A 288,358-nucleotide genomic window follows, 5' to 3' on the forward strand; every position below is an offset into this window, starting at 1 on the left:
ATTCCAGTTGCAAATCTTTATTCCTTACATAGTGGAATGCGTTGAGAACAATAAAACATAAAAATGATCAATGTAAATCAAAATTAACATCCCATGGAGGTCTGGATTTGGAATGATACTCAAAATCAAAGTGCAAAATCAAATTACTGGCTGATCCAACTTCAGTGGAAATGCCTCAAGAGAAAGAAATGAGGCTCAGTATTGTGTCTGGCCTCCACAACCTCCCTACAATGCCTGGGCATGGTCCTGATGACAAGGTGGATGTTCTCCTGTGGGATCTCCTCCCAGACCTGGAGTAAAGCATCAGTCAATTCCTGGACAGTCTGTGGTGCAACTTGACGTTGGATGGAACGAGACATGATGTCCCAGATGTTCTCGAATGGATTCAGGTCTGGGGAATAGGCGGGCCAGTCCATAGCTTCAATGCCTTCATCTTGCAGGAACTGTTGACACATTCCAGCCACATGAGATCTGGCATTGTCCTGCATTAGGAGGAACCCAGGGCCAACCGCACCAGCATATGGTCTCACAAGGGGTCTGAGGACCTAATGGCAGTCAGGCTACCTCTGGCGAGCACATGGAGGGCTGTGCTTCCCTACAAAGAAATGCCACCCCACACCATTACTGACCCACTGCCAAACCGGTCATGCTGGAGGATGTTGCAGGCAGCAGAACGTTCTCCACGGCGTCTCCAGACTCTGTCACATGTGCTCAGTGTGAACCTGCTCTCATCCGTGAAGAGCACAGGGCGCCAATGTAGAATCTGCCAATCTTGGTGTTCTCTGGCAAATGTCAATCGCCCTGCACAGTGTTGTGCTGTAAGCACAACACCCACTTGTGGATGTCCGGCCCTCATGGAGTCTGTTTCTGACAGTTTGAGCAGACACATGGATGTTGGTGGCCTGCTGGAGGTCATTTTGCAGGGCTCTGGCACTGCTCCTTGCACAAAGGAAGAGGTAGCGGTCCTGCTGCTGGGTTGTTGCCCTCATACAGACCCCTCCACGTCTCTTGGTGTACTGGCCTGTCTCCTGGTATCTGCTCCATGCTGTGGACACTATGCTGACAGACACAGCTACCCTTCTTGCCACAGCTCGCATGGATGTGCCATCCTGGATGAGCTGCACTACCTGAACAACTTCTGTGGGTTGTACTGTAGACATCGCCTCGTGCTACTGTTCCTCTAGGGGCGAGAGCCATGACAACATGCAAAAGTGACCGAAACAGCCAAAAAGGATGAGAACAGAGAAATGGTCTCGTCACCACCTGCAGAACCGCTCCTTTATAGGGGGTATCTTGCTAATTGCCTATCATTTCTACCTGTTGTCTGTTCCATTTGCACAACAGAAGGAGAAATTGATTCACAATCAGTGTTGCTTCATAACTGGACAGGTAGATTTCACAGAAGTGTGATTGACTAGGAGCTACACTGTGGTGTTTAAGTGTCCCCTTTATTTTCTTGAGTAGTGTATATATATATATAATTATTTTTTGGAGCTGTATGAGGGCTCATTTTTACTGATCCGTTGCAATTAACAACATTGCAAACTGTATTATAATTTAAATTGATGAAAAATCATCTGTTTCTTCTGCATGAAAAACAGATGACTTTTCATACTGTTGTCTGAACCCGGCCTTATTGGGAGTGAAGTTTTTACATTCAGCAATAAATCTGATATAGGAAAGCTAAGAAAACCCGATGTTTTAAGGGAGGGCTACATGGCAACGCTGCAGCTAAAGATTTCCTATGGTGTCGGAAATGTTTCCAGATTTGTTGGATCTTCAGTTCACAGGTCACACGTGATTCACTTGCCACAAACTGCAGCACGGTGGCTCCGTGGTTAACGGTTACTTTGCCGGTACAAGTATTGTGCATATCAAAGTTATTTAAACATTTTGATCTTTCCCTCATACATTAAAATTATATTTATTTACTATACCTATAGTGAATAGATGGAATCTGCGTCCTCTTATAAAGTTCATCCCTCTAAGTCATACATGTCAAAGTCTGGCCGTTGGACCAAATCTGGCCCACAGGGAGGTTTTATTTGGCCCGCAAAACCACAACAGCCACCCAGGGCTGTGGAGTCAGAGTCATGAAGTCGGTATAAAATGGACCAACTCCTAAAATATATAATAAATTGGGTACAGTAGTTCAATGCAGTTTGTGGGGAATCTTTTTCCATAAGAATTTGTGAAAGTTATGAAATGTCCTATAAATGTCCGTCCTATTCCTGATCTAAGGGTCTAGACTTTTAGCTGAGATGAATCTGTGCTACAGTAAATTAATCACTTAAACATGAGCCGTGTATGAGGGAGTCGTAGTCAGTGTCATGGAAATTGAGGAGTCGAAGGTTTGGCTTACCTACTCCACAGCCCTTCTGCCAGCACTATGTGGGGCCCGTTATTCTGTACGGAGGACTATGTGGGGCCCGTTATTCCGTACGGAGGACTATGTGGGGCCCGTTATTCCGTACGGAGGACTATGTGGGGCCCGTTATTCCGTACGGAGGACTATGGGGGGCCCGTTATTCCGCACGGAGGACTATGGGGGGCCCGTTATTCCGCATGGAGGACTATGGGGGGGCCCGTTATTCCGCACGGAGGACTATGGGGGGGCCCGTTATTCCGCACGGAGGACTATGGGGGGGCCCATTATTCCACAGGGAGAACTATGGGGGGCCCATTATACAGTACGGAGGACTATGTGGGACCGTTATACTGTATACTGTTTGGCCACGTCTTTGTCCAAGTTTTTCATTTTGGCCCTTTGTGTTTGAGTATGACATCCCTGCTCTAAGTGCTTGTTCTTAGGTTGCGTTTTGCAGGGGTAAAAAAACAGCGCAGCTCTCTACAGTACCAGCACAGTGAGAGAGGTTTCTGATGTTTCATGCACATGCTGCTTATTTTGTTCAGATCTGCAGCATGTCAACTTTCAAATGGGGGCGCATTAAAAACACACGTCAACAAACACAAACCATGTATGTAAAACGCTGCACCCGGCCTGCAGATTGTGGCAGGTGGCTATGTACAACTACTCTACTTTTACTATACTCCCTTCCCCTAACGACAAACTTCTGACAGACTCCGTCACCCTGAACCGCCGCTACATCCAGCAACAACTCTGCTGGTCACGTGACGGCCCCTCCACGCCTGCAGGCTTGTTGTCACACGTGGTTAGGGCGCTTTCTGATGACGTCATGCGGGCTGATCGGCAGCCAGAGCTGTGTGCTGAGCCCGGCAGAGCAGGAGCTGCGGAGGGAGGAAGAGGAGCGACGTCCGTACAGCGAGCGCAGATTCCGTACGGGGCTGACGGTGCCTTTCTCTGTGTCCCGTAGTGGCCGCTCCTGAGCCCCGACCCTGGTCACATGAGCCCATGTTATAGCTGCTGGCCGGTACAGTGTGCAGGGGGCAGAGCTCGGGTATAACGCCTGCATTGTAGCCCTGTGCACCCTCTATATAGCATTACTCAAGGGAAGCCTATATATGCACCATTCCCCCAGAATAGATTTTATATAGCATTCATTACCCCTGTATACCATCTACATAGCATTACCACCGCCCTGTATACCCCTATATAGTATTACCAATATACCCGCTACATAGCATTCCTCTTGTATACCCCTCTATATAGCATTCCCCCTGTATACCCCTCTATATAGCATTCCCCCTGTATACCCCTCTATATAGCATTCCCCGCTGTATACCCCTCTGTATAGCCTTACCACCGCCCTGTATACGCCTCTATATAGTATTCCTCCTGTATACCCCTCTATATAGCATTCCCCGCTGTATACCCCTCTGTATAGCCTTACCACCGCCCTGTATACGCCTCTATATAGTATTCCTCCTGTATACCCCTCTATATAGCATTCCCCCATATACCCCCTCTATATAGCATTCCCCCTGTATACCCCTCTATAGCATTACCACCGCCCTGTATACACCTCTGTGTAGCATTCCCCCTGTATACCCCTCTATATAGCATGCATTTCCCCTGTATACCCTCCACATAGTATTACCCCTGTATACCATTACCCCGGAATAGCTTTTATATAGCATTCATTACCCCTGTATACCCCCTATATAGCATTCCCCCTGTGTACCATTACCCCAGAATAGCTTTGATATAGCATTACCCCGTTGTATACTATAACCTCTGTATACCCTCTATATATTATTTCCCCTGTATACCATTACCCCTCTATATACTATAACCCCTGTATACCCTCTGTATAGCATTACTAATGGGTGGATTGCTTCCATGTAATCCAGCCATTCTCCTAGCCCTCTGCGCACAGTGCAGGGTTACACTCCATGCATATTGCATGGTCCCATCCCCTGTAGCCTCAGCTCCCTAGGCCTTGTGTATAGCGTACAGCACCCTTCTTCTCCCAGATCTGTACATCACCCTGTGCCCATTGTGCACGTTGCATTCCTATCCTGTATGATATATAATACATCCCTATATCGTCCCATCATTCCAGTAAAGCTGAACACCGTCCATTCCTCCCCCTATATATAACCGTCACACAGAATTCCTACCTCTATCGTCTTCCAGATCTACATCTGTTCCCCACGAATTACCGCTCTATCTGGTTAATGCAGCTGGCCACACTTTAGGACGTTGTATTATTTGCTGTAGCTTTATTAGACATTATCCCCATCCTCCCTACCGCCCCAATTCCACTTTCCATTTCCGAAAATGTCAGAGACAAACTCTATGACTGTGGTGTCAGATCCCCAGCATGCCATTAAACTTCTTCGGGCTCTGGGCTGTTTTCGGGAAGAATCTGACTTCTGCGATGCCGTCCTGGTGGTCGAGGAGCAGGAGATCCCAGTGCAGAAGAATATTTTGGCAGCTGCAAGTCCCTATATAAGGTAAATCATTGTTTCTATGTGATATTGGGAGTAGTGGTACTGTGCGCCGCTGCCTTAACAAACTTATGCATACATTAATAGTGCAAAAGTTTATAAGAAACTTTGTATCATAGAAATCTCATTCATTCACATTGAGAAAATACTAAAATCCTTCTTGATAAAAGCAAGGTGGCTTGCCAGCTGATTGATAGTTGCCCTTTGAAGTCTATGGAGAGGTGAGAGGAAGAAAAAGCAGAGCTAAAAACAATAGGCACAGATAGTGATGCTTTCTAGTACATAAAAGGATATTCAGGAACACCACAGAAAGGTAAATCCAATACGGTTTGTAACAAGTATCCGAAAGGTTAAGTCACTTAAATCTCCAACTAAAGAAAGTGTCCACCTCTTGTTAGATCTGCCCGCTTCCATTTTCTACCTGCAGCTAAATGGTTAATGATGCAGTACAGAAGTGAATCTGGATTCCTCCCTATTCAGTGACTCATCAAGCGTTCTGTGTATTCTCGCTGTCAGTATGTGTAATCTGCCTGGCCGTGAAGTGGTTAAGCCAGTGACTAAAAGTGGCTGACATTGCAAGTATTCAGAAAAGGGAGTCTCCACGAGTGCGCCCCCGCTGGGCGAGCCCAGGGCCATGTTGCACACCGTCTCCAATTTCAAGCCTTCGCACCCCTGTGTTACAGACGGTTTAGTGCTCCTCCATTGACATGAGATGTTTGTTCTGTCGAGTTGTTACATTTTACAACAAATTTACTTTCAAAGTTTCATAGGGCAAGTCACTGACTCTGGGGGACCAGGAGCCAAAATAGCCACCTGGTGTCCTCCGTACAGTATAATGGGCCCCACATAGTCCTCCATACAGAATAATGGGCCCCACATAGTCCTCCATACAGAATAATGGGCCCCACACAGTCCTCCATACAGAATAATGGGCCCCACACAGTCCTCCATACAGTATAATGGGCCCCACACAGTCCTCCATATAGTATAATGGGCCCCACACAGTCCTCCATATAGTATAATGGGCCCCACATAGTCCTCCATATAGTATAATGGGCCCCACATAGTCCTCCATATAGTATAATGGGCCCCACATAGTCCTCCATATAGTATAATGGGCCCCACATAGTCCTCCATATAGTATAATGGGCCCCACATAGTCCTCCATATAGTATAATGGGCCCCACATAGTCCTCCGTACAGTATAATGGCCCCACATAGTCCTCCGTACAGAATAACGGGCCCCACGTAGTCCTCCGTACAGAATAACGGGCCCCACGTAGTCCTCCGTGCAGAATAACGGGCCCCACGTAGTCCTCCGTGCAGAATAACGGGCCCCACGTAGTCCTCCGTGCAGAATAACGGGCCCCACGTAGTCCTCCGTGCAGAATAACGGGCCCCACGTAGTCCTCCGTGCAGAATAACGGGCCCCACGTAGTCCTCCGTGCAGAATAACGGGCCCCACGTAGTCCTCCGTGCAGAATAACGGGCCCCACGTAGTCCTCCGTGCAGAATAACGGGCCCCACGTAGTCCTCCGTGCAGAATAACGGGCCCCACGTAGTCCTCCGTGCAGAATAACGGGCCCCACGTAGTCCTCCGTGCAGAATAACGGGCCCCACGTAGTCCTCCGTGCAGAATAACGGGCCCCACGTAGTCCTCCGTGCAGAATAACGGGCCCCACGTAGTCCTCCGTGCAGAATAACGGGCCCCACGTAGTCCTCCGTGCAGAATAACGGGCCCCACGTAGTCCTCCGTGCAGAATAACGGGCCCCACGTAGTCCTCCGTGCAGAATAACGGGCCCCACGTAGCCCTCCGTGCAGAATAACGGGCCCCACGTAGCCCTCCGTGCAGAATAACGGGCCCCACGTAGCCCTCCGTGCAGAATAACGGGCCCCACGTAGCCCTCCGTGCAGAATAACGGGCCCCACGTAGCCCTCCGTGCAGAATAACGGGCCCCACGTAGCCCTCCGTGCAGAATAACGGGCCCCACGTAGCCCTCCGTGCAGAATAACGGGCCCCACGTAGTCCTCCGTACAGAATAATGGGCCCACATAGGGTTGGTGGTTCTGGTGTCGCGGGCCAAATATAATCACCCTACGGGCCAGATTTGGCCCACGGACCACAGTGTGACATGTATGCCCTATGTCATCCACATCTAGCTACTCTAAACAGTGCAAGGTCTACATCTGGATATGGATGACGTCGGGGGCACGTCCGAGTAGCTGGATTTTTTAGACTGGCTGTAGGTGCTGAGGACAGTCCGGGCGGTAACTATTTACAGGCAGCGTGGGACCTGCGTAAAGTCATTTTTCCATGATATTCCAGGCTAACAAAGGGGTGGCTTGGAAATGCATGAACCCATTCATTTCAATGGTGTAGTGCACACCCTTAAGTGGAAGCAGCTATCATGTGTTTTTGGAGGTTCTTCCTCTTAGAAGATCTGCAGTTAGGGACCCCCTTTAGAAAAGCATAGCACCCCCCGCCTTTATAAAAAATTTGCTTGCTGTACTATATGGAGACTGGTAAATCTGCTGTTCCTTGTGAAACCATTGAACGCACAAGGTAATGACTGTTTTCAGATCTCTGTCCACAGCAATTACAGAGACATCAGCCGCTCGTCCCCGGCAGGGCGCGGCTCCTGTGTAGCTTCCAGATTAACCCTGATTTCTCGGGATAACATACATTATTTCTGTGCATTAAGCAAAATTAGATCCTTCGGTGGCCGAGTGTCATGGAGGAACTCCAGGTCCTCGTCTTTGCTCCGAGACCCTCTGATCCCAAGATGGGTCGAACCGTCCATATTTCTCAGGCTGCATTTTTTTGCATAGTTTTTGTTATACCGGTGGATCAGCTTCTTTGCAATAGTTTCACACATTTTTTATTTTTTGCCATTGTAGCTTTAGATCCAGTTTTTGGAGCAAATGTCTGGAGTCGATTCGAAGGACGAATTTACTCCAGAAAAAACTCAGCAGTGTAATTTTTCTAAAAAGATATGTGAGAAACGCCCTCGTCATGTATTAGTGTCGTGTCCTGGGTTGGGCACATACGTTCTGATCTAGATCTCCTTTCCCAGGGCAGTAGAAATAAGCAGGCGGCCAACACCCCGACCTCAGATTATGTCTGATCCAAGGTGGAGCGCAGAGAGAGCGAAGTCAAAGGAAACGTGACAAATAAGTGTTTGTCTTCTCCAGAGAACTAACCGGAGAGTCACCAGGTCTTCAGTCACAAAAATAAATAAAATCAAAAGTTTTTATACACCGTTAAAGGGACGGATGATCAGTGACCCCTTATATCCTGCAGTCTCTGCATGTAGATTCATTTACATGACTCCTGCTCCGAGTCTTGAAGTCATCCTTGGCCAGATCCCAATGAATGTTTAATTTAATGCATTTTTCTGCGGAGCTGCCAGGCCTTTGTTTATGTCATGCACCCGGGCTAAACATAACTGGTCTGCGATGACTATATCCCACCCGACAGACAAGGAGCTCCCCTCCTCTCCAGCAGGACCATGTGTCTCTTACTGCATTGCTAACAGTGAGACTGTCAGGGACTGGCCGCTCCCTGGTGCTTATGACAACACTTCCTGTCACTGCTCTGGCCTTATTCAACCTTTTTAAAAGGGAATCTGTGCATCCTGTGCACAGAAGAAGTGGCACACAAATCACAGATTGCAAAGCCAGCTTAAGTTTTGCCAAAAGACCCATTTTAAAGAACCAATATTTGGGGGACGGGCGCTCGTGTCGGAGGTGGGGGGACGGGCGCTCGTGTCGGAGGTGGGGGGGGGTGGACGGGCGCTTGTGTCAAGCACACTTTAATCTCTTAGTTCCAGCCAGTATCAGCACAGTGCATACAAGTTAGACTGCAGCAGTGGTCAGTCTCCTAGGCAACAAGCTGTAAACAAAAGGAAAAAGAAGTGTTAATATTTCTTGAACGGCTTGAGATTTTAATAAGCAGTAAATTGCAGAAGTGCTGGTCTTTACAAGAACTATATGACAATATCCATCTATGAAGATTCGGAGTAACCCTTTAACAATCGTTCTCTACGTATAGAATTTGGGTTGTCTGTCTAATCAGGCCATTAGACGATCACCAATCGGTTGCCTGTAGCTGATCAGTCGTTTATTATATACAATCAGCTTAGTAAATTGGCGCTAAGGCTCTTTTAAAGGGATTTTCCATATTTCTCTCAGAAGTGAATATAAAACGCAGTAGGGAAGAAGAGAATAAGCTGCTGCCAGACACCTTTGTTAGGGATGCCATATGATATCAGTGGATTGGGCATGTTGAAATCCAGCATGCCTGATCGTTTTTTCCCACAACGTTTGTCATCGGGAGTCCCCCACATGCATTTGATGGTTTTATGCACTGTGTATGGGCATGTTAAGTACTGCCAGTATTAATATTACTAGGATTATTATTGGAGTTAGTGGGTTATGTTTTTCTGGCCATTCATAGTTTTTATTTTTAAAAAATTTTCCCTAAAAACTGGAAACCTTTACATAATAAAATGATTCTTTCTCTGTCCGACATTAACCTTTTTTTTTTGCAGAGCAAAGCTGAGCTATAACCCTCCGACATATGACGGCTCCCCATACAGGATTGACATGGAAGGAATATCCGTGTCCATCATAAAGGAAATTCTGGACTACATATTCAGCGGACAGGTATTATAGTAGTTTATGTGTAGTCTGTTTCCTCACTGGAAATTTCTGTTTCTTGTGAATTTTTTGAGGAGACACCAAGGATAGGAGATGATAGTTAGTGCTCATAAAGTTCTATGGAATTTGCAGTAGCTCCTCCCTCTCCATAGAATGTTCAAAGCACCAAATGTCATCTCCTATCTTAGTAATGGGAAAATCAGATCAGATTTTACAGCTTTTATCTGTGAATTGAGAGTAAAAGATCAGTTCAGGAGGTGAAAGAAGCTTTTTTTTTTCTTCTAATTTTTATGAGTATTATTGATTTATTAAATATTAAAACAACGGTGACTCTTTAAGTTCTAAATTGTTTTATGTTAATTTAATTTAACTCCTGCGATATGTATAAAAATGTCGTCTTTTCTCTTCCCGGGTAGATCAGACTGAATGAAGAAACGATCCAGGATGTGGTGCAGGCCGCCGATCTCCTGCTCCTCACCGATCTGAAGACCTTGTGCTGCGAGTTCCTGGAGGGATGCATTACGGCTGACAACTGCATCGGCATCCGAGATTTCGCCCTGCATTACTGTCTAAACCACGTGTATCATCTGGCCACAGAGTACCTAGAGACCCACTTCAGAGACGTCAGCAGCACAGAGGAATTCTTAGAACTTGGCCCAACAAAGCTGAAAGAGGTCCTTTCTCTGGAGAAGCTGAACGTGGGCAACGAAAAATACGTGTTTGAAGCCGTGCTCAGGTGGCTTTCCCATGACATCGAAGTGAGAAAGGTAGGGGGCTGATCTACAGTACCAGGCACTGTTTGGGGAAGTTGCAGGATTTTTTTTTTTCTTTAAGTGAAAACTTTTTAAAACTTTAGTTTTAAAAGTTTTAAAAAGTTAAGCAATAGGCTGATTTCACTTTTTTTTAAAGCCAAAGTTGAGAGTGGATTCAAGAAGGTGCAAATCTTTGCTGCCTGCAAACCTCACCCCTCCCCCCTACTCCCCATTGAGCGATATACTAAGTGCAGGCTAACTTTTTTTTTTTCCCTTTTCTTTTAGTTTTGGAAAACCCTTTTTAAGGTGTTAAACCTGACTTAAAGGGGGGTGTTCTAAACTAGAAATAAGTGATCCCCCTATTCACTGGAGAGTTGATAATTGTTGGTCTTAGAGCTTCATGGATCTCCAGCACAGGGTACGGTCTTTTTATTCTGCATTATACCCGCTGAGGAAGACTCTTCAGGAAAAAACTCTTTCGGTGTTTCCCTGTAGCATCATTTTTAGTGTCTTTTTTTCTTTTTTTTTGTTAACTTTTGTATATATAAAATATTGAGCGGCTTCCATATGGAACGGACCGGTCACTTCTTTTAACCGCTTTACGTCTTTGGAAAACTGAAGTGGTTAAAAGATGCTGGAAAAGCCTGAACATATGAACAGCAAGTTTTTCATATAAATGCTTATGTTCATAGCTTTTTTTTTGCACTTATTTAGTACTTTTTATGGTAGGTTACGAATCATATTCTATAGAAAGCATAGGCCAGAAAGCAACTGCACACTCTGGGGTCTGTTGAGCGATCGGTGGGGATGGTTTCAGGACCCGGACCTCCACCGATCTGCAGACATTTAAAGTGTTCAGTAATTTTGACAAAACCACTTCAAAGCTATCTATAAATTCTAAAAACACTTTAAAGTTTTGTGACTTTTTTTTTTATAACTGTTCTCTTGATTGATGGCACCTCTTGTAAGCTCTGGTTCCTGGATTGATGGCACCTATTCTAAGTTCTGGTGCTCTGAATTGATGGCACCTATTCTAAGTTCTGGTGCTCTGAATTGATGGCACCTCTTGTAAGCTCTGGTGTCCTGGATTGATGGCACCTCTTCTAATCTCTGGTGCTCTGGGTTGATGGCACTTCTTTGTTAACTCTAGTAATCTGGATTGATGGCACCTCTTGTAAGCTCTGGTGTCCTGGATTGATGGCACTTCTTCTAATCTCTGGTGCTCTGGGTTGATGGCACTTCTTTGTTAACTCTGGTACTCTGGATTGATGGCACCTCTTGTAAACTCTGGTGCTCTGGATTGATGGCACTTCTTGTAAGATCTGGTGCGCTGGATTGATGGCACTTCTTGTAAGCTCTGGTGCTCTGGATTGATGGCACTTCTTGTAAGCTCTGGTGCCCCGGATGGACGGCACCTCTTGTAAGCTCTGGTGCCCTGGATGGACGGCACCTCTTGTAAGCTCTGGTGCCCCGGATTGACGGCACCTCTTGTAAGCTCTGGTGTCTAAATAGTGGAATAACAATGGCAGATTAAGCGTAGCCATCTATCATATGGTCTCTCATTCATTGTTATGGGTGCCTAGTAATCTATTTCTCAAGGATAATGGTGTGACTGTCTTCCATTCTTCCAGTGATGTCAGCAGATCATTGACCCAGGAATAAAGAAGAACATGGTCACTCACAGACGAGGACGAAACAAGGGCTTATATTTCCTTCTCCTTTCTCTTCTTCGCCATATAAGTTCTTCCGCTCTTATTTCCGCAGGTTCATATGAAGGACGTGACCTCCGCCTTGTGGGTGACTGGCCTGGATTGCAGCTACCTGCGAGAACAAATGCTCAATGAGCCGTTGGTACGGGAGATGGTCCGAGAATGCAACAACATACCCCTGAGCCAGCCGCAGCAAGGAGAAGCCGTACTGGCATCTTTTAAGCCAAGGGGCTACTCTGAATGCATTGTGACTGCTGGAGGAGAGGAGAGAGCGTAAGTCATCCATTGCCTTGTCTGGAGCCTGAGCTGAGCCCACTCCATACTGGTCAGATGCCAGCTGTGTTTCACAACCAGCATCGGCGTCTAACAGCAGCAATCAGAGCTTGCTCTGATTGCTGCTGTATAACCATTTAAAGGGACTCTGTCCGCACAGAACGACTGTTCAAACCAAGTACAGGCACTCGGTGCACAAAGGCGGGGTCAGTAATTTAAGTGCATCTTCCCACCTGCTTTTTTTTCCCCTCAATCTCAACCCTTCCTCCCCCTTCTTTGATTGATAACTTTAGCTTAAAAGAGCCAGAAAAGGGCAAAGATGGATGGAAAACAAGCAAGTGGTAAGGTGCACTTAAATGTTTGGTCGCTCCACGGTGCACCGAGCGCTTGTCTTTGGCTTGAGCAGTCATTCTGTGCTGACATCCCTTTAAATGCTGCTGTCGATCACTGACAGCGGCATTTAAATGGCCCACCATCTTGGAACTCCTTTGAATTGGAGGCTGGGCTTTATAGTAGAATGTCAATCACACTATATACTGCAATACTATGGTATTTCAGTATTTACTGTGAGCAATCAGAGTTCAGGTTCAAGTCCCCTACAGGGTCCTAAAAAAATACAGTAAAGATTAAAAAAAAAATCTGAAAAATATTAATCTTAAAGTATAGTTTAAAAACACCTCTTTTTCCCATTAAAAAATAAAAATATTTGGTTTCTTTGTGTCCATAAAAGTACAATCTATCAAACTATAAATTATTTGAACTGTACAGAAAAAGCATAAATTGCAGTTTTTTAGGATTTTATAAAATATGCAATAAAAAGCGATCAAACCTTCATATCCCAAAATATCATCAGTAAAAACTACAGGTCAGCACAAAAAAGTAAAAAATACTTTGTTTGGTATCGCCATTATCATATTGACTTGGAGAATAATTTTCAGGTCATTTTTTACAGCACAATGAACGCTGTAAAAACAAAGCCCAAAAAACTATAGCGGAATTGTATTTTTGTTTCACCGAACTTGGAATTTTTCCTATTTTTTTTAGAACAATATATGCTAAAATTGAATATACAGCGGTCATGCAACAAAATGGATTGTCCCTTTAAAAACAAAACAAAAAAACCTCAAATGTTGATGAACAAAAGTTATGGCACTTGATGCAACAAACGTATGAAAAGAAAAGTGCAAAAACAAAAAGATTTCCAGGTCTTGAGAGGGTTAATAAAGGCAGAAAAGGAAGAGTTACAGAAACTGCAGCAGGACATGAATTCTATATAACTATGAACATGGTGCAAATAAACACGTTTGCTTATAGGTCCCGGAAGCCATTGGCCAACGTTCGTTGTATGTGCCCACTTTATGATAGAAATAAGCAGTTATGGATCGAGCTGGCACCTCTCAGCACACCACGGATCAACCATGGCGTTCTGTCTGCAGGTATGTTATAGTGGGGTCGAGGGCCAAGCTGAGCGCGCCTGCCGCGGGGGTCGAGGGCCAAGCTGAGCGCGCCTGCCGCGGGGGTCGAGGGCCAAGCTGAGCGCGCCTGCCGCGGGGGTCGAGGGCCAAGCTGAGCGCGCCTGCCGCGGGGGTCGAGGGCCAAGCTGAGCGCGCCTGTCGCGGGGGTCGAGGGCCAAGCTGGGCGCGGGGGTCGAGGGCCAAGCTGGGCGCGGGGGTCGAGGGCCAAGCTGGGCGCGGGGGTCGAGGGCCAAGCTGGGCGCGGGGGTCGAGGGCCAAGCTGGGCGCGGGGGTCGAGGGCCAAGCTGGGCGCGGGGGTCGAGGGCCAAGCTGGGCGCGCCTGCCGCGGGGGTCGAGGGCCAAGCTGGGCGCGCCTGCCGCGGGGGTCGAGGGCCAAGCTGGGCGCGCCTGCCGCGGGGGTCGAGGGCCAAGCTGGGCGCGCCTGCCGCGGGGGTCGAGGGCCTAGCTGGGCGCGCCTGCCGCGGGGGTCGAGGGCCTAGCTGGGCGCGCCTGCCGCGGGGGTCGAGGGCCTAGCTGGGCGCGCCTGCCGCGGGGGTCGAGGGCCAAGCTGGGCGCGCCTGCCGCGGGGGTCGAGGGCCAAGCTGGGCGCGCCTGCCGCGGGGGTCGAGGGCCAAGCTGGGCGCGCCTGCCTCGGGGGTCGAGGGCAAGCCTCTTTTTGAAGATTTCATTTTTGACCTGTCGCATCACTCCAATCTACCGGCTATAATTTGGTCCAACTCTTCCGTATCTGCAGAGGGCTTCCTGTTTGTTCTCGGAGGTCAGAATGAAAACAGTGAGACGCTATGTTCTGGTGAGCATTACGATCCTGATGCCAACTCTTGGAGCCCGTTAGCACCGATGCTTGAGGTAACCTTGTATTGCTACTTGGGTGTCTTTTAATGAGTAAATAAACTTGGAAAAAAACTAACCTTTATATCACAGCAGCTGTTCAGTCCCGTAAATCGGGGAGGGTCTGCGTCCTGAGACCCTCATTGATTGCGCAAACCTAAGGGCAGAAGTGGTCAGCTAATCCGTAAGCAGAGCACTATATGAATGCAGAGTCCTTCTATAGATTCCCTGAGCACTTCTGCCTCTTCATTTGAGTGATCGGCAGGACCTGGATGGTTACTGATCCCTGTACCAAATAGAGACTATAATGTACGAAAAAATATTTAAAGAGCCAGTCATTTTTATTTCGTAAGTCCACATGAAAATAATCAACTTTGTAATATATCTTATCAGAGAATTTTGCTTCTTCTCTTCCTGGACTGATCTTTCATTGCCAATTCATGGGTACAATCTATGTTCAGTGAAGATAAACATTTCCATTACTGAGATAGAATAGACAGTTGGTGCTTTTAAAATTCTATGGAGCTAGAGGCGGAGACAAGACATTCTGCTGCAAGTTCCATAGAACTTTGAGCACAAACTGCCATCTCCTATCTCGGTAATGGGAAAGTCTGAATTCACTGAAGACGGATTTTACCCGTGAATTAGGAATAAATGATCAATCCAAGAGGAGAGAGAAGCAGATCTCTCTATAAAATATATTACAAATTCTTATTTATGTGTACTATTGTTTTTTATTTCTCCCTAAATCGAATTTAAATTATATGTGTATATATACAGTCCTGGCTGAAAGTGTTGGCACTGTTCTGGAAAAGGAAGTGTTTCTCCCAGAAAATTATTACAATTACACATGTTTTGTTATACACATGTTTATTTCCTTTGTTTTTTTCCACAGAAAAAGACAAATTGGGCATAATTTTACACAACCCCAAAAATGGGCCGGACAAAATTGTTGGCACCTTTCCAAAATTGTGGGTAAACAACTGTTTCAAGCATGTGACGCTCGTTCAAACTCACTTGTGGCAAGTACCATGTGTGGGCAATGTGAAAATCACACCTGAAACCAGATAAAAAGGGGAGAAGTTGACTCAATCTTTGCATTGTGTTTGTGTGTGTGCCACACTAAGCATGGAGAACAGAAAGAGGAGAAGAGAACTGTTTGAGGACTTGAACACTCAAATTGTTGTAACCTTGAGAGTATTGATATTTTTCAAGTCCATCTCCAGAGATCTTGATGTTACTTTATCCACGGTGCGCAACATAATCAAGAAGTTTACAACCCATGGCACTGTAGCTAATCTGCCTGGATGTGGACGGCAGAGAAAAACTGATAACAGGTTGCAACGCAGGATAGTCCAAATGGTGAATAAGCTGCTCCAATCAAGTTCCAAAGAGATTCAGTCTGTCCTGCAGGCTCAGGGTGCAACAGTGTCAGCATGAACTATCTGTCGACATTTGAATGAAATGAAACAATATGGCAGGAGGTCCCCACTGCTAACACAGAGACATAAAAAAGCTAAAGTGCAGTTAGCCAAAATGTACGTGAGAAAGTGAATTGTGGACAGATGAGACTAAGAGAGAACTTTTTGGTAAAGCACATCATTCTACTGTTTACTGAGAACATAATGAGGCCTGCAAAGAAAAGAACACTACCTACAGTTAAATATGATGGAGGCTCAAATATGTTTTGGGGGTGTTTTGCTGTCTCTTGCACTGGGTGCCTTGACTGTGTGCAAGGCATCATGAAATCTGAAGATTCCCAAAGGATTTTGGGTGGCAAAGTAGTGCCCAGTGTTAGAAAGCTGGGTTTGTGTCTTAGGTCATTCGTCTTCCAGCAGGACAATGACCCCAAACATACTTCAGGAAGCCCCCAGAAATAGATGGAAACAAAGCCCTGGAGAGTTCTGAAGTGGCAGCAATGAGTCCAGATCTAAACCTCATTGATCACCTGTAGAGAGATCTTAAAATTGCTGCTGGGAGAAGACGCCTTCACATATGAGAGACCTGGAGCAGATTGTAAGAAGAGTCCAAGATTCCTGCTGAGAGGTGTAAGAAGCTGATGGTTATAAGAAGCGACTGATTGCAGTTATTTATTCCAGAGGGTGTGCAACCAAATATTAAGTTGAGGGTGACAACAATTTTGTCCGGCCCATTTTGGGGGTTTTGTGTGAAATTATGTCCAATTTGCCTTTTTTCCTGTTTTTTTTTTGTGTTGTTCCAATACACACAGAGGAAATAAACGTGTATATACTTGCAATAATTCTCTGGGAGAAATACTTCATTTTCTGAAACAATTTCAAGGGTGTCAACACTTTCGGCCATGACTGTGTGCATGTTTATCTTTTTAAAATTTTAGTTACCCTTTTTAAAGGAAATCTCTGTCAAGACCTAACTTTTTATAAGGCACATTCCCCAGTTCCAAAGTGTTATATCTTTGTGCTTTTTTTAATAAACTCTGAGACAGGAGTGAATTTTTTTCAGACGGAACACATTGTAACAAACCCTCAGCTGGGCTAAGTGTTGAGTGTGACAAGAGGGGTGATTTTGGATTTCCTGTACTATAGAGGTCCTTTCTTTTCTCTTTAGGCTCGGCACAGTTTTGGAGTGGTGGAAATTGATGGCGTCATCTATGTTCTGGGAGGAGAGGACGGGGATCATGAGTTGATTTCTATGGAATCTTATGACATCTGTACAAAAACCTGGAGCAAGCAGCAAAACATGACTATGGTCAGAAAGGTACGTGTCACATATAATAAATAGATATATATATATATCTATTAGTACAGACCAAAAGTTTGGACACACCTCATTTAAAGATTTTTCTGTATTTTCATGACTATGAAAATTGTACACTCACACTGAAGGCATCAAAACTATGAATTAACACATGTGGAATTATATACTTAACAAAAAAGTGTGAAACAACCGAAAATATGTCTTATATTCTAGGTTCTTCAAAGTAGCCACCTTTTGCTTTGATGACTGCTTTGCACACTCTTGGCATTCTCTTGATGAGCTTCAAGAGGTAGTCACCGGAAATGGTTTTCACTTCACAGGTGTGCCCTGTCAGGTTTAATAAGTGGGATTTCTTGCCTTATAAATGTGGTTGGGACCATCAGTTGTGTTGTGCAGAAGTCTGGTGGATACACAGCTGATAGTCCTACTGAATAGACTGTTAGAATTTGTATTATGGCAAGAAAAAAGCAGCTAGGTAAAGAAAAACGAGTGGCCATCATTACTTTAAGAAATGAAGGTCAGTCAGTGCGAAAAATTGGGCAAACTTTGAATGTGTCCCCAAGTGCAGTTGCAAAAACCATCAAGCGCTACAAAGAAACTGGCTCACATGAGGACCGCCCCAGGAAAGGAAGACCAAGAGTCACCTCTGCTTCTGAGGATAAGTTTATCCGAGTCACCAGCCTCAGAAATCGCAGGTTAACAGCAGCTCAGATTAGAGACCAGGTCAATGCCACACAGAGTTCTAGCAGCAGACACATCTCTTCAACAACTGTTAAGAGGAGACTTTGTGCAGCAGGCCTTCATGGTAAAATAGCTGCTAGGAAACCACTGCTAAGGACAGGCAACAAGCAGAAGAGACTTGTTTGGGCTAAAGAACACAAGGAATGTACATTAGACCAGTGGAAATCTGTGCTTTGGTCTGATGAGTCCAAATTTGAGATCTTTGGTTCCAACCACCGTGTCTTAGTGCGACGCAGAAAAGGTGAACGGATGGACTCTACATGCCTGGTTCCCACCGTGAAGCATGGAGGAGGAGGTGTGATGGTGTGGGGGTGCTTTGCTGGTGACACTGTTGGGGATTTATTCAAAATTGAAGGCATACTGAACCAGCATGGCTACCACAGCATCTTGCAGCGGCATGCTATTCCATCCGGTTTGCGTTTAGTTGGACCATCATTTATTTTTCAACAGGACAATGACCCCAAACACACCTCCAGGTTGTGTAAGGGCTATTTGACCAAGAAAGAGAGTGATGGGGTGCTACGCCAGATGACCTGGCCTCCACAGTCACCAGACCTGAACCCAATCGAGATGGTTTGGGGTGAGCTGGACCGCAGAGTGAAGGCAAAAGGGCCAACAAGTGCTAAGCATCTCTGGGAACTCCTTCAAGATTGTTGGAAGACCATTTCCGGTGACTACCTCTTGAAGCTCATCAAGAGAATGCCAAGAGTGTGCAAAGCAGTCATCAAAGCAAAAGGTGGCTACTTTGAACAACCTAGAATATAAGACATATTTTCTGTTGTTTCACACTTTTTTGTTAAGTATATAATTCCACATGTAATAATTCATAGTTTTGATGCCTTCAGTGTAAATGTACAATTTTCATAGTCATGAAAATACAGAAAAATCTTTAAATGAGAAGGTGTGTCCAAACTTTTGGTCTGTACTGTGTGTGTGTGTGTATATATATATATATATGATAATTATTCACGCCTTCAAGTCCCCTAGGGAGCTAACAAAAACAGTAAAATGGCATTTTTTTAAATCTTTGCAGGAAAAGGGGGTAAAAAAAAGTTTAAAAAACTTTGCAGAGTTGTGGATTTCCCATAGAAATGAATAGAGAAAGTAGTCCATGCATTATTGATGCGATTTTTGAGTAGGATTTTGAAGGTCCGTGCAGAGGAGACACTGTGCAATCATTGCTGACAAAGTCAGACTTTGAGGAGGAGACATGTTGTCAATTCATACATACATTTCCAGGAGGGATTGTAGAGGAACGGCAGAGAAAATGATGATGTAGAACAGAGGTCTCAAACTTGTGGGCCACATACGGCCCTTTAGGCTGCTTCATGGGGCCCGCAGGCATCATAGACCCCAATCGCGGCCCGGTCCAGGAGCCGCCAACAGCTGCATTTTAGTTCAGTGTATTGCCGTGCAGAGAACGGCTCTCTGCACAGCAATACCAATGCCAGCCGCCGGCCAATCAGAGGCCAGCAGCTGACCTCTCCTTCCCTGTGCAGTGACGTATGACGTCACTGCTATGCACAGATGTTAGCTGCTGACCTGTGATAGGCCGGCAGCTGGCATTGGTATTGCTGTGCAGAGAGCCATTCTCTGCGCGGCAATACACTGAACTAAAGCACAGCTGTCTGCGACTCCTGGACCGGGCCGCGATAGTCAAGGGTTCTATGGTGCCTGCGGCCCGCATGTGCAGAAAGGACGCCGAGGGAACGGAGGACAAGTGAGAAGAATCTTTTCTTTTTTTCTCTTATATGTGTATGTGAAGAAACGGCACAGGGAACATTCCTCCAATATGGGGACCAGGATGGGGACCTTCCTTCAAGATGGGGACAAGGATGGGGACCTTCCTACAAGATGGGTCCAGGATGGGGACCAGCATGGAGACCTTCCTCCAGCATGGGGACCAGGATGGAGGACATTCCTCCAGCATGGCGACCAGGATGGAGGACATTCCTCCAGCATGGCGACCAGGATGGAGGACATTCCTCCAGCATGGCGACCAGGATGGAGGACATTCCTCCAGCATGGCGACCAGGATGGAGGACATTCCTCCAGCATGGCGACCAGGATGGAGGACATTCCTCCAGCATGGCGACCAGGATGGAGGACATTCCTCCAGCATGGCGACCAGGATGGAGGACATTCCTCCAGCATGGCGACCAGGATGAATATAAACTAAAGTAAACAAAAAAGTGCACGTTTGTTATCGCCACATCCATAAGCTATAAAAAATAAAATAAAACAGCAAAAATGTTCAAAAGGAGTATAGAAAAAAAATGGTATCACTAAAAATGTCACTTTGTCCTGCAAAGATTTCGGCCCCCCAAATTAAATTATTTTCCACATGCTGCCCATATACCCAGCCGAGTTTGAGACCCCTGGTGTAGAATTATTTTATGAGGAATACAATCCTCTACTACAACATACAGTTGTGCTCAAAAGTTTACATATCCCAGAATTTTTTCTTTCTAGGCCTTGTTTCAGAGAATATGAATGAAAACAAAAAAACTTTTTCTCCACTCATGGTTATTGGTTGGGTGAAGCCATTTATTGTCAAACTACTGTGTTTTCTCTTTTTAAATCTTAATGACGACCAAAAACATCCAAATGACCCTGATCAAAAGTTCACATACCCTAGTGATTTTGGCCTGATAACATGCACAGAATTTGACACAAATGGGTTTGAATGGCTACTAAAGGTAGCATCCTCACCTGTGACCTGTTTGCTTGTAATCAGTGTGTGTACATAAAAGCTGAGTGAGTTTCTGGGATCCAGACAGACTTTCATCGAACCACTGACGTTTCTGGATTGTGAGTCATGGGGAAAGCAAAAGAATTGTCAACAGAACTAAGGGAAAAGGTAGTTGAACTGTATAACACAGGAAAGGGATACAAAAAATATCCAAGGAATTGATAATGCCAGTCAGCAGCATTCAAACTGTGATTAACAAATGGAAAATCAGGGGCTCAGTTAAAACCAAACCACGGTCAGGTAGACCAACAAAAATTTTGGTCACAACAGCTGAAATTCAGGACTCTCTGAAAACTAGCGATGTGGCTGTTTCAAGATGCACAATAAGGAGGCACTTGAAGAATAATGGGCTGTATGGTCGAGTCGCCAGAAGAAAGCCATTACTGCACAAATGCCACAAAGTATCTCGCCTACAATACACGAAACAGCACAGAGACAAGCCTCAAAACTTCTGTAACAAGGTAATTTGTAGTGATGAGACCAAAATTGAACTTTTTGGCCACAACCATAAACTTTACATTTGGAGAGAGGTCAACAAGGCCTGTGATGAAAGGAACACCATTCCTACAGTAAAGCACGTAGGTGGATCGCTGATGTTTTGGGGATGTGTGAGCTACAAACACACAGGAAACTTGGTAAAAGTTGAAGGAAAGATGAATGCAGCACAATATCAGCAAATACTGGAGGCAAATTTGCACTCATCAGCCCGGAAGCTGCGCATGGGACGTACTTGGACCTTCCAACATGACAGCGTTCCAAAACACAAGGCCAAGTCAACCTGTCATTGGCTACAGCAGAACAAAGTGAAGGCTCTGGAGTAGCCATCTCAGTCTCCTGACCTCAATATCATTGAGCCACTCTGGGGAGATCTCTAGTGATGAGCGAATGTGCCCGTCACTGCTCGGTACTCACCCGAGCATCAGTGAGCTCGGCAAGTATTTCCGGGTTGCTCAGGCGGGAACTCTGGTCCCCTCCCTCCATGTTTGGCGCTCTTTAGAGAGCCAGTCAACATGCAGGGATTGCCTGCCACTCACTGTAATGCCGTAGCCATGTTGGTTGTGGCATTACAGTGATTGGCTGGCCGTACAGCGTCATCAGGTCTATATCAGACCTGGCGCCGCCATGCTCTTCACAGTCTAACCCGGAATCAGGCAGAGTAGGGAGAGGTGCTGCTGAGTCAGGGAGAGATTTGCTTGTTTATAGTTAGTATAGATATTCCACAACATATATCTACATATCCATATGAAGTAACAGTCCTTCTGAGGACTAACCCAGCTGCATATAATCAGTGCTAGGCAGGCAGGCAGCTTATGTGGCCGACTGCAGTGTGTGATACAGCACAAGAGGGTCCATTGAACGTTCTGTTTGCTGCTGCTGTAATAACTACAGATATTTGTAGACATAGGCAAATATTTTTTGCTTAAAAAGCAATCCAGAGTACACCATTTTTCTGCTCACTGCAGAATAAAGCCAGATCTGTTCCATATTTCAGCGATAAAAATCCAGAAATTTGAACTGAACGTGGAAAACATTGGCCTCCTTTTCCATTCTGTTGCAGTGTGTCGGTGAAGCTATTCACACTAGGTCTCCATGTAGAATAATATTAGTAAATTACAGGCCTACAATTTAAAGCCGTGGTTACATAGCGGAAGTTGCCAATACAACTGTAAGGTCTTCCCAAGTCTGGTTATTTTTTTAAAGACTCTGCAGATAACCCCAAAAAGGCCATTTGCACCACCTGCCAGGCCAGCATCAGCAGGGGTGGCAAAACGACCAGCCTGTCTACCACCAGCATGATCGGGCACATGGCAGCAAAGCACCCGACTAAGTGGGCCGAACCCCAGGGTCCAGCAACAGTGTCTGTCGGTGACAACACTGCTTGTTCCGTTGTTGTGCGTGCTTGCCAATCCCCTGTCCATGGCGCATGCCAAGATGCCTCCCGCCCTGCACCTGTCGTTGAACACTCTCAACTAGCACCATCAGCAAGCACGTCCTTGTCCCAGCACAGCTTTCAGTTGTCCCTTCCCCAGTCCTTGGAACGCAAGCGCAAATACGCAGCCAACGCCTCACAGGCCACACTACTAAATTCACACATTTCACGAATGCTTACGCTCGAAATGTTGCCTTTTTGACTCGTGGAGACAGAAGCTTTCCACAACCTGATGGCGGCGGCCGTCCCTCGGTACTCGGTCCCCAGCCACCACTATTTCTCCCGGTGTGCCGTCCCCGCATTACACGAGCACGTGTCACACAATATCAGACGTGCCCTCAACAACGCAGTTGCTAGGAAAGTCCACCTAACTACGGACACATGGACAAGTGCTTGTGGGCAGGGACAGTACATCTTGCTGACGGCACACTGGATTAATATAGTGGAAGCCGGGACCCAGTCAGCCCTTGGGACGGAACACGTCCTCCCGACGCTGAGGATTGCGGGCCCTAGGTCAATCAGGGTTGCCCCCACATTCTACAGCTCCTCCTCCCTCCTCCCTACTCCCCCTCCCTCCCTCCCTTCCTCCCTACCTCCCTCCCTCCTCCTCCTCCTCCAAGCACTGCAGCACTGCCTCAGCCAAGCGACAACAGGATGTGCTGAAGCTAATATACTTGAGTGACAAACCGCACAATGCTGAAGCGTTGTGGACAGCTCTGAAAGAGCAGGCAGATCTGTGGCTCACACCGCTGAACCTACAACCAGGCATGGTCGTGTGTGACAATGGCCGGAATCTGGAGGCGACCTCACACACGTACCATGCCTGGCCCATGTGCTTAACCTCGTGGTTCAGCGGTTTCTCAAAATCTACCCAGATCTGCTTGTCAAAGTACGCCCCCTGTGTGCCTATTTTAGAAAGTCAGCTACAGCTTCCGCCGCCCTTGCCGTGCTTCAGCAGCGTTTGCAGCTTCCAGCTCATCGACTGATCAGCGATGTCCCCACGCGTTGGAACTCTACATTGCAGATGTTGGGAAGGATTTGTGAGCAGAAACGGGCAGTTGTTGAGTACCAGAATCAACAAGGCCATCGGTATTCAGGTCAGACTCCACACATAAGACCTCAGGAGTGGACATGGATGTCAGACATATGTACCATCCTCCAAAACTTTGAGGACTCCACCAAGATGGTGAGCGGCATTGACGCCATAATTAGTGTCACCATCCCGCTTCTCTGACTTCTGAAACACTCTCTGCTCGCAAATAAAGAGGATGCATTGCAGGCGGAGCATGATGAGATAGAGCAAGGAGCCATACAGGGTGATTACACACAGCCAAACCTCATCTCATCCGAACGTGGATTGGGTGACAATGAGGAAGAGGAGGAGGAAGAGCAGGACCTAGTTTCATGCGCTATAGACGGTACTACCTGCACAACTGTCATACCGTCTGTTCAGCGTAGATAGCCTGAGGACAGGGAGGAGGAGGAGAGCATGGTCAGTCATCCTCTTGGTGAGGACACGGAAGTCTTGCCTGTTAGTAGTCTGGCACACATGGCTGAGTTTGTTACGCTGCCTTTTCCGTGACCCTCGTGTTGTCCAAATTTTGGGTGACCGTCATTACTGGTTGGTGACACTTCTAGACCCACGCTACAGGGAGAACTTTCTGTCTCTTACTCACTTGCAGGACAGGCCTAATAAAATGGTGCAGTACGAGAAGGTCCTTGTTGCAGAATTATTAAAAAAAAAAAATTCCCATCTGAAAAATCTGGCGGCAGATGTCACCGTTCGTTGGACAACCAAGGAGTACAGGCAAGAGAGCCACAAATGCAATCCAGCAGAGGCAGGGGAACACTGTCAAAGTTCTGGGAGAGTTTTCTCAGCCCCTCCCATCGCACAAGCCCTGAGGCGTGGGGTACTCTCACAAGGAGTGCAAAGTTTGGGAAGATGGTGAGGGAGTACCTTGCCGACCGTACCAACGTCCTCCGTGATTCCTCTGTGCCTTATAATTATTGGGTATCCAAGCTGGATACGTGGAATGAACTGGCTCTCTATGCCTTGGAGGTCCTGGCCTGCCCTGCCGCCAGCGTTTTATCAAAGCGGGTTTTTAGTTCCCCTGGTGGAATTATAACCGATAGGTGCATCCGCCTGTCAACTGAAAATCCTGACAGGCTGATTCTTACAAAAATGAATAAGGGCTGGATTAGGCCAGACTTCTCAACACCACCGAATGATAGCAGCGTAACATAAACTCAAATACAGTCTTTTTTTTTGGGGAGGTCTAACTCTATTTCCATTCACCTCTGTCTTCACACCCAGACATGGGTATACGCTTCCTGATTGTCTATTTGCTCTTGTCCTCCTCCTTCTCCTCATCCTCCATATCACCACCATATCTACTATATCACCGTCCCTTGCAAGGGGCATTGGAGTTCCACCAAATTTTTGGCAGCCGTTGGACTGCATACCCTATATCTGTATAGCAGACCCGCTCCTTTCTAATGGGAACATGGCGTTACTGTGGCCCAGCTCTATGTCTTTAAATTGTTAGTAGGGTTTTTCCCAAATTTTGGCAGCTCTGCCTCTCACTGGATGGGCATTACCACTATAGGAGACCCGTTCCTTTACAATGGAAACATTTTTTTTACTGAGTCCCTCCTCTGTCTTTTCCAAGGGGTATTGGATTGCGTCCAAATTTTTGACAGCCCTTGCTGTCACTGCATACACAGTAACAGCATAGGAGACCAACTCGTTAATAATGGGAACAATAAAGCATAGCCGACTGCTGGCCCTTTAAGAATAGTAAGGGCCGCCTGATGGCCCTATAAAAATAGTCTTTGTGACTTTCAGAGTCCCTCCATCATAAATGAAACACGATGTGTCTGTCGATCATGTTGTAAAATCAGGTTGTAAAATGTTAAAATGACATTTATCGGTGAATGTATTTTTCACCATTGAAAGCAATGCAAAAGTGCAAAAACGCATCAAAAACTGTACGTGAGAACATAACCCAAGGTGTGGAGGAGTATTTTTGTTTTTGGTTATTTATTTTGCCTTATGTACAAGTCTTTACTCTGGAAAGGATGTTCCTTAACATATTTCCCAGGAAAATCCATTTTGGTTTCATTTTTGTATGTTTTATTGTGAGTCCGTAAAAGTGGTGTAATACTCTGACCACGTTGCTGACAGCAGTGACCTGGGAGTCAGACATGCTTCCAGGGGTCTTCCCCATGCTGTCCCCATGTCATTTGAGCACTGTTCCCATCGATTTGGGCAATTTTTAGGCCCATTGCAGACCGCCGGGGGGAGCCGCCTGAAAAATGCTCGAGCTTCCCATAGATTTACATTGGAATACTCGGGTGCTCGACCTGAGCAACAAGCCCAATGTGCTTGACCCGAGCGACGAGCACCCGAGCATTTTAGTGCTCGCCCATCACTAATATTCAGTAATCGCCACGTCTGTAAAAGTCAGATCTACCAAAATATTTAAAATGAATTAAATGCCATGGAGGAAAAAAAAATTGAAACGCCTGCTGTCTTATTGTCCTCTCACTTCTCTAAAACATGTTGGGAGTTGTAGTGCCAGGAATGCTGGAGATTCTCAGTTTTTTTAGGAAAATTTCTTTGACGTTTCTTGTATTGAGACCCTTTTGGCGACGCTGAAATAAACATGAATTTTTGCATTCTTCACTTTTTTGGATTGATTACAGATAGGCTGCTATGCAACAATGAAGAAGAAGATCTACGCCATGGGAGGAGGCTCCTACGGGAAGCTCTTTGAGTCCGTTGAGTGTTACGACCCCAAAACTCAGCAGTGGACGGCCATCTGCCCCCTGAAGGAGAGGAGGTGGGTTTATCTCTAAAGACCTGTTGTGCCCTTTTGCAGATTTGTGTTCTGTCTCACATATTGATCTCTCTTCAGGTTTGGCGCGGTCGCCTGCGGAGTCGGCATGGAGCTTTACGTGTTTGGCGGCGTTAGAAGTCGTGAAAACGAACAGAACAGCGAGATGGTAGCCTGTAAATCCGAGTTCTACCACGATGACTTTAAACGGTGCGGTCACAGATTAATTAATAGTATACTTTCTCGTAGAGTCGCGTGTAGTGATATATCGCCATCTAGTGTTCAGGACGGTTACCTGCAGTGTGTTCCCACCATTGATAGGAGTTCTCCGCTCTCCTGTCATGTCCATTTTTGTATTTCCCACAAGATAAGAATTGTGCAGCATCTTTTCTTAGAACTCGGATGTTTCACTGTTCCGCTGTTATTCCTATTGCAAATGTATGAATAATTTGTATGAAGCCCACTGCCACGTCACAGCAAACTTCTCAGAGGGTCCTAACTTTTTGACAGCGTGCTTCATGCAGTCTGACCAGAATGTTACACTAAGAACATCATGTTCACTTTTATATATTTTTGCCTGGCGGCATTACAGCAGTGTATGATTTCTGGAGGTGCTGTCCATTCTCTTTTTTTTTTTTCAGCGTATTGCCCCCCCACATTTTCACACTGTCAAATCAGTATTGACTATGTAGGGACACACCCACTTTGACAAGTAAAGATGGTGACACCCAGTTGTCAATTTTTTTTTCATATATTTCTGGAAAGAATAACAGAGGAAGAATGCAATCATATATTGATCACCTGTCCTGAGGGTAGAGCTACCGTCATATACACTGCTCAAAAAAATAAAGGGAACACTGAAATAACACATCCTAGATCTGAATGAATGAAATATTCTCATTGAATACTTTGTTCTGTACAAAGTTGAATGTGCTGACAACAAAATCACACAAAAATCATCAATGGAAATCAAATTTATTAACCAATGGAGGCCTGGATATGGAGTCACCCCCAAAATTAAAGTGGAAAAACACACTACAGGCTGATCCAACTTTGATGTAATGTCCTTAAAACAAGTCAAAATGAGCCTCAGTATTGTGTGTGGCCTCCACGTGCCTGTATGACCTCCCTACAACGCCTGGGCATGCTCCTGATGAGGTTGCGGATGGTCTCCTGTGGGATCTCCTCCCAGACCTGGACTAAAGCATCCGCCAACTCCTGGACAGTCTGTGGTGCAACGTGATGTTGGTGGATGGAGCGAGACATGATGTCCCAGATGTGCTCAATCGGATTCAGGTCTGGGGAACGGGCGGGTCGGTCCATAGCTTCAATGCCTTCATCTTGCAGGAACTGCTGACACACTCCAGCCACATGAGGTCTGGCATTGTCCTGCATTAGGAGGAACCCAGGGCCAACCGCACCAGCATATGGTCTCACAAGGGGTCTGAGGATCTCCTCTCGGTACTTAATGGCAGTCAGGCTACCTCTGGCGAGCACATGGAGGGTTGTGCGGCCCTCCAAAGAAATGCCACCCCACACCATTACTGACCCACTGCCAAACCAGTCATGCTGAAGGATGTTGCAGGCTGCAGATCGCTCTCCACGGCGTCTCCAGACTCTGTCACGTCTGTCACATGTGCTCAGTGTGAACCTGCTTTCATCTGTGAAGAGCACAGGGCGCCAGTGGCCACTTTGCCAATCCTGGTGTTCTGTGGCAAATGCCAAGCGTCCTGCACAGTGTTGGGCTGTGAGCGCAACCCCCATCTGTGGACGTCGGGCCCTCATACCACCCTCATGGAGTCGGTTTCTAACCGTTTGTGCAGACACATGCACATTTGTGGCCTGCTGGAGATCATTTTGCAGAGCTCTGGCAGTGCTCCTCCTGTTCCTCCTTGCACAAAGGCGGAGGTAGCGGTCCTGCTGCTGGGTTGTTGCCCTCCTACGGCCCACTCCACGTCTCCTGGTGTACTGGCCTGTCTCCTGGTAGCGCACCCAGCCTCTGGACACTACGCTGACAGACACAGCAAACCTTCTTGCCACAGCTCGCATTGATGTGCCATCCTGGATGAGCTGCACTACCTGAGCAACTTCTGTGGGTTGTAGAGTCCGTCTCATGTTACCACGAGTGTGAAAGCACAACCAATATTCAGAAGTGACCAAAACATCAGCCAGAAAGCATTGGTACTGAGATGTGGTCTGTGGTCCCCACCTGCAGAACCACTCCTTTATTGAGGGTGTCTTGATAATTGCCAATAATTTCCATCTATTGTCTATTCCATTTGCACAACAGCATGTGAAATTGATTGTCAATCAGTGTTGCTTCCTAAGTGGACAGTTTGATTTCACAGAAGTTTGATGTACTTGGAATTATATTCTGTTAAGTGTTCCCTTTATTTTTTTGACTAGTGTATATCATACACGCACACACGCGCCATACACATCCCATACATACACACACACATCCCATACACACACACACACACACACACACATCCCATACACACACACAAACACATCCCATACACACACACACATCCCATACACACACACACACATCCCATACACACACACACACACACACACACATCCCATACACACACACATCCCATACACACACACACACACACACATCCCATACACACACACACATCCCATACACACACACATCCCATACACACACATCCCATACACACACACATCCCATACACACACACACATCCCATACACACACACACACATCCCATACACACACACACACATCCCATACACACACACACATCCCATACACACACACACACACACATCCCATACACACACACGCCATACACACACACACACGCCATACACACACACACGCCATACACACACACACACACGCCATACACACACACACACACGCCATACACACACACACACACATCCCATATACACACACACACACACCCCATATACACACACACACACACACATCCCATATACACACACACACACATCCCATATACACACACACACACATCCCATATACACACACACACACACATGCCATATACACACGCACACACATGCCATATACACACGCACACATGCCATATACACACGCACACATGCCATATACACACGCACACATGCCATATACACACGCACACATGCCATATACACACGCACACATGCCATATACACACGCACACATGCCATACACACACGCACACATCCCATACACACACGCACACATCCCATACACACACGCACACATCCCATACACACACGCACACATCCCATACACACACGCACACACACACACACACATCCCATACACACACACACACATCCCACACACACACACATCCCACACACACATCCCATATACACACACACACACCACATGCAATGCACGTGTGAATATACGGGGGAGTTGTGTGGACTGGGCTCAGTCCACATGATGGATGCCCATCAGAGTTGATGCAGGACCTGTTCCATTGACCACCTCAGTAATCTCGTTGGATGGGAGCCCTGAGGACAGACTCCTACCTGCTGGCATCCGCGGCTCTTCTTTTGATTAGCCTGGCACAATATTGCATATATCTCATGCCACAGCAATGAGGTCTTGCCAGGTTGGCTAGTCAATAAAAGAGCCAGGAATACCATCAGATAAGAGGTGGCTCTCGCGTGTCCTGTCCAGCGACCACAGATCACTGGCTGATGGACCTCATCCTGCTAATCGACTTGCACTGACTCGAGTACCTATCCTTTACCAATAGCGACTGTGGCATCTAAGCATTTAGGCAGAGGGGAGGCCCTCCACACTCTTACTACTTAGTTTGATACTTATCTAAACTTTCTAATGCCCCCCTGTTGGACAAAGCACCGAAAATGTGTAAAACGTATTTTTTCTTTTCGTATGCCAAAAACGAAATCCCAAAAAAACATTGGAACGATAGAATAGTTGGCTGTTTTTGTTATTTCTATTTCAACTTTTGCTAAAAAAAAGAAATCTGAAAAGGTCTCTGATGGAAGAACGTCATAAGGTTCCTTAGTGAAGTACCCAAATTATCACGATAATCACATTATTATGACGGTTCACATTGAATTCCCTACCATGAGATGAGATTTCAGGCTCTAGGAAAATGTTCCCCAAAATTCATCATCCAAGAAGGATCCTCAACTCAAGTAAATGATGGCAATTTGCAAAATTACTTGCTCCCCACCTCCCCCACTCCTTTCATGTAGCATCTGAATAATTTCCTGTCTCATCATCTCCTACTATCTCTCTGAATAAAAGCAAGGCAGGCCTGATTTGACTGTGATGAGGAATCAGTCATATCCGCCTTTGTTTCAGGTTAGCGGCCCACATGGTGAGTAAGAGGTGACATTTAGACTAGTTCTCCGTGACAGCTTCATCCAGGACCCGACCTTCTCTCACCGATGACAGATCAGCACTGATTCTATCTGCTCAATCATAAGGTTGCTGAAAAACTCCTGTTCAGTCTTGGCCAAAACTTTTGAGAATAACACAAATTTTGAATTTCACACAGTTTGCTGCTTCAGTGATTTTAGATCTTTTTGTCAGATGTGTCTATGGAGTACAATTATCAGAATTTAAGTTTTACACTTTTATTGAGATTTAAGAGGTAACGTTTCTCTTTGTTGAGAGTGACAAGCCTAGCCTGGCATGTCAGAGTGAAGAGACTTTATAGGCCATGCATTCTCCTCTTGAAAATTTAATTATGAAAATTGCCTCTTCAGAGAGGAAGAGGACTAGAACTCCAGCTCTACTTATTGGAAGCAGCTAGAGTTCTAGTCCTCTTCCTCCTTTAAAGAGACAATTTGCATATTTAAGTTCCCAGACAAGCATGCATGACTCATAAATTCTCCTCACTCTGACATGTTTTGTTCTTCGAGCCATTTTTTCCTTATGACATGGTCTCCCTCATGCTGGGAAAAGCATTGTTCATCACCAAGTTGCTCCAGGATGGTTTGGAGAAGTTGCTCTTGGAGGAGGTTAGATCCCATTCATGGTAGTATGCTTAGGCAAAATTATAAAATTACGGATGAAAAGCCCCCACTTCTATTGACAAATACATGAAGTTTATGCAAAGACTCAATATTTATAGTGTTGACCCTCATTTTTCCAGACTTCTACCCTTCGCCCTGGCAGGTGGATATCTGCTTCTGGGCCAAATCGTGACTCATGTCATCCCATATTTATCTAATCGGTGCTTGGAGTTTATCACAATTTTTGTGTTTCCTTGGCCTCCCGATTTTTGAGGATTAACCACAGGTTCTCAATGAGATTTGACATGTGGGGAGTTTCCGGCTATGGACTCAAAATTTCAATGTTTTGTTCACCGAGGCGCTTGCCTAGAGACATGGCCTCCATGTTAAATATCATTCTTTATTCATGGCAGAATTGTAAGCGAGTCCCCTCCATGGATGAGAAGCCCCCACACATGAAAATTGTCTCGAGGCTTTACTGTTGGCAGACACAGGACCCATGGAAGTGTTCAACTTTAATTCTCTGGAAAATAATTCTTCAAGATGTCAAAGAAAATGACTTTACCCCCGTCCTCTGCAGTCCAATCCTTGTACTTCTTGCAAAGTTACTTTCTGTGGTGAAGTCCCACTAGACTGTTTGGGTCATCTGGAAGAATCATTGTTGGAGAAGAAAAGGAGGTGAACGCTGCCATGAGTCCTGTCTGCCAACAGTAAAGCCTCATCAGACTACTCGTGTGGGAGCTTCTCATCCATGGAGGGGGCTCACGCCCAATTTTGGCATGAATAAACAATGGGATCTAACTATGTCACAAGGCAAAAGTTAAAACCAAGTGGCTTGGAGAACAAAACATTGAAATTTTGGGTCCATGACCAGGAAACTCCCCAGATCTTAATCTCATTGAGAACCTGTGGTCAATCCTCAAAATCAGGAGGACAAGGAAACACAAAAATTGTGATAAACTCCAAGCGCCAATTAGATATGCATGGGATGACATCAGTCACGATTTGGCCCAGAAGTCAATATCCAGCTGCCAAGGCGAACGGTAGAAGTCTGGAAAAATGAGGGTAAACACTATAAATATTGAGTCTTTGCATAAACTTCATGTATTTGTCAGTAAAAGTGGGGGGTTTTCATCCATAATCCATAATTTTGCCTAAGCATACTACCATGAATGGGATCTCACCTCCTTCAACAGCAACTTCTCCAAACCATCCAGGAGCAACTTGGTGATGAACAATGAATCTCCAGCATGATGGAGACTGTCATAAGAAAAAAGTGGCTTGGAGAACAAAACATTGATGTCACAAGCTTCATGAGGCTGTGACTCTTGGGTCGGGTCCGTGCCCAGACCAATTTGCACGGATATCTTCATGAACCCTTAGGACTTCCAATCCTATTATTATTATTATTTATTATTATAACGCCATTTATTCCATGGCACTTTACATGTGAAAAAGAGGTATAGATACAAGAACAATTACAATAATCTTGAACACAATGTGACCGCGACTGGTACAAGAGGAGCGAGGTCCCTGCCCATGAGGGCTCACAATCTACTAGGGATGGGTGAGGATACAGTAGGTGAGGGTAGAGCTGGTCGTGCAGCGGTATGGTGGAGCAGTGGTTACTGCAGGTTGTAGGCTTGTCGGAAGAGGTGGGTCTTCAGGTTCCTTTTGAAGGTTTCCACGGTAGGAGAGAGTCTGACGTGTTTGGGTAGAGAGTTCCAGAGTAGGGGAGATGCACGGGAGAAATCTTGTATGCGATTGTGGGAGGAGGAGATAAGAGGGGAGTAGAGAAGGATCCTATAAATCCTATAAATATCTTGTGATGTTGTAGGGCCTGTATGATCGATTATGTCCAATAGAGCAGAGGTCCCCAACCGCCGGTCCGCGGACCAGGACCGGGCCGTTGGGGTTTTTCAGCCGGTCCGCGGGGAGAGGGGGCCCCTCCAGCCTCCAGCAGGGCCGCCATCAGGGCATGACTGCCCTGACTCCAGTATGGGGCCCGGCCGGTAGGAGCCCCCTCGGAGCCCCCCTCTTGTGCGTCTCTCTCCTCATGGGGCCCCCGGCCGCATGCTAAGCACCGGGTCCGGGACATCTTAGCGCTGCGCTGCTGCGGCAGCACCTTCATGATTCCCCTGACTTCCGGTCATGTGACTGCGCCGTCACATGGCCGGAAGTCAGGAGAACCTGGTGTCAGCGATTTGGACGAGCGCCAGGATTCTGCAGGGATCGCATGGGGGTAAGTATAACAAGTTTTATTTTTTTTTAAATACAATTAACTAGGAGTGGGGGGAATGGGAGATGCACATGGGGGGAGGGGAGAGATGAGAGATGCACATGGGGGAGGGGAGAGATGAGATCCACATGGGGGGGAGGGGAGAGATGAGAGATGCACATGGGGGAGGGGAGAGATGAGAGATCCACATGGGGGGGAGAGAGATGCACGGGGGGGATGAGAGATGCACGGGGGGGATGAGAGATGCACGGGGGGGATGAGAGATGCACGGGGGGGATGAGAGATGCACGGGGGGTGGATGAGAGATGCACGGGGGGTGGATGAGAGATGCACGGGGGGTGGATGAGAGATGCACGGAGGGGGATGAGAGATGCACGGGGGGTGGATGAGAGATGCACGGAGGGGGATGAGAGATGCACGGAGGGGGATGAGAGATGCACGGAGGGGGATGAGAGATGCACGGGGGGTGGATGAGAGATGCACGGAGGGGGATGAGAGATGCACGGAGGGGGATGAGAGATGCACGGAGGGGGATGAGAGATGCACGGAGGGGGATGAGAGATGCACGGAGGGGGATGAGAGATGCACGGAGGGGGATGAGAGATGCACGGAGGGGGATGAGAGATGCACGGAGGGGGATGAGAGATGCACGGAGGGGGATGAGAGATGCACGGAGGGGGATGAGAGATGCACGGAGGGGGATGAGAGATGCACGGAGGGGGATGAGAGATGCACGGGGGGGGGGTGAGATGCACGGGGGGGGTGAGAGATGCACGGGGGGGGGTGAGAGATGCACGGGGGGTGGATGAGAGATGCACGGGGGGTGGATGAGAGATGCACGGAGGGGGATGAGAGATGCACGGAGGGGGATGAGAGATGCACGGAGGGGGATGAGAGATGCACATGGGGGGGTGAGAGATGCACGGGGGTGAGCTGCACATGGGGGGGTGAGAGATGCACATGGGGGGGTTATGTTTACATAACTTTGTTGCCTTATGAAGGGCGGGGGGGGCCCCCAAAAATTTCTTGCACAGGGGCCCACTACAGTCTGTGTCCGCCCCTGGGATGAAGTAAATGCAGCTGAACAGCAGCTGTCAGGACAGCTGCCCTGTCCTGCTGCAGGGCGTGATGGGGCCTCAGTGATGCGGCTCCTGGCACAGCACATTATGTGGGGCTCCTGGCATAGCTCCTGGCGGGGACCTGGTCTACACTATATGATAAGTATGCACTAAACTCCAAATCCCTCCATTACCCCGCCCCCATATGACCAAAGCCCCGCCCACCCCACCCCCTCCTTGCTGGGCCATGGAAAAATGATCTTGCTTCAAGCCGGTCCCTGGTGCAAAAAAGGTTGGGGACCACTGCAATAGAGGAACGGTGTCTTCTTTATTTTGTATAGCTGTACATTTTATGATCACGTTTTATATATTGGTTGCTTTTTCTCATATCTGCAGGTGGATTTACCTAAATGATCAAAACTTGTGCATCCCAACCAGCTCTTCCTTTGTATACGGGGCGGTGCCCATTGGTGCTAGCATCTATGTCATTGGTGATCTTGATACAGGTAACGATTATATATAAATAAATTAAATAAGAAAAAATATATACAGTACAGACCAAAAGTTTGGACACACCTTCTCATTTAAAGATTTTTTCTGTATTTTCATGACTATGAGAATTGTACATTCACACTAAAGGCATCAAAACTATGAATTAACACATGTGGAATTATATACTTAACAAAAAAGTGTGAAACAACTGAAAATATGTCTTATATTCTAGGTTCTTCAAAGTAGCCACCTTTTGCTTTGATGACTGCTTTGCACACTCTTGGCATTCTCTTGATGAGCTTCAAGAGGTAGTCACCGGAAATGGTTTTCACTTCACAGGTGTGCCCTGTCAGGTTTAATAAGTGGGATTTCTTGCCTTATAAATGGGGTTGGGACCATCAGTTGTGTTGTGCAGAAGTCTGGTGGATACACAGCTGATAGTCCTACTGAATAGACTGTTAGCTGCTTTTTTCTTGCCATAATACAAATTCTAAGTAAAGAAAAACGAGTGGCCATCATTACTTTAAGAAATGAAGGTCAGTCAGTTCGAAAAATTGGGCAAACTTTGAAAGTGTCCCCAAGTGCAGTTGCAAAAACCATCAAGCGCTACAAAGAAACTGGCTCACATGAGGACCGCCCCAGGAAAGGAAGACCTAGAGTCACCTCTGCTTCTGAGGATAAGTTTATCTGAGTCACCAGCCTCAGAAATCACAGGTTAACAGCAGCTCAGATTAGAGACCAGGTCAATGCCACACAGAGTTCTAGCAGCAGACACATCTCTTCAACAACTGTTAAGAGGAGACTTTGTGCAGCAGGCCTTCATGGTAAAATCGCTGCTAGGAAACCACTGCTAAGGACAAACAACAAGCAGAAGAGACTTGTTTGGGCTAAAGAACACAAGGAATGGACATTAGACCAGTGGAAATCTGTGCTTTGGTTTGATGAGTCCAAATTTGAGATCTTTGGTTCCAACCACCGTGTCTTTGTGCGACGCAGAAAAGGTGAACGGATGGACTCTACATGCCTGGTTCCCACCGTGAAGCATGGAGGAGGAGGTGTGATGGTGTGGGGGTGCTTTGCTGGTGACACTGTTGGGGATTTATTCAAAATTGAAGGCATACTTAACCAGCATGGCTACCACAGCATCTTGCAGCAGCATGCTATTCCATCCGGTTTGCGTTTAGTTGGACCATCATTTTATTTTTCAACAGGACAATGACCCCCAAACACACCTCCAGGCTGTGTAAGGGCTATTTGACCAAGAAGGGGAGTGATGGGATGCTACGCCAGATGTCCTGGCCTCCACAGTCACCAGACCTGAACCCAATCGAGATGGTTTGGGGTGAGCTGGACCGCAGAGTGAAGGCAAAAGGGCCAACAAGTGCTAAGCATCTCTGGGAACTCCTTCAAGATTGTTGGAAGACCATTTCCGGTGACTACCTCTTGAAGCTCATCAAGAGAATGCCAAGAGTGTGCAAAGCAGTTATCAAAGTTGTTTCACACTTTTTTGTTAAGTATATAATTCCACATGTGTTAATTCATAGTTTTGATGCCTTCAGTGTGAAATGTACAATTTTCATAGTCATGAAAATATAGAAAAATCTTTAAATGAGAAGGTGTGTCCAAACTTTTGGTCTGTACTGTATATATTTTATATTTTTTTATTTTATTTTTTAATATTTTAGCACACACAGATATGATCACTACAACGGGGAATTTTGGCGTGGTTTTATTCACTGGCTATTGGCAATCTCTAACCGAGCACGCTCCGCTCTACTAGTCTTCCCTGAAGACATCTTTCCAAACATTTTGAACTTTTCCGTTTTAGTATAGGATCTACCAAATATCCCATTTAATCAATACACATACCTGAAAACCACGTACTCCTGTATCTCTGTGTTCCCAAGTCGCCATTGTTTTATTTGCGGCCGATGCATATGAAGCACAGCGATTGCAATAACCTATACTGAAGAGAGCGATCAACCTACATGTATAAATAACTCATGCGTTCAATATATGGAAAGTCATTTTATTATGCTCTAAAAGCTCTACGGTTTTGCACTTTGCACAATTATACTCATATTCAGATCTGCAATATGTCATCTGCATTATCGCCTCATGCCTCAAAGTCCCCTTAGACATTTGTATGAAACAGCGCCACTCCTGTCCACAGTCTGCATCAGGAATTGCAGTATTACATCATTCACTTGAGCAAGACTGATGTACTGTGCCAAATAAATACATTTCTGCCTTTTTTTTTTTATTTTTTTTTTATGTTGGTCATGTGGGTAGGCGGCACGTCATTGCTGGTGCGAATGACCAGAAAATTATTTCTTCTGCATATTTTTTCGCGATTCTGGAAAACCACATGCACTTTAGATAAATGGTGGCCAGAGCTGTCTATTTTGGCCGGATTGACCCGACCATTTAGTGAGTATGGGGATGCTGTGAACTTTCCCTCCAACGTAAGATGTTGCGGGAACAAAGGATCAGGCATGTAGGGTTTCAAAATGCCCAAAGCTTTGTCGGCTTATTCCCTTCTCCCCATAGAGAACACGTGCACACTCACCCAAGATGAGCTCCCTTGAGAATGATGAGTCAGGAAAAAATGAACACTTTGACGGATCATTTAAAGGATTATGCTCATGAATGGTTAAAATGCAAAGTGGTTGTAAAAACCAGCAATATGCAATTTACTTTTTATTTAAAAAAGAAATCCTCTCTGTTGTTATTAATGGTGGGATATATATATTATTTACTCTGTCGCCTTATTGGGGGAAACAGGACCATGGGTGTTATGCTGCTGTCCACTAGGAGGCGACACTATGCATAATCTGAAAATGATTAACCATGGCTCCTCCTCTGCAGTATACACCCCTGGACGGCATCAGCCTTCTCCAGTTTTTGCTTAATGTCGCATAGGAGGCACACCTAAAACTTTTACTCCGTTTTCACCGACGGGATTACAGATGAAGAAAAGTGGGTCTACTGCGAAACTCCCGGCATGGCTCCTTCCTCGGCCCCTTATTACGGGGTGCATGGTTGAAGTCGAGATGGCTATTCCCCATGTCGCTCCTTCCCCAGCCCCTCGGGTGCTGGTTCGAAGTCGAGACCACCCTCCTTCCCCAATTCCTTTTGGTTTCTGGGTTGAGGTCGAGGCGAGGATATAGCCCCCTGACGGTCACAGCAGCACCTCCCTAATCCCCCCCTGGGGGTATTAGGTTGAAACGCCTCAGGTAGGGCCTGTACAGGCCGCAGCAGCAAGCACACTATGGCTGAATCCAGGGACCCCAGCCCTGCTGCGGGCTCCTGTCGGGGCCGGGGGAAGTGCAGGCAGGCATAACACAACAGAAGCACAGGCCTCCCTGCGCCCTGTTTCTACGGCAGCACCAGCTCTACGGTGCCTTAGGGGGACTCTTCACAGGGCCCCCCTTCTGCTTATACCCCACCGCTATCCTGCCTTTAAATCCGGGGGGGTCCGGTTCAGATCCGGCCCCCTCCCAGACTTCCGCGCCGGCCTGGAGTCCCTTTGGGCATCAGGCATCTAATTTAGGCTTCGGCCTAGCCGAAGCCGCCACCTCCTCTCACCGGCCCGCCCCCTGGATGACAAATATGGCACTCTACAGTGTCATAGAGGGGGCGGATCGAGACTGAAAGGGCGCGATTTCACACAGTTCTGCCGCCCTTTTCAGCTCTCCGCCCCCCTTCTATCTTAACTTTACTCCGGCTTCCATTATCTGCTGCAGGATAAGGGAAGACCAGCCAGTCTCCGGGGGGGCACAGGACTGTGGATCTTCGGCGCTGGAACTAGGGGCACACTGGGGGATAAGATCACAGCTAGCGTTCTTCCTCGGCTGTGAGTCCATTATTCCTTATAGGCTCCTCTGCATAGCCACCCCTGTAGGGCCCTCTGCATAGCCACCCCAGTGCACTATGCCGGGCTCAAGGTCCAAGAGAACCAGGCAGGACTGCTATTATGCACTCTGTACAGCCTGCAGCAATACTCTCCCCAGTGGCAGCATGTACCCGCACTGCCAAGACTGCATCCAGACTACTGTGCCAGAGCCCCAAGAAGCCCCTGCCAATGCTTCGGTGTCTAATGCCACGCCGGAATGGGTCACTCAGATGTCGCAATCTATGACGCAGTCTATAGATAACCTAACCTCCACGTTGCTTCAGGCTCTGCAGAGTCATGCCTCGGCTATGAACACTACCCAGCAAAGGGAAGGCTCGACTCAGGGACATGACGACCCGGGCACATCCACGTCTAGATCAGGACGCAAGCGAGCCCACAGGTCATGTTCATCTGCGTCATCCCATAGCACCCGGTCATCCCCTTCTAGGGAGAGACACCGTAGCTCCAGGTCATCTAGACCGTCCCCTACCAGGGACAGACAGTGCAGTTCTCCGCAGCGATCCCCGACCAGAGAAGACCTCCACCTCGGTTCACCCAGCAGGAGACGCCTTAGCGATACCCAGGATTCGGAAGGCATCTGTGATTCCGATTCAGACAAGGAAACTGAAGGGTCCCTGATCCCAATCCCCCCTAGCAATACAGCGCTAGTTGAGGACGTAATCTCGCCCATCCATCGGGTGCTGGACATTTCTGATCCGCCCCCGGAGGCACCACAACACAAGATTTCCTTTGAAGGAGTTCTGAAGCCGCCTAAGGTCTTCTTTGACCACCCAGAGTTTAAGTCGATCCTTAAAAGCAGTTCTCACAGCCTGAAAAGAAGTTTACTAATCGCAAATATCTGGAGGTGCGGTACCCCTTCCCACAGGCCACCAAGGAATGGACAGATCCACCCGAAGTGGATCCCCCAGTTTCTAGGCTAGCAGCACAGTCACTCCTTTCACTGCCAGATAGCTCAACCCTCAGGGACGCAGCAGACCGGCAGGTAGAACGCATGGCTCATTCAATTTTCCAGGCCGCAGGGGCCTCCCTGGCTCCCGCGTTCGCTTCAGTTTGGGCTGCCAAGGCCATCCTCGCTTGGGCCCAAAATTTACAAGCTGCCTCCAAGTATCTGCTCCTGAGCTGTCAGACCAAGTGGTTCAAATAGCAGTTGTAGCTGATTACATGCTTCATGCAGCTCTGGATTCTGCAAGGGGTGCAGCGGGGATAGCATCAAACGCCATCACGATTCGGCGTATCCTCTGGCTGCGGGAATAGAAAGCAGACGCAGCCTCAAAGAAGTCCCTCACGCACCTCCCGTACCTCAGTGGTCGACTTTTTGGTGAACAGTTGGACACGATGATATCCAACGCCACCGGGGGTAAGAGTACCTCTCTCCCCCAACTGAAGCCCAAACGCACTTACAAGAAGCGTAACCAAACTCCATTCCGATCCTTTCGGAACTCTTCGGGCTGGTCCGTCTCACGGCCACACAAAATAGCAACCGCTCCCCACGCAGGGACAACTCGCGTTCGACACAAAAGTTGGACTAGACCTGGCAGTCAAAAGCAGACCAGTCAAAGTCCAAAGGAGGAAAATCTCAGACTTCCTCCTCATCATGACTCACAGACTCCGGAAGACACCCCACCTGTAGGCGGCCGACTTTTGCTCTTTCATCAAGTCTGGCTGCCTATTACAGAAGACAGGTGGTTCAGGGAACTAGTGTCTTCGGGATACAAGATAGAGTTCACTTCCAACCCACCAAACAGACTTTCTTTCTGTTCCCCCAAAACCGCCAGCCAAGGCTCGTGCCTTCCGCCAAGCGGTCTTCTCGCTTCTTCAAGCAGGAGTCATAGTACCGGTACCCTCGGCCGAGCGCTTCCCAGGGTTCTACTCCAATTTATTCGTAATCCCCAAGAAAGGAGGCGGCGTGCGGCCCATACTGGACCTAAAACAGCTCAACAAATACTGTATGTACGGGTATGTCACTTCCGCATGGAGTCCCTTCGGTCCATCATTGCGTCCATGGAAAAGGGAGAATTTCTCTCCTTCATAGACATACAAGACGCATACCTGCATATACCTATTGCACCCGCCCATCAGAGATTTCTCAGGTTCGCCATCGACCAGGACCACTACCAGTTCGTGGCTCTCCCGTTCGGACTCGCCACGTCTCCCAGATTGTTTACCAAAGTCATGGCAGCCACCATGGACGTCCTGCACTCCAGAGGCATAGTAGTCGTTCCATACCTGGATGATCTCCTTATCAAGGCTCCCACCTTCAAGGACTGCGAGCTCAGCGTCTCAATCACAATCGACACTCTGAGTCACCTGGGCTGGTTAGTCAACCTACAAAAGTCATCACCAACCCCGAGTTAGCCTCTGACCTTCCTGGGAATGCTATTCAACACCTTCAGGGGTCTAGTGCTCCTTCCCAAGGACAAGGCACTGCCTCTCCGTCTAGGAGTTCGCACTCTCCTCAGCAAACCCCCTCGATCTCTCCGGTTTGCCATGAGAGTCCTTGGCAGGATGGTGGCGGCAATAGAAGCGGTCCCATTTGCCCAGCTTCACCTCAGGCCTCTCCAACTAGCCATCCTCAAGTCATGGGACAGGAACCCTTTTTCTCTCGACAGGGAGTTCCCGCTGACGTCGTCAACCAGGAGGTCCCTGCACTGGTGGGTCAAGCCAACCTCACTAACAAAGGGGAAATCCTTTCTCACGGGTCAATGGAAGGTTCTGACCACCAACGCGAGCCTGACGGGTTGGGGTGCGGTACACCTACACCACAGAGCACAGGGTAAGTGGTCCCCAGCGGAAGCGACCATACCCATCAACATCTTGGAAATTCGTGCCATCCTCCTGGCATTGAGAGCCTTCCATCACTTACTTGCAGCCTCTCACATCAGAGTGCAGTCGGACAATGCCACGTCTGTGGCATATGTGAATCACCAAGGGGGGACCCGCAGTGCCCAGGCGATGCGAGAAGTGACACACATTCTCCACTGGGCGGAAGACACAGGTTAGGTTCTCTCTGCGGTCCACATTCCGGGTGTGGACAACTGGGAAGCAGACTTCCTCAGCCGGCAAGGAATGGACTCGGGAGAGTGGTCTCTCCATCCCGAAGTTTTTCTACAGATCTGCCATCGCTGGGGGACTCCGGACGTGGACCTAATGGCATCCCACTTCAATGCCAAGGTCTCCAACTTCATGGCCAGAACACACTACCCGCGGGCGCTAGGAGTGGATGCCCTGGTTCAGGACTGGACCCAGTTCCAGCTCCTGTACATTTTTCCACCTCTCCCCCTGATATCCAGAGTGGTGAGGAAGATCAAGCAAGAGGGAGTTCCAACCATCCTAATCGCACCGGACTGGCCCAGACGTACATGGTACGCCGGCATCGTACAGCTCACAGCAGACGTCCCCTGGCGTCTTCCCGACCGCCCGGATCTTCTGTCACAAGGCCCGTTTTACCACCTGAACTCAGGGGCCCTCAATTTGATGGCGTGGCCATTGAGACCTGGGTTCTAACCCAGTCAGGGTTCTCGCCGGAATTTCATTGGAACCATGATCAGGGCACAGAAGCCAACCTCTGCTAAGATTTATTACCGTACCTGGAAAGCCTTCTTTACCTGGTGCGAATCTCATGGCCAGACCCCATTCCCTTATTCCCTCCCCTGGGTACTTGGGTTTCTCCAATCGGGTCTGGAGGCCAGACTGTCCCTGGCCTCCCTTAAGAGCCAGGTGTCAGCTCTCTCAGTGCTTTTTCAGAGGTGCATTGCTAACAAACCGCAAGTAAGGACATTTCTTCAGGGGGTTTCCCGATTGGTTCCCCCCTACAGACGACCACTAGAAACGTGGGACATCAACCTGGTGCTGACAGCATTGCAGGAAACACCCTTTGAACCCCTTAGGGAAGTCCCACTCCGCCTTCTATCCCAGAAAGTGGTTTTCCTGGTGGCAATCACCTCGCTAAGCAGGGTGTCTGAACTCACAGCACTCTCCTGCAGATGGCCCTTCCTGGCTTTTTACCAGGACAAGGTAGTTCTCCGTACGGTCCCATCCTTCCTTCTGAAGGTTGTGTCCAACTTCCACCTCAATGAGGAAATTTCACTGCCATCCCTCTGTCCGGTCCCGGTTCATAGAGTGGAGAAGGCTCTGCATACGCTTGACCTTGTCAGGGCATTGCTTATCTATGTGTCTAGGACTGCGCCCTTCCGGAAGTCTGATTCTCTTTTCCTTCTTCTGGAAGGCAGCCGCAAGGGTCTGCCAGCTTCCAAAGCTACCCTTGCCAGGTGGATCAAATCCACCATACAAGAGGCCTACCGCCTCAAAAATTCTGCTCTTCCAGCAGGTATTACGGCACACTCTACACGTGTGGTAGGGGCCTTCTGGGCCATTCGGCACAACAAGTGTGTAAGGCAGCCACCTGGACTAGCCTACACACGTTTACCAAACACTACAAGGTTCATACCCAGTCCTCAGCAGACGCGAGCTTGGGTAAACGTGTTCTGCAGGCGGCGGTACCCCAATTGTAGGGGCCTGTCTACACAATATTCGTCCATTGCTTCCCACCCAGGGACTGCTTTGGGACGTCCCATGGTCCTGTGTCCCCCAATGAGGCGACAGAGTAAAGGAGATTTTTGTGTACTCACCGTAAAATCTCTTTCTCTTAGCCTCTAATCGGGGGACACAGCTCCCACCCTGTTGCCCGTTCCGGGCCGTTATGTTGAGTTCTCATATTGTTGTTTTTTTTTAGCTGGTACATAGTTGCCTTCTTATAGGAATGGTTATGTTATCCATGTTACGTTCCTCCTAATGCTTTTGCACAAAACTGGAGAAGGCTGATGCCGTCCAGGGGTGTATACTGCAGAGGAGGAGCCACGGTTCATCTTTTTCAGATTATGCATAATGTCGCCTCCTAGTGCACAGCAGCATAACACCCATGGCCCTGTGTCCCCCAATTAAAGGCTAAGAGAGATTTTACGGTGAGTACACAAAAATCTCCTTTTTTCATGCTCGGTGCCTGGGGAATCTGCAGTCTTATCAGTGGTGGCATAAAATCTGCAGCATCTACAAGCTGTTCTCTATAGAAATTTAGAAATTGTAAGCGCTGCTCTAAAGCTGGCCGATGCACACTGTTTGCTCCCGATTACAGCCAACTTTCAGCATCTGAGAGTTCAGGTTCTCCACTGCACCACCATGTCATCCACTTCACCACCATGTCATCCACTTCACCACCATGTCATCCACTGCACCATCATGTTATCCACATGCTCGATATCGCTCCTGTCAAACAGGAGTATACCAGTCCCCGGTCAAGTATGAAGCATGGGGAGTGGTGTGCTCCTGCAGAAGATGAGACTAACCCTTTAAAGGCCTAATTTAATAGTGATTTTTGGACTTTATGTTCTTAACAAACGTGAAAATATGTGAGCGTCCACCATCTAAATCCTATTTGTATTTGTCAGGTACAAGTTACGACTACGTGAGAGAATTTAAGAGGAGCACCGGCATCTGGCATCACACCAAGCAGTTGCTGCCGTCCGACCTCCGCCGCACAGGTTGTGCAGCGCTGCGCATCGCGAACTGCCGTCTTTTCCGGCTCCAACTACAGCAAGGATTCTTTCGCATCAGAGTCAACCCCTCGTGATCCTCTGGTAAAGACTGCACGACCACCCAACCCATCGCAAGCCAGACAGCTTCATTATGGGGGTAAAAAAAAAACACGAGAGAAACAAAAAATAAATGGCGCCTGCCATGCTGCAGCCTTCACATACAGTTGGTATGTAGACGTGGAGTACCGACGAGAGACTCCATGCAGACGCTGTAAAGGCTTGGGGGTTGGGGTCATTAGGTATCATGTCTGTACTGATATCTTATATCACATTGCTTTATGCTTTCTGGGGTTTGGTAATTTTTAGTTTTTAAGCATGAGGCAATGTCGTAGTTTAGCAAGCTTTAATATGCAAAACGCCATATATCGGCACAGCTAGAAAAAGACAATCTCGTTTGCGTCGTCGACTGCACTTTTCGTGCCTTAAAGGGTATCATCGTCTTTAATCCTATGCTTAAAGGAGAGCTCCTATTTTCTCCCCTGTGCTAGAAGAGTGAAGGTTCAATTCTTCATTGGTCGTTATAAAACATAGCAGGAAAGTGTTGTCATAGGGACATGGGTGCAAAATATCTTTATAGTTTGACCAGAATCGCTTTTAAATGAACATATATATTTTAAGATGAGTTCTCCTTTAACACTACTGGATAGTTCTTTTTTTTGTTTTAATTCATATTTTAATATACTGATGAATCTCAAAAGCAAGCCTTAGGGCTTGTTCACACGTGGCTTTTTTATTTATTTATTTTTTTAATGTGTTTAAAAGTAAGTGAGATTACTAAAAACTCATGCACACGCTGCTTTATTTTTTTCTTTGCGGGTTTAAACCATCGTTATTTTTTTTTTTAAATATTATAGTTTATTTTCAGCATTTTTTATTTGGTGCAGAACAAAATAACATTGCAAAAACACCACATGTGAACGTACCCATACTGTATTCCTATGAGCTGACCACTACATTGCTCAGGATGGCTGCTGCTAAGAAATCAATTCTTCTGTTTCTGTTTACTTTGGAAATGGGGCCAATATTACCTGCGTGATCGAATTTACTAATTAATCGGCGAATAGTGGAAGTTACAGGATATATGCCGCTATACGTGACACACTGCAATGGCTAGAGGGTGCAAATGATGGAAGGGTCACATCATGTTAAAAATTATTAAAAGTAAAGCAGTCTGCAAAAGGCCAACCTATCAAAATATCCAATTATTTAAATTCTGTGAATATTTTCCTTTAAAAAAAAAGTGCAATAATTCCCGGTTTTTATTCACCTCACCTTCCCTAAAAAATGCAATCAAAAAGTTGTATACTTCCACAAGTTATACCAATGAAAGCTACAATTTGCCAGAAGGACCTCGACCGCCGGACCCATCTGCGGGACGGAGATGCAGCCGGGAGATGACCGGCGTGAGGCGCTCATCTCCCGGCCGGTAACAGCAGAAGGACCCCGACCGCCGGACCCATCTGCGGGACGGAGATGCAGCCGGGAGATGACCGGCGTGAGGCGCTCATCTCCCGGCCGGTAGCAGCGGAAGGACCGCCGGCGTCGCTGACCTCCATGCGGAAGGGAGGACCAGGGAGCGGCGCTGCGGGTCGGGATACTTCTGCTGCGAGCGCCCGCTCATGTCCCGGGTTCTCGCAGCGGAAGTACTGCTTCGCTGATTAGTCGCGCCCGGTCAGCTGCATGCATATTCTAGATTACCCGATGCATTAGAATCGGGCCACCATCTAGTATATTTATAAAATTCATTATATAATAAATATATATATATATATATATATATATATATATATTTATAACCTTTTTTGAATTATAATATATTTTTTAATGTATATATTATAATATATATCTATATATATATATATTATATTAAAAGCATAATAAAAAATATAATATATATTTGTTTGTTTTTTTACCATTCTACTGATTTGGAAAATTAATTTTTGATCGTCGTAAACACAAAACACAATGGCGTACAATTGTAGGTTGTTTTTTTTTTTTCACCATTTGACCTCACTTACATTTTTTTCTCGTTTTCAGTGCATTATATGATCGTGAATAGTGTCATTCAAAATTTAGTTGTTCTGCACAAATGAGTCCTTGTATGACTGTCGACGGGGAAAAAAACCTAAATTACGGAGCTCCTTTGGATAGATGTAGGGCTTTTCTTATGGGAGAGGCGCCACGGTTTTTTATCCCCTGGACCAATAGTTTAAAGATATGAAGAATGCGAATGTTGGTTAGGATATGGATATTATGGGGTTAACCAGGCTAAAATATGGGTGAATGGGCTCCATTTGTGAGGTCAGTAATGGGTAAATTGCATCCTCATGTTAATTTGGTGCAGGGAAAAGGCTGAAATGGAGCGAAGGAAGAGTGAAGAGGCCAAGGAAGTATTACACTGTTCATTATTTTCTGGTTATTTATTGTACTTTTTTAGTTTTTAAAATGAATTTTTTGACACTTCAGGAGACTTGAATCATTCTGTGCTTACTCCTGCTTGTCATAACCATGCAGTCTGACTGCTGGGACCCATTTCTGCTGTTTAGTTCTGACAAGTGATGGTAATTGTGGGGAGAAAAAGAACAATTTTGAGAACTTTGTTGTCCCTTTACTAAATTTCCGACATGGTGGTGCAGTGGACGACTTGGTGGTGCAGTGGACGACATGGTGGTGAAGTGGATGACCTTTCTTTGCATTGTTGTAGTCTGTCACCTTTTGCTCGTTGCTGTGCCTTACCGATGAGTAACGCAACTTTGTTCCAGTCGTTGTGAGCGTCAAGTTAGTGGTGGAATTCATTGTCAGGATGTCGTTGTCTGCTCCTCAAGCAGGTATTGTTGACAGGTTAGGTGCCGTTTTAAAGGTTGCTTCCTTTTGAAAAGGTGCCCCTCTTGGCCATGTTTAGTATTGCAGCTGCGTTCTATTCTTGTGAATTGGACTGAACTGCAATATACCGGTCATAAAAACCCATAGAAAAGCATTTCTGGAAGAAAGCAGCCATGCTTTTCTAATCTTAAGCAACTCCTTTTAACTTTGCCATTTGAGTAGATTTTTAATATTGTCTCTATTGGCGTGTGAGTTTTATGATGGATTTTACTTATTTGTTTACGCATTTCTTTGATTTGTCAAGACAAGTCGTATCACAATCCTGTTCTGGAGGCACATTCTTATTCTCCGCCTGCAACAGATGATTTATTTTACCAGCAGCAGCAGAAATAAAACTCGTGGGGTTGCATTCTTGTTTGCGAAACGTGTCCTGTCAGTTTCTGTATTGTTAGGCCTGTGGGTAAATTCTGTAGCGTTGATTTAGGTATTCCTTAAAAAGAAATTCTTGCGATCTTGAAAATGGAGGTTTCAGAGATCTACTTCAGCCCTGTGTCCCCATTCACACGGTCTTTCTGCAGAGCAACGGGTAAGGGTGACTTTAAAAAGGTTGTCCACGTTTTGGGACTTTTTTATTTAAATACAAATATTTGGGGCTAAACATAATTTTTGCAAATTTTGCACAATTTGTCTTCTACAGTCAACTTTAATGTGATCTATAGTTATAAATCAGCTGAGAGCAGCTCCAAAAAAGACAGATAAGAGTTACAAACTCTCCTGTCAGACTATCCGAATGAGCTCACTGACAGATTCTCAGTTAACTCATCTGCAGACAGTAAAACACAGCGGCTATAGTAGGCAAACGGGGCAAAATTTTTAATGAAATCCAATTGCAAAAAAAGAATATATATATTTTTTTTTTTAGCCCCAAGCTGTCATTGTTTTAACCACCTTGCAATATGTAGATCTACAGTAATATAAATCTAGTCAAGTCGTAGAGAAAAATTCACTGCAAAGTTTCCCTTAGAATATTTTTTATTTTAAACTTGTTTTATTGAATGATACCAAGGATACCACAAGATGGGTGACTGTAACAAAATGTATTCCTTACAGCAGCATTAATTATGTGTGGAGGAAAGGATTCTTTACAGTTAGTACTGCATTCATTATGTGTGGCGGAAAGGATTCTTTACAGTTAGAGCAGCATTCATTATGCTCCACGTATATACTCCACATTGTACTCCAGTTAGAGCAGCATTCATTATGTGGAGGAAAGGATTTTTTACAGTTAGTGCTGCATTCATTATGTGTGGAGGAAAGGATTGTTTAGTTGGTGCTGCATTCATTATGTGTGGATGAAAGGACTCTTTACAGTTAGTGCCGCATTCATTATGTGTGGAGGAAAGGATTCTTTACAGTTAGTGTCGCATTCATTATGCGTGGAGGAAAGGATTGTTTAGTTGGTGCTGCATTCATTATGTGTGGAGGAAAGGATTCTTTACAGTTAGTGCCGCATTCATTATGTGTGGAGGAAAGGATTGTTTAGTTGGTGCTGCATTCATTTTGTGTGGGGGGAAGGATTGTTTACAGTTAGTACTGCATTCATTATGTGTGGAGGAAAGGATTCTTTACAGTTCAGCATTCATTATGTGTGGATGAAAGGATTCTTTAGAGTTAGTGCCGCATTCATTATGTGTGGATGAAAGGATTCTTTACAGTTAGGGCCGCATTTATTATGTGTGGAGGAAAGGATTCTTTACAGTTAGTTCAGCATTCATTGTGTGGATGAAAGGATTCTTTACAGTTAGTGCTGCATTCATTATGCGTGGAGGAAAGGATTGTTTACCGTTAGGGCCTCATTCATTATGTGTGGAGGAAAGGATTGTTTACCGTTAGGGCCTCATTCATTATGTGTGGAGGAAAGGATTCATTATGTGTGGAGGAAAGGATTCTTTACAGTTAGGGCCTCATTCATTATGTGTGGAGGAAAGGATTCTTTACAGTTAGTGCCGCATTCATTATGCATGGTGGAAAGGATTCTTTACAGTTAGCAGCATTAATTATGTGGAGGGAAGAATTCTTTACAGTTAGAGCAGCATACTATAACAGCATTTATAATGGGGCTGCCTGCTTTTCTTATGTGATAGAAAAGGTTGAACTTGATTGAGCTGTGTCTTTTTTTTTTTTTCAATCCATGTGACGCTCCATAGTGGCCAATATGGCTGATGAAGAAGTTGGGGTCTTTTGGTGAACACGAGGAATAATACAGCACACAATTATGTAATTTTACAGGCTATAAACCGAAATCTGGAGGTAGTCCAAGTATTGGGGTTACTTGCTGTATGGCTTTTCTGCTTCTTGGCAGTGTCCAGCACAGCGCCTCGTCCCGGGTATATGGTATACAGTACCTCCATTCTGTCCTCTTGCCTTTCTTCTGCACATACACTCATTACACTTTGTACTTTCCTATTCTTTACTCATCGGTAATGTTGCTTTCCTTGTCTCCCTGCCAGATTGTACGACACACATATTCCGTAGGATTACAAAAGCTTGGAAACAGACGGGAGGCAGCGTAACATAGCTCCATCCTCCCAAAGGCTTATTCATTGTTGTTGGGAAGGGCTAAAAAGGCAACAAATATTTCTTTAACCCGAGCAGCAAACAATGCGGGCATTGATGAGGCACGAGGCTGAAGGGCATTTCTAGGTAGGCCACACATGCCTTGCTCTTACGCCATTCTGCGGAGCCCAGTCGTTAGATTCAGTCAACTTTTAGTTTAGGATCAGTATAGAAGTCGTAGAATAACAATAGTGCCATAGCGGAGAAATCAAACATTGAAGCCAAATTAGCCCAAAAGTAAACTGGGGGTATGTTGATTCTCCTAGAAGACAAGAACACCCCCCCAATGCACTTCCAGGCTAATTTGCATGTGGCTTCAAAGCTTGATTATCCTTTATGGCACATGGAATTACTACAAGACAGGTATCACTTTTATTGTTCTATAACTTATACAAATGCCACTAGTTACAGTTGAATCCTAATAAATTTCCTTTAAGTGCCTTTAAATTTTATAGGTAAGTACACATCTTAAAGGGAGTGTGTCAGCCAAAATTCAAAGTATAATCTAAGCACATACCCTTATGGGGGTATAGCCCTTTGCAGAAATTGAAGTGTAGGCATAGATGTTAAATAGGGTGTTGGTGCACCCCGGGTGTGGCCAAGAATCTCATGGCACCCTTCAGCTCACTGATTTTTATATGCCCTGCCTTCTTCACTAGTGATTGACAACACCAGCTTGCCTGGAGTGAGCACTGTTTGCAGAAAAAGCTTATGCAAGACAGTGAGAGACATGCAGAATTAATGGGTGCAATGTGAGCCTCTTGGCTACACCAAGGGTGCACCGAGCACCCAAATTAGCATATTGGATTACACTTCCTTTTCTGTAGAACTGAGGCAGCAATTACATCCAATTTGTGCCTGACCTCAATTCCCTCCTGTGAGATTGTCAGGTAACTCGTGACAATCACAAAATATAACCTATCCCCCCCACTTTCCCAGTTTGGGTATATACCATTCGATGCTTATTGGGATAGTTTAGACCATTCAGTGAAATCTGTTATTTTACATTGTCATTTCTCTACCATACAGATACATAGTTGGCTGAAAATAGCTCCACATTTAATTTCGGAGTCTCTGTTTATCTTAAACTTCTCAGACCTGTTTGCTTTCGGCTGTATTTTTAGACGAGTGGCGTCAGAGCTTGTAGTTTTATGGAGACCCCACTGCACGGTTTTCATGGCGGAAGATCATAGTTTTCCTAATGCTGACATTACAAACACTGCGAGACCTACGAGAACCTATAGCCTCCGTGACCGCAAAACAAAATGTGAAAGTTAGTGCAATTAGTGGTAGGTTTTGCAATCTTGACTGTCTGAATCTTACTTTGCTTCCAGTAATGGCTGTCCCATAGTACGGGCAAAGGTCAGAATACTTAAGACACAAGCAGTTTATTTAATAACAGAAATAAGCATTCAGCATCTGTGATGCGATGTGATAAAGGATATGTTACGTCATGGAGTTCTTAAATGTTCCTTTTACATTAAATAAAAATAGATTTAATATAAAATGCATAAACAATATGCTGCATGTGCCCTTGTTTGGCCACCCTGTGGTTGTAATATATCTTGCAGCTCATTATGGGAGACGTTGATGCTGCATGTGCCCTTATTTGGCCACCCTGTGGTGGTAATATATCTTGCAGCTCATTATGGGAGACGTTGATTTTGCATGTGCCCTTGTTTGACCACCCTGTGGTTGTAATATATCTTGCAGCTCATTATGGGAGACGTTGATGCTGCATGTGCCCTTGTTTGACCACCCTGTGGTTATAATATATCTTGCAGCTCATTATGGGAGACGTTGATGCTGCATGTGCCCTTATTTGGCCACCCTCTGGTTGTAATATATCTTGCAGCTCATTATGGGAGACGTTGATGCTGCATGTGCCCTTATTTGGCCACCCTGTGGTGGTAATATATCTTTCAGCTCATTATGGGAGACGTTGATGCTGCATGTGCCCTTATTTGGCCACCCTGTGGTGGTAATATATCTTGCAGCTCATTATGGGAGACGTTGATTTTGCATGTGCCCTTGTTTGACCACCCTGTGGTTGTAATATATCTTGCAGCTCATTATGGGAGACGTTGATGCTGCATGTGCCCTTGTTTGACCACCCTGTGGTTATAATATATCTTGCAGCTCATTATGGGAGACGTTGATGCTGCATGTGCCCTTATTTGGCCACCCTCTGGTTGTAATATATCTTGCAGCTCATTATGGGAGACGTTGATGCTGCATGTGCCCTTGTTTGGCCACCCTCTGGTTGTAATATATCTTACAGCTCATTATGGGAGACGTTGATGCTGCATGTGCCCTTGTTTGGCCACCCTCTGGTTGTGATACATTAAGGGTTGTCCTTGTTAAATAAAAATTCCAGCACTGCTCTAAGATAATCACTAACACCATATTCGCCAGGTTAAGCGCTTCTAGTTCTTTGGTCCCCGATTTACTTATTGGCTGCGGTGGTCAAATGCCTATAATGGGCTGTCCAGCTAATGACGTCCCTTTCCAGTTAAGAGCAGCAAAAAAAACCTGGACATGCCCTGTAAATATTGGTTTCCAAAATTGGTGCAAATCTTGGAGGTGCAGTTGGGTGAAGGAGGGTGGATGGAAAGGGGACTGTGTCTTACTCATGATGGATGGCTTACTATGTTCCTCAATGAAACCTTATTCAGCGATTTTGATCCCTTCTCCCATTCTGAGAACAGCTTTGGTCACCTCTGTGGGTTTAGCTGGTACAGGTAGTGGAATTTTTCGTGTGACTGTGGGGGTTCGGGAGCCTTGTGGTGTCTACTAGTGTTGAGCGAGTATGTTCTATTAACCCTTTCGCAGAGTATGCTCGGGTCTATTTCTTACACATTCCTCACATGTAATAAAGCTGTCAAACAGTCACAAATCATGCACACAGGAGCGATTCAACCTTATCACCGAGCAGCTATAAATACTCGGAGTTCGGTCCGAGCATACTCGGAACAGAACATACTCGCTCAACCCTAGTGTCTACTTAAGGGTTAGGCTACATTCCGACAAATGTTGTTGTACTTGGACCATTGGGGTCCGCAAGCTGTGGTCCGTGCGCATGTCCGCATTGCAGGAGGTGGAAGAGCCACCTGCCATCCATCTCCTCCCCAAAGTGGATGCTACTAATGCATGCTGCAATTTTTCAGTCCGTGTGAAAAACTTTGCTCATGCACTTTGTCTGTTGACTAACATCTGTCAGCGTACACATAAGCAGCACACCGCCCGAACCATAGAGGCAGATAACCTCACATCATCGCAAAGTAGATGGGCACAGCTTACCACCTCCTCCTTCCCGCACATAGCACTGAGCATATCTCATAGACGTGAATACAGTTTTTTGTTGTTTTTTTACTTTTATTCCCCATGTGCCTGCTTTTTAAGCAATACTTTAGAAATATTATAACTAAAATGGTTGTCGTGTAATAATGTAAAGAGAGAGAAAACATTGAAATAAAAGTTTTATTATAGATAATTGATAATTATATAGACTTAATCTCTGTAACCCCCTGTATGATCATGTCAAATATTTGTTACTCTTATCCGGTACAGAAAGGGTTGTCCCTTGGTTCAGTGGTTTCGCAATGGATACGGCTGCCAGGCTTCTGTCACCACCTCCTGACAGATTGGCAAATGTTTCCAATTTTCCTTACAAAGTCAACATACTGCGGCCTTACTACAGTCCTGGGTGCAAACACGAATAATCTTCACAGTATTATACACTTAGTATACAGTATTAGTGGGACGAAAGGGAGCTCTTTGGTGACGCCACTGCGCCCCCTTTGGTGACGCCACTGCGCCCCCTTTGGTGACGCCACTGCGCCCCCTTTGGTGACGCCACTGCGCGCCCCCTTTGGTGACGCCACTGCGCCCCCTTTGGTGACGCCACTGCGCCCCCTTTGGTGACGCCACTGCGCCCCCTTTGGTGACGCCACTGCGCCCCCTTTGGTGACGCCACGGCGCCCCCTTTGGTGACGCCACGGCGCCCGCTTTGGTGACGCCACGGCGCCCGCTTTGGTGACGCCACGGCGCCCGCTTTGGTGACGCCACGGCGCGCCCTTTGGTGACGCCACGGCGCGCCCTTTGGTGACGCCACGGCGCGCCCTTTGGTGACGCCACGGCGCGCCCTTTGGTGACGCCACGGCGCGCCCTTTGGTGACCCCACTGCTCGTGCATTTATTAAATTTACTTTGCTCAGGGTCTTAATTTTTACACGCGCCCCATGACGCATTCTTTTGTGTTTGGACTTGGGCTCTTTTTTGTCTTTTTGCTTCTCACATGTAAGAAACAGTTTGTATTTTGTGTGTTGCCGATGATTAAATTGTCCTTTGGCGTCACCATGGAGATGGGGAATTTCTGACTAGAGATCAAATGGTACGCAGTACATACTATCCGGGTGAGATGGGAACAAACACAATGCTCTACACGACTGGAGCGACTAAGGAACACTTCACAAGTGCCATGAAATATGTTTAATATTTAGACCTTTCAATTTTTTTTATTTTTTGTTTGTGAGGTAAAATCATTTTACAAATCTGCTAGGAATAAAATTTAAGTAAAGAAATAACCTGTTTTTTATAATTTTTTTTTTTTATATAGGCTTCACTTATTACCAATAGGCCCAAAAGGTCTTGTTGCCTATAGCAACCAGTCATTTTCACAGGATCTGAAATAAAAGCTGAACTCTGATTGGTTTTCATAGATAGTGATGAGGCACTCTATTGTTTTTTCAGGATTTATTCATGGGGTCGAGGGAGACTTTTTGTCAATCTGTGTGTTTTTATGGCTACGTAGAGTAAAATTTATCACACGTATCTTTCTCGCTTACAGTAACCAATCACAGCGCAGCTTACATTGTAAAACAGCAGTTAAAGAAATGAAAGCTGAGTGCTGATTGGTTGCTATGGACAACGAGGCCTATCTTTTTAAAAGACCATCCATTTACTTCATTCGGCAACAACCATCGTCATCCATACATAGTCATTGGTCTGAAGAGATGTGTCTGAATTAATCATTCCTCTCTACAAGCCCCTACTTTTTAATAAAAAATTTTTAGGGATTGTAACTTTTGCTCAAAATCCACTAAATTTATCATAATGCTGCATGTAGTAGTCAAATTTTCAGTTTTTCTTGGGATATGAACACTTTTATTTACAGCTTTTTACCTCGGAGACCGACCACCGCTGCTAGGCAGCAGACTATGTGCAGTGCTTACAAGCTCTTTTCTATTGAGCTTGTAAGCACAGTATTGAAGCTGGTGGCCATAGGTACTGTTACCTCCTAATCACTGCTAGCTTCAGTGTAACGCTTACAAGATAGACAACAGCAGTGGTCGGTCTTCTAGGCAACAAGCTGTAAACAAAAGAAAAATGTTAATATCTCAAGAACGGCTGCACATGTTAATAAGCAGTAAATTGCAAAAGTGCTCATATTTACATGCCCGATCCATCTATGAAGATGGAAATAGCATTTTGAAGCCATGTAATGGTTGCCAGTAACCTGCCTCAGGGAATATTACATATTAATATTGCATATTACAGCTCCGGTCCCTGCAAAATGGAGACTGTTAGCAAGTATGCTGTATTACTGAGGTACTCTATCCTAGAAGCTTTGCTGTAATGAGGCACCATATAGCGGCACATGCACTTACATACTGTTGTGCAGTATTATAGGTACCTTATTTGTCTCTAGAGGCTGAATGCCCATGGCTTTGTTGTTTATATGTGTCTTCATTGTGATAAATGGAGGACGTATCCATTGCAGTGAACTATTTAAAGAGAACCTGACTGCTTAATCATCCCGTCTGAACGCCGGGCAGCATGGATCAGTCCAGACATGAATCTGCTGTCAGGTTCCCTTTAAAGGCCACTTTGCATATTCTTCCAGCATTGCTTAACTGCTTCTGGTCATAGCACCTGCCTTAATATTGTAGTATGTACAATGCTGGGGAGTGCACAATATTCCTTATTTTATGTGGGCATCAGAATTACATTCTTATGCTGAACATCATCAGATCAAGGCTCTAGTGGTCTGATGTTTACCAGAAATGACAGCTGGAATTTGGCCCGTAATGATTCCCCTTTTGTTTGCACCAGTGAATGGGGATCTGGGACCCAACTTGGCATAATCCTTGATGTTTATTGGTCTTAAAGAGGAACAATTCAGTACTGTGCTTTAATATTTTACCTTTTGCACATTTATTCTAGATAGATGAAGATCAAGCATCAATTGTCTACCAACTATAGTCATTTTCCCCCCATGCAAAACCGCTCCAGGGCTTCAGAGTTCATTCACATTTCTGTATTATGGCTACGTTCCCACAAAAGAGTTTTTGGTGTTTCAGATTTTCCGCACTCATTAAGTAAAATAGGTTACTTGCATTTTTTTTCAAAAATACACTGCATAAAAAAAATCAACAGAAAGTCATCGTGGGAACGTAGCCTAATAGTATTAGTGTCGCTGCAAAAAAAAAAAATATGGAGACATTAGGGAGTAAGTAGGGTGCCATATATATAGACCACTATGTCCCGGTAAAGGAGAGAGGTAACAGCCATCCTGCAGAGCCTTGCCTGATAGAAAAGATTGTTAAGAGAAAAATACTACCTTGCTGGCTAAACCATTGGCAAAAACAGGTTTGAAACTCAGACTTCTGTCTGCCTCCTACATGACACTAATATAAACTAAATAGTTAGCAGTCAGCAGGCCAGGTGTAGCCTGTTGGGAAAGAGGCAACTTTATTCTTAAGACGTCCTTCCCACATCAGCTCCGCAAGCAAGTGTGCAATTTTTTTTTTTACATTCTATCCCAGCTCATTGCGATTGATAAAGGTTGAACAATACAACGCATTCGTGTGACGCACTTATACATATTCAGCACTTTAATAACTTCACCAATTCTTGAAAAGCGATGTTACATGTCAAAGCATATTAGATTACTACTGATAGTGTTACTATTTTGACCTCCTTTGTACTGAGTGGGTTTTTCTATACGTGGGGGGAAAAAAAGTTGTAAATGAACTTTTTGTGTATGCTGGAGAAGAGTTGTGCTGTTTTTGTTGCGAGTCTGATTCAAAACTTGAAATCTTTCTAAAGAGGTCCACACCAAAGTTTGTCTGTCCGTCTTAAAATGTGCTTTTTTTTTTTTAATAAGAAAAAATAATAAAAAAAATTATTCACATTACACTTGTGTTTTTTTGTTTATTTTAAATTACAGAGCGCCATTTGTTGTATGGATGTCAGAAAATAACACAAAGCCATTTTGCCAGTTATATATTATTGTCGCTCTTAATGACTCAATGGGAGTCTGTCACCACAAAATGACTGTTCAAACAAAGCACAGGTGCTTGATACAACCTTGGCTTGGCCGATCTACTCAATTTACCTTCTCATCTACTTGTTATCCATCTTGTTCTATCTTCCTCTTGCTCCTGTTGGCAGCATAAGAAGTTGAATGAAAGGCGCCCTGAAGTGCTTGGCCACACCAAGGGTGCACTGAGCGATTGTGCTTTGTTTGAACAGTCATTTTGTTCTGACTGTTAAAGATACATGCAATACTGATCTGTAACATGAGGCCTACTGTGGACCCTTTTAGTACCTCCACATGCTTTTAATTTTATATCGAAACATACAAATCCCAGGAAGATCGGATGCTTAAAAGGAAGCGACTCACAGAACACCGATGGACCTCCTGGGCTTGGCTTAGTGAATGTGGAAATGTACGGTAATTCCAAGAAAGTATGGGAATAATGAATCAAGTGTTTTAATGAAAAATGGTATAAAAAGAGTGGGGAGTATGCTCATAGTGATCAGATTCGAGCGCTATTTTTTTCAAAGGACCCTTTTGATTAGTTGCTTCTGCATCGGTTGTAGAAGTAAAGCTTTTAGAAAGTTGCAAAACTTTATTTTGTAGCCCAAAAAAAATCAATTTACATGAAAATAGTTTTTTTTTTAACCATTTCTAAGCAAGAATGGTTACTTCCCTACCAGGAACAAGGCCCCTAAATGGATCAGCCAGAGTCTAGAAGCCGGATCGACCGTAGCGATCACTCATGTGCTTTACTTGACAAACCCTTCACAATATCCTGAAAACTCATGGCATTCATGTCATAATGATAGTTGAGATGAAATATGTGAAAAATGATTTCCAGGTGCGGTATGTCGGGAACATCCATTTAAGGGAATCTACGTCTTTACTCGCTGTTGATGTCGGAAGTGTCATATAAAACATATGTTCTAAAGCTTAAACTGAACCTTCCGACCATCGACTTTAAATGAAACAGAAGCATTCTTGTTGAGGAGATGTCAGCCTACAACTTGAGAAAGCGTTTTATACTTCTCCGCAGATTATATGGACTCGAGGAGCCATTTCCTCCACAAGTCTTTAAGTGAAGAGCTTCCTTGCTTTGATCAGCGAACAAAGAGAGAAACCAGAATCTTGTTAATGGTCCTAAAATCATATCAAATATTGGCCAAGGTTGGAGAACGTTGACTACTTTAAAGTTCCTCACAAGAGTCTCGCCTCCTACGAGATCTGTTTGTAATGTGGTAAAACAATTTAACATTTTATAGGAGAAAGAAAGGTTGTAATAATCGAGTCTATTCAGGTATATGTACAAATGTTTGAGATCCTCTGGTAAGTACATAAGATATTGTTCTACATGATTTAAGACAGTTTAATATGAATTGTGGGCAACCTGTCATACGCTCCAATCTTTATGTAAAGTTTGATGACTAACATACGTGTGTAACGGTTTTATTTAACTACTTCCGGACTGCCCATCAACTATAATGATCTGGGCACTCCACACCTTTATCTGCATTCCCATTCTAAAACGTCAATGCAGTGTAAATGGCTTGCACAAGCTCCTGCAAGTGTGGGGGTGGGAAGAGGGTTGTCAGACACAGCCAGACTCCCCAGAGAGAAGAGAAATATGGTTTATTACCAGGTTTACATTCTCTATATATATATATGCACAATAATAGCACTGAACTAGCCCTTGTGTATAAAGATTAGGAATCACTGACTGTGCTTCCTCTGGACCTGTTTACATTATCTTTATATACAGTAATAGCACTGAACTGGCACTTGTGTATACAGATTAGAAATCACTGACTGTGCTTCTTCCACTGAACACATTTACATTCTCTATCTTTATATACAGTAATAGCACTGAACTAGCCCTTGTGTATAAAGATTAGAAATCACTGACTGTGCTTCCTCCTCTGGACCCGTTTACATTCTCTATCTTTATATAAAGTAATAGAACTGAACCAGCCCATGTGTATGCAGATTAGGAATCACTGACTGTGCTTCCTCCTCAGGATCCAGTGCTTATGTGATCGATGGGTGAAGGAAGGGAACCAGAGCTGCTAAGTCCTAGGAGAACCAGTCAGCTCTTCTATCAAGGCAGGAGTCTGAAATTCCCCTGTAACCCAGTGCTTTCCATGAGTTTTCCTTCTTGTTGTTGCAATTTTAATGTTGAGTGTATGTGTTATTTATATAAAATATATATATTTTATTATATAGAATTTCCTTTAATAATCCACCAAATTAGATAATTTCTTAGTTGCCTGCTGCACATTACTGCATTATTATCACAAGATCAGAAGACAGAACCAAGGAGCAAGTTCTAGTTGCTAAAATGGGGATAGCTGCAGATATGGTGTAACACTCTATTTTAGTTCTCCACCCTTACAAGTGCTTTTATAGACTTTTCTTGACTCTCTGATAATCCAGCATCTGTCAGTTCCCAAAAATATAATTCCAAAATAGGAATCCAAACAATTTCTGCTACTCTAATAAATGGAGTAAGACTCCTACTACCAAGCAGTGCTGACGCAGATGACTTTGCCACAGAAGACAAAGATTTCTTTCTGCCCCGACGTGGTGTAATCACTTAGCTGATGAGCAGCAATCGCTGTATGGATCATGTGTTGTTCTGAAAAACCTTCGAGAAAATATAGCTAGCAGGAAATTTGTTCTGCCAGCAGCTGTCACATGGACGCCTGATAATGAAGACTCAATTCACATCCTGTTCTCCTGTGTGCAATTAACAAAATAATGGAATAATAGCAAGAAGTGTGATTCCCCTGAATTCCCTACATCGCAGGGCTGACAAACCACCAAAAAGAGAACTCTCACCAATCCCTATGAGGCTCTCATCAATAGGACCCAATGTATTTTTATTTGTTTAATCATTAGTACATCTGAATATGTGTAGATCACGGCATCGTACTACCTTTCTGCAACATGTGCGGTAACCCCAAAAAATCTATATAGCTTAAAATTCAAAATACACTTTATGGACAAAAGATTTAGACACGCGTCTTAAACCACAAATTCAGGCTTTTCATCCAGCCCCACTGCCCTCGGTGTATAACATTTGGCTCCCCGCCATGCCCTCTGCCTATAGCAACATGTCAGAAGTAGAGATGAGCCAACCTGGTGCTGAACTCCAAACACGGACTTCTCCTGGAAGTCCATTTTACAGGAGAGCTAGAGATTTTTTCCAATTCCAAAGTTCGGGTCCCCATTGATTTCGCTGCTATAACTTCCAAGGGTCCGCTCATCCCTAGTCAGAACAACTGGTGGTAGAGAGCTCACTGATACCAGCACGGTCCTGTACTTGGAGTAACAAGTCCATTCAGGACATTTCTTCACTCCTAAGTCTTCCGTCATCACCTGTGAAAGAAATTGAGAAATGGAAGGAACTGCGGCAACTCGGCTACGAAGTGGAGACCCTGTAAGGTTACAGAGCGGGCGGCCGAGTGCTGAGGAGCAGAAAAGTCACCAACGCTCTACTCACTCCATAACTGCAGAGTCCACACTTCCTCTGGTATTATCATCAGCACAGACACTGCGCCCCCACCAGGACCATCGTGCAGCCTTACATCACCAAGCACAAGGCCGAGCGGTGTAAACCCACAAATACAAGTCTGGGTTTGGTGAATACCAGAAGAATGTTACTCCCTGACTGCATTGTGCCAGCTGTATAGTTTGTTGGAGAAGGGATAATGATATGGGAATGTTTTTCAGGGGTCGGCCGAGGCCCCGTAGGTTTAGTTAATATTAGTGTTTTGGCATACCAGACATTTTGGACAATTGTAGCTTCTAGCCTTGTTTGAACTATTTTGGGAAGACCTTTTTCTGTTCCTCATGACTGTGCCCAGTACACAAGGTCCATAAAAACATGGTGGGAAAAACATGAACACCGGCCTCAATCCCATCCAGCACCTTTGGTATGAGCTAGATCGGAGATTGTGAGCCCGACCTCCCCTCCATCATCGATGTCTGACCTCACAAATGAAAGTGTAGAAATGCCCACAGATACCTCCAAAACCTTACTAGAAAAGCGGAAGCTGTAATAACTGTAAAGGGACTAATGTCTATGGATTCAGATGCAAATTGCCTCTTCAGAGAGGAAGAGTACTTGATTTCCATAGCGCCACCTATTGGAAGCAGTGATCCTACAAGTCATTATCGGCCCTTTAGCAAGCCTTGTAATATGACTTGGGATAAAAGCCAAATCAGCAGACACAGTGTTTCGGGCTATTGCCCCTCATCAGTGCAAAATATGAGCACTGATTTGGCTAGATGAGAGGCTCTGGACTGAGGTCTAAGGGATAACATTTCTCCAAGCCTGGCATGCCAAGGTAAGGAGGCTTATTTGCCGTGCAATGCTCCTCTGGGAAATTTAATATGCAAATTGCCTCTTCTGAGACGCAATATGGATTGAATATTAAATAGGAGTACGACAACATTTTCGTATGGGAAACAAAAAGCTAGGAAAAGGGATGGTTTCTAAAACAAACAGCAAGACCGTGACTTACCCGATGCTTACCGATACTCAGCAAACCAATAAAGCAGTGGATGAAAAAATTGTGGAAAAATTGTGGAAATTCAACAATATCTGTGTTTTATGGGTCAAAAAAAACAGGCAAAGGGGCATCCCAATAATTCAGCAAAGTTTTAAAAGATTACACAGTGTAAAAAGTCCACAACAGATCCTAGATGTGCCAGATTTTCCAAGGTCTCTTATCTGCTGTGGAATTTTTCACTGTGGATTCCATTCATTGCAAAACATTGGGTTAAATCTGCAAAATCCAAACTGAAATAAGAGTGTAACAAATGCAGACTTGGCGGCAGATTTGTCCAGCAGCTTAATTTTTGTCATGCTGATATGTATATTTTGATTTGGGGAGGAATAAGAACATTTTCTCACATCCCAGAACATGACGCATCCACTGATTTATTGGTTTGCTGTTTGCGTATACAGCAGTGTTCAGAATAATAGCAGTGTGTTCAAAAACATGAGTTAAGCACAAAATCTTTACACTAGTTTTTATTTCCAGGCATTGGGAACATTGCACACTGTTTTCTAATTCAAAACATGAAGAGAAATGTATATAAGTTTTAACTACTTTACAGAAAATAACAAAAAATGAACATTGGGCTGTTCTAAAAAATAGCAGTGTCTGCATTAGTCTTTACAAACTCAAAATATGTACTCTCTGTTTTTGAGGATTTAGCATTCCTGTGAATCACTAACCTAATATTTAGTTGTATACCCACAGTTTTTTAGAACTGCTTCACATCTATGTTGCATAGAGTCAACCATCTTCTGGCACCTGTTATTCCAGCCCAGGAGGCTTTGACTACATCCCACAATTTTTGGCATTTGTTGGCTTTGCCTCAGAAACAGCATTTTTGATGTCACCCCACAAGTGTTCTTTTGGATTAAGGTCCGGGGATTGGGGTGGCCACTCCATAACCTCAATTTTGTTGGACTGGAACCAAGATTTTGCTTGTTTACTGGTGTGTTTAGGGTCGTTGTCTTGTTGAAACACCCATTTCTAGGCTGTATCCTCTTCAGCGTAAGGCAACATGACCTCTTCAAGTATTTTAGTGTATGCAAACTGGTCCATGATCCCTGGTATGCAGTAAATAGGTCCGGCACCATAGTAAGAGAAATATGCCCATATCATGATGGTTGCACCACCATGCTTCACTGTCTTCAGGGTGTACTGTGGGGTGAATGCAGAGTTTGGGGGTTGTCTGACGAACTGTCTGTGGCCCTTGGACCCAAAAAGAACAATTTTACTTTCATAAGTCCACAAAATGTTTCTCCATTTCTCTTTAAGCCAGTTGATGTGTTCTTGAGCAAATTGTATCTGCTCCAGTACATGTCTTTTTTTTAACAGTGGGACTTTGCGGGGACTTCTTGCTAAGAGATTAGCATCACGCAGGCGTCTTCTAACTGTCACAGTACTCACAGGTAACTGGAGACTGTCTGTGATCATCCTGGAGCCGATCATTGGCTGAGCCTTTGCCATTCTGGCTATTCTTCCATCCATTCGAATGGTAGTCTTCCATTTTCTTCCACGTCTCTCTGGTTTTGCTTTCCATTTTAAAGCATTGGAGATCATTTTAGCTGCACAGCCTATCATTGTCTGCACTTCTTTATACGTTTTACCCTCTCCAATCAACTTTTTAATCAAAATACGCTGTTCATCTGAACAATGTCTCGAACGACCAATATTTCTCAGTCTTTCAAGGAGAAGTGCATGTACAACATGTGCTGGCTTCACCCCTAAATAAGGGCCACCTGATTCACACCTGTTTCTTCACAGAATGATTGACCTCACTAATTGAACCCCACACTGCTATTATTTTGACCATACCCCGTACAATTAATTATTCAAATACACAGACTCAAAAACCTGCAGATCATGAATGCGGAGTCTGGTGGTTTTCTTACAATCTACTGCACCAACTGGTAAATTGTTTGACATGTGGTAATATAATTTATACCAAAAACAGTGATTAATCTGGTTAGATATATTGGACTGCTATTATTTTGTACACTACTGTAGGTAAGCATCGGGTAAGTCGCGGTCTTGCTGTTTCTTTTAGACACCATCCCTTTTCCTAGTTGTGTTTCCTATACGAAAATGTTGTCGTACTCCTATTTATTTATTCCTATAGTTATGGCTTTGGCGGTAAGTATCGGCTTTGTTATGTACAAGACTTCTTAAAAGGTTTTTCTGGTTTTGGAAATCCCCTCTAGCCCTGGCACAGTTTGCTGCGCGTTACTCACCCTCCCTGGGTCCAAATCTCAGCCTCTGCTCTCAGTGTCTGTAATTATCTGCAGTGCTGACATTACATCTACACCACTGCAGCCAATCGGTGAGCTCAGTGGCTTGGCTGAGTTGGCACCATTAGCCACTCCTAGCCGCTGAGCTCATTGACTGGCTGCAGCGCTGTCCATGTGATGTCAGTGCTGCAGACAATAACAGACACTGGGAGCAGAAACGGATCCAGTACCCAGAAATCGGGGGGAGAGGGTTTTTCTAGAAACAGAAAATCTATCCTCCTGCTTCATGCTTGAATCCATTCCTATGGTATGTTCACACATGGTGGATTTGCTGCGGCATTTTCCAGGAACGGATTTTATTACATGCAGACTTTGCTTCTGATTTTTTTGCTGTGAAATCATCCCAACAATAGAATTTCCATGCGGCATGTCCATTTCCATGCAGAAAGTGATGGTATTACGCTGCAGATTTTTTTGGAAAAGCCTGAACGTGCGAACATGGACTTAGAAAAGTGCCATTTTATCCATGAGAATTTGGGAACCTTGAGATGGATCTTATTGTTAGATAACGTGATACTTCTGCACAAAGGGTGATATTTTGTGCCAAGGGGCACTGTAAGACGGGCGTGTGTCGTGCCAGGCAGAACAGTACATTCTTCCAGATAATAGCTGCGATGTATTTCTTTAGCGTCTCTGCTATCTGTTCTACATACATGGTATCTAATGCAATCATTCCCTGTAAAAGCATAAGAACAATATTTATACAAGTGAATGGCCGGAGCGCAGTAGCTGCGGTTTATGGCTTATCTGAACGCCAAGTGGTATGTTTTGTTTCCAACAATACAGATACAGTTCTCTCTGCAACAATTCGAAAGCGACGACACATCCTTGTGATTACATCCACTCTGAGTCACATTGCTCAAGCAGCCATGTGCCGTAAAGTCCTCCTCTCCCCACCACTTGTGTTTCAGAGGAGAACTTGCCCGCGTTTTACGTCTTCATGCACACAATTGCTCAATGCACTTTGTTCCGGCTGACGTGATTCTGCCATCGTAGTCTGCAATGATGAGCTAAAAAAAATAATAAAATATGGGAATCACGTGTTTTATAGGGAAACAAAATTGCGTTCATTTTACTTTTATGTGATTGTGGCCTCATAGGACACCGTGTACTTCACGGCAGGCAAATCAGATGACAATAGATCAGCAGTTTATTTTCTGTCCTCCCTTCGCACAAAGTTCTACTCTCGTCAGGGGTAGAATGACATTTTGGTGTTCTGACGGGCACAATGAGCACATCGCCTTGCCCCATGCATGATGACGAAGGCATCATTCGGACGTCTGTTTTTTGAGTTTTTCCACATGTACCCATATTTTTGTGGACCAAGAACTTTTTTTTTATCTAATTCACAGAGTTTGTGATAAAATCTGATAGCACACAGATGCCATCCTTGTGTCCTCTGAGTGCTATCAGTTTTTTAATGTTTAAAGGGGCTTTCCGAAACTTTGCTTTTTTTTCCCCAACAAAGCTAAGAACTTTCCGGCAGGTAGTTAGAATCATAGAATGTTCTCGTTGGAAGGGACCTCCAGGGTCATCGTGTCCAACCCCCTGCTCAATGCAGGAGTCACTAAACCATCTCATACAGATGTCTGTCCAGCCTCTGTGTGAAGACTTCCATTGAAGGAGAACTCACCACCTCTCGTGGCCGCCTGTTCCACTCATTGATCCCCCTCACTGTCAAAAAGTTTTTTCTAATATCTAATCTGTATCTTCTCCCTTTCAGTTTCATTCCATTGCTTCTCGTGTTTCCATGTGCAAATGAGTATAAGGATGATCCCTCTACAGTGTGACATCCCTTCAGATATTTGTAGACAGCTATTAAGTCTCCTCTTAGTCTTCTTTTTTGCAAGCTAAACATTCCCAGATCCTTTAACCGTTCCTTGTAGGACATAGTTTGCAGTCCGCTCACCATTCTGGTCGCTCTTCTCTGAACTTGCTCCAGTTTTTCAATGTCTATTTTAAAATGTGGCGCCCAGAACTGGACATAGTATTCCAGATGAGGTCTGACCAAAGAGGAGTAGAGGGGGATAGTTACTTCACGTGATCTAGACTCTGCTTCTGTTAATACATCCCAGGATGGTTTGCCTTTTTTGCTGCTGCATCACACTGTTGACTCATGTGCAGTCTGTGATCTATTAGTATACACAAGTCTTTTTCACACGTGCTGCTGCTTAGTTCTATTCCTCCCATTGTATAGATGTCATTTTCGTTTTTCTTGCCCCGATGTAGAATCTTGCATTTATCCCTGTTAACCTTCTGCCTGTTCTGCCCTGCTGGCTCACAGCGATGACTCTCCAGCTTCATCTGACCTCATATCAACAAAGCAGATCCTTCTCTTCCGGACTGCTCTGTCAATGGGGCGTCACTGCCATTGTCATGCTGATTAACAGCTAGCTCCTAGCAGTTAGGCAACGGGCAACCGTCTGTCAATCATCATGACATAAAAGTATACTGTGGAAGAGGAGAAGCTTCTCTGTCGACACCGGAAGCCGCAGAATTTCTGTAACCACTCTGTCTTCTGGCAGAAATCAGTGCCAGGTAGAACAGGCAGGTATTATGCTACCCGTTTTGCTTACCTGTTCGTCTGAACGAGCCCTAAAAGGTAGGAGAGGATTTATATATATATATACAGTGCCTACAAGTAGTATTCAACCCCCTGCAGATTTAGCTGGTTTGATAAGATGCAAATAAGTTAGAGCCTTCAAACTGCAAACGAGAGTAGGTTTTATGAACAGAAGCATAAATCTTACAAACCAAAAAGTTATGTTGCTCAGTTGAATTTTATTAAATTTTAAACATAAAAGTGTGGGTCAATTATTATACAACCCCTATGTTTAATATTTTGTGGAATAACCCTTGTTTGCAATTACAGCTAATAATCGTCTTTTATAAGACCTGATCAGGCCGGCACAGGTCTGTGGAGTTATCTTGGCCCACTCCTCCATGCAGATCTTCTCCAAGTTATCTAGGTTCTTTGGGTGTCTCATGTGGACTTTATTCTTGAGCTCCTTCCACAAGTTTTCAATTGGGTTAAGGTCAGGAGACTGACTAGGCCACTCCAACACCTTGACTTTTTCCCTATTGAACCAGGCCTTGGTTTTCTTGGCTGTGTGCTTTGGGTCGTTGTCTTGTTGGAAGATGAAATTACGACCCATCTTAAGATCCTTGATGGAGGAGCGGAGGTTCTTGGCCAAAATCTCCAGGTAGGCAGTGCTATCCATCTTCCCATGGATGCGGACCAGATGGCCAGGCCCCTTGGCAGAGAAACAGCCCCACAGCATGATGCTGCCACCACCATGCTTGACTGTAGGGATGGTATTCTTGGGGTCGTATGCAGTGCCATCCAGTCTCCAAACGTCACGTGTGTGGTTGGCACCAAAGATCTCGATCTTGGTCTCATCAGACCATCGAACCTTGAACCAGTCTGTCTCAGAGTCCTCCAAGTGATCATGAGCAAACTGTAGACGAGCCTTGACATGACGCTTTGAAAGTAAAGGTACCTTACGGGCTCGTCTGGAACGGAGACCATTGCGGTGGCGTACGTTACTTATGGTATTGACTGAAACCAATGTCCCCACTGCCATGAGATCTTCCCGGAGCTCCTTCCTTGTTGTCCTTGGGTTAGCCTTGACTCTTCGGACAAGCCTGGCCTCGGCACGGGAGGACACTTTCAAAGGCTGTCCTGGCCGTGGAAGGCTAACAGTAGTTCCATAAGCCTTCCACTTACGGATGATGCTCCCAACAGTGGAGACAGGTAGGCCCAACTCCTTGGAAAGGGTTTTGTACCCCTTGCCAGCCTTGTGACCCTCCACAATCTTGTCTCTGATGGCCTTGGAATGCTCCTTTGTCTTTCCCATGTTGACCATGTCTGAGTGCAGTTCACAAGTTTGGGGAGGGTCTTAAATAGTCAGAAAAGGCTGGCAAAAGAGATCTTTAATCCACACATGTGAAGCTCACTATTCTTGGTGCCTGAACTACTTCTTAATACTTTAGGGGGACCCAACAGAATTCTTGTGGTTTGAGGGGTTGAATAATAAATGACACTCTGAATTAACTTTTTACGTTTTTAAAAAAAAAAAAAAAAAAAAAAAAATTTGCTGCAGTGCATTTCCCACTTCCAGGTTGATCTACAGTACAAATGTCACAATGCCAAGTTAATTCCGCATGTGTCAACCAGCTAAATCTGCAGGGGGTTGAATACTACTTGCAGGCACTATATATATATATATATATATATATATATATATATATATATATATATATATATATACATACACACAGTACAGACCAAAAGTTTGGACACACCTTCTCATTTAAAGATTTTTCTGTATTTTCATGACTTTGAAAATTGTACATTCACACTGAAGGCATCAAAACTATGAATTAACACGTGGAATTATATACTTAACAAAAAAGTGTGAAACAACTGAAAATATGTCTTATATTCTAGGTTCTTCAAAGTAGCCACCTTTTGCTTTGATGACTGCTTTGCACACTCTTGGCATTCTCTTGATGAGCTTCAAGAGGTAGTCACCGGAAATGGTTTTCACTTCACAGGTGTGCCCTGTCAGTTTAATAAGTGGGATTTCTTGCCTTATAAATGGGGTTGGGACCATCAGTTGTGTTGTGCAGAAGTCTGGTGGATACACATCTGATAGTCCTACTGAATAGACTGTTAGCTGCTTTTTTCTTGCCAAAATACAAATTCTAAGTAAAGAAAAACGAGTGGCCATCATTACTTTATGAAATGAAGGTCAGTCAGTCCGAAAAATTGGGAAAACTTTGAAAGTGTCCCCAAGTGCAGTTGCAAAAACCATCAAGCGCTACAAAGAAACTGGCTCACATGAGGACCGCCCCAGGAAAGGAAGACCAAGAGTCACCTCTGCTTCTGAGGATAAGTTTATCCGAGTTACCAGCCTCAGAGATCGCAGGTTAACAGCAGCTCAGATTAGAGACCAGGTCAATGCCACACAGAGTTCTATCAGCAGACACAGCTCTTCAACAACTGTTAAGAGGAGACTTTGTGCAGCAGGCCTTCATGGTAAAATAGCTGCTAGGAAACCACTGCTAAGGACAGGCAACAAGCAGAACAGACTTGTTTGGGCTAAAGAACACAAGGAATGGACATTAGACCAGTGGAAATCTGTGCTTTGGTCTGATGAGTCCAAATTTGAGATCTTTGGTTCCAACCACCGTGTCTTTGCAGTGCCGTAACTATAAACTTCGGGGCCCCGGTCAAACTTCATAGTGGGGCCCCTCAACATTTCAATCACTAGTGGTTGGGCGGAACGTGGTGAAGCCTGCTACGCATTGTTGCATACAACACACAGGCCACTCGTTTTTCTTTACTTAGCTGCTTTTTACTTGCCATAATACAAATTCTAAAAGTCCATTCAGTAGGACTATCAGCTGTGTATCCACCAGACTTCTGCACAACACAACTGATGGTCCCAATCCCATTTCCGGTGACTACCTCTTGAAGCTCATCAAGAGAATGCCAAGAGTGTGCAAAGCAGTCATCAAAGCAAAAGGTGGCTACTTTGAAGAACCTAGAATATAAGACATATTTTCAGTTGTTTCACACTTTTTTGTTAAGTATATAATTCCACATGTGTTAATTCATAGTTTTGATGCCTTCAGTGTGAATGTACGATTTTCATAGTCATGAAAATACAGAAAAATCTTTACATGAGAAGGTGTGTCCAAACTTTTGGTCTGTACTGTATATACACTGCTCAAAAAAATAAAGGGAACACTCAAATAACACACCCTAGATCTGAATGAATGAAATATTCTCATTGAATATTTTGTTCTGTACAAAGTTGAATGTGCTGGCAACAAAATCACACAAAAATCATCAATGAAAATCAAATTTATTAACCAATTGAGGCCTGGATTTGGAGTCACCCCCAAAATTCAAGTGGAAAAACACACTACAGGCTGATTCAACTTTGATGTAATGTCCTTAAAACAAGTCAAAATGAGGCTCAGTATTGTGTGTGGCCTCCACGTGCCTGTATGACCTCCCTACAACGCCTGGGCATGCTCCTGATGAGGTTGCGGATGGTCTCCTGTGGGATCTCCTCCCAGACCTGGACTAAAGCATCCGCCAACTCCTGGACAGTCTGTGGTGCAACGTGATGTTCGTGGATGGAGTGAGACATGATGTCCCAGATGTGCTCAATCGGATTCAGGTCTGGGGAACGGGCGGGCCAGTCCATAGCTTCAATGCCTTCATCTTGCAGGAACTGCTGACACACTCCAGCCACATGAGGTCTGGCATTGTCCTGCATTAGGAGGAACCCAGGGCCAACCGCACCAGCATATGGTCTCACAAGGGGTCTGAGGATCTCATCTCGGTACCTAATGGCAGTCAGGCTACCTCTGGCGAACACATGGAGGGCTGTGCGGCCCTCCAAAGAAATGCCACCCCACACCATTACTGACCCACTGCCAAACTGGTCATGCTGAAGGATGTTTCAGGCAGCAGATCGCTCTCCACGGCGTCTCCAGATTCTGTCACGTCTGTCACATGTGCTCAGTGTGAACCTGCTTTCATCTGTGAAGAGCAGAGGGCGCCAGTGGCCACTTTGGCAATCCTGGTGTTCTGCGGCAAATGCCAAGCGCCCTGCACGGTGTTGGTGTTATGTTCTGCTACCAGAGCTAAGGAAAGAGAGGAGATCTGTCCCTACGATAGAACTCAGCTGAATCCCTACGATGTAACAGGGAACCTGATCCTGCGATCAGACCTGCTAAAGTCCTAAGCTAGTCTGTACGGAGACCTATAGATGTGGGGAAGGAATCCCTACAAGTACTAAGGACTGGGAGGAAAATGGGACACCTACTAACAGAAATAGTAGCAGACAGACGAACAAACAAAATATATAGAACATAGAGGTCCATAGACCAAGCAAACTAACAGAGTTAGATACAGAGCACAGGCTAGCTAGAAAGTAGTTATACAATGAAGTCCAGCAAAGCCAGAAGGGCGGAGCAGGATTAAATAGGCCAACAAGGTCATGTGACCAGCAAAGGAAAAAACCTAAGAGCAAGGTTCTAACAGTACCCCCCCCCTTCTAAGAGGATCCTCCGGATCCCCTAGGACCAGGCTTATCAGGAAATCTCCTGTGAAACGCTCTGATAAGTCTGGACGCGGAAACATCATCTGACCTCACCCAAGAGTTATCCTTGGGTCCGAAACCTTTCCAGGCCACAAGATACTGCAAACTACCTCTATACCGTCTAGAGTTAAGGATGCGAGAAATTTCATATTCCCCGTCCTCCACCACCGGTGGAACAGAGGCAGAGGCGTCACCATCCGACACAACAGCTTTTTTTTAACAGAGAGACATGAAATACCGGAATAATTCTCCAGGAGGTAGGAACCTCCAACCTAACAGCAGATTGGTTGACAACCTGAAGCACCTTAAAGGGCCCTACAAACTTGGGACCCAATTTCTTAGAAAGAATCCTCAACCGCAGATTCCTAGAGGACAACCAAACCATGTCACCAACAGCGAACAAAACCTCCTGTCGTTTCCTATCAAAGTAGTCTTTAGATTTTCTGTTGGCCTCCTGAAGATTACCACGCACATCCGTCCAAACTCTCTCCAAATCACCGGAAAAATTCTCCTCCTCAGGCACGGCAGATCCCAACTTGGAGAACGACCCAAACGACGGATGTCTCCCAGAACAACAAAAAAAAGGCGAACAACCAGCAGAAGAAGATGTATGATTGTTCAGGGCAAATTCAGCAAGTGGCAGAAACTCAGACCACCCCTCTTGATTGTCTGCCACAAAACAACGCAAGAACTGCTCAACATCCTGGTTTTTCCTTTCTGTCTGGCCATTAGATTCAGGATGATATCCGGACGAGAACGACAAATGAACTCCCAACCTGTCACAAAAGGCACGCCAAAAACGAGCCACGAACTGAGGACCCCTATCAGAAACAATGTCAGTAGGAACGCCATGAAGTCTGACAATTTCCTTGACAAAGGCCTTAGCGAGAGTTTTAGCGCAGGGCAGTTTGACGAAGGGAACCAAGTGACACATCTTGCTAAAACGGTCCACGACCACCCAGATGACAGTAAAACCCTCAGAGGGGGGGAAGGTCAGTTATAAAGTCCATAGCCAAATGTGTCCAAGGAGCACTGGGAACCTCCAAAGGACAAAGCAACCCCGCAGCAGGAGTATGTGAGGACTTAGATCTAGCACATATAGTACATTGACGCACCCACTTAATGACTTCCTTCTGCCATCCAGGCCACCAAAAACTGCGACCCACCAGTCTCTTGGTCTCAGAGATTCCTGGATGACCTGCCAACCGAGATTCGTGACACTCAACAAACAAATCTCTCCTAAAGGTCCCAGGCACAAACAACCTCCCATGAGGAGTGTTAGATGGGGCATTCTCCTGTGCTTTAAGAATCTCATCTTCCAAAACGGAGTCCAAAGCAGCTATCACAACACCTTCTTGTAAAATGTTCTCCTCTTTCTCAGCACCGACTATGGGAGAAAAACTGCGAGACAAGGCATCCGCCTTAACATTCTTAGTACCAGGGATGTAAGTAACAGAGAAATTAAACCGCGAGAAAAACAGTGCCCACCTAGCCTGACGGGCATTCAGGCGCTTGGCAGCATCAAGATATATCAGATTTTTATGATCCGTAAGAACCTGAACGGGAAATTCCGCACCTTCCAAGAAGTGGCGCCAGTGTTCAAATGCGAGTTTAATAGCCAATAATTCCCGATTACCAATATCGTAATTCAGTTCAGTCTCCGAAAAAATTTTTGAAAAAAAGGCACAGGGATGTAGTCCATCCCCGTTATCCTGAGACAATACTGCGCCAACCCCCACAGAGGAAGCATCAACCTCAACCAAAAACGGCCTAGTAACATCAGGCTGCATAAGGATGGGAGCAGAGGTGAACCTCTCCTTGAGATACACAAAAGCTTCAATGGCCTCAGAAGACCACTGAACCGCATCAGCACCTTTCCTGGTGAGATCGGTCAGAGGTTTGACAATACTAGAAATTTTTTTTATGAATTTTCTGTAATAATTGGCGAAACCTAAAAACCTCTGTATCGATTTCAAACCAATAGGCCTAGGCCATTCCTGTACAGCTTGAACTTTAACCGGGTCCATCTCAAAACCTTCGCTGGAGATAATGTAACCCAAAAAACTAATTCTCTGTACAGCGAACTCACATTTCTCCAGCTTAGCAAAAAGCGAATTGTCCATTAATAACTGTAATACCTCACGTACGCTCCGCCAATGAGACTCCAGATCCGGCGAATAAATCAAAATGTCATCCAAATACACAACCACATTTTTGCCGATCAAAGGTCTAAGGATGTCATTAATAAGATTCTGAAAAAATGCAGGAGCATTAGTAAGACCAAAAGGCATAACCAGATTCTCAAAATGACCCACAGGAGTGTTAAAAGCAGTCTTCCATTCGTCACCCTCCTTCATGCGCAACAGATTGTATGCCCCCTTAAGGTCAATTTTAGAGAACCACTTGGCCCCCATTAACTGGTTAAACAGATCAGGAATCAATGGCAGTGGGTAAGGATTGCGTACAGTAATTTTGTTAATCTCACGAAAATCCAGACAAGGACGTAAACCGCCGTCCTTTTTTTTTACAAAAAAAAATCCAACCGCCACAGGAGACTTAGAGGGCCTAATGTGACCGGCGGCCAAACTTGTCTGTATGTATTCCTCCAAAGCCTTCCTCTCAGGAATAGTAAGGTTAAATAAACGACTTTTAGGAAGAGTCGCTCCAGGGACAAATTCAATAGAACAATCATAGTCTCTATGGGGAGGCAAAACCTGCGATTCCTTCTCAGAAAAAACTCTCCAAAAATCCTGAATAGGAACAGGCAATTCTCCCCTATCCAAAGCTGCAATACGCCCGTTACAACACTTGTCATAACATTTATGGCTCCAGGATTTAATTTCACTGGTAGACCAATCCAGTACAGGATTGTGAAATTTTAACCAGGGCAATCCCAATATTACTGGAGAAGGCAAGTTATTCAAAACTACCAAATCCAATTTCTCATGGTGAACACCATTAATAGTGAGAGGAAATTCACAGACCTTGAGAGTAATATTCTTCAAAGGGGAACCATCCACAGAAACCACAGCAATGGGGGATGATAAAGGTTCGGGTTTTAAATTGAGTCTTTCCAAGAATCCCCCATCGATTACATTCAGAGTAGACCCACAATCAACAAACACCCGAAATTCCATTAATTTTTCCTGAGCAATCGTGGAAGCAGCTAAAAATACACCCTTGGAATTTAAACAGGCAATACGGGCATGACTGACCATTTTTTTTTCTTTCTTCATACGAAGCTCACAGCCTTTAATCAAATGACCAGATTTTCCGCAATAGAAACACAAGCCTTCAGAAAATCTACGGTCTTTTTCTTGAGAGCGAGGTGCCACCGATCCAATCTCCATCGGTTCACCACTGTTAGTACACACATTCTCATAACCAGAAACTGACATAGCAGAGGATTTGCTCTCATTAACCCTTGCACGCAGTCTCCTATCCACCCGTATAGCTAATTGCATAGCCTGTTGCAAATCTTCAGGTGTAGGATAAGCAATTAGCAGGTCTTTAACCCTTTCATTGAGCCCAGCAAGAAATAGACTTTTCAGAGCAGAATCGTTCCACCCTGTTTGAGTAGACCAACGACGGAAATGAGTACAATATTTTTCCACATTACCTGATCCCTGTTTCAAACGTCTCAACTCAGTCTCAGCTGATGCGACACGATCAGGATCATCATATAATAGTCCCAAAGCAGAAAAAAAACTATCCACTGATCTGAAGCATGTATCACTAGGTTGCAAAGAAAAGGCCCACTCCTGAGGCTCTTTGCGCAAAAGTGACATTATGAACCCTATGCGCTGGGATTCATCCCCAGAGGACTTGGGTCTCAAACGAAAATACAATAAGCAAGCATTTTTAAATGAAAAAAATTCTCGGTGTTCACCAAAAAATAAATCCGGCAAACATACCTTAGGCTCCAAGAAATGTGCTCCAGGACAGTTACTCACGTGCTGACGGAGCTCGGCCACCTCCAGAGAGAGTCCCTGCAGGCGATGAGCCAAATCCTGAACCGACACCATGATGGAACAGAAAAATCTTTCCTTAGAGAATTTGCAGGCTGGACTTACTGTTATGTTCTGCTACCAGAGCTAAGGAAAGAGAGGAGATCTGTCCCTACGATAGAACTCAGCTGAATCCCTATGATGTAACAGGGAACCTGATCCTGCGATCAGACCTGCTAAAGTCCTAAGCTAGTCTGTACGGAGACCTATAGATGTGGGGAAGGAATCCCTACAAGTACTAAGGACTGGGAGGAAAATGGGACACCTCCTAACAGAAATAGTAGCAGACAGACGAACAAACAAAATATATAGAACATAGAGGTCCGTAGACCAAGCAAACTAACAGAGTTAGATACAGAGCACAGGCTAGCTAGAAAGTAGTTATACAATGAAGTCCAGCAAAGCCAGAAGGGCGGAGCAGGATTAAATAGGCCAACAAGGTCATGTGACCAGCAAAGGAAAAAACCTAAGAGCAAGGTTCTAACAGTTGGGCTGTGAGCACAACCCCCATCTGTGGACGTCGGGCCCTCATACCACCCTCATGGAGTCAGTTTCTAACCGTTTGTGCAGACACATGCACATTTGTGGCCTGCTGGAGGTCATTTTGCGGAGCTCTGGCAGTGCTCCTCCTGTTCCTCCTTGCAAAAAGGTGGAGGTAGCAGGTCCTGCTGCTGGGTTGTTGCCCTCCTATGGCCCCCTCCACGTCTCCTGGTGTACTGGCCTGTCGCCTGGTAATGCCTCCAGCCTCTGGACACTACTCTGACAGACACAGCAAACCTTCTTGCCTCAGCTCGCATTGATGTGCCATCCTGGATGAGCTGCACTACCTGAGCAACTTCTGTGGGTTGTAGAGTCCGTCTCTTGCTACCACGAGTGTGAAAGCATAACCAAAATTCAAAAGTGACCAAAACATCAGCCAGAAAGCATTGGTACTGAGATGTGGTCTGTGATCCCCACCTGCAGAACCACTCCTTTATTGAGGGTGTCTTGATAATTGCCAATAATTTCCATCTATTGTCTATTCCATTTGCACAACATCATGTGAAATTGATTGTCAATCAGTGTTGCTTCCTAAGTGGACAGTTTGATTTCACAGAAGTTTGATTTACTTGGAGTTATATTCTGTTGTTTAAGTGTTCCCTTTATTTTTTTGAGCAGTGTATATATATACATAGGCTCTAATAACGGATAGCACTTGTTCGATTTATATATATATATAAGGAGTTCCCAGAGATGCTTAGCACTTGTTGGCCCTTTTGCCTTCACTCCGCGGTCCAGCTCACCCCAAACCATCTCGATTGGGTTCAGGTCTGGTGACTGTGGAGGCCAGGTCATCTGGCGTAGCACCCCATCACTCTCCCTCTTGGTCAAATAGCCCTTACACAGCCAGGAGGTGTGTTTGAGATCATTGTCCTGCTGAAAAATAAATGATGGTCCAACTAAACGCAAACCGGATGGAATAGCATGCCGCTGCAAGATGCTGTGGTAGCCATGCTGGTTCAGTATGCCTTCAATTTTGAATAAATCCCCAACAGTGTCACCAGCAAAGCACCCCCACACCATCACACCTCCTCCTCCATGCTTCACGGTGGGAACCAGGCATGTAGAGTCCATCCGTTCACCTTTTCTGCGTCGCACAAAGACACGGTGGTTGGAACCAAAGATCTCAAATTTGGACTCATCAGACCAAAGCACAAATTTCCACTGGTCTAATGTCCATTCATTGTGTTCTTTAGCCCAAACAAGTCTCTTCTGCTTGTTGCCTGTCCTTAGCAGTGCTTTCCTAGCAGCTATTTTACCATGAAGGCCTGCTGCACCAAGTCTCCTCTTAACAGTTGTAGAGATGTGTCTGCTGCTAGAACTCTGTGTGGCATTGACCTGGTCTCTAATCTGAGCTGCTGTTAACCTGCGATTTCTGAGGCTGGTGACTGGGATAAACTTATCCTCAGAAGCAGAGGTGACTCTTGGTCTTCCTTTCCTGGGGCGGTCCTCATGTGAGCCAGTTTCTTTGTAGCGCTTGATGGTTTTTGCAACTGCACTTGGGGACACTTTCAAAGTTTTCCCAATTTTTCGCACTGACTGACCTTCATTTCTTAAAGTAATGATGGCCACTCGTTTTTCTTTACTTAGCTGCTTTTTTCTTGCCATAATACAAATTCTAACAGTCTATTCAGTAGGACTATCAGTTGTGTATCCACCAGACTTCTGCACAACACAACTGATGGTCCCAATCCCATTTCCGGTGACTACCTCTTGAAGCTCATCAAGAGAATGCCAAGAGTGTGCAAAGCAGTCATCAAAGCAAAAGGTGGCTACTTTGAAGAACCTAGAATATAAGACATATTTTCAGTGGTTTCACACTTTTTTGTCAAGTATATAATTCCACATGTGTTAATTCATAGTTTTGATGCCTTCAGTGTGAATGTACAATTTTCATAGTCATGAAAATACAGAAAAATCTTTAAATGAGAAGGTGTGTCCAAACTTTTGGTCTGTACTGAATATATATATATATATATATATATATATATATATATATATATACACATATAAATAAATCGGACAAGTGCTATCCGTTATTAGAGCCTCGATATTCCATTGGACCGATCTAAACATTGGATTAGGGGTACTACCAAAATAGATACTAACAAGTGGTCTTAGGATATGTTTCAGTTCAGAGTGCAGTAGGGCAGAATTACCAGCAGAGGGCAGCAGTTTTGCTTAGTATCAGTCACTGTAAACCAACACCATAGTATGGGGCGGCTGCACAAGTATTAAATCCATTTATACATTAAAGGTATATATTTGCTGCAAATGTTAAAGTGGACGGTTTATTAAAGGGATAAACAAATAAAAGCTGTATCATCCGAGACCACCTACTATATCCCCTCTAATCAGCTGCTATCACCAGGAGAGGCCACCTGGCTATGCACTGTGGACCATGTCCTACATGGATATGCTGAGCTAAGCTGACGACAAGGGTTCACGTCATAAATCAGATTTATTAATTGCTGTTTGTTTTTTTGTTCTTATTTCCTAATAATTGTCTTTTACAAAACACTTTAAAGAGAATCTGTCACCCATTGTTTGCCAGCTAATGTAGACATAGAGATCCAGATTCCAGCGATGTATCACTTACTGAGCTGCTTGCTGTAGTTTTGATACAATCACACTTTTATCAGCAGGAGATTATCACTAGTAAACCTGCTGCAACCACCCCCCCCCCCCATTGCTGATTGGCAGCTTTCTGCCTGTGTACAAAAAAAGCAGCCAATCAGGGATGTGGGTGGGGTTATATACAGCTCAGCATTCTGAGCTCTACAAGATCAGATAAAACTATGATTTTATCAAAACTGCAGCAAGCAGCCCAGTAAGTGATACATCGTTTGAATCGGGGTCTCTGCCCCTACATCATGCTGCTCTCAGATGGGGGAACAAAACCTGATGACAGATTTCAGATAAGGAAGTTGGGAGAGAGGCTTCCATTAAAAATTATCTAAAACCTCTGAGACGATGATTCACCGTTTCTTCAGAAATTATCCGGCCGCTTAATAATCACACAGGAATAGGGAATATATCTGACCAATGTGTTTCTAGTTATTCTTACTATCGCTACGTCTCCCTCACTATCAAACAACGTCAGCTATGTATGAGATCCGACATCTGCAGACCTCAGACGCAAAGCCCCATATATATACATTTAAGTAAAAAAAAAAAAAAAGTCCTCAAAAGTGGACAACCCCCTTTAAATGTCAACACTCATTCTCAAGACTAAAAACAAGCTCTCACAAAGGAAAAATAGAAATGTTTTTACTACCCAAATAATTATTTTAAGGGAACGTTTCACATGCTTTTTCTGCAGGTTTTCTTGTGCTTTTCAGGCTTTACATAGAAGACTTTAAGGAAAAATGCACCAAAAAAACACTCTTTTGAGTTCCTCAGCAACTTTTAACGTACGAGTTTTTAGGAAATCGCATCCACTTTGCTTGAACAGTAAAATGCAGTGGGTTTTCCGCACCCAAAAACAATGCGGAAAATGCACTTTTTGAGTTTTTCCTACGTGGGAACGTGCCCTAAGGTCAGGATCAGATGGCTGGAGTTCACAGTTCAACTGCTACCCGCAATGCCCGGACTGACCGCAGATCCCCTGTCCCCAACATACAACCACATATATCCCTGTGAGGCTGTAAATTCAGGTCAGGAGAGTCTGGGTCAAAAAACACTTGAAAGTCTCTTGCAGTTCATTTCAATGATAATCCTCTTTGCTGATCATATGTAGTGATATTTTTTGAGCTTTTTTTTCCCCATTTCAGGTTTTCAAAAATTCCTGGTCTAAAAAAATAAAGAGCATTTATCTTCTTTGGAGCTGATTCTGATGGCAAACACTCCAAACTAGGCATTAAGGCTGAAAAAAACTCTTCCAAAATGCTTCAGGAAAAGAAAAACTCGTCCAAAAACACAATGTTTTTTTTTTTTCAGGCAGAAAAGGTTAGAAATGCTTTTGTTCATTTTTTTGTATGTAAAAAACACTTTTTGGGCACATGTTCAGGATTTTGGACGTCTCTTAACCACTTCAGGTTTCCAAAGACGCCAAGCGGTTAAAAAAAAAAGTGACCGGTCCATTCTTCTGGGGTTTTACGCTCAGAAGAAGCTTTGTACTTTGCAATGCAAGTCAATGGGAAAACTCAAAAGATGACGACCGAATATTTTTTGGGGCGTTTTGCCATAATTTTTGCTTAAAAAAAACGCTAGGAGTTTCTGCATTATTCAAAGGAGTTAAAAAAAACATAGGATTGACAAAAACCATGTGAAAATTCTCCAAAGAAACACTGGTAGCTAAAAAGCGATGGAAAAAAGCTCAGGAAAGTACCAAAAAAAGTCACAAAAGACTCTTCAGGCAAAGAAAAACTCCAGCGTTTCCAGAAGCCTCATCTGCTTGAAAAACTCTCTGGGTTCTTCAGAGTTTAAAAGACGTTCAAGAAAGAAAAGTTTTCTGAAGCGGTTTTCACTATAAAAATACCTCAAAAAATAGTAACATGTTCTATACAACCGTTTCCTGAAAGTATTAATAGAAATCATCCTAACAGCAATATTGTATTCTATCTCCATAGATAGATAGTGGCTCGTAAAAACAGCCTTTTTTTTTTTTATTAACACTTTCTTTTGTTTACAGCTCGTTGTCTAGAAGACCGACCACTACTGCTGCATAGCAGAGGTGGCCGAAAAAGCAGAATACTTAGAAACTCTTTTCTATTGAGTTTATAAGCACTGTTTTGAAGCTGTTAATGATCTGTGGAGTGCAATGTCACCTGTCACTGTCACCTCTGGAGTGCACTGTCACTGTCAACTCTGAAGTGCACTGTCACCTGTCACCTCTGGAGTGCACTCCTACTGTCACCTCTGTAGTGCACAGCCACTGTCATCTTTGGAGTGCACTGTCACCTGTCACTGTCACCTCTGGAGTGCGCGGTCACTGTCACCTTTGGAGTGCACTATCACCTGTCACTTCTGAAGTGCACTGTCACTCTCACCTTTGGAGTGCACTGTCACCTCTGGAATGCACTGTCACCTGTCACTGACACCTCTGGAGTGCACTGCCACTGTCACCTCTGTAGTGCGCGGTCACTGTCACCTTTGGAGTGCCCTATCACCTGTCACTTCTGAAGTGCACTGTCACTCTCACCTTTGGAGTGCAATCACCTCTGAAGTGCACTGTCACCTGTCACTGTCACTTTTGGAGTGCACTGTCACTTATGAAGTGCACTGTCACTCTCACATTTGGAGTGCACTGTCATCTCTGGAGTGCACTGTCACCTGTCACTGCCACCTTTGGAGTGCACTGTCACCCTAATCTCAGCCAGCTTTAGTGCAGTGTTTACAAGGTAGACAGCAGTGATGGTCGGACTCCTAGGCAATGAGCTATAAACAAATCAAAAATATAAATATCTCGAAAACGGCTGCAATTTTTAATAAACTGTAAATTGTAAAAATGCTTGTTTTTATAAGCACTATCCAACAATATCCATATTGTGCTGTCAATATTACCATTCTGTGAGGGATTGTTAGTTAAGCAATTGCTTCATGTCATTATGTAAGTGGCTCTTCTAGGAAAAGCTTGATGGATCTGCTGGCACTCTCCCAGTCTGTACAGAAAGAACACAGCCAAAAATCAAATCAAAGGTTATCTAAAATTTACTAAACAAAACACACACAGTATGCGATAGACATCTAAACCGCCCGTGCTGATCTCATGTTCCTGCCAGGCAGAGACAAGATATGCAAAATGTCAGCGCTACGATCCGGAGACGACGAACTCCCGGAGTAAATTGTTTAGAAATAAAATTATTCACAAGATCGGACTAAAATACGGATAAACTACGAGTGTTTGTCAATATCGAATCGATTCCAAAGTTCTATTATATCGGCCATGACTGGTCTGTGGTCGCTGCACCGGAGAGGGAGAATGGCCTCTTAGCTGGCGGCGCCCTCGGCCTGGCGCAGCATCATAGTTTCAGGGTGACGCACATGTGTCGCGCCACGCCGGCTAATCCAAAGAAGAGCCAAGGTTGGGTAAGAGGCGATCCTTCTTCTTCCGTCCACTGTCTTGGCCGATGGAATCAATTCTCACCAACTCTTCTCACAATGACATAAGTGAACAAATCCGCTGCAGAATTCGCTTGTCTTACTTGCAGATTTTGATGCAGATTTGGGTCACTTTCAGTTTTTCATCTGATTTTCCTCCACTTTTGGTCCTTGTGTCAGTTTTTCCCTTATACAAAAAAAAAATAAAAAAAATAATAATAATCAAAACTTTTTTTTTTTTTTTTTACCTATAAGGCTGCGTTCACACGATGATTTTTCGGTGAGTTTTTCACGCTGCGTATTTTTGAAAAAAAAATGCAAGAAATGGTGCAGTTTCTCCGTAACGGGTGGACGAGATAACGCTGACGCTATAATATTTATCGTATTTTGGAAATCTGCACATAGTAGGGTGCAATGATTTGTATTAATTTTTGGCTTAGTTATGGGATAATTTTTTAACAAGGTGTGCGCCTTGTTCAATGCACATTTTATGGGGGCTGAGACACTAATAAGAGGATTAATAAATCCCCACCTTGTTCCACAGTTTTTTATAGAAGGGACGGTGGATTTTGATTTATGGGCAACTTTTCCTAAAAGTAAATAAATAAATAAAGGAAAATGTTGCAACTTCCCACAATTTCTATGGAGTAAATAGGAAACAAAATCCTAAATCGCGTCAGTGATTTCCAGGGAAAAGTGCGGCACCCATTCAGGACGGCGAAGATCAGGCTTTATATGTAGCACCGCCCGGAGTATTTTAGGATCTGCAATCTCCAGATGCCATTCAGTCAAAACATAGGTCACACACCCGGAAGTCACATGGATGGATCTATGTCTATTCCTAAGAGCGGCTTGGCTTAACCCTGAAAGTGCTGGCTTACACTTTACCTCTATATACGCATATATTAAAAGAAAAAGTTTCATTTTTAAATGGATTGTCCCAGATTAGAAAAACATGGCTGCTTTCTTCTAGAACCCGTCGAAAGTTGTTTTTTTTTTGCGGCCAATACAGTTGAGCTGCAATACCACACACAACCCAGAGACAGAGGTGGCGCTATTTCTAGAAAGCAGCTATGTTTTTCTAAACTTGTACAATCTTGGAGTACATGGAGATGGACATCGGAAGGGTTAAACGTTTGCTGCCCGAACTGTGTGCCGCCCCAATGCAGCATCGGAGGAGACAGGTGGCGCTGAAGCTGATCGGCACATGTTCGGCCACCACTTCTACCCAGCAGTGGTGGCCAGTAACCTTGGCAATGAAAATTAAAATTCCTCGGCCAAGGGCATAACAGATCCATGTGCTCTCCGTGAGCACAAAGACCAATTATATACTCATGTGAATGAGCTGTAATATATGCAGTTTTTCATCTGGATTTAAAGGGGTTTTCCAATTTTGGAAAACCACTGCCCCCCCTCCCCACTGCTGTCAATCAGTGAGCTCAGCAACTCTGCACAAGCTGCTGAGCTCACTGATTGGCTTCAGACAATAACAGACACCGGACCTGTGGAGGGTTAGTAAAGCACAGTTTTGCAGCCGGGGGTGTGGGCCCCATTGAAAAATATCCAGTAGGGCCCCCAAACTATCATCAACTGTCCCCCTCCCCCCACAAGCTGCTAAACCCACTGATTGGCTGCAGACAATAATGGACACTGGACCTGGTGAGGGTAAGTGAAGCTCAGTTGTTGTTTTTTTAAACAAACTGCAGCCGGAAAACAGCAATTGTTAAAATTCTGCATCCTGCAAACCCCCCTCTGGTTAAGGGTGCCCGTGTGTAATAACTTAATGCAGCGGTGATCCCAAATCCTCACTGATCGGGACTAAGATCATAATCGCTGATACAAAAGTAGCTTTGTATCAATCCTAACCCACCGACACTGTGGCACAGAGCGGAGACAACCAGGCGTTTCCCCCATTTTGTCATCAGTGTCATTCTCAGCCTTTGATCATTTGTACAAGTGGACCAGAAAATACTTGGGAAAAGCTTAACTAACAATTCCCTAACGGAATGGTATTTTATTGGCTGGAAGATTTTGCAATTGCGTAAAAAAAAAAATTGTAACAAACAATCGCAAATGATGAATCGGGCTAAAGCATAAGGATCAGGATCAGTGAGGTAACTCGAAACGTGTGGGCCCCATTGAAAAAGCTATAGCAGGGCCCCACAACTATTACCAACTGTCCTCCCCCCACTGTAGTCAATCAGTGAGCTCAGCAACTCTGCACAAGCTGCTGAGCTCACTGATTGGACCTGGACCTGTGGAGGGTGAGTAAAGCACTGTTTGTTTTTTAAAACAAAGTAGACGTGGGTCCCATTGAAAAATCTCCAGCCCAACTATAACAGGTCTTCATTAGTATTAGTCTTCACAATGGACCAAAGGGACCTTTTGGTTCCCTCCTAGGCTCCAGGGTTTGGGTGTTTAGTTACACCCCAGCACCGTGAACTTTTCTGGTTGTTCGTTAAAGAAGAAAGAGCTGAGATATTGCCTTAAGGCAACATTCCCATGATGTGTATTTGATGTTGCAGATTTTTTGCACTAATTCGCTTGTTTGTTTCATTTTAACGCGTTTTGGATGTTGCAATTTTTCTCTCTTTTCGGTATGTTACGTTTTAAATGAATGATAGTGGATTCGTACGGTATTTTCTATACTCAGCAGGGGACATTGTCAATGTGTAGATACCACCACAAGGAGGATAGCCCTTTAATCGAAAATGTCTACTACAACGCGTTTCAAGCCTCAAGTATTTGAATGGAGCAGGATGAACTATGTAAAGGCAGGAAAATGGGCACTTGGGATAAAGCAACAGCTGTCGCTGATAGATGGGCGGCTTTGACAAAGCTTTATTGATACAGTCATGTGCGGATTACGTGCGTTTTTTACCGCGGATTTTCCGCATCGAATGCAAATCTATGGGAAAAATCTGCACAGGAAACTCAGTGTAACCGCAAGAGAAAGTAACATGTTACGGATCTCAGGTCAGTTTTTGAGATATTGAAAAATGTTAAGTTTCTCAAACCGAAACATGCCTTTTTTGTGGTGTTTTTGCAGAAGTTTTTCTTTTTAAAGAAACCGTAAAAAAAATCCCTCGCAGTCAGTTTTTAAAAAAACTGTGCTTTGCTCCCCCTCCCCAGGTCAAGAGCTGATTCTCCAACGTTGCTCTTGGTGTTTGTTATAATCTGCAGTGCTGATGCCACGTCGAGTCGACAGCGCTGCAGCAAATAACTGAGCTCATCAATTGGCTGCAGTGTTGTCGAGGTGACATCAGCACTGCAGACAATAACAAAGGGGCCACAGGCAGAGACTCAAAGAGGAGGGTAAGTAAAGATCTGTTTTTTAAAAGAAGCATTCCTAAGTGTTTATGTGGCACCCCAGGGGTCTGGTTTCCACAGTAACAGCAATGTTATGTCTGAGAGCAGGTGGGAGGTCTCTTGGTCAGGGATCCTATGCATGCCACACCTCCTGCCCAGTCCTGGGAGGGAAGAACTTCCCCTATATAAACCTAGGGCTGAGGCAGGGTTAGTGAGTAGAGAAGTAGAGACAGAGAAGAGCAGCAGATATAGGAGAAGAACATCAGGAGCTCTGTGGGAGCAGTACTATAAGGAGTCAGGGGCTGGCAGCTGCAGAGCTCGCCCTGACTGAGAAACTATCACCGGACCCGGAGTCCGAGGCTGTGGGGACTAATCTTTACCCAGCAGCAGAAACCGCCCGGCAGGGGATTTCAGGTCCTCTGGCCAAGAAACCCGAAGGCACGGTCACACGCGTGGGACCAGCACCCTGCCGTCGTGGAGCGGACGCCACTAGAAGGCCCCGAGTCACCGGCCATACGGGTGAGCACCACACGGTACACTCAGGGACGTGGGCTACTTATACCCGCCTCTAGCAAGGTAGCCAGAAGAGTACAGTCAGTTTGGGAGGCCTACAACTCCGCCTGGCCAGGGGAGATCCCATCTGCTCAAGGACTGACCAGGCCCCGATCGCTAGCCAGTACTCCGGGAGGGTCTATCTTTATCACCAGTAAAGACCCTGAACTACACCGCATCGTCTCTGAGTGATTCCTGCTACCCCCATCATCCACGTCGGCTGCCCTGAGGCCATACCCCTCCCGTTGGGGGTGATACTACCACGCTGCACAATCCTACCACCGGCCTCAGCGGTCTGCCCTGCAGCGGCAGCTCCTTCGCTGCATTCAACGGGTGGCGTAGTCGTCCAACATCTACCGCTAATACAACGCCACTTAGTCTGACTCCCTGGGCACGGACCGGGTCACCGCCACGAGACTACAACCCTCAACAGATCCGGCTCCGGGTAAGCTCCTGCATGCGCAACGCTGTGCGACACAGGCCCAGGGGTGCGTCAACTTTTGGCGTAGTCAGCAGGATCTCGTGCCCGCAACCACCGGGTACTGCGTGCCTGAAAAAGACTGTTCAAACTTACCAGTGGTGAAGATTCCCGCCATCCGTGGAGGTTTCCCGCCATCCGGCGCCATCTTCTACCTTCTTCCCGCCATCCGCGAAGTTTTCCCGCCATCCGGCGCCATCTTCTGCCTTCTTCCCGCCATCCGTGGAGTTTTCCCGCCGTTGGACGCCATCTTGAAGACGCCGCGCGGGAAGAAGAGGGGCGTGGACTCCGAAAGCGCGCGAGAACTGAAGCCCCGCCTCACGTCCGGACGTTGCGTAAGGTCCTGGAAGGAGCCCAGCAGACGCCGACGTCACAGGAGCGCGACGGAAGGTCCTCAACCCTGACGATCCACTGCGGAGCCGCGGCCTACGGAAGAGGATCATCGCAAGGTAGGCCACGGTCCACTAGGGGGGAGGAAGATGTCGGATACGGAGGAGAGCTTCACTGCCTCAACCCCCGCCAGCGCCACCGCTGCTGCAGTCATGCCTTTCACCATGCCCTATATCCCGGGAGCGGCCTGGCTACCCCAATACTCAGGGGAGTCACATACCCTGCATGACTTTAGAGAAAAGCTGGATAGCCTCTTCCAGGTGTATCCCCTCACAGAAGAGCAAAAAGTGAGCATCCTGGTGGCCCAATTAACCAGGGCAGCCCAAAGGGAGGTAAAGTCCTGGCCACCTGGGGGGAGGACTGTTGCAGGGATACTAACCCGGCTGAGGGACACCTTTGATACCCGCACCTCAGCCGAGATCAAGCTTAGATTCTGCGGGTGCAAGCAGCGAGCACACGAGAGTATAAGGGACTATGCCCTGAACCTACAAGAGGCCCTGAGAGCTATTAAGCAGACTCCACACAAGCAGAACAGGAGGATCAACCCTCTGCTCATAGTGAGCCTGCCGTACCCCTAGTGAGCCAAAGAGCCCGTAGACCGCTGCCCAGTTTACCCTTGACAGCTCCTACACCCTGTAGTTCAGGGCCAGACAGTCAGCTCCGTAGGTCCACTAGGGCCACTAGAGGCCAGTTACCCGCACGTTGGAGGATTTGAAGTGTTTAAATTGTTTTATTTGTGGTCACCTGTCTGTTACTTGTAAATAATTATGTGTTTCTAGTTATTTTTAGGAGTCCTTGGTGGATTTACCGGGAATCCTTGTACAGTTGGTTGGAGCGTAACCTAGGAATGGACTAAAGACTGTTAAGGACTCGGGGCAGGACAGACCCCTACCTGGTTACGTCTCCCTGTTTTGGTGAAATGGACACCTTGCTTTTATTCAAAACTGCACCCGGTTGCGGACACGCCGTAACCATCTTTATGTGTTTTTCTTATTGTATTATTATTGTTTATACCTTGTTATGTTTTTCTAAAAATATGTTTAGTCCCGGAGTACTAAATTTCACTAGGGGGGAATGTGGCACCCCAGGGGTCTGGTTTCCACAGTAACAGCAATGTTATGTCTGAGAGCAGGTGGGAGGTCTCTTGGTCAGGGATCCTATGCATGCCACACCTCCTGCCCAGTCCTGGGAGGGGAAGAACTTCCCCTATATAAACCTAGGGCTGAGGCAGGGTTAGTGAGTAGAGAAGAAGTAGAGACAGAGAAGAGCAGCAGATATAGGAGAAGAACATCAGGAGCTCTGTGGGAGCAGTACTATAAGGAGTCAGGGGCTGGCAGCTGCAGAGCTCGCCCTGACTGAGAAACTATCACCGGACCCGGAGTCCGAGGCTGTGGGGACTAATCTTTACCCAGCAGCAGAAACCGCCCGGCAGGGGATTTCAGGTCCTCTGGCCAAGAAACCCGAAGGCGCGGTCACACGCGTGGGACCAGCACCGCCGTCGTGGAGCGGACGCCACTAGAAGGCCCCGAGTCACCGGCCATACGGGTGAGCACCACACGGTACACTCAGGGACGTGGGCTACTTATACCCGCCTCTAGCAAGGTAGCCAGAAGAGTACAGTCAGTTTGGGAGGCCTACAACTCCGCCTGGCCAGGGGAGATCCCATCTGCTCAAGGACTGACCAGGCCCCGATCGCTAGCCAGTACTTCGGGAGGGTCTATCTTTATCACCAGTAAAGACCCTGAACTACACCGCATCGTCTCTGAGTGATTCCTGCTACCCCCATCATCCACGTCGGCTGCCCTGAGGCCATACCCCTCCCGTTGGGGGTGATACTACCACGCTGCACAATCCTACCACCGGCCTCAGCGGTCTGCCCTGCAGCGGCAGCTCCTTCGCTGCATTCAACGGGTGGCGTAGTCGTCCAACATCTACCGCTAATACAACGCCACTTAGTCTGACTCCCTGGGCACGGACCGGGTCACCGCCACGAGACTACAACCCTCAACAGATCCGGCTCCGGGTAAGCTCCTGCATGCGCAACGCTGTGCGACACAGGCCCAGGGGTGCGTCATTTATCCTCTTAATATAGTGCAGTCATCATATTATATGGTATTGTGTACGTACAATTGCTCATTTTGCCTTTCTACCAGCTAATTCTTCTCTTTTTTTCTGCTCTATGTAGAAACAGGAAGTCTCTTGTCCCTGCGTTTATCAGCCCCCTCCTTCATCTCCTGACCAAGCTGTTTCGCTCCTCCCTCTGCCAGGGACTTTTGCAGTGCCTGATGACTCACACAGTGAAAATTGACCTCCTGTTTCTACATAGAGCTTAGAAGGATTCAGCCTGTCAGTTTTTGTCATAGACCTAATGGAAAAAAGAAGAATTAACTGAGTAGAAGGGCAGAATGAGCAATTGTAAGTACACAGTGCTATATAATATGATGACTGCAATATATTAAGAGGATAAACACTTTGATTGGAGGAGGAAGAGGATGAGTGCTTCTTTATGGTCAGGTGCAGACAACCATAATCACAATTTGATCCATTTTTCACGGATGTGGAGAATGAAAAAAATAACCATCTTCTCCATTGTGTCAGTCCGTGAAAATCAGATTGCAGATGTCATCCAAGTTCGGTCTGATATTCTCCATGGACCCATAGACATGAATGGGCGAGTGCCGGAGGCAAATCAGGCACGCTACCATCTTTTTCCTCGGACCACTCGGTCCAAGAAAAAAATTGGACATATGCACCACCCAGTAGACTAAGGCTATGTTCACACATCATGTTTTTTTCAGCATTTTTTTATGCAAATTTTCAGCTGCGTTTTGCAGTACCAGCTAAGTCTATGAGATTCCAGAAATCTCATGCACACATCATGTTTTTTTTTTTGTTCAGGATTTTGTGCTTTGCATGTTTTTTTTTGCAAAATAGAGCATGTCACTTCTTTCAGCGTTTTTTCACCCACTGGAAGTAATGGGTGGTGAAAAAAAACGCTGAAAAACCGCAGGTGTCAGGTTTTTCAGCGTTTTTTTTGTGCCCAAAACGAATGAGATTTTTTTTTTTCACTGAACTTTACGTACATGCATAAGAGAGACAAAAGAACCGTGGAAAAAAACACCAAAAAAACGCATCAAAAAACAAGCAAAAAGGCAAGAAAAATCCCGAACAAACCTCCTGGCAAGAGATCAGGTTTTGCTGCAGAAAAAAACACTGAAAAAACACAGGCGTCAGGTTTTTCAGCATTTTTTTGTGCCCAGAACCAGAATGAGATTTTTATTTTTTTTTCACTGAACTTTATGTACATGCATAAAAGAGACAAAAGGATCGTGAAAAAAACACACCAAAAAACGCATCAAAAAAACAAGCAAAAAGGCAAGATAAATCCTGGACAAACTTCCTGGCAAGAGAACAGGTTTGGCCGCAGAAAAAAAAAAACACCGAAAAAACCATGATGTGTGAACATAGCCTAACACTGGTCAGAGTTGTCTGATCCGATGTCTTGGGCTGAGTCCAAAACCGAGAGGTTTTTGAACAGTATTTGAAGCATTTTTTGCATTGTTTCTCCCCGACTGATTCCATCCGGATCCGCTTCCAACAAGTGACATGCGCCCCCCCCAATCAGGCGTTTTTTTTAAAACCTCTTCAAAGAGGGGGGGGGGGGAAGCGCTCAAAAAATCCTCAACGTGGACTTCCTATAAAAATGAATAGGAAGAGTTGTCTGAAGGATTTTGGAGGATGAAGGATTCTGTGTGTGCACGCAGCCTTATAGGGGGGCTTACTGGGAATGGTGGGAGGGGCTGCTATTGTATTTCTACTGGAAGTCTGCACCATAGGAGATGCTGTTAGACGAGTAAAGCTGCAATCCCTATGAGTCATAGTGCATAATGTCTATGGAATGCACACTCAGACATAGGCATAGAGCTGTATACACTGTATACCTGTGTGTCTGCATGTTCTCCATGCTTTACCATGGACCTGTGAGCACTCAGGTGTTTTAAAGATGGAGGCCAAGCTGTGCCCTACTCCTGTCCCCAGCTCCCCCTCTCCTCCTATTAATGAGAGCCTCCCCTCCCCTGCAGCACACACACAGAATATGCATCCTGATCTGCTTGCTTCTGCCATTGACGTCATTCAGCCGTCACATGACCCTGGCAGGGCCAATCATTGCAGAGAAGCTGCTGCAATCTTTTAGTGATTGCTATTCTGTAGCACACACACAGATCAGACACATCACACAGATACATGCTGCACCCCGAGCCCTGCCAGGATCCAGGGGGCTTCTGGCTGCTTTTTCCTCCCCCTTCCTTTTGGATAAAATAATGGATTTAATCAAGTAAATAAAAAAAACACTGGAAATGTCCAGGATCCAGTGAGATCTGGAATCTTGATACTTTTTTTTAATTTATTTTTTTGTTGCAATTTCCTTCCTGCTTGGAGTCTACAAAGGAATACAGAGCTGAAATCTGTCATCTTCACCCAGTTGCTATGGATTTTACTAACAGCTCTTGTGGGGAGAGTGATCACAGACAGATAGAGGAGAACAAGCCACTGCTGGGGGAGATGTCTGCTCCAGAGGGGGGCAAAATGGGTGCTGTGCCCTGCAGGAGAGCCATGGTGCACTTCAATGGCATGAGGTACAAACTGCTGCAAGAAGGAGACATTCAGGTCTGTGTGATAAGACACCCCAGGACCTTTCTGAGCAAGATCCTCACCTCCAAATTCCTAAGGAGATGGGAACCCCACCACCTGACCCTGGCAGACAACAGCCTGACCTCTGCTACAGTAAGTGCTGCTGATACCCAGCTGCTCTGCTGCTCCTTACACTACCATTGTTTTCTCTTTATTTGTAAATATTTACACTAATGTGATACATTGTATCTATCTATGGTATAGTAAGAATATGCAGTAACATTGGCAGTGCTGTATATAGATTGTTCACCCTCTTTACTGCTGCAGAACCTCTCTAAAATACAGCTGTCAATAAATGGGATGATTGACAGTATGGCTTCCTAAGATGGAACATCAGTGACCAACGATGTGATCTTATACATAATGAAATCCTCATACTGTATAAGAAAGGCGATAGAAATCCTGTTTTTTTTGTGTGAGGTTTTTGGCACCATGGTGAAATGTATAATGTATCTGTGTCCTGTATTGTCCTAGTATATATGGTTGGTTTCTGATATATTGCAATAGGCCTCAGAGACTTATTACTAATAGATTTATTTTATGTGGCCAGCAGGGCCTATTTTGTTCATTTTTTATGGTTATTGGTGGATTATCAATGATGTGTTGTTGTTGGTTGTGTGTGTATATGTATGTATGTGCGTGTGGATGTGTATACATATACAGACACATACGCATATATATACATATGTATGTGTATTTGTGTGTGTATGTGTGTATATATATATATATATATATAATATAAAATACGCACATTATATATACAAACAAACACACACATTATGTATGTATGTATATATATATATGTGTATGTATGTGTGCATATATATAATATACTGTATATGTGTGTATATATACAATGTGTTTGTATGTGTGCACACACACACACACACACACACACACACATACATATATATATATATATATATATATATATATATATATATATATATATATATATATATATGTATATATGTATGTGATAATTGTACTGAATGTTTTGCCATGGTGAAGCTTCCCATCATCTGCTGAGATCCCCCCGCACAGCGTGTATGTGCTGTGTATGTGCTGTGTATGTGCTGTGTATGTGCTGTGTATGTGCTGTGTATGTGCTGTGTATGTGCTGTGTATGTGCTGTGTATGTGCTGTGTATGTGCTGTGTATGTGCTGTGTGGATCGCTCACTGCAGCACATTACAGGAGCCCCAGTATAATATATCCACAAAGGATTCTGGGTAAGGCACATTATAAGCCATGGTGGAGGATGTTGTATGGCGGTTACATGGACCAGATAGATTACAATGTAATTATTCTGTATGGCCGTCCTGTTCTGGTGGATATTAGATACCATTTATTATATACTGTGCGTGGCTTTGCTTGAATGGTTACATTTCTGGCTATTGATATGAGGTGGATGGTTCACAAATAGATTTTTATTTTAAAGATAGTAAAACGTCCAGAGATATTTTTTATTCTTAAAAGGGTAATTAGCAAAATCTGATCTCCTTTTTATTGTTACTACACAGATGTGATGGACCCCATATATACCTGATCCCCCTCCGACCAGGGGGTTCAGTGTACCTAGCAGTGATTATCATTCATGACTCGTCTTTAACGAAAATATAAGAGGAAGGATGTAAAAATAATAAATAAATATTATTTACTGTAGTTTCTGATAATCATCTAAGGGCCCTCATCCTGTTCACCTGCGTATCTCTCTATAGGCGTCTTTGGTAAAAATGAGTCAATCTGATGCATTTTTCTGCATCGCGCTTGTTGTATATATGATGCCAGAGTGTCACTCAGGACTGTACAAGGGAAATATGGAAACTACATTTTTAGGAATTGCGCCTATTCCTGTGCATAGAACTGATGGGGACATTTTGGTAGGACAATTTTCCTAACATTGTAAAAAAAAAAAAAATTGAAGTGAATAAGCATTTTAGTCTAAATTCACACTAGATAATGAGATAATGTAGTTCACATTCGTCACATGCACCAACGCACCTATAGAATTTACTAGCCAATTGTTTGCCTACACGGTGACCTCCTTGCATATGTCTGGAAGGTATATGATGGCAGCGCCAATGGCCGCAAAACTTGAAAAAAATGATTATATATATTTATATTAAGATATTATTAGGCATACAGTTACACAATAAACAATGCGAATCCATCTAAAAGAAAAGCATAAAAATGCCATTATGCTACATAAAGTCATTTGAAATAGATATACGGTGCATATAATAGTGGTAAAATGGCCTTGGTTCACATTGATTCTTGCCATAGGAGCAGTTATAGTATATTTACTATATTACTACATTAATCTATGCATGAAAAAAAATGGAATATACAACATTATTTTATTATTAGCGTGTTAGAATGATCTTATATTTATTGGGTAGGATGATTTTATTTATCTATTAATTTTTTTATTTTTTTTTAATTCTCGTCATTTGTGTGTGTGTATATATAATGTGCATGTATGTATAATGTGTGTGCATATGTGTCTGTATATAGTATGTACGTGTGTGCGCATATATATATATATATATATATATACGGACGAAAATAAATGTAAATGAGCATGATATAGACAGTTTTATTCATTACTGTAGCAAAAAAATACTATGTCATCTGACAGGTTTAAGGCTATGATATATTCTGGTTTATGGTAATTTATATAAAGCCTAGACTACATTACATGCACTATATGGCACCACCAGTTGCTCCAATACATTTGTAGCGGCATCTTTTAGTGTTTCATTAACACCATGGCCTTGATGTTTATTCTAGGGGAATTTCTGTAAGACACAAACATAACATAAGGCCGGATTCACACATCCGTGTTTTGTGGTCTGTGGCATTGAATTTGGCCGCGACACATGGATCTGTAAAAAAAAAACATGGTGTCCATATTATATCCTTTTTTTTTTTTTTAGCGCACCCTTTGAATTTTAATTAGCGAGTTTGATCAGAAAAACGAATCAGACTAGTGCATGCTGCAATTTTGTTTTATTATTGTATATTATTATTAATATTTTTTTATCTTTGAATTACACCATTGACTTGCTTTGGTCAGTGTGTTGTCCGTCTTCTGTCCGGACAGCCTACAGACGTGTAATACGCTCGTCTTCTGCTGTCTTCTGCTCAGGTTGTCCCTATGATGAAGGACCAGGATAGTAGGAAATTGCTAATTGTTTACACAGTGAAACTTTTTACGATCGTTACTTGGCTGCATTCACATCTGAAATTTTGATGGAAACAACAGAAAGTCAGTTGTATCTCGTGATAAGATGTTCCGTAGAGCAAAGTTGCATAACGTACTGCACTCAAAATTAGCGAGCTCTTCACTGCTAAACTCTTGTCATTCAGAGGCTCTTCCATAATACAAGCCCTTTTTATCTTCACATAGACCATATTGCCTACCATGACATTGATGGTTCAGTGATATGGACTTCATGTTGGACCAAAAGTTCTATTCCGGCCCATTAGCCATCGGAAGACAACCAATGTTGGTCAGTTGCCTGCTTATATAATCAAGTCCCAGTGTGATATGGACAGTTCTTATACTCGTCTCGTCTTGGATGGTTACTGGAGAACATGATCGCGGTGTATAAAGAACGTTGGGGCAAATTCTGTTTTTTCTGTTTCAAGTCCCAACAAAATCCCAAATTAGTCTACATACCTACAAATTTACTTCTGCAGTATAAGTGGTTTGATGTCTATGAAAGTTCTTGTATCTCCTGATAGAGATGGCGCAAATCAGTTTGTAAGCCTCGGTCCAGTGGCCATGTCGATAATCTGTGGCCGTCCTACCGGATCCCTGCGAACCACCTCCTATCTATCAGCATTCGTGGCTCTTCCTTTGATTAGCCAGCCTGGAGCAACCTCAAATGTGCTTCACGCCGTAACAGTGATGGTGCGCCAAGCCAACTAATCAAAAGATGAGCTAGGAATGCCATCACGTAAGAAGGTGGTTCTCAGGGCTACTGCTGAAGTGGCCACCAGATTATAGAATGTTAGAGTTGGAGGAGACCTCCAGGGTCATCGTGTCCAACCCCCTGCTCAATGCAGGATTCACTGAACCATCTCAGACAGATATCTGTCCAGCCTCTGTGTGAAGACGTCCATTGAAGGAGAACTCACCACCTCTCGTGGCCGCCTGTTCCACTCATTGATCACCTTCACTGTCAAAAAGTATTTTCTAATATCTAATCTGTATCTTCTCCCTTTCAGTTTCATCCCATTGCTTCTCGTATTTCTATGTGCAAGTGAGACTAAGGATGATCCCTCTACAGTGTGACAGCCCTTCAGATATTTGTAGACAGCTATTAAGTCTCCTCTTAGCCTTCATTTTTGCAAGCTAAATATTCCCAGATCCTGTAACTTGTTCCTCGTAGGACATAGTTTGCAGTCCGCTCACCATCCTGGTAGCTCTTCTCTGAACGAGCTCCAGTTTTTCGACCAGGTCCTATGAATCGACTTGCACCATCTCTAGCTCCTTGAGTGGACAAATTGGCCCTAACCGCATATTGTCCACACTGAGTTATGGTACATTTGTATAGGTGGAGAGTTTTTTTTTATTTAATGTTTAACATGTTCTGACACCACAGATAGGTCCGGGCCTTACCTTGGTCTGGTGAGGCCTCAGAAGGAAAAGTTTGAGAAGCTATGATTTAGTGAATCTTCTAAGAACTCCTTGTGTGTCACATTGGACGTAAATTTTAAGCATTGGATTAGCGTTGGTCTAACCCAACGATTTTGGCAGGACTTGGGATGACCCATCTGATTTGTATGGGTGTTTCTTTCCCCAATGGCAGATGTCTAGTGAAAGAAGGGTTGGACATGTTGAGTTTCATCTGAGCATGAAGAAGATTGGCTGCAATCTAACGTTTATGGCCACCTTTATAACATAGATATTTTTTAACAGCCTTCGGCTCAATCTCGAGCCATGACGACTTGATGGGTGAACGATCTGGAGGAAGGTCCATCGTGTGAAAGCCTAGATGGGTCCATCAAGGTTCTTCATCATTATCTTGATAGTATCCAGCCACTTCAATGTCTGCCATCATATATATGTGACATCACAGGTGGTCAGACAGAAATGTATGGCTTCTCTACATCCCTCCCAGGGTACAATAATCCCTGATTGAAGTCCTTGGGTTCCTAATTATAGCTCCATCTAATTTTCTCAGTTCTTGAGGCCCCGAGGCTAATGCTCCTCAATAGCACGGCATTGCTTATGATAGGGGGGACGGGGGACATTCAGTCTTATGGAGGCCTACGCCAACTTTTACTTTTTCTTTTTTTTTCTTTCCAACCTTTTTTACCCCCACCACGTATGACCGCCTTACACAACCTCCAAAAAAACTGCGATTTCTTCTCCCGTTTCCCTTTTGCTGAGTGTGTCTCACTGATGCTACAAAAGATTATCTGTGTATCTTGTTGATAATTCTTCATCTTGGTTTGACACTTTAGGTTCCAGTGCGCGGTGACTGGAGAAATAAGGCTAAATATGGTAACCCATCTAACTGCCATCATTTATTTATCAGCATTGATGGCTGCGTCTCTTGCTAGGTCTCCTACACCGGGTATTTGATGCTGAGTTACAACCATTGCATTGTCGGACCCAGAAATTTAAGGGAGTGTCCTTCTTTTTTTCTTTTTTTTTTTTTAAAGAAAACTTTTTGCCATATGCTGCCATTACATACCCTTCCCGGATCCAGTGTCTCTCGTGGGGAAATCACATGGACAGCACTGCAGCCAATCACTGCTTGTGCTCTCTAACTAGGAGGAGATGCTGATCTCAGAGATTGGCTGCAGCACTTTTAACGTGCTGCAGCCAAACAAAAAGAAATTTTTTTTTTACATTGGACCTGGGGAGGGTAAGTATTGCACAGGTTTTATTTTTTAACTATCGCAGCATAAAGTTTTCTAAAAGAGGATGACCCCTTTAATATAACAATTCCCTACATTAACCCTTCCCCTCGCTCTCTCTAAAATTATCGCGTTCTTATCCTGAACCAAGAAGCTCTGGATGAACCGTGATAGGGTTCCCTAAAGAAAGTTTTATCGGAAGAACTGTTTTACTTGTATGATTTAGAGTATGGGCTTAACCCCTCCTTATATGATCCGGTCCTGTTGGGATCAGAAGCGAATGGCCTAAAACAATAGGAATAGGTTAGATATTAGGTCTACACTGCCCAGGAACAACGTGGAAATAAGCCATGCAATGGCAACCTTGTAGTTCTGCGCCAAGGTATATAGTGTTCATTGTTGGAAACAATGGCAGCATACATTATCATAACATTGCATTTGGATCCTCCGGGTTCAGGAATATCATCCCAGACTACAGTGAAGACTGACACACAGCAGAAGTGATAGAACGGATGTGGCCACAATTATGGCTACATTTGTGCAAAACCTTTGTTACCCCCGTGTTCCCTACATACTTGATACCCGATGGTTACAACAGAAGCAAGTCTTAGATTTTTAATTTTTATTCTTTAGCGCATGGCAATGACATGTCACACAGGGACATCTGTTGTAAAATTAATTTTTAACCAAGGTGCTATGAGCGCAGATGGCAAACACTGTGATATACTGAAATGGCAGTAATAAAAGCATCATTCCTCCTTGTTTATGGCACTCGTTTCAGCACTGGCCATTTTTATCTTTTTTTTTTACCCAAGAGGTAATAGCTGTGATTATTATAGCGATGGAAAGTGCTGCTTCCCTTTAGATTAGTCGGTCTCTGCCATGCCCCCATCCGAGAGAACTGCTGTCACTAAATAGACCCAAGAAGTGTCATCGAATAGAGTTAAGCTCCTCCCCCTGGACTCTTTAGTAAAAAATAACGGCTGGAAAGCTACATGGAAGTGTCATGTGACCACTTTCAGCCTATTGAATGGCTGGAGAGCTACAAAGAAGTGTCACGTGACCACTCGGTCTATTGAATGGCTGGAGAGCTACATGGAGATATCACAATGTCACATGACCAGTCTTGGCCCGCTGGATGCTTGGAGAGCTACAAAGAGGTGTCACATGACCACTCTCGACCCAATCAATGGCAGGAGACCTACAAGTAGGTGTCACAAGAATAGTCTCGGCCTATTGAATGCCTGGAGAACTACAAGGAAGTGTCATGTGGCCACTCTCGGCCCATTCAATGATGGAGACCTACAAAGAGGTGTCACATGACCACTCTCGACCCATTCAATGGCAGGAGACCTACAAGTAGGTGTCACATGAATAGTCTTGGCCTATTAAATGCCTGGAGAACTACAAGGAAGTGTCACGTGACCAGTCTCTTCCTATTGATTGCCTGGAGAGCTACAAGGAGGTGTCACATGACCACTCTCGACCAATTCAATGGCTGGAGACCTACAAGGAGGTGTCACATGACCATTCTCCACCCATTCAATGGCTGGAGACTAACAAGGAGGTGTCACATGACCAGTCTTGGCCTATTGAATGCCTGGAGAGCTAGAAGGAATGGTCATGTGACCACTCTCGGTCCATTGGATGGCAGACAGAGCCTGCATGGGTTGGGGGCACATGTGGCCCTTGCAGTCCAGTGGTTGGCACTATGGTGGGCACTGTTATATCCTAGGGACAATTTTCTCCCTATACAGATGAGAATTGAGGTTGGTCGGTTCCTCATTTCCTCCCCCATTTTGGCTGGGGTACACACATGATAACTATCTACCACGTTTAATGTTTTTATTTTTTTTCTCCTCTTGAACATTGATTACTGCAGAAATTAAAATGAGTCTGCGAGGACGAGCAGAGCGCCGCAATTGTTAGGACAACATCCACCGTCGCCATGGAGACGCAGGCTTTCTGTGTAGGCCTTTTCAGGCCTTCTTTTATAGGAGAGCCAGAGACCATATTTGCATTTGTTTGTGGAAGTAAATGAAATCTTTAACCCTTTTGCAACTACAAGCAAAAATCCATAGCAAAAGAATACCATAATAACCCCACTGAGCCTGGTAGTACAGGGGAGACCCCTTTATGGAGGGGAAAGAAACAGGAACATGTCCTTCTTTGTGCCCCATTATCAAGTTTGATAAAATAGCCAGGAGCCATCCATATTGATAGGCACTTGATACTGTAGGGGGCACACCTGTGGCCCACCGGAACTGTAGGGGGCACGCCAGTGGCCCACTGAAACCGTAAGAGGCACGCCAGTGGCCCACCGGAACTGTAGGGGGCACGCCAGTGGCCCACTGAAGCCGTAAGAGGCACGCCAGTGGCCCACTGGAGCCGTAGGGGGCACGCCAGTGGCCCACTGGAGCCGTAGGGGGCACGCCTGTGACCCACCGGAGTCGTAGAGGGCGCGCCTGTGGCCCACCGGGGATGTAGCGGGCACGCCTGTGGCTCACCGGGAATGTAGCGGGCACGCCTGTTGCTCACAGTGGGAGCCGTAGCGGGCACGTCTGTGGTCCAGAGGAGCCGTAGCGGGTACGCCTGTGGCCCGGAGGAGCTCCATGAGGGCACCTCAAACACCAGGGCGTGCCCTGCAGCACCTGGTGCTTTCACATTGCATTTAGGCACCCGTTCAGTGGCCCCGTCGACGCTTACGTCCAAACTCCCCTGACAGGGCCATAGACTATAATGGTGCCAACTGAGCTAACGTGCGCTCTGACGTGAATCATTTTCGGGCGTATACGCCTACTGGAGGCGGACACTCAAGACGTAGTAAACACAAGACGAACATTTAGCAACTTTATATTTTTGTTGTCCCTTTAAATCCTGCCGGTGATCTGCATTAGTGAATTGTGTGTGATACACTCAGGTTTGCTTAACTCCTTTTGGCCGTGGAGGGGTTAAACCACACAGTTATCTTTACAGGCTCTCTCACATCCTGTTTTCATTGTCCCTGCAATTACAGCAAGTCCTCTGTTCTGCCCTGCAGATAACACTCAGCCTCCAGGCTCTGTCAGGGCCACTGTCCCAATGGTGCCTTTTAATATTTGCAAACTCCATTTGCCAGATAACTGCTCTCTTGGGGACAAAACCTGATCCACTCCCTGAGGGAGAATGGGATGTTTGTTATGTCAACACAGTTAAAACTGTTACAGCAGTTTAGTAATATCAGTTCGGCAGCCGCAGTCATTGGATACTATTCTTTTTTTTTTTTTTTTTTTTTTAATAAAAAAATAATCTTAATGGGTCTTCTTTATGAAAACAAATGTCTAACCGAAATACTGCACTCGGAGACCAATCAGAGCAGGTTTTTGCACCGGTTTTCATACATGAGGCTCATTGTGTATCTCACCTATACCTTTAAGCTATGTATACATGCTTAAAAGCTTGGCACACCCTCAAGGCACATGTGGCTCCTCCTGACCGAAGCCAATAGAAGAATACTTATACTTGAACTTATACTTAAGCTGGTCCTCTTCAAAATCCACAATAAAAATGCTTCAAATACTCTTTGATATGGATCAGCTTTAAAATCCACTTTAAAAAAAAAATCCCCCTGATTCTGCCATACACAACCGAGCGCTTGTCATGGGTGTATCCGGTTTGACAGACAGTCGCTTGGCTTTGCAGACACCTTCTTGATTCTTTCATCTCTGTAGTGTAGTGGTATCCTTCTCTCGCTAGGACCCAGCAGTGATATCCACCTTCTGCTGCTAATTGACACACCCTTGCTTGATATATAAAAACCCTCAGTGTCTCCAGAGAGTTGCCGATGATTGTACTATTTTCCCCTGCTCAGGCCTGGAGTACTAGCAGTCGGCTAGTTTGTTCTTGGTGAATTATTGTCGTCTTCTCTCTTGTGCCTTCTCAAGCTAAAGGCCCCGTCACACATAACGAGATCGCTAGCGAGATCGCTGATGAGTCACGGTTTGGTGACGCAATAGCGATCTCACTAGCGATCTCGTTATGTCTGACAGGTAGCAACGATCAGGCCCCTGCTGTGAGATCGCTGATCGTTACAAAGCTTCCTGGACCATTCCTGGGTCGTTGCGCTCCCGCTGGGCAGTGTGCATCGCTGTATTTGACACCTTGTCAACGACCTCGCTAGCGATTCAGAACTGAGACACATAGAGGTGCATAAATTGGACTTTTCTGCGTTCATCGTCCCCGATTGGTGGTCGCTACTGCGTCCTTGTTTTTTCAGATCCCACCAGCGTTCTCCGGCTGTGACTCCACTTTGAACAAATCAGACATCTTTAGCGAAGTAGGTATTGTTTGGGGTCTCAAATGAGTTTCCATTTTTAATTCATTTATAGGACATCTACCAATTATCTGCTATCATTGCTCTTCAGGGAGGGAGGGCTTGGCTTCTATCTGTATATATATGCTTTTGCATGGGCAGATATTTTAGGGGTCTCGTGCACACACACCCACACAGCACGTTTTCTGACACGCTGTCGTGGCCAACCGCTTCAGAGTTTTTCATACGCCAATTAACATGAAGCTTAAATCAATAGACTCTGTTCTTTTGGCCTGTTGCACGCTTCAAAACTTTCTTCGTCGACGTGATGCAATTACGTACTGTCCACCTGGCTTTGTGGACTCTGTGGACCGAGCCAATGGGGAAGTGGAGCTCGGTGAATAGCGTGCAAACTATCCTGCAATTGCAGGCCTTCAACCAGTGGGACATGGCAGAAACACCCATGATGCGAAGACCTGCTGCGACAACTGCTGCCAGTATTTTAACGGTCCTGGTGCCCCGTCACACATAACGAGATCGCTATTGAAGCCAAGCCCTCCCTCCCTGAAGAGCAATGATAGCAGATAATTGGTAGATGTCCTATAAATGAATTAAAAATGGAAACTCATTTGAGACCCCAAACAATACCTACTTCGCTAAAGATGTCTGATTTGTTCAAAGTGGAGTCACAGCCGGAGAACGCTGGTGGGATCTGAAAAAACAAGGACGCAGTAGCGACCACCAATCGGGGACGATGAACGCAGAAAAGTCCAATTTATGCACCTCTACGTGTCTCAGTTCTGAATCGCTAGCGAAGTCGTTGACAAGGTGTCAAATACAGCGATGCACACTGCCCAGGGGGAGCGCAACGACCCAGGAATGGTCCAGGAAGCTTTGTAACGATCAGCGATCTCACAGCAGGGGCCTGATCGTTGCTACCTGTCAGACATAACGAGATCGCTAGCGAGATCGCTATTGCGTCACCAAACCGTGACTCATCAGCGATCTCGCTAGCGATCTCGTTATGTGTGACGGGGCCTTAAGTCTGTTTTCCTTGTTTGTCTTTAGTTGCAGTGGGGGTTGACTAGTGCTCACCCCTCCCCCTCCCTTCCTAGGGCCCAGCTCTAGGGACAGTTAGGGATTACGTATCCTGCTCGGCGATAGGTGCAGAACCTATTTAGGGACGGAGGGTGTTGTACGATCTGCCTAGGGGTCTCCACTCTCCCTTTCCCTAGTTGTTGGGCTCCCCCCCCCTCTTTTCCCATCGTTGTACACCTGGTCCTCCCCTTACCTAGTGCTCCTGTGTTCTGTATGAAAAAGCCGCTGCCAGACTCCTCTGGCAGAGGTTTTTGTCAGGGAAAAAAACGAAAGGATCGGGCGCAGAAATTCCACAAGCTGGATCCTTCTCTCCCTGATATCTGTCGGGGCTCTTAGTATGGGCTAAAGCTGAAGCCACAGGAATCACAGCCACATTAGTTGCCATTTTTTTATTTGCTAGCTTTCGCTTTTACGTTTTTATATTGTTCTGCCAATTACTATTTCTTCCCACCCTTCTCCCCAGTCATTCATGCAGAGGAGAGAAAGCCATTGCCAAACTCCTCTGGCGGCAACTTATCTCCCCTGGGATCAAAAGGATTGGACATATTAAAACTCAATATGCCCAATCTGTCTGAGATATGTTAGGAGGCCTCGTATGCATAGATGGATCAGACAATCCTGCTGAACTCAATGGCTTCCATGTTCTTACTTTTGGTATATTTTTGGGATAGATTATTTTCAGCATGGTTTGGATATTAAGTGGGTAAAGAATCCTGCGTAGGACTTGGCAATTTGTATCATCTGAAGAGTTCATATTTTCGGCAGAATGGCATTTGCTCTTAGGAGAAAGGTCACATCGCTATTTCTGAATTATTAATCTGTCTATGATTCCAAAGCTATAAAAATGTCCTTGACTTGGCTTTTTTGGCTTGGCTTTTTTGAGATTTTATCTGCCTAGGGTAAAGCCAAAGATGGTATGTTGTCCCCACGGTAGACATGTCTGATCGTTTGCGATCAGGGAGGTGCGGGTTCTCCAGTGCTGAGAATGTGTTTCTAACGCCAGACACACAGAGGCCAAACATACATAGTCATGATTGTCTATTGAGATTGATAAGAATATTCCTGATTAGGTAAAACTTATTAAATTATGGAAAGTAAGTGTTCCGATTGTTCATCTTCAGGAGCTACTGTAAGCTTCCTAGTCTCCAACACGGTGGTAAAAGCATCTAAAGTTGGACAACCATACGGATACTATCTTCAGGAACTACTGTAAGCTTCCTAGTCTAGACACCCCTACTTATCTAAAGGTGGACACCCCTATGGATCTAAAGGTGGACACCCCTATGGATCTAAAGGTGGACACCCCTATGGATCTAAAGGTGGACACCCCTATGGATCTAAAGGTGGACACCCCTACGGATCTAAAGGTGGACACCCCTACGGATCTAAAGGTGGACACCCCTACGGATCTAAAGGTGGACACCCCTACGGATCTAAAGGTGGACACCCCTACGGATCTAAAGGTGGACACCCCTACGGATCCTATCTTCAGGTACTACTGTAAGCTTCCTAGTCTCCAACGCAGCGGTAAAAGCATCTAAAGTTGGACAACCATACGGATACTATCTTCAGGAACTATTGTAAGCTACCTAGTCTCCAACGCAGCTGTAAAAGCATCAAAGTTGGACAACCATATGGATTTAAAGTTGGACAATCCTAGAGATACTTGCATGTATAGAAAAGAGTACCTGGCACTAAAAGAAGGGCATCAATTTTATGGACTAGTCCAGGCAGCACTAGTCCTATAGGTAGAGCTGTGGTGCACGTTCCAGTAGAGCTGACCACTTTCTCATTAGTTTTCAGAACTTTTAGAAAGTGATGGAACAGTACTCCATAATTAGCAGGTTTGCTTGAAAACATCCTTATTCATTTTTTTAGATTAGTATACTTTTTTGTGAGCGCAACATTTTGGATCACAGACCCTTCGTCAAGCAAGAACGAGTGGTGGGATACATCAGAAGATCATTGTGGTTTCAGTGAGATGGCATAGTGGGTTGTCCCCTTTCAGTTAGTCTTTGTCCCCGGGCACAGTTTGGTGTTTAAAAGCAAACAATCCATGCTGTATTCACCATCACCATGTCCACGTCTAGTCTCTGGTGCAGCCCCTAATGTCTGGCTCGTTGACAACGCTACCACCAATCAGTGAGCTCGGCAGCGCTGCAAGTGTAGATTGAACACGTTTAGAGCCGCTGAGCTCACCACCACCAGGAAAGGTGGCGGAGACTCGCCAGTGGACCCGGGGACCGTGAGTATAGAACTTGATAATATATACCAAAGTTAAGATTAACTGAAAGCAGACAACACCTTTAAGTCTCAGATCTTGTAGAAGTAAAGATAGAGGGTTGGAGATGTACAACTAATACTCACATGTATGAAAAAGAGGACCTGGAACTGAAAGAATGGCCATTTTGGTATTATTTTTTGATAATATGGAAACTGTCTTGCCTCCAAAAACTAGAAGATAACAACCAGACTTTTCGATGTCAGAAGAGGCATCATTTTGATGATTGAAGTCCTGAGTTGCGTCAGAACAGAGTTATCCATGGAGAAGCAGAAGTCCTTGGTTCTTTCTGTATTTGAGTTAGGAGGATAAGACAAGAGCTGTTTTGATGTAACACTATGGCTTGAGGTTTCATGTTAGAGAGGAGGCTAGAACAGCTGCATCCTGGAGACACGGTCTCTTCTCCTGTCCAAGAGGAAGTTGCATAGTGTAGATCTGTATTAAAGCATTTTCCCCTGTACTCTAGTTACATATATACTATGAACTGTGCACCACAAGTTTTTGGCCTCCTCAACTTCACAGCCATACAATTAGGACTTATGTGTTCATGGATAATAGTCCTCAATGGAAGTGATACTTCTCGACTAGAGTCAGACTTCTCAACGTTCAGAATTCTTGAGGAAAGAGATTGTGAGGTTTGCTCTCGGAAAAAAATGTCAATATCGCCACAACCTCTTCTGGCCAAACTCTTCCATGCCTTTGTCATAAATGTCCCATGAGTATGCATTTGGGTGTTCTCCTGGATTTCTTTTTTGGGTGGTTTTGGAAGGATTTGGCAACTCCTCTGGAAGACTCCTAAACATTGCAGAATGGTTGGAACAAATGGGGAGAATACTCCTATACATACAGAGTCCGATGGGGCATACCATGATTTTATGTTGGAAATTGGTGTCAGACAAAAGTACAGTGGAGGCCTGGTGCACCGCCATGTAAGCCTTAGTATGGACAAGTACTATGGCCATGTATTCCCAGGTCAAAGCTCACCGGGTAAAGTTGGTCATAAACAGAAGAATTGTCAGTTGCAATGTTTTATTTCTTTTCCTTTTTCCATATTCCTAGGCCTCATTCAGAAGTCGGCAATTTTTCTGGTACTCGAAGAACTGGACCAATTTTCATCAGTGTTTGGTCATAGTGTCAGTGGGATCAGCCAATAGTATTTTGTGTTTCTTGATATCTTGACTCCACTCCTCTTTGAAGAGAAGGATCCGACCAGTTAATTTGAACGTCCGATCCTTTTGTTCTCCTGGGAGAAAAGCCGCTGCCAGAGGATTCTGTCAGCGACACTTTCATGGAGAACATAGGAGCACTCGGCCGAGTGCTCCGTCATTGAAACCAGCCGTTTAGACTTTGGATAGTTGTTCGTGTCGAGCAGGGTTGGTCTTCCCGAGTATAATTTATATGTTTGCGCTCTGGTACGGTGTCCGTGCTCAGAAGCTGGTTTCTGGGAAGTGAACATTTTAATGATATGTTTATGTCGAGTAAAAATGTCATGTCCCCATCAATAAATACCTTCCATGAAATCTGTAGGACCGTGCTGCTCATTTACTACACTGTAAAATGGTGGTCTTCTTTGAAGCGGTAAGATACTGTCAGAACTTTGAGCTCTTGTATGCGTGTGCCTTTAACGTGATGTCAAATTGTTATTAATGGCGTGAAAGTCTTCATTGCTCTCCCTATTTGCAGCTGGTGCTAAAGGACCTTATAGGGTACGTCTATGTATGTGTGTAGAACTATACCTAGTAGTAAAGCAGGATTGGCATTCCCAAAATTGGTCAGGCTGGATCCTTCTCTCCACCGACATCATCTGTTGGGGGCCCCAATACACATTAGGCGTGGGTCACACAACTGCATTTTTTCTCATCCGAGAAAATCGGTCCGATTGTGCTGATCAGAGTGTGAACATGATAATGTCTATAGCGCTGTGGAAATAATGGCGCTATATAAGTGAGTAAAATAAATGATCGGGGGGAGCGTGATCGGGAAGAGGGTGATCTGATTTTCTCAGATGTGGAGAAGTCTGAAAAAAAAATCCTCCATCTTCTTCCAATTCTGTCAGTCCGTGAAAATCGGACTGCACTCAGAAGCCATCCGAGTACAGTCAGTTTTTTATTTTTTTTTCACAGAACCATTAACTTGCATGGCCGAGTGCGATCCAATTCACGAATGTAAATCGTGCATGCTGAGATTTTTTTCCTCGGACAGGACCCATAGAATAGTATTGGTTTGAGTGCAATCTGCTGTTTTGTTGGATTGCACTCAGAAAGAAAATGCAGTCGTCTGCATGAGCTCTTAGACTGTTAGCTGTCATTAGTGGCGAGTTCGGCTGACGGTAGTCTAATTCTTATGGTCATCTTTAGAAAGCTTCTCCAGCCGACAGCCATTTCTCCTACCCCCCAAACACATATACACTTGTCAGAGATGTGTTCTGTATAGGAAAAGGGGCTTATCTCCTTTGTTAGCAAAGGATTGGGCATGTTCAAATCCAACATGCCCGATCCCTCTTCTTTCAGCCTGGACGTTGCCACATACTCGTTGGGTGGTCTGCTGATGCTTCGGACAATATCTTTAGACCACTCTACTTTCTATAGCCTCTATGTTGCACTGTCTATTGCTGGCTGCAGAATGAGTTAACTGAGATCCCGTCAGCGAACTCACTATAATGGTCTAACCAGGGGCTTGAAACTCATTTATGTTTTTTTCTGAGCTCCTCCTAGCTGATTTATGCCCAGAGACCACATCAAAGTTAATTGTGCAGGAAAAGAAAGAGCTTTTAAAAGCCAAAACGGTGCAAAATTTTTAATGAAACCCCATTGCAAAAATGATTTATAGCACCAAATACACATGCATTTAGGGGGAAAAAAATAAATAAAAAAGGTTCCCATCGGTGGACAAACCCTTTAAGGGGAGCTGTTCTTTAACACTATGCATATGAATGCATTGTATGAAATATATCAAAACATAAGCATAAAACACGACGATGCCCTCCATTGTAGTATGAGTATGTCATTCCCAATCTTTTACTTTATGGTTCATATCACGGTTTTCTTCTGCTGGTGATAAGAAAGCATGGAAGCAGAACTCCTATCAGAGAGGAAGTGCGTTACAAATAGCTCGCGCCCGGGGACGTTCTACCTCATAGGATTGTATTTGACGTATTCGGTTGGTATCTCGTTTTGACTTTATTTTCTCCTATCAAATTTCCTCCATAAAGTCCGACTCGTTTGTGAGTCCTGTAACTGTAATATCCTCATATCATCACAATTAGTAGTGAATCATTGGTGAATACATTTTTTAGCTTATTACACCGGCCACAGTGGCTTCTATTATTCTTAAAGGGGTTATTCCCATCTTCATAGATGGGTATTGTCGGATAGGGCTTGTAAAAACAAGCAGTTTTGCAATTTACTGTGGTTTAAAATTTTCAGCCGTTCTTGAGATATTACCTGTTTTCTTTTGTTTACAGCTCGTTGTCTTGGAGACCGACCACTGCTGCTAGACAGCAGAACACTCGCAGTGCCTACAATCTCTTTTCTATGGAGCTTGAGCTTGTAAGCACTATATTGAACCTGGCAAAGATCGCTGGAGCGCGTCGTTACCTCCTAATCCCGGCCAGCTTCATCGATGTGCTTGCAAACCTAGACAGCAGCGGTGGTCGATCTCCTTGGCAATGAGCTATAAATGAAAGAGAAGTGTTAATATCTCAAGAACTGCTGCAAATTTTAATAAAGATTAAATAGGAAAAGTGCTTATTTTTACAAGCACTATCCAACAATACACATCTATGAAGGTGGCTAAATAACCCTTTTATTTTATTTACTTTCTCAATCTTCTTTCAGTGATGGCCGTTGCAGTAATGTGCAGCTCATTGGGTGAAGGAGGTGCCTGCCATTACATGCAATATTTAAAGGACTGGACTGGTGCATAATGACTTTTTTTTATGTCTGTGTATAAAATCACTCACGTGCACTAACCCATAGGCTACCATTAAAAATAAATAAATAACTGATTGTCTGATCATGGCCTTAGGGTAACTATACACAGTGTCGAAATGTTGTGGATTTTTACCATTGCGATTACAGATGTTTGGGATTATATAAATCTTGTCAATACTATTTTGTTAGTGCAGAATATGACCCATAGCATGTCAATTTTGTTGCGGGTTGAGTGTGGATTTTTATGTGGCTTACCCACTAATCTCCGCAGCTTCCTCAGGAGGATATGCTCCTCACAATTAGGATTTGATTTGTGGATTTCCACGTGGATTTATGTTGATTTTCTGTGAAAATATCGGGAAGCAAATCCAACGTGTGTTCACCTAGGTTGGCCATAAATATTAGATGGCTACCGGCCAAACGCCATCTCAGCCGACTCTCCCATGCACTCTCTCCCATGCACTCTCTCCCATGCGCACTCTCTCCGATGCGCAGGATCACTAGTTCAGCCAAGTTCTCCTGTGTTCTTGATGAGATAGCCTCTGACTGACACGTCGGCGGGCAGTTTAGCGGTTGGGAGTCCAACATCAGTCATGCATGATCAACATCTCACCCAACCATACACATCAGACCGACTGAACCTGTTGACATTAGTATAATGTGTTTGGAGGCCCTTAGCCTATGGTCCGGACCCCAATGCCTGGACTGACCACGGGTCTCCCGTCCTGAACTTATTTATTGTATTTGCCTATATAGTGCCATTAATCCCCATTGGGGCTCACAATCTAAATTCCCTATAGTGTGGGAGGAAACCGGAAAACCCGGAGGAAACCCATACAGCCTTCTTGCAGATGTTGGATTTGAACCCAGGGCCCCCAGCACTACTAAGCAACAGTGCTAATCACTGAGCCACCGTGCTGCACCATAGACCTATATAAGCTTGTAAATTAAGGTCAGGAGACCCCCCCCAGTCAGCATGGACATTGGGGTGAAATATGCTCTGGTGAACCTGGTCTAATGCACATGGACCTATAAAATGTAATTCACACATACATTTTTTTAATGGGCCGTTGTGTCTGACGTTCCCTGCCCCTTTAGAGACAATGGTTGGCGAATCCTGCCCCGTAGTGTGAGATCATTTCACATCGCTCGCAGGTCTTGTAAACAGTTCAGCCTAGGACTTTTTCCTTGGCACTAAAAGAGGATTTTGGAAGGTGTTAGATGTTAAAATACCTGGCAAGGAACCAGTTTACATATCAGCTTCCTGAGTTTCCAGCCCTGCTTAGATTTTATTCAATCATTGCTAACTGGGTGCTCCAGATTTGCGGTTTGATATTTTTTTTCCTTACTTAATGCCCGTCACTGTAAGAACCAGTATTGGACAGGAGCGAAGCTACGATATTGACCAAGAGTGGTAGATGTTTCTGTGCCCATAGCCCAGACTGATACTGTAGCGTCGGTGGTCTTGTCCTGGACATTAGCTTTTATAGTAGAACTTTTGGGTTCTCTGACCCCCTTGTTGTATGTGTGTGTGGGACTGACTGAGGGTCCCCAGGTACAGGTAGAATATATTGGATTGGTCTATTGGAGGACAAGACATGGAGCTATCAACTTTGACAAATAGGTGATACATGTTTAACCAGTTGATGAGAGATTTGTGCAGCACTTGTTGGCTTTAGATGTTAACCAGTGAAGTTGGACGTGGACGTCTTGACACGAGTCTGTGAAATTATTTTCTCACTAGTGAAAACCGGAAAGTAATGGGATAAACTTGAGTGTTTCCAGTGAAAGTTGAAAAAGATAAATCTTAACGGGAACCTGTCATCCCCTTCATGTTGCCCGAAATACGGGTGGCATGAATCGGGCACTGGCTCGGTACTTTGTCCCTGGCCGGCTTTTCATTGTGTCTCGGCTGATTATTCCAAGGAAGGAAACTGGCGGCTTCTCCCTTCAACTAACAAGTCTTCCTGTATGCACACACATGGGTCTAGCCATGGCCTATTCACAGACTTCAGCTATCAGGGGGTCTCAAGAACTGTTGTTTAGGGGTTATTAGACTTTTTCTGAGCTGTAGGTAACCATTACCTTTTCTTTTTAGGCTCATGCCTATACTTCAGAATTTTAAAGGCGTTTTCTGATTTCGTAAACTTTCTCTTCCCGGCTACATTTTTTATTTTTTTTTCAATAATGAACAAACTGCGCTTTATTCACCCTCCCCAGGTCTGACGCTGAGTCTCCGCTGCTGCTCTCGGTGTCTGTTGTTGTCTTCAGCACTGATGTCACATCGACAGCACTGCAACCAATAACTGAGCTTGTGCCGTCAACTTGGGCACAGCCGCTAAGCGTGACGTCAGTGTTACAGACAGGAATAGATGCTGGGAGACTCAGCGCTGTGGTCAACCAGGGTTTTTCTGAAACCGGTAGCACCTTTTAGATTTTGCATCGTACAGGAGCTTTATTGCGAGGACAGCCATTGGCTAAAAGAGTTCTTGCCTAAAAGTTATAAGAATCTGTTCCTCTCGATAACATCTTTGTTTTGACTTCTATCTTCAGTCATGTTTCGAATGGCTTCCAGCAGGCATCAAAGCAGGGATACGACTGGGTACTGTTTTTTTGTAGACCTGCACTTGAGCTTCCAGCTGATGATGACCAGTCGGCAGTTATTCCTTGGGTTGACACTGTCCGCTCTTAGTGGTGTTTGTTACAGACAGGAATAGATGCTGGGTGACTTAGTCCTGTGGTCAACCAGGGTTTTTCTGAAACTGGTAGCACCTTTTAGATTTTGCATCGTACAGGAGCTTTATTGCAAGGACAAGCCATTGGCTAAAAGAATGCTTGCCTAAAAGTTATAAGAATCTGTTCCTCTGGATAACATCTTTGTTTTGACTTCTATCTTCACTCTTCAGTCATGATTCGAATGGCTTCCAGCTGGCATCAAAGTGATACCTTTGAGCAGGGATACGGACTGGGTACTGTTTTTTTGTAGACCTGCACTTGAGCTCCCAGCTGATGATGGCCAGTGAGTAGTCATTCCTTGGGTTGACACTGTCCACTCTTAGTGGTGTTTGTTGTTTTGTACGTATGCTTGGTGGAAAACGAGGAACCCTTAGGATCACATGGAACCTAATTTTATATTCGAAGACTTTTTGTTCGGGTACAGAACTTGAATGAGCCTAAATCTCAAGCTGTTTTACATCATAAAGAAGAGGCAGGAGATGGTTCCATGGTGGAGACTAACGCAAACCAGATGTTCCTCATCTTTAGCATTCCTTCAAAATGTTCTCCCCACAAGATATTTGGTCTTAAGTTGTAGCACACTTGCCAAGTGTAGAAATAAAGTGAGGTTTTTTTTGTTTTTTTTTTTGCTGATCTTAAGACGTTTCATCCTAATCCAAACCCAAATAAAGCATAAGTGACAACCTCAGGACTGTGCAGTCAACTTTTTCCTTATTCCATTCCCTCAAGTCACTGTAGGTCAAGCTTTTTTTTTTCTAAAATCTCTTTGAGTACCAGTAATGGAGAGGCCTTTACAGCATTAATAATACAACTGAGTAGAGCACTACTTTTGGCTTTTGCTGGACTTCACTTCTATATTCTATTTTAATGCTTTCCTCATGTGAAGTTCTGAGTATATAGAGAAGCCTCCGTCACTGCTGGATAAAGGTCTGGAATCCTTTCAATCTGATCCAGACGTTCTTATATTTTGGGAAGCCATATTGATGTGACTAAAGTATGCACTTCATTTCTGGAACTCTACTACAAGTTCCGTAAAGTTTGGCTTTTCCCTGAAGACTTTTCTGGACTGGATCCATTTCCATCCTTGTAACTAAACACATAGTTCCTAAACGGATCTATAATATTGCCGATAAAAGGAGCCCTAAGGGGATCTCAAAAGTCCAAGTTGAGCAAAATGAGTCACCGGAACGTAGGGGTCTCCATGACCTCCGGCTAGAGCCATGCGAACCTTCTATGTGCCGGCATCTGCGGCTCCTCTTCTAACTTCTACGTCTTGTGCGACTTTGTCATTGCAGAGTGACGCCGGCATGACGTCCCAAAGGGGTCAACTAATCAAAACAGGAGTTGAGGATGGAATATCGGCGGATAGGAGGACGTTCACAAGGCTCTCGTCTGGTGGTCACGGACTATCTACATGGTTATTGGATCAAATTTTTCTCCAATCCTTTCATAACTAGAATTCTTGAGGTCCCCACCTTACCATATTAGGGCATATAGACATCATAGAGAGGAGAAGTCCTTGCTTTGGACATTGCCAGAGTGGAGAGAAGATCATAAAGGGCAGCAGAACTTCCCGTTTACAATGCGTCTCAAGGAAAAAATGTATGGTTGTTGACATCTTCTCCTACCAACTCTTAGCCATCAAAATCAGAGCTATAAAGCATGTTGGCACCTTGCCTTTGATATAAAAAAAGGGTTGTCGGCAGAATAACTACTTTTAATTAGACAGGCACCAGAGAAAGGACTTTTTTTTTTTTTTGGTATGTTTTCTCCTTAAAGATGAACAGCCTTGATTGTGAGGGTCCTCTCCGCCTCCAGGCCCCACAGTGGCTGCTGTGGCTTTAGTTACGGCCATGCTCTAATCCCACGGTTGTCAGATCAATAGAATATTTCTTCATAAATGAAACCATATATTGTTGCACAATTCAAAGTTGGGAGAATTTTTTTTTACACGTATGTTAAAGATTGTATTAATAGCTTCTTTGTGTAACGCCATTTATTTATAGCCTTAAACTGAAATAGCTAAAATACCATAAATTTATTCATCTGTGCATTGAAAATTCTTTTAAAATCTGAACGTTTGCCTTTGTGAACACACAGGGGACACATGAACTTGCTAAAAATACATATTTAACTCGGCTGTATTTATCCGAGGCCTGTAGAGAGTGATTACGCTCTCGTCTCTCCCCATGTCCTGGTGACGTCTGTTGGAAGTATTCTAATTTGGCAGCCAAAGCTGCTCGCATAACCCTTCACTCTGCCCTCAGCTTTGTCTCTGCCATTGGTTAAACTCTATGGTTTTGAATAAAGGATTCCAAAAACTCCACGTCTAGATCTTCCAAAACCCCTGCGACAGATTGGTTGTGTAGTGACCGGAGGATTTTGTTTGCATTTCCTTTCACCTGTTGTCCTTTAGGGTGTGTTAGGTTTATGCATAACGTTCTCACTTCAGCTGGTGACCAACTTCTTCTCTTTAGACCTGTATTACTCATTTGACCTTTTTCTCTAGCATTCATGGAATTTCTTAGCAAAAGTTTTGCTCTTTGACATTTCAAGAAGCTCCATAGCATGTTCAGGTGCTCCACTAGTAGTGGTTCCAGGTTCTTCCATCATACCAATGTCTATGGAGATGACAACTCACAGCTTGCAAAGCAAAGATCTCTATGACTGGGTATTGGACCTGCCAAGTCTTTAAAGGGAATCTGTCTGTAGGTTCAACCCTCCTAAGCCGTGTATATGGGCATGTAGGTCATAGGAAGCTGAATAAAATTATACCTTGATATCTGCGATCTGGTGTCTTATTCCCGAGAAATCCACATATTTCTTAACATGTAAATGAACTGTTAAGATCTATGGGCCGGACATAGATCTGCCTGAGAATCTGCCTGATCCTATTGACAGATTCTCTTTTAATATTAAAAGTTTGCATAGATCCTAATGTAGAACTATAAAAAGTTATGTTTGAACTTTCAAGGACCCCGTACACAAAGTTGGTCGAGCTTAATAATTTTGGCGTCACCGGATTACTATGTTACGTGCAGGGAATCCTTCCTACTCTTCTACACAAGGAGTATCGGCATGTCAGATTCCGATGCCCCTTCCTTCTGTTCTCAAAGAGAGAACACCTCCGCATATGCACGCTCAGCTGAACAAGTGTGCAAGTGTATGGCAGTGTCTTGGGGGATACTTGTTGGCCGAACGCTACTGAAGGTGTATGGGTAACTTTTATTGTACTCAGGATTGGACTGGCCCACCAGAGGACCAGAGAATCCTCCGGTGGGCCCTGGCTTCTCCTTCAGGAGAGTTCACAGTGCAAACCTTGCAGCTGCTATGGGGCACTTGAGTGGGGAAGAAAGGTAGGCCCTCATAATCAAATCCTCTGGTGGGCCCAACGTTCTTCAGTCTGAAGCTGTTTGTCCCCCATCATTCCTGTAAAGACCCTAGTACTAGGAATGGTTTGCAAGGAAGTGAATACTTTTTCCTTTATGGGCAAACTCACACTGGAGCGTAAAGTAAATATCACCGTGAGAGTTGGCGTAACTGAGCTCAATGTCATCTATAACAGAGAGCGATTACCCAGTTTATATGGAGGGTTTGTTTATTTCAGATACTTGCTGAGAAATGGAGTGATAAAGCCATGCTGAATATAGCTGAGCAAACGGGCCTGTAACAAAGGTTATAGAAAAGAAGGGAAATGGGTGACAACAGGTGGATAGGCTAAAGTGACAACCCAAGATCACAGTATGTGCCACGCTTTGCGTTTGTTGCTGGTGCTGGTATAAAGTGTCACACCAGGTTAGTGTTTGTTGCTGGTGCTGGTATAAAGTGTCACACCAGGTTAGTGTTTGTTGCTGGTATAAAGTGTCACACCAGGTTAGTGTTTGTTGCTGGTGCTGGTATAAAGTGTCACACCAGGTTAGTGTTTGTAGCTGGCGTTGGTATAAAGTGTCACACCAGGTAATAAAAATATACAATATATGCATCAGTTGGTTGTAGGACTTCTTAATGAAGGAAAGTGAGCAGGATAACCGCTATGGGAAGCATACTAGACCTCAGACCAGTTGTCAATTTTTTTTTTCGGGAGCTGCTCTTAAAGGGGTTATCCAGCACCTGTCATTTCATGCATAGGAAAATGAGACGTGCTGTTAATGCAATGTCTTTTGGCCACTTGTAACAGCAGGTATCATAATCCTGTTCTATTCTGAAGAGTAGGACTGGTGCCTGATACCTGCACAAGACCTGACAAGTGGTCGACGGACACCACTTCAATAGCAACTTTCTGATCTCTCAATGCCAAAGTTGCTCATACACCTTAAAGAACCTTTTATTGTTACTTGGTGTAAGGCCGCAGTTCTACTGAATCCGGCTCTGTTTTTCTTTTGTTCCTGCTCCTCTCCATTCCTGAGATATGGCCTTTTATTCCCTGTTTATAAGTCTAGACTTTTAGCCAAGTGGGCATGGTTCTCAGGTAGGTGCCCACAGAGAAGAGTTGAGAACCACTCCCACTTGGCTAAAAAGTCTAGATTTAGATACAGGGAATAAAAGGCCATATCTCAGGAATGGAGAGGAGCAGGAACAAAAGAAAAACAGAGCCGGATTCAGGAGAAGAGCGGCATTTACACTAGGAAAAAAGCCAAACATATTTATGGGAAGTCTTTTTTAAAGGGGATGTGTCACCAGGTTTTTACTACCCAAACCGAGAGCAGAAAAATCAGATTCCAGTGGACGACCCTGATTCCAGTGATGTCATTTACTGAATTGCTGTAATTTTGAAAAAAATCCTTATTTTTTCTGCTGCGGATCTCTGAATGTTGAGCTCTTTATAACCCCTAACAACCACAAATTGGCAGCTTTCTGTGTGTACTGTGCATAGGCAGAAAGCTGTCTCCCGTATTCATAAATTCAGAGTTTATGAATACGGGAGACTATGTGGCAGGATTACTAGTCCTTTAGTGATAATCTCCTGCTGATATAACAGTGATTTTTATCAAAACTACAGCATCGCTGGAATCAAGATCTCCGCCCCTACCGCCTGATGCTCTCAGATTAGGTGGCAAAAACCTGGTGACAGATTTCCTTCTCAATAGCTGTTGGGACAGCTATTACGTCTGACCGCACTCACAATAACACAAACTCATACATTTTCAGGAGGAATAACAGAGGAGCAAAACCCGGTGTTCTAAGAAAAGATCCCCCAGAATTGTATTTACTAATAAAGACTTACCAGTTGAACTGTTCCCTTATAAGAGTCACCATCGTTTTTTACCCCCATAAATCTATAGTACACATGAAATTAAGAAATTTTGTAATAAATCTAATTACATAAATCCATTTTCATTCTCAAAATTCTCAAGTCTCAGGTGAAATCTGTCTTCAGTAAATACAGATTTTCCTACTATTAAGATAGGAGATGGCAGTTGGTGCTCATAAGGTTTTATGAAGAACTGTAACTGTCGTTTTAGGAATGTCTGTCTCCGCCTCTAGCTCCTCCCTCAATAGAATGTTATGAGCTCCAACTGTCATCTCCAATCAGGAATGTCTGTCTTCGCCTCTAGCTCCTCCCTCAATAGAATGTTATGAGCTCCAACTGTCATCTATCTCAGTAATATAAAAATCTGTATTCACTGAATACAGATTTTACCATTAATTGATATTGTACGATCAGTCCATTAGGAGAAAGAAGCAGATTTCTCTGATAAAATATATTACAAAGTTTCTTATTTTCATGTCTACTATTGATTTATGAAATAAAAAAACAACGGTTACTTTTTTTTAAAAAAACAACAACATTTTTTTAAATAAAAATCCATCAGTTTATTTTGCAATATGGTCAAAAAATTAATTGTTTTCCTTCTCAAAATATCAAACTAGTGTGAATCTTCTTGAAAAAAAGGAGGCCCTGGATTTTGGCCTAAAAATAAGCTGGAAATGTGTGTCTCATCGCTAGAAGAAAAAAAAAAAAAGATGAGCTGTGCGGCTTTGTTTCCATGGCGACGATGGAAGATGTAGTTTCTATGGAAACGGATAGCACAGTAAAGACCAGGGAATGTATCACTGTTGCTGCTGTATCTACGTTTGCAGTCATCGCGTACCTGCTGCAACCTCTCGTGGTGTCATGTACGGCGCCCAATGATCTGGGTGAGCATTTTGACTCGAGTGTCCTATAAATGGCGCTTGTAGGTCGCAAAGTAGTAAAGAATGAAAAAAAATCAAAACAAAGGGGCTTCTTTTTTTCCTCCTTATTAATAGCTTTAGTCTTGTCAGTTCTGGCAATGCCCAGCCCTTTGCCAACCTGCAATACCAGACAGAGCCAGTGGACAAGGGTGGTGCTATTTCAGGAACGGAAATGAGACTTTTTTTTTTATTTTATTTTTTATTTTATATAATCCCTTTAAGAGCTAAATCATCACATAGTATGGAACTTTTTGGATTGTGGGAACCGTAGGTAGAATTTTGATGATGATTGCATTACTGACCACTTCTACCACATCTGTTTTCACAGAAAGTATGTGTTACTTTGTGACAAGACATTATGGGTCAACCACTTGGAGCTGTGTGTCCTAACAAAGTATGACATATTGGCTATGCCAAGTATCATATGAGGATCCTGCCAGGCTTTTCTCTCAGGACCACACAGAACATCTTAAAGGGGTTATGTGAGATCAGAAAAAAAATAAGGAAAGAAAATGTCATTATAAATAAATTCCTAAATACATTTACTTAGAAAATCACACTCGTTTAGGGAAGTAATCACTATACTACTTTTTAATGGCCACTGTCTTTAGAATGTTAATAGGATAAGTGCTTGTGAGCATGTGCAGCTTCACCCCCTTCTTTCTGATCTAATACTGGAGATACCAGTGGTGCTGAGGTAAGAAGAGGCTGCTCACACTACTGTCTGTCTGATCTAATACTTAAGATATCTGAGGTGCTGAGGTAAGAAGAGGCTGTTCACACTGCAGTCCACCCTGTTTAATCTAATACTAGAGATACCAGGGGTGATGAGGTAAGAAGAGGCTGTTCACACTGCTGTCCACCCTGTCTATCTGATCTAATACTGGAGATACCAGGAGTTCTGAAGTAAGAAGAGGATGTTCCCACTGCAGTCCACCCTGTTTGATCTAATATTGGAGATACCAGGGGTGCTGAGGTAAGAAGAGGCTGCTCAGATTGCTGTCCAGTCTGTCTATCTGATCTGATGCTGGAGATACCAGGAATTCTGAAGTAAGGAGAGGATGTTCCTACTGCTGTCCATCCTGTTTGATCTAATACTGCAGCTACCAGGGGTGCTGAGGCAAGAAGAGGCTGCTCACACTGCTGTCCACCCTGTCTATCTGATCTAATACTAGAGATACCAGGGGTGCTGAGGTAAGAAAAAGCTGCTCACACTGCTGTCAACCCTGTCTGATCTAATACTAGAGATACCATGGGTGCTGTGGTAAGAAGAAGCTGCTCACACTGAAATAGTCCATCTTGAGTATCTGATCTAATATTGGAGATATGAGTGCTGAGGTAAGAAGAGGCCACCCACACTGCTGTCCACCTTGTTTTTCTAGTCAAATAGTGATGATACCAGGGATGCTGAAGAAAGAAGACGCTGCTCACACTGCTGTCTGCCATGTCTATCTGAACTAATACTGTATATAACATGGGGGCTTAGGTAAGAAGAGGCTGCTTACACTGCTATCCATTAAGTCTATCTGATCTAATACTGGAGATAACAGCGGTGCTGAGGTAGGAAGAGGCTGCTCACACTGCTATCCACCCTATCTTTATGAATGCTGAGTGGCTGCTGTGACCGATATAACCGGTTTAAAGTGACACTAGAGCAGTGATAGTTTGTGAAAAATTTCGACCGTATAATTCAATTTTTACATTTTTTACAATCCCTTTTTTTTTTAAGAAGGATTCAATGAAGTTTTTTCTGAAGATTGAGTAGATCATAGAGTGTTCTCCCTCTAGCTCTCTCAGAAATCAAGCTTAGTTAGTAGGAGCAATTGTTTAATTTCCCTACAGCACCTCCACAGGGTAAATGAAGCATTGCTCAATTCCTATTTAAACAATAGTACTGGGATAATCGGGAAAATATGTGAAAGGGAAACCCAAGAAATTTTTGGCTTTTTTTTTTTATTCATGTAGATAATTGGAGAAAAGAAGATGCTTGAATGTTCTAAAAAAATGTTTTTTTTTCCCTATTGATGAATCCATGTCGACAGATCTATATAAAGTAGAACTAAATGTTTGTAAATGGCATCGGTACTCGAGACGGCAGCGATTTTCCAAGCATTTTCTTGTAAAAAGTAACTGCTGAGATCCCAAACTATTTTTCTTATTGTTTGTACGTGTTTTCTTCAGTTTCCTTTCCTAGTCCCTTGTCATGTTCCTTATTTCCCATGTCTTGATATCTAAGTACAAGGAAGGTCAATCTGACTAATCTGATCTACTCTTTCCTTCAGTTTCCCCTCCATTGTATGAAATAGCAAAAATGACTTAGTTGATCCAAACCAATTCATCATTCTGATGTGTAGAATTAAAAAAAAATAACAACCATGGCTGTTTTTTTCCAGAATCTTGTGTTAGATATTGCATTATTATTAGGGAATTGGGCTATGCTGCAATACCACACACGACCTGAGGACAAATGAGGCGCTGTTTTTAAAATAAATATTACATTTGTGTTTTGGTTGCACCTTCCACATCCACATGATATGCTTATGGGGGTAGGTCTGGGACTTCCAAGATTTCCGTCATGGTGTTAAAGGGATATTCTGTTTCCCGCAAATAAAGCTTAGTCATTGTGTACTAAAAGGTTCTGCACATTTCTAATACACTTAATGCATCGGTTAGTTTTGTCCTGATCTGCGCTTGCCATAATTCACAGGGAACCTTCATTGATTTACTGTAACTGTCTATTGCATGATCTGACAGTTATGTAGCCCGAGGGAATAACCGCTGAATGTCTCTTTAAATTACAGCAAGCGGAGATCTTGAAAGCCTTGAATAATTCATACATACACGTATATTAGGAAATTGCATAACTTCTCATCGGACAATTTGCAGAAACCGCAAAACCCTGTTTTACGTCAGTCAGCCACTCGCCAGCCTGAAACAGCTGATAACAGAGAACAATAGATGCCATTAGACTCGGGGAAAAGTTTCCCCTTGTTCAAGCTGGTTGGCAACTAATATGGCCGCTTTTCCTGTTATAGCCTGATATATAATTGCTTAAAGGGATTGTCCTTTTTTTTTTTTCCACAGATATGATACACCAGAATAGCGACATTATTACAGGTAGGGCCTCAGGATGGGGGACATTATAGCAGGAAGAGGGCTATGATGAGGAGCATTTTACCAGGAAGGGGCCCAGGATGGGGACATTACACCAGAATAGCGACATTATTACAGGTAGGGCCTCAGGATGGGGGACATTATAGCAGGAAGAGGGCTATGATGAGGAGCATTTTACCAGGAAGGGGCCCAGGATGGGGACATTACACCAGAATAGGGACATTATTACAGAAGGGGCCTCAGGATGGGGGACATTATAGCAGGAAGAGGGCTATGATGAGGAGCGTTTTACCAGGAAGGGGCCCAGGATGGGGACATTACACCAGAATAGGGACATTATTACAGAAGGGGCCTCAGGATGGGGGACATTATAGCAGGAAGGGGGCTATGATGAGGAGCATTTTACCAGGAAGGGGCCCAGGATGGGGACATTACACCAGAATAGGAAACATTATTGCAGGAAGGGGCCTCAGGATGGGGGACATTATAGCAGGAAGGGGGCTATGATGAGGAACATTTTACCAGGAAGGGACCCTGCATGGGGACATTACACCAGAATAGGAAACATTATTACAGGAAGGGGCTCAGGATGGGGGAGATTAAAGGAGGAAGACGGCTAGGATGGGGGCATTATACTAGGAAAGGGGCCAGCTTGTTTGACATTATTATTGGAAGGGCCCAGAATGTTAAATATTATTACTGCAAGGGGCCAATGATGGGGAGCATTTATACTGGAAGGGGTCCATGATGGAGGACATTATACCAGGAAGAGGCCGAGGATCAGGTACACTCTTAGCGGAAGGGGTCCAGGATGGAGGACATTATACCAAGAAGAGGCTCAGGATGGGTGATATTTGTACAGGGTGGGGGACGTTATTACATTATGGAAGGGGGGCAATATGTACGTCTTTATAGGATTTAGATTGCTACAAGGGCGAATACCTCTGATCAACATGTAGGTGGGGGTCCAGGTCCAAATTTTGCAGCGGGGCCCTTCGGACTCTAGTTATGCCACTGTGAATGACTGTACTAACGAGCCGGAGCAAAACCTGTAATACTTCTATTTTTGTAAGTGCCACAACATCATGTCCCCAATACATCTGTTAAAATAAAGTGGACAATCCCTTTAAGTAGATATTTTTTCCATTCTGGACTGTCGGGAGCATGGCCAGTGGATTTTATAGGATCTGTGATGGTGGCCAAAAGGACAATCCAACAACTTATATTCATGTAGGATTTTTTTTAAGGTCACACAACTATCTTCCAATATTAGTTGCGTTATCTACATAAGTTTGTGTCACTGTATAAGATGACATGTGACCAGCGCAGATGACAGCGCCATGTACTCTCGGGTTCTCCTGCCTTTGTTCCTTAATGCCTGTTATTAATGCCTTCTATAAATTATAGTTGTGCGTCGCTCTGAAACAGTCGAAACCATATAGAGGAACTGCAGGAGTGGAATAGGAACAGTAAATTAGAGAACACGCTTCACGGATACCTTCAGACTTTGTTTAATCTTCGCTTTTTTTTTTCTTCTTCTTTCCCCTGCTTTGATTTTGAGGTTGCTTAAGTGTTGGTTTACATTTGTTGGACAGGATTCCTCTATGTGATAAATGAGGCGCAGGGGACGTATGGAAAATTTGATACTGCCCCTGAATTTAACCCCTTCTTTGCTGCATCATTAACTCTTTTTAGAATATCCCATAATAACCCTGATGGGTGGGATCTGCTGCCAATGTTGGCATCCTAGATGGATTGTGCGAATGTAGCACAAGTCTCTTCTCACACCCCAGTAGTTTACATTTTCTGTATGTGCCAGGAAAACTAAGTTAAAGAGGATCTATCACCAGTTTGGGCAAGTTTAACAGGCCACATCTTGGAATAGTGTCTGAAGAGGTGAATAAAATGTATATTTTTAATTTCTCCTCTCCGTTGTGAAGACATTAGCCTGTAAAGTTTTACGTTATAATTTATGGTAAGCGTGATTACAAACACTTCCGGATACCCTCTCATGGTAGTCAGTGTGGGGTGGGGATGATATAGCTGATGTGAATGTGATTGCAAACACTTCCAGATCTCCTTACATTGCAGTCAGTGTGGAGAGAGACACTACAGCAGAGCTGTGTGTGATTGCAAACACTTCCAAATCTCCTCTCACATCATTATTAGTGTGGTGGGAGGAGGATACAGCAAAGCTGAGTGTCAAGTGAGGTAGGATGACACAAGCAATGTGAATATGATTACAAACATTTCCGGATCTCCTCTCTCTGCAGTCAGTGTGGGGAGAGAGAGAATACAGCAGAACTGAGTGTGATTAGAAACACTTCCAGCTCTTCCCTCACAACAGTATTAGTTTAGTGAAAGAAGGATACAGCAAAGCTGAGTGTCATTACAAATGCTTCTTAATCTCCTCTCATGATGGTTAGTGTGGGGGAACATTGAGAATACATCAGATCTGAGTGTGATTACAAACACTATCAGATCTCCTCTAGGGTCAGTCAGTGTGAGGGGACTAGGTACAGCAGAGTTGAGTGTGATTACTAACACTGTCCGATCTCCTCTCGGGTCAGTCAGTGTGGGGGGGACGAGGTACGGCAGAGCTGAGTGTGAATACAAACACTGTTCGATCTCCTCTCCAGTCAGTCAGTGTGGGGGGCGAGATACAGCAGAGCTGGGTGTGATTACAAGCACTTACAGGTCTCCTCTCATAACAGTATTAGTGTGGTGGAAGGGGCATAAAGCAGAGATGAGTGTCATTACAAACACTTCCAGATCTTCTTTCCTGGTGTTCATTGTGGGAGGAGGGAGAATATAGCAGAGGATCTCTTATCTTAACAGAGGGTAATGGGATTTCACAATGTTTGATGATGTGGCCAGTTTAACATGCTGAAACTGGTGAGAGGTTCTTTTTTTAAAAAGGTTGTCCTGTTTCAGATTTTATCAGTCTGTACACTTCAACTAAGAGCTTTAATTCACCCTTCCTACTTCCAGTGATGCCTCTCCAAAGTTGCTCTGCCCAGTGATTGGCTGCAGCTGTCATGAGCGCTGTAGACTTAACGTCACCACTGCAGCCGATCAACAAACACTTGAGCTGCGGTGGAAAGGCACCCCTGAACCCGAGGAGGGTGAGTAAGAGACTCAGTTTATTATTTTACCCATACTCTGGCATTGACAAGTTTGCTCATAGACCCGGATCAAGGGGACAAGTCTCATTTTTTGGGGGGTTATTTTGCGGGAAAAAATAGGGTTGAGAACACGGACAGAACTCATAGGTGAAAAATGGATGTCTGAATGAGGCTTTGTTCTGGAAAAGGTTATTAACCTTAAGTAAAGTGCGCTCCGTAGGTGCCCAGCGTGGAGGAATGTATATACCAGATGGAGCTGTACATTCTCCCACTGTTTTATTCCTTGTTGAGTCTGCCACTTCTTCCTGTCCGCTGTTACTGCTTGTTATTTTCCAGACCCGGTCTTGATACCATACCACATCCCAGTGATGTCACACGTATATATATCTCTATTAAGTGGACCGAAGAAACACCATCCTGCGAAACATAACATTCATGTCGTAGGTTTAGGCACGGAAATGTCTTGTTAGCGATGTAAAAACCTTCATGGTTTTTAAGTACAGAGCATTCATTAAAAAAAAAAAAAGCTATTAAAAAAAACTTGTCTTACACATTAGTGAAATGATCGTGGGGATATGCAGTCAGTTTTATGTAAAAGGGGCTCCTGACTCTTGCCCGATATGTTCCGCATGGGTATGTTGAATTTCAGTATGCCTGATGTTTTGCTCTATCTATGGGGGCTTTTTACCTGTTACATGCTTCTTCTGTTTAGTAGTACTCATTTTACACAGGGAGACCGCTCTTCAGATGTACAAAGAACGATCTGTAATCGATCGTTCAGCGCTCGTAGGCTGCCATTTTTCTCATCGGCAGAGGTTCTTTCGATGTGCTGCCGAGAATGATGATCATTTCACCCAACTAACAAGCATTTTGCTAGTTTGTCAGATGATTGACAGCCTGTTTATCCTGCACAATTATTGGGAAATGAGTGCTCCTAGAAACTGTCGCCCATGATGGTGCAGTGTAAAAAAATGATGCTTCCAAAACTGTATAAAAAGTGCTAGAAATTGGTACCAAGGTCCTGTCGATGTGCTGCCGAGAACGATGATCATTTCACCCAACGAACAAGCGTTTTTCTTGTTTGTCAGATGATTGACAGCCTGTTTATCCTGCACAATTATTGGGAAATGAGCGTTCCTAGAAACTGTCGCCCATAATGGTGCAGTGTAAAAAAATGATGCTTCCAAAACTGTATAAAAAGTGCTAGAAAGTGGTACCAAGATCCTGTCGATGTGCTGCCAAGAACGATGATCATTTCACCCAACAAACAAGCGTTTTTCTTGTTTGTCAGATGATTCACAGCCTGTTTATCCTGCACAATTATTGGGAAATGAACCCTCTTAGAAACTGTGGCCCATGATTGTGCGGTGTAAAAAAAATGATGCTTCCAAAACTGTATAAAAAGTGCTAAAAAGTGGAACCAATTTGTCATACTGTTATGTATAAAGTCTAAAAGCTTCTAATTTTTGCCCTTTTTTTACACATATGAATTTCTCTAGTTAAGCAACTTCTTTATATTCTTCATTTTAGAATTGAACCTAGAATGTGCTCAGCTACTGTGTGTCACAAATGGCTAAAAACCCTGGAACATGCGGCCCCCCTTTATCTAGTCCACGGTTGTTGTCATTGCTATTATTATTGGTTTGTAAAGGGCCGAGTCCTGCAGCGCTGGTCCGTAGAATATCCCAGGGCAGCTGTGACCACAAAAATGGTGGCACAATAACAAATGCGGCTTTCCCTACTCCGTGCAATCAAATGAGATTTCCCTTTGTTGTTAGAGGACAGTTTGACCTGAAACAAAGGATGATAAATAAGTCATGGACTTTTCCTCCTCCATCATATATAACCTTTTATTCAATGGCTTCTTAGTTCTATGTTCATCTTGGAAAGCTGGGAGACCACCAATATGGCCTTCATCACAGCCTCCATAGCGATTGATAGCCTGTTTTCCCTAACCACTGTTCCGCCTAGTTCTATATCAATGCATCCTCATTTCCAATATCACCATATGATCAGTTCAGTTTCCTCCAGGAGTCTAGAAAGTTTGGGTAGCAACTGCTATAGGACCTGTAGTGGCCCATATTGGGAGCCAATGAATGAATGGAGTTTGTTGAATTTAGGAACCCCAACTTCTGATACCCTTTTAGTGAATTCTGAATCATTAAAAGGAGGTTCTCTGTTAAGCCCCTCCATACACATTAGACTAACATTGGCCAATATCAAAGGGTTTGGCCGACAGTCGTAACGTGTCGGAGTTAAGGATCTGGCATGTCCTTTAGATCTCTAAGGCCTCATTCACACGTTAGTATTTTTACATCAGTGTTTGTATGTCAAAGCCAGGAGTGTCTCCAAAACATGGAACAGGTGTCAATCTTTTAATTATAGTTTTTTTCTGTAATGTTCCACTCCTGGGTTTGGCATTCAAACACTGATGCAAAAAAATTGACGTGTGAATGAAGCCTAAGAGATAGGCTACCACCAGATGTCATGGTACCGGCTCTCTCAAAGAGAACATAGGAGCGCTCAGCTCCTGTGTATGGGGTTCGGGGGAGATTGCTGCTTGCCAAGATGAATAATGAGAGATCTTTTCTTTGGAAATATCTGTGCATTACATTTATACTATTTAAAGTGTAATACTTCCTTTCACTTGTGGAGGCAGTGCTGTAAAATTGAATACTTACTGATTCCCCCTTGCTCGGAGTTCACAGCATCTGAATCCGTTTATTGTTCAAGGATAATACTTCTCAAGGCCACCATACACATTAGACTGGCAATAGGGTGGCATCGGCCGACAGTCTAATGGGTTTGGAGGCCCCTGAGAGATGATGTCGGGGAAGATAAGTATCCAGCATGTCCGATTTCTTTTTGTTTGTGTATGGGGGGCTGCAGGAGAGCAGCTTAGGGGATTCTATGAACTGGAGACCTAATTTTTTCATTTTAGGATGGAAATTCTTTCTTAGTCCTGGGCTTGTAGGGTGCCATATAAACCCCGTTCTTTCTAAGCATTGGCTCTGCACTGTACTGTGCTAAACACGAAGGCACAAAGGTCACATTGTGTGTGCTGTATTTAATATACATGAAAGTACAAAGTGTGTCAATGTTTTATTGCCGGGGTGAGGCTTGGAGCGTTGCGATGATCAAGCTGTAATTGGCGTAAGTATTGTGCAGTGAACTTTGACAGCGCACACCTGGCTTGTGGTTTTTTATAAAACTACAATCTTCAGATCAAATTAATCTCGGAAATTTGAAATGCGCGTTTCTTCCAGTAGTCTTATGTTAAGTAGAACCGTCGGGTTGTTTGTGGGGGGGCCTGCGATGATCACTGCTGTATGATGGAGGCGTCAGGCTGGTCTTTCATTTTGGTTTTGGCTACAAACACACATGCAAAAATTGTGGCTATGAACACAGCCTAATACTGCAGGTTTAGGCTGAGGCTACGTGAGGACATAAAATCACAGGCCAATGCAGGAGTGTTTCACAAAGTGTCACAGTCAACCACAGTCGTGCTTTCCTCTCTATTTTGTGGCGAAGGCCCATGAGATTATGCTTTAGTACCTCTTACTTGCAACTCTCATGCAGGAAGCAAGTAACTTACGAGTAAGTGACTAATTACTTATGGTATACGGGTTGGTGCCCAGATAAGTAGTGCCAAAAGTTGGCTGAACTTTAGAGATGAGCAAATCGATTCTTCTGATTCTGAATTTATGCGCTTTGTGTGAATTCAGCAAAATGTCCAGCAAAGGGGTTACAAAAAAGTAATACTCACCTTGCCGTTAACCTGTTCCACCGCCATCCGGTCCTCCACGAATCTCAGTCTGAATCCCTTTTTTTCACCGGCATCTGATTAGACCTCTTACATTACGGTGTGCGAGGCGCTGGTTTAAACTTTGGGCTACACACATCGAGACTTCAGAAGACCACTCAGTTTTGGAAGATGCCGAAGGAAAGAATGGAGGAGTATGGTGGATCCCGGGCGCTACTGCTAACAAAGATTAATCCAGCGGGTAAGTATAAAAACTTCCAATTTATTGTGACGCGTTTCGGAGTAGAACCTACTCCTTCCTCATTAGGTTGTACTTCGAAACGCTTTGCAATAAACTGGAAGTTTTTTATACTTTGCCAGGGACTAGGATCCTCCGCACTCCTCTCTCCTTTATGAGTTATGTCTTCTCTCCATTTGGTGCGAGCTGGAGCAGCGGCCACGATTGATTCAGGTCAGCGACCAACTCTCCGACTCGCCTTAACGTTGCCCACAGGAAGCGCCCCTTGTTTTGTTAATTTTCTGCAAGTAAAGAATGGGAAATGGGCTGGACTGGGGTCTGCAGCAGCAGGCGACATAAGTATTATTATTTTTTTTTTCACCCTACATTTTTATCATGGTTTTTTCGTCAAATCAAATTTTTTGGCCAAATTTGAGCAAAATTTTTCATTTCCGAAGATTCATTCATCTCTACTTAATTTGCCTCCACTAATGTCTATTGCCAAAATAACATACTGCACCGAGTACCACCTACTGGTGAAGGAATTACTGCCATATAGTGCTGCAATAACACCAACATAGTGGCCAACATCCATAAAATCAATAGTGATCCGGATACAATTGTGGTGATCGGTGTGAGTGAAGCCGATTTTGGAGGAACCTGTGATCCTCCATTCTCTAACGTTCTTTTATAGTCCCTAACCCCGAAGGAGGTCACCGAACAGCCACCATCACACCCTGCCCTATCACGTTAAATATTTTTCTTGTTATTTTTATTTTGCATATTTTGCAGGCCGGCCAAGAATCATATGATAAGTGGGGATGATTTTCACTCCCCGGTTAAAATAATACTCGGCGCTCCATAAAGCTTCCCTTTATATCTCGCTACATTTTTGCCTTTGTTAGTTTGCTCGACCTCTTGTTAAGTGATCACACGGCATATTCTGCCATTCCGAACCAGTCATGCCATCACCGTGAGGTACTAGCCCCGAAATAGTCTGCATTTTGTGTACAGTCTGGTCTTCTTTGCTTCGGAGGGGCAGTATAGAGATCCGACGTGATTATGATGGTATATAAAATGCAATCCCTGATATTAGAAATTGGGGTGCACTTTTTTTTCTTTTTTTTTGTTCATGCAAATGTTTCTTATACTTTTTCTTCTCTGTCCCCATTGGTTTATAGCAGTTTTCCGATAGTCAAAAAGACACATTCAATTTTGATCCGGCAATGCAAGTCAGTGAGTCCGTGAAAAAATCAGACCACACTCGGATGAGTGGGGTCCGATTTTCATGGACGGTCAGAAAGGAGGGGGTGGAGAAAATTTATTTTTCGACATACGCGAAAAGCGATGACATTCGGACCACGCTCGGATCAAAGTCTGAAAATATTGGAAACAATTGGATGTTGTTTGCCGCCGTTTTGTATTGTGCAGCACAGCTATTTGGGCACTGTATGGCGGTATTATTTTACAACCGTATTCCATTTCTATTTTAGAGAAGCGTTTTGATGTTTCACTCAGAATTTTGGCAACAGATGACAAAGCAGTTTATTAAGCCTATTACCAAACACATAAACCTCTTATTTGCCCAGGTTAAGAGGACAGGGGATTATATGAAATTCCATGGAAAGAAAGTTTTACTGAAGCGTGAAAGTTCCTAATTGGAAGGAAAACGGTGACTAGGGCGCGGTACGTCAGGAATATAAATCACGAGCGCTTTCTGATCTGGGAGCAGTAGTTATTATGTAGTCACTGTTTTGGAATTTACTATTATTTTTTGCATCCTTTGTATAGATAACCAGCTAAAATGGGGATAATCCTTTATTGACTGATTGTTGGGCTTCTATGATCAATTTAAGGTTAACCAAAAGATCTCACTTCTTTTTTTTAAATCTTTGTTGTTGCAATACCGTGCATGGCCTATGAACAAGAGTGGCGCTATTTCTGGAAAACCATTTTTTTTTTTTTTTTATGACGACTTTCTTTCTTTATGTGAAGCAGATAAAGAGAGAGCAACTGCACAAAAATTAAAAGGGTTGTCTACTTATTAGTATGCCATGAAAAACCCCCGATGCTCTCCTTGGATTGAATGTGTACTCTGCAGTTAATCAATGATCGCTGACTTCTGCAGCACTCGCGATACGCCCCCTAGCAGACAGGCTTATAAGTACAGAAGAGAGGTGCCAGTGCAGGAATTGGATATACTTTTATTTTTTTTTATTTTTTCACCGACTTGGGCCCTTTAATAAGGGGCTGTCCAGTAATGGGCCATCCCTTTAAATTTAAATTAAGTTTGAATGGATTGATCAAGTGAAGTCGTAGTAAGATTAGGAATTCCAGAATCCAAAATTGTGCAGACATCTGTTTCTTACATATTCTCTCCACGTTTGTCATCTATTATAGCCTATGGAGCTCTTCACACGTGCCTTTTGAGCACCAAGAGTTCAAAAAGCTAAAGCGGAAACATGTTCCCTTTTTGATCCAAGTCATAGATCAAATGCACCTGTTCTAACACGGACCACAGACATTAGGCCGCCCTTGTGTCATCCAAATGTTGTCGCCCATTATAGCCTATGGAGCTGTTCACATGTCCGTGATTTTTCACGGACTGTGGAGATCTGTCTGATTTTTATCCAAGGATCGGCAATGTAAGTCTATGGGTCTGAAAAAAAACTCAGACTGCACTTGGATGACATCTGAGTGCAGTCCTATTGTCACAGACCGTCACATAGGAGAAGGTGGGGAATCTTTATTTTTTTTTCTCTGATGACACTTGGACCAACTTTGATAAAAGTCTGATTAAAATAATCTGTCAATTTTTTATTAACCTCTGAATGAGGCCGAAGGGTTATTTCAACAGCAGAGATAAGCGGCCGCCAATCTGATGCCACTTTTACGATAATTATTGGCATTTTTTAAATCCATCTAGTCTACAAATATCCGATATTTTTGGCCACTGGAGAAGATCAGTTATTTGTAAGAATCTGAGACTTTTTGCTTTTCTTTTGTATTGCTGGACACTTTTTATTTACTAAATAGTGTTATTTTCTGTAGACTTTCCTTTCTTCTCTTGGTATGCCGCCTGGGTTATAGCTCCATTTACCGATGAATGATGGGCATCGCTGCTCGCAGGGCATAATGCCTTGCAGGATAGGAAGGTACCTCGCGATCTTGAGTTTGGCATGGTTTCTTAAGTAGTAAGGAGGGCAGGTTGCCAGTAGACTTGACTCTCTTGCGCTTTCGAACAGCTGAGTTTAATGCAGGCAGGATGTCAAGGCTGACGCCATGGTCTGGATCAGTCTCTTGGACTTTGCGAGGGGGTCGATCTAGGAATCCATTCCCAGACATTACCATTGGGCTGCAGGGTTTACCATACGATAACTTGGGTCCAACTAATTACACTTCTACCCTTGTTCATCCTGAGCTTCCTGGTTCTTGTATAAAAAAAAATTGCCAGAGCAATCAGTAGCATTGTGACAAAGGGGCAACGCATTGGGGGCGATAAAAAACATTGCAATGTTAAATGTCTTTAGTTTTGATCATCTTGGTTCATGAATAGAATGGCAGCAGTACTGTGAAGACTGACACAGGGAGGTGTTGAAATGTGACTGTAGCTGCAATGTTAATATTATATAGTCTATAAAAAAAATATTCTCTACTCCCAGGGGCTTTGTGATGGCTGCTATTACATGCATGTTGTCACCCGCCATCTATTATCCTCATAGGAGATGAGCTACAGAAAAAAAAAGATAAAAGGGCTATACACAATAGATTTATATTTCCATGTCACTTTTGGGAAATGCCCTTTAATTGTCAACATAATTTCCTGCTGGAAATTATGAGCCTATGATGAGTCAGCCATGCCGCCTTTAGCTACTCCAGCAAGTTTCTGGTTGTGCCCAATGTCGTATTCATCCCTGCATCATCTTCATGAGTCGTGGAGGGTGAAGGTGGGATCCATAAAATTGCTTCTATGAAAAAATGTAAATGTGTCCTGTATGGCAGAGCATAAAGGCTATATGATGCCGATCCATTACCAAAGGATCCTAAAAGGCTCTGTGCCAGTGAGCAAGAGAACTAGGGTAGAAGTGAACAATGAAGTGAACCATGGAGGTCATTTCATTGGTACGGCCATACCGGCCTGCTGAAAGCGAATTATAGGGTCCAGGCTTTACTGCTTAGAAATTTTAAGGGTGCGTGCCGCCTCCATGTACAAGAAAAAAACTCTTATAGACCATCTGTGCACTTATAGGGTTAAAAGGGAAAAAAGGGAACAAACAAAATGAGAAACATTGTATTAGATAAGATGGCTGAGCAAATATCAAAGTGGACTTTGAGGTCCTGTTTGTGAATAATTTGCCTGTCCCTCAGTATCTGCACCCTGATAACAGTAGTATTGTATGTGCGCTCGTCGGTATTGTATGCGCGACCTTCGGTATTGTATGTGCGCTCGTCGGTATTGTATGTGCGCTCGTCGGTATTGTATGTGCGCTCTTCGGTATTGCATGAGTGCTCTTCGGTATTGTATGTGCGCCTTTCGGTATTGTGCGCGCGCCCTTTGGTATTGTATGCGCGCCCTTTGGTATTGTATGCGCGCCCTTTGGTATTGTATGCACGCCCTTTGGTATTGTATGCGCGCCCTTTGGTATTGTATGCGCGCCCTTTGGTATTGTATGCGCGCCCTTTGGTATTGTATGCTCGCCCTTCGGTATTGTATGCGCGCCCTTCGGTATTGTATGCGTGCTCTTCGGAGATGCTCTGACCCAGTTGTTTAGTCATCATATTTTGACTAGAGTCGACCAGTGCTCGGGTCTCGATTTTTTGACTGCTATGGTGACATCATGTCGACAGTGCACATCATGTCGACAGTGCGCATCACCGCTTTAGCCAATTGTTGAGCTTAGTGGCTGTACTGAAGTAGACTGTGCAAGCTGCAAAACTCAGTGATTGGCTACAGCGGTGATGCGGGCTGTCGACAATAAGTCACCGTTGCAGCCAAAACGCCAAATTCATGATAATCGTGCTTTGTAAACCAGTTGCCGATTGCCCTGTGAACCATGAAAACGTTTGTTCGTTAGGTGAAATGATCTTTTAGCTTGTTTAAAAATCATTGTCCTCTGCAGCACATCGTTATGTAAAAACAAGACAAGTGCTGCCAAGAACAGTGACAGTGAAGTTTGTGTGTTGGAAGCAGGAAAATGGGAAAGTGTAAGGACGTGATCGTCTGACAAAGGCCAAAATATGATGACTAAACAACTGGGTCCAGAGCATCTCCAGATGGCAGGTCTTGTGTTGCGTTCCTGGCATGAAGTGGTGAGTAAAAATGACCCAAGGAAGGACAACTGGTGACCATGTCGTGAGTATCTAAGGACGTGATGGCTGTCCCAGCTAGTCCAATCCTACAGATGAGCTACGAGCACACAGAGCATCATAGCTTGCTGAGTATGGGGCAGCACCGATCATTGTGCCCATATGGACCCTTGTCAACTGCCCAAAGCTCCTGCAGTGGATAAGTGAACATCAGCAGTGGAAGGTGACCAGGACTGATTAATCACATTTTCTTTTACAACATACGGACAGTGGCCAGGTCCGTTCCTAACTGGAGGAGGGATGGCATCGATGTGCGCTACGGGAACAAGACCAACCGGCGGAGGCAGTGTGATGGGGCTCTGTTCTGCTGGGAAACTTGTGCGGATGTTACTTTGAAACATACCACCAACCTAAACACTGTTCACACCAAGCGGCATTTACACCTGAAAAATTACATTTATATGACAAGTGACAGGTCCTCTTTAAATCAGTTACATTAGGGCTTATCAGGGAACTGTTTGAAGATCTGGGGATTTTAATTGTCTGACAATCCGATGGGGATAGAGCACTGTTTACTGAGGCTCTGGTGGACCATGTGCTGGGAATTTGCTCTAGGAGGACACTTGCCCACTGGTGTCTTCATTTTGACCATAAATAAAGGTGCTTCTGGCGGGCATGACATGGCCTCAGATGTCAAGAGGTAGACAAGTTTAGCACTATTATATCTCATTAGATCCTCAATTAAAGAGCTGTGTGCTTAAATGGGTTGTCCCAAGTGTTCTTGGCAATTTTGAAAGCTACTACAGAAATTAAGAGAGCCACCTCACCACTTCTGACCATGCAGATTGGGGGGGTCATCCTTGAGATGGATACAGACCTCAGTGATACGTTCCACATGTATTTGATTTCTACATCCCTGATGAGACTACCTCTTTATGACCGCTCGTAGACATCCACCTCATGGTCCGAGTATGAGCTTCTATTTCCAAACCGGCAGTGGGACTCCTGACCCAAACTGATCAGCTTATCTGATGACTTTGGGTTAGTAGACCCACGACTGTCCAGACATCGCTGTTCAGGTCTTGGACACCGTTGCTTTAGGTCTTGCATGTTTTCCTCGTAAGGGCAAAGTCAGATGGCCGTATGAATCAGACCAAGGTCGGATTGTAATGCACGGACTGGCTGGCGGCTCTACCCACCCAAGCCTGACATCTTCATGTATTTCTATGCAGCTGCCACGCTTAGGTGGGATTAGCCGCTGGCCAGTCCTATCTCGGTCTGATTTATACGGCCTTCTGACTGCGCCCTAAAGGTGGCTGATGAGCAGTACGCCACCAATGCAACCACAACAAGCTGCTGCCCCACGACATGAGCCCCCATCCCTTTTTATATCTTTCCATCTATGCTTTTTGGGACTCCGGTAAAGCCAGGGTTACGGCTTCTTCCTCTTTACTCCTGTAAGTGACATGAAGTCGGTTGCGATTCTCGGTGGGTAGACATCTTCTGCGCTCGACGGCAGTTTCTGCTTTTTTCTTGTGTTATTTTTCTTAAAGCTGTTTTCTCGTTGGTAATTATTGAGGGGGAGGATAGCGGCCGCATGATTTCTCTTCCTGTACAAAACAGTATCGGTACAAGCTGTTAAATGCCGCAGTCAGCTGCCACCGAGCGTTCACCATGTATGATCACGGGGTGGAGTATCCTGTGCTTAACCCTACCCACACCAGCACTGGACAACAATGCATCGCGTCAGGGATGAATCATAAGACAACCACTGTCTTTATGAATCTACTATCCAATATGTCGCCCGGAGAAGTCGCAAACTGAATGCAAAACAGGTCGGAGGCCTGCAAGTGTGGGAATAACAAATGAAATTAAATGGGTTGTCCAGGCATATAATATGGATAGGTCAATGTTTTACATCCGGCCACCACAGGAGCTGATCGTGGGGGTTGTCGGACCTCCACCAATTTGATATAAATACTATATGCCCGGACAACCCCTTTAAGGAGGCAGTACAGAATTAGAAATTATGTCTTCTTTTATCCAACATTGCCCCACCAGTCCATTGTTGTTTTTTCATTGTCCATTCATGTAGAGTTGACCTGCAATACCACACATATCCTGTGGAAAGATGTGGCGCTGTTTTTTAGGAAGAAACTGGCTCATGTTTTAAAGGGGTATTGCCTTCAAATGGTCTAAGTAATGGGACGTGTCGTAAAATTTTATTAGTGGTTTTTGGCTGCTGGGACCATTATGGTCTAAGTATAGGCCAGTTTTAGTCTCTGCTAATCACTTCAATAGTGAATAACCTGCTGTACAAAAGGAGCTTTCGGGGTCCTTAGATGATGAGTACATATATGTAGATGTTGTAGCCACTGTCTTTCTGAGCACCAAAGTCCAAGAGCATTCTTTGCCCCTCAGATTAACTTTCTTTTACAGTCAATGAAGTGCTGTCTACGTCCTACCAGTTCGAAACTATAAGGGAAATCCTTGATGATCACCGGCGATCAATGGGGAATCTCAGCCATAAGTAGTAGATTTCCCCACAGTGCCACCGCAGGAGAAATTAAGTATTGCACATTTCTCATAGAAATGCATAAATGTTCCGGGTCATCCAGAAGAAAAGATGCTCATTGGTGTTGATCTGGCTTGACCGGGAATCCCTTCTATTGTCTTTGAACATCCTAGGAAAGTATTAGAAACAAGACAATCCCATTTAGATCTTGATGTTCCTCTACGGAACATGATGTGTTGGACTCTTCATTTTCAACCTAGATGGTAAAGAGTGAAGCAACACAATAAATGCCCCAAAAAACTGATGAGAATGAAGCAGCTTATCGGAAAGTAATTAGGTTCTCATCGTTACGTCTTTTGTGTTTGGCACCGATTACTTGTTAACGTCTTCACTGAGCGAAAGAAAGGAAAGTTCTGAAGGATTTCCCCAGAGCCACATGTTACACAGTGATGCTGTTCTCCCAAGATCATGGAATTATCCGACTTGTCTACGTCATAGGATCCTTCCTCGGCAATTAGGGAGGATACTGTGCGGAGAAACATTGCTCTGATGATACTTACCAGCTCTTGAAGGCCATGTGGAGGAGTCATTCTACTCTGTTCCGAAGTCTTAACCCACTGTGGGAACAATCCTTTGGTTACAAAATAAATCTATTGCTCATGCATTGACCACAAAATTGTTACCAAGGTTCCCGGATCTAAATACGCCTGACTTTATTTCAGCCGTAGCTTATAAAGGACATTGAGGCATATTTGGACCTGGTGTCTTGGTAACTTTCTGTTGGATGGACTTTGCGGTTCATTTAGTAGAGAATTCTGCCAGCCGTTTACCACGTAAAAAAAAATAAAATGTGGCTGAGGAAAAAATCCAATAGTTGGGTACATGTTTGCAAAGTAGGAGTGTTTTGTAATTAATTTTATTATCTTGTCTGGAATTGATGGTGGTCGGAGCCAACGATGTTCTGAAATAATATAAAGGTTGTGAAAAAGACACTAAAGAAAAAGGTACATAAGAGTCATGGACGTTTACGGGCATGACTCTCCTTTAGGGACCGGAAGAGGAGATTGGGCAATACACGATGACGGGCTATTAAAAGAAGACCTGCTTCTAAAGAAGGCCATACACAGAACAACTGTTGGCTGAACAATGTCCCGGCCAATCGTTGGGCCAACAGTCATCTCCACCGACTCTCCAATACACAGGAGTGCTCGCTGCACTGAGTGCTTCTGTGTTCCCTTTGAGAATGCCATTGACTGACATGTCGACCGGGGGCTTATCTCTGGGAGAACAAAGCGATTGACAGTCCGAAATCAGATGTGTCCAATCGACATCTCTCCCAACCATCAGTCGGTCAGCGTCCCCATACACATTAGACTGTTGGCCGAACCCATAGATATTGGCTGGTTCAACCGACATTAGTCTAATATATATGGGGGTCTTTGGGCTCTGGTGCAAACCAGTTGGGTGATTTCTCTCTCTAGTCATACGATTGTCTTGGATCAGTTCGGAAACTTTAGATTATGGCCAATTATATCTGGTTAAACATGGCTACTATCTAAAGTAGATGGGCTCGAAATACCCAAGATAAATAGGTGGTAATCCAATCCATGAACCTCGGACATCGTCGAGCATGCAAAGTGTTTACAGGCTTTTTTCAATAGAGCTTGTAAGCGCTGATCTAAAAGTGGCAGGATCACTGGAACACAACAGTCCAGCCAGCTTTAGTGTTGGTATGCTTCCCCGATACGGCTGCAGCATCGGAGAGTGCACCATTCATGCCAGCGGCACAACCATTCCTCTGGTCCAATCTGTCAATCTTGAGTAGTGCACCACACCTGGCAAGCAGGAAGCAATGAGGCAGAGGGAACAAGTGAGGACAACCCTTTAAGACCCCTTTTCATAGACTTATCAGCCTTCCTGATCATTGGCCAAAGCCAGCATGGCAGCCATCCTTCAACGATCGGTTTGGTTTTGCTTGTTTGTTGGCTGATCTGATTAGGATGACAGCGCATGTCCAATTAATGATCATTTGTGGTCATATAGTCTGAATCAGGCTTTTAAGGAATTGATCAGTGATCAGGAGCACACCGCTCCCCAGCCTCCTGGCTTCCTCCTGCAGGCAGCAATGTGCTCCTGATGATTGACTGACCTAAACTGTGCGCCTGCTGATGCCGCAAACTGAGGCAGCTTTGAGTAGTACGTGGGCACTGAGGCTACCCGGATCCAGAAGTCTGGCCAGTTTTGGAACAACATTTACAAGCTCGATAGTAAAGAGCTTGTAAACTCTTCACTCCTTGCCTAGAAGACCAGCCACCGCAGATAAAAATGAAAAATGTCTCAGTTTTTCAGACTGTAAAGATGTTTTTACATTTTACCTATTTAAGAAGATGAGACCACTTAAAATTGAGCCAATCGGTCGTTGTTCAGCACTCGATATGGGCACAAATCTTCACGTGTCAACTCAGCTTTGTCTTCTCTCGTGCTGCAGTTTTGACAAGTTTGTATTTGGATCATTTTTGCTCATCTACATTTTTCTATACTCTCCACTTTTTCACACATTCAAGTTTATTTAAGTAGTGGACCATAAAAATGTTCTCTCGTCTGAGGTCCCACTCCAGATGCAAACACTTTGACTGCATCTCTTCCCGAAGGTCTCCTGGGATTTTGCTTGGTGAGTGGCCAAGACTGGAGTTTGCAGAGTTCGGGAGGAGACTTGGGGGGCACAGAACGTGCACCTTCACTCCGCTCTCGTAGGCCGAGTTGATCTTTCTTCTTCCTGCTCTGCCTTCTCGCTTGTTTTCACTGTGGGACTGTTGAACAAAGACGTGAAATAAAGGAAGTGGTGTGTTAATCTTTGCTGGGGTTCAGCCCATTGTTGATCCAGAGTTTGACATGGAGGAAGTGGGTATCCAAATTATTTTCAGTGTGGTAACTTTTCTGATAAAAGCATGTCTGTTTATTTGTGCTTATATACAGCGGGCAAGACATTGCCAAGATATAACGAGTAGACAGTGGCCTAAAAGTGATTGACGGGTGAGGTCCACCATCCATAAACTAATAATGGCTCCATGTATGAAGATGCAGACACAAAAAAAAAACAGCGCAAATGTGGCCCCTGCGGGTTCAGTCGAAACAGAGGTACTGCATCTCACCCAGAGGTGTGGTATCTCACTCTCAGGTAAGGATAGAGTGCTGCCCGGGACCCTAACACCTGCATCCAACACTACACTACTCCAGACCAGCAGGAGGGGCAAGATGCACTGCTACACGGCTGAGCCCTGACCCTGGCTGGAGTGGAGGGAACCAAGAGAGGGGGAACCATGTAGTGGGTGTGGGTGGAGGAAGTAGATCAGGGGAGAACTTGAGAAGGACGATATAAAAAGAAGAAGCCATCTTGTGAAGTCAGGTCAGTCAGACAGTCAAGTCAGTAGAGAACAGCAGAGTTCAGTCTGGTGTTCAGGCTGAGAGGAGAGGAGGAAGGAGAGGGCCTAAGTTGAGAGGCCCAGGCTTGACTGAAGGAAGAGGACGGGAGCAGATGAAAGGCTCCAGGAAGACGGAAGGGATCCCAGGGGCACGGCGAGTGCAGAGGACACCCGTGTGCCCGAGTCTGCAGAAACGTGGAGGGATCAGGCCGCAGAGGGGACCGGCCCCTAAACCAGCAGAGTTCTTCAAGTCTCAGCTAGATAACCGGAGGGTGCAGCATTCCAGGTGCTGCAGCCAGCAGCCACATCTAACTCGCCAAAAAGGTGGCCATAGAGGACCCAGGGGACAGAGAAGACGTCGCCCGACAAGGTCCGCGGTCACTGACTTGGGTGAGAGCCAGCGCAGGGAGAAGACCAGGAGGAACACACAGAAAGGGGTCCCGTTACGTACTCCGGAGGTTCCTGGGAGTTTGCTGAACCCCTCCCTGAGTAGAGACAGGACGACGTGGGAGGTTATACACCTGTAACTGTACCCTGGAGTCTTGGCAAACTGTGAGTAAACCCTGAAGACTGCACCCCACTGTCTCTGTGAATAATTGCTGCGCCATCACCTGCCTGCACCAAACTGCAACAGCAACATCTATTACATCCCCACTACACTGCCCTGGAGCTAAGCTCTACCTGTGGAGAGCTGAACCAACTCTGCTGCATTAACAACAGCTCCAGAGGACTGCTCCGCAGCGACGGCTCCATATAGCCGCATACCACAGGTGGCGTCACGAACATTAACTTTAAAAACTATAAAATCCCCTTTTATTGACCGCCCTGGGTCACAGACCGGGTCACCGCCACTGTGACATCTCCCCTAGCAACGACCGGCCCGGCTACCGAGTGCCCCACGGCCCAAGGGGCGCGTCACAAAATCATATAATGACTGTGCATTGAAGCAATAGGGAAAGTTTTTCACTCTGTGTTTAGGGTATTCAAAATCATTGTAACCTTTAGTGAAAATTCTAAATATATTTTTCCGTGCATATTTAGAAGTGTTTTTCAGTCATTAAAACTTAGGGGTATGTTCACACTGAGTTTTTGGAGGAGTTTTTGGGACATAAACTGAGTGGAGACTCTCCAAATCCAGGACTGTTTTTTTAACTACAGGCCTAAAAATTGCTAACTTCCCGGTGCCGGCTCAGAGTGGTCACGAACCACTCCTGCCGGCAATTCAGCTGTACCTTGTCAACAGTGCAGCTCTTCCTCTTTCGGGCTGCTCTGTCTGAGTCGACATCATGCTGATTGACAGCCAACTCCCCGCAGTTAAGCAGCGGGGAGCCTGCTGTCAATCAGCATGGCGATTCATCAACAGAGCAGAAGAAAAGCTGCCGCTCTGACGTCATCATGATTCACACCGGCAGGAATGGTCTGTGACCAGCTGTGAGCCTTCGTATGAATGATCATTCATCTGTCTATCTAATGTGTATGGATGGGGGTTATACTCCGTGTCGGATCTGCGGGGGTGGAGCTTGACTCTAAAAGCAGGGTGTAACTATGCAGGAGTGGAGCTTGACTGTGGAGGTGGGACGTAACACTGCAGGTGTGAGGCGTGTCTCTGGACGTGGGGTGTAACACTGCATGGGTGAAGCTTGACTCTGGAAGTGGGGCGTAAATCTGCAGGGGTGGACCGTGTCTCTGGAGGTGGGGCGTAACTCAGTAGGGGTGCAGTGTGTCTCTGGAGGTGTGGCGTGACTCTGGACGGGTGGAGCTTGACTTGAGGTGGGGTGTAACTGCAGGGGTGGAGCGTGTCTCTGGAGGTGGGGTGTAACTGCAGTGGTGGGGTGTACCTCTGAAGGTGGGGCATAACTCTGCAGGGGTGGAGAGTCTCTGGAGGTGGGGCATAACTCTGCAGGGGTGGAGAGTCTCTGGAGGTGGGGCATAACTCTGCAGGGGTGGAGCTTGACTTTGTGGAGGCGGGACATAACTCTGCAGGGGTGGAGCTTGACTCTGGAGGTGGGTTGTAACTCTGCAGGAGTGGAGCGTGTTTTTGGAGGTGGGGCATAACTCTGCAGAGGTGGAGAGTCTCTGGAGGTGGGGCATAACTCTGCATGGGCAGAGCTTGACTTTGTGGAGGTGGGACATAACTCTGCATGGGCGGAGCTTGACTTTGTGGAGGTGAACGGTGACACTGCAGGGGGGGATCAAGAGTCAGGAATATTTTTCTTGATACTCTTTCATTCCTTTTCTCATGTGCTGCCCCCTTCTAGCCTGGAGGAGTTATAACAATTCTATATGAACTATTCCTTTAATTAGTTTTATATAAACCTGTCCATTGTCTGTGTGTAAGAAAGGGGAAATTAAATAGTAAGCGTCACTACAGGCAGGGGCCGGTGTGAATGAATACATTCCCTGCACAGGAAGTTTATATATAGGTACATAAAGGACGATGATGATGATGATGATAAAAGTCTCTGTATCATTGTTAGTAGGGATATGAGTCATGCTTCTTCAGAAGTAGGACAGCATGAAGCAAGCAACACCTGAATCATTATACTGTGCAGACGGATCAGGGATGAGTCGGTAACGTCCAATCGCCTACCTCATATGACGTTTGTATGGGTAACGCCGAGATGCTCTCGGACTGGGTGTCTCTTCTTAAAGGGATTGGACCACCATGAAAACCCCTTTTACTACATTACACAGGGTTCAGGAAAGACCACCTTTCACATGTCTGTTTTTTTTTGCGTACTGTTGTGTCAAGTGGGTAAGATAAGGTTTTTGTTTTTGTTTTTTGCATGCGAGAAAATAGCTGATGAAAATCAGTCCTTTTTTTTCCCTCTCCACCTACAATAAAAATCACTGACGTCTCAATGAGCCCTAAAAAGGGCTTTTCCGTGCTACTATAGATACATCTGATTGATCTGCACTTACTGGACGTAACAAACGGGAACCGATGATATTCTCAGTTCTGCTTTCAGGGACTTTATTACTGGAGATGATCCAGTAATGTGCACAAGTTTCAGGCAGGCGTGGGAAAAAAAAAGTGAATTAAAGAAACAGATCTAAATCCAATCAGTATTTGAGGGTGTGGCTACATCTGCAGAAGATGCCACCCACGAGGTACCACAAAAAGCTGACTTTTTGTAGCTCGCTTATGGGGGTTGCCGTACTTCGCAGGTGGCAACGTCTCCCCATTCACTTGCATTATGTTATGGCCGCCCGACCTGAGAATTTGGGGGATGGGTGGGATTCTTGCTCTTTGCCGGATGGTTCACTTCTAGACTGAGAATTGTGGAGAGGGGGGAAGTGCGTGTGTTCCTAACCTCAGTACATAAAAAGTGGTTTCTTGTGACTGCAGACGCTCACAGAGAACACCGCAGAGGAGAGGGCTGAGGGCGGTGGAACATATTTGTTTAATTTGCCTGTATGATATGTGTCACTTCTCATGCTGTACTATATGGCGGCCGGACCTGGAGTAGTTTGTGTGTCTTTTCCTTGCATTTCCTTATATTTTGGATCCAGCAGGGTCATTCATATTTTGGCAAATCTATCAATGTATCATTTTTGGAACGTTTTTTTTGTCTCCTTCACCTTAAAGGGGTTGCCATAGATTATTGAATTCCCTGCCCGATGTCTGGATTTTTAGTATCATGGAGTCACTTAGTTATGGTGAATATATGCGGTAATATTAAACAATTGCTTAACTTCTTAAAGGGACAATTGAGATTGCTCCGGCTGGCTGTATGTAGGGGAATATAAAAGCACGTTAAAAGGAATTTTTCAGCAGATTTCTTTATGTAATATGACAGCAGCGTAATGTAGGGGCAGAGACCCTGATTCCAGCGATGTATCACTTAGTTTACTGGGTGCAGTAGTTGTGATAAAATCACAGTTGTCTCTGCTGCACAACTAGCGGAGTACAACCCCACCCACAACACTGATTGGCTGAAAGCTGCCAATCAGTGGTGGGGGCGTGGTTGGACTAGGAGGCACAAGACACCTAGTCCTGTAGTGATAATCTCCTGCTGATAAAACACTGATTGTACTGAAACAGCAAAACACAGCCCAGTAACTGACACATCTCTGGAATCAGGGACTCTGTCCCTACATCATGGTGTTCTCAGATTACATAAAAAAAAAACTGCTGATGGATTCCCTTTAATTTAGTTGCATATTTCACCCTGCTCCATTACTAAGCATTGACTGGGGTTAGATCTGCTATGAAAACTGCAGATTTGACATCTGCACCCGTTTGTTTTTTTTTTACCTGCAAGTGTGAATGGGACTTTGAAAACCCCAACGACTTGTATTGTAGCGGAGCAGCGGTACGGAAACCTGAACGTGTGAACTTGGCCTGGATTTGGGACGTCTCCCCTCCATTACGCCTTCTGTCATGTAAACTAATGCAACCAAATACATTTTGATATTTTCTATAAATGCTTCAATCACAATAACGATTGGAAAGGACGGTCAGTTATCAAAATCATTTTTGTATAAAAAGCTAAAAAATATACATTTTCATAGACTGCAATCTACCCCACGGCACAGTGGGTCCTCTTGGGTAATGAGTAGAATTCTAAAACTGCAGTGAAGACTGACACCGAACTCTACATAACACTTCAGAATTACATCCCATTGATTTCCATTCGTCATTATCTCTGTGTATTATTAGATACGAATTTGCTAAGAAAATGCTGTGGTTTATTCCGACATCGCCACTGTCTCCGTGGATTTCGGACTGTACATAAAATCCTAATTTGCTTATTAGATGGGATATCGGGCAGATCCATTTTCATGCGGGATGTTAAGTTACAGGCAAATAATTTGGTTTTCGGCACTTTGGGCTCTTGTCTGGACCTCTGATTTCCATAGGGTGGAATTTTGGGGAAATCAGGAGAAACATTAGAACATCCATTTGGTATGGAAATATAACATCTTACAATACAGCAGTAATGATCTTCATTGATTGATGCATTTTTTTTACACGTTTGCACCTTTATTTTTATGCATTTTTTGTGCGGATTTGATGCAGTGTTTTATATATTTTTGCTTTTTTTTTTTACATGATTTTTTTTCTAGCTCCCCACAATAGCCTATAGGAGAAAAAAACACACAGTAATGGCCAGAAGTCTTTATGACATCAAATCTGGAGGAAATGCAGTACTTGACGCTAGGTGGGAACATGGCCTTATAATTCAGTTGAGTCCCCCTTTTGTTAGATTTTTTTTTTTTTATACAGGACTGTAAAGGCTTGTTCAGACGTTGCTTTTTTACCATGGGGGGGAAAAAAAAAGCACTGTTTTACAGTAGCCGCAAAGTGAATGAGATTTTTGAAATCTCATGCACACATTGCTTATTATTTTTATTTATTATTATTATTATTTTTTATTAATTTTAGTATTTATATTTTAATTTATACTTTATTTTTTTTTATTTATTAAAGTATAAATTAAAATATAAATAATAATAAAAATATGTATATTTTAACTTATACTTTAATAAATAAAAAAGAATAAAGTATAAATTAAAATATAAATAATAATAAAAATAATAAATTAAAATATAAATAATAAAAATAATAAATAAAAATAATAAATAATTATTTTAATTTAAATGTATTATTATTATTATTTTCCTTGCAGATTTTGAACCATCAAAACGTTTTTTGTTTGTTTTAAATTCCGCAGCGTTCTATCAGCTTTTTTTCCCCCATTCAAATGAATGGGGGGGGGGGGGGGAGTATCAAAAACGCATGTAAAAAAAAATTTTCAAAAATGTAAATGTTTTATGCAGCATTTTTCCTGCCAATACAAAAAAATCAAAATTTGCTACAAATACTCAACTTGTGCACAAAGCCTAGCCCAGATACAATGTATCATGAGTAACACGAATCAGACGTCTGCTTCAGCTTTCGGTGTAAATTTCCTGTGCCACACATGAAAACCTTTTACGGTGCCCACACCACGATGATGCAAACCCATGATCTTGCTTTATGTGGGTGTCAGCCTCATAAGCAGGATGCAGCATCGTTGAGCCCTGACTCCTCGGCCCTGTGCAGTCAGCGGTGATTCATTCCAAATAATCTGCTTTCGGAGCGACAAAATGAAGAGTGTGAATTATTTTCACTGCGTCATCTCGCATTAATGAAATTCACTTCGCTGGCAATTTATTTAATAACAAGATGAAGAAGAAGAAAAAAAAATGACGTATGATTTAAGAGAACCTGTCACAAGGCCAGTTTTTGCTTTTATTTCATTCCCGCTGTTCCCCTTATTATTATGTTGTTGGTTTTCTTTAAATCCGCCAGTCGGTTCCTGAGATATGAGCCTTTTTATTTTAAGGGGGTGTGGCTCACAGGATCCTCAGGGGCGTGTCTTTAGGCTCCTCTGCACAGTGAGACACGCCCCCAAGGAAAAAGACCGTAAAAATTAGCACCAAATAAAAAGGCCCATATCTCAGGAACCGTATGGCGGATTTGTAAAAAGAGAAGAGCAAAATACTCAGAGAAGCAGCGAGAATAAAATAAGAGCAAAACCTGACCACTTTTGACCTGGTGACACGTCGTCTTTAAAGGGAATGCAATTATAGGAAACCCCCCTCCTGCTCACCTGTCTAAACTACCAACTTTTATAGCGCAGGTTGGCTATATGTGGTTTGAGAAAGAGGTTTTTTTTTTTACCCCTTAGAAACAGCGCCACTTTTTTCCTGCAGGTTATGTCAGGTATTGCAGTTTGGCCTAATTGGCAGCACCATACACACCCTTTTGAAAGAGTTCCACTTTTTCTGATCCTATACATTCCTTTTAATACAAATATCAAAACGCTAGTATCTGGAGGACAGAAATGGCAGCCTTTAAATATTTTTTTTTTGTGTGTGTGATGTAATAGATAACCCATTTTGGTATAGCAGCCATCACTTTAACTAACCAAATGTTGAAGGTCCGGCTGCTGCGGAAAGATGCCAGTTTACCTACAACGCCTCTACAGGGAAAGTGTAGTATTGCATGTAGCCATTGAAATAATAATACATGGATAGACTGGATCTGGATTGGTGGGTCCTGTTAGCAGCTCTCTATTCTTCCCCCCTCTCTCCATGATATCCATAGATCCTAAAGGATATCTCATCTTGACTCCAAGATTAAATCCAGCCATAGATTTGGTGGATCCAAATGGAAGCTGCAATTCTCTTGCCTTTGGTGTCCAGTGTAGATGCTACACACGAGGCTGGGTTCAGATGGGAATATTTCACGGTCCGTATACAGACCGCAATGCCTGGACCGGCCGCGGGTCTCTTGATCCAAACTCAACAGCCTCATAAATCCCTATGAGGCTGTTGGAGGCCTGCGGCCGGTCCGGACACCTTGGTCCTTACTCGGACCATTTCTAAATTCGACCTGACACAGAAAAGCCATTCCGAATGTGGCAGCCACTTAGCCAACTCGACTACTAAGAAATAACCGAAAAAAAAAGTTTTATCCCTGTTTGAAAAGTTTTCTTCACCACCAATATGGCTGCCATTTTTGCCCCGAAAGATGTAGCCAATTATTTTTCCATATAAAGGAAAAAACTGCAGAAGTGAAATTTTGTTTTTGTGTATAGGATCCGGTGCCATTTTTGCACATTCTCCATTGGATCCGTTGGCACTCTTCCAGTCGAAATGTGAATTTCCTTGCACGTTTTTTTCTGAGTATATGTACACTTCGATGTGTGAGATTTGTAAGAGGCCCTCGCTTGTCGCAGGAACGTTGTTTTGATGTCACTAGGCAACGGTGCCAAGGGAAAAATGTATTACACAGACCCCCTTTCACACAAACATGTGCTTAGTAAATCATCATAAACAGCCATACGTCCTCTGCTTGACTCCTGCGAGTTCCAGAGCCTAAGTCCGCGCCAAGCCCCGGATTGTGCCGGATGGCAGCGTTTGCGTAAGGGCGGATTAAATTACTGTCTTGTAACTTAAGTACAGTACAGACGAGTTATGGACTGGGCTGCTGTGTGCTGGGATCCGCTCTACACACACGGGGCAGCTGCCTTTGAAGATCCCAGCATAGCTCAAGTGCACACAGTGAAGCCGCTCTCAGACACATTTCTGAGCGACTTTCGTCTCTTCTCCATACGAAACCAGTTCAAATCCAGAACCAAGGCCAGCAGCTGCTTGTATATATGTGCACACAAGTATGCTGTTCCATTCAGGTCCGATTTGATAGTTCAGAAATATTGTAAATTCTGATTACCTGCAGTCACCTCTAGGGGGAGCTTTAAGAGCTGACTGTCTATATTGAAAAGGTTATTCCCAGCTCCCTTAAATGGATATTGTTGGATAGTCCTTGTAAAATCAAGCATTTTTGCAATTTACTGCTTGTTAAAATTTGCAGCCGCTCTTAAGATATTACCACTTTTGTTTTGTCTGCAGCTCGTTGCCTAGGAAGCCGACCACTGCTGCTGCCGGCGGTCAGTCTCCAAGGCAACGAGCTATAAACAAAAGTGTTAATATCTCTAGAACGGCTGAAAATTTTAATAAGCAGTAAATTGCAAAAATGCTTGATTTTACAAGGACTATCCATCTATAGGAGATTGGAATAACCGGTTTAAATGCAGGAACAGTATGCAGTAAGCTCCCTCTAGTGGTGGCTAAGGGAAAATTAATTTTTTAGCATTTAAAGGGATGTTTCAGTATTCCTCGGTTATTCCAGCACTTAATGATCTGTGGGATCTGAGAATGAAGGGATCTTCAGTGTGTACCCATCACACTTTTTACCTCCGCAACAGGAGAGAGACTCTTTGAAACATTTCTCTTGCAATGGCATCTTCTAGTGATATGACTTTTTTTCTTCTAATGGGTAGGTCCATCTTGTAAAACTCTGAATATACTGTATATTATCATGTGTTCATATTTATGGTTGTTATATAGGATGAGAAAATAGTTATGAAAAGTTAGACTATAAAAAAAAAATTGCTATGTGCAAAGTTGCTCCATCTTGTTCACTCATAAGAGGACATATTGGATCTTAGAATGGATTAAATGGCTTCAGGAGTCAACGGTGGTTTATTCATGTGGCTCTATAGTGACTTCAAATGGATAATAATGTATGTTTTTCTCTTTCCAGCCTACAGGGTACATGGAAAATAGCATGCCATACAGCGCCATTGAGGATGTCCAGCTGCTGTCCTGGGAGAATGCCCCAAAATACTGTTTACAACTAACGTTTCCTGGGGGGACTGTTCTGCTCCAGGTACGGTAAACTTTTGGATTTTGGCTTGACTATTCATCTTTTAAGCTCTGTGTACATTTTGGGTTTAGCAGATTGTCCTGTTTAGAGCGAATCCTGTCTCGTAATTTTTTGTTATATTCAGTGAGTGCAGAGATTCTGAGCAATTATCGTCAGTGCACTAATAACCTGGGAAATAAGACGTCCTATGAATAGATAAGGAGGGATTTTTTATTTAAAGAGTTAATAGAAAATGTTAACCTTTTTTTACATTGCTTATGCAAAGAAAGAAACGATGGGTACGCTGTAATAATGTGGTGATTTTAAGAAAATCGCTAAATTTGTATCATGTATAACAATTGATTATTCACAAAAAATAAATGTTTGGTGAAAAAAGGAACTGACTTACTATTATGTCATGACTAAGAACTGGACATATTTCTAGGTTCAAAACGCGTTGGATTTTTCTCAGGATGTCCTTTTTTTCCCTCAGGATGTCCTTTTTTTCCTCAAGATGTCCTTTTTTTTCCTCAGGATGTCCTTTTTTTCTCACGATGTCCTTCTTTTCTCACAATGTCCTTTTTTTAAAATTTTTGTGTTTTTCGTATCACTTTTGATGGATTTTTTTACTTTGAAATTTGGAGAGTGAGTGCTGGAGAAGATTATCCTTTTTTCACATAACAATTGATTATAATCTAACTCTGAGCTAAGTGTTTAGTCTTTCCTGGTTTTCCTTCCTTTGAATAAAAAACAAATCTTAAAAATGTGAAAGAACAGATGCAAAAAAATAAAAGTTGTGGAAAATAACTGTCTTTTCTAAGGAAATAATACCGTGCATATATGTCCGGAAAGTAAGGAGTTAACTCGGCTCTCTGTCCAGAAGGTATTATTGCAGAGTTCATTTTCCCTGTGTAAATGTTTTGCGCACACACGTGGTGCCTCTTTACCCCCCTCCCCTCCTCTTAATAATCAGCAGGTAACCAGATGGAAAAATAAACAGGGGAGAAGCCCTTGGAAAGCACAATGAGGAGACACAGGAGCTTGTTCAGCAGCTTGGCTACGGGTCATGGGAGATGCAGTCGTGTGCTTCAGGTGGACACAGCCGGCTTCTGCTCCTCTCCGGGGTTATCCGTTTTCTTTGTACGTGATGAATTCAGCTGTTTATGTTGCGAGGCCAAAAAAATTAAAAAACAAAACATAAATATAAACAATAAAATAAATGAATGCGAAGAAAATAAAAATAAACTGAAATGTAAAAAATAATAATACAAAAAATCTATATATAGATACAGTGGGGAAAATAAGTATTTGATACACGGCCGATTTTGAAAATTTTCCCACCTACAAAGAATGGAGAGGTCTGTAATTTTTATTGTAGGTACACTTCACCTGTGAGAGACACAATCTGAAAATAAAATTCAGAAAATCACATTGTACAATTTTTAAATTGCATTTATTGCATGAAATAAGTATTTGATCACCTACCAACCTGCAAGAATTCTGGCACTCACAGACCTTTAAGTTTTTCTTTAAGAAGCCCTCCTACTCTGCACTCATTACCTATATTAATTAAACCTGTTTGAACTCGTTACCTGTATAAAAGACACCTGTCCACACAATCAATCACACCCCAACCTACCCACCATGGCCAAGACCAAAGAGCTGTCTGAGGACACCATGGACAAAATTGTAGACCTGCACAAGGCTGGGATGGGCTGTAGGACAATAGGCAAGCAGCTTGGTGAGAAGGCAACAACTGTTGGCACAATTATTAGAAAATGGAAGAAACACAAGATGACTGTCAATCTTCCTTGATCTGGGGATCCATGCAAGATCTTACCTTGTGGGTTAAGAATGATTCTGAGAAAGGTCAGCAATCAGCCCAGAACTACACGGGAAGGTCTGGTCAATGACCTGAAGAGCGCTGGGAGCACAGTCTCAAACATTACCATTAGTAACACACTACGTTGTCATGGATTAAAATCCTGCAGGTCACGCAAGGTCCCACTGCTCACGCCAGAAGATGTCCAAGCCCTTTTGAAGTTTGCCAATGACGATCTGGATGATCTAGAGGAGGCATGGGAGGTCATGTGGTCAGATGAGACCAAAATAGAACTTTTTGGTATCAACTCCACGCACCGTGTCTGGAGGAAGAAGAAGGATGAGTACAACTCCAAGAACACCATCCCAACCATGAAGCATGGTGGGGGAAACATCGTACTTTGGTGGTGCTTTTCTGCAAAGGGGAAAGGACGATTGCACCGTATTGAAGGGAGGATGGATGGGGTCATGTATCATGAGATTTTGGCCAACAACCTCCTTTTCTAAGTAAGAGCATTGAAGATGGGTCATGGCTGGGTCTTCCAGCATGATAGTGACCTGAAATACACAGCCTTGGCAACTAAGGAGTGGCTCCGTAAGAAGCATTTCAAGGTCCTGGAGTGGCCTAGCCAGTCTCCAGACCTGAACCCAATAGAAAATCTTTGGAGGGAGCTGAAACTCAATGTTGCCCAGCGACAGCCCCGAAACCTGAAAGATATGGAGAAGATCTGTATGGAGGAGTGGGCCGAAATCCCTGCTGCAGTGTGTGCGAAGCTGGTCAAGAACTACAGGAAACGTCTGACCTCTGTAATTGCAAACAAAGGTTTCTGTACCAAATATTAAGTTCTGTTTTTCTATTGTTTCAAATACTTATTTCATGCAATAAAAAGCCAATTAATTATGTAAAAATCTACAATGTGATTTTCTGGTTTTTATCTTTAGATTCTGTTTCTCACAGGTGAAGTGTACCTACGATAAAAATTAAAGACCTCTCCATTCTTTGTAGGTGGGAAAACTTGTAAAATCAGCAGAGAATCAAATACTTAGTGTGTGTGTGGTAGAGATGTAGAGCGCATACATGGCCGCTTCTGTCATTGCGAGTTGAGATCGCTCTGTGCTCGGTGGTGGCCCCAGCACACAAAACTCAATGATTTATGATCAATAGGTCTTAAGTGTATAAATAATTCCTGATGACATCACCAAGTTTTTGTGCTAATAAAAATTTTCCAACAACATATTTGTTGTATCCCAAGATTCAGGGTATATTTTTCTGTTCTTTCTACGTTTCCAAATCCCTAATATTGGACTGTGGTGGCAATCGGGGTCCGGGCAAGGCTGCGAGCCGCGTTCTTTCCACTAGTGTAAGAGGCTGTGTTACTTTTGTTCCTGCAAACCAAATGTTCGCCCCCTTCTATATTTAAGCTACGCCGTCCCTCGGAGTAACGAGATACTGAAAATACACAAACGGGTCACCAGTCCGGAACGTTTTTTCTGTATTATCTATGTGTACTTTGTTACAGTGAGATTCCCCTCGCTGCCTGTTTTTGGACGGAAGCCATTGTGCTTTGATGCAAGCAAATTCAGCATGAAGCGAGGATTTATAGGGGCCCCGCATTAACGCCTCGGTGACAGATGCCCCAGAAACCCTCTGAATTGTGGCCTTTTCCAAAGGAACGACCGGGACAGAGCAGAATACTCCGATCGTTTCTGCCTCGTTCAGCAGAATGGACGCCTAATGAGCAGCGCTTCTTTGAGCTGGTTAAAAATTACAATACTCCTTGGCCGCCCAGGTGATAAATCTTTCTGGGAGCATTAAAGCCTCCTAATTGCTTGCTGTGTTGTTTAGTTTACACGTAAAGAGCCATTTGTACACGCGCCTCCCAGCGTTAATTTATCATGTGCTCCCTGTAATGGAAGAACTGGCCTCGTACACTATTAATGGCTGGGGGCTGAGGTGTGCTCGGCATATAATGGAGAAGCGGCCTCGGCGGCTATTGTCAGGGTGTCGTAGCTGAGATAATCTATGTCTTATATGACAAACACCGCATCACTATGGACAGTCCACACCGCATCGGCTTTCAATGTGGTTGGCTGATCAGGTTTTCCCATTCTAATTGTAATGGGATGGTGCTCTTTAAACAGAGGACAGAAAGCAACACCTACAGAGCTTTTACATCTTATGGGTGACTGTCCACCGACAATGATGTTGGAGTAAACCAGGATTGGAAATGTTGAATTTCAATACATGACCATTTTGTTCTTGGAGACGATAACTCTCTCCACCCCACACACACACCATCGAAAGGGGTTGAGAGGAATGGCGACTATTGAAGGTGTATTCAGAGATCCCCACTGGGGAGGTTCACTCGGCTGAGTTTTTCATCAGCCGTACATATACTGCACACTGCATACTTAGTGTGGGAGCAGGCTGTGTTACACAGCCGACACCTTAGTCTAATTGCTGCAATCGGAGCTAATTTCGATGGCAGAAGTTTAGCCCCTTAGATGGCACAGTCAATCATGACAGCGGCATTTAAGAGGTTACAATTAAGGAGTGTCCCTTCTTATCCCTTCACCACCAGTGAAGGGGAGTGCTGATGGTTTTATCATTGTATCCCTTCACCACCAGTGAAGGGGAGTGCCGATGGTTTTGTCATTGTATCCCTTCACCACCAGTGAAGGGGAGTACCGATGGTTTTGTCATTGTATCACTTCACCACCAGTGAAGGGGAGTGCCCATGGTTTTGTCATTGTATCCCTTCACCACCAGTGAAGGGGAGTGCTGATGGTTTTGTCATTGTATCCCTTCACCACCAGTGAAGGGGAGTACCGATGGTTTTGTCATTGTATCACTTCACCACCAGTGAAGGGGAGTGCCCATGGTTTTGTCATTGTATCCCTTCAGCACCAGTGAAGGGGAGTGCCCATGGTTTTGTCATTGTATCCCTTCACCACCAGTGAAGGGAAGTGTCCATGGTTTTGTCATTATATCCCTTCACCACCAGTGAAGGGGAGTGCCCATGGTTTTGTCATTGTATCCCTTCACCACCAGTGAAGGGGAGTGCCCATGGTTTTGTCATTATATCCCTTCACCACCAGTGAAGGGAAGTGTCCATGGTTTTGTCATTGTATCCCTTCACCACCAGTGAAGGGGAGTGCCCATTGTTATATCATTGTATCTCTTCCCCACCAGTGAAGGGGAGTGCCCATTGTTTCATCATTGTATCCCTTCACCACCAGTGAAGGGAGAGTGCCCATGGTTTTGTCATTGTATCCCTTCACCACCAGTGAAGGGGGAGTGCCCATGGTTTTGTCATTGTATCCCTTCACCACCAGTGAAGGGAAGTGTCCATGGTTTTGTCATTGTATCCCTTCACCACCAGTGAAGGGGAGTGCCCATGGTTTTGTCATTGTATCCCTTCACCACCAGTGAAGGGGAGTGCCCATGGTTTTGTCATTGTATCCCTTCACCACCAGTGAAGGGGAGTGCCCATGGTTTTGTCATTGTATCCCTTCACCACCAGTGTAGGGGAGTGCCCATGGTTTTGTCATTGTATCCCTTCACCACCAGTGAAGGGGAGTGCCCATTGTTATATCATTGTATCTCTTCCCCACCAGTGAAGGGGAGTGTCCATTGTTTTATCATTGTATCCCTTCACCACCAGTGAAGGGGGAGTGCCCATGGTTTTGTCATTGTATCCCTATGGCGCTATATAAGCGGAAAAATAAATATAGAGCAGTAAAAAAAAAAAAAACTTTAAAAAACTGAACTTTTGCTGGAACATAAATGCAATCTAAGCAATAGGCATACAAATAAGCATATTTTGTATCGTCATGTATAGCTGTTAACTAAAAGTATCAAAATATTTATTCCCTACTGTAGACATCGAAAAAAAAAAAAATTGAAAGAGCTGTTTTTCTGGTTGACTTCTTAAAAATTTTGAATAGAATGAATTCAGAAAATCGCACAGACACCAAAATGGTAATGATAAAAACGACATAAAATAATCCCTGATACAACTGTATCAACTAAAATATTAAAAATTGATAGTTGAGGAGGAAAAAAATCAATAGCAATGAGAGGCCCACTGAGACTCCATTAAGAAGAGGGTCCTCTTAAATCTGGAGCCTGTGATAGCTGTATGGGCCGCTATCTAGGTCATGTATTTAAAGGGAATCACCATGTTTTTGCCACCTAATCTGAGCGCAGCATGATGTAGGGGGCAGAGAGCCTGATTCCAGCGACGTATCACTTAGTGTAATTTTGATAAAATCATAGTTTTATCAGTTGCAATTTATCACTGTAGTCAGACCACGACCCCAACACTGATTGGTACATAGAAAGCTGACAATAAGTGGTGGGGGCGGGGTTATACAGAGCTCAGCATTCAGAGCTCTGCTAGATCAGCAGCAGATAAAACAGGGATTTTATCAAAACTGCAGCAAGCAGCCCAGTAAGTGACACATCACTGAAATCGGGGTCTCTGCCCTTACATCATCCTGCTTTCAGATGGGGCATTAAAAAACCTGGTAACAGATTCCCTTTAAGGGCCGGACTCTTACAGATACTTGAGGCATAAAGTTTAAACAAAGTCGCTCTTGGCAGAACGGCAGGATTACTTCTCAGTTGGGTCTATAATGTGAACCGGTGATCCCTCATCAATTGTTGTCACTGCAAAAAAAAAAAAGGCCGTATTGTTCATTTTTCAATAAGATACTTTGCTGCCCTGATTAAATGTGTACCCTGCACGGAGCAAATATTGACATACACTGCAGGAAGCAGATACTAAAGAGCCATTGTTATTTGTGCACCACACCAACTCTGCCTGGCGGCCACTAATGTGTCCATAGCAGGAAGAGGTGATATTTACCTGACGGGAGATTCCAGGAAATAAATATGAACCAATTGTGATTACGGAGGTGGGCCGTGTTCAGTGCCATTTAAAGGAGGTTCTTGCCTGCAACAAATGATATGAACTTCTTTGTTTCCGGTTATTCTGGAAAATCAAGTCTTGTTCAATAATTAGAAGAAATCACTTTCTTCTAGAAACTTAATCATACCAGCGTATTGGATGTGTCTGGTTATTGCCGCTCATCCCCATTGAATTGGCTGAGGTGCAATACCACACATAACCAGGTGTGGCGCTGTTTTTTGGTGTGTTTTTTTATAGAAAGAAGTCATAGATGGTTCTTTATTTTAACTTTTTTCCTTTCACCTTCGTATCAATCTGAAAAGTTGACTAATAAAGGAAAAAACAGTAGCTATAAGCATTCTACTTAAAAGGAATGTGTCAGTAGGATCAACCCTCCTAAGCCGTCTATATGGGCATGTAGGTCATAGGAAGCTGAATAAAATGATACCTAGATATCAACGATCTGATGTTTTATTCCAGAGAAATCCATGTTTTTCTTAATATGTAAATGAGCTGTTAAGATCTATGGGCGGGACATTGATCTCTCTGAGAATCTACCTCCAGAGCTTATTACTAGTGTGAGACATGTAGATCAGGAGAGCTTACTGTCAGTCGTTACATGTCTCACACTGATAATAAGATCTGGAGGCAGATTCTCAGGGAGATCTATGTCCGGCCCATAGATCTTAACAGCTCATTTACATATTAAGAAAAATGTGAATTTCTCTGTAATGAGACCTCAGATTGCAGATATCAAGGTATCATTTTATTCAGCTTCCTATGACCTACATGTCCATATAGACGGCTTAGGAGGGTTGATCCTTCTGACTGATTCCGGTTATCTAGTCTGTCTCGAATGAATTCTCCGTATACCCATGCAACCAATTTTTAGTGTCTCCACATATCTAAAATTCTAAATGAAAATCATCTCAATTAAGTTTCCTACTGTTCTGTGTTGCAGCACTCTTGTGTCTCCATGGTAACAGACTACAAACATATTTTGTGTAGTCGTACTCCATTCCTAAGATTGGGTACACATGCAGAGTTTTTTTTATTGAGGATTGCTTAATTTTTTTACTTACCGCCTTGTTCTTCCTCTTCCAGGCTGCAAACAGCTATCTGAGAGACCAGTGGTTCCATTCTCTGCAATGGAAGGTGAGTACCGCTCCGTTGTCTCAAATACCTGGATACAAATATATTAAATGCTTATTTATAGTGGAAAGAGTTCACCATGGTTAATTATTGTCATTCTAATGTTTTAAATATGTAATAGGAAATTTACATGTTTCAACCCGTCTTTGGTTCCTGGTTACCTTTGAGTTTGGGCCACTCCATTATTAAAGGAGTCGTCCAGTAAAAACAAGTTCTCATCTTTCCGCAGGATAGCTGATAACTTAGAGATTGGTGGGTTCTGGCCCCTGAGACCCGCACGCGAGAATGGGGCACTTTTATCCCCATTAGCATGGAGCGGCAGTGTGTATGCGCATCCTGCTCTCCATTCATTTCCTCCATTAGCATGGAGCGGCAGTGTGTATGCGCATCCTGCTCTCCATTTATTCCCTCGGTTAGCATGGAGCTGCAGTGTGTATGCGCATCCTGCTCTCCTTTTATTCCCTATAGGTTTGCCGTTTGCTGCCCTCAGCTCTTTCCGGCAACCCCGTATAGGATGAATGGAGCGGCGGTTAGGGTGCGCCATCTTGTAATAGGGATTAATGTGCCCCATCTTGGGTAAATTCCCGATCTGGTGATAGGTGCTGGATCCCAGCGGTCATACTCCCACCAGATCAGTAAGGTGATATATTGTTTTCACTGGATAACCCCTTTAAATAACCCCTTTAAATAACTCCTTTAAACAAACCCTTTAAATAACCTAACTACTGAATTTTCTGTAGATTTTATCCCTTATGTTTAGTAATGGAGAATTGTGCTATATTATCGGAGAAGATACCATTACTGGAGTTGTGGGTGCTGACACTCTTACCGATGGAGAGGTTGCAGGGTTTTGTAAAATCTTTTTTGGTGCTTCTGAGGGTCCCGAGTGATAGAAAAATTCATGCGCAGCTTTAGAGACGAGCGTGATTGAAATATGGTGTAGGGTCAGAGATTCTGATTCCTGGCACTAAAATGGAGTTTTATATGTTTTCGGAGTGTAAAAGTTTTTCCTTTTATGAAAACTAGTGATAAAACTTATCTCCCGAGTGACACTATGAAAAGTTAAGAGTTCCCCTTTAAAAATGAGTAAAAAAAATTATATTCCACTAATGGGATACAAAATGAAAAAAAAAATATTCATGATCTCAAACCTTGTGATTTCCAAACCATCTATCTAAAAATGGTTAAGAGAACGGAGTTCAGAAAAGCTCTGACGCAACTTCAGAATCTTTCATTACAGTTTCCTCTGTGCCGCCGAGCCGTACAGCTCTTTCTGGCTTAGAAACCTGTATTTTATGTATAATCACAAGGTATGAAGAAAGTAAAACAAAGGGGCAGAGGGACAGATCGTCCGCTCCATGAGTCAGGCTGTGTGGTGTTTTTCTAGGCAAATCAAAATATAGTTTGGGATTAGTTTGATGTATTTAAAGGGGAACTCCACTTCTGAGCACCATCCTTATAAAAAGTTTCACAGTTCAACTCTACATACATTGTATGTATAATTTCCGCTTACAAAACTAAATTCAGAGTTGTATACGTTTCTTAAAAGATAGAGTATTGCTTTGTGGGAGTTTCGATACAAAAAGATAGGGTCAGTCTATTGCTGCTAATGTACATGTGTTATTTCCTGAAACAGGAAGTAGGGGTCTAGAGTAGCCCCGGTGGCCAATGTGAAAATTACAAGATATACATATATATCTATAGAAATATATATCTTGCAATTTTCACACTGGCCACCGGGGCTACTCTAGACCCCTACTTCCTGTTTCAGGAAATAACACATGTACATTAGCAGCAATAGACTGGTTTATAATTATTATTTTTAATGCTTCTGGTGATATGAAAAAAATAAATAAATGTATTTATTTTTATTTAGTCGTCATAATATAAATAGGATATTTTCTGATGGCACATTCCCTTTTACGAATGACTGCCTATGGCAAGCTTGGGATGAATGATGGAAAGTGACTAAATCTGTATACTGTAGTAGAGCGAGCGCCTCCGCTCTTGTACTGCTGTAAATATTCATTGTTCTGCCATCACTGGAGGCTGCCGACGGCTTTAGGTTCCCGGCTGCGCACAAACAGGAAGCTGTGTACCATCTCTAGTCAGGTAGTCGCTAAAACAAGGCATCATTTAGTAAGGTAATTATATCAATTTATTTTCAAATGGGTGTTATCAACAGTCTAATGAACCTTTGCACCTCTGCTCTGTAATTATCAGCAATTTCTGGATTCCGAGAAGTCAAGATCTGACGTCACTGTGTCCTAAACACAATCTAAAATTGTCACCTCGCCCTCCTGTATTAAACAGTAACTCTTTCACTGCCAGGAACCACTATGTAATTCTCTCGTTTGCCTTTACCTGTTGGGCGGTTTGGTTATATATATTTCTACAGAAAATATCGGCTTCCACAAACTGGTCTTTGGGAAAGTTGACTTGTGTGATGGAGTTGAGCTCTGGCACCAGACAGTGGCAGGGATGATAGCGGTGTTGTGTCTAGCTCTGCAGGAAAAGGGTTGTGGGGTTTTTTAGCTCATCATTGGGATTATTATTATTATTTATTATTGTAGCGCCATTTATTCCATGGCACTTTACATGTGAAAAGGGGGTATACATAGCAAAAACAATTACAATAATCTTGAATAATTAAAAGTCAGCGACTGGTACAGGAGAAGAGAGGAGCCTGCCCAATCTACAAGGGATGGGTGAGGATACAGTAGGTGAGGGTAGAGCTGGTCATGCAGCGGTGTGGTGCAGCGAGGGTTACTGCAGGTTGTAGGCTTGTCAGAAGAGTTAGGTCTTCAGGTTCCTTTTGAAGGTTTCCACGGTAGGCGAGAGTCTGATGTGTTGGGGTAGAGAGTTCCAGAGTAGGGGAGATGCATGGGAGAAATCTTGTATACGATTGTGGGAGGAGGAGATAAGAGGGGAGTAGAGAAGGAGATCTTGTGAGGATCGGAGGTTGCGTGCAGGTAAGTACTGGGAGACTAGGTCGCAGATGAATGGAGCAGACAGGTTGTGGATGGCTTTGTATGCCGTGGTTAGGGTTTTGAACTTGAGTCTCTGGGCAATGGGGAGCCAGTGAATGGATTGACAGAAAGGAGGCCGGGGAATAGCTGGGGGACAGGTGGATTAGTCAGGCAGCAGAGTTTAGGATAGATTAGAGGGGCGCGAGAATGTTAGAAGGGAGGCCACAGAGCAGGAGGTTGCAGTAGTCGAGGTGGGAGATGATGAGGGCATGCACTAGTGTTTTTGCAGAATCTTTGCTGAGGAATGTGCGGATCCGGGAGATATTTCTGAGTTGGAGTCGGCAGGAAGTGGAAAGGGCTTGGATATGAGGTTTGAAGGAGAGATCAGAGTCCAGGGTTACCCCGAGGCAGCGAGCTTGTGGGGCTGGGGAGAGTGAACAGCCATTAACTTTGATGGATAGGTCAGATGGGGGGAGGGGTTGCGTGAGATCGGGGAAAGATGATGAATTCCGTTTTATCCATGTTAAGTTTTAGAAATCTAGCAGAGAAGGATGAAATAGCGGACAGACATTGTGAGATTCTGGGATTCCCTTGAGTAGAATCTCGATCTTCTTTTTTTTTAGGGTGAATTTGCCAGTAATCTAATATAACTTCCCACCAGTCAACACTGGTGGCAGCTATTTAGAAGATGAAGGGGAAGAGAATCACAATTGTGTCCAACTTTTTTTTATCCTGTCAATTCCCAAATTATTTTTTTGTTCGAGGAGAGGAACAAGGTGTTCGTTATCCTAACGAATGATTGTCGTTTGGTTTAGTGAATCAAACGTTCGTTCCTTTCAACTGATCAAATATTTATTATCGTTCAAAAAAAAAGAAAAGGTCTTTGTCTGATCGTCAGTGACTGCATCATCGGCCAACGAAAAAAAAATCCAACGTTGACCAATGTGGCTTGGAAGCGTTTTGAGGCCAACGATTGTTCATCTAAAATGTATGGGGCCTTAAGCCTGAAGGTGCTTTTACATGACACTATTATCGGGAACGAGCTTTCCTTGGATCTTCCAATATTAAATCAGTGTAAACAGGCTGCCAATCGCCCAATGAACAAGCTACACGAACTTTCATTGGGCAGAATTATATTTTGCTTTGCTAAAAAGGGTATCATTCTCCGCAGCATATAGTCCTGTGACAAGCTGTCGAGAACAACGACAGCCTACGCACGCACAACGATCTATTACCGCCAGATAAATGGCGGGACTCCCTCTCCTTTGGAATCTCCCAATGGAATGGGCCAGACATATCGATTGGCACCAATTCTAGTGTAGCCATTCATATTGGATAGAATTGGGTTGAATCAATGAATGAGAGGTGAACGATCATTAGACAGACTCCTCCATAAACCTTTCCTCCATATTTTCCATTACAATTTTTCAAACTGACCACAAGTGTTCAATGTGAACGACGCCAAGTGATAAACAAGTCTTTCTTGGAAAGTTCTGGGAACCTCCTTTCCCGAAAGAAAACTTTTGCAGACAAGGACTGTTGTACAAAGTGTAAAAAAAAAAAAAATGACCGTATGATGATGGCCTGAAATCAATTGGCTGCAAAAATGGTTAAATTTCAACCCATGAATGAATCAACTTTTTTATTAATGTGTGTCTGCTCCTTTAATCTAGACTGATGGAGCTGGATAAATCTTTGAGCTCAGGTAGACAATGCACCTAGACATTTGCTGCTTGAAAATATAAATAGGAACTTTTGCGCAAGCACCAGAATACTTGTACATTGTGATCACAATCAATCTGGAGTTCTGAAACACGTTCAAAGACGTGGAGGAGGTGTCGGTGTGAGCTGGCTACGTTGGTTTGCCTGATAATTTGTCAGTGACGCCTGGCTTTGAGCTATTGTGTGCAATGTGCTCATGAAGATGACCACTCTCTTTTAGATGATCTTCTTGTACTCCTTCAAAAGTCACTTAGATACTGGACTTATTGTCCAAGAGTGCCATTTATTTCTTCTGATTTATTGCTTGGAAGAAAAATGGACTCAAGATAGCTGTCGGCTGAACTTTATTCCTCCCAGCTCCATTATAAACATGCACACTCGGTTCAACATAATAGCATTCAGTGTCAGACTGAAGAACATTGGGCCCACCAGAGGATTTGATTCTGAGGGCCCACCTTTCTCCCCCGCTCAAGAGCCCCATAGCAGCTGAAAGGTTTGCGCTATGAACTCCACTGAAGGAGAAGCCAGGGCCCACCGGAGGATTTTTCGGTTCTCTGGTGGGCCAGTCCAACCTTGATAGCTTTCATGTTTTTTTGGGGATCAAGAAGACCTGTCTGACAACAGGACCATTGGTTTGAGCATGTTGAAATTCAGCATGTCCAATCCTTCCTCACCCAACACCAAAATAGGCAGGTTCAGATAACAGCCATCTACGAAGAGAAATCTAACAAGATCTCTGAACTTCTAAAGAGCCATCAGAAAGGTTGAAGAAGTATCTGTAAATCTGTCACATGGATCCAATATAAAAAAGATGAGCTGATATGGAATGACCAAAAATATGTGGATATTGATGAGAAAGTAATTATGGTGCTAGTCTAAAGGCAATATCAACCAAAGTGAGGAGGGTTGTCACCATTATTATGTGGAATTGGTGGACCTCATGAATGTTTCGTAGAAGTATTCCAAGAATTAACAATGGTAATAAGTTTTTTTTTCCATTTTTCTTTAAAATTTCTATAGTTTTGATAAGCAAGATTTATACATTTCTTGTAGCCAGATATTTTGTTTGACATTTTACCTTAGGGCTTCCATAACTATTGTCCATTTTCGCAGTTTCTTGGTAGATAGTTTTCCCTTGGTTATTATTCATGTTCTTCTGACCAAGTTGGACTTCACCTACAGTAAATTTAAAATGAATGACTTCCCCTTGTTCCTTGAGCGCTGGAGACTTCTATTGATACGTGAAGAGCCTTGGACAAGTGTTACTTGCATATTGCCAGCCATCTATTCCTCAGTAGACCTCGCTAATTATGATCGCAAGTGAATTAGCAATTGCTATGTTCTTCAGTGACCACACTTGGAACAAATTTGTTTTTCTTGCAGTTGTAGAAGAAAGGTTTAGTTTCACAGATTAAGGTTTGGTCTGGCGTGTGACCAGAAACCTCGGTCTTGGAATTACAATAGCTGAAGGAAGCACATGGAGAGCGGGAGATACTCTGAGCTCAGAATCTTTTGTGAAAGTCAGAAGAACTTGCGTCTGTGCCATTGTATTCGATCACACAAAAATTGAAGCCAAGATATCTTCTGATGGCCGTCATGTCATGGATACATTGAGTCACATGCATTGTGTGGCATCATTTTGTCATGTAATCCAGCGTGTAGGACCTTGGATCATCGGTGATGTGATAAGAGCAATTGATGTGACTTGTACAAGATTCATAGTGCACTAAGCTTTTCGATGCTTTACCAAATGCACTATTAATGAAAACCTTAAAATTTTTATTTAAACTAAAAGATTGGAAAAATTTTGTAATTTTCACACTGGCCACTGGAGCTTTTTAGACACCGCCTTGCTCTTGTTTCAGGAAACAACACATGTATATTAGCCACAATGGACAGACTCCAACCCTTTTGTATCGAAGTGTCTAATTAGCATGTGCAAAGGTCTTTGTGAAGGGAGGGGAGCTGTGACCATTGCCTATTATGATTGGTGGATACTTGTTAATAGCTGTGTATAGAGGTGTTATCTGTCATTGTAATCCTGCCTCTGAAGATAATGAGCCTGCTGAAAACGCATGGGTAGCGCTATAAGGGCCCGGGAAGGTATCTCTGATCTTACTATCTCTTCTGGACCGTGTTGTACAAGCAAAAGCAACTATAGACCTGATTTAGTTAATGTACAAGTCTATGCTATCTAATATTTTAGGGAACCCGATGGTCATGACCTAGTCTAGATGGGAAAGGGATATAGGGCACATTTCACTGGAAGAATGTAAAGGTATTTTGGAATCTGCTGGAAAGGTGTCTATGTGGCGTAGAAAAGATCCCAATTATTTCTTATCAATAGAATATATAGGACTCCCCAAATTATGCTGAAAATGAATCTCGGATTGGATCACCAATGTCCGAGATTTAGCGAAGAAGGGGTAGATTTAGTCCACATGTCTAGTCATTGTTCTCGGCAGCACGTCGTCCTGTGAAAACAGAACATGTGCTGCCGAGGACAATGATGATCTATGCGCAAAGAACGATCATATCAATGATTGTTCTGTGCACATAGAAGTGTGGTAGACCTGTCTAAACAGGCCATGAAGCGCCCGTCCATCCGCTTCTATGTGTCTACATGCTCCCTGCTGCTCATGTGTTGGTACTAGATGTCACAAGACACCCTGAGAGGTTTTGTGGTCTTATTTTTCTGTCTGGTCGTTGGAGTAAATGTGATGGTTTATCCATTAGATACATTTGCATGCACGGGGGAAAATACACTCGACCCCTTTAGAATTTTAATAACTGTAAGCATGTGTCTTTAAGTTCTTTGTAGCTTTGCAAACACTAAGACTCGGAAGTTTTCCTTATACTGTAACACCCAAACCAAACACCGAGATACTTCCTCATGCAGAACTGAATAACCGAACAAACTGAGGTTTAGAAGCAACGCTGATTTTGTTCCAACCTCCATCACTATTTCGTAGGAGCGCTCGGCTGTTATTCTTCATGCACAAATCACTCCCAGCTGCATGTGCTTTTCAAGCTATTGTAATTCTAGATCCAAGGCCTCTGGTCATGCGCCAGACCACGCATTAATCTCTGTAACTAATGGCTACGTGCATGTGCTGAAGGCCTCAAACACAAAGGGATGGAAGACATGCACTAGATGACGAAGGAAACAAAAGAATTACTTTTTCTATCGTGTATATATATATAAATGGGACCAGACAACACATTACCCACCAGGTCTCCAATAGTGTACTGCACATAGTATTCTGCTGAGAAGTCAATAGTCCTAGGACCTCTGTGCGAGGTTATAAACTTTAAAAAAGTTTCCACCAAGGTGAACCCCACCGGCCACTAGAATATGCACTATGCAACATTCACCTCACTTTGTAGACTCTTTATGGAAGTTTGTTTGTGTGAACATGGACCAGTAAGGAGCAATGAGACCCTCACCCGTCACTAAACTAAAGAGGCTAACCTAAGCTAGAAGATGATATTTATTAGTGGGTTTCCAGCAAGGTGAACTCCACCGGCCACTAGAATATGCACTATGCAACATTTGCCTCTCTTGTAGACTTCTTATGGAAGTTTGTTTTTGTGGACGTGGTCCAGTAAGGAGCAATGAGACCCTCACTTGTCACTAAACTAAAGGGGCTAACCACATATCATTGTGTTTCAACCTTTGGCATCTTTTGTCTTCACTCTGTCACTTAATTCAAACATTGGTGGTCCCAATACCCTTGTTAGACTCCTGGTGAGGTGGATCCTCCAAGCCCCAGGTCCGGGTGGGCACTTGGGCCACGGGCGTCAGTGCAGCAGGCAGGTGAGGCACACGGGATACAGGTAGCAGAGGTACTGGAGGCTGCAGGCAGACAGAATACCGGCAAGCTGATAGCAGAGGTACTGGAGGGCGCAGGCAGACGGGATACCGGTAGTAAAGGTACTGGAGGCTGCAGACAGACAAGGATACCGGGAAGCTGGTAGCAGAGGTACTGCAGGCTGCAGGCAGACATGATCCCAGGAAGTTGGTAGCAGAGGTACTGAAGGCCGCAGGCAGACAGAATACCAGGGAAACTGGTAGTAGAGGTACTGGAGGCCGCAGGCAGACAGGATACTGGGAAGCTGGTAGCAGAGGTACTGGAGGCTCCAGGCGGACAGGATGCCGGGAAGCTGGTAGCAGAGGTAGTGGACACAGCAGGCAGACAGGATACTGGGAAGTTGGTAGAAGAGGTACGGGACACAGCAGGCTGACAGGAAACCGGGAAGCTGGTAGTAGAGGCACTGAAGGAACCGGTGGACAAGTAGCAGAGGTCCTGGAGAACGGGAACAGGTGCTTGAAGTGCAGACAAACTAAACATCTTCATATAAAGACACAGGTGTGTTTCTTGGTGGGCCTTATATAGGCCGAGGTAGATGATCACATGGGATTATGTCGGGCTACTTGCAAAGCCTGAGGTGGAGCACAAGAAAGTTTAGCGGACGGGGGTGAAGGGAGAAGAACCTGGACCCGGGACAGGTGTGTAACAGTCTTGTTCTTTACTGATACCATCTACTCACATTGCTCATCTATGATGCATCAAAACAGTGACTTTAAGAATATATGATACGTGATGCCCTATATCTATACCTGCACAGTAATAACTATCCATCTTGCTTTGATGCCAGATCAGTTCAGTCATGTGCATTTCCTATAAGTGTGGATGGACACGCTTGGTCAGTGAATAAATAACTTATTATCTGAGGCTGTTCTCGGTATTCTAGTGTAGATAGGTATCTGGTAAGGCATCCATGACACAACCAGGCTTGTTTTCAGTACATTAATCCTCTGGCATAGCAACAAGTGTTGTACATATATTCTAATCTTAATTATTTCTCCTACTATCTTTCTAGAAAATCTTATAGGCATACGTGCATGAACTCGGGTATGTCCTGAAATCGCCAGAAACCTGAAGTCTGAATTGTACTAACATCTCAATAGAGAGACTGACAGCACAAAATGACTGTCCAAATCTATCACCAGCGCTCAGTGCACCCTCGGCGTGGCCAAACAGTTCAGTGCAACTTTCCACCTAATTGTGTTCCATCTATCACCTCTTCCTTGATTGACAGCTCTGGCTTTACAGGAGCCTGATAAAATCAGAGATAAATGGAAAACAATAGGCGGGAAGGTTCACTGAATTGTTTGGCCACACCAAGGGTGCACCGGGTGCCTGTTCTTGGTTAGGACAGTCAGTTTATGCTGAGACAGACTCCATTTAAAGATATTTTTTCATCCTTCCCTGGAATACATGGGTGACTATATGTGGCAACTCTTGAGAAGTGACACAGAGCCTCACAAAATATTTTCCTTTCCGCCCTGCCCATTTACATAAGACATTTACATGCTCCCTAATTTAAATTACAGGTAGAAAATATGACCCCATTCATCACATCCTAAAGATGAATACAAATTCCAGGCCAGATTCAGCCGATACTGCTCTTCCTCATTTCTTGCAGCTTGTAAACTTCTTTGCTTTTGGGAGTCACCACAATGTTCCGATGCTGGTCCCAAAGTCGGGATGTATGGTGGTGCCCTTTGGAGAGGACTCCGGCAACGAGGAGAGGTGAGTATTTTGTCAGGGAATGCTGCACCTGAGAGATTCGCTTGCTTTCCAGGAGATTTTCCAATTTTTGCCGGTTCTTGAGTGCCCAAGAGTGAAGAGGACTTGTAAACGAGGAGAGATGAGAATTTTCTCAGGACATGCTGCAACTGGGAGAATTTCTTGCTCTTCCAGGAGGTTTTCTATTTTTTTTTTTATCACAGTGTCAGGATGTTGGCCATGGCAGGGCCCAGGAATGAAAAGTAGAGGTTACTATTTTGTCAGGGCGTGCTGTACCTGGGAGAGTTTCTTCCTCTTCCAGTACGTCTTCTAATTTTTGCTGGTCCTAGAGTCGGGATGTTGGCTGCGGCAGTACCCATGAGTTAAGAGGACTTGGGAACGTGGAGAGCCAAGTATTTTGTTAAGACATGTAGCACATGAGAGATTTGCTTGCTCTTCCAGGAGGTTTTCCAATTTCTGCTGGTCCTAGAGTTTGGGATGTTAGCTGTGGCAGTATCCAAGCATGAAGAAGACTTGGGAACAAGGCGAGCTGAATATTTTGTCAGGACATGCTGCGTCCAGGAGATTTGCTTGCTCTTCCAGGAGGTCTTCTATTTTTTGCTGGTTCCGGATTCTCGACTTTGGCCATGGCCATGCCCAATAGTGAAAAGGAGAGGTGAGTATTTTGTCAGGGCGTTCTGTACCTGGAAGATTTGCTTGCTCTTCCAGTAGGTCTTCCAAATTTTTCTGGTCCTGGGAGATTTGCTTGCTCTTCCAGTAGGTCTTCCAATTTCTGCTGGTCCTAGAGTTGGGATGTTAGCTGTGGCAGTATCCAAGCATGAAGAAGATTTGGGAACAAGGCTAGATGAATATTTTGTCTGGACATGCTGCATCCAGCAGATTTGCTTGTTTTTCCAGGAGGTTTTTCAATTTTTGCTGGTCCTGGGAGATTTGCTTGCTCTTCCAGTAGGTCTTCCAATTTTTGCTGGTTCTGGGAGATTTGCTTGCTCTTCCAGTAGGTCTTCCAATTTTTGCTGGTTCTGGGAGATTTGCTTGCTCTTCCAGTAGGTCTTCCAATTTTTTATGGTCCTAGAGTTGGGATATTAGCTGTGAAAGTACCCCGGAATGAAGAGGACTTTGGAACGAGGATGGTTGAGTATTTTGTTAGGACATGCCACACCTGGGAGATTTGCTTGCTCTTCCAAGTGGTCTTCAAATTTTCCAGGAGATTCCTTGTTGCTCCTTGACAGTTGGTAAAGAAGGGGGCGCCTTTATATTTTCCTGGATGGGCATCCACCTTTCTTGGCTCACCAATTGGTAAATATTCCTACTGCTATATTATTGCATTACTAGACCGATTTGCCATTCAGGACTCTAGGAGAGCTGGTTGGAGCTTTAATGATGGTTTTCCCCCAAACGTGTAAGAAACAGAATAGTTTTATTTTTTTTTGTAATGACTAAAGGAGAAAATGCCAGTACTTTTGGTTGTAGGAGGTACTGCTCTATAAATAACAGGTGGAGTGGCACTCAGTGAAGCAGATCATTGTCCTTTAGAGTCAACAGTGAATAACGTCGTTCTACCTGCAAACAGAACAAAATCTATTCCTGCAATGACTGGATGCACGGTGTGTGCCTGCTCTGTTGCAAGGTGATCGCTTCTCTAGAATGAACGACTTTCAGGCTAGGAAATTATACAGATAAGATTTTTTTTTTTTCTCATCATCACGCGCTTCGGCATGTGACAGCAGGGACCACAGCAACCAATGAAACCAGCAGAGCCATTTTATAAGATGCAGATCTTTCAACACTGATCAAACGTTTTAGGGTGACAGCGGAGAGCGGCATTTTTTTTTGTCCTGCTGATCGGTAAACGGGAGTCTCTGTAGGTCCTTTTTGCATTGACTGAAATAAGAAAAATCCAGAGAAAGCATCCGCAGCCTGTCTGGTAAGAAAGGAATTCCTGGTGGGCATTTTAACCAGTTCACTGCAATGGGAAATGGTTCTTTCGCATATGACGGACGCACACTTCCATTCTTGGCATCATATTTGGCATTGAGTTGTTATCTTGGTAGCCAAAGCGTCCATTCTCCTTTTTTTTTAATTTGATGTAGCTGATAGATATTACAGAAAGCATGGTATTGACGCATGCAATACGAAGAGCGTATATATCAAAGACAAAGGGGGTCATCGGCAACAATTATACAGATGTCGCTGAGATGAATTCATTGTTTAACTCTTGATAAGCTTGATTTTTGCATCGTAATTGGAAGGACAATTGGCCGCCTCATTGGGCAACTCCTTATATTGCACGTTCCCTCCGTACTTAGCAGATCACTGGGGTATCCTAGTATCGTGATATCCCTCTGCAAGGAAAACAAAGTACTGCATGGCATCTGTTGAATCATGTGAACACCAACTACCCTCTAGAATTGGACATGACTTTATACAGTATGGCCGCCAGAAGTCTACGACTGACTTTAATAATAATTGAGTAATGACCCCAGACTTCACGATCATCACCACAATGTAGACTTTTCTTATTTTCCCAATTGAGACGGTTGACTGGCATTTAGGTTGTCCAGATATAACCTTCGCGATTATCACCACAACTTCTCTTGTGTAGACTTTTCTTACATTCCCAATTGAAACTGGTGACTGGCATTTAGGGTGTCCAGATATAACCTTCAGGGTTATCACCACAACTTCTCTTGTATAGACTTTTCTTACATTCCCAATTGAGACGGTTGACTGGCATTTAGGGTGTCCAGATATAACCTTCGCGATTATCACCACAACTTCTCTTGTGTAGACTTTTCTTACATTCCCAATTGAAACTGGTGACTGGCATTTAGGGTGTCCAGATATAACCTTCAGGGTTATCACCACAACTTCTCTTGTATAGACTTTTCTTACATTCCCAATTGAGACGGGTGACTGGCATTTAGGGTGTCCAGATATAACCTTCAGTATTATCACCACAACTTCTCTTGTGTAGACTTTTCTTACATTCCCAATTGAGACGGTTGACTCTGGCATTTATGTTGTCCAGGTATAACCTTCAAGATTATCACCTCAACTTCTGTTGTGTAGACTTTTCTTATACATTCCCAATGGAGACAGTTGACTCTGGCATTTGGGGTGTCCAGGTATAACCTTCACGATTATCACCACAGCTTCTCTTGTGTAGACTTTTCTTACATTTCCAGGTATAACCTTGGGTCATTTCATTTCAAGACACCAGTATCACCTGGACAACATGGGATGTGGTTGCAGCTGACGTAAGCGGACCAATCTAACTTGATCCCAGTCTGTCCACCATATTATCATAGATTTTAGGAGAGTTTCTCATTCCGTCTGCATTGTTTAAAACTGTGCACTGCAGTCCAAAAATCAAAATATGGACACCCTCCGATGACTTGATAGCGGCATGCATTTATTTAGCTATACGTCAAAATGCAGTTGACTAAAATAAAATGATTCTGGCAGCGAACTTGGTGGAAATTTTGTTTTCGGGCCAAAAACCATCTAAAATTTTCAAAGTAACATAAATAACGATAAAAACGATAAAGTAATATAAATGGACTCGTAAAACATGCAAATTGACAGTAGAAAAATAAACTGCTCGGGTGCTCATGTCTCTGTATCATTTAATTATGTTGTACCAGGCTTATTTTTCCTGTGATGTATGTGCCAGCCACGTCTGATGAATGGTTATCAAGTGCCAAGTAAGCTCCCTCAGAGATATGTAGTATGCCTTTTATTGCTCATCCGGGTTCACTTAATTTCATTAATCCAAAATAGCTACGTTTTTCATGAAGATCTGTTTCTTTAATCCTTTGTTCCTGGCATACATTTCTGGATAATCCATTCGCTCAAAAAAAGTGGAGCACAGTGACAACATGAAGGTTGTTCTAGGTACTGTCCTACAAAAGAACAGCACCACATCAGTCCACAGGTTGTTTGTGGTATTGCAGCCCAACCCAATTCACTTGAATGCAATTCAGCTCCAATTCCAGACCCAACCCATGATCTCCTAGAACTTTTTCCTAGATTTTTCTGGATTTTCTTTTTAGTTAAACTGAGTGTCTCATCTAATTGGGGCTGCTCCATTGATTCTGGAACAGTTTTTCTTTTTCTTGTAGGCCTTTCCGTTCCAAAGTTATGCCAACTGAAAGTAAAGATGCAAATTTTCCCTTCAACCAACTGGGTGTAGAACTCACAACTTCTTTGTGGGCGTGGCTGTGTTTTAATTGGCCAGCGTTGGGGGAACAAAAGGCAAACGCCCACAAAAATTGACTATGGCATACGCCCAGTTGGTTGAAGGAAACCTTACTGGAGGCATAACTTTGGGACAGAGGGGCACAGAAAAAAAAGAAAAACTGTTCCAGAATCAGTGGATCAGTACCAATTGGAAGAGATACCCAGTTTAAATAAAAAAAAAAATCCTGTGAAAAGTATATTTTATGCCTTCTGAAGATTGTCTAAGGTCTGGGAATTATTAGAAGCCATATGTACAAATATTAGGTGATTTATAACAAGCATGTAATTTTATCTTTTAGAAAAAGATCTACAAGTACAAAAAGGTTCTGAGTAACCCGAATCGTTGGGAAGTTGTACTGAAGGAGATTAGATCCTTGGTGGATATGGCACTGACATCACCACTGCAAGATGACTCCATCCACCAGGCACCACTAGAAATTGTCTCCAAGTTATTATCAGAGGTAAGCCGTTACCCCGTTACTCCACTCAGACTAGTGGTCATTAATTCTACGTGCTAGCAGATGGCTGTTGTTTGCATCCCATTCACAGTAATCTGTTGATGGATATTCAGGGCAACTAAGAGGAATTTAAAGGCTTTTTTTTTTTAAGTTTAAATAATTTTAATTTTTTGATATTAAATATAAGAGTAACATGATTTTGGAGCAGAGACCCTGATTCCAGCAAAGTATCACTTACTGAGCTGCTTGTTGCTCTGTTTTATTAGCAGGAGATTATCTCTAGAGGACTAGGTGTCTCGTGCCTTCTAATCCAACCATGCCCCCACCGCTGATTGGCTGCTTTCTGCTTATGCAAAGTGTACACAGAAAGCAGCCAATCAGTGTTGTGGGCGGGGTTATACACAGCTCAGCATTCAGATCTATAGCAGAGAAAACATTGATTTTATCAGCCCAGTAAGCGACACATCATTGTAATCAGGATCTTTGTCCCTACATTATGCTGCTTTCAGATTACATAGGAAAAACCTGGTGACTGATTCCCTTTAAAGAAGCTGTGGAGTAAGTCCAAGCCTTCATTATTGGGCATCTTAAGTGCCTCCTAGAGATCTTGGTTTCCATTCAGATTGATATGACGTTCCTCCAGATTCAAGTTCTTAGCACAAGACCGTGCTAAGAGGTTACCGAAGAACGTAAATGTAAGGACTGAGAAACGGTGTTTAAGATTGAGGACTCAAAATGGAAATATTTTGATCACTGTCCACATATAAACCCATCCAAGATATAACATTTATCAACTACAAATCAGACCAAATCGTGAAGAGCGTGTGATACCATCTACTTGTGTTGTCCTTGATAACTGACAGTTTCACCACCAGTGACCTTATTATCCGTTTATAATATCGTGACTCATTCCTATTAATCTGTCAGTAAAATAAATGTCCTTAGTTCATTGTATGTAAAAAAAAAAAAAAAAAAAGTTTGCCCTATCGAGGAAGCAGCATTTTAATATGCTTGGCACAATTAATTTTGTACACAATGATGTGTCCAAAGAAAGGAACAATTTGTTTTTCTGTTCACCATCTGGGACTGGTTGGGAATCCAACGATTTTTGTGTTAACTGAAAACACTTCAGTCTCTTCCGTTCACACTCGGTGGCAGAAGGCTGGAAAAACAATTCCTATCAAGTATTAAGTTATTTTTTTCAGAAATGTAAAGATCGTTCACATTTTGAAGACCAGTCGCGGTGCAGATGTTTGGTAATAGAAGGTTAATTTAGGTGTTTGGGGTCACTTTGTGAATCTGTTTTGAAAATATTGGGGGAATTGCAATTTCCTAAAATGTAATGGTATGATTTGTTCTCTTTCGTAACAGAAGTGTGACACTAGGGATAGTTTTCAGGAATGTAGAGTTCCCATTGTTTGGTTAGAAGACTTGTGGTTTCTCATCTATTTTTGACCAACTAAAAACGTCTTCAAATTGCATCCTCTATTCTGTTCATTGGTTTTTAGGTCCTTAACTTATTTTCATTGGACAACCCCTTTTTCACCACTCCACAGGTTAGGTGATAACTAACTGATCGGTGGCGGTCCAACCACTGGGACCTGCACTGATCAGCAGAATGGGAAATTTTTATCCCCGACTAGTCACTTTTATCTCCAATACAAGATGTAGCGGCAGGTCGGATGCCCAATCCTGCTCCTTTTATTCTTTAGGAAAAATCCAAGCACAATGGAGCGTTGGTCGAGTATCCGCACTGCCGTTCAATTCCAAATGGGGACAAAAGTTTCCTGTTCTGCCAATGGGTTCGGATCCCAGCAATCGGACCTCCTCGGATTATCAAGATGGTTAGATGATGACTTATTTCCACCCGACAACCCCTTTTATTCAGTTATTGTTTAGTTTCTTGCATTTGGAACATTTTGGAAATGGCCACACGTTAATGTTCTTTCAGATGGAGCAGATTTCTATCAGTCAGAACAGATCGTCTTTAGCACCATGTGGTCATCAAAAAATTTTTTCTTGGATGGACAATAACAATCCTTTCATCTTGACAAGTTGTTAGAGTCAATAGATTAGAAACGTGAAGTCCAACTTCATTTGTCGTTTTGATGACCAACAAGTTGTGATATCATAGACAAAACCTGTACTCCAGTTTTGGTCAACCTCCGCGTCAAGGAGACATCAGAGGTGATCATCGATTCCATAAGAGGATGTATTTACATGGCCATATTGGTCAACTCTTCTTTTGAAAATAAAGCCTAAAAATCAGCACCCTAAATAATTGTTGATGCATTGCCCTATCTGGATGTCTTCTGCTGGTGCGCGTGCCACGTGGTAACCTGAAATGCAGAAGGCATCTTGGCCTTGACTGAGACCTTACGTTGACATGTATCTGCATCTTGGGTTGCTCATTGAGATCTCACTACATTTGATAGATGGAATATGGTATTCTGTGCATTGCCATGACGGGACCTAGGATCATGAACTGGATAGCTTTTGTTTTGCGTTATAGGGGACATTATCATAGTTAAAAGCACTTGCTAATGTTCTAAAGGCACTATCCACCTGAAAATTGGGTGAGCCTCTATAGTCATCGTTACACATAGGACCCCAGACCATTAATCCAGTAAATGAATATTTAGGGTGAAATTGCTCGTTTTACCAGGCATCCTGTCTTTTTGATCTGTGATGTCTCAGTTGTGCAGGGATGTTTGAAAGATAATTGTTGGTGATTTATTCCTACAGAACATTAACCTAACCACTCAGGAGCATGAGAGCATCATTGTGGTGAGTCAAGACATTTCTATATTAATATTAGTGATTTCATGGGTTGGGGTTTAGATCAGGGATTTAGATCATAACAGATCTACCCATCAACCAATCGTATTTAAAGTGAAAACTTTACATACGATTGGTTGATGGGTAGATCTGTTATGACACTGTACTCCAGTAATAGAAATAGTCAGCCATATTCTTTTCTGGTCTTTGCTGGAGCACATTTATCTGGTCATGTTGCTTAGATATTGAGGGAATTGATGGCCTATCCCTAGTCCTGTCATCAATCTTTGACCTCTGCCGACCAGTATGATGATGAGCTGAACTGTAATGAAGGAAGTTGTGTTGCGATCCTTGATCATCTGGAATTACAGATGTCAAATCCCTATCAATCAAAGATTGATGGCTTCTTCTAAGGATGAGCCATCAGTGTCTCGGAGAACCTCTTCAAAATCCTGGACAAAAAAATTGCCAGCTAATCTTTTGATTTGTTAATGTTATATTTTTGCATCGTGGACAACTAGATCCCAGAATACGCTTCCGTGCAGCACCTTCCTCCAGCAAGAATGAATTGTTACGTCTAGTAATACGATAGCATTACAATGGAGCCGAGAAGAGTAGCCGAGACCTTCCCTTATATTTACAAAACCACATTTGGTTGCTTGGTTATGGGATAATTAGGTGACCTGAGTTTTCTGAAAGTTTGACAGTTGTTTAAAAGAAACAAGAAATAAACAAACCTCTGCGCTCGTAAAGTATCGTCTGTTGTTGGACTAGTAATGGAAAATGGAAAAACACCATAATTTCTAGAGAGTGCTGTTCGTTGCGAAGACTGAAGAGACAGCATTTAAACGCTGCTCAGACCATCAAAGTGATTTCTGTGCCGATAAAGTAGGAGATTTTTTCTTCTAATTTTTTAGAGATCGACACTTGCAGTTCCAAGGCGACTTATGGCTTTTCCTAAAATCTTATTTTTGAATTTTGATAGGGTGGGTTGTGCAGCTGCAGAGGGGGAGCTGCAGCTACAGTAGGGGAGCTGCAGCTGCAGTAAGAGAAACTGTACATTTACTTACTGTCTCCTCCATCTTTTATGTACATGTCAGCCATGGGTAAGAAAACAGTTGTTCTCCTTCCAGAGCCAACTTTTAATTAAATCAAACAAGTAAATGGCTGCCTCCACCTTAAGTAGGTGTCAGGTCAGAAGACGTAGGAGTATAATCTGAACATTTATGTAATAGACATTTTGTTGCTATGTTGTATAATATGCTTCTGTTTTTATTTTTTTTAGGCTATTGCTCCTCTCTTGGAAAACAACCACCCTCCTCCTGATCTCTGTGAATTCTTCTGCAAGGTATGACATTTACATGACCATGTTGGACAACGTGTGTGTGTAAAACTGAAGTATGCATTCTGATTGATTGTTGATTGATGGTCTCCACCTACGTTAATACCTTTGAATTTTATCTCCTTGCAGCACTGTAGAGAGCGCCCCCGTTCCATGGTGGTCATTGAGGTCTTTACTCCAGTTGTTCAAAGAATCCTCAAACACAACATGGTCAGTATTTCCTTTTAGTACATGGTTATATTGGTTTATACGTGATCGTTGACCCAAAAAACTTTCATCATGGCTTAATGCTCGTTTCTTCGAGGTCCCAGGTGACCCCCCAAAAAAAATTTCTCGTACAGGCAGAAATTTGCTAGCTGAAATCTCAGCATTTTTTAAGATCCCCATCGTTTTGATCTAAGGTATCCAAGCACAATAGATGAATGTCAGCCAAACCCTTTGATTTCAGCTCCTGACGAAGGTGTGTTGGGATGTCTTAACTCTCCCCTGATGGCAGGGAAAAGAAGGATTGGACATATTGAGTTTCTTTTTGCCTCATCCTTTTCTTCTTTAAGCTGTTGCCAAACATCTCTACTTTTCTCTCTTTCGAGAACAAATGTGCTTGGCCAAGCCGAACCAGCATGCGTAATTTGGGTTGGGAGGAATAAATCTAAGACTTGAGCCTTAGACATAAGATACAAACCGAAGTTCCATATCCGATTTAATATTTAGATCCAAAGAAGCCACTGGTTGCCCTGACAGATGACTTGTGCCCAGTTTTGATGAAACTGGCCACACTTGAGTCAAAATCTATCGGTCATTCATGGAACTGGTGCGATACTTGATTCTCCAATGTAGTTTGTAAGATCTCTGCTTTCCGGCAAAATGTAAACCTTCATCCAAAAGGCTGAGAACCCAATCTATTCTCACCCTGCTCAAATAGGCGTCAGGCTCATTAGATGTATCCAAGATCTCCATCTCTCCTGCTTTATGGATGGTTTTCAGCCATTGCATGTAAACATGATGGTTCCTGTTCACCGACCACATATAGAGATCTTGAAAATGCTGAGAAATGGAAACCCAAAGTATATAAGAAAAGATTGCCTAATTTTTCTATTAGGCTAGTAACACTTGTATGCATGAAGCTAGAAATACTCTTGTCTCTTGTGCAGAATGTAGAAGTGGCAATCTTTATTTTATTTTTGTAGACCCTAAATTTAAAGGCAGTTCACTATCTTTTTGGTTTTTGCAGCACACGCAAATAAAATAAAAACGATCTTGGCATAAATCGCTGCTGTAAGATTGTTGATTTTTTTTTTTTAAGAAACACAGAACAGCTGCACAATCTTATGTCTGCCAACTCTGTGTCTCCGTCAAACTCTAGAGCCAGCGATGGCTTTCTAAGTTTTTTATGTTTGTCTGCTACTTCTGGTGTATAAACTCAAGTTTTGTTCTAACCGGGATGAAGGAGCTGCGTTTTGGCTTTATCTAAATAAAACTTGTAAATTTTATTTTTTTCTTTTTATTCATAAATCCACCTCGTTATCTGGTTCCAGGAAGGTGGACAATTGTTAGGAGTCTAGGGATGGAGATGGGCGTCCATTGCATTTATAGCTGCTTTACTTAACGTGGTAGAACTGGGGATGTTCTATACCGAGGAGACCATTCAAGGGCAGCGGATCATGCTCGTATATATATGGGTGATGTCTTCACACCTGAAAAATTATTTTTGGGAAAGAGGAGATGCTAACTAATAGTGATCACCAAAATGATCAAGAAATAAATAAATAGATAGTGATCAATAGCAATATCAATCTATGAAAATATGTCAATTTATTAAATACAAATGTTTCCTGACACATATACATGTAGTAACAAACTAACAAACATATAAAACACCATAAAATAGTGGAAAAACACCACTGTCTAAGGAGCCAGCTGATACATTATAATAGAATCACGTATATAATGATACAACAAATACTATATATGATAATTCAATGAATGAAGAAATACAGAGCGCACAGGCTCAGTGCAATATCTGTGATGGTCAATGATGCCTAGACCCTGCAATGCACTAGTTAAATAACAGGGTAAATGTGTAAAGGCAAGTGAAGCACATAAAAGGCTGAAAAGGCAGAGTATGGCAAAAAGCAGTACCTGTTTCCCCACACTGAATGGTGCCCCCACAAGGATAAAAGTACGATCCTAATGGATAACCAAATAGGTCCCTTGTTAGTTCATGAGATGCTGCAGGTAGATCCCGTTTATTAGATGGTGCCCTCCTCATTTATGGTGGTTGATGTCTTCACACCACAACGTTATGAATATGATAGAGCCAAGGTGTTCCTTGCTTTAAAAGAACATCCAACACCTATATTGTTTGGGCATGTCATATCCCAACATGACCCAGTCCTGGCCTACAGGTTGTCCACCTCAATCTGAAGTAGTATTAGTGATTCATCCCGTAACAAGTGAAAGGTTACTTCTATGGTACAGGTCTACTTATTTCTGCTCTTGAGTACCATGTAAAAGTCCAAGATCTGAACAAAGTAGATGGTTACATCCTTACTGATTCATCCACTTACACTCAAGTGAAATTTATTCAAGAGGAATCTGTATAACATGTTGCTAAACCGCTTGGAATGTAAGAAATGAGGACGTTGCGTACCAGATGACTTCCATGGACGGTTAAAGGACTTATGCCCTGAATGGCACCAGCTCAGCTTCCCGCAAATATTTTTTCTACTTGAAAAAGTAATGCACTGGTGTTCATGGTGGAAGCATCCAATGGGCTTTAGATGGTCAGCCATCTTCAGTAGTGTAGAGTACTTTTTTAATCAAACTTTTTTCATAGTTAAAACATACTTTTATTCAACAGAGTTGAAGCTACTGGTTATTGGGCAGCAAATGGGTTTAATTCAGTATTTTTAATTTTGGCAAAACCTTGCACCAAAATGAGGCCCAGACACCATTGTGGTCTGTCTGCTAAGGCCTCAGAGTTAAAAGGTCAAAAATCCCTGACTTAGAGAAAGCCATGTCTACGAATGTAGATGACTATGACTATACAGTAGAGATGAGTGAATAAATTCACCGGATCCTTCCAGCGGTGAGGTCAGGAATCCATGGGAGCTGAATAGGATTTCTGTGAGCTGTCTCCTACCTGCTGGCATCTGGGGCTCTTCTCTTGACTAGCCAGCCTGGCACAACATTGTATGTGCATCACGCTGCGATGATGATGTTGCGCCAGGCCGGCTAAAGAAAAGAGGACCCCGGTAGTAGAGCATTTGTTGGGCTCTTCTGTCCAGCGGTCATAGAATACTGACCTTTTCCGCTAGACCATGGTCCTGCGAATTGATTTGGTCAAGTTTTTGGCCAATGGACATCATCTTCTGGTCTCCCAGTGGCTACCTATATGCAGGTCTACACAGACTCTTATTTCTATTTAACTTTAAAAACCCTCATATTATACTAGTGTCTGCCCAATGTGCCGAGTTTGACCGACTAATATGTATGAGGACCTCCCAACTGTCTCCCCCCAGTAGATGATGTCAGGGTCAGAAGAATCCAACTTCTGACTACCCGTCCTTTTCTTCTCAAAGAGCTGAGATGTCTGGCAGGAGGAGTTGGACGACAAGCTGCCAGTCAACCATCATTTCCTTATAGGGGGATCTCCAACTGTGCTTGGTCTACAGCTTGCAAAATCTTCTGCCCAAGCTCCAATAAAAATTTGCTGGCGCACGGCTATGACATAACCTGTTTGCAAAGAGCAGCGGACTCATATGCTCAAATTAAAGGAGAGCCATCTCCCGGTGATATGAACTGCTGTTTTAAAATGAATATCTATTTGCCCAATTCCAATAATTGAAGGGTATCAAATGAATTGCAGATGTACTGGATCTGTTTTACCGGCTTGGATACCTCTCTCTATCTGCTGGTGGAGGTTGGAAAACACCTGCATTTGCAGGTAATATTGTGTGTCAAATATCTGTTATGTCACATGTAATAGATATTTAGTTATGTGTCAGGTGGATAGTTATTATATGTACATGTGAGAAAATCAGGCTCTTGTGAAATTATTTTTAAAATGCAATTTTTGTTTTCTCCCCCCATCCCCCCTTCTCGGTTTCATCATCCTTTACTATTGTGAAATCTAAACCTGAATGCAAAATGTTACCTAACATAATAGTTTGTTTAGATTGTTGTAGAATTTTACTTTTACCTTTGTTTTTATAGTACAGTTCACTTTTTCTTCTATAAGTCGCCTTTTTGTGCGCACATTTGCAGGCTCCAAAAATGGCTGCCCCTGCGAACTGGTAAAAAATTATCCAAAAAAATCTAAACCCCGGTGTAGAAACTAATTACTCACTCAGTTAGTCTTTTGTCAGCCTCGGCTCATATATTAAAGTGTCTTAAGTCTAGTTGTTGATCTGAGTTCTGGAATTTATTTCACTCCGTCCCAAAATTTTGCCTTCTTTTTTTTTCCCTTCAGGGCTGCAGAGAATTTCCTGATCTTGTGCAATTTAACTTTTGATCCAATTTTCTTATCTTCTACATTTTCCAAAGTTTTTTTTTTTATAAGTCCATTGGATAGGTGTTTGATTGCTGGGACCCCTGCCCATCACTGGCACAGGATTCCAGAGCCCCCTTTCTTCCTCGCTGCAATTGGAGATTGTATGGAACAGCATTAAATCAGGTTTTTGGTGCCTATCTAAGAGCAGCATGAAGTTGTGAAAGAGACCCCGATTCCAGCTTTGTATCACTTAGATCATGTAGTACTTTTGATGAATTACATTATGTGCTGGATCTCTGCTATTCTTCTCAATTATGAGATCTTGCAATGTAATCCATGATATTCATGAGCTCAAACTATCCAGTGATTGGCAGATTTCTGTCTACACAGTGCGTAGGCAGAAATCTGCCAATCAGTTGTGTGGGCGGGGTTATAAAGAGCTCAGCAGTGAGAAGACTAGCAGAGCTGCAGCAAGTAATACAAAGTGATTTTAGCAAAACTACAGCAATAAGCTAAGTAAGTGACACACTGATGCAATCTGGATCCCTATTCATAAATTGTAAAGCATATAAATGGCGACAGATTGCCTCTAACTGTCAATGAGACTAAAAGTCCTGCATACATATGAGATTTAAATTTATAAAAATGAAATATTTAAACCAAATCATTTTTTCATTGAGTAAAAACTAAAGTCTCCTTTACACATTAGACTGATGTTGGCCAAATCTGCAGATATTGACGAGTTCGGCCAACAGTCAAATGTGTAATGGGGTGCTGGCCGACTGATGGTTGGGAGAGATGTCGAGATTTCGGACTGTCGATCGCATTGTTCTCCCTGAGAACTGCTGGCCGACGTTCACAGGAGCTCTATGCTGCAATTTGTTTTAAAAAAACAAACTGAGCTTTCTTCACCCTCCCTAGGTCCAGCGCTGAGTCCCCACCACTGCTCCCAGTGTCTGTGATTGTCTGCAACGCTGATTCCGCATCAGTAGCACTGCAACTAATCAGTGAGCTTCAGTGGCTTTTTCCAAGTAGACGGCACAAGCCGCTCAAGAGACGATGAGCTCACTGAATGGCTGCAGTTTAACGTGACATCGGGAGAGGCGGTGGAGACTCAGCTCTGGACCGGGGAAGGGTGAGTAAAGCCCAGGTTTATTTTTTAAACAAACTGTAGCCAGCGGATAGGGATTTTCTGAAACCAGAAAACCCCGTTAAGGGAAACTGTCAAACACAGTGGTCAAAAGTTTCCATCAGTCCCATATACAAGAAAAGAAGCAGTAGCATGTATTCACCATCATGGCACATCATCCAATTTCCAAACGCATTGAGGAAGAAAGGCGGCTCATTTATCCCAGTTCTACCGATCAACGAGGGGACCCCCAGCGATCAGTCACTTATCATCCATTATGTAGATATGTGATATATGTCATTTTATATGGAAAAAAAGCTTTAAAGGGGTTTTCCCATTCACAAAAGTTCATTTTATTCACTAGATCTTGGTATAATAATAAGTTCCTTAATATGAAATAATTAAAAAAAAAAATGCTCCTGTGCTGAGATAATCTTATAAATGTGCCCCTGCTGTGTACTGTGTAATGGCTGTGTCTGATCATACAGGAACATGGTCCGATCATTCCACAGCTCTTGGGCAGGGGAGGAAGCAAAAGAGTATACAGACATTACAGCAGGGGATCGCAGAGGATTCTTTTTGGGAGGTAAAACATTGATTACAAACAGGCAGGGAAATGTTTTACCTCCCAAAAAGAATCGGTTGTGATCCTGTGCTGTCTTGTCTGTATACTCTTTTGCTCCTCCCCTGCCCAGTAGCTGTGGTATGATCAGACCATGTTCCTACACGGTCAGACACAGCCATTACACAGTACACAGCAGGGGAACATTTATAAGATTATCTCAGCACAGGAACATTTTTTTTAATCGCTTCCTATTATGGAAGTTATTATTATTCCATGATCTAGTGAATAAAATGAACTTTAGTTTGTGGGACAACCCTTTAAGTATGGGTTCACATGATGCTTTTTTTTTTGCTGTACTTATCCAAAATAGCACTGTATTTGGAAAATTGTGGCAAGAAGTGCGGTTACAAATATAAAAGCACGAGACTTGCCCATCCTAAATCCACAGAATTCCAGTCTCTGACTGTCCTATTAATCCAATTTTTGTAGAAGTAAATTTATTTTGGAAAAAAAGGAAAATCTGATCACGTTGGTCAGAGCACTGGAAAATAAAATGCAACATGGATTTTCTTCTATAAAATCAGATTATTCTGCTCGACAGATTGATCCAATCTATCTGTTCAGTATATACACAATGTGTAGTTATTGCTCACGGTAACTAATAAGGTCGGAGTTTCTCCACTTTTTTGTTTGCACCATCCCTATCCGTCCTCTCCACAGTTCCACGGGTGGATGACTGTACACAGGTACGATGCATTGTGTAGAGACGTTGGCCGGACACAGAAGAATGGACGCTTCTCCTGGACTCTGGTGCCAGCAATCTTTCAAACAGATTTTTTTTGTTTTCTTCTCCCTGTTTTTGTGTAGGACTTTGGGAAGTGTCCTCGGTTACGGCTGTTCACTCAGGAGTATATTCTGGCACTGAACGAGCTGAATGCGGGAATGGAGGTGGTCAAGAAATTTATACACAGGTCAGTAACGGTTTGGAAGGATTGGACTATACCTTTCGTTTTTTCATGACTTAATTTCTCGACCTGCATGTTCGTGCACAGCTGGAAAGTATAGGGCAGCCTGTATTCTGACAACGGACTGACAACAGAGTCCATCGGCCTGACAGATTATAGGCTGCCGTTTTTGGATCTCCACCTGGACAAAGTTGACATCCTAAAGGTTTTCGTTCTTTGCTTCCATTTGTAAATGGAATATTTCGGGGAACAGCTATTTACACAGTTACCTAATATCACTAAAGTTGGCCACAGAGATATGATGGCTGATAGCTGACGGCCGAATAAGTGCCCGGCTATCTGTTGAATCCAAAAATGGACACAAATGGATGATCGGTTCGGGTGGACAGTCTTACGTTTTTAAAGGGTAGAGCTGAGAAAGATGATGCGAAAGAGTCAAATGTTAAAATCCAAACTGCCCAACCCTTATCTCCCCCAACATCATCAGGAGGTGCAATGCATATTAGACTGGCGACCGATCCTGACAATCGTTGCGTTTGGCCAACTTTAGTTTAATGGGTGCCTTACCCTTCACCAGAGGTAGAACTTCACTTTATACCTTCATTGTCTTCTGCCTGGAAACCCATTATCTTTTCCCTACCATACGACGCTGTTCACTTTGCCGTTACATTTACCCCCAAATTCGTCATTATCCAGTTCTATAACCCTTCTGCCCCTAATTCACTCAAGAACAATACGAGTAAAGCGAAAATGTGTTCTTATTGTTTTCATGAAATGCTTTAAATTCCTTGAAGGTTTGAACTCTGCTTTTGTGGCCTAACGGTGTCCATTAAATATAAAAAGTGCACCCGTACCAATCAATATAATTAATACCGCACAATGGCCTTGGGTGGCTGTTTGCTCTGCCTACTGGGTGTACACTGGGACAACGTGTATGGATTTTGGCCTTAATCCGACCATCGCGAGGTCGGAACGTAATGATAGACACAATGGATTCAGTCATTTTGTTCACTTCACGTTCAAATTTTTGAAAATGGTGATAGAAGAATCCCATCAAGGATATTTATGGGTGGTGAATTCCAATCTCTGTTGTTTCTTTCCACAGCATGCACGGACCCACCGCAAACTGTCCGCACCCTAGAGTCCTACCAAATCTGGTCGCCGTGTGCCTAGCTGCCATTTACTCTTGCTATGAAGAATTTATTAACAGGTTAGTAGTTATTATGGTCTTATGTTAAAGCTGTCATAAAAGTCTGATCAATTTTAGGGGGTCTAAATAGCTAAGCCCTTAATGGTCAGTTTTTGGTTCATCTTTCGTAGATGTGGTAGGACAAAGCCGTTAAGTTGGCCATGCACATGAAATAGCTGTTGGCCACAAATTTGTTTGTTTCGCAGACACCTATATCTCCGGACTTCTCTTATAAACATTTGCTTGGCTCAGCCAAGCCTTCTTGTTTTCAACGTGAAGAGAAGAGGAAGCTGTTGTCGGACACTTCTGGTGGAGACTTTTCTCCTTTGAAGACAAAATGATTGAGCGTTGAAATTCCCGCTGTTCCCCGACATCATCTGTCTGGGAAAAGTTGGGGGTTCCTATAAAATCAGATCGTTGTAGAGTCCCACCAAAACTGGCAGCTTTTGGCCAACTTTCGAAGACAGCTATCTCTCCTGACTCCCCCTATATACATTTGCTTGGCTCAGCCAAGCGTTCCTGTGTTTTCAACGTGAAGAGTGGAGAAAGCCATTGTTGGATGCTTCTGATGGAGGCTTTTCCCCCTTAAAGACAAAATGATTGAGCATTACAATTCCTTCTACGCCAGGGGGAAAGTTGGGGGTTCCCATAAAATAAGATGTTTGTAGAGCCCAACCAAAATTGCCAGGTTTGGCCAACTTTCATCTAATGCGTGTAGGACTTTATGAAAGGTCCATAATAAGTGCCTTGAAAGTGATAATTAAGGAAAAGTCTTAGGGCCACCCCAGTACACTAATATGGTTTGCCTGACTCTTCCATACACAGGAGTGCTCCTGTTTTCTCTAGGAGAGAGCCTCTGCCAGACTCCTCTGGCGGCAGCTTGTACCTTAGAGAACAAAAGGATCAGCAGTCCGGAATTGGACATGGCGGATCCTTATCTCCCAACTGTTGGGAGAGAGTCAGAGGCCCCCCATACACATGGGGCTTTTAATGTCTTACTGGTAAGTAGTGCTGTTCAGAACATCCCTGTTCATACAGTAATAACCTCTTAAAGTAATATTCAGTAATATTGGTAAAAACGTCTGTTTGGTTTGGCTTTATACTAACACTGGCCAAGCTTCTTAAAAAACATGTATTTTTTGTGGACCATAGACAGAAAATTAAGTTCCAGGTGCTTGGAGGTCTAGCGTTGAAGTTCATAGCCTGTGTCATGCCAGTGCATGGAGACACCTTATAGATATTACATGTGTTGAAGACCATTCCATGTACCTGAGATTAAGGGTTGGAAAAGCCAAAATGTCTTTTGAATGTTTCCTTTACCAGCACATCAATGTTTCTGATGGGCTATCGGCAATAGATCTACGTTGATCTAGAGAAGAGAATTTTGGGAAGACCTAGATAAATATTTAAAAGATGAGTTGGCTGTATAAATTAATACCATAAACCACCGATATCGAAATCCTATAGAAAGCCACCAAATAACATATATCCATATTTGTTTTAAAGCCGGGACAATTCTCCGAGCCTGAAAGAAATCCGGAACGGGTGCCAGCAGCAATGTGATCGTAAACCCAATATTCCCCTACGGCTTCTTCATACCAACCCGGACCTTGTCTCTCAAGAGGTGACGACAGCAGAATCTCGACACAAGTCTGTCATTGTAACATCAAACGAGATCCATGTGGAGGTCGAGCGCAACAACACAGTTAATCAGAAGCTAAAGGCCAATACCGGCAATGACAGCGAGCCCAACTTGATTGACTGTTTGCTCATCAGTCCAGCTTGTAGCACCATGAGTATAGAACTGAGCCCACAGGCTGAACGCGTCCTGGGGTGCTACGTGGAAATCCTGAAAATGCTGTAAGTATCCGTCTGTATATTATGTTATTGTTTAGTGCCCATATATTTGTAAAAAAGCTGGGTGACCACCAGGGTAGACCCCAAGCTGGGTGACAACCGGTATGACCACCAGAATACCCCCTAAACTGGGTGTCCACCGTTATGACCACCAGTGTAGCTCCCAAGCTGGGTGATAACCGGTATGACCACCAGAATACCCCCCAAACTGGGTGTCCCACCGTTATGACCACCAGTGTAGCTCCCAAGCTGGGTGACAACCGGTATGACCACCAGAATACCCCCCAAACTGGATGTCCACCGGTATGACCAACAGTGTAGCGTCCAAGCTGGGTGATAATCAGTATGACCACTAGTATAGCCCCCAAGCTGGGTGACCACCAGTATGACCACCAGTGTAGCTTCCAAGTTTGATGACCACCAGTGTAGCTCCCAAGCTGGGTTACCACCAGTGTAGCTGCCAATCTGAATGACCACCAGCGTAGCTCCCAAACTGGGTGATCACTGGTATGACCACCAGCGTAACTTCCAAACTGGGTGACCAGTGTAGCTCCCTTTCTACTTGTGATATTATGTTATTTCCATATACTGCTTCTTTTACAGTTCTGTAATTGGCAGCTGAAATGTCTCCCTCCCCTTAAAAAAAAAACAAGTTCCCAATTGATGCCCCCCAAAAATAGATGTAGTTTCTTATTTAACCAAATGATTATTCTCAAAAAAGCACATTATCCCTTATCCATAGGATAGGGGATAACGTGCTGATCGCTGAAGTCTCGACCGCTGGAACCCCCACCGATCCTCAAATCGGTGTTGAAGACCCTCGTCTTGAATGTGGTGAAAGTGAGCATCCTCAACCTCCACTCCACTGATTGCCTATGGGATTGCTGGAAATAGCCGAGTACAGCACCCTGCTTTCTTATGCAGTACCATGGGCAATAGATGGAGCGGAGATCGAGTGTGCGCACCTCCTTGCCATTCAAGACCGGGCTCCCAATGGTAGGACCCCCATCAATCTGCATGTCATCTCCTATACTATCGATAAGGAATTTCTTTTTTTTTTTTTTTTTTTTTTTTAATGGGGTGGGGTTTAACCCTTTAACAGGTGAGTATTGCCTATTTTTATTTTATTCTTTTTTTATTCCATTTGCTGCTGAAAGTAAAGATAATTTAAATCCTGGCCAACTGCTTCAATATAATGGCATTGTTAGTATGACATTGCCCTAGTTCTTCACTGGTGAGGACGTAAATTTGTTTGGACTAAGTTTGTAAACTCAAGGAATGTGTCCTTATGATAAGAGAGGACGGAGGGAGTGGTTGGGATGGAGCACTGGTTAATCCAGTGTCACCGGTCATCTCTCACTATGGAGGAAGTATTGCTTTCATTACCGCGCTGACGTCTTTCCTTCATTTTATAGGAATGACAACACCCGGCCATTAATCCGTTTTATACGCCTACAAATAAAATGTACAGGTTATATATAGAGATAGCAGATACTGGAGTGAAGGCTGAATGTCTTCATCCATGGAGGATACGGAAGTAACCAGCCATTCCTACATACCAAACTCAGCAACTGAATCCTTTGTAGATGGTAAAAGGGAATATTTGGGCCCAAAGTGGGTGCAGAGAGTGCAGTTGTACCTGGGTACTGGTATTGCCCACAAAACCCTTCACTCTTTTGACTCTAGTACCATAGATTGTTGGGTCCCTGTTTTTTCTTTTTTCTTATTTTTGAATGGGCAGTAGAACTTTAAAATGTTCATCTCTGCATATAAATTTTTTATACCATTTTGATGCTGGAAATTGTCTATAAGTCCCTTATCCGAGTGGAGAGATCTGCAAAAAATGCGAATGCAATAGCTCCTGTTCCTGATGGCTCTCTGGTTTTCTCCTTCCTTTTCTCAGTGTTAGAGATAGCAGGAGGGAAGGGATTATACACAGTTCTTCAGTTGAGAGAGGGGAGTAAGTATGTAAATGTTTATGGAGAGAGGAGAGAAAGTATGTAAAGTTTATGGGGAGCAGAGAATACAGTCTATAGGGGATTATACACAATTCTTCAGTAGAGAAAGTATGTAAAGTTTATGGGGAGCAGAGAATACAGTCTATAGGGGATTATACACAATTCTTCAGTGGAGAAAATATGTAAAGGTTTATGGAGAGCAGAGAATACAGTCTCTAGGGGATTATACACAATTCTTCAGTGGAGAAAGTGTGTAAAGGTTTATGGAGAGCAGAGAATACAGTCTATAGGGGATTATACACTAATCTTCAGTGGAGAAAGTATGTAAAGGTTTATGGAGAGAAGAGAATACAGTCTATAGGGGGTTATATACACTATTCTTCAATAGAGAAAGTATGTAAAGTTTATGGGAAGCAGAGAATACAGTCTATAGGGGATTATACACTATTCTTCAGTGGAGAGAGGGGAGTAAGTATGTAAATGTTTATGGAGAGAGGGGAGAAAGTATGTAAAGTTTTATGGAGAGCAGAGAATACAGTCTATAGGGGATTATACACAGTTCTTCAGTGGAGAAAGTATGTAAAGGTTTATGGAGAGCAGAGAATACAGTCTATAGGCAAAGAGAGGGAAAAAAAGCCGTTCTGGAACTGTGCAGATACCTGAAAGAAAGTGAAAACAGCAACTCCTCACATCCTCCATGTATTACTGAGAGGAACACTCCCAATAGAAAAAATTTAATTTGAATCAGACTGTGAACTGCATATCAGGGTGTCAGGAAATGTGGTCTGAAACTTAGTGCAATTTTATTAACTCACATTAGTCACTAACACATGTAACACTCACTTTAATTTTTTCCATGTCAAAGTTGTCAATAGTCTTTTAAGTTACTCCTACGTTTATAACCCCCTTTTGTTGCAAACTGTTGGGGATTGTGGGGTAAAATCTGCATTAATTCTGAATCCAAATATGTATTCTACATATTTTGCTGCAGATTTTCTTCAAAATATATCTGGTCGCATTTCTCCACTGCTCAAAACTGGGAGGATTTGCCGGGAAAGTTTGAAGTTGTTATAATTATGACCAACTTTTGTCATAAACTTCTGAAAGGAATCAACTTTGACTTCTGGGTCTTTTTTTTTATTTCGGTTGGCCCCTTTAACTACAGTTCTGCTTTTTTTCTATCTGCGAACATCTCACTTGTTTTAGGAAATCAGATTTTTTTTGTGTTTCATTGTTGGGAAAATGCTGCGTTTCGTTATATATTGCCAGGAAATATGTGTCTCGAAAAGAAGGTCTAGCTGACCGTGACCCTGTGTGATAGAGACGAGCACTGGTTGAATATTCAGCCCTGCTTTTGGTTGGCAGAAACAGATTCACTGTGAATTACCATCTCCCAAGCTACAAGCCCTATCAGGTGTTATGTCTGGGAGTGTTCCAGTTATAGCCTGAAATTAAAAGTAACGTGTTACACGCCTCGCTCTTATAAAACAAGATAAAAGTTATATCAATATCTTCCTGGGGAAAAAAGTTAGCTTTCTGACCAGAAATAGCGCCACTCTTGTCTATAGGTTGTGTCTGGTATTGCAGCTCAACTGCATTAATTTGACTAGTACAAAACTGCAGTACCTGACTCAACCATGGATACAATTGGCGCTGTTTCTGAACGCTTTCCAGCTGCCAGTTCCTGAGATTCAATAACAGCAGTGACATTTTGACCCTGCATATACCAGACATTGTGAGCGCTGATCTCTAAGGTCACATGCAGTTGAGTTATTGCAGTGACCGACGCGACTTAAGTTGCGCCATCATTTCCTGCTCAAGTCATATGTCTGGTAGCTGCAGCCCTCAGTGGTGGGACATATGTGGTAAAAGGTGGTCTAGTGAAGGCTTATTCTCATCACTAGAAATGGTTGCTTGTAAAAACAATTTACAGTATTAAAAATTCTCTCCATTCTCAAGAAATTTTATAGTTTACTGCTCGTTGCCTAGTTTATCGGCCACCTCTGCAATCTTATCAGTGGTGGCCGATCCCCAAGAAGAGCAGCGCTTACAAGCTCCTTGCTATAGAACTTGCAAGTGAAGCAGGGCGGATCAATGGATCTGTCCATCTTCATCTCATGCAAAGCTGCACACAGTTTGGACCTGAGACAGAGCCATGCCGCTGCCCCGACCTGTCAATCACCAGGAGCACACCTCCCACCTGTAAGCTGAGAGGCAGGGGAGCGGGGCGCTCCTGAATATCACCATGAAAATAACCCTTTAAGGTGCAGAATGAACCGCACATGTGCACATCTCTCTCCATTTATATAGAAGCTATAACATATAGCAAGCAGGTTGGGGGACCCCTTTATTCCCACAAATGGGGGACCCCCATCACTCAAACATTTATGGCATAACTTGTGTATCTGTCATAAATATCCAAGATGTGAATGAACCCCCACAGCATTATGGCGAAACCATTTCCTAAATGAGGATCCTCTCCTTTTTGCTGGAGAAAGACGTAGACTGCCCCATATGGAGAAATGTGGTATTACATAGAGTTAATTCGAATACATAATTGAATTAAAGGGATTTTTCCGGTATTCCCTGCCTGCAGTTTGCTTTTTAAAATAACAAATTGTTCTTTACTTACCCTCTCCGGACCAGCACTGAGTCTCCGTCGCTTCTCCCGGTGTCTGCTATTGTCTGCAGCGCTGACTCGGGCAGAGCCACTAAGCTCACTGATTGGTTGCAGTGCTGTTGTCGTGACATGATAAAACACTGATTTTATTGAAACAACAACAAACAGCCCAGTAAGTGACACATCGCTGGAATCAGGGTCTCTGCCCCTATATCATGCTGCTGTCGGATTACATAGCAAAAAAAACCTGCTGACAGATTCCCTTTAAGGATTTTAGTGCTCCATCAGTGGCATTATAGATAGGGAAATACGCACATATGCACTTTCTGGGAAACTAGTTCTTAAAAAGGAAATTGCGCAAGTGTATGGGATTTTGGTTTGAAGCTGTCAGATCTTTCAACAGCAGAGGAAATGGGGTCAGGACTGCAGAAGGGTCACAATTTCATATAAAAAAAACGCATGGACTGAGAACAGGGTGTCCCGTATCATCGGGGCGAGTAGAGGGAAATAAATCCTTATTTTTTTACCGGATTCCCCCATGACATGTATAGTATACCTCTCCTCTGATAGAGGGGTCATTGGGCCCATCAGGTTAGTGGTGCGGCTTTGCCACATGTGAGCCCAGCCTCACAGAATAAGGCTACAGTAAATCTATTCTCGGAGGGAACAGCTGCTTTACATTCCCTAATGCCCATCGTAAACACAAATCTCATGTGTTGGGCACAGTAGTAGTGGAAAGTTCTCCATGAGGTACAGTATCAGGCAATTCCTTTATCTGCGCGCTGGTCACCTGCTGTGGCGGTCATTTACAAGAATCTAAGGCGCAGTTACGGCATCTCGCACTCTCCGGTGTCATTATTTCAGGCTCTGCTTTCAGTCAGTCCTTGTATAAAAGTTTAAAAGTAAATGGCCAGGAGCGTTTCCCAGCATTTGCCTCTGTTGTCTTCCAAGGAACATCAGAGCTTTCTGGATCACGGCTTGGGAAACTCCGTCATAGAGATTCATCAAATGCTCCAGGCCATGGGGGGCAGTCTGCTGTGACCCCACTAAACCCCCTGGGTCAGTCTGCTGTGTCCCCACCGATCCCCCTGGGTCAGTCTGCTGTGACCCCACTAATCCCCCTGGGTCAGTCTGCTGTGTCCCCACCGATCCCCCTGGGTCAGTCTGCTGTGTCCCCACCGATTCCCCTGGGTCAGTCTGCTGTGTCCCCACCGATCCCCCTGGGTCAGTCTGCTGTGTCCCCACCGATCCCCCTGGGTCAGTCTTCTGTGTCCCAACCGATCCCCCTGGGTCAGTCTGCTGTGACCCCACTAATCCCCCTGGGTCAGTCTGCTGTGACCCCACTAATCCCCCTGGGTCAGTCTGCTGTGGCTCCAATGATCCCCCTGGGTCAGTCTGCTGTGTCCCCACCGATCCCCCTGGGTCAGTCTGCTGTGACCTCACTAATCCCCCTGGGTCAGTCTGCTGTGACCCCACTAATCCCCCTGGGTCAGTCTGCTGTCACCTCACTAATCCCCCTGGGTCAGTCTACTGTGGCTCCAATGATCCCCCTGGGTCAGTCTGCTGTGTCCCCACCGATCCCCCTGGGTCAGTCTGCTGTGTCCCCACTGATCCCCCTGGGTCAGTCTGCTGTGTCCCCACCGATCCCCCTGGGTCAGTCTGCTGTGACCCCACTAATCCCCCTGGGTCAGTCTGCTGTGGCTCCAATGATCCCCCTGGGTCAGTCTGCGGTGTCCCCACCGATCCCCCTGGGTCAGTCTGCGGTGTCCCCACCGATCCCCCTGGGTCAGTCTGCGGTGTCCCCACCGATCCCCCTGGGTCAGTCTGCGGTGTCCCCACCGATCCCCCTGGGTCAGTCTGCGGTGTCCCCACCGATCCCCCTGGGTCAGTCTGCGGTGTCCCCACCGATCCCCCTGGGTCAGTCTGCGGTGTCCCCACCGATCCCCCTGGGTCAGTCTGCGGTGTCCCCACCGATCCCCCTGGGTCAGTCTGCGGTGTCCCCACCGATCCCCCTGGGTCAGTCTGCGGTGTCCCCACCGATCCCCCTGGGTCAGTCTGCTGTTGCTCCAATGATCCCCCTGGGTCAGTCTGCGGTGTCCCCACCGATCCCCCTGGGTCAGTCTGCGGTGTCCCCACCGATCCCCCTGGGTCAGTCTGCGGTGTCCCCACCGATCCCCCTGGGTCAGTCTGCGGTGTCCCCACCGATCCCCCTGGGTCAGTCTGCGGTGTCCCCGCCGATCCCCCTGGGTCAGTCTGCGGTGTCCCCGCCGATCCCCCTGGGTCAGTCTGCGGTGTCCCCGCCGATCCCCCTGGGTCAGTCTGCGGTGTCCCCGCCGATCCCCCTGGGTCAGTCTGCGGTGTCCCCGCCGATCCCCCTGGGTCAGTCTGCGGTGTCCCCGCCGATCCCCCTGGGTCAGTCTGCTGTGTCCCCGCCGATCCCCCTGGGTCAGTCTGCTGTGACCCTGCTGATCCCCCTGGGTGTCCCCACCGATCCCCCTGGGTCAGTCTGCTGTGTCCCCACCGATCCCCCCTGGGTCAGTCTGCTGTGACCCCGCTGATCCCCCAGGGTCAGTCTGCTGTGACCCCGCTGATCCCCCTGGGTCAGTCTGCTGTGTCCCCACCGATCCCCCTGGGTCAGTCTGCTGTGTCCCCACCGATCCCCCTGGGTCAGTCCGCTGTGACCCCAAGGAGCGCTTAAATCTACTCATCCAAGTGTCATTAGCCCTTGGCCTTTATTGTGATGAAGAAGGAACATAACTTTGCATTACTGTCAATGATAACTGATGAAACTGAGAGAGGCCAATATGAGCCATGAGGACATGGTGGCGTAATGGTGGCCACAGCCTCTCCATTGACCGGTGGGGGACTTTATGGGAAATCCAAGCATTCCTATATAGGTAGTTCATAGCTGTTTGGCAGAAATATTTAACAGTACCAAAAAGGTTCTCAGCAACCCTGCTCCTTTGTCCGCGTCGTTACTCCATAGCAGTCAGACCAGGGCAGTATAACCTTCCTCAGTTTAGCACTCAAATGCCGTCATCCTTGACGCTACATTATGATGGCCAAGTTGTCAGTATTCTAGTGCCTGGACTAGGAAGTTCATATGGTCCTGGTCCGGCTGCCACTGATGTGGAAGATAATAGTCATTCTGGCAGGGATTTTTAAAGTAAGTACCCCAGCTTCATCGGGTCTAAAAGACCACTGTGTATGCAATTTGTATTGTGAAATCTGGTGACAGATGCTCTTTAAAGAGATTTCCCAAGATTTTTCTCCAGCCTTCATGGGCTGTGGCCCAAGGACAGGAGCGCCAATGTCTCTCTTAAGGTGCCGAAGCTCCAGGTGATCGCCGATCATTCCAGCCGAGCTCACACCGTAGCAGATGTCCCAATGTTTCCATGAACAGCCCATGTCGGTTCTTTAACGGCTGATCCATTTTATTTGCTTCATGATTGGACTGTATTGCACATATGTATGATATGGTGTTTTCTTAGCGTTTAAATATTACATGGTAGCAGGGCTCACAACTAAATTATATTTGTCTTGCAGGTCAGACTATGACGATTGGCGGCCAGCCCTGGCGAGTTTGCTGCAACCCATCCCATTTCCCAAGGAGTGAGTAAAGCCTTGTGACTTTCCATTATCTGCCTTATTACAAGAAAAGTGTAAAGAGAGACCTGTAATCATTATTTCATTCTCCTTTTAGCATTATTTTTTTTATTCATTTTTTTTTTAAGTAGCCGAAAAGTCTCTTGCTCATGTAGTGGATGTCCTATCAGATAAGAAGCTAGCTTCCAAGTTCTACAAGACCGCTACAATAGAGCTCCATGTTCAGCTTCAGACTTAATTTACAGGGGTTGTCCATTACTGGACAATCCCTTATTAATCGGCTCAGGGAGCAAGAAAAAAAATAGAACTGTCCCAAACTGGCACCACTCCCCCGTAATCATTGCAGCCTCCCCCACCGCTCCTCTGACATCAGCATCTGGCGTTTCCAGTCTCCTCCATGGTTATGGAGTATTGGCATTATAATCCATCTGTAAGCGACATATGCAGGATGCCATGGGGGCCGGCTTGTAATTCCAGGGCTGTGTGACTCCGGAGGATGCCAAGACCGCCCCCTTGACACTTTACAGGTAACATTGCAGTAATTCAAAGTGATCGGTACTCCGCTGGTGAGGGTGGGAAAAGTAGATCATGCAAGATCAAGAAGATATCAGCACTCACATATAGGTTTTTGTCAGAAAAAAAGCTTTCTGCTGATGAAATTCTTGGATGGGCTGAAACTCATCTAGTTAGTTCCTAAATAAAAAGAAAAAATCTATATGGGAATAATGGGATCATCTTGACCTTACTGTTATGATAGGTAAATAGGAAACACACTAAAAACTGCAACTGACCCTGCTGGTTCCTATACAGACTAGATATCCTGACCCCTCAGTCCCTAGTGGTTCCCGCGTCAGCTGAGACAGCCCTAATCACAGACTAGATGATGGCAACTCGGACCTATGCTGCCTGAAAGGCGTCAAGCGCCTCACATTCCTCCTAAACGGCAGAGCAGAATGTAAATTACCTACAGAACAGAAAGTGTGCTGAGATAGAAAGAGATCCCAGAGTGTTTAAAACAAACCACGAAATACAAAATAAAGGATTTAGTACATACTGTTCGAGAATATGCCACCTACTGCCTAAAAAGTAACAGAAAATAGGTGCAGGGTAAATACAGAAAACAGCAGAGAGATAAACCCTAGCTGGTCTTTCATTGACTGGCTTAAACTACAGCACTATGGCTGAACATCCAAATGAGACTATCACTATCAGGAAATACCAGCAGGAGGAAAGTATATAAAGCCGCACCCGAAAGGTGATAGGGCAGACAAATGAGTAAATGAAAACATCTGTTACCCTAAAAAGACTGAAACAAGGAAAACAGAAACTAAACACTCAGAAAAAAAGATTTATGTGCTGTGGCTCAGCGGACAGAGAAGCCGACCACAAAGAACAGGCTCAAGGGTTTGAACCCAGACACATGACACCTACTATGTGACTGCAGACTGCTGAATCATGACAGTATGCTGTCACGATTCCCCTGTATTCTTTGTGCGATTGTGCGGTCACGTTCCAACTAGATTTTCATCCTTCTCTCTCGCTGTTGAGAAAGCCCGGAAAACCCCTTTTAAGACCATTACACTCCTGTATAATGAATTTGGGGTCGATATATTTGATGACTGCTTCCCTTTTTAAGTTGCATTTATTCTATTAACTCAGAATAAGCTACATGAAAATGTTTTTCCAAACCTTACAACGCTCTTATTTCAGTCATTTCATTCCCTGTGATCCAATATATTCTGTCATTGTTCCCAGTCTCTTAACAAATGGAGTCACAAAAGAGTATGGCTGGTCACAAATGCATCAATAGGTATAGCGTAGTGACACACATTGGGATGTCGCGCCATAAAATATCCTTTGTCATTATGAAGGAAGGCCGCACCATGCAACAATGTACATGCAGGTTTAATTGGTTCCTCGTTACTTTTCATGAACTGTAGACAAATAAGGAACCAATTACAATGGTAAAATGATCTCGGCAGAATGTGACTTACAATAATGCAGAAGTAAAGCTGAGCAGGAGCAGCGTTCTCCCTGAGATAAGCCGCCATCGGACGTTTCATTTGGTGGCTTTCTTATAGAGCGCTCCTGTGTATGGGAGAGTCAGCTGAGATGGCTGTTGGCCAAAGCATTGTTCGACTGACGGCCATCTTAATGTATATGGCCGGCTTTATATTTCATTACCGACTTGGGCAATATAACATATAGCTCCTTGTGAATAACTGGAATTGCACATTGAAGGGCTATTTTGCTTTTTGAAAACGGTTGTCCCCTGGCTGCAGTTTTGTGCGGTCAACTTGGACAGAACTTCTGAGCTCACTTATTGGTTGTCAACGTGATGGCTGTAAAGGCCCCCATACACAGACTATTCTCAACTTAATCCACCAATATTGATCCACCGATATAGTCAACCGATGGGCTAATATGTATGGTGGCGTCGGCCAACTGATGGCCAGGGGAGATGTTGATTGGACATGTCTGATTTTGGACTGCCAATCGCATTGTTCTCCCGGAGGTAAGCTGCAAGCCGATGTGCCAGGCTTGTGGAGGCTTTCCCGTAGAGAACAAAGCAGCGTTCAGCCGAGAACTGCTCCTGGGTATGGGAGAGTCGGCTGTCAGGCAAAAGATCAGCCAAAGCCCATCGTTCAGATGGGTGAGTGCTCCTGGGCATGGGAGAGTCGGCTGTCAGGCAAAAGATCAGCCAAAGCACATCGTTCAGCTGGGTGAGTGCTCCAGGGTGTGGGAGAGTCGGCTGTCAGGCAAAAGATCAGCCAAAGCATCGTTCAGCCAGGCAAGTGCTCCTGGGTATGGGAGAGTCGGCTGACAGGCAAAAGATTGGCCAAAGCAGCGTTCAGCCGGCCGAGTGCTCCTGGCTATGGGAGAGTCGGCTGTCAGGCAAAAGATCGGTCAAAGCAGCGTTCAGCCGGCCGAGTGCTCCTGGGTATGGGAGAGTCGGCTGTCAGGCAAAAGATCGGTCAAAGCAGCGTTCAGCCGGCCGAGTGCTCCTGGGTATGGCAGAGTCGGCTGTCAGGCAAAAGATCGGTCAAAGCAGCGTTCAGCCGGCCGAGTGCTCCTGGGTATGGGAGAGTCGGCTGTCGAGCAAAATATTGGTCAAAGCATCGTTCAGCCGAGCGAGTGCTCCTGGGTATGGGAGAGTCGGCTGTCGAGCGAAATATTGGTCAAATCATCGTTCAGCCGGGCGAGTGCTCCTGGGTATGGGAGAGTCGGCTGTCGAGCAAAATATCAGTCAAAGCTTCGTTCAGCCAGGCGAGTGCTCCTGGGTATGGGAGAGTCGGCAGTCGAGCGAAATATTGGTCAAATCATCGTTCAGCCGGGCGAGTGCTCCTGGGTATGGGAGAGTCGGCTGTCGAGCAAAATATCAGTCAAAGCTTCGTTCAGCCAGGCGGGTGCTCCTGGGTATGGGAGAGTCGGCTATCGGGCAAATGATAGATCAAAGCAACGTTAAGCTGCGCGAGTGCTCCTGGGTGTGGGAGAGTCAGCTGTCTGGCAAAAGATCAGCCAAAGCATCGTTCAGCCGGGTGAGTGCTCCTGGGTATAAGAGAGTCGGCTGTCTAGCAAATGATTGGTCAAAGCGTTGTTCAGCCAAGCGAGTGCTCCTGGGTATGGAAGAGTCGGCTGTCGGGCAAAAGATCGGTCAAAGCAACGTTCAGCCGGGTGTGTGCTCCTGGGTATGGGAGAGTCGGCTGTCGAGCAAATGCTCAGTCAAAGCAGCATTCAGCCGGGTGAGTTCTCCTGGGAATCGGAGAGTCTGCTGTCGGGCAAAAGATCAATCAAAGCATTGTTCAGCTGGGCGAATGCTCCTGGGTATGGGATAGTTGGCTGTCGGGCAAAAGATCGGTCAAAGCTTCATTCAGCCGGGCGAGTGCTCCTGGGTATGGGAAAGTCTGCTGTCGGGCAAAAGATCGGTCAAAGCAGCGTTCAGCGAGTGCTCCTGGGTATGGGAGAGTCGGCTGTCGAGCAAAAGATCAGCGAAAGCATTGTTCAGCCGGCCCAGTGCTCCTGGGCATGGGAGAGTCAGCTGTCGAGCAAATGATTGGTCAAAGCATCGTTCAGCTGGCAGAGTGCTCCTGTGTATGGGAGAGTCGGCTGTCTGGCAAAATGTCGGTCAAAGCGTCGTTCAGTCGGGCGAGTGCTCCTGTGTATGGGAGAGTCGGCTGTTGAGCAAATGATCGATCAAAGCATTGTTCAGCTGGGCGAATGCTCCTGGGTATGGGAGAGTCTGCTGTTGCGCAAATGATCGATCAAAGCATTGTTCAGCTGGGCGAATGCTCCTGGGTATGGGAGAGTCAGCTGTCGGGCAAAAGATCGTCCAGCGTTCGGCCGGCAGCCATCTAATGGGTACCGCTGGCTTTACATACCCCAGGGGCAGCGGTGAAAACTCAGCACTGGACCCATGGAGGTTGAGCACAGTTTGTCTTCTACTCTTCAAAATGTGGTTCCTTGGCATACAATGTGGTCAATTACTGAGGAAGTGTCAGTATTTCAGGTGTCCTTACATTTGGGAAGAGTGAGGTACATAGGTTGTGGACTCTCCTTGGCCCTAGTGATTAGGAGGTGCAGGCCTGAGGGTCTCAGTTCGGGTCCTTTGGTATATGTATAAGAAGCGTAGAGTCACTTCTTGTTTTGATGGAATTGAAGCGGCATATTTGCCTCTGAAACAACAGGTCTCCTCCAGGATTGGACTAATGAGCGTTTGTGTTTGAAAAAAAAAAATTCTTCTCCATGGAGAACGGCTATTAACAGCTGTAATTGTCCCATTTACCAACCAACTGCACCCTGGGGTCCTGGTTACTTTCCACGTGGATCGGGCGCAGCAAAGTGACTGTAGGTATTAAAGTTATAGGCAGCAAAAAAACACACTGGCGTCATTTGGTCAAATTTGTCTTCCCGCGGTGCCCAGGGGACTGCATTATTCCACTGTAAGTGATGCAACGTACTCTGCAATGTCACCTATAATTGCTTTGTCATTCTCATTAATGGAGATGTGACCAAGGTTTAATTAAGTCTCTTGGGCTCTCCGACAAAATAAAAGTAGTCACAGAATAAAGTTTCTGAGCGCGCAGTAAGGGAAGGAAAGCAGCTGAAATGGAAACAGTCGAACCCGGAAAAAAAAAAGTTTCCACTCTTGTGACGGTCTCGTCTGTTTATGCTATAATATGAGCCCTTCCTATAATGTTCCAACATCATTAAAATAAGGATTGAGTCACACAAGTCATCCAATTTTTTTGGAAAAAAAGTTTTTCCATTTCAAATTGGTATTAAAAAGATAAATAAAACTTGCAATTTTCACACTGGTCATTTTAAACGTATAGGCAAAACTGATGTGAAAACGCCAAAAATTCACAAGACTTTGAGTTGAGCTGAAATTTTGAGACTTTTCAAAGCAATTTACACCAGAATTCTGGCGAAATTGCTTTGATGAATCGGGGGTCCATACTTCCTGTTCTTTCCAAAAGATTTTTCAGCAGTCTCATTATCTTCACAGTCAGGATTACAATGACTGATAACGACGCTATACACAGCCGATAACACAACGGTGGAGCGGTGCGTTTCTTCTTGTTTAGGCTAAAATTAATTTTTTATCAAAAATGTTCTAAAAAAACACATTTCATGTAAAACAGCCTTGGTTAATTATATGTGATTGTATATAGATCTTCACAGAAGTGTATGTGCCACCTACTGGCACCAATTAGGAAGCCATAACTAGATGCCCTTGACTGTTTAGGCTAGAAATAGGGTGTCTTACCTGTCTGGATTTTTACCTTTTGTTGGGTTACTTCAAACCTCATTATGGCTAAGGGCTATCAGTCTGAAACGTGTAAGATTTGTTCTTAAAGGGGACCTGCCAGGACTATTTTACTACTGAAATTAGTAAATAGGGCATAGTATAACAATAAAAATGATACCAGTCTTGTAGCAATCCGATATGTCTGCCCTGAGAAATTAAGCTTTAAAGCCATATGTAAATGAACCTGGGGGCGTGTCAATGCACTCAGTGTATTGACACACCCCAGTGCACTTCCTGGTTAATTTGCATGTGGCCTCAAAGCTTAATTTTTAAGCACTAACACATTGAATTACTACAAGACTGGTATCATTTTTATTGTCGTATTATTTCCCACACAGCCAGATCACTACTTTCAGTAGTAAAAAAAAATTCCCAAAAGATTCCCTTTAAAGATATGTTAACCCATGGAGAATTTCTTCTTGAATAGTTTCCTTTACCAGATCATAATTAAATAAATTTATATATTTTTTTTTTAAAATTTTGCTTTTGCTGCTGCTACTTGGCATTGGGAACTCGTTTTTATAAATAATATTTCTGTATAAAATGCATGACGATGAGTTTTAAGAAATATTGGAAAGTGGGGGTCCGTCCAAAAGCAATCAATATCTGAAAAACTTGGGCCCCATGTGTGTGTAATATGGAGAACATCACTTTTATAAGTAATATACTTTTTTTTTGTTACAGAGCTCTTGCCCATGAAACCTTTACAAAGTAAGTATTAATTACTGCAAGATATAAAAACGCTAAAAGCTATGTAATACTTCAGTGCAGTTAAAAAAAAAAAGACATGTTATTATGTATATCTAATGAAGGCAGAACTTCCCAGCTGAGCCAAGTAACCGGTGTTTTCTTGTCCTGCCCATGTAGGGAACTGAAATACGTCATTCAGAGATTTGCAGAGGACCCCAGGCAAGAGGTAAGAGTTTCCCATGGGGCCAATAATGGTGAGAAGAGATGGATCCTTTGTATTATTGTGGGTTATTGCAGGGCAGCTATGGAAAAAAAAAGTATGTTCTCGCCTTATATTAAATTATGGAGACAACCTCATTGTCCAAATCTACCATAGTGGCTGTTAAAGAAGATCTGCCACTAAGCTTTTCTAATTTGCATACAGAAATTCTAGTAGTCTAAGAGCATGTTCACACACAGTTTTTTTTGTTTTGTTTTTTTTTCATGCGCCTATAGTCTATTCAATGGGAATACCAGGTTGCCATTCATTTTATTAAAGGGGTTCTCCAGGAATAGGAAAAAAATTAAAATGCCTTTATAAACAGTTGTCCTTGAGTATATACAGTGGGAAGCTCCGGTACTGTGACCTGGAGATAGCCTGTCATATTGAAGTATCTTCTCTCCAGGTCACGGCAGCCACTCAGCATCTAGAAAGACAGGGTAGACAGCAATGTGAGCAGCGTCTTCTTACCTCAGCACCCCTGGTATCTCCAGTATTAGGTCAGATAGACAGGGTGGACAGCAGTGTGAGCAGTCTCTTCTTACCTCAGCACTCCTAGTATTTCCAGTATTAGATCAGATAGACAGGGTGGACAGCCGTGTGAGCAGCCTCTTCTTACCACAGCACCCCTGGTATCTCCAGTATTAGATCAGATAGACAGGGTGGACAGCAGTGTGAGCAGTCTCTTCTTACCTCAGCACCCCTGGTATCTCCAGTATTAGATCAGATAGACAGGGTGGACAGCAGTGTGAGCAGTCTCTTCTTACTTCAGCACCCCTGGTATCTCCAGTATTAGATCAGATAGACAGGGTGGACAGCAGTGTGAGCAGCCTCTTCTTACCTCATCACCCTTAGTATTTCCAGTATTAGATTATATAGACAGCACTGCGAGCTGCCTCCTCTTCTTACGTCAGAACCTCTGGTATTTCCAGTATTAGATCCGATAAGACAGGGTGGACAGCAGTGTGAGCAGCCTCTTCCAACCTCAGCAACCATGGTATCTCCAGTATTAGATCAGATAGACATGGTGGACAGCAGTGTGAGCAGCCTCTTATTATCTCACCACCCATGGTATCTCCAGTATTAGATCAGATAGACATGGTGGACAGCAGTGTGAGCAGCCTCTTCTTATCTCACCACCCATGGTATCTCCAGTATTAGATCAGATAGGGTGGACAACAATGTGAGCAGCCTCTTCTTACCTCAGCACTTCTGGTATCTGCATTATTAGATCAGATAGACAGGGTGGACAGCAGTGTGAGCAGCCTCTTCTTACCTCAGCAATATCCACAAGGCGAAGGTCCAGTAGTCGATACATGGCTTGGTGAGGTCTGCCCAATTGGCACAATTAGAGTACACATGTCCTCACTAAAAACATAAGTGGTGAAAACCTGGAGAAAATTTCCTGTATCACTTTCTCCTTCTGGGGTCAGAGGAGCCTCTGCAGGAGGAGGAGATGACATGAACGTCCCTTTTCCTCCACTTGCTATGCGAGGACTGTAACATGGCTGTATTGAAGTGAATGGGTGGCTGGGAGCACCACTATGCTGAGAAAATTTGTCCTTCATTTTTAGGATCGGTGGGGGGCCCTACCAGTCAGGTCCCTATTGGTCAACAAGTGGTTGCATATTTATTTATTTTACTTACATGGCGCCACCAGATTCCGCAGCGCTTATCAGATGTCATCATCACTGTCCCCATTAGGACTCACAATCTAAATTCTCTATCAGTAGGTCTTTAGAATTCCAGTGACATTCTCTGACGTAGGAAAAGCCCCTTTAAATTTTCCTGTGCAAGGTCTACATTGAGCTTTGGAAACCAATGATCAACTTGATGTTAGCGATTTAGCGTATATTTCACCTTTGCATTGAGAAACTTCCAGCAAGCTCTGTGAGCCTTGTGACCGTTTTCTGACAGCATGTGAGACGATATGCAATGGCAGTCTGAGGTTAGCGGATGATCTCAGCATTACCACTGTCATTAAGAAATACTTCTCATTTCCTGTAAACTGGGTCAGATGTTTATGCACAAAGAACATATTTGTTAAAAGAAAGTCTGAATTGTCAGCCCTCATCCCCAGCAATTACGGGAACATTTACACTTTTTTTGTATCTTTTTTTTTTATATCTTCGTCTAACCTCACCGGGTACATATACTAACCTACCAGACCTCCGCCATTCCTCCGAAACACAGCCCTTGTACCTAGCGGCTCTCCTTACCTCTTTTTCCAATAAGGGACTTCACAAGACTAAAAGGAGGCTGTGGTGCAATTGTAGGGGTCCGTAAGAGTTTGGTATTGATGACTTATTTAAGATAAGTCATTGGTGCAAGCCCCCACTGATCAGCTGTTATCAGCTCTGTAAGCAGTTTATGGGCTGGAACAGCGCAGCTCCGTAAACTGTGTACTGGCAGCTCCCGAATATTACAAATCAGCTTATATACAATTGATTAGGATCTGGGCTGTAGTTCTCGACAGACACCACTAAAAAGTGCTGTCTGTGTTTATTTTCTTCTTTCATTCAAAAAAAGTATTTGGATGCCAGCAGGAGATTTTTCTCAGAGGAAAAGGTGCTAGAGAAAATAATTCTGGAAATCTGCCACCAAAATACATTCTCATTCTAAATCTCTTCATTGTCTGAAGTAATCTCTGATCTCTGAAAAATGTCACCTTCCTCCTCCCGCAGGTCCATTCATGTCTCTTAAGTGTCAGAGCTGGGAAAGATGGCTGGTTCCAGCTGTACAGCCCCGGAGGGGTTGCCTGTGATGACGATGGTGAACTTTTTGCCAGTATGGTACGTGTCTGCAATAATGTGAGTTTGATCTTTTAAGGATTTGATGAGATGTTGGAGAAATATCCATTCATTGTTCATGACACATGGATCTCGCATTTTGCAATTTGTTGGAGGCTTATTTAGATCAGCCGACAATCGGTTTCTAAGAATTCCTGTGTGCCGATTACCACATTGTGTAAACTTGCCGGCAATGACCCAACAAAACCAAAGCAAAACATTTGTTTGTCGGGTGATTAGATAGTCTATGCCGGCATTAAAATTATTTTTCTCGATGGCACATCGGCGATATTCTGCCAATAGTGATAATATTCCATGTGCACAGAACGATCGTATTATTGATCGTTCTGTGCACATAGAATTTTGGTCGCCTGTCTAAACAAGTCACTAATCGACCGATGTTCAACTTGTATCTAGATGTTTGAAGGTAGAGGTCAACTTGTCTAAATGATCCCTAAGATATGTCATAAATTCTCTTATATCGTTGGACTATTCGGAAACACAGCTCTTCACTATGGACATAGACCTTATTTTTCCCACCTAAAGTGTATCAGATAATAAGCATCAGACCCTTCTATACTGAAAATATTTAGCGCATAGAAGTCTATTCAACATATCTCCAACTTTGGTTATGTGCCATCTTGGGCCTGGACTCTTAAGCCCACCCATACACAATGATTTGGCTGATTATTTAGCCAATGGCTATCTCTCAGTTTCCCCAATACACAGAAGCGCTCGGCTCAGAGACGCTGCCAGACTCTTCTAGCGGTGGCTTATCTCAGGAAGAACAAAAGGATCGGTAGTCCGAAACGTTAGATCCTTTTTAATCACGACATCATCTTTGGGAGGGGAGTTTTTAGGCCTTCATACACATTAGACTGTTGGTCAACCCTGCTGTCACGGGAGGTTAATGTTTATTGGGGCCTTTAGGAACACAGGTCTTCAAAAAGGAATGGCAACCACCAAACTGCAAAAACTTAAGAAATCTTGGCACGTTCTACCACAATAATTTGCATCCTCAGTTTATCAAGGGCCCTATTTTGTTAACAAGTTGCCTTGATGAGAAGTTGATAAGAGGGTGCTATGACCTGTAGAGCCACCATACAGATTACATGAAATCCAGCTGAGCCCATCGATTTTGGTGAGAGCTGTCCATATGTACAGTGGGCTCCCCAACTCTCCCCCAACATGATGATGTTAGGAAAGTTGAAATTTTAACTCTTGATGCTTTTAATTTCAGAGGAGATAAGCCACTGCCAGAGGAGTGCTTTCTCTTCTCTCACCATTGAAAACAAATGGAAGCTTAGCAAGACCCAACTCTCCTGCGTATCGTGGAGTCTGGAGAGATGGCGGTCTACCAAATGAATGTTCAACCGGCAGCTTTATGGCCAACTTTAATGATCAAGATAGAAGAAATTAAGTATTATAGAAGTCTTCTAGAGATTAGTGTGTCGTTCGTGAAATCCAAGTCCATGATGGGTCCTCCAGTATGTAGAGAACATGCGCTTAGTCCATAAATGAAAAACAAGCAATTTCACAATTGCAGTTTAGCAAAACTAAAACTTCTTAGTAAAAGTGGAAAATGTATGGAGGCATCCATGTTTCGAGATATTTATAAAATTTGTCCATAGTCCCCTCTGACAAAACAGCAGCCGTGCCTCTGTACATCATCTCCAGCAGCCCAGGATTTGGAAGGAATGTTGATAAATGTTTGCCATTAGAATTTATGGCTTGTTACCGTATACCATGTATGTTAACTTGTCCGGCTACAATCTGAAACGCGACACCCACCAGAGTTTCCATCTCAAAAAAAGAATTTATATCCTGCGGATGACACCGGTGTAAATTCCGGTCACAGCTGGTCGCGTTGAGTAACAGAAATCTGCTTTCCCTTTGTAGACAATGTGTGTCTTGGAGAATAAAAATGTTTAGCAACCACAAGGGGAATATTGGTCATTGGGAAGTCATTTCCAATCTGGAAATTGCTGGATTGTATAGTTATCAGACTATATTCACTAAATATTGATTTAGGGTCCCCTATACACATTACAGTCAACCAAATCCATGGGATTAACCGACCTTCTAATATCAGTCGGGGAAGAGTTGGGTGGTCCCCATGCGCATCGGGAGTTCCCCATACAGTCCAAACACCCAATCCTTTAGTTTCTACTGGACAGAAGAAGTGTCTGGCAATGGTTTTCTTCTCCCTACCCATTGAAAACACACAAACGCTTGGCTAAATTGATGAGTTGAGTGAGACAACTGTTGGCCAAAAAACGAGACCTATCCATGGTGTAAGGGCGCTTAGTCAACAGCTTGGCTACCTCTACGATGTGCATCTAAGTGTCAACGTCAAAGAATGTTAGACAAGGAAAATAATTAAGCCCCCAATCGTGCGACATCAATTTACTCTTATTTAGTGGAAAAAATATTGCAACATGCCAAAGTATTTTCTTACAGTAAATGAAAGCATCATGACGATAAATCCAACTGACACAACTATGGTCAATGAGGTCCATCAGATGCTGCCGGGTGCTGTTACGTGATTTATCCGGCACTGCCGTTAGTTTTGTTGTTCTGCTACCAGCAAAATTGAATAATACAGATGTGAACTTATACCTTAACCTTATACCAGGGCTGAGGCCATTTCTTAGAGTTTTGGCCTCTTTATCATGTTGAGGCTATTTTATGGTGGCGAGTACAGAAGCAGTCGACAGGCGGCTATACGGAGTCCATAAGAAATAGAAGATTTTTCAACCGATTCTTGATTAAAATATTCCACAAGCTTTTATTCCATATCATAAAAATTGGCACTCACAATAAATCCAAGCATGGATAGTAGTTTTCTACCCTATTCAGACTAAAAAAAAGTCCTTGAGCATAATGATCCATGATTAAGGACTTAGCATAGAAAACTACATCATGCTTGGATTTATTTTGAGTGACAATTTTTATGATATGGAATAAAAGCTTTTGGAATATTTTAATCAAGAATCGGCTGGAAAATCTTCTATTTGTTATGCAGTCTTTGGCCACAAGGGGCAGGAGTGGCATTTTCGAGCTGAGAATCATTGAAAGCCTCAACCAACATGAGCCAGACTACACCAGTTTGCATTTGGCTATACGGAGTTACCTAAATGCCACTCTAAAAGCCCCTTACACATAAGACTAATGGCGGCTGAACCCGCCGATATCCCTGGGTCCGGCCGACACGTGTATGGGGGCACGGGACAATTGATTGTTAGGGATTTCAGACTGCTGATCGCAAAGACCAGAGGTGCAACTATATCAGATGCAGGGACAACAGTCGCCCCATGACCCCTCACCCTTGAACCTAGGGTGATTGGGTCAAATAGTCCCTATATGAAGACCAGTCTTATACAGTCATGGCCGAAAGTGTTGACACCCTTAAAATTGTTCCAGAAAATGAAGTATTTCTCCCAGAAAATTATTGCAATTACACATGTTTTGTTATACACATGTTTATTTCCTTTGTGTGTATTGGAACAATACAAAAAAAAACTGAAAAAAAGGCAAATTGGACATAATTTTACACAAAACCCCAAACATGGGACGGACAAAATTGGGGGTAAACAACGTTGTTTCAGGCATGTGATGCTCGTTCAAACTCACCTGTGGCAAGTAACAGGTGTGGGCAATATGAAAATCACACCTGAAACCGGATAAAAAGAGAAGTTGACTCAATCTTTGCATTGTGTGTCTGTGTGTGCCACACTAAGCATGGAGAACAGTAAGAGGAGAAGAGAACTGTCTGAGGACTCGAGAACCAAAATTGTTGAAATATATCAAGGTTACAAGTCCATCTTCAGACATCTTGATGTTCCTTTGTCCAACTTGAATTGTGCCAACACTTTCAGCCATGACTGTATCCTTCATCCTAGTATTAATAAAAATTGGTGTCTATTTTGGCACATATCTAAGTTTCTAAAAAGATTTTAAAAAATTGCCTGTCTTTGTTCAGCATTTTTCCTAAACTGACAACCAATATGGCGGCACTTCCTAATTAACCAAACCGTATTTAGATGTCAAAAGTTACCGAAAAAAAAGGGAATGGGTTGGGGCTTCCTAATCTGGCCCTCACCTGTGCTGACGGCACAACCACAGTAACCATAACACTCAATGATGGCTTCCCATGCATCTCCTCTATAGAGCCACCTATAAGGACAGGCAGAATGTACATAGTCCTGCAGGAAGCTATCAGGATATGAGCGCGATCTTTGGGCTCTATTATTTATATTCAGCTGATCGGGGTTGAAATATGAGGTCAAGGCTCATCTCACAGGCTCAAACCGCTCACATGGTCCTGCCCGGGGGTCATTTAGAGGAGGTCATTATCAAGGCTTCCGAGTTCAGTGACCAAAGCCCTGAGATCTCATTTCTGTGAAGTTGAGAAACAGGAGCAATTTTAAGTTCCTCCTTAAGTCAGTGATGTCATCAGATTCTGCACATACCAGCCGCCGGTGCACTTGGCGTCCCATGATGTAATCTGTTTTGCAAATAATTACACAAAGGGCCTGTATATAATATAGACCGAAACTGTGTCCAAAGTTTTTCTAGGAACTTTTAGCCTGGTTTTACAGCACTAGGCTAAGTTTACATGACCGTATAAAAAATTTGTCCAATTTTCATCCAAAAAAAGGATGATTTTTCATCTGTATTGTAGTCCATTTGTTTTCTTAAGTCAGCAGTATATAAAATTTACAAGCCAAAAAAAACTGTTTTCTATGTTAATAATGGCAGTGTATCAAAAAAAAATTGTAATGCAATATGGCCGATCCGGATGGGATCCGATTTTTTTAGGCGAGTCTCATTCGAAATACGGAAGCAATTTTTTTTTCACATGGTCCGGTGTAAAAAATAAAAACCCAAAAAGGTCATCTGAACAGTCCAATTGTATAACATTGACCCGCGTCTTCGACAGCTCTAAGACCAACCGGAAATCCGGCCTTATGAACGTAGCCTCGGTGTAATACTTCTATATAATAATGGTTTTAATTTCCAGGTTGCACCTTTTTGAAGATAGGACAATTAGAAACATTTTCACAAATGGCTGTATAAATGTGTTTATTATCTGTAATAACATTACAAAACAAAAAGAGAAAAGGTGATGTCCTATCTTTTGTAACTATTCCACAATGATTTCTCAGAAGTTAAAGGGGTTATCCACCACGGAACATCCCTGATCAATGGACCCAGGGAGGTGAAAAAGCTAAAATCGATCGGCGTTGCTGTTGATGGCCAGCTTCTTGGCATCAACCAACATCCAATAGGAATTGATTGGCTGCAGCGTTCAAATTTCTTCCAAGCTGAAGAAACACATTCTGGGACGCAGCTGTGCTTGGATGATCATTGCCGATCCGGGAGTTAAGTATTGATTTTTTTTTTTACCTCCCTGAGCCCAATAAAAAGAGGTTGTGAAGAAGAGGGTGGTGGCCCACCGGAGGATTCTCCTGTTCTCCTGTGGGCCAGTCCAAGCCTGCTCCTGCCAACCAGTCCAAACACTGCTTCGGTGTGCGCAGCACCTTCATGTGACCCCAGCAGTGTACTCGCTGAAGAATAAGTTGATGGGTCTGTACACCCTCTCCCACTGAGTGATGGACGGACCTCATAGGACTTACTATTGAGCCCATGCATTGCTCTCTGTGCGCAGATCATTTTAGATAAGTGTTTTGACAGATCGATAGGGCTCTCAGGACCCAATCAGCAGCATTATACAACCCCTATAAGTTTATTTATAAATGATAGGTGCATTTTAAGGATTTGGTACTTGTACTGTCCGGCACCGTTCTACATCAAGAGGTGAAACCATAGAAAAACATAAATCTTCATGGTTGTTGTATAACCAAAATTTGCAAACATTGTTTTATTGCGCTAATACAAGACTTATCATTAATCGGGTTGTCCGGTTCAGTAGAACGTTGAGTGGTAGTGCGCTTGCTCGACTGCCGCTCCATTCATTCCTCATGCTCTTGACTTTGTCTGGCAGTCCTATAGAGAAGGAATAGAGAGGTGGTCGGGCGTCTGACCTACTGCTCCACTTTGTAACAGGGATAAAAGTTCTTCGTTCTGCCGATGGGCACAGGTCCCGGTGGTCGGACCTCCACCGAACAGCAAGTTATCACCTCAGGATGGGTGATAACTTTTTTTTATCACCTATCCTGAGGTGATAAGTTGCTGAGCGGTGGAGGTCTGACCACCGGAATCCGTGCCCATCGGCAGAACGAGGAACTTTTATCCCTGTTACAAAGTGGAGCAGCAGGTCAGACGCCCGACCACCTTCTCTATTCCTTCTCTATAGGACTGCCAGACAAAGTCAAGAGCATGAGGAATGAATGGAGCGGCAGTCGAGCAAGCGCACTGCCACTCAACGTTCTAATGAATCGGACCACCCCTTTAAGGCTCTATCTGGTTAAAAAAATATTAGCAATATATTTGAAATCCAGACTTGTCTGTTTACTACAGGTCTACATATAAAAATTGTTGTAATTTAATTTAATTAATTTTATTTTTAGGTTCACATTTTAATGGGCTCATGCTATAAAACTAAGAAATTCCTTCTGTCGCTGGCTGAAAACAAGCTGGGGCCGTGCATGTTACTTGCCCTGCGTGGAAACCAGACCATGGTGGAGGTAGGAGATCCCGGGGACTGTGTATCTGAGCACACGCCACGTTAATGATTTGCAGCAAACAGAGCACAGATGGCCACGTTCATTGCATATCTGGCAAAGTTTCCTGTATCCCCCATTATATCTCGGCCGCGCTGTAGAATAGGAAGGAGGGGGGACAGATAAAGGATACGGAGAAAGGGTGCACACGATTACAAAGAGCGGACTCAGGAAGCAAAGGCATAATGGCAGAAGGGTGACATAAAATAGGCGTGATACTTCACTATGTAAACACGTCGAGATACTGTCATTTACAGGCTCAGATAATCTGCAGCACTAAGACGTAATGTCCACCGCCTGTAAAGTGCAGCCTAGGTGGAGAGCCGGCGATATCAGCTACTTGGAGAACTGTGCAAAAGTATTAGGCAAATGTGAAAAAAACGCTGCCAGGTAAGAATGCTTTCAAATATAGACGTGTTAATAGTTTATTTTAACAAAATACAAAGTGAACGGACAAAAGAAAAATCTGAATCAGATCAATATTTGGTGGTCACCCTTTACAGCAGCACTGATTCTTCTAGGTATTTGGGCACAGGTTTGAAGGACCTCAGCAGGGAGGTTGTTCCAAATATCTTGGAGAACTAACCACAGATCTTGTGTGGATGTCGCTCTGGTTGCTGCCGGTTCTGAGCTGATGGCACTGCTGGACAGCTTCTGATTTTGAAAGGAATTAAGCATGATTTGTCTTTCATCTGCTGCACCAAGTTTCTTTAGACGAACCCTGAATCTACGGTCCTCAATGTTGCCTATTTCTTGGTGTCTTTATTGCTGAGAAACACCGGCAGATACTTAACAATCCTGCAAGATCATCAGGGAGAAATCTGATTGGCTGCAAGTTTATTCCACATCTGCACAGCGACCCCAAACATCCAACCAATGTCATTAAGAACGATCTTCAGTGTAAAGGAGAACAAGGAGTCCTGGAAGTGATGATATGGCCTCCACAGAGCACTAATCTCACATCATCCAGTCTGTCTGGGATGAAGGATTTGCACAAGCGACATCCACAGAAGATCTGTGGTTAGTTCTCCAAAATGTTTGGAACAACCTCCCTGCCGAGTTCCTTCAAAAACTGTGTGCAAGTGACCGAGAAGAACAGATGCTGTTTTGAAGGCAAAGAGCGGTCACAGCAAATAATGATTTGATTTCTCTTCTGTTCATTCACTTTGCATGTGTTAATTGACAAAAATAAACTATTTAACATTTCTATCTTTGAAAGCGTTCTGCCTAAAACTTTCGCAGAACAATGTATACATACCTGAAAGTTGTCAGAAATGGACATGTGTGAGATTAAGTAGCCATCATGGAGACTGTGAAGATTGCGGCCTACATTTGCTATCAGCCTCTCCCCAGTCTGCAATGGGTGAGAACCGAGAGCATTATACGGAGAGTAATAATTATATGCTTCAGCCCTCCTCTGTCTAGAATTACTAAAAATGCTTTTTGTCACTACTTAGTTACAACTCTTTTAATATGGCAGCCATGACAGATCCCATAGGAGTTACAACTGCACTTCTTCTACAGTGCACACTGGCTAATATGCCTTATTGTATAGCCAATCCTATTCCAGAGTTTAAAAAAAATTGTGACATCTTGTGGGGTTACTATGGTGGGTACAGGGGTTGTAGTCAAATCAGGGTACTGGAGCTTAGAGGGGTCTAAAAGGTCCCTCTTCACCCATAGGAGAAGATCACTACTATAAAAGATCCATGGTAGTTGGGGTTCTGTTGGAAATTTTGCGTTGAGGTCCACAAGCTTCAAGTTACACCAATGGTGACATTCCCTCTAATGGAGGCCATGTTGGTGGATCTCCAGCTTTCCCAAAAGCTGTTATAACTAATAAGTGTTTTTTTTTTTGAGTATTTCAAAAGAACTGGACTTGGAAATATTCTTATAAATGTATTAAGTAGAGATGATCAAAAAGATTTGCAGGACCCTGATCTAGCAGACACATCAGTTTCCAACCAGAGGCCTGCCAACCTGCTCATACATTGGCTTCCACGATGCTCATACCTTGGCTTCCAACCAGAGGCCTACCAACCTGCCCATACCTTGGCTTCCAACCAGAGACCTACCAACCTGCTCATACTTTGGTTTCCAACCAGAGACCTGCCAACCTGTTCATACCTTGGCTTTGAACCAGAGGCCTACCAACCTGCTCATACCTTGGCTTCCAACCAGAGGCCTACCAACCTGCCCATACCTTGGCTTCCAACCAGAGGCCTACCAACCTGCCCATACCTTGGCTTCCAACCAGAGGCCTACCAACCTGCCCATACCTTGGCTTCCAACCAGAGGCCTACCAACCTGCTCATACCTTGGCTTCCAACCAGAGGCCTACCAACCTGCCCATACCTTGACTTCCAACCAGAGGCCTACCAACCTGCCCATACCTTGGCTTCCAACCAGAGGCCTACGAACCTGCTCATACATTGGCTTCCAACCAGAAGCCTGCCAACCTGCTCATACACTGGCTTCCAACCAGAAGCCTGCCAACCTGCTCATACACTGGCTTCCAACCAGAGGCCTACCAACCTGCCCATACCTTGGCTTCCAACCAGAGGCCTACCAACCTGCCCATACCTTGGCTTCCAACCAGAGGCCTACCAACCTGCTCATACCTTGGCTTCCAACCAGAGGCCTACCAACCTGCCCATACCTTGGCTTCCAATCAGAGGCCTGCCAACCTGCCCATACATTGGCTTCCAACCAGAAGCCTGCCAACCTGCTCATACACTGGCTTCCAACCAGAAGCCTGCCACCCTGCCCATACCTTGGCTTCCAACCAGAGGCCTACCAACCTGCCCATACCTTGGCTTCCAACCAGAGGCCTACCAACCTGCTCATACCTTGGCTTCCAACCAGAGGCCTACCAACCTGCCCATACCTTTACTTCCAACCAGAGGCCTACCAAACTGCCCATACCTTGGCTTCCAACCAGAGGCCTACCAACCTGCCCATACCTTGGCTTCCAACCAGAGGCCTGCCAACCTGCCCATACATTGGCTTCCAAGATGCTCATACCTTGGCTTTCAACCAGAGGCCTACCAACCTGCCCATACCTTGGCTTCCAACCAGAGGCCTGCCAACCTGCCCATACATTGGCTTTCAAGATACTCATACCTTGGCTTCCAACCAGAGGCCTACGAACCTGCTCATACATTGGCTTCCAACCAGAAGCCTGCCAACCTGCTCATACACTGGCTTCCAACCAGAAGCCTGCCAACCTGCTCATACACTGGCTTCCAACCAGAGGCCTACCAACCTGCCCATACCTTGGCTTCCAACCAGAGGCCTACCAACCTGTCCATACCTTGGCTTCCAACCAGAGGCCTACCAACCTGCTCATACCTTGGCTTCCAACCAGAGGCCTACCAACCTGCCCATACCTTGGCTTCCAACCAGAGGCCTGCCAACCTGCCCATACATTGGCTTCCAACCAGAAGCCTGCCAACCTGCTCATACACTGGCTTCCAACCAGAAGCCTGCCAACCTGCTCATACACTGGCTTCCAACCAGAGGCCTACCAACCTGCCCATACCTTGGCTTCCAACCAGAGGCCTACCAACCTGCCCATACCTTGGCTTCCAACCAGAGGCCTACCAACCTGCTCATACCTTGGCTTCCAACCAGAGGCCTACCAACCTGCCCATACCTTGGCTTCCAACCAGAGGCCTGCCAACCTGCCCATACATTGGCTTCCAAGATGCTCATACCTTGGCTTCCAACCAGAGGCCTGCCAACCTACCCATACATTGGCTTCCAACCAGGGGCCTGCCAACCTGCTCATACACTGGCTTCCAACCAGAGACCTACCAACCTGCTCATACTTTGGCTTCCAGCCAGAGACCTGCCAACCTGTTCATACCTTGGCTTTGAACCAGAGGCCTACCAACCTGCTCATATCTTGGCTTCCAACCAGAGGCCTACCAACCTGCCCATACCTTGGCTTCCAACCAGAGGCCTACCAACCTGCTCATACCTTGGCTTCCAACCAGAGGCCTACCAACCTGCCCATACCTTGGCTTCCAACCAGAGGCCTGCCAACCTGCCCATACATTGGCTTCCAAGATGCTCATACCTTGGCTTCCAACCAGAGGCCTGCCAACCTACCCATACATTGGCTTCCAACCAGGGGCCTGCCAACCTGCTCATACACTGGCTTCCAACCAGAGACCTACCAACCTGCTCATACTTTGGCTTCCAGCCAGAGACCTGCCAACCTGTTCATACCTTGGCTTTGAACCAGAGGCCTACCAACCTGCTCATATCTTGGCTTCCAACCAGAGGCCTACCAACCTGCCCATACCTTGGCTTCCAGCCAGAGGCCTACCAACCTGCCCATACCTTGGCTTCCAACCAGAGGCCTACCAACCTGCTCATACCTTGGCTTCCAACCAGAGGCCTACCAACCTGCCCATAACTTGACTTCCAACCAGAGGCCTACCAACCTGCCCATACCTTGGCTTACAACCAGAGGCCTGCCAACCTGCCCATACATTGGCTTCCAAGATGCTCATACCTTGGCTTCCAACCAGAGGCCTGCCAACCTGTCCATAAATTGGCTTCCAAAATGCTCATACCTTGGCTTTCAACCAGAGGCCTACCAACCTGCCCATACCTTGGCTTCCAACCAGAAGCCTGCCAACCTGCCCATACATTGGCTTTCAAGATAATCATACCTTGGCTTCCAACCAGAGGCCTATGAACCTGCTCATACATTGGCTTCCAACCAGAAGCCTGCCAACCTGCTCATACACTGGCTTCCAGCCAGAAGCCTGCCAATCTGCTCATACACTGGCTTCCAACCAGAGGCCTGCCAACCTACCCATACATTGGCTTACAGCCAGAGACCTGCCAACCTGCCGATACATTGGCTTCCAAGATACTCATACCTTGGCTTCCAACCAGAGGCTTGCCAACCTGCCCATACATTGGCTTCCAAGATAGTTATACCTTGGCTTCTTACCAAGGACCTTCCACCCTGCTCATACCTTAGCTTCCAACCAGAAGCCTGCCAACCTCCTCCTTCCTGCCAGAATGCTTGGCGCTTCTTCCGATTTGTAGGCCTGGCACAACGTCATCATTGCAGCACAACGTTGCAGTGCCTACAAATCAGAAGAGGCATCTGTGATGCCGGCAGGTAGGAGGAGGTTCACATGGTTGTGGATGCTGGTCATGGACTACCGTCGTGGCCGCTAGATCAGATTCCAGTGAATCTTTTTGATCATCTATAGGATTAAAAACATAACACGTTGTTGTGATGTGCTAAGCCAGCCCCCTTTTCTATCTCTGTATCAGTGATGACAGAAAGGGGTTGGCTTAGCTAATGAACCCCACTTGATACAGTCATCCTTATAGTGTGCTGAAAAGAAGAAGGTGGTGGCCACCTGCTGGGCCAAACCGAAGGTCAGAACTAGAGATTCTTCGACCTTGGGACTTTTATAGAAAGCGGGACATTGTTGGAACTTTTATAGTCAAAGTATATTAGTAATGTAAATGAATTTCCATTAGATTCTTTTGTGCTACCCATTTTTTGGGGGGAGGAGGAAGGCATTACTGTCCTGAAATTCCTTATTTGTAATTTTCATAGATTCTTTGTCTGATGCTGGAATACAACATCATAGAAAACAATGACACCCAGCTGCAGATCATCTCTACCCTGGAGAGCACAGACGTAGGGAAGAAGATGTACGAGCAGCTGTGTGACCGACAGCGGGAACTAAAGGAGTTGGTAAGTTTCATTCTTCATTCCATACAGAATGGAGGGGTACGGACTTAGCCCCTATGAAAATCATACCAATAACATCAATTTTAGAGTTGTAGTTGCTGAAAAATTCACTTTTTATTCCATATGCAATGGAGTCAGTTTTGGTACACCTTTGGCGAGGCCAATGTCTCGGTGCACCATTACTCCCTCCGATTGGCATAGTGACTTTTCTAGTTTACTGAACTGGACTACAGTAATATCGGCTCTATGATGGGTCGATTGGAACAGTTCTGGATACATGTTCTAGCAGTACATATCTACACGATTGTAGCGTAAACTGTTTTGTATTAAGTCTTGTGTTTGCTTTGATTTCAGCAAAGAAAAGGAGGTCCCACCCGCCTAACACTGCCGTCCAAGTCTACGGTGAGTGCCGGCCAAGACGTCTTTGTGTCCATAGTTCATCTCAGACTTTTTATAGTACTTATCGCAAAAGTACGCCTTATCATGTAATATCCTAATAGATAAAAAAGGCAAATATCCTCTCCTATGCCCAACAAGAAGGTTTCGGAGATGAGGTCATTACTTAAGAATGCCGTCTCTCTCAACTCCTCCATACACATTAGTGTTGCGTTTTCAATAGGAAGGGTGAAAGCTGCTGACAGACACCCCTGGCGGTGGCTTATCTCTCTTCAGACAAGAATCAGACCTTTAAATGGGTTGTCCACTACAGGAGAACCTCTGCTCAACCATTTCAGGGCCCCATAGAAAATAAAACACAATCTATACTCCCCTCCTGCAGCATCCATACAATTCCCATAACATTGTTGGGTCATGTGATCATTGCAGCCAATCAGTGGCCCCTGATCGGCTGCTGCCTTTACCCTTTCGCCTGAGTGTACGTTCGTTCTGATGGAATAATAATGAGCTGCAGCAGTCATGTGCCCCCACAATGTCATGGGATCCACTGGGAATAGCAGCGTTGACATCACTAGGAGGTGAGTATAGATTATGGGTCGTGACGTGTCAAGTAGTGGACCACCCCTTTAAATTCAAATTTTCCAACTCTTCTATCCCCAGCGTCATCTGTTTGTTGACCCTGCCTGCTCTTGGATAAGCTCAGTCCTCATCGGTAGTCCTTGGCCGCTTGACCAGAACCCTGCCAATCTTCTCCTACTTGTTGGCATTCCCATAGGTCTGGAGCGACATCTTACAGCAGTGATGACATCCCTCTTACCCTACTAATCAGGAGAGACCAGGGATGGCGTCTTTAAGAGGAGTTTTGCACGGATCTGGTCCAAAGACCATGGACTACCAACGTGGCTGCTGCACCAGGGTCCTGCAAATCTTGTTGCTTATCTCTAGTTTATATCCTTTATGGTTGGATCTGACCTATATGAATATCTAATAAAGTTATAATACACTTTTACCATTAAATATGTTCTATAAGTTATTTTACTATTTAAGCAACCAATTGACTATTGGTTTATATCTGTCCAAGCATAAAATATGTATATATATCTTATCTGCAGGATGCCGACCTGGCCAGACTACTCAGCTCTGGCTCTTTTGGAAACCTAGAAAACCTCAGTCTGGCCTTCACCAATGTAACGAGTGCCTGCGCTGAGCAACTTATCAAGCTGCCTTCTCTCAAACAGCTCAACCTGTGGTCAACTCAGGTAGGTGGCTCTCAGGATGTGGCTGAGGCCACACGGAAGGTTGTGGGAACCTTACAAGTTCTAGAAATGAGTCACATCTTGTGTCATACACTTATTACTAAGCTCAACCCGAGAACAGCAGAGAAATGTGTCATGTAGCCACCTGAGATGTGCACAGCAATGATCATCAATTTGTAATTTATGGGAAAATTGGGACAATGATTCCTCGGTTTTCGGAAAGTTTTATTCTGTCTTGCTTGATATGATATTTGTTCTTTATAGTCTTATCTTAGTGAATATCTCCAGTTTAAGATGGTTAGGTGGATTTTCAAGTTTAAAATGTAACTCATTTCAGGAGAACTTGCAGCAGAATGTCTGTCTCCGCCTCTAGCTCCTCCCCTCTCCATAGAACGTTACGAGGACTAACTGTTATCTCCTACCTCAGTAATGGGAAAGTCTGTATTCATTGAACTCAGCTTTTACCATTGATTTGAGAAAGAAGCAGATTTCTCTGATAAGATATGACAATTTTTCTTAGCTGCACTTATACTATTGATTCTTGAAAAAAAATAAAACAGTTACCCTTTAAACTCATCTTTAGTGCTGCTAGCTACCTTTATTAATAAAATAGTGACCAGGAATAGCCACCAATACATCTAGTTTCTCTTTACCCAGACTTACAGTACAGACCAAAAGTTTGGACACACCTCATTTAAAGATTTTTCTGTATTTTCATGACTTTGAAAATTGTACATTCACACTGAAGGCATCAAAACTATGAATTAACACATGTGGAATTATATACTTACCAAAAAAGTGTGAAACAACTGAAAATATGTCTTATATTCTAGGTTCTTCAAAGTAGCCACCTTTTGCTTTGATGACTGCTTTGCACACTCTTGGCATTCTCTTGATGAGCTTCAAGTGGTAGTCACCGGAAATAGTTTTCACTTCACAGTTGTGCCCTGTCAGATTTAATAAGTGGGATTTCTTGCCTTATAAATGGGGTTGGGACCATCAGTTGTGTTGTGCAGAAGTCAGGTGGATACACAGCTGATAGTCTTACTGAATAGACTTGTTAGATGCTTTTTTCTTGCCATAATACAAATTCTAAGTAAAGAAAAACGAGTGGCCATCATTACTTTAAGAAATGAAGGTCAGTCAGTCCGAAAAATAGGGCAAACTTTGAAAGTGTCCCCAAGTGCAGTTGCAAAAACCATCAAGCGCTACAAAGAAACTGGCTCACATGAGGACCTCCCCAGGAAAGGAAGACCAAGAGTCACCTCTGCTTCTGAGGATAAGTTTATCCGAGTCACCAGCCTCAGAAATCGCAGGTTAGCAGCAGCTCAGATTAGAGACCAGGTCAATGCCACACAGAGTTCTAGCAGCAGACACATCTCTACAACAACTGTTAAGAGGAGACTTTGTGCAGCAGGCCTTCATGGTAAAATAGCTGCTAGGAAACCACTGCTAAGGACAGGCAACAAGCAGAAGAGACTTGTTTGGGCTAAATAACACAAGGAATGGACATTAGAGCAGTGGAAATCTGGGCTTTGGTCTGATGAGTTCAAATTTGAGATCTTTGGTTCCAACCACCGTGTCTTTGTGCGACGCAGAAAAGGTGAACGGATGGACTCTACATACCTGGTTCCCACCGTGAAGCATGGAGGAGGAGGTGTGATGGTGTGGGGGTGCTTTGCTGGTGACACTGTTGGGGATTTATTCAAAACTGAAGGCATACTGAACCAGCATGGCTACCACAGCATCTTACAGCGGCATGCTATTCCATCCGGTTTGCGTTTAGTTGGACCATCATTTATTTTTCAACAGGACAATGACCCCAAACACACCTCCAGGCTGTGTAAGGGCTATTTGACCAAGAAGGAGAGTGATGGGGTGCTACACCAGATGACCTGGCCTCCACAGTCACCAGACCTGAACCCAATCGAGATGGTTTGGGGTGAGCTGGACCGCAGAGTGAAGGCAAAAAGGCCAATAAGTGCTAAGCATCTCTGGGAACTCCTTCAAGATTGTTGGAAGACCATTTCCGGTGACTACCTCTTGAAGCTCATCAAGAGAATGCCAAGAGTGTGCAAAGCAGTCATCAAAGCAAAAGGTGGCTACTTGGAAGAGCCTAGAATATAATACATATTTTCAGTTGTTTCACACTTTTTTGTTAAGTATATAATTCCACATGTGTTAATTCATAGTTTTGATGCCTTCAGTGTGAATGTACAATTTTCATAGTCATGAAAATACAGAAAAATCTTTAAATGAGAAGGTGTGTCCAAACTTTTGGTCTGTACTGTATATTCGAGATAGACAAGAAAAACTGCTTCAGATAATACCTTCTCTTCTTCTTCTACAGTTCGGAGATGCCGGGCTGCGGGTTTTGTCCGAGCATCTCACTGCGCTGCAAGTTCTCAACCTGTGTGAAACCCCTGTTACGGATGCTGGGCTGCTGGCACTGAGCTGTAAGGATCTTATCTATCCATTATTTTCTTCTAAGGGTCCTTTGTATTCTTTCTCGACTGTAGGGTCAGATTATATGGCCTCCACCATCCACCACTGTGTAATCTTATCCAACCCAGAAGAGGTGGCCTCAAATGCTCATTTTTTGGAGTCACATGAAGTCGCTGGCTTGGCGACGTTTATAACCCCCCCATTCTTTAGTGGAGAGGTCCATAGCTCTGTAATAGGTGGTCAAATCTTAATTTCCAGTGCTGGGATCGGCCGTCCACTAATTCCAAGACCAGCCATGGGTCTCCTGACCAGAACTCAACAGCCTCATCGGCATATATGAGGCTGTCGCATTTGGATCAGGAGCCTTGCGGCCGATCTGTACATTGCCGCCCATATTCAGACTGTAAAGCCGGCTTAATCCAGACCTATTAATCTCTGATAGTCATCTTCAGCAGGACAGAAAATTAATAAAACTATGTTTTTTTTTATATATCACAGCTATGAAGAGTCTCTGCAGCTTAAATATGAACAGCACCAAACTGTCAGCGGACACTTACGAGGATCTGAAGGTAAACACACAAGACCTCAGTTCGTCACGTTACTGTCACCCAACCTTCACCTTGAACAGAAAACATCCTATAGTGCTCGGCTATCTACGTCAGTCCCATAGACAGTGAATGGAGTGATTGTGCTCATGTTTGATTGTGCGCATACTTGATGGTGTCATGCTTGATCGTGCGCATGCTTGATAGTGCGCATGCTTGGTCAACACTCTGTTATTGGGATCAGCATTCTGTTACCTATCCTGTGGATAGGTGATAGGTTCTTTTGATGGGTCAACCCCTTTAACTGAGTGGCCGGTCCAAGTTTAGTTATTTGAAAGTAGTTTCACCTTTTAATACTATTTTACCAAAGTATAAAAAAGTTGAGTAATTTTGCATATACATTACAGTCGGGATTATATGGCCCAGAGCTGCAATTACAATGTGCAGGCTTCTGAGCAGAAATCTCCCAGCATTCTTTGTAGATCCAAAGTCTACAGAGGGTAGTCCATCCACCGGGTACTATAATCCGAAACTGGTCTGACCAGCGTTACGTGCAAGGCAGGGGATGTTGTCCAATTTATCAGCTTGCTAATGAAAACATGGAGACCTTTAATTGTCGAGCCTTCCATTAATGAGCGGAGGTCTGGAGTGACCTTAATCTTCTCCAGACGCTAATTATCCGAGCACACCCACTGTTCTTCTCCGCTCGTCAGCACGCCCAGAGATGTGACCCACATTTTATTTTCGTTCTGGATCCTGTTCTATATTTAACATTTCCCGGGAGTTAGGTATCTTTAGGCTCGTCATGTATCATTAAAAATAGAATATAAATCCCCACACCCCAGTATAATATGCAGCATAGCGGTGAGTTTACTGCCTTGGGTGCGGTATTTTTACTAGTCCCGGCTTTTCACTTTCCTTGTTTTAAAGGGCGAGTAAAATGTAACAACCATGATTTCACCAGTTATATGTTACACATAGGTGTAAAAAGTTCATTAGAAAGATCTCTGTACTGTCCCTTCATTTTTCCAAACTGGATAACCCCAAGTTTGATAACCTGTCTTCTGCATTTGACCCATTCCCTTTATTACCTTCATTGCTTTTCTCTGCACCCGCTCTAGCACAGCTATGTCCTTCTTATACACCGGAGCCCAAAAATGTACAAACTATGTTCTTATCATGAGCATCTATGCCTACTTTAATGCATCCCAAAATTTTTCTTTGCCTTTGCAGCAGCTGCCTGGCACTGGTCACTAAAGTTCAGTTTGCCATAAACTTAAGTAGTTTTCAGTGACACAGTGTTTTACCATTTAGTACATAATTATACATTTTATAATTACCTTTGCATAACTCTTTATTTACTATATCGAACTTCAATTGCCATTCCTCAGCCCCAGCCTCCAGCTTAAAGGGAACCTGTGACTTGTAAAAAAAAAACACTATTAACCTGAAGGTTAATAGTGTTCTGACACCGTGCGGTGCCCACACTTAAAGTCCTGCCACCTGGAGGAAATTAACTTTATTCCTCCCGGCAACATCAGCGCTCAGCCACAGGGGTGGCGCCGGCACGGTTTCAGTCACCGCTGTGTGAATAGAGAGTGGTGGCTGTAACTGCGCCCACAGCACTGACTGACAGAAGCTCACTTTAGGGCTAGCTGTCAGTCAGTGCCGGGGACGTGGTTACAGCAGCCTGAACTCACCCCCATAACTGAAACCCGAACACTAACGGGAGGAATAAAGCTAATTTCCTCGCAGCAGCGGGGGTCTAAGTGTCGGCACCCAGGTTCAGAACGCTATTGACCTGCAGGTTAGTAGTGTTTTTTCATGTGACAGGTTCTCTTTATACAAATCCCTGATATTAAATTATCCTCCTCTATATTGATTACCTTGAAGAATTTAGTATCATCTACAAATTTTGAAATTCTACTCTGTATGCCCTCTACAAGGTCATTAATAACTATATTAAAAAGAAGATGGCCCAATACTAACCCCTGTGGTTCCTCATGTTAACTGTGACCCAATCCGAGTGTCTTCCATTAATAATCACTCTCTGTTTCCTTCCACTGAGCCTGTTGTTAACCCATTTACACATATTTCCCCTAGTCCCATTGTTGTCATTTTATGTACCAACCTTTTATGTGGCACCGTATCGAATGCTTTTTTTTTTTTTTCTTTCTCTCTACAGGCAAAATTGCCAAACCTTAAAGAGGTGGATGTCCGCTATACAGAAGCCTGGTGATTCCCTGCTAGCCTTGAAGAAGGACGTTCTTATTTTAGCTATCAGTCGAAAAAAAAAAAAAAAAATGAAAAACTAAACTGTAGAGCAAGAAACGTCTTGGACTACAATTGTGTCTTTTTAAGTTTAGAGGTCATTTTTAATGTAGGGAGGATGGACTCATACAGATACTTACAGCTTAAGAAAAAAGAATTTCAAGAGTAATTTAACGGATAACGAGACTTTGTAGCTGCAAGAAGTTTATACAGAGGAAACGAAAAAAAAACCTTTGTGGATTTTTTTTTTTATTTTTTAATTTTATTTGCATACGTGTTCATGCTGTTTGGGGGAAGCATTAAGGGTGCATACGTTTTATGTATTTTTTTTTTATTATTCAGTTTGATCGGATGGACTCAATTAAAAAAATCTTGCTCTTTTTTTTTGATTTTTGTGCTGCGTAACAAGAACTAGCAAGTTCCGAAGCGCAACAAGAATGATTGTCATTATGTTTGCACCTTTTTTTTTTTTTCTTGCCCTGCAAATTCATATTGTTGTAAATAGGATTTACGTCATTCACCTATTTAAAAAGAAAATGGTTGACACTCAGCAGGTCTGGGACCTGCTTTTTATTTATAAAAATGTTCATTTTTTTTTTTGCAGATAGAACTGTACAAAGTAGTTTGTCGCGGTCTTGTTTACTGTGTTATTAACGTATGTGTATTGGTTTTTTCTTTGCTTTTGATTTCAGAAGAGGAAGCTTTCTTGAATAAATACCATGGTTAATGTACTGTGTATTTGATATAAATATATACATATATAATATCCCCTTAAGCTATATGCTGTGGGGATACAGGAAAAAAAATCATTGCACTTCTTGGTCATTGGCTATAATCATTTTAACATTGTGGCCCGTGTTAATGCATCTGTGCCCTGCTACATCATATTGTAATGTACTTTATTTTTTCTTTTTTTTTTTATTCAATTTTGAATTACTTCAAGTGAGGATTATATATATCTATATCTATCCATCTCTCTCTCTCTCTCTCTCTCTCTCTCTCTCTCTCTCTCTCTCTCTCTCTCTCTCTCTCTCTCTCTCTCTCTCTCTCTCTCTCTCTCTTTTTATATATATATATATATATATATATATATATATATATATATATATATATATATATATAATGCGGGATAAGAGTCAGGGACCACTCAAAATTATGCAAGAACTTTAGAGAGAGAGAGACAGTCCCAGGAAAAGCTGATTTGCTAGTGCAGAACAACGGGAAGAAGTCCATTATTACAGCCCAAATCTCATCTCAAACGCTGATCTCATAACCTGAACTAACATGCTCAGAGACATCTAAAAGGAATCTGTCAGAAGGTTTTTGTTAATTTGAGCACAGCATAATATAGGGCAAGTGAGCCCGATTCCAAGGATGTATCACTTACTACTCTATGTATTGTGGTTTTAATGCAATCAATGTTTTATCGGCAGGAGATTATCACTGCCGGACTAGGTGTCACGTGCCAGGCAGTCCAGCTAATCTGTGTAACCCCGCCCCCACCACTGATTGGCAGCTTGCTGACAGTGTAGGCAGGAAGCTTCCAATTAGAGGTGTGGGCGGGGTTATGCACAGCTCAGCATTATGAGCACTGCTGAGAAAATTAGGATTTTATCAAAACCAAGCCAAGCAGCCCAGTAAGTGATACATCATTGGAATCAGATGCTCTTGCCCTATATTATACTTCCCTTTAATACAGAAGAAAAAATAGGGCCGCTCTATACTTTTGTACATTAGTCCTTACTTCTATCTTTGTGTCATTCACCACCCCCTTAGGTTCTCCACTAGGCATAATACTGTCAATCAGTTTGTTTAGCGGTTTTCAATATGGCTTGGCGTTAGGTAAGGAACTCGTCTAGTGCCACAAATTGTCAATACCTATTGGTAATGATGGAGAATCCTGGCAAAGTGTGACTAAGGCTGCATTCACACATCCAAGGTACGGCCTGCGATTCAGGGTCCAACCGGGGGTTTCCTGACCCGATCTTTACAGGCTCTTACGGGAATGTCAAGTTCGGGTCAAGGGATCCACGACTGGTCCATGCTCGGACTGTGAAACGCGTCTGTGTGAATGCGGCCTTATCTAAGCTACGTAAATAAAATCCAAAGAGACTGGTTGCTTGAGACTGGTGACCATATGTCTTGTTGGTGCAGATTTATCAGTTCTTCTTCAGGAAAGGTGGAGAGATGGTTCCACAAAAGTGGCATCACGCAACCACTTTTCCATCTATTAATGGATCAGCTATTCATCAGATATTGTGAAGGACTTGCTATATAACATTTCTATAGCCTATACATGAGTGGTTTCTGACTTTTGACGCACCCTTTGTATATGTATATATATATGTGTGTGTATATATATATATATATATATATATCCCCATGTAACGATAAAAAGGACCTTTTTTATCACCTCCCTTTCAACATGCTGCAAGTTTCCATACTGGTTGCTTCATGTGTATAATAACAATGCATATATATATCCGTACACATATATGCTGTGGTAACAGGGCACATCTTGCATACAGAATATCTATCCACTGTCTGATTTTTATATCTATCAAATTCATGGGTAATGTTTATACTGTGATAATTCTTGTAAAATTATGTTGTCCTATTGGAATTTATGGTGTCATCACATGTGACATCACTTTTTTTTTTAATTTTTTTATTTTATTTTATTGCCTCTTGCTGTAGATACGGTCACGGCAAGTCACGTCATTGTGTAGTGACCTGTCTTAAAGGAGCCTCAAAAAAAAAAAAAAAAGGTATATTTATGTTAACAGAACTCCCGGGTTGACTTGTAATATCCTTATAATATTCAGTAGAGGTTATGTACTCCATTGTAATTATCTCAGTTTGTAGCCTGTTTTAAAGGAATATATAGAAGGCTTTTTTTTTTTTTATATTTTCCAACACTGACTTCTAGAAACCTGATTTTACAATTGGCTAAGGCTACTACGCAAAGAGCGACGGCATGTATATTTCAACCTCCTATCAGGCTTACAGAATTGTTCTTAATTAATTATCTATTCATTATTTTGCATAATTTTATTCTTAAGAAGAATTTTATGGAAGTTTTGGAGAAAAAAAAAATGTAAGAAAAATACGAACTATCAATGGCTACTGATGTTTAGTCCTATACAAATGTGAGGATCTTAATCATGCATGTACAATTGCAAGTCTCTTTTCAAGGTTTTAAAAAAAAAAAAAAAAGACATGGAATATATCAGTGATAGATATGAGTGCTGCCTTCTCCCTGGCTAAAGAATATCGCCAAAGTGTGCTTTCTTTTAAAATAAAATGAAACTGTTGCCTTTGTTTTCACACCGGGCGTATCATTTGTATGTTATGTCTAATTTTGTATGGTGCTGGTGTGCGATTGTGGCGATTGAGCTTAGATAAATTGCATTATATCAGGCGACAACTTTCGGATGCATTGCAACATTCATTGTAAAAAAAAATAGACTTAAAGGAGATTTCACACCTGGTAAAAAGTAGCCAGTTTTTTATCTTATTTTATTTCTGCTTCTCCAATGAGTAATCCGGTTTTTGTCTTTTTTAATTCCGTCATACGGTTCCATAGCTATGGGCCTTTTTATTTAGTACTAGTCTTTAGTAAGAGGGCGTGTCCCACAGAGCAGCCTAAAGACACACCCCCATCTAATGTGAGCCACGCCCCTTGTAAAAATCAGCACTAAATAAAAAGGCCCATATCTCTGGAACCGTATGATGGAATTAAAAAATCCCAAAACCGGAATACTCAGGGGAACAGCGGGAATATAGTAAGAGCCAAAAACTGACTACTTTTGACTAGGTGACATGTTCTCTTTAACCATTAACTAATGCATACAAGTCTGCCATCAGGGCAGTACAGCTGGTACTACAATATGTGGCCCAGCTAATTGACAACATGAAGGGGTCCCCCAAAGGCCGCATCTGTCACAGTTTAACTGAGGGTTCTGACTAGCCGTGCTATTGGTATATATTTATGCATGCAGTTTATTCACTGCTGGTATGTGTATTTAATATACATATATATATTTTTTAGTCCTCTCCCCCAAGTAATTGATTTTGGAAAGTGACTCCACCAAGGGTCCATAAACCTGGGCAACTTAGTTGGAGGCTCACATAACAAGGATTGGCAAAAAAGAGATAGGGAAATAATAAATATATATATACTGTATTTATTTACACACAATGACCATGTTAAGCTTCAGAAATACAATTTTAGATTTTTATTTTCCGAAAATGGTTTAAGGTCCCACAAAGCCCTGGAAATTTGATTGTATAGAGGTCAAAAATTTCTGATGGCAACCACCTTATTCTGTGGCTTTGTGCCAAAGTTGTCACCATTCACAATGGGCTTTATAATCTAATTTGCTTGTGTCAGTCAAACACACACTATGCCAGTCTCATAGGAAGCCAATTCAAAGGGTTATCAGTGTCTCGTACTTTCGAGTCAGGAGGTGAGAGGCGCTGCTGACGTTACGCTGACCACCACTTGCCAGGTCTTGAATCTTCTACAACAATGTCAGCTGTGCCTCTCATCTGGTTTTGGCCTTTTTTTTGCCTTTCATCAAGTTTTGGCCTTTTTGCCTCTCATCAGGTTTTTGCCTCTCATTTGGTTTTGGCTTTTTTTGCCTCTCATCGAGTTTTGGCCTTTTTGCCTCTCATCAAGTTTTGGCCTTTTTTGCCTCTCATCAGGTTTTGGCCTTTTTTGCCTCTCATCAGGTTTTGGCCTTTTTTGCCTCTCATCAGGTTTTGGCCTTTTTTGCCTCTCATCTGGTTTTGGCCTGTGTTGCCTCTCATCAGGTTTTTGCCTCTCATCTGGTTTTGGCCTGTGTTGCCTCTCATCGAGTTTTGGCCTTTTTGCCTCTCATCAAGTTTTGGCCTTTTTTGCCTCTCATCAGGTTTTGGCCTTTTTTGCCTCTCATCAGGTTTTGGCCTCTCATCAGGTTTTGGCCTTTTTTGCCTCTCATCAGGTTTTGGCCTTTTTTGCCTCTCATCAGGTTTTGGCCCTTTTTTTGCCTCATCAGGTTTTGGCCTTTTCGTTTGGGATTTCAACCAAGTCAATATAGAGAATGCATTATTGGTCCAGGTATAAAAAGATTAATTAAATATGTTGTTAGTTTTGTCGGATGGGTTGTCGCATGGGGACACAACATCTACTCTCGATAGCTTTTAGGAATGCTACAATCCGTAAGCTATAGAATTCGAATAAGCAGATATAGGGTTTTACTATACTGATGTAAAATAGGCAATGTTAAATTGCTAAATAAAATTAAAACTTAAATTAAAAACAGTTGACGAGTCATAAAAACAGCAAGTAAAAAACTGTTCAGTCTAGTTATCATCCCTACACCCACTTCTCACTTCAAGTGAAACTAATAGAGGATCATTATAAAATAAATAAGCCGTGAGTGTTTTTATTATCTGCAGATTTCAAGATCCTGGAAAATCCACAACCTATAGTTATCATCTCCTTCACAAATATATGAAAAAAAAGCACCATCAGAAAAGCCAACCATCAACATCATGGTCTTCATCATCAACTACAGTCTCATAGATCATGACAAAATCTATAAAACATCATCTAGTAAGTGATTCAAATTGAAGCGCCAAAGCCAGAAAAGAGGAGACTTCATCTATAACCACACCATAAAAACTTCATCTCATCGTGTAAAAAGAAGTAGATGAACAACAACAACTGCATCTTCATTTACAGACTTAGATTCTGGCAAGTCTACAACATATGGACACATCATCCAGAAGATGAACATAAATGTCTTCATCATCAGCCAGTAGAAAAGAGTGCTGGAATTGGGGCCTGGCTGATGGGCCACTAAAGACCCATTTAGATGAGCCTGCCCCCTTTTACATCGTAAAGATAAAGTGGCCAGTTCCTTATAATGTTGGTGAGCCAAGGGCAGATGAGCAGAGCCCCCCTTACCAAAAAAAATCCCGAAAACATATCAATTTCATCATCTATTTCATCTCAAACTCCATCAGTATATCCTTGTACATGGCAGCATTCATATTTCTATCAATTCTATGCAGGGGACCAATGCAGATGCAGAAAAGTAGCCCCAAATCATGACATTGCCACCACCATGTTTCACTGTAGGTGTTTGCCACCACCATGTTTCACTGTAGGTGTTTGGTACCTTACATCATTACGTTTTCCAATTGGGCGGTATATATAGTGCTTGCCATCACTACCAAACAGATTGAACTTGGATTCATCCGACCACAACACCTTAGACCAATCTGTCTCTTTCCATTGGCTGTGTTCTTTGGCAAACTCAAGTTGGACCTTCCGGATCTTTGCGGAGGTGAATGGCTTCTTGACTGGACCTCGTGCATTCAGCCTACTGCTCTTAGCCGTCCCATCACAGTTTGGGGACTCACTTCGACCCCATATTCTTCGTTCACTTAGTGTGAAATCTGTACAGCACTTTTATGGACATCAGATACTGACTTTTTCTTAATAATGTGATCAACTCTGGAGGAAGTTTTCCGTGGTCGTCCACTTCTAGGTTTGTCAGCTGTTCCATAACCTTCTTTTTCTTTCTTTATTATACGTGACACTTGACTCTGAGAACAGGTGAGTTCCATAGATACCTCTTTTTGGATTTTGCCTGACTTCACTCTCAGAATAATAAGCTTCCTGACATCTGGGGATACATTTGTCTTTGTCTTTGCCATGTTTTAACCTAATCACACACACAAAAAACATTTTTAGCCAAAATTTGACTACCCATGACAAAATATGCAAAACATTTGGTCCAGCAAATTTTGAAAACTTACACACAAAGTGATAAAACAATGTCAAACGCAATTTCCATCCTTATAGCTGACAACCATTTGCTTCCGGTTTACTAAAATCACCAGGAAAATGGCATCACAACAACCAGACAGAAGGAATTGCACTTTAAAAAAAAAAAAAAGCAAAACTTTTGATCACCACTGTACATCACATAGCATATACTGATATTGATACCGCTGTATACATCATATAAGACACAATGAGACGGCAGTGCACACATAACATAGGATACACTGAGACTGTTGTATACATCGCATACCATACACATATTCTGCTATATACTTCACAGATACACTGGTACTATTGTATATACATGACTTATGATAAACTGAGATTGCTGCATACATCACATAGGATACACAGACATATATACAGTATGTATATACATCACATACAATTAACTGTGACTGCTGTATATACAAAACAGGATATACGACTGCTGCATATGCATCACATAGGATACATTGAGACTCTGCTGTATACATAGCATGATATAAGGAGATGGTGGTATACAGTCATGGCCGAAAGTGTTAGCACCCTTGAAATTGTTCCAGAAAATGAAGTATTTCTCCCAGAAAATTATTGCAATTACACATTTTGTTATACACGTTTATTTTCTTTGTGTATATTGGAACAACACAAAAAAAACAGAGGATAAAAAGGAAAATTGGACATAATTTCACACAAAACCCCCAAAATGGGCCGGACAAAATTTTTGGCACCATTCCAAAATTTTGGGTAAACAACTGTTTCAAGCATGTGATGCTCGTTCAAACTCACCTGTGGCAAGTAACAGGCATGGACTATATGAAAATCACACCTGAAACCAAATAAAAAGGGGAGAAGTTGACTCAATCTTTGCATTCTGTGTCTGTGTGTGCCTCACTAAGCATGGAGAACAGGAAGAGGAGAAGAGAACTATCTGGGGACTTGAGATCCAAAATTGTTGAAAAATATCAACAATCTCCAGAGATCTTGATGTTTCTCTTTCCATGGTGCACAACAAACCCATGACACTGTAACTAATCTCCCTGGAAGTAGACGGCAGAGAAAATGTGATGAAAGGTTGCAAAGCAGGATAGTCCGGATGGTGGATAAGCAGCCCCAATCAAGTTCCAAAGAAATTCAAGCTGTCCTGCAGGCTCAGTGTGCATCATTGTCAGCGCGAACTGTCTGTTGATATTAGAATGAAATTACACGCTATGGCAGGAGACACAAGAGGACTCCAATGCTGACACAGAAACATAAAGTTAGACTGCAGTTTGCCAAAATGTACAAGAGTAAGACAAAATTCTTCTGAGAAAGCATCTTGTGGACAGATAGAGCTTTTTGGTAAAGCACATCATTCTACCGTTTACCGAAAACAGAATGAGGCTTACAAAGAAAAGAACAAAGTACCTACAGTCAAATATGTTGGAGGTTCAAAGATGTTATGGGATTGTTTCGCTGCCTCTGGCATTGGGTGCCTTGACTGTGTGCAAGGCATCATGAAATCTGAAGATTACCAATGGATTTTGGGTCACAATGTAGTGTCCAATGTCAGAAAGCTGGGTTTCGTCCTAGGTCATGTCTTCCAGTGGAATAATGACCCCAAACATACTTCAGGAAGCACCCAGAAAAGGATGGAAACAAAGTGCTGGAGAGTTCTGAAGCGACAACAATGAGTCCGAAACTAAATCCCATTGATCACCTGTGGAGAGATCTTAAAATTGCTGATGAGATAAGATGCCTACAAATATGAGAGACCTGGAGCAGTTTGCAAAAGAAGAGTCCAAGATTGCAGTTGAGAGGTGTAAGAAGCTTGTTGATGGTTATAGGAAGCGATTAATTGCAGTTATTTAGGGAGGTCAACCAAATATCAAGTTGGGGGTGTCAAGAATTTTGTCCGGCCCATTTTTGGGGTTTTGTGTGGAATTATGTCCAACTTGCCTTTTTGTCTCTGTTTTGTTATGTTGTTCTCAAATGAAATAAACATGTATATAACAAAACATGTGTAATTGCAATAATTTTCTGGGAAAAATACTTTATTTTCTGGAATAATTTCAAGGGTGCCAACACTTTCGGCCATGATTTCACACATAGAATACAATGTTACTGCTGTATATATCACATAAGGTACAATAAGACTGTAGTATTCATCACATAGAATATACTGAAGAATTTCTGTATACATCACATAGGAGACACCGAGACTGCTATGTACATCACACAGGATACAATGATACTCGGTTCTATATATATCTTATAGGATATACTGAACTTTGGTATACATCACAATTAGACTGCTGTACACACATATGATACACTGAGACTGCCGTATATACATTACATATATGGTACACAGACTGTTGCATATACATCACATAGGATACACTGAAACTGCTGCATGTACTTCCCATAGGATACACTGAAAGTGCTGTAAACATCACGTAGGATACACTAAAACTGCTGCATATACATTACATAGAATACACTGTGACTGCCGTATACATCATATAGGATGAAATGAGGCAGCTGTATATATCACATAGGATACACCAAGACTCCATTGTATGCAACACATTGGATACACTGGACTGCTGTATACATTACAAAGGAAACACTGCAACTGCTCTATATACATCACATAGGATACAATGCTACTGCTGTATACATCATATAGCACACAATGTGCTTAATATAACATAGGATACACTGGTACTTTATAAATATCACATATCATACTCTGCTGCATACATCAAATAGGATACACTGCAACTGCTGTATACATCATACAGGGCACAATGAGACTGCTGTGTATACTTCACATAGGATACAATGAGTCTGTTGTATATGCAAGACATATGATATACCAAGATTGCTTATATAGCACGTAGGAAACACAGATAGCTGTATATACATCACATAGGTGATACTGAGACTGCTATATACATCACATAGGAGATAGTAAGACTGCTGTATATACATGACATAGAATACACAGACAGCTGTATATGCATCACATAGGATACACAGACTGCTGTATATATAAAATATGATACAATGAGACTGCTGTATTTATTAAATAAGATACAATGGACTGCTGTATACTTCACAATGAGACTGCTATATATATTATAGGATACACAGACTGCTGTATATACTACACCCCATATGATACACCCAGTCTGCTGTTTATACATGCCATAGGATAAACTGAGACTACTGTAAACATCACATAGGATACACAGACTGCAGTATACATCACACACAGTATATACTGAGACTGCTGTGCATATCACATAGAATACACTGAGACTGCTTTAAACATTACATAGAATATGCAAACTCTGCTGTATATACATTACATAGGATAAAACTGACTATACTATATAAAAAAATCACGTAGGATACACTGAGATTGCTGTTCATACATGAAATAGGATACACTGAGGCTGCTGTAGATATCACATTGGATACACTGAGACTGCTGCTTACATCATATAGGAGACACTGAGACTGCTGTAAACATCACATAGGAAATGCTGAGACTGCTGTATATACATCACATAGGATACACAGACTGCTGCATACATCACACAGGAGACATTAAGACTGCTGTATACATCATATAGGAGACACTGAGACTGCTGTATACATCACATAGGAGATACTGAGACTGCTGTGTATTCATCACATAGGATACACTGAGACTGCTGATTTCATAACATAGGAGACACTGCGACTCCTGTAGATATCAAATAGGATACACTGAGACTGCTCTATATTCATCACATAGGATTCATTGATACTTCTGTATACATCATATAGGATACACTGAGACTGCTTATATATATATTGCATATTATACACAGAGACTGCTGTATACATCACATTGGAGACATTGCGACTGTTGCATACATTACATAGGCAGGAGTGGAATAGGAGAGCAGACTCGCAAGTCCATCACCAAAAAAATATCCCGATGTTTGCATCGGCCAGCATCGGCAATAACCCATCAATTTGTGTTCTGCGGCGGCTTTCAGTACTGAGCACTGAGTACGTGTCCTCTACAGAAGAATTTAAAGGGCCAGCGGCTGGAAAAACAGAGGCGGCGGTTCAAGCACTTCGGCCCCCTGCTCTAAACTAAATAAACAAACAGAATGTATGGAAATGTGATCATAGCTTTAATTACACCAATATTTTCTTAAAATGCAATACATGTGCTTGGAGAAGGGGTCACATACTGGACTAGTGGCAGGGACTCATGGAGTGTTAATGGTCCATTGGTTAGGGGATGCAAGCCACAAGCCCCTATAGAACATATGCATGCTTGGCTAAATGAGCATGCATGTGTATGGGGGGAGTCGGGAGAGATAACTGTTGCCTGAATGTACTGTAGGTGTACGGCGAGCTTTACAAGAAATATACACGTGGCGGTGGAGTGTGATCTGTTTATCTTGCTTGATGGAACACAATGGAAGAATACATAATCCCCACGGTTTAACCCGAGACTGACCTCAATAGTCAATTAATGGTGTTTTTTAGACTATTTTATAGTTGGCAAGCATATTGCTCTTATAAAGTTGTGACCTATCTTTTACCCGTGGCTTTTGACATTTTAATTGGGTGCAGATAACGGGTGGCCACTATCCTGCGAGGAGGTTGGTTTTTAGTTACTTGGACAGTTTTCATAACACACTGAATTCTGCTTTCAAAGACCGTGCAACACTTTCCCGTCTGCTAGAATATACTCTACATTGATCTGGAGCAAAAATGTATGTTTTATGATTTAACAAATATGGGTTAACACAGCCGAAAAGTCAGCACGTTATCCAGACTGACGTTCTTCTGCTCTTAGGACTAAGGAGTTTTGGCCTCTCTCAGGACTTCTGAAGACCTCCAGATGTACACAAGAGACGCCTGGAACGCGCTTTGCCGCTCCATCACTATATATCTTGGATTGTAATGGTTATTTTGCCTGTTAAAAATAGAGCAGACGTAATCACCACTGTGATTGTGCCATAGGCGGCTTTTTCCATTAGGTTGGAATGTGAATTTTTTTAAAAAAAACAGGGAAGATTATTTTCTACAGGTTATTAAAAAGTTCATGATATAAAAGTAATAACGGGAAAAGTGATTGTAAAAATTGATAAAAGTAAAGTTCAAAAAAACTTTTTTTATCAGTTGTCGTTGAAGATTTTATATGACTGCTGGGGTTTATCTCATGAAGACTAAATAATAGATATAGCAAAAAAATAAAATAAATCAGAAATCTTGCTATTTTCAGACTGGTAAACTAAGTGTCATGCTCCTGGATTCACTCCCTTGAGTTTGTGTTTTGTGGTCGGCTTTTCTTTCTGCCGAGCCACAGGAGACACACCTTTTCTCTGGATGTTTGGGTTCTGCTTTTCGGGCAATGTTTTAATTTTTCTGCCTATCACTTTTTGGGTGCAGCTTTATATTCTTTCCCCCTGCTGGCGTTTCCTGCTGGTGATAGATTCATTTGGATGTTCTGACATTCTTTTGATGTTTGGAGCCAGTCTGTGAGATTCCAGCTAAGGGTTTTCGCTTTGCTGTTTCTTTTCTATACTATGCACCTATCTTCTGTTTATCATTAGGAAGTAGGAAGTATATTTGTTAACAGTACTTGCTTTATTCTTTGTTTGATGTTTTGTTATTTACTTTACTCACTCTGGGATCTTTTCTTTGTTCAGCACACTTCTCCTCTTGTGCGTAATTCACACTCTGCTCTGCCCTCCTGTTCTTTAGGAGAAACGTGAAGGAACTCATCGGCCTTTAGGCAGTTTAGGCCAGAGTTTCCATCTCCTAGTCTGTGGTTAGTGGTAACTCCGCACCCACAGGCACCACTAGGGACTGCAGAATCAAGTCATCTAGTCTGTTCAGGAACTGTTTTTAGTGTATATTCTATTTTCCCAAGTGAGTTGCTACACAGACATAGCAATACTATGAGCTGTTAAGGAAATTCAGGGTGAGCCGCCGTCAAGTAGGGGTGCCATTGCATTATCTTAGGGTACCAACCTCATCGGTCAAGTAGGGACAGACCAGGGTAGAGTATGGCTTTACCAGTCTGAACAGGGATCTGTCAGGTTTAGGTATTAGTCTCCCTGGGTCGTATGTTACCCGTGTGTATGTGCTTGTGCAGTCATAACACTAAGCCCAATATTAGGTTTACACTCTTGTACAGATCACTTTTCAGCAGCCACATGGACATAAGCAATACTACACCGGCTCTGACAATATTGCCTTGTACAGGAGATCTGTGATGGGTAAAAAATTAGCTGTAACATCACCTATTGTGAATGATGGATCCTGCATTATCTACTGTATGTACTGTGTTATCTGTCATTGCAAACCTGTCTGTGATGATAATGAGACTGTGGAAAAGTGATTTGTACAGAAAGTATGAGCCTCATTTTAGGCTTGGTGGCAAATTGAAAATTTCAAGATTTCTGAACCACAGATTAAAATTGAACATGGATCACTTAATAGCATGGTCAACGACAGATGTGCACTCACTTTTTTTGTACTTCTGTACAAGCAACATATGACTAACAATACTGCTCTGCAGAGTATCGTGCTGCAGACTATGCAATAGAATATTGCACTGATGATTTGAAGGCATAGGCAGAAAATATACACTGCTCAAAAAAATAAAGGGAACACTTAAACTTACACTTACACGTAAATCAAACTTCTGTGAAATCAAACTGTCCACTTAGGAAGCAACACTGATTGACAATCAATTTCACATGCTGTTGTGCAAATGGAATAGACAATAGATGGAAATTATTGGCAATTATCAAGACACACTCAATAAAGGAGTGGTTCTGCAGGTGGGGACCACAGACCACATCTCAGTACCAATGCTTTCTGGCTGATGTTTTGGTCACTTATGAATATTGGTTGTGCTTTCACAGTCATGGTAGCATGAGACGGACTCTACAACCCACAGAAGTTGCTCAGGTAGTGCAGCTCATCCAGGATGGCACATCAATGCGAGCTGCGGCAAGAAGGTTTGCTGTGTCTGTCAGCGTAGTGTCCAGAGGCTGGAGACGCTACCAGGAGACAGGCCAGTACACCAGGAGATGTGGAGGGGGCCGTAGGAGGGCAACAACCCAGCAGCAGGACCCCTACCTCCGCCTTTGTGAAAGGAGGAACAGGAGGAGCACTGCCAGAACCCTGCAAAATGACCTCCAGCAGCCCACAAATGTGCATGTGTCTGCACAAACGGTTAGAAACCGACTCCATGAGGGTGGTATGAGGGCCCGACGTCCACAGGTGGGGGTTGTGCTCACAGCCCAATACCGTGCAGGACGCTTGGCATTTGCCACAAAACACCAGGATTGACAAAGTCGCCACTGGCGCCCTGTGCTCTTCACAGATGAAAGCAGGTTCACACTGAGCACATGTGACAGAAGTGACAGAGTCTGGAGACGCCGTGGAGAGCGATCTGCGGCCTGCAACATCCTTCAGCATGACCGGTTTGGCAGTGGGTCAGTAATGCTGTGGAGTGGCATTTCTTTGGAGGGCCGCACAGCCCTCCATGTGCTCGCCAGAGGTAGCCTGACTGCTATTAGGTACCGAGATGAGATCCTCAGACCCCTTGTGAGACCATATGCTGGTGCGGTTGGCCCTACGTTCCTCCTAATGCAGGACAATGCCAGACCTCATGTGGCTGGAGTGTGTCAGCAGTTCCTGCAAGATGAAGGCATTGAAGCTATGGACTGGCCCGCCCGTTCCCCAGACCTGAATCCGATTGAGCACATCTGGGACATCATGTCTTGCTCCATCCACCAATGTCACGTTGCACCACAGACTGTCCAGGAGTTGGCGGATGCTTTAGTCCAGGTCTGGGAGGAGATCCCACAGGAGGATTTATTGTAGATGCCATGTGACATGAATTAGCCAATGAATGATGACTTGAGTGTTTTAAAAAGCCACATGGTAGGCCCTGTTCCTTTGTCACAATGGTGAAGACAAAGGAGCTGTCTGAGGACACCAGAGCTGCTATTATTAGCAAACACAAGACTTCCAAAGGGTATAAGGCCATCTCCAAAGATCTTGGTATCCCAGTTTCAACAGTGCGCAATGTTATTAAGAAGTTTGCCAAGCATTGAACTGTCAAGAACCTCCCTGGACGTGGGGGAAAGAGGAAAATTGACAAGAGATGTCTTCGAAGGTTGGTGCGAATGATGGAAAAAACACCATGTCAAACATCCAAAGACCTGAAGGCCAACCTGGAACGGTCTGGGGTCATGGTTTCAACAAGTATCATACGCCGCACACTAAACCAAGTAGAGCTTTATGGGCGAATGCCAATGAAGAAACCATTGCTGAAGAAAAGACATAAAAAGCAACGACTGATCTTTGCCAAAGATTACCTTGACAAACCACAATCCTTCTGGGAAAATGTTCTGTGAACAGATGAAACTATTTGGCAAGGCAAAGAAACAGTTTGTTTACAGATGGTGCAATGAAGTTTATAAGGAAAAGAACAATTTTTGCCTTGAGGAGGCAAGTTCTGGACTGGACCAAGGAAATGCAGTGGATGTTGTGTATATGGACTTTTCAAAAGCTTTTGATACGGTTCCACACAAAAGGTTGATACAGAAAATGAGAACAATGGGGATAGGGGAAAATATTTGTGTGTGGGTTAAGAATTGGCTCAGTGATAGGAAACAAAGGGTGGTTATTAATGGAAAACACTCAGACTGGGTCTCAGTTAACAGTGGGGTACCACAGGGGTCAGTATTGGGCCCCCTTCTTTTTAGCATATTTATTAATGACCTTGTAGGGGGCATACAGAGTAATATTTCAATATTTGCAGATGACACTAATCTCTGCAGGGTAATCAATACAGAGGAGGACAATTTTATATTACAGGAGGATCTATGTAAACTAGAAGCTTGGGCTGATAAATGGCAAATGAGTTTTAATGGGGATAAATGTAAGGTAATGCACTTGGGCTGAGGAAATAAAATGTATAATTATATGCTTAATTGTAAAACACTGGGCAAAACTGTCACTGAAAAAGACCTGGGTGTATTGGTGGACGACAAGCTCACGTTTAGTGGCCAGTGTCAGGCAGCTGCTGCAAAGGCAAATAAAATAATGGGATGCATTAAAAGAGGAGAACATAATTTTACCTCTATAAAAGTCATTAGTGCGACCACACTTAGAATACTGTGTACAGTTCTGGTCTCCGGTGTATAAGAAAGACATAGCTGAACTAGAGAGGGTGCAGAGAAGAGCGACCAAGGTTATTAGAGGACTCAGGGGTCTGCAATACCAAGACAGGTTATTACACTTGGGGTTATTTACTGTGGAAAAACGAAGGCTTAGGGGTGATCTTATTACTATGTACAAGTATATGAGGGGACAGTACAAAGACCTGTCTACTGATCTTTTTACTCTGAGGCCTGAGACGGGGACAAGGGGGCATCTTCTACGTCTGGAGGAAAGAAGGTTTAATCATAATCACAGACGCGGATTCTTTACTGTAAGAGCAGTGAGACTATGGAACTCTCTGCCGCATGATGTTGTAATGAGTGATTCACTACTAACATTTAAGAAGGGCATGGATGCCTTTCTTAAAAAGTATAATATTACAGGTTATATATACTAGATTCCTTGATAGGGCGTTGATCCAGGGAACTAGTCTGATTGTCGTATGGAGTCGGGAAGGAATTTTTTTCCCCAATGTGGAGCTTAGTGTTTGCCACATGGGTTTTTCTTGCCTTCCCCTGGATCAACATGTTAGGCTATGGGTTGAACTAGATAGACTTAGTCTTCCTTCAACCTTAAAAACTATGCTACTATGTAACTTACCAACAGTTAAGCATGGCGGAGGATCACAATGCTGTGGGGTTGCTTTGCTGTGTCCGGTACTGTAGGCCTTGACTGTATCACAGGAATCATGAAATCAGAGAATTATCAAGAGATTTTAGGGCGAAATGTCCTACTCAGTGTAAGAAAACATGGTTTGAGTCGAAGATCATGGGTCCTCCAACAAGAGAATGATCCAAAGCACACATCCAAAAGTACACAGGAATGTGAAAAATAAAAAATGGAATGTTTTAAAATGGCCAGCAATGAGTCCTGACCTCAATCCCAGTGAAAATCTTTGGGGTGAGCTGAAATCTGCCAATGGGAAAAAGAATCCTGCAAACATTCAAGAGCTTGAACAAACTGCAAAGGAAGAGTGGGAGAAAATTCCAGCTGAGAAGTGCAAGAAGCTGATAGATGGCTACAAGAAACGTTTGGAGGCTGTCAGCAATGCCAAAGGGTGTACAACCAAGTATTAATTAGGGGGGCCTTTATTGCTGTTTATTCTGTTTCTTCTTTGAAATTGCAACATGGAAGTTGAAAAACAATGTTTTTTTTTGTTGTATTACTTTGGACCACTAATTAAAAAAATCCTGAGAATATAACTTTGGTACATTTCCAATTATTTCTGAATATATTGTACAGTCTATGAAAAAAATGAAGGGGTGCCAATAATGGTGAGCAGCACAGATGTGTATATATATACTGTAATATATATATATATATATATATATATATGTATATTTTATACATTTTTTTCACTGAAAAAGGTATTCTCAACTACACTTATGAAATATTCACAGGATGCGCCTTGGATGTCTGATTAATACAGTGTCCACAGCTGGAATCTGCTTCTATCCTAAGAATGGAGGTTCCATGACCCCCATTATAATCTTGCTTGCTGTCCGTGGAGGCTCAGTCCACTTGGATGGGAGTTCTGAAAACAGCAGCGAAATACCTTTCCAAAAGCGTCATACAAATACCCCAGTATATATTTCCAAAATTACTAACCATTTTCTCTTTTCCACCGACCTCCCTTAGTGGCGGTGTTGGCATCACCAACTACCAAAACCTACAAAAGACAAAAGACAAAAATATATCTCATACCCTACCATCATTATATATAAATGTAAAGCAAAGTTGCATAATAAATATAGGGTACTTAGTGAACTATTTTTGATCAAAAAAAGTATACAAGCCGTCCCACCAGCGGCAAGGTGACCCTAAATTGGGACGGTACCTATACTGCCTATATTAAAAACCTTACTGTATATCAAAGTTGAAGCAATGCATATAAAAGGGTAGACAAATAGGACCGGGTCCCAACTCCAGACCACCCAGGCCCGTGGTAAGCTACATATATACCAGTCAGCTCAACAAAGGGGATGCCACACCCTTAAATTGCACAGAATGCAAACAAGACAAAATATAGGCAGTATAGGTACCGTCCCAATTTTTTTGATCAAAAATAGTTCACTAAGTACCCTATATTTATTATGCAACTTTGCTTTACATTTATATATAATGATGGTAGGGTATGAGATATATTTTTGTCTTTTGTAGGTTTTGTTTCTTTTTTGCTAGTGTGAACATGCTCCTATTTCTTGCATGTCTACCATCTTAGACCTCAGTTCACATTGCCTGGTTTTTTGTCTTGTTTGCATTCTGTGCAATTTAAGGGTGTGGCATCCCCTTTGTTGAGCTGACTGGTATATATGTAGCTTACCACGGGCCTGGGTGGTCTGGAGTTGGGACCCGGTCCTATTTGTCTACCCTTTTATATGCATTGCTTCAACTTTGATATACAGTAAGGTTTTTAATATAGGCAGTATAGGTACCGTCCCAATTTAGGGTCACCTTGCCGCTGGTGGGACGGCTTGTATACTTTTTTTGATCAAAAATAGTTCACTAAGTACCCTATATTTATTATGCAACTTTGCTTTACATTTATATATAATGATGGTAGGGTATGAGATATATTTTTGTCTTTTGTCTTTTGTAGGTTTTGTTTCTTTTTTGCTAGTGTGAACATGCTCCTATTTCTTGCATGTCTACCATCTTAGACCTCAGTTCACATTGCCTGGTTTTTTGTCTTGTTTGCATTCTGTGCAATTTAAGGGTGTGGCATCCCCTTTGTTGAGCTGACTGGTATATATGTAGCTTACCACGGGCCTGGGTGGTCTGGAGTTGGGACCCGGTCCTATTTGTCTACCCTTTTATATGCATTGCTTCAACTTTGATATACAGTAAGGTTTTTAATATAGGCAGTATAGGTACCGTCCCAATTTAGGGTCACCTTGCCGCTGGTGGGACGGCTTGTATACTTTTTTTGATCAAAAATAGTTCACTAAGTACCCTATATTTATTATGCAACTTTGCTTTACATTTATATATAATGATGGTAGGGTATGAGATATATTTTTGTCTTTTGTCTTTTGTAGGTTTTGTTTCTTTTTTGCTAGTGTGAACATGCTCCTATTTCTTGCATGTCTACCATCTTAGACCTCAGTTCACATTGCCTGGTTTTTTGTCTTGTTTGCATTCTGTGCAATTTAAGGGTGTGGCATCCCCTTTGTTGAGCTGACTGGTATATATGTAGCTTACCACGGGCCTAGGTGGTCTGGAGTTGGGACCCGGTCCTATTTGTCTACCCTTTTATATGCATTGCTTCAACTTTGATATACAGTAAGGTTTTTAATATAGGCAGTATAGGTACCGTCCCAATTTAGGGTCACCTTGCCGCTGGTGGGATGGCTTGTATACTTTTTTTGATCAAAAATAGTTCACTAAGTACCCTATATTTATTATGCAACTTTGCTTTACATTTATATATAATGATGGTAGGGTATGAGATATATTTTTGTCTTTTGTCTTTTGTAGGTTTTGTTTCTTTTTTGCTAGTGTGAACATGCTCCTATTTCTTGCATGTCTACCATCTTAGACCTCAGTTCACATTGCCTGTTTTTTTGTCTTGTTTGCATTCTGTGCAATTTAAGGGTGTGGCATCCCCTTTGTTGAGCTGACTGGTATATATGTAGCTTACCACGGGCCTGGGTGGTCTGGAGTTGGGACCCGGTCCTATTTGTCTACCCTTTTATATGCATTGCTTCAACTTTGATATACAGTAAGGTTTTTAATATAGGCAGTATAGGTACCGTCCCAATTTAGGGTCACCTTGCCGCTGGTGGGACGGCTTGTATACTTTTTTTGATCAAAAATAGTTCACTAAGTACCCTATATTTATTATGCAACTTTGCTTTACATTTATATATAATGATGGTAGGGTATGAGATATATTTTTGTCTTTTGTAGGTTTTGTTTCTTTTTTGCTAGTGTGAACATGCTCCTAATTCTTGCATGTCTACCATCTTAGACCTCAGTTCACATTGCCTGGTTTTTTATCACCAACTACCAGCAACACCCCGACCTTATCAACTCTTCCTCACTGGTAGCAGCATGAACACCATCTACCCCATACACAATGGTACTTGCATCAATATGCCCACCACCACCACTAGAAGCACCATTAACACGCCCCCTGCCCTTACCCCCACTGTTAGCAGCATCCCCCAATGCCCCCTGCCCTTACCCTCACTGTTAGCAGCATCCCCCAACGCCCCCTGCCCTTACCCCCACTGTTAGCAGCATCCCCCAACGCCCCCTGCCCTTACCCCCACTGTTATCAGCAGCCCCCAACACCCCCTGGTCTTACCCTCACTGGTAGCAGCATCAACACCCCCTTTTCTTCCTTTTTATCATCCATCACCTTCCTACCCACTGTTTGGGACATCAACATGGCCCCCCTTCCTGGTAGCAGCATGAACACCCCCATATATACTAGTAGCATCATCGACAACCCCCATCATCAGTATCACCACCCCAACTAGTACCAGTGTAAGATTCCACCACCCTAACACCCCCTCGCCCCCTATTTGTAATGGTAGCATCAACAACCCATTTACTGGTAAAAGCATCAACCACCTCACCCCCCATATACACTTGTAGAAGCATCACAGCCCCCTTCCAACTGGAAGCAGCATGGGCCCCCTAACCACTTGTTCCAACCTTCCCATTGGCAGCAGCGCAGGGGGGTCCACCTGTACTTAGCAGTGATATTGAAAAAAATGTAAGCATTTAAGAACCTAAGCAACATAGCCACAAATTGGTAGACTACGTAAAGTTACAAAACGGGGTCGCTGAGCGCTGCGGTCGTCAAAACTCTACTAACTTCCATAATTGCAAAGTCCAGACCTCCTCTGGCTTTAACATCAGTACAAAAACAGTGTGCCGGGAGCCTCGAGGCATGGGTTTCTGTCATTGAGCAACTGCAAGGAGGCCTTACATCACCAAGCACAAGGTCAAGAATCAGACGCAGTGGTGTAAAAAATAATGCTTCTCTACTTCTCTATCTGATATCTAATGATCAGTCTGGGTTTGGTTAATGCCAGGAGAACTTTATCTACATGACGGCATTTTGCCCACTGTATAATTTGGTGGAGAAGGGATAATGCTATGAGGTTGTTTGTCTGGGGACGGCTTTGAGCCTTTAGTTCCAGTGAAGGGAAATCTTAAAGTGAATCTGTCAGCAGGTTTTTGTTATATAATCAGAGAGCAGCATGATGTAGGGAGAGACCCTGATTCCAGCGATGTATCACTTACTGGGCTGTGTTTTGCTGTTTCAATAAAATCAGTGTTTTATCAACATGAGATTATCACTACAGGACTAGGTGTCTTGTGCTTCCTGGTCCAACCACGCCCCCAGCACTGATTGGTAGCTTTATTCACAGTGTGCTCAGAAAGCAGCCAATCAGTGTTGAGGGCGGGGTTATACACAGCTCAACATTCCGAACTCTGCTAGATCTGCAGCACAGAAAACCGTGATTGTATCATAACTGCTGCACCCAGTAACCTAAGTGACACATCGCTGGAATCAGGGTCTCTGTCCCTACATCATGCTGCTGTCAGATTACATAGCAAAAACCATCTGACAAATTCGCTCTAATGCTTCAACCCAAGACGTTTTGTACTATAGTACTCCCTTTTCTGTTTCAGCATGACTGTGCCACAGTGCACAAAACAAAGTCCATAAAGGAATGGTTTAGTGTATATGATGTGGAAGAAGAGACCGTACCACAACCCCATCCAATACCTTGGTCATGATCTGGAACAGAAAGTGGAAGCCAAGCCCCTTCATCCAATGTTAGATCTCATAAAAGAAAATCAATAGACACCCTCAAAATCTGGTATAAAGCAGAAGAATGAAGAACGGAAGATGTTTTAGCAGCAAAAGAGGAATCAACTCCATATTAAGGTCTATGGACTTAGAATGGGATGTCATAAATGCATAGAGGGTATCTTTGAGGCCTCCGATCTGGCCACAGTCTCACATATAGGGAAGAGTTAGACGGCCGTATAATTCAGAAGGGGATCGCAGCGCAAAGCTCGGACTGGCCACTGGCTATACTGACTCGAGTCTGACAGCAGGTATTTCTATGCAGCTGTCACGCTCAGGCCAGGAGAGCCACTGGGCAGTCCAAGCTTTGCGTTGAGATCCCCATCCTCCGAGTTATTCGGCCGCCTGGTTCATCGTAACATGGCAGTGGGCTTTATACATTTTGATCGAAATGTTACCTAAGAACCAGATGTTCATTTTTATACACTTTGCTTAGCTACAGTAGTTCAATATAGAATATTTGAATGGCATATCTTTTTCTACAATTATGTTAAATTAATTATTATTTTTTAACTAATTTGATGGTAATTTATGGTTTCCCAGCAACACTATAAGATGTAGGGATTCTATTCAATCAGCTGCGGTTGAAGTAGGCACAGGAAGCGGTTTCAGTAAAATGTCCAGGCTGGTTTATTAAAAGTTCATAAACCGCTCAGCATAACCAAACAAAAAAGACAGCCTTTTCAGATACAGAGTGAAAGCAGAAAGTAAATAGTCCATGCAGGTTTGCTTGCTCAGATTAGTGTCTATCTCTTGAATCCTTTAGCAAATGCAAGTAATACTGGAGGTCTGCACACCTCCAGACACAAACACTGAATGAGACAACTAATCTCCTTTTTAGCTGCTGTACCAAGCCCCGGGGTGGGGATATGTGAGCAGCCAGTCCCACCCATCTCTCTGACTGCTTGTAAACCCTGCCCTGGATATGCCCTATTAAGTCTCTCAGCACTATACGTGCTGGAGCAAGCTTTCCCAGGCTTACATCACCGAGGCTACCAACCTCGATGATACATATCTCCCCTCAAGGACCTATCCGGTTGCCAGATTATGTGGCGCCCTGCTGCGCATGGTGCCACAGAACCCAGAAGGGTGCACGGATGGAATTCTCCACAAGTGGCCCTCACTACATGCAAACACCTCCACCTTCCACCTCATACCAGCAGAGGGAGCCCTGATAGGGAAATATAAAGGGAAGGTGGAGCCAGGCAGCTCAGTTAGTTAGTCTTCAGTTAGAGATTAGTGTTACAGTGTGCAGAGAGCAGCACGCAGGCTGCTGTGTGAGACAAGCTAGGCCTCCAGCAGTACTGAAGCCTAGTGAGGGCCCCGAGCGTGGCCAAAGGCGAGTGGAAGAAAGGAGCGATAAAAGGGGGCAGAGGAGCATACCAGGCTCACCCCAGTATATATACCGGACACCGGGTCCGAGCCTACAGTGACCCTTTACACCCAGTAGGGATAACTGGAATCCCAGGAGGACTACAAGTCCCTGGCAAACCAGAAGCTAGACACATACAGGACCAGGAACCACGAAGGCCTCGACGTCCATGGAAAGTGGTTACCAACCAGAGGTCCTACTTCAGAGCAACAGGTGGAGAAAAAGCAAGACACATAAGCTAGGAACAGTTGCAGGCTGGCCAGGAGCTTACACAGAGGCAGACACGGATCAGGAAGCCTTATACCCGCTCACTGGGGAGAAGTCCAAAAGTGCGCCCTTCACCTAGAGTACCCTGGACCGTATCTAACAGCTGTACCAGTAAAGGTAAAGAAGCAAAACCCCCTGTTTCTGTCTGTTACTCCGGCTGCACCATCGTTCTTCCCCTGCACTATAACGCCCAGAGCACCTTCTACCATCTATCTATCTACACTGCCCTGAGGTCCACTCCACCTGTGGGGAGCTGTACCATCTTTAGCTGCCTTGACACCTGCCTCAGTGGACTGCTGCAGCGCTGGTGACCATCACCAGACACCACAGGTGGAGTCACGAATTCTCAGAACTTTTATTAATAATCGCTACCCCTTTTGTGCACTGTCCGCCCTGGGCCAGCCACCGTGATATGTACTGTCCCCAAACAGTAAGGCCCCTGGGGGCGCGACATTCCCAACTGGCGTCACGAACAGGATTGCGTGCCCATTGCCATCGGGTACTGTGCGCCTTAAAAGACTGTAAATCTTACTGTGGTGAAGTTTTTCCCGCCAATTGCCACTGTTTCCCGCCATTACCCGCCATTTTCGGGTCGCCGCGCGGGAACAAGATGGGCGTAACCGCTGGAAGCGCGCGAAGTTGAGGACACGCCCCGCCCCTGGCGTCAAACCTGGAAGGAGCCAGAGGATGCCCTGATGTCAGAAGCGAGCGACGCAAGGTCCTGAAAGAAGACCGTCGCCCGCGGAGCTGTGGCCTACCTAAAAGAAAAGTTCAGAAGGTAGGCTCCGGTTCACTAGGGGGGCGCAACGATGTAAGAAGCCCAGCAGAATGCTCGGCGCTGAGCAGGCTGAAGCGGCCGCTCCACCAGCAGGGCCTGTAACCCCTGTCATACCTATGGCCCTGCCGTATATCCCGGGAGTGAAGTGGTTCCCCCAGTATAACGGCAAACCGGACACCCCGTCCGGATTTAAGAGGAAGATATGCGGCATACTGGACATGTACTCTATGACTGGCAAGCAGAGAGTCGCTGTAGTATTGGGACAATTGACTGGTGCCGCTGAGCGAGAAGTTGAAACATGGCCAGCCGCAGACCAGGAATCAGTGTCCACCATCTTTAAAAGACTGCAAACCGCGTTTGAAAATCGCACTGAAACAGATCTCCGGATGAGGTTCTACCATTGTGTCCAGAAACCCGAGGACAGTATCCGGGACTATGCCTGGCGCTTACAGGAGGCCCTGCGGTCCATGAAACAGGTTAGTCCAGCCAGCATCCATGATGAAAATAAAATGCTGACGGAACAGTTCATCCGGGGGTTAAAGTCCCAGGAAGAGAGCAGAACTGTACGGTGGTGGGCCTTAGACCATCCAGATGCCACCTTTGACACCCTTAAGGACATGGCTATAAAGGGCCTGCAGCCCCTGGAAACCACAGACATTGCTATCAAGCGTTACCAGGGTGGGGCCACCCCCGTGCCTACAGCACCCACCGCTCCTTCACTAACGGCCAAAACAAGGATGCAAACAGTGCCCCCTAGCGAGCTGGACAGCCTACGCTCTGAGGTGCGCCAGCTAAGTAAAACCCTGGGCACTGTCATGAGCACCCTGCAGCTACAGACGGAGCCTGAGCTGGAAGGAAGGATCTTGCTAGCCGACAGCCCTGAGGATGTTCCCTGAATGAGAAGAAGAAGGACGACGCCACCCCGTAGGAGGACAACACCACCCCGGAGGGGGACAACGCCACCCCGTGGGAGGACCAACGACCAACGCCGCCCTCCAGAAGACTTCATCTGCTACCGCTGCCATAAAGCAGGCCACACCACGCAGAGGTGTCCTTTAAACGAGAAAACCCTGGGGCCGAGGGCCGACACCCAGGAGTAGACCAACCAGGCCCAACAAACTGGTACCGCCGGTTCGTGGGAGGAAGTCCTTTCCTGTCCATTGTGCTGGATGGCATCGCGACCCCTGCCCTGCTGGACACAAGATATCAGGTAACCATTATGCCTGATGTCCTCTACAAAAGGTTCTGGTGCATAGACGAACTGAGCCCTGGAGCTCCAAACCTTTTCGTGTATGCCTCCAATGGCCTTCCCCTTAACCTAGTCGGGGTTAAGGTTGTGGCAGTAAAGGTGGGAAGAGTGGAACTGAAGGACCAGGGACTAATTGTAGTAGAGACTAATCCTGATGATACATACTTGTATATGGTACTTGGCACAAATATTGTTAGTAACTGTTTGGGAGAAGTGTTGTTCTTGCTCCAACAGATGGCTGACACCGCCAGACCGGGGCAGAGGAGGGTGCTCCAGAAAGAGATCCGAGCCCTTATGTACCAGCAACAGGTAAAACTCTCGGGTGGTGAAATTGGTAATGTACGGGTGACAGACCCGATACCCATTGTGATTCCCCCAATGAGTGAAATGCTGATTTGGTGTAGAGCAGCAATAGGTCTCAAAGGACGGAGCTACCAGGCGGTAGTAGAGCCCCTTAGCTCGGAGCATAGACCTACACTCTTGACTGCCAGAGGGGTAGTGGTGGACACAATGGGAGGGTGCCCGTACGCGTCCTAAACTATGGGGAGGACGAGATTAGATTACCACGTTACGCCAGTGTTGCTAAACTGTACACAGTAGATCACATCTCCATACACACGGCGGAGTCCTTAACCTCACCAGACGAAGTGGAGGATAATGACCCGGGAACCCAGGTGGAGGATTGGTGTCAACAGCTCCATGTTGGGACGGACACCACTCCTGCCCATCAGAAACAGGGTGTACACCGGGTGGTTCAGGAATATGAGCAGGTATTCAGTAAACACCCACTTGACTTTGGGAGAATTAAAGGGGTACAACACCATATCCCCACAGGTGACCATCCACCCATCAAAGAACGTTACAGGCCTATACCACCAGCACACTAACAGAAGGCGAAGGAGACGTTGCACGACATGAAGAAGGCAGGGGTAGTAAGGGATAGCTGTAGTCCCTGGGCAGCTCCCCTAGTTCTAGTCAGGAAAAAGGACGGAAGCATGAGAATGTGTGTAGATTACAGACAAGTAAATCGCATTACACATAAAGATGCATACCCTTTACCACGCATAGAGGAATCCCTGGCTGCCTTAAAGTCTGAAAATTACTTCTCCACCCTTGACCTCACTAGTGGGTACTGGCAAGTAGCTGTTGCTGAGGAGGATCGGGAGAAGACGGCCTTTACCACCCCGATGGGACTCTGCGAGTTCAACAGTATGCCGTTCGGACTCTGCAACGCCCCCAGAACGTTCCAGAGATTGATGGAGTGCTGCCTGGGACACCGCAACTTCGAGATTGTACTACTATACCTGGATGACGTAATAGTGTACTCCAGAACGTATGAGGACAACTTGAAGCACCTGGCAGAGGTATTTGAGTCGCTGTCCCGGTATAGGATGAAGCTGAAGCCCTCAAAGTGCAACCTGCTCAAGCGAAAGGTACAGTACCTGGGGCACATCGTTAGTCCAGAGGGAGTAGCACTAGACCCGGAGAAGGTCACTGCCATCCAGAAATGGCCGGAGCCGAAGAGCCTCAAGGAGGTACGTCAGTTCCTGAAACTAGTCGGGTATTACCGGAGGTTTGTGAAGGACTATACCAAGAAAGCGGCACCTTCGCAAGATCTCCTGGTAGGACAGTCCGGGAGAGGCAGAAACCCCCCGTTCCAGTGGGGTACGGAGCAAGCTGAATCCTTTAAGGTGATGAAGGAGATCCTGACCGGTGAAGAGATCCTAGCCTACCCTGACTACAGCCAACCATTTCTGCTGTACACAGATGCCAGCAACGAGGGATTAGGAGCTGTGTTAAGTCAGAAGCAGAATGGCCAAGAGAAGGTGATCGCCTATTCAAGCAGGAAGCTCCGCCCGACCGAGAGGAACCCAGAGAACTATAGCAGCTTCAATTTGGAGTTCCTGGCCCTGGTCTGGGCCATCACTGAGCAGTTCAAGCACTACCTAGCCTCCAGTAAGTTCACTGCCTACACAGACAATAACCCCTTGACTCATCTGGAAACAGCCAAGTTAGGAGCCATGGAACAATGATGGATGGCTCGGCTGTCAAACTACCAGTTCACCATTAAGTACTGGGCAGGCCGCAAGAATGCCAACGCCGATGCCCTGTCCAGGATGCCTCACCAGTCGGACACTGAAGAAGAAGTGGATGACCTGGAAGAGATTGAGCTACCTGCCTTCCACCGTAATGGAATGGTCCACGAGCAACGAGCCTCCAGGAGGTCTCATGGTAAGACGCTAAACCCTTTGCCTCACCACAGCTGGAAAGAGACCCAGGACAGCGACCCGGTTGTCAGCCGTATTAAGGAACTAATAACCCAGGAGGGTTCCTCCCTGGAGAAGGAAGCGTCACTACAAGCCAAGCAATTGTGGAATGAGAGAAGCCGGCTGTTCATGTATAGGGAGAAGCTGTGTCGAAGGTACGTCAACCCAAGGACCCATGAGATGGTGTGGCAGATCGTAGTGCCCAGGACGGACATCCAGATGGTGTTGGAGGCCTACCACGATCAAGCGGGACACTTTGGCTGGAAGAAGCTAGAAACCCTGCTAAAAGGTCGGTTCTACTGGGTTGGAATGCGGAGCTCCATAGAGAGATGGTGCCGAGACTGTGGACCCTGTAGCCTCAGAAGGAAAGACTACAGCAGCCAGAAGGCACCCCTGCAACCCATGAAGACAACTCGACCCTTGGAGATCGTGGCCCTGGTTCATGTCATGCTGTCACCCAGCAGGTCAGGATATTCCCAAGCCCTGACCATGGTGGATCACTACTCCCGGTTCCTGGTGGTAGCCCCCGTCAAGGATCTGAGGGCAGAAACTGCAGCGAAGATGTTTCAGGCGTACTTCTGCAGGCCCCATGGATACCCAGAGCAGGTGCTGACAGATCAAGGCTCAGCCTTTGAAGCCGAATTGTTCAAGGAGTTCTGCCATCTGTACGGGTGTAAAAAGATCCGGACTACACCGTACCACCCCCAAACCAACGGTCTCTGTGAAAAGATTAATAACATCGTCATCGACCTGCTGAAGACCTTACCATTAGAGGAGAGAAATCAGTGGTCAGACCTACTACCTGACCTGGTAGATCTGTACAACCACATACCTGTGAGTTCCACCAATTGTACTCCAGCATATCTCATGCGAGCAAGACCTGGGAAGTTGCCCATGGACCTGGAGCTTGGTGTAGAAGAACGAGAAGCAGATATGTCCACTGAGGACTGGGACACGACCAGACAGGAGCAGTACAGGAGAGTACAGGCCTGTGTCGAAGACTGTCTGAATAAGGTGAGGGACAAGCAGGAAGCCCACTACAATAAAAGTGCACCAGCAGAACCCTTCACACCAGGAGAAATGGTGTTAAAGAGAAAAATAAGAAACCATAAACTTGATGACCAGTGGGAGAGAGAACCCTACACTGTGTTAAAGTCAAGATTCGATAGCAGGAAGACCTGTCTAATTACCAAGGACGGAGGAAGAACAACTGCAATGGTATCAAGAGACCACCTGAAGTTGTGTCCAAGTCTGCTAAAGCCTCAGGAAGAAGTGCCTCTCATCGTACCGGATACCCCCCTGGGGTATGTTATAATTGTGAAATTGCCAAGTATTTAATCATTGTTTTGTTTTGCCTTGCTTATGGACAGTTTACGTGATATGGACACTTTTCTATTATATTTAGTTACCCATAAGGGTATATATATAAAAAGACTCTGTGGCTGAGGACTGTGAGCAGCCCAAAAACTGTTCATGTACATAGTTGCACTCCCTGGAGTGCCTTGTTACTGACCACTGAACAAAAACCCGTTTGGCGTGGCGGAAGACGTGGTCCATCACTGGATCACCTATGCCCTGCAGCCACGCCCAGGGCCTACGTGGAGGGTTTGCGGACGGGTCCCTCATGCTACCATGTACTTTTGGTGAAAAGGACACCAGGTTAACCTTATTATTGTAAATATTGATGTAATTGTTATTATTGTTGTTTAACTTGTTTTTGCAAAAATGCTTCAGTCCAGGAGTACTGTGTTTTACTAGGGAGGAATGTGGTGCCCTGCTGCGCATGGTGCCACAGAACCCAGAAGGGTGCACGGACGGAATTCTCCACAAGAGGCCCTCACTACATGCCAACACCTCCACCTTCCACCTCATACCAGCAGAGGGAGCCCTGATAGGGATATATAAAGGGAAGGTGGAGCCAGGCAGTTCAGTTAGTTAGTCTTCAGTTAGAGATTAGTGTTACAGTGTGCAGAGAGCAGCGCGCAGGCTGCTGTGTGAGCCAAGCTAGGCTTCCAGCAGTACTGAAGCCAAGTGAGGGCCCCGAGCGTGGCCGAAGGCGAGTGGAAGAAAGGAGTGATAAAAGGGGCCAGAGGAGCCAGGCTCACCCCAGTATATATACCGGACACCGGGTCCGAGCCTACAGGGACCCTTTACACCCAGTAGGGATAACCGGAATCCCAGGAGGACTACAAGTCTCTGGCAAACCTGAAGCTAGACACATACAGGACCAGGAACCAAGAAGGCCCCGAAGTCCAGGGAAAGTGGTTACCAACCGGAGGTCCTACTTCAGAGCAACAGGTGAAGTAAAAGCAGGACACATAATCTAGGCTCAGTTCCAGGCTGGCCAGGAGCATACACAGAGACAGACACGGATCAGGAGGCCTTATACCCGCTCCCTGGGGAGAAGTCCAAAAGTGCGCCCTTCACCTAGAGTACCCTGGACCGTATCTACCAGCTGTACCAGTAAAAGTAACGAAGCAAAACCCCCTGTGTCTGTCCGTTACTCCGGCTGCACCATCGTTCTTCCCCTGCACTACAACGCCCAGCGCACCTTCCACCATCTATCTATCTACACTGCCCTGAGGCCCGCTCCACCTGTGGGGAGCTGTACCATCTTTAGCTGCCTTGACACCTGCCTCAGTGGACTGCTGCAGCGCTGGTGACCATCACCAGACACCACAGGTGGCGTCACGAATTCTCAGAACTTTTATTAATAATCGCTACCCCTTTTGTGCACTGTCCACCCTGGGCCAGCCACCGTGATATATACTGTCCCCAAACAGTAAGGCCCCTGGGGGCGTGACACTTACAAAGATTTTATCTTGATTTGCTTATTACCTTTTTTAAAGGCCGTTGACTAGTAAAAAATGCTTTTCTACCACATACGTATGCCAAATCTAAAACTTAAGGAATAGTTTGTTTTTGTGTTTTCATTTTTGGAACAAGCAGAATTTTTCGCAACAGACATAAGTTGACATCTTAGTGATGAAGAGATGACGACAAACAACATTTTTCAGATATTAGAGGCCAAAAAGTTATCCACAGATTACAGTGTTCTCTTTCCTAACAATACCAGAACTTCACAAACATTGCAAATTACTTTATTTTCCATGTTTTTATTGGTTTGGATTTTATTTCCTAGAAAAGCTTACAAATTCTTAGAATTCCTTAGTTAAAATTCTATGAGAACCTTGTTCACAATTCTGGTAGGTCACACTGTCCCGATACAGGACATATTTTCCATTTAGTTACGGATATTCTGGGGTGGACACATAAATGAAGCTTCATCACCATCAGTAACATGACATTTCTAAGAATGAAGATCCATGGTGTCTCATTATGATGTGTGCCATGGGAAGATGATGGTATCTTTAACTTTTGGAGTTTAACTGTGTTTTTGCACCCAAAAGCAGGTAGCGGCTGCCAAGTTTACAAAAATTTGGAATTATAGCTAAATTATCTTTATAGAACGAGGGATTCCATAGTCTAAGGTAGAGTTCACATCACTTTCTGTGGTTCCACCAGGGTTTACGTCCGAAAGTCCTGCAAAACAGGATTTCGGCATATGTGCTGAAGGGGCCATTGACTACAACCACCCTGAATCCTGTATGCCCAAATCCCATTTTGTGGGGGCTCAGACATAAACCCTGACACAGCCACAGAACGGTGTGAATGTAGCCTTAAACTTTTGCACTGATGAACAGTCATGTGCATTGCTCATTTTCTGGTTGCCCTACTAGTAGAGCAGGGATGTCAAACTCACACAGATGGCCAAAATGAAAAACTTGGACAAAGACGCGAGCCAACCAGTATACAGAATAATGGGCCCTACATAGTTCTCCATACAGTATAATGGGCCCCACATAGTCCTCCATACAATATAATGGGCCGCACATAGTCCTCCATACAGTATAATGGGCTCCACATAGTCCTCCGTAAAGAATAATGACCCCCACATAGTCCTCCATACAGAATAATGGGCCCCACATAGTCCTCCATACAGTATAATGGGCCCCACATAGTCCTCCATACAGAATAATGGTCCCACATAGTCCTCCATATAGTATAATGACCCCACATAGTCCTCCATATAGTATAATGACCCCACATAGTCCTCCATACAGTATAATGACCCCACATAGTCCTCCATACAGTATAATGACCCCACATAGTCCTCCATACAGTATAATGGGCCAGACATAGTCCTCCATACAGAATAATGGGCCTCACATAGTCCTCCATACAGTATAATGGGCCCCACACAGTCTTCCATACAGCATAATGGCTCCGCATAGTCCTCCATACAGAATAATGGGTCCCACATAGTCCTCCATACAGAATAATGGCCCCACATAGGGGTGGTGGTTCTGGTGTCGCGAGCCAAATAAAACCACCCTGCGGGCCACATTTTGCCCACAGGCCAGAGTTTGACATGTATGTTCTAGATGATTAGAATCAACACCTAAGACTAAAATTTTTTGTTTTCAAGAATTTTCCATTTTGCTGGCTTCACCCAAACAGCATTAGTACATTACTGAGAGTGGGCAACGTCTCAGGTCAAGAAGTTATTGGTCGGATATTCCCAGTTTCAGCTAGCCAACGTATTGGATTAATGTGTCACTTACTGGGCTGATTGTTTTATCAGCAGGAGATTATCACTAGAGGACTAGTAAACCTGCTGACATGTAGTCCACCATATTCATGAGCTCTGTCTAATCCTTCTAATCCAATGGAAGACTTCAGAGGCAGCACAGACATCTGTCTGAGATGGTTTAGTGAATCCTGCAGGGGGTTGGACACGATGACCCTGGAGGTCCCTTCCAACTCTAACATTCTATGATTATACAATTCTACCTTCTGTCAAGCATTAGGCAGGGGAGGGGTGGTGAGTTCTCCTTCAATGGAAGTCTTCAGAGGCTGGACAGACGTCTGTCTTAGAATGTTTAGTGAATCCTGCATTGAGCAGGGGGTTGGACACGATGACCGTGGTCTTCTCCAACTCTAACATTCTAGGATTCTATAGCCAACAACTATCAGCTTGAATCAAACTTGAGCTTTCATTCACCTGCTCACGTCTCGGAGGATCTCTAAGAAGAGCTGCCCACATCTAAAGGGCTACAGTGCTCAGTGCTTCTGGCTCTTCATTTCAGCAATTGGTGGGGTCTTAGTAACCGGCCCTCAACTATCAAGTCTTCTGACATGTCAGAACATTTTCTGAAAGTAGAGGAACTCTTTATGGAAATATGCAGGCCTAATACATAGCAAGAATGCCTTCTGCTTACTCATCTTTACTCTTCCGTTTTTCACAGGTCACCACAGGAATTTATACGCATGTCTAGGCAGACCATCAAAAAGGTGTGCACCATGTCACCACACAGACACATATAATGAACAAGATCTCCTAAGAAGGAACATTGCAAAACAGGAACATGGGTTTATTATTAACTAGAAGGAGCACAAAACCATAAATCAGCAAGCGTTTATGTTGGTTTTTGAGCATTATATTCATTCGTATCCTCTTTATTTTGGATCCATTCTGCTAACTTTGGCAAAAGTAGAAGGGAAAAGTGTGGTCTGCATTCAGCATGGTTTTTGCAGACCACCCAGTTGGCTGTAGAGGGGAAGCAGATGGTAATCAGATAACTGCTAATCAAGGTTGTGGCTGGGCTTTCCTCTAACCGCCGAGTTTTCCGCTTGACATGAGTATCTTGGCATCCAATAGTGAAACAGCCTCAGAGCTCGGCTGGTGGTTTGAGTCATGTACTGAACATTGAAAACAATAATTCTGGTAGGAAGAGGTGGGGATTAAGATCTTTAAAGTCATTTAAGAAAAATCTGCTGAACGTCACGCTGATGCGTAAAGGGAACCTGTCACCAGTTTTTTCCAATAAAACCTACGGCCACCATTTTTCAGCCCCATGTGACAGTGTTCTATAATATGACTCCAATTCGACGGCACTGCAAGAAGAGAGGAGACACCGGACCAAGACCAGCGACACCCATTGGACCAGACCGCCCTGTAGGCGAGTATAGTAAAAGGTCTTTTTTTTGCCTTGGAGGTCGAATTGGAGTCATATGTGCAGCATTATTGAATGCTGGACTGAATGGGGCTGAAAGGTGGTCGCTTTATCTTATATCGGAAAAAAAATGGTGTCAGGTTCCCTTTAAAATTTGATGTCACTACCTATCATTCTATTTCGGAAAACACCTACAACCCAAGGGAAAATATGTGGAAATCCTATATCCATGACTAATTATATCTGGGATATAGACGAACTAAAGTAAAGAAGAAATCTATTAATGATGTTGCTTCACCCAATGCCAGGAAGCTGCAGTAAAGCTTACTAAAAATTCTCATTTAAGTACAAGGGATGTTATATTCTTAAAATTTAGCATGAGTGAATATAAGATATTAAGCAATTTCTCCTAAAAATGTAGTGCGAGTCTCTTTCCTTAAAAAGCAGTGTGCATAAATATCTACTTGTCTGTTCATGGTGTATGTAGGGGTATGGTCATGCCAAAGAATAAATTAATCTGCTCTAACCTTTAATACAAAGTTGGAAGTACACATTTGATTAAAATAACCCCTGTATTTTGCACAGTACATGATTTATAAGTGTAAATGCTGTGTTATGGACCAACCCCTTAGACCACATTCCTAGGTGTATCAGTTTTTTATAGATTGTTGCTTTAAAGGAAAGCTATCATCAGAAAATGGCCTATAATAAACGTTTTCAGCAGTTTCGTTATCATCAGAGACAGGATTACAATGACCGGTAACACCTCTATGCACAGCTGATAACAGCATCCACCAATAACAATAGGCAATGTCATCGATGATGCTCCTCCTCCCTTCACAATGACCTTTGCACACGCTCATTAGACACTTCAATACAAATGATAGCCTTGGTCTGTTCATTGCTGCTAATGTACATGTGCTGATTCCTGAAACATCAAGAAATTAGAATCTAAAAAAAGCTCCAGTGGCTGGTGTGAAAGTTTTCTATTTTTTACTTACCAAATGTCACATTTTTTGGGGGGGCATCTCACTCAATTTCTCTCCCTGGGAGTAAGGTTTCTGAAGTAGTTTTAAAATTTGGCAACTTTTTAAAAGATTTGTGACTTTTGGGGCAAAAATAAAAGTGGCTTCAATGATGAATCGGGCACATAGTCCAGACTAGGTGGGCATTTTGGAGCAATTTTTCTGGGGTAAGAAAACAATTTTTTAAATAAAACGATTTTTAGATTCCCTACTTATCCCATAATCTATCAAACGAGATCAAGTTGTGTAAAAGTTCAGTGATAATTTGAATTAATAAAATAACTTATGTTTGAGCAAAACTTGTGGAGGTTCCGATTAAGGAATATTAAGGAATGACAAAGTTGATAAACATAAAAAAGCATAAAATACAAAAAACGAGCTGTTGGATAAAAGTAGCAAAACACAGAGCTCGCGACTCTTTAAAACTACAAGTCTCTAATATGCTGCACGCGATAAAAATGCATCCCGATACACTGCTAAACTACAGAGATATAAGCACAAAACTACATTTTAAAAGAACAAGTCCTAAAATAGATAATTATCCACAGAAAAAAACTCATAAAAGTATTTATAACTCTTGATTGTGGTTGTAAAAGCCTTTTATTGATGTATAACCTTGAAAGCAACTGCAAATTCCAGTGACTAAAAATAGATGAAGTTTACACACCTCAGGCTCTTACCAGATAGTTAAAGGTAAATGCTATTATTAGTTATAGTTGACATATAAGTAGTGTTGAGCGAGCATGCTTGACACTGCTCGGTACTCGCCCGAGCATCACGCTACTCGGGATGTTCAGTGAGCACCGAGCATTTCCGGGTTACTCGGGCGGGAGCTCGTGTCTCCGCCCTGCATGTTTGGTGCTCTTTACAGAGCCAATGAACATGCAGGGATTGCCAGCCAGTCACTGTAATGCTGCAGCCATGTTGTTTGTGGGCATTACAGTGATTGGCTGGTCGCACAGCGTCACCTCGAGTATTTAAAACCGGGAGCCACCATCTTGGACACAATCACTCCGGATTAGACAGTGTAGGGACAGCGATGCTGAGCTAGGGAGAGATATATAGTGCGAAATAGTTAGTGTAGGGTCTGTAAAGGCTGCCAGATCAAACAAACAGTCCTTCTCAGGACTAATATCCATCCCAGGTATATCAGGCAGGCAGGCAGGCTGTATAGGAGACGCAGTGGTTATACCAGCAAACACTGCATTACAGTCCTGTGTGCTGCTCCTGTTGCTGAAATTGCTGGACTTAGCTCCAGGTCTCGGGGGCCAGGAAAAATCCTTTTTTTTTTCATCTAAATCCTGTATTTTTTTTTCCCTCAGTCAGACTGTACAAATACGCGTCTTATTAACCTTTTGGTATCCCCCCCCCCAAAAAAAAATAAATAAATAATTGAGTGTGTCTGTGACTGTTCAGACACCAATATATCTGTTTAAAAGAGTCTGGTGTAGGGCAGAAAAATAGAACTGTGGTTTTGCAGTTCCACTGGTCAAATCTCTGTATTATCCAGCTTTTTGCATTTTTTGCCGTAAAAAAAAACTGTAATAGTGTCTCCCTGACTGGTCATGTGGCGCCTCTGAGGGTTCAGTTGCCACAGAGGTACTGCACCTCACCCAGAGGTGTGGTGTTTCCTTCTCTCAGGTAAGGAAGGAGTGCTGCCCGGAACCCCAACACCCGCATTTGTGGCACTCCAGGGGTCTGGTTACCACAGTAATAGAAATATTACGTCTGAGAGTAAGTGGGAGGTTTCCTGGTCAGGAGCCCTTAAACATGCAACACCTCCTGTCCCAGACCAGATAGGAGAGGAACCTGCCCTATATAAACTGGATCTGGGGCGGGGTTAGTTCAGTTAGAGCCTGGAGTTAGTTCCAGACACAGGGAAAGTAACAGCTAGGAGCTCTGTAGGAGCCAGGAGCTGAAGACCAGGGACTTGAGCTAAGCAGAGTTCGTCCTGGCTGAAGACACTACGACCGGACACAGGAGTCTGAGGCTGTGAGGACTTATATATCCAGCAGCAGAAACCAGCCGGCAGGGGATTTCAGGTCCTCTGGCCATAGGAAGCCCGGAGGCTCAGTCGCACACAAGGGACCGGTACCGCCATCGAGGAGCGGAAGCTACCTGAGGGTCCAAGTCACCAGCCATACGGGTGAGCACCACACGGTATACTCAGGGACATGGGCTACTTCCACTCGCTTACAGCAAGGTAGCCAGGAAGAGTGCAGATAGACGGGGAGGCCTACAACTCCACCTGGCCAGGGGAACTCCTGTTTGTTCACAGACTGACCAGGCCCCTTATGCTAGCCAGTACTCCCGGGAGGGTCTGCCTTATCATCATCAGTAAAGACCCTGAACTGCACTGCAAAGACTCTGAGTTGTTCCTGCTTCGCCCGTGCACCATCACCCCCATCATCCACACTCACTGCCCTGAGGCTATACTCCTCCCGTGGGGAGTTGTCCCATCCTCTGCTGCGCACACCACACCAGCCTCAGCGGTCTGCCTCGCAGCGGCGGTACACCCTGACCGCAATCCACAGGTGGCGTAGTCGGACAATTAACCTAAAACCTATAAAAGGCTGCCACTGGTCTGACCACCCTGAGCCACGGGACCGGGTCGGCACTACTACTCCCAGCATTGCCCTGAAGCCCGGTCCCGAGTGCCTCACGGCCCAGGGGGCGAGTCAGCTTTTTGGCGTAGTCGGCAGGATTGTGACCAACCCGCCACAAACGGGTATTGCGTGCCTGGAAAAGACTTTGTACTTACCTGAGCGAAGTTTCCCGCCATCCGGAGCCGTTTCCCGCCATCTTCAGTCGTCTCCCGCCATCTTCAGTTGTTTCCCGCCGTCTTCAGCCGTTTTCCCGCCATCGGACGCCATCTTCAGGACGCCGCGCGGGAAGAAGAGGGGCGTGGACGTCCAAACCGCGCGAGACCCGAAGCTCCGCCCCACGCACCGACGCTGCGCAAGGTCCTGGAAGGGAGAGAGAGCGACGCTGACGTCACCAGGACGCGACGCAAGGTCCTCGTCCGGAGCAGCACCAGCGGAGCCGCGGCCTACAGAAGAGGATTGTCGGAAGGTAGGCCACGCTTAACTAGGGGGGAGGAAGATGACGGACGCGGAGGGACCTTCTACCACCAGCGCCGCTGCAGCAGCGGTGATGCCATTTACAATGCCTTACATCCCTGGAGCGGCCTGGCTGCCCCAATACTCAGGGGAGTCGCATACCCTAAGCGATTTTAAAGAGAAACTGTACAGCCTATTTAAAGTGTACCCCCTGACGGAGGGACATAAAGTGAGCATATTGGTAGGCCAGCTAACCGGCGCAGCTCAACGTGAAGTAAAGTCCTGGTTAGTCAGGGATTAGGAGACTGTGAAGGAGATCTTAGCCCGTCTGAAGGACACTTTTGATACCCGTACCTCAGCAGAGATCAAAATGATATTTTATGGGTGCAAGCAGCGGGCCCAAGACAGTATAAGAGACTATGCTTTGAATTTGCAGGAGGCCCTGGGAGCCATTATACAGGCAGACCCTGACAGTGTGCGGAATGCAGATGAACTGTTAACTGAACAATTCATTGAGGGTCTGCTGTCCAACGCCCACCGAACCCAGTTACGTGCAATGGCCTTGCAGAACCCTGGGTTAGACTTTGCAAAGTTCAAAGACAGGGCCATCCGGGTGCTCCGAGAACCGGCACCGTGTAGCGCTGTAACCCACCGGTGCCCTGCTATTACCTATCACCAGGAGGCGGCGCCCTTGTCTGCAGGGCCTGTGGGAGCTGGTGCGCAGGCTTTGGATAAAGACCCGGCTGCAGACCTGCACCATCAGGTCCAAGAACTGACCAAAAGTGTTTCCGCATTAACCAGGACTGTGCAGTCATTACAGGTATCCTCCCCAGGAAGGATCAAGCTGGCCACCAGTCCGGAGGACGTCCCGTGGCGTCGACAGAGGAGGATCCCATCGTCCAGAGGAAGACCCAGCGACAGATACAACGAGGACGGACAACCCATCTGCCGCCGCTGCAATCAACCCGGACATATGGCAAGGTACTGTCATTTATACGGGCACAACCATGGGCAGAGGGCCAATCCCCAGGCATAAGATCATCAGGCCCATCGAACTGGCGTGATAAATACGTAGGGGGACGTCCAGTCTTGCCTGTGGTACTGGATGGCATTCCTATGAGTGCCCTACTAGACACCGGGTCACAGGTAACTACCATCCCTTATGTGCTCTTTAAGCGGTACTGGAATGACTCGGACATAACCCGCTACCCAGATGACGACCTGAGTATCATCGCCAGCAATGGTCAGCCCGTGCCGCAGGTGGGATTCAAAGAGGTAACCATTAAAATCGGTAAAGTTGAACTGGCGGCACAAGAACTGATTATTGTGGACATTGACCGTCGTGAGAGTCACCCCAAAATAACCTTGGGTACTAACGTTATTGAAAATTGTCTTGCAGAGGTGATTCTCATTTTACAGCAGGTTGCCAAGAACGCCAGTTCCAGCCAGCAGCGTGTCCTACAAAAGGAGATCCGGGCATTGATGAAACGGCAACAGGTGGAACTATCTGGTGGTGAGATTGGTAGCGTGAGAATGTGTGACCTGTTCCCTATAGCCATGCCCCCAAAGAGTGAGATGATGATCTGGTGTCGGGCAGCTATTGGTCTGAGGGGTAGAGACTACCAAGCTATGGTAGAACCCGTTTACTCAGACAGTAGGCCCACCATTTTGACGGCACGGGGGGTGGTTGATGTCCGCCATGGGAGGGTACCTGTCCGCATCCTAAACATTGGGGAAAGAGAAGTATACTTGCCCCGGTATGCCACGCTAGCCAAATTGTTCACCATAAACCAAAATTCTGTAAAGGCCGTGGTACCCTTGCCTCCGTCTCAACCAGAGGAAGGTAACGGCTCTAAGAAACAAATGGACGACTGGTGTCAGCAGCTGCATTTGGGTACTGACTCCACTCCCTCACACCAAAAACAGGGAGTCTACTGGGTGGTTCAGGAGTACGAAAGAGTCTTTAGTAAACACCCGCTAGACTTCGGGCGAGTAAAAGGGGTAGAACATCACATCCCCACAGGAGACCATCCACCCATAAAGGAAAGATACCGACCTGTACCCCCTGCACACTATCAGCATGCAAAGGGGATGTTGCGAGACATGAAGGAGGCTGGGGTAATCAGGGACAGCTGTAGCCCCTGGGCAGCTCCACTAGTTCTAGTGAAAAAGAAAGACAACACCATGAGAATGTGTGTAGACTACAGAAAGGTCAACCGAATCACACACAAAGATGCGTACCCGTTACCTAGGATAGAAGAATCTTTAGCTGCATTAAAATCTGCTAACTTCTTCTCCACTTTGGATCTTACTAGCGGGTACTGGCAGGTTCCTGTAGCAGAGGCGGACAAGGAGAAGACTGCGTTCACCACCCCGATGGGTCTCAGCGAATTCAACTGTATGCCGTTCGGGCTCTGCAACTCACCAGGAACCTTCCAGCGGTTGATGGAATGCTGTCTGGGACACCGGAATTTCAAGACGGTCCTGTTATACCTGGACGATGTCATCGTTTATTCCAAGACTTACGAGGACCGTCTGAAACACCTGGCAGAAGTGTTTGACGCCCTGGCAAGCTACGGCCTAAAGGTGAAGCCCTCAAAGTGTCATCTACTGAAACCAAAAGTACAGTACCTGGGACACGTGGTGAGTGCTGACGGAGTGGCCCCCGACCCCGATAAGATCACCGTGATTAAGGACTGGCTAAGACCCTCCAACATAAAGGAAGTGCGGCAGTTCCTCGGGTTGGTAGGCTACTACCGAAGATTCATTCCCGGTTTCACCAAAATGGCAGCTCCTATGCAGGACCTCCTGATAGGTCAATCCAGGAAGGCCAAAAACCAGAAGCCACCCTTCAGGTGGGAAAAGCTGGAAGAGGAGTCCTTCCGCCAGTTGAAGATGGCCCTCACGGGGGATGAAATCCTGGCGTACCCTGACTACAGCCAGCCCTTTATCCTCCACACGGACGCGAGCAACATCGGGCTAGGAGCCGTTCTGCCCAGATCCAACAGGGGAGAGAACGGGTAATCGCTTACACCAGCCGAAAACTACGGCCCACAGAGAGAAACCCCGAGAATTATAGCTCATTCAAGCTAGAGTTCCTGGCAGTGGTGTGGGCAGTGACGGAACGTTTCAAGCATTACCTTGCCTCCTCCAAATTCACTGTGTACACGGACAACAACCGGTTGACACATCTGGACACTGCAAAACTTGGTGCCCTGGAGCAGAGATGGATAGCCCGCCTGTCCAACTATGAATTCACCATCAAATACCGGGCGGGACGCTCAAATGCCAACGCGGATGCCCTGTCCAGGATGCCGAACTTACCGGACGGAGGGGAAGATCCAGAGGAACTGGAAGAAATCGAACTCCCTGCGTTCCACCGTCGTGGGATTACCCAGTATTCCCACCGTGTAAGGGACAGGCACTCTGCTACGTTCAATCCCTTACCCCACTACAGATGGGCAGAGACTCAAGACAGTGACCCCGCAGTCCGTCTGGTGAAGGAAATGCTGACACAGGCTGATGCCCGCCTTGACTCAGACGCCCTGGAAGAGACCAAACAGCTGTGGAAGGAGAAGAGTAAACTGTTTCTCTACAAGGGGAAGCTGTGCCGGAGAACTGTCAACTCCCGGACACATGAGCTGACCTGGCAGGTAGTGGTCCCGAAACGGGACGCGGCTATGGTCCTGGAGGCATATCACGACGGAGCAGGGCACTTCGGATGGAAGAAGCTGGAGTTCCTGTTGCGTGACCGGTTCTTCTGGGTAAACATGAGAGGGGCCATTGAGAGATGGTGCAGAGACTGCGGCCCGTGCAACCTGAGGAGGAAGGACCGTGCCAGCCAGAAGACCCCCCTGCAGCCCATCATCACGAAGCAACCACTAGAACTGGTAGCCCTGGACCATGTGAAGCTGGCTCTGAGTAGGTCTGGGTACGTCTACGCCCTCACCATCGTAGACCACTACTCCCGGTTCCTGGTGGTGGTCCCTGTCAAGCACTTAACGGCTCAAACAGCAGCTAGAGCCTTCCAGCAGCACTTCTGCGGTCCACACGGGTATCCGGAGCAAGTGTTGACTGACCAATGTCCAGCCTTTGAAGCGGAGGTCTTCCAGGAGTTCTGCAACTTGTATGGCTGCAAGAAGATAAGGACAACGCCTTACCACCCCCAAACCAATGGGCTGTGTGAGAAAATGAACAATATCGTCATTGATCTCCTCAAGACATTGCCCCTGGAAGAACGCAGCCTGTGGCCGGAGAAGCTGCCAGACCTGATTGACTTGTACAACCATATACCGGTGAATGCTGCAAATTGCACCCCGGCTTACCTGATGCGCGCAAGACCAGGTAAGCTGCCAATTGACCTGGAGATGGGAGTCCTGACACCCGAGGACACCTCACCAGAAGCAGACTGGGACACGGAACGGCAGCAGCAGTACCGGAAAGTACAGGAGACCGTGGAGCGAAGTCTGTCTCAAGCAAGAGGAAGGCAAGAGAAGACTTATAACCAACATGCTCCCGCTGTTCCCCTGGCACCTGGAGAGCAGGTCTTGAAGAGGAAGAGACGGCTCCACAAGTTGGATGACCAGTGGGAAAAGGACCCGTACACCGTACTGCCTTCACGCCATGAGAATCCAAAAGTCTGTATAATCAGTAAGGATGGAGGAGAGACCACAGCCACTGTCTCCAGAGACCACCTGAAGAAGTGTCCCGAGCAGCTACAAGGTGCTGAAGAAGACCAGGATATCCTTCAACCCGCAGAGGAAAAGGAAGAAATGATCAGTACTGTACTCGGAGACTTTCCCCGGTCCTGGACTCAAATCAACAATGCAGTCGTGCTACCCGTCCTCACCTTTCTCCAGCCAGCCAGGAGGCAGAAGGATCCAGACAAGCAGCCCAAGAGAATCAACCCTCTGCTAGTAGTGAGCCTGTCGTGCCCCTAGTAAGCCAAAGAGTACTCAGAAAGCTGCCAGGCCTACCCGCAACACCTCCTACACCCTGTAGTGCAGAACCAGATAGTGGGTTACGTAGGTCCACCAGGAGCACTAGAGGACAAATGCCCGCTCGCTGGAGAATCTAAAATGTAATGTGAATTTGTCTGTAAATTGTCAATGTTGAAAATGGTTTATGTTTTTGTTGACTGTTTATTGATTATGTTTCTCTAGTTACCCTGCAGGTTTATTTGGACTGACAGATTATGGAGTAACCGGAACTACATTGTAAATAGTTGCACTTTGTGCCTCTGGCGAAGACGGCCACGGAAGAAAAACCTGTCTGGCGTGGTCCCGTGTGGTCCAAAGTAGTTCGCTTCACCTTGCAGCCACGCCCAGGGCCAACGTTTGGGGTTTGCTTTGGACAGGTCCCCTACTCTGTTCTAAAACTTCACCTTGGGTGATATGGACACCCAGTTACGGAAATGCCGTGACCATCAAGACAAAATGTACTTTTTCCTGTTATTGTTTATACCCTTGTATTTGTGTTTTTCTTAAAAAAAATGTGTTTAGTCCCAGAGTACTAAGTTTCACTACGGGGGGATGTGGCACCCCAGGGGTCTGGTTACCACAGTAATAGAAATATTACGTCTGAGAGCAAGTGGGAGGTTTCCTGGTCAGGAGCCCTTAAACATGCAACACCTTCTGTCCCAGACCAGATAGGGGAGGAACCTGCCCTATATAAACTGGATCTGGGGCGGGGTTAGTTCAGTTAGAGCCTGGAGTTAGTTCCAGACACAGGGAAAGTAACAGCTAGGAGCTCTGTAGGAGCCAGGAGCTGAAGACCAGGGACTTGAGCTAAGCAGAGTTCGTCCTGGCTGAAGACACTACGACCGGACACAGGAGTCCGAGGCTGTGAGGACTTATATATCCAGCAGCAGAAACCAGCCGGCAGGGGATTTCAGGTCCTCTGGCCATAGGAAGCCCGGAGGCTCAGTCGCACACAAGGGACCGGTACCGTCATCGAGGAGCATTCAACACTACTCTACTCAAGGCCGGCTGGAACGGCAAGATGCACTGTGTTTCTGCTGAGCCCTGTCCCTGGCTGGAGTGGAGGGAACCAAAGAGAGGGGGAACCAGTAGTGGGTGAGGGTGGAGGATGTAGAGTAGGGGAGCACCACAATAGGAGGTATATAAAGGGAAGCCATCGTAGGGAAGGAGAGAGAACAGAGAGTGAGAGTGATCCAGTGAAAGGAGAGGAGGGGAGCAGAGTCTCTTCAGGAGTTCTGCTCCAGAAAGGGGCCTAGTAATAGAAGCCCAGGAGGGGAGCAGAGGAGAAAGGCTCCGGTAACATAAGGGATCCCAGGGGTACGGAAGGAGCAGGAAGCCACCCGTACGCCCGAGTCTGCCATGTGTCAGAGGGATCAGGCAGCAAGAAGGGAACCAGTCCCTGGACCAGCCATGTTACTCCAGGTCTCGGCTGGAAAACCGGAGGCTTCTGCACTTCCATGGTGCAGTTGCCACAGTCTCACCTTAGTCACCGTGAAGGGCATCAAGTAGGTCCAGGAACTCCAGGTTGCCCAGAGGAACTTCAGAGCACCCGATCGGGACTGTGTGTGGGGAAGCGCAGGGCAGGAGGGAGAAGACCCAGTGCGGGAAGTTGGTCTAGTAAGGAACATAAGGAAAGTGGGGTTCCGTCAAGCGCTCCTGATATACTTGAGAAAGTGCTGGACCCCTTATCTGGTAGACGCAGCACGACGCGGGAGGCTGACACCCGTACAGTGTACCTGAGGAACTTGAACTTGAACAGAACTGTGAGTAAACTCGGATGACTGCACTCCGCTGCCTCCGTCAGTTATTTCCGCTGCGCCATCTCTCTTGCACCACAAGCCCCAGCATCACCATCATCTATACTACACTGCCCTGGGGCCTGCTCCACCTGTGGGGAGCCGTTCCAACCCAGCTGCCCTACCAAATGCCCCAGAGGTCTGATGCAGCGCCGGTAACCATTACTGGAAACCACAGGTGGCGTCACGAAACACACCATACACTAAAAATCCATTTTTTAAGAGAGACCCCAGAGTACGGGCCCGGGAGCCGACTGCCGTGACATCCTAAGCAAGGTAAAAGGCCCGGGTACCGAGTCCCCTATATCCCCCTGGGTGACACAGTCAGACACCAATATATCTGTTTAAAAGAGTCTGGTGTAGGCCAGAGAAATCTAACTGTGGTTTTGCAGTTCCACGGGTCAAATCTCTGTATTATCTTGCTTTTGGCATTTTTTGCCGTAAAAAAAAACTGCAATAGTGTCTCCCTGACTGGTCAGACACCAATATATCAGTTTAAAAGAGTCTGGTGTACGCCACATAACTATAACTGTGGTTTTGCAGTTCCACGGGTCAAATCTCTGCATTATCCTGCTTTTGGCATTTTTTGCCATAAAAAAAACCTGTAATAATGTCTCCCTGACTGGTCAGACACCAATATATCTGTTTAAAAGAGTCTGGTGTAGGCCAGAGAAATAGAACTGGGGTTTTGCAGTTCCATGTGTCAAATCTCTGTCTTATCCTGCTTTTGGCATTTTTTGCCGTAAAAAAAACTGTAATAATGTCTCCCTGACTGGTCAGACACCAATATATTTGTTTAAAAGAGTCTGGTGTAGGCCAGAGAAATAGAACTGTGGTTTTCCTCTTCTATGGTTCTAATCTCCTTTTTATTACCCTTTTTCCATTGATAGTGCGAGTGTAAGCTATTTTACTTTATTTACAATGGGCAAGGCGCGTGGCAAGGGATGTGGAACTGGACGTTCTGGTGATGGTGCGTGTAGAGGACGGGGCCGTGGCCAAGGTGATAATGTGCCACAACCAACAGCCACATCTTCTCGCTCCCACTTCTTGACCGAATTACTAGGGAAGCACACTACAACACCAGTATTGCGAACTGATCAGTGTGAACAGGTTATTAATTGGATAGCAGATAATACTTCCAGTTACCTGGGCACCACCACCTCCGGTCTGTCTTCCACACGGTCAAGTTTTAGTAGCCGTGAATCTAGACCGCATACTCCTCCTCACACTGATGCTCCTTCCTCCCACCATGCGGAGTGTCGTCAGACAGCAACTGATCCCACACTTGGACACTCTGAAGAGCTGTTCACTGGTCCATTTCCATATTTGCGCCCCTCGCCTGCTCCGCTTGAAGTGGTGGAAGAGGAGATCCCATATAGCGATGCCCAAATATTTGAACAGCCACGGCCACAGGAAGTCAACGCTGGCAATTTTTCACAAGAGATGGACGATGACGAGACACAATTGCCACAAAATGAGGAGGAGGATCGTGGTACGCAAGTGGAAGAGGAGGAGGTGGTGGATGATCTAGTAAGTGACCCAACGTGGCAGGAGGACACGCAGAGCGAGGCCAGCAGCACACAGGGTGAGGGAGGCAGAGTACCCCAACAGGCAGGAAGAAACAGTGTGGTGGCCGCACACAGAAGGCGGGCAACAGTTCTCCGAAACACCAACACGAGGGACGTTGCCAGTACAACCGGTAGGTCTTCCAGAGTCTGGAATTTTTTTAAAGACTCTGCTGATAACCCCAAAAAGGCCATTTGTACCACCTGCCATGCCAGCATCAGCAGGGGTGACAAAACTACCAGCCTGACCACCACCAGCATGATCAGGCGCATGGCAGCAAAGCACCCGACTTTGGGGGGTGAACCCCAGGGTCCACGACCAGTGTCAGCGGGTGTCACCACTGCTTATTCCGCTGTTGTGCGTGTAATAGAACCCCCTGTTGTGAGTGCAAGGCAATCCCATGTCTATGCTGCATGCAAAGATGCCCCCTCCTCTCAGTCTTCACTTGTTATGGAAGTTTCTCAAGAAACAGCATCAACGTCCACGTCCACGTCCCACCGCAGCGGTCAATTGTCCATATCCCAGACCTTTGAACAAAAGCGCAAATTCGCAGCGAACGCCCCACAGGCCACAGTCCTAAATTCGCACATTTCACGACTGCTTGCATTGGAAATGCTGCCTTTTAGGCTGGTGGAGACGGAATCCTTCCGCAACCTTATGGCGGTGGCCGTCCCTCGGTACTCGGTCCCCAGCCGACACTATTTTGCCCGGTGTGCCATCCCCGCGCTACACAAGCACGTGTCCCAAAACATCTGCCGTGCCCTCAACAACGCAGTTACTGGGAGAGTCCACCTGACAACGGACACGTGGACAAGTGCTTGTGGCCAGGGATGGTACATCTCCCTGACGGCACACTGGGTAAACATAGTGGAAGCTGGGACCCAGTCGGACCTTGGGACGGAACACATCCTCCCCACACCGAGGATTGCGGGCCCTATGTCAGTCAGAGTTGCCCCCACAGTGTACAGCTCCTGCGCATCATCCTCCTCCTCCTCCTCATGTTCAGCCTCCATCTCAGATATCACTACATCAGTTACAAGCTGGAAGCACTGCAGTACTGCCTCAGCCAAGCGGCGACAGGCTGTGCTGAAACTCATAAGCTTAGGTGATAAACCTCACACTGCTTGTGAGTTGTGGACAGCTGTGAAAGAGCAGGCAGATCTGTGGCTGAGACTGCTGAACCTACATCCAGGCATGGTCGTGTGTGACAATGGCCGTAACCTGGTGGTGGCTCTGAGGCGAGGCGAGATCACACACGTACCATGCCTGGCTCATGTGCTTAACCTCGTGGTTCAGCGGTTTCTTAAATCGTACCCCGAGTTGCCAGATCTGCTCGTCAAAGTACGCCGACTGTCAGCTCATTTTCGCAAGGCGGCTACAGCTTCCGCCGCCCTTGCTGTGTTGCAGCAGTGTTTGCAGCTTCCGGCACACCGACTGGTGTGTGATGTCCCCACACGTTGGAACTCTACCCTCCACATGGTTGCAAAGGATTTGTGAGCAGAAGAGAGCAGTTGTGGAGTACCAGCTGCAACAAGGCCATCGATATTCAGGTCAGACTCCACGCATAAGACCACAGGAGTGGACCTGGATGTCTGACATATGTACCATCCTGACAAACTTTGAGGAGTCCACCAAGATGGTGAGTGGCGATGACGCCATCATTAGCGTCAGCATCCCACTTCTCTGTCTTTTGCAACGTTCTCTGCAGAGAATTAAAGAGGAGGCATTGCAGCCAGAGTATGATGAGATGGATCAAGAAGCCGTAACGGGCGATTGCACACAGCCTAGCCTCATCTCATCCCAACGTGCATTGGGGGACAATGAGGGAGAGGGGGAGGAGGAGGAGGATGAGGAAGAACAGGAGCTGGTATCATGCGCTGTAGAAGGTAGTACCTGTACAACTGTCATACCGTCGGTTCAGCGTGGGTGGCCTGAGGACAGGGGGGAGGAGGAGGAGGAGGAGGAGAGCATGGTCAGTCGTCATCTTGGTGAGGACACGGAAGTCTTGCCCGTTACCAGTCTGGCACGCATGGCTGACTTTATGTTACGCTGCCTTAACCGTGACCCTCGCGTTGTCATAATGTCGGGTGACAGTCATTACTGGTTGGTGACACTTTTAGACCCACGCTACAAGGAGAACTTTCATTCTCTTATTCCTGAGGTGGAGAGGTCCACAAAAATGGGGCAGTACCAGAAGGCCCTTGCTGCAGAACTGTTAAAAAAATTCCCATCTGAACATGCTAGCGGCAGAGGTCACAGTTCGTTGACCAACCAAGGCGTACAGGCGAGAGAGACGCAACTCCAATCCAGCAGAGGCAGGGGAACACTGTCAACATTCTGGGACAGTTTTCTGAGACCCGCCCAGCTTACAGGCCCTGAGGCGCGGGGTACTCTCACAAGGAGTGGAAAGTTTCAAAAAATAGTGAGGGACTACCTTGCAGACCGTACCAGCGTCCTCCGTGATTCCTCTGTGCCTTTTAATTATTGGGTATCCAAGCTGGACACTTGGAATGAACTCGCTCTGTACGCCTTGGAGGTCCTGGCCTGCCCTGCCGCTAGCGTGTTATCGGAGCGTGTTTTTAGTGCCGCTGGGGGAATTATAATTGATAAGCGCACTCGCCTGTCAACTGACAATGCTGACAAGCTGACCCTTATCAAAATGAACAAGGGCTGGATTGGGCCAGACTTCTCATCACCACCAAATGACAGTGTAACGGGTCCGGGAGGCGGAACCTCTGAGCTACTATACAAGGGGGCGGCCCTTGTAAGGGAGCGGGTGGCAGTCTCTGGATGAACGGACAGGGAGATACGGCAAGTGATCAGGGCAGTCTCTGGGTAAAGGGTAGGTACGACCTGTGATGGCAGAGCCTCCGGGTAGGCTAGCAGGCAGATGGTAGATGTGTGCTCCCAGGTGAGCAAGCGAGAGTCTCTGGAATAACAGGTGGTCACGGCACGTGACGGCGGAACCTCCGGGCTGGCAAGCAGGTAGGTAACGGAGAAGCGCTCCCAGGTGAGCGGGCAAGAGTCTCTGGAATAGCTGGTGGTCACCGCACGTGACAACGGGACCTCCGGGCTGGCAAGCAGGCAGGTAACGGAGATGCGCTCCCAGGTGAGCGGGCAAGAGTCTCTGAGATAGCTGGTGGTCACAGCACGTGACAACGGAGCCTCCGGGCTGGCAAGCAGGCAGATAACGGAGAAGCGCTCCCAGGTGAGCGGGCAAGCTGGTCCATAGACAGACTGACCGGAGTAGTAAGGCAGACCGTCGGACCTCAGGCAAGCAGGCAGGTAGCTGATATGCGCTCCCAGGTGAGCGGGCAGGCTGGTCCTTTAGACAGACTGACAGGAGTAGTAAGGCAGACCGTCGGACCTCAGACTGGCAGACAGGTAACAAGTATTCAGGCAGGAATCAGGCAGGTAACTGGCAGGTAACTGGCAGGTAACTGGCAGGTAACTGGCAACGGGACCTGAGGGCTGAAGCACAGGTGAGACACAGGTGCAAACAACATTGCTCGGGCACCTCCATTTTGGAGGAGGTGCCTTATATATGATGAAGTCCTCCGGCCATTGGCCGGGGACTCTTTAGGGCGGCGCGCGCGGCCCCTTTAAGAGGAGGGGAGCGCGCGCGCGCGCGCCCTAAGCACAGGGGCCGGGAAGGAGCGCGCGCTGAGAGCAGAGCAGGAGGAGGACGCCGGGACGGAGTGCGCGCTGACAGCAGAGCGGGGGGAGGATGCCGGGCACGGAGCAGAGCGGTGAGGGGAGCAGCGTCCCTGCCTAGCAGAGGACAGGGACGCCGGCACTACAGTACCCCCCCCTTTAGGCCCCCCCTTTTTTAGGCCAGACAGAAATTTAGCTAGGATGAGAGGGGCATGGATGTTCTCCCGGGGCTCCCACGTTCTCTCCTCAGGACCAAACCCCTTCCAATCCACCAGGAAAAAGGTCTTTCCTCTTACCCTTTTGGTGGCAAGAATGTTCTCTACCTCAAACTCGTCCTCAGCAGAAACCGGAGCAGGAGGCGTACCTGTAGACTTGGAAAAAGAGTTAAGCACCACAGGTTTGAGGAGAGACACATGGAAGGAGTTAGGGATCCGTAAGTTGGCCGGGAGTTTCAATTTATAGGCCACCGGGTTGATCTGACTGATGACCTCCAGTGGGCCGATGAACCGAGGCCCTAACTTATAGGAAGGGATCTTGAGCCGGACATATTTGGACGAGAGCCAGACTTTATCCCCAGGGCGGAATTGAGGAGGGTCCAGACGTTTTTTGTCAGCGTGTCTTTTCATACGCTCGGATGACAGAAGGAGTGCGGACCGGGTACTCTCCCATATGGAGGAAAATTTGTTAACAAGAGATTCCGCAGCCGGATTGTCCGCCGAGGTGGAGACGGGAAACGGGATCCGAGGATGCTGACCGTAGACTACAAAAAACGGGGATTTGGAGGAAGACTCGCTCTCGTGATTGTTGTACGAGAATTCGGCCCATGGCAGGAGATCCACCCAGTCAGAATGGTGGGCATTAACGAAGTGCCGAAGGTAACTGGTCAGGTTCTGATTGATCCGCTCCACTTGACCATTAGACTGTGGGTGGTAAGCGGAGGAGAAGTCCAGGGTGACGTCCAGCAATTTACAAGTGGCTCTCCAGAAACGGGAAGTGAACTGTACCCCACGATCCGACACGATGTGACGGGGCAGGCCATGAAGACGGAAGATGTGGCGGATAAAGTCTTTAGCCAGCTCGGGTGCAGACGGAAGACCTGGCAGAGGAATGAAGTGAGCCATCTTGGAGAAGCGGTCAGCGACCACCCAAATGACCGTACAACCGGCAGAGACGGGCAGATCAGTAATGAAGTCCATCGCTATATGCTGCCAGGGGGCAGCAGGTACTGGCAGAGGTAGGAGGCGGCCGGCCGGCAGGTGTCTCGGAACTTTGTTGCGGGCGCAGGACACACAGGCAGAAACAAAGTCTATTACATCCTTGTGCAGGTTAGGCCACCAGTAGTGCCGGGTAATAAGCTGGAGGGTCTTTTTCTGACCGGCGTGGCCAGCTAGTTTAGACGAATGACCCCAGTGTAGGATCTTCTCCCGATCAGGTACTGGTACGAACGTCTTACCAGGAGGAAGACGATTTAGACTCACGGGAGCCACCTGCATTACTCTGGCGGGATCGATGATATGTTTCGGATCCTCCTCGAGATCAGACACCAGAAAGGATCGAGACAAGGCGTCCGCCTTGACGTTTTTGTCAGCCGGGCGAAAATGAAGGACAAAATCAAAACGAGCAAAAAACAAGGACCACCGGGCTTGGCGCGGGTTAAGTCTCTGGGCATGCTGGAGGTAAGCCAAGTTCTTGTGGTCAGTGTAAATTATTACCGGGTGAAGAGCCCCCTCGAGCAGGTAACGCCACTCCTCCAATGCCAGTTTGATGGCCAATAACTCTCGGTCTCCTATGGAATAGTTGCGCTCAGAGGAGGAGAAGAGTTTAGAGAAGAAGCCACAAGTTACCATCCTCCCGGAAGATGATTTTTGAGTAAGTACCGCTCCGGCTCCAGAGGAGGAGGCGTCAACTTCCAGGAAGAACTGCTTGTTGCCATCTGGGCGATGCAGCACCGGGGCGGAAGAGAAGGCCTGTTTAAGGGAAAGAAAGGCCTCCTCTGCTTCGGGTGGCCACTCTTTGGGATTAGTACCTTTACGGGTGAGCGCAGAAATTGGGGCCGTCCGGGAAGAGAAGTGTGGTATGAAGAGGCGGTAGTAGTTGGCGAAGCCCAGGAATCGCTGAATGGCCTTCAACCCCTCCGGTCGGGGCCATTTCTCGATGGCAGACAGTTTCTCAGGATCCATTTGTAGGCCGGTCTGAGAGATAATGTAGCCCAGAAACGGAAGCGAGGTCTGCTCAAAGAGGCACTTCTCAAATTTAGCGTAGAGATGGTTCTGCCTTAGCCTGAGCAGGACCTGACGAACGTCCCTCCGGTGAGTCTGGAGATCCGGAGAGAAGACCAAGATGTCGTCCAGGTACACCACTACGCAGGAGTAGAGAAGGTCCCGGAAGATGTCATTGACCAACTCTTGAAAGACGGCAGGAGCGTTACAGAGACCAAAGGGCATTACCAGGTATTCATAGTGGCCGTCCCGGGTGTTGAATGCCGTCTTCCATTCATCCCCCTGACGAATACGAACCAGGTTGTACGCCCCACGAAGGTCCAGTTTGGTGAAGATCCTAGCCCCCCTCAGACGATCAAATAATTCTGGAATGAGCGGAAGGGGGTACTTATTCTTCACCGTGATCAGGTTTAGGCCTCTATAGTCTATACAGGGACGGAGAGAGCCGTCCTTCTTTTTGACGAAAAAGAAGCCTGCTCCCGCCGGGGAGGTAGATTTCCGGATGAATCCTCTGGCCAGATTCTCCTCAATATATTCGGACATTGACCGGGTTTCAGCAGCGGATAAAGGATAGATACGCCCACGGGGAGGAGTAGTACCGGGTAGCAGATCGATGGGACAGTCGTATGGTCTATGTGGTGGTAATGTCTCTGCCTCCTTTTTATTAAAGACATCTGCATAAGACCAATAAGGAATCGGAAGTCCAGGTAGATTAGCTGGGGTAGGAGAGGGACGGACGGGATGGACGGGAACCAGGCAGGTTTTATGACAGTCTTGTCCCCAGCGAAGGACCTCTCCGGTTTGCCAGTCTAGGACGGGTGCATGTCTCTGGAGCCAGGGCAGACCTAGCAAGAGGGCGTGAGAGAGTCCAGGCAGAACATGAAAGGAGATACTTTCAGAATGCAGCATTCCCACCTGCAGGGTAATGGATTCGGTGACGAGTTGAATGGGGCGAGGTAAGAGGCCCCCATCCACGGCAGCGACAGACAAGGGTACAGCCAGAGGTTTGGTGGGGATGCGGTATTTCTCAACCAGGGACTGTGAAATAAGGTTCCCGGCTGCTCCAGAGTCAAGTTGGGCTAGTTCGAAATAACGGTTCTCCCCGTAGATGATCGAAACTGACAACAGCAGGGATGGAGAGGATTTATTCTTGTCTAGGTGGACCTCTCTGAGCGAACCTAGACACAGGCGTTTCCCGACCTCTCCGGGCAGGCACGGATCCGGTGCTCCTTACTGCCACAGTAGAAGCAGCTCCCCTCGGCACGGCGTGAGTCCTGACGGGTTTTGACCATCTTGGTCTGGTCGACCTGCATAGGCTCAGGAGAGTGTACCTGGGGAGAGATGGAGGGAATGACGGGTTTCTGGAAAGTAGGAGCTAAACGTGGAATCCTTCTCTCACGGGTGACCTCTTTGGCACGCTCCTGGAACCGTAGGTCAATCCGGGTGGCAAGGGTTATTAGATCATCGAGAGAGGTAGGAATGTCCCGACCAGCAAGTTCATCTTTAATACGACCGGACAGACCCTCCCAGAAGACGGATACCAGAGCGTCGTTATCCCAGGCCAGCTCCGAGGCAAGGGTGCGGAACCGTATGGCATATTGACCCACGGTGAGACCCTCCTGACGGAGGCGTAGCAGAGAGGATGCGGATGAGGTCTTCCGTCCGGGTTCGTCGAAGACTTTCCGGAAAGCCGAGAGAAAAGCAGGCAAGTTGGACACCAGGGGGTCTCCTCTCTCCCATAGAGGATTTAGCCAGGCCAGGGCCTCCCCGGTGAGATGGGACATGATAAAGGCAATTTTGGCCCGGTCGGAATTAAACTGATGGGACAAAAGTTCAAAGTGCAGGGTGCACTGATTTATGAAGCCCCGAGCCTGGACGGAGTCGCCTCCGAAGCGAGGAGGTGCAGACAGCCGGGGACCGGGATAGGTTACCATGGTATTAGTGGGTAGCGGAGCTGCCGGGTTGCGAGTCATGGTACTGGCAGTGGCTGCAGGTGGTGCAGTCAGAGTGTCCAGGCGAGTATTGACGTTCCGCAGGTGACCCAGGATGGACTCCTGTTGGGACCTTTGACGGGACAGCTCATGACACAGGTCCGTGAGCGAGGGAGCTTGGGTGCCACCGGGTTCCATGGCCCGAGCAAACTGTAACGGGTCCGGGAGGCGGAACCTCTGAGCTACTATACAAGGGGGCGGCCCTTGTAAGGGAGCGGGTGGCAGTCTCTGGATGAACGGACAGGGAGATACGGCAAGTGATCAGGGCAGTCTCTGGGTAAAGGGTAGGTACGACCTGTGATGGCAGAGCCTCCGGGTAGGCTAGCAGGCAGATGGTAGATGTGTGCTCCCAGGTGAGCAAGCGAGAGTCTCTGGAATAACAGGTGGTCACGGCACGTGACGGCGGAACCTCCGGGCTGGCAAGCAGGTAGGTAACGGAGAAGCGCTCCCAGGTGAGCGGGCAAGAGTCTCTGGAATAGCTGGTGGTCACCGCACGTGACAACGGGACCTCCGGGCTGGCAAGCAGGCAGGTAACGGAGATGCGCTCCCAGGTGAGCGGGCAAGAGTCTCTGAGATAGCTGGTGGTCACAGCACGTGACAACGGAGCCTCCGGGCTGGCAAGCAGGCAGATAACGGAGAAGCGCTCCCAGGTGAGCGGGCAAGCTGGTCCATAGACAGACTGACCGGAGTAGTAAGGCAGACCGTCGGACCTCAGGCAAGCAGGCAGGTAGCTGATATGCGCTCCCAGGTGAGCGGGCAGGCTGGTCCTTTAGACAGACTGACAGGAGTAGTAAGGCAGACCGTCGGACCTCAGACTGGCAGACAGGTAACAAGTATTCAGGCAGGAATCAGGCAGGTAACTGGCAGGTAACTGGCAGGTAACTGGCAGGTAACTGGCAACGGGACCTGAGGGCTGAAGCACAGGTGAGACACAGGTGCAAACAACATTGCTCGGGCACCTCCATTTTGGAGGAGGTGCCTTATATATGATGAAGTCCTCCGGCCATTGGCCGGGGACTCTTTAGGGCGGCGCGCGCGGCCCCTTTAAGAGGAGGGGAGCGCGCGCGCGCCCTAAGCACAGGGGCCGGGAAGGAGCGCGCGCTGAGAGCAGAGCAGGAGGAGGACGCCGGGACGGAGTGCGCGCTGACAGCAGAGCGGGGGGAGGATGCCGGGCACGGAGCAGAGCGGTGAGGGGAGCAGCGTCCCTGCCTAGCAGAGGACAGGGACGCCGGCACTACAGACAGCAGAGTAACAAAGTCAAACCCACTGTGTTATTTCGGGAAGTGTATTCCCATGCATCACTTCACACCTACACATGGGTATACGCTTCCTCATTTCGGCTGTATTTTGCTCTTCTCCTTATCCTCAGCCTCCACCACCACTATACCACCAGGGTGACCGTGGTCCGTGTTGCCAGCATTGCAAGTTCCTCCGTCCTAATTTTTGGCAGCTTTTGCTTGGAAGGCATAGGCAAAGACTATGGGAGACCCACTCCCCAATAATGGGAATAATGTTTTTAAGATGCTGTACTGCATGGCTCTTGTAAGGAGCATGAAAACCGTTTTGTTAAGTTACTGCGACCTCCACCACTTTTCCAAGGGGCATTGATATTGTCTTTTTATTCCACTGCGACCTCAACCATTCTTCCAAGGGGCATTAAAACCGTCTTGTTAAGCTACTGCGACCTCCACCACTTTTCCAAGGGGCATTAAAACAGTCTTGTTAAGCTACTGCGACCTCCACCACTTTTCCAAGGGGCATTAAAACCGTCTTGTTAAGCTACTGTGACCTCCACCACTGTTCCAAGGGGCATTAAAACCGTCTTGTTAAGCTACTGCGACCTCCACGTCTCTTCCAAGGGGCATTATATCCGTCTTGTTAAGCTACTGCAACCTCCACCATTTTTCCAAGGGGCATTGATATTGTCTTTTTATTCCACTGCGACCTCAACCATTCTTCCAAGGGGCATTAAAACCGTCTTGTTAAGCTACTGCGACCTCCACCACTTTTCCAAGGGGCATTAAAACCGTCTTGTTAAGCTACTGCGACCTCCACGTCTCTTCCAAGGGGCATTAAAACCGTCTTGTTAAGCTACTGCGACCTCCACCATTTTTCCAAGGGGCATTGATATTGTCTTTTTATTCCACTGTGACCTCCACCATTCTTCCAAGGGGCATTAAAACCGTCTTGTTAAGCTACTGCGACCTCCACCACTTTTCCAAGGGGCATTAAAACCGTCTTGTTAGGCTACTGCGACATCTACGTCTCTTCAAAGGGGCATTAAAACCGTCTTGTTAAGCTACTGCGACCTCCACGTCTCTTCCAAGGGGCATTAAAACCGTCTTGTTAAGCTACTGCGACCTCCCCCACTTTTCCAAAGGGCATTGATATTGTCTTTTTATTCCACTGCGACCTCCACCATTCTTCCAACGGGCATTGCATTTCCTCCTAATTTTAGTCAGCTTTTGCTTTTCAATGCATAGGCGAACACTAAGGGAGACCCACTCCCCAATAATGGGTAGAAGGTTTTTAGTATGCTGTAATCCACGTCTGTTTCAAGGGGCACTGCAGGTCCTCATAATTTTTGGAAAGCCTTCCATTCACTGCTGAGGTCAACAGTGCACAGGAGACCCAGTTGCTATAAATGGAAAAAACGGTTTAGTTAAGGCCCTTTGACCTCCATGTCACTTCCAAGGGGCATTGGAGTGCCTCGAAATTTTTGGTAGGCATTGCACTCACTGCATGCCCTATAACTGTGTAGCCGAACCGCTCCTTTTGGTACAGAAACATATCCTACAAGACATGTGTGGTTGACTGGCCTGATATTGATGTGAATGGTCCCTGTTCCTCTTGCTCTTTCTCCTTTGCCACCACCTCATCCATTATTCATCACCTGAAGCTTTGTTTTAACGGGAGTCATAGAACTGTGATAGTAGCAGGAAAACATCCAGCAATCCTCGGAGGAGGTAGGATATGCGCCAAAACGCTGACCACCTCAGGCCTAGCCGCTACTACATACATGCGCTTGCATTCCAAGAAAACAAAGCAGATGCTAACTTCTATCATCATCATCATGCTCCTCACCTTGGCACTCTCAACTCCCCTGATGGGAGAAGCCAGGGCCCACCGGAGGAGTCTGATTCTCTGGTGGGCTCATCCAATGCTGCCCTAAAGCAGGCCGGGCTAAGAAAAGTGTGGGGGAAGTTCCAAGGAGAAATAGGGGCGACTGGGGACCGTTTATGGACACCCGGCCGCCCCCAGGTGGCTGGGTACCATGTGTGGACACCCGGCCGAGGGGCAGCTGGGGACCAAGTATGGACACCCGGCCGCCCCCTGGCGGCTGGGGACCGAGCGTGGACACCCAGCCGGCGGGCGCTGGGGACTGAGTATGGATACCTCAGTGCCGAAGCAGCCATGAGGTAGTGGCCAACTTCGGCCTCCTCCAAACTAAAAGGCCCCATTTCAAGTGCAAGCTAGCAGTATGGCATTGCAGCCTGGGGGTGGGTGGCAGGTTGCACACTTATGCTTGCATTCCAAGAAAACAAAGCAGACGCTAACTTCTATCATCATCATCATGCTCCTTACCTTGGCACTCTCAACTCCCCTGATGGAGAAGCCAGGGCCCACCGGAGGAGTCTGGTTCTCTGGTGGGCTTGTCCAATGCTGCCCTAAAGCAGGCCAGGCTAAGAAAAGTGTGGGGGAAATTCCAAGGATAAATAGGGGCGGCTGGGGACAGAGTATGGACACCCGGCCGCCCCCTGGCGGCTGGGGACCGAGCGTGGACACCCGGCCGCCGGGCGGCTGGGGACTGAGTATGGATACCTCACTGCCGAAGCAGCCATGAGGTAGTGGCCAGCTTCGGCCTCCTCCAAACTAAAAGGCCCCATTTCAAGTGCAAGCTAGCAGTATGGTATTGCAGCCTGGGGGTGGGTGGCAGGTTGCACACTTATGCTTGCATTCCAAGAAAACAAAGCAGACGCTAACTTCTATCATCATCATCATGCTCCTTACCTTGGCACTCTCAACTCCCCTGATGGAGAAGCCAGGGCCCACCGGAGGAGTCTGGTTCTCTGGTGGGCTCGTCCAATGCTGCCCTAAAGCAGGCCAGGCTAAGAAAAGTGTGGGGGAAGTTCCATGGAGAAATAGGGGCTGCTGGGGACCGTTTATGGACACCCGGCTGCCCCCAGGCGGCTGGGGACCGTGTGTGGACACCCGGCCGCGGGGCGGCTGGGGACCGAGTATGGATACCAGGCCGCCGACGCAGCCAGGACATGGTGGCCGGCGTCTGCCTCCACATGCCTAAAAGCCGAATTTCAAGCGCAAGCAAGCTAGCAGAATAGTATTGCAGCCTGGGGGTGAGTGGGTTGCAGGTTGCACACTTACGCTTGCATTGCAAGGAATGGGGGAGGTACAATTGAACACTGCCCTGGGACAAGGACTTGCACGGGGATAGTTGCAAGTCTGCATCTTCTGATGTGGCAAGGATCACTTCTGATGGGCACACTTTTAGGCAGTGACCTGGGTGTCAGAGATGCTTCCAGGGGTCTTCTCCATGCTGTTCCCATGTCTTTTCAGCACTGTATGCATGTGTCACACAGCACATGGCCAGATAAGGTTGTAAAATGTTAAAATGACATTTCCCGGTGAATGCATTTGTCACGGTTGAAAGCAATACAAAAGTGCAAAAACGCATAAAAAATGCTACTTGTGAACATAGCTCAAGGTGTGGAGGAGTAATTTTGTTTTTGGTTATTTATTTTACCTTATACACAAGTCTTTACCCTGGAAAGGAAGATCCTTAACATATTTCACAGGAAAGCAGTTTCAGTTTCGTTTTTGAACGTTTTATTGTGAGCCCGTAAAAGTGGCTTAATACCTCAGACCACGTTGTTGACAGCAATGACCTGGGAGTCAGAAATGCTTCCAGGGGCGATTCCCATGCTGTCCCCATGTCTTTTGAGCAATGTCACTATCGTTTTGGGCACTTTTTAGGCTTTTTACAGACTGCTGGGGGTGCCGCCGCAAAAATGCTCGGGTCGAGCACCCGAGTATCACGGCGAGCTCGGCCCGAGCTTCGAGCACCCGAGCATTTTAGTGCTCGCTCAACACTACATATAAGCAAGGGGGAGGGGGTAAATCACGAACTTTACTCAACATTTTAACTTTTCTTGGCAGGCAACTTTAAAGCGGATCTGTCACCAGATTTCACAATAACAAACTGCATAAATTACTAAATAGATCTCTTAGATCTGATGAGGCTGGGATATTTGCTTTGAAAATCTATGTAAGAGAGGCTGTGTAATTCGTTATGAAAGTTTAATTCAATCTCCTACCACTTTACCTGATTGACAGCTCCTCAGGGTCCCTCCTCCCTGCTGCTGAGATCTCACACGGCCCAGTACATGCTGCAGCTTTCAGTCAGGCTGGGTGGGTGGAGATTGGATACACCTGGACTCATGAGCTCTTTGTGACGCTAGTCACTACTCACAGACAAGAAGTGAGGCAGGGTAGTTAAACATTCCTGGGTCACATACCAAGAGAGCACGTCTTAAACTAAAGGGGAAAGACAAAGGTGTAGTCAGGTCACGGTCCGAGATCAGAATACCAGGAAGATAGTGGATCAGAGCAAAGGGGCGAGGCAAACTGATGGTCAGAATGAGGTCGAAGGTCAGGTAGCAATAGATCAACAAACAGAGCACAGGAATACAAGGCAAACATGAACCACCAGGCAAATACTACAATTTGCAGAAATCTGGGACTGACAACTTAGCTAAGTAGCGGTGTAATCACTAAGAAAAGGGGACACCTGAAGGAAGCTCAGCACCTCCCAGTCTCAGATTGGACAGCTGAGGTGTTTATCAAAATACTGACAGCTCAGCACACCCCTGCACTATATTGAATTACTGAGCTGTCACTTACGGCGTCCAAGACACACTGAGCGGATGAATCGTGCTTTTTCAATCTTTAGCAGGACTGATAAAATGCTCATCTTAATTTAGTAAAGACAATAACATAGGTGTAATCAATTGCAAGTTTGCGCATCTTTTTCATGCCACACTATTGGAGTCAGCTATGTATCATACACATTTTACCATTTACTGTCTTTTCCTCTTATTTATTATTTCCTATTTTATTATTAATAATTATTTTCTGGACTATTGGTGTATCTAAGTATCTGAAAACCACTGTTTCATGACAATTCACCACATGGATTAGTATGATCTATTGGAGCAATAATGAATACCGATAAGGCAGTCTATCAATGTCATAAAGAAGTCACCAACAATAAACATAATCCTATGGAAACATTGTATAAAAGAACATAGAACAATTGATATGACAAGGAGCATAGGATTGTGGCATTATAATTAATAACGCCAAATTCAAGACTCCAAAATAAGGAGGATAAAGCCCATGCAGGATAAAAAATCCCCATGTGTATCGCTAGTACCAACCAGCTTCCTCAGGGGACACGGATTACACACAGGAAGGAAGCTGAAAAGAGTTAGTGGACTCCTGATTTTTACAATAGTCATCTAAATCCGGCCTTAACACCACATCCCCCTCAGTTAGTGCCCTGCACCCAACTTTCAGGAAAGTCGATGTAGGAGAGCACTCAAACGTTCTGCAGGGCAGTCGGCAAACCGTGACATCAGTGATCTGTAACAAATAGCTGCAGAGCACCGACTGCAGAGAGAGTGGTGACTACAGAGAGAGTGGGGACTACAGAGAGAGTGGGGACTACAGAGACAGTGGTGACTACACAGAGTGGGGACTACAGAGAGAGTGGGGACTACAGAGAGAGTGGTGACTACAGAGAGAGTGGGGACTACAGAGACAGTGGTGACTACAGAGAGTGGGGACTACAGAGAGAGTGGGGACTACAGAGAGAGTGAGGACAACCACAACCTCAGACTCAGGTATGACCAAAACAATCGAATGGCTAAGGTATGCCGAGGGACTATTTTGGACAATTAACTCACTTTTAAACTGGAAAGAATAGTTCCTGCGTACAATACTCCATAAATTATACCATAAATTATAGGGTTATTCCCAATAACAATGAATGGAGTGGAAGTCGAGCATGAGCACCTCCACTCCATTCAAATCGGGGCAGTTCTTGGGTTCCAGACCTCCATTCATGGGTTTGCTGGGGACTGACCTGCAGTGATTAGTATGTTATCGGCTAACCTATGGATAGAGTTAGATGACAGTAAGGTTACTCCCTTACTAACCTATAGACTGGGTTAGACGACAGTAGGATTACTACCTAATTAACCGATGGATAGGGTTAGACAACAGTAAGGTTACTCCCTTACTAACCTATGGATAGGATTAGATGACAGTAAGGTTACTCCCTTACCATCCTATGGATAGGGTTAGACCAGGGGTGGGCATATCATTGGTGCAACCTGTGCAGCCGAACAGGGGTCCAAGAGGTAAGCGGGCCCATTTATATCTCCAAAACAGATACAATTTTGCATTTTAGGAGCTCTTGGGCTGCAAAGGGTACATATATTGTTCTTGCACAGGGGCCCTTTTCTGTATGTGTCTACTAATGGGTTAGACGACAGTGATGTTACTCCCTTACTAATCTATGAATAGGGTTAGACGACAGTTTGGTTACTCCCTTACTATCCTATGAATAGGGTTAGACAACAATATGGTTACCCCCTTACCATCCTATGGATAGGGTTAGACGACAGTATGGTTACTCCCTTACCATCCTATGGATAGGGTTAGACCAGGGGAGGGCATATCATTGGTACAACCTGTGCAGCCGAACAGGGGTCCAAGAGGTAAGCGGGCCCATTTATATCTCCAAAACAGATACAATTTTGCATTTTAGGAGCTCTTGGGCTGCAAAGGGTACATATATTGTTCTTGCACAGGGGCCCTTTTCTGTATGTGTCTACTAATGGGTTAGACGACAGTGATGTTACTCCCTTACTAATCTATGAATAGGGTTAGATGACAGTTTGGTTACTCCCTTACTATCCTATGAATAGGGTTAGACAACAGTATAGTTACCCCCTTACCATCCTATGGATAGGGTTAGACGACAGTATGGTTACTCCCTTACCACCCTATGGATAGGGTTAGACCAGGGGAGGGCATATCATTGGTGCAACCTGTGCAGCCGAACAGGGGTCCAAGAGGTAAGCGGGCCCATTTATATCTCCAAAACAGATACAATTTTGCATTTTAGGAGCTCTTGGGCTGCAAAGGGTACATATATTGTTCTTGCACAGGGGCCCTTTTCTGTATGTGTCTACTAATGGGTTAGACGACAGTGATGTTACTCCCTTACTAATCTATGAATAGGGTTAGACGACAGTTTGGTTACTCCCTTACTATCCTATGAATAGGGTTAGAGAACAGTATGGTTACCCCCTTACCATCCTATGGATAGGGTTAGATGACAGTAAGGTTACTCCCTTACTATCCTATGGATAGGGTTAGATGACAGTATGGTTACTCCCTTACCATCCTATGGATAGGGTTAGACCAGGGGAGGACATATCATTGGTGCAACCTGTGCAGCCGAACAGGGGTCCAAGAGGTAAGCGGGCCCATTTATATCTCCAAAACAGATACAATTTTGCATTTTAGGAGCTCTTGGGCTGCAAAGGGTACATATATTGTTCTTGCACAGGGGCCCTTTTCTGTATGTGTCTACTAATGGGTTAGACGACAGTGATGTTACTCCCTTACTATCTATGAATAGGGTTAGACGACAGTTTGGTTACTCCCTTACTATCCTATGAATAGGGTTAGAGAACAGTATGGTTACCCCCTTACCATCCTATGGATATGGTTAGATGACAGTAAGGTTACTCCCTTACTATCCTATGGACAGGGTTAGATGACAGTATGGTTACTCCCTTACCATCCTATGGATAGGGTTAGATGACAGTAAGGTTACTCCCTTACTATCCTACGGATAGGGTTAGACGATAGTAGGGTTACCCCCTTACTATCCTATGGATAGGGTTAGACAACAGTAAGGTCACTCCCTTACTATCCTATGGATAGGGTTAGACGACAGTAAGATTACTCCGTTACCATCCTATGGATAGGGTTAGACTACAGTAAGGTTACTCCCTTACCATCCTATGGATAGGGTTAGACGACAGTATAGTTACTCCCTTACCATCCTATGGATAGGGTTAGATGACAGCAAGGTTACTCCCTTACTATCCTATGGATAGGGTTAGATGACAGTAAGGTTGCTCCCTTACCATCATATGGATAGGGTTAGATGACAGTAAGGTTACTCCCTTACTATTCTATGGATAGGGTTAGATGACAGTAGGGTTACCTCCTTACTATCCTATGGATAGGGTTAGACGACAGTAAGGTTACTCCCTTACTATCCTATGGATAGGGTTAGACGAGAGTATGGTTACTCCCTTACCATCCTATGGATAGGGTTAGACGACAGTATGGTTACTCCCTTACCATCTTATGGATAGGGTTTGACGACAGTAAGGTTACTCCCTTACCATCCTATGGATAGGGTTAGACGACAGTAAAGTTACTCTCTTACTAACCTATGGATAGGGTTAGACGACAGTAATGTTACTCCCTTACTATCCTATGGATAGGGTTAGACAACAATAAGGTTACTCCCTTACTATGTTATGGATAGGGTTAGACGACAGTATGGCTACTCCCTTACTAACCTATGGATAGGGTAAGATGACAGTATGGTTACTCCCTTACCATCCTATGGATAGGGTTAGACGACAGTATGGTTACTCCCTTACTATCCTATGGATAGGGTTAGATGACAGTAGGGTTACCCCCTTACCATCCTATGGATAGGGTTAGATGACAGTATGGTTACTCCCTTACTATCCTATGGATAGGGTTAGATGACAGTATGGTTACTCCCTTACTATCCTATGGATAGGATTAGATGACAGTATGGTTACTCCCTTACTATCCTATGGATAGGGTTAGATGACAGTAAGGTTACTCCTTTACCATCCTATGGATAGGGTTAGACGACAGTAGGGTTACTCTCTTACCATCCTAAGGATAGGGTTAGATGACAGTATGTTTACTCCCTTACAATCCTATGGATAGGGTTAGATGACAGTATGGTTACTCCCTTACTATCCTATGGATAGGGTTAGATGACAGTATGGTTACTCCCTTACTATCCTATGGATAGGATTAGATGACAGTATGGTTGCTCTCTTACTATCCTATGGATAGGGTTAGATGATGGTAAGGTTACTCCCTTACCATCCTATGGATAGGGTTAGACGACAGTAGGGTTACTCTCTTACCATCCTAAGGATAGGCTTAGACAACAGTAATGTTACTCCCTTACCATCCTATGGATAGGGTTAGATGACAGTATGTTTACTCCCTTACCATCCTATGGATAGGGTTAGATGACAGCAAGGTTACTCCCTTACTACCCTATGGATAGGGTTAGATGACAGCAAGGTTACTCCCTTACTATCCTGTGGATAGGGTATGATGACAGTATGGTTACTCCCTTACTATCCTGTGGATAGGGTTAGACGACAGTAAGGTTACCCCTCTACTATCCTGTGGATAGGGTTAGACGACAGTAAGGTTACTCTCTTACCATCCTATGGATAGGGTTAGATGACAGTATGGTTACTCCCTTACTAATCTAAGGATAGGGTTAGACGACAGTAGGGTTACTCGCTTACCATCCTATGGATAGGGTTAGACAACAGTAAGGTTACTCGCTTACCATCCGATGGATAGGGTTAGATGACAGTAAGGTTACTCCCTTACTAATCTAAGGATAGGGTTAGACGACAGTAGGGTTACTCCCTTACCATCCTATGGATAGGGTTAGACGACAGTATGGTTACTCCCTTACCATCCTATGGATAGGGTTGTACGACTGTATGGTTACTCCCTTACTGTCCTGTGGATAGGGTTAGATGACAGTATGGTTACTCCCTTACAAATCTAAGGATAGGGTTAGACGACAGTAGGGTTACTCCCTTACCATCCTAAGGATAGGGTTAGACAACAGTAAGGTTACTCCCTTACCATCCTATGGATAGGGTTAGACGACAGTATGGTTCCTTCTTTACCATCCTATGGCTAGGGTTAGATGACAGCAAGGTTACTCCCTTACTATCCTATGGATAGGGTTAGATAACAGCAAGGTTACTCCCTTACTATCCTGTGGATATGGTAAGATGACAGTATGGTTACTCCCTTACTATCCTGTGGATAGGGTTAGACGACAGTAAGGTTACTCTCTTACCATCCTATGTATAGGGTTAGACGACAGTATGGTTACTCCCTTAGCATCCTATGGATAGGGTTAGACGACAGTAAG

At 44.7% G+C, this 288,358-nt stretch overlaps 2 protein-coding genes across 7 annotated transcripts; both read left to right on the forward strand.

The window, feature by feature from the left end:
• The first annotated feature begins 3,183 nt into the window (after positions 1–3,183).
• Positions 3,184–56,703, forward strand: GAN (gigaxonin). The gene is made up of 12 exons (XM_073659131.1): positions 3,184–3,298; positions 4,737–4,878; positions 9,424–9,538; positions 9,949–10,299; positions 12,049–12,266; positions 13,581–13,702; positions 14,475–14,587; positions 17,156–17,305; positions 26,434–26,570; positions 26,646–26,774; positions 35,250–35,359; positions 44,706–56,703. The coding sequence occupies exons 1-12, from the start codon at positions 3,190–3,192 to the stop codon at positions 44,885–44,887; spliced, it is 1,878 nt and encodes a 625-aa protein (XP_073515232.1). The 5' UTR covers positions 3,184–3,189; the 3' UTR covers positions 44,888–56,703.
• Positions 56,704–91,061: 34,358 nt separating this feature from the next.
• CMIP (c-Maf inducing protein) lies at positions 91,062–226,217 on the forward strand. Of its 6 annotated transcripts, none has more exons than XM_073659132.1 (22): positions 91,062–91,685; positions 148,541–148,666; positions 156,481–156,531; positions 171,352–171,513; positions 174,256–174,297; positions 175,574–175,636; positions 175,760–175,840; positions 179,499–179,576; positions 182,684–182,787; positions 183,887–183,991; positions 185,477–185,830; positions 193,952–194,017; positions 200,505–200,531; positions 200,688–200,736; positions 203,454–203,579; positions 210,092–210,208; positions 215,838–215,978; positions 216,330–216,377; positions 217,484–217,630; positions 219,978–220,083; positions 220,571–220,641; positions 222,803–226,217. In XM_073659132.1, exons 1-22 carry the CDS (start codon positions 91,389–91,391, stop codon positions 222,854–222,856), a joined length of 2,415 nt encoding a protein of 804 aa, XP_073515233.1. In that variant the 5' UTR covers positions 91,062–91,388; the 3' UTR covers positions 222,857–226,217. The 6 variants fall into 6 exon arrangements, with proteins under 6 accessions (XP_073515233.1, XP_073515234.1, XP_073515235.1 ...); XM_073659133.1 differs by having other exon boundaries at positions 91,063–91,685; positions 203,454–203,561; XM_073659134.1 differs by lacking the exon at positions 179,499–179,576 and having other exon boundaries at positions 91,063–91,685.
• Positions 226,218–288,358: the final 62,141 nt, after the last annotated feature.

Source organism: Phyllobates terribilis, unplaced genomic scaffold (genome assembly GCF_046119375.1).
Source record: "Phyllobates terribilis strain yellow unplaced genomic scaffold, ASM4611937v1 Scaffold_13__5_contigs__length_258822181, whole genome shotgun sequence".
NCBI lineage: Eukaryota > Metazoa > Chordata > Amphibia > Anura > Dendrobatidae > Phyllobates > Phyllobates terribilis.

Coding starts and splice junctions, on each gene's coding strand:
- GAN (XM_073659131.1), top strand. CDS start 3,190: ATGACGTCATGCGGGCTGATCGGCAGCCAGAGCTGTGTGCTGAGCCCG. Junction 12,267..13,580: donor GCTGGAGGAGAGGAGAGAGC/GTAAGTCATCCA, acceptor GTTTGCTTATAG/GTCCCGGAAGCCATTGGCCA. Junction 35,360..44,705: donor CATTGGTGATCTTGATACAG/GTAACGATTATA, acceptor TGTATTTGTCAG/GTACAAGTTACGACTACGTG.
- CMIP (XM_073659132.1), top strand. CDS start 91,389: ATGGATTTTACTAACAGCTCTTGTGGGGAGAGTGATCACAGACAGATA. Junction 156,532..171,351: donor TCCATTCTCTGCAATGGAAG/GTGAGTACCGCT, acceptor TTTATCTTTTAG/AAAAAGATCTACAAGTACAA. Junction 216,378..217,483: donor CACTGCCGTCCAAGTCTACG/GTGAGTGCCGGC, acceptor TCTTATCTGCAG/GATGCCGACCTGGCCAGACT.